Below are 207,089 nucleotides of genomic sequence, written 5' to 3' on the forward strand. Positions count from 1 at the left end.
GACCATGACCTCAGATCACCACCCTGGGCCCAACCCTTCAAACCCAGATCCTGACACTGACCCCCGACCTGCAACAGGACCCCAGATCCAGATTTTGGACCATGACCTCAAACACTGATCCCAACCACAGACCACCACCTTGATCCCATCTTGGTTACTGACCCCAACCTTGATTCCACCCCCAGACTCAGACCACTATCATGACTCCAAACCCTGGACTTAGGGGCAGGGCCCAGACCTGGGCTTGGACCATCAATCCCAGACCAGGGTTCTAGACCCAACACCAAAAACTCTGGACACGGACCCAGGACCAGGACATCCAACCGGAACCCAGACTGGACCTAGAACACTTAACAGGCCGCCATGGACCTGGGACCTGACAACTGCAGTCAGACTCCAGACTTACCCCAGGCCCAATCCCCATTCCTCCTGCCCCAGACCCAATCCAGGCCCCCAGGGCTCCCACTCAGGACCAAGGACCCTGCACCAACACCACTCCCCGCCCCAGACAAGAATCATCATGATTCCACAAAGTGGAATCAAACCTCTCTCAGCCTGGGAGGGCACCCGGGTCACTGTACTGCCTGGCAAGGGAAACTTACTCTGCTGACAGCCCACGGTGGGGGGGTTCCATGTATCTCAAGCGGCACCCCTTACTCAACATGCCCTCGAGAGCCTCTCTCTGCTTTCCAAGGTGACAAGATCCCCTCCCAGTCCTGGGCACATGGAGCCAAAGCCTCATGCCAGTTGGTGGGCCAGTAATCAGAACACTTTTGCAAAGCATAGGATCCCCACGCCCCGCCCCCGCTCTTTGCACTTCTCAGCCTACCTTCTGAGATCAGCCTCGGCAGAGCCTGGAACCAGAGCACATCAAGACAGTGAGGTCCCCTCGTCAGTGGGCGACACCACCATCCACTCAGATACTCAAGCCAGAACTCCAGGCATCATCCTTGGCTCTCCATCTCCCCCTTCCCTAATCTGTCACCACACCCTCTTATGTGGCCTCCAGATAAGAATCTTCTTAAACCTGTCTGCTTCTGAGGATCCCCACAGCTGCTGCCCTGATGCAGGCCCTGACCAGAGATGCCTCTCCCCAATCTAGATCTGATAGGGTTACTGCCTGCTTAGCACTGAGAAGCAGTGCTCCCGGACCTCTGGGGCTGCTGAGAGTGGGAAATCAGAGGGGGGCCCACTCTGCCCAAAGTAGATCAGGTAAGCAAGTTCCTTAACCTGCAAGTCAAGGTCTTGGATGAGTGGGTCCTGCTCCCCTCTCAGGCCTGTGTTGCCACCATCCCCTATGCCTGGGGTCCCCCCACCAGCCTACCCATCAGTTTTTACCTCTGTGCCTTTGTTCTTCCGCCCTGTGTCTGGAAGCACTCTGTGTGCCCTCTTCCCTGGCTAATTCTTGCTCATCCATTAAGCCCCACCTCCTCCAGGTAGCCTTCCCCAATCCCCTGTCTCCAATTCTGTCCATCTCCAGTTCTGCACTAACTGCCTACTTCCTTGATTTGAGAGCATCGTCAGTTGCAAGATGCATCATTTCAAGTTTTTGACAGAGGGATGGGATGTGTGTGTGTGTGAAGCTTTATTAAATGTTTGCATCCATTGGAAAATGCATCCTGATGTTAGAAATGCTAACGTATAAAAAAAAGTGTTCAGGGCTTCCCTGGTGGCACAGTGGTTGAGAGTCCGCCTGCCGATGCAGGGGACACGGGTTCGTGCCCTGGTCCGGGAAGATCCCACATGCTGCGGAGTGGCTGGGCCCGTAAGCAAAAAGGGTTCATACCTCCTCCCACTGCCCACCGTGGGACCTGGCACAGAAAAGTAGAGTCAATGTTTGATGAATGAATGAGTGACTGAGTGAATGAGCTCCACAGCCCAAGGTGGCACATGGAGTTTGGGGTAGAAGACAGCCAGAGGCACAGGAGGATGCACCAGAAGGCCTCTAACTTCCTCTCCTCCCGCCTCTCCCCAACTCTTCTGGACTCTAACTACGGCCACCTGGGGTTTCTGGAACCACTCCTATTTAAAAATCCTGTCTGAAGAACTCATCAGACCAGAGTCCCCGTGAATTCTGAAAAGCCAGCCATCCTGCTCCCGGAGGTGGCCCTACCTCCCCGACACCACCTGAAAGCCCAGAAGGCCCTTCCCAGCCACTGCCCAACCCACAACCCAGGCAGGCCTGAAGCTGGGGTTGAAGGAGAGAGAGAGAGAGAGAGAGAGAGAGAGAGAGGGAGGGGGGGATGGAGGGACGGAGGGACGGAGGGAGGGAGGGAGAGAGAGTCTCCAGGGCACCCCTCACTGATTCCTGGGACCCTGGAAAGCAGCTCTTGGAAGCCCTGGGCTGGGGCTTTTTTGGGGTAGTGCTGCCCTCTGGTGGTTGAGGGAAGGTCGATTGTCAACCTGCCTTTTCAGGCTGGCTTCAGTCGTTTTCAACCAACTTTGGTGCCTAGACCGTGTCAGCCTCTGACTGGAATGCTAGGAGTGAATGAGGAGTGGAACCCCGTCTCTGCCTAGTTGGCAGGACTGCAGATACATCATTACCTGGCATCTTGCCCAGATGACTAGTAGGTGTTGCAAATTTAACGCGTCCCACACTGAGCTCTGGCTCCGCACCCAGCCCGGTCCCACCTGCTCCTCTCCCGCCTCCCCATCTCAGTAGTGGCTCCTTCCTCCTCCGAAAAAACCCAGGAGTCATCCTCCATTCCTCTCTTCCCTCACTTGCCTCTGCCGCCCCCCCCCCGCCCCCACATACACATGCCCTCATCCAGCCTGTCCTGTCGACTACCTGGTGTATCACCCCAAATCCTTCCACTGTGCCCTGCTAAACCCGATCTGAGTCCCATCACCTGGGGCTGCCTGGCGCTGATGCCTGCACCAGCCTCCTCCCTGCGTCTCCTCTAGCCAGAGTTTTTTTGTTTATTTATTTATTTATTATTAAATAAATAAATTTACTTATTTATTTATTTTTGGCTGCACTGGGTCTTCGTTGCTGCGCGCACGCTTTCTCTAGTTGTGGTGAGTGGGGGCTACTCTTCGTTGTGGTGCGCCGGCATCTCATTGCGGTGGCTTCTCTTGTTGCAGAGCACAGGCTCTAGAAGTGCGGGCTCAGGAGTTGTGGCTTGCAGGTTCTAGAGCACAGGCTCAGTAGTTGCGCTGTGGCATGTGGGATTTTCCCGGACCAGGGCTCAAACCCATGTCTCCTGCATTGGCAGGCGGATTCTTAACCACTGCGCCACCAGGGAAGTCCCTATTTATTTATTTATTTATTTATTTTGGCTGCGATGGGCCTTAGCTGTGGCGGGTCTTAGCTGCGGCACGCAGGGACCTTTAGTTGCAACATGCGGGAACTAGTTCCCTGACCAGGGATCGAACCCGGGCCCCCTGAAGTGGGAGTGTGGAGTCTTAACCACTGGACCACCAGGGAAGTCCCTAGCCAGAATTTTTACAGGCCTAAATCTAACCCCATCTCCAATGACCACCCCTGCACTTAGGGGAAAACCCACCCCTCTCTGTGGCCTGTGAGACCTGCAGTCTGGCCCCTGCCCATCTGTCTAACTCAGCCCACTCGCCCTTCCCTGTGCCCTTTATTCTCCAGTCTCTCTGGTCTTCCTTCTGTCACTACAACAAGCCAAGTTCATTTCCACCTCTGGGTGTTGACTTTATAATTCCCCTTGCCTGGAATGACCTTCCTTTCCCTCCTTTCCGGCAAGAATGACTCCTGCTCACCCTGCATCCCGAGGGCTGCAAATTTCCTGTTCATTTTTAGTGGAAAAAAAAAAGTTCCTGTTCAGGGGGCTCTCCCCGGGTGCCCCCGTTTGTTGTGGTCACTGGTGCACTCTTCAACCCTTACCATGGCACTGGGCACAAAGTTAGGGCCACAAGGAGAAAGAGGATTCAGTGGTGGCCCAGTCTGGTGAGGAAGAAGACCCCTAAATGAATGCCTCTAATTAACCTGGCAAGAGCTATAATGTGAGGAGATGGGGAGCTCAGGAGAAGAGAGTCAGGGGAAGAGTTGGGGAAGGTCTTGAACTTGACATTGTATGCACGTGAGCATGAGTGAGTTTGGGGGTGAGGACTGGCATGTGCCAAGGCCCAGGGGTGCAAGTTTCCTCCTGCTGGGGCTTCACCTCTTGGTCTCCATCCTGGGGTTTGAAGATCCAGGAGGATGAGCTTGAGGGCTTCCCAATCTGTACACCTCACCAGGGGTGTGCAGATTAACCAGGAGAAACTCCTGCCTATAGTGGACAGCCACCTCTTTGATGTCCCGGGGCCCAGACAGTGCCAGGCTCTGGCTAGGCTGCTGGGACTTCACCTCATTTACTCATCCACTTATCCAACAATATTTGTTGAGCTCCTACTACATGCCAGGCACTGGTGCTTGGCCTTGGGGATCCAACATAGAGAGAGACAGTGAATCTATGGGCAAACCATACATAATAATAAACACTGACACTTACTGGGTTCTCCTCACATGCAGGGCACTGTTCCTAGAACCCAGATGATCTCATTTAATGCTCAAAACATCCTTATGAGGCAAGTGACAAGTTATTGTAAGAGCCAGCAGCCTCCTCAGGTGAAGTCGGGGAAACCTCTGCGGATTGGCACTTTTGCCAGAGCTAGGCTAGGAGAGAAGCAGCTTTGCTAGGGGCAGGGAAAAGAGCTTTCCAAGCATGTGGAACAGCAAGTGCACAGGCCCTGAGGGAGGAAAGAGCCTGGTTATCCAGGAGGTTCCTACATCTCCAGGAGACAGGCTCTTTGCTCCCTCCCGCACAGTCCAAGGACCTTTGATGGCCCACAACTCTGGGCCAGGCTTCCAGACCGCTGGCTCCGCCTGACCCACTTTCCTGGAGCAGCGGCTCTCCTCGGAACCCTCCGTAAGGTCACGAGCCCCACGGCTGCCCCGGGCCCCAGTCTCCTTTTCCGCCTTGGAGCTTCCGCGCGGCGTGGCCCCGCCCCTGAGTCCGGGCCCGCCCCAGCCCCGCCCCAGCCCAGCCCCAGCCCCGCCCCAGCCCCGCCCCAGCCCCGCCCCAGCCCCCGGCCCCCTCCCGGGGCCGTTCGCAGCGCGCATGCGCCTCGACGTCCGAGGCTCAGCCTGGCGCTAGGTCTTTCTGCGTTCCCACCGTGGGTGTCTGTGCCTTGACCCTCTCAGCCCGCCAGTGAGTGACCCAGTCGGGGTCTCGTAGCCCCCACCGGCCCCACTGTGGCGACTGGTACTTGCCGTGTCAGGGGGAGGGAGGATGTGTTCGGAAAAGACCTGGGGTCAAATGCTAGTGCCACTTCCTGCTGCCTCTCTGGGTGCCTTAGGCAAGTTACTGAACCTATCTGAGCACTGCCTTTCTCATCTGTACCCGGGGCGCCTCCCTCCTCGCCTCACTGGATTGTTTTGAGGATAAACGGAGATGATGTGTGTGCAGTGTTGAGCCGAGGGACATGGCTTGTCGAGTGGCCACTGTCCTGAGTACCTTGGGCCTCACTTGTGCCTCTCTCTCAGCGTCCTCCATGGTCTCTTTTCTCCCATTTCTCTTCTCCCCTCCTCCTTTCTCTACCTCTTTCTCTGCCTTTCCTTTTCTGGGTCTTTCAGGGTGTTTCTCTCTGGGTCTGTGTCTCTTTCTGCTTCTCTCCCTCTGTCTTGCCATCCTAGCACTGTCATGGCACAGTCTGGGGGCATAGCAGCTGGACTTCCTGCCCCCCTTGTAGCTCTCTGGAGTGGGGCGGGTGGGGAGGCAGAAGCGCCAGGCTGAGGGCAAAAACAGGTCCTCCCTGACGTTGGGTGTCTGCTCTCACTGTTTCCTGCCCGTACATGGGTGTCAGCGCTGAGGTTTCCTTTCCGGCCTGGCACCTGGAAAGGTGGTGGTAGGGTGAGTCTCCCCAGCCCGCAAGTGCCAGGCCTGCTCTGCTGCTGGCCACCCAAATGGCACTTAGCACAGAGGTGGCCTGCGAGGGTGGGGGGAGCTGGTATTGGCCCTCTTCCCAGGTCTAGCTACATCATTTGCGGGCTCCACTGCAAATAAAATGCACGTCCTCTTGCTCAAAAATTTCAAGATGATGACAACAGTGCATTAAACTAAGTGTGGGGCCCATCTGAGGGCAGGGCCCCGTGTGACTGCGTGGGTCACTCACCCATGAAATTGGTCCTGCTTCCCTCTCCTATAAATCCACTTTTCATTATGCTCAGTAAATTTCCTTATCCCTCGACTCCCAGGGCAGATGAAGGGGGTAAGCAGAGCTAGCTAAGTCTAGCCCCACCCTTAAGAAGTTCAAAGTGCCATGGGAGGGCTTCCCTGATAGCGCAGTGGTTAAGAATCCGCCTGCCAATGCAGGGGACACGGGTTCAAGCCCTGGTCCAGGAAGACCCCACATGCCACGGAGCAACTAAGCCCGTGTGCCACAACTACTGAGCCTGTGCTCTATAGAGCCTGTGAACCACAACTACTGAACCCACGTGCCACAGTTACTGAAGCCTGTGCGCCTATAGCCCGTGCTCCGCAACAAGAGAAGCCATCGCAATGAGAAGCACGTGCACCTCAACAAAGAGTAGCCCCTACTCACCGCAGCTGGAGAGGGCCCGTGCGCAGCAACGAAGACCCAACATGGACAAAAATAAATAAATTATTTAAAAAAAAAAAAAAGTGCCATGGGAGGGGGTGTGGACAAACACCCAGCCTGGTTGCTCAGCAGGCACGAGGGAGCTGGGGTAAAGGCTCAAGCTCCAGAGTCCCAGGCCCAGAATTCACGTATGTCCCAGCCCTGCCACTGACGCTTCACTTTACCTCTCTGAGCCTTGGCTTTATAGAATGAAGGCACCTGCCCACCACCCCCTCCCCTGACTGGGGTATGGGCATGAAATGCCATTGCTTGTACACAGACGCTAGGGAGCAGGGCGGATAGGACCAACTCTGCAGTCAGTCTCCAGGTTTTACTAGCAAAGACACTTTAGGCAAATGTCTATAACTCAGTTTCTCATCTGTAAAATGAAGATAATAATAGACTTGCTATGTATTTACAGTAGCCAAGACATGGAAGCAACCTAAATGTCCATCGACAGATGAATGGGTAAAGAAGATGTGGTACATACATACGCAATGGAATACTACTCAGCCATAAGAAAGAAGGAAATAATGCCACTTGCAGCAACATGGATGGACCTAGAGATTATCATACTAAGTGAATTAAGTCAGAAAGCGAAAGACAAATACTATATGATATCACTTATATGTGGAATCTAAAATATAACACAAGGGACTTCCCTGGTGGTCCAGTGGTTGACTCGGTGCTTTCATTGCCATGGCCCCAGGCTCAATCCCTGGTCAGTGAACTAAGACCCCACAAGCCACGCAGCACAGCCTTAATTAATTAATTAATCAAATATGACATGAACTTATTTATGAAACAGAAACAGACTCACATAGAAAACAAACTTATGGTTGCCAAAGGGGAAAGGAGGTGGGGGAGGGATAAATTAAGAGCTTGGTTAGCAGATAGAAACTACTATATATAAAACAAACACGTCCTACTGTATAGTATGGGGAACTATATTCAATATCTTGTAATAAACCATAATGGAAAACAATATGAAAAAGAATATGTATATATACATGTATAACTGAATCACTTTGCTGTACACCAGAAACTAACACAACATTGTAAATCAACCATCCTTAAAAAAAAAAAGTAGAGTTGCTGCGAGGATTCGGAGTTACTTCATGTAGGTGCTTAGAACAGTGGTCAACACATAGTAAGGCTCAGAAGATGCCAGCTGTTTTTACTATGTTGTTGCCTGTGAAAGGTACAGTATGTCCAGGTTAATCCCTTCTGGTTGGTGGGGAAACAGGAAGGGCTTCTGGAGGAAGAGGTGTTTGAAGGAAGGATAGATTTTCATAGTTGTGAGGGTGACACACCCTGAACACAGCAAGCCTGGTGACTACAGAGGTGTCCAGTTTGAGGCCTCTTAGAAGCACCTACCACCAACCTGGTGCTTCTCATTTTACGGATGCCAGTGGCAGGATGAGTTTTACACATGACTCTGGAGTGTTACACATGAAGACTGAAGATTTTTGTGTGTGCTTTAGGAAGATTCATAGCTGAATACAGGTTAGATTGGAAACAGGCCAAAAAAAAAAAAAACTGGTAGCATTAACACAAGAAAGGAGGGGAAAGATGTATGAGGTAGTGAATTTGGAGAACATGACAACAAACTGGCTGTACTGGGGAGGCACAGGCCTCTGGGTATCCAAGCTACTGGGAACACTCAACCCTGTTGCTTGGGCATCTATTATGTGCCAAGCTCTGCGCCAGCTGCTGGGGGTGACATGGTGAGCAACACAGTCTGATCCCTGTCCTGGTGGAGCTTCCCAGCTAGCTGGGGAGACTGATTTTAAAGGAGTCCTAAAAACCAGTAGGGTGCTACGGCAGCATATGATCCAGTCTTGAGCAGGGTGGGAGATGGCTTCCCAGAGGAAGTAACATGTAAACTACGGAAGGTGTACCAACAAAGGGAACAGCAAAGGCCCAGAGATGGTGGCACTGAAGTTAGCTGTGAGGGTGGAGGGGAGTAGGAGGGGCAGATGGTGAGTGAGGAAGCTTGGACTTCATCCTGAGACAGACATACTAATGGGTTTTAAATAGAGAAGTAGTCAAATCTAAGAGAAATGTTCTGGCTGCCAACATGGAGGACAGGGGGCTGGCCTAGAGGCTGGGAAGCCTCAGGGCTCCTGCTGGGGTCAAGGTTCTGGACAATGCTGGCTTCACCTAGGGTGGTAGGCGTGAGGTCATTGAGAGGTGGACGATGGGCTCTTGTGATATTTAGGTGGCAAAATTGACACTCTGCCTTCCCCTGCAACATGGAACATGGCCACATCCACATCCAACCTCAGGAAGTGGACTGGGAACCAGCTCACCGTCCAGGACCCTGTGCTTTTCCAGAATGTGCAGCAGAATTGGAGATGGTCCTTAACAGCTTGGTGAGTAGGATGGGCAGGGATCCCCAGATGCCCTGAGGGTAGTGATGAGAGCCTCCTCAAGACCTCCCGGATGGGATTTCAGCTCTCCTGAGATGGTGCAGTCAGGGCTGAGGGCAGCACGTCAGACATTCGTCTAAAGGCTGGAAGCCTGTACTCAATAAGCAGCTGGACAGTGGGACAAATGCCGAATGGAGCCTGCCTGACACACACCTTGTGCAGTGACCTCGAACAGCATTGTCCTTGAGGCCTGTTCTACAGCTGTAGTGGTTGGAGGTTGGCCTCGGCTAATGGCTGTCGAGGATGGCAAGATTAGAAATCCCCAGGCCTGCTCTCAGGAGAGCATCACAGGGGTCCTTTCCAGCTCTCCTTGAGGACTCTGTAGGGCCACTCCAAGCACTGCTTTGTGAGGAAGGGGTGGGGGTCCAGTAACCTCATACTTAAATTTTCACATCTATTAAAAAGTTCCCCTTCATGAAGTAAAATGTTTTGGTGTTTCCATAAGCAAGTGCTGCTTTTTGACATTCAAAAAAGGGAGGCAAGACAAGTAGTAGAGGCACATAGCAGTTCTGCTGCTAACTCAGGGATGAAGCAGGAACTGCGGGCCTGGGGCGGGGGGCGGGCGGGGGGAGTTGGAGGCGAGAGCCTGCAGGACCTTCTGACTCTTCCTCTTTCACATGGACGCACACACACACACCAAGGCAGAAAAGGTTTTGTTGTTGTTGTTGTTGTTGTTTTTAAAACCTTTTTATTAAAAAAAAAAAACCAAATCAAAATATTTCCCATTGGAGGCTATTTCTTTTTTTGTCTTTTAAAAATTTTATTACACAAATATCTCCCATTCCCACATGTCAGAGGAAAGATGTCCTTGCTCTTTCTAAAACCAATAGTGGAGAACGTTTAGAAAACAAAAGTCCAACTAGCTTCCCTCCTTCCCTGGCCCAAAATAACCCCAATGTGTCAACTGAGATAGCATGACTTGTCCCCTTAATGCTTACATTTAATTTAATTTTTTAGCACAACATTGGAGATTGACTCTAAATCAGCAACAAAAAATATATATTTACAATATTTCTCCGAAAACAAAAACACAACCAAACCCTTTAAACATAGTGACTTTAGGAGTTTTATTTATGGAGCAGTTATTTTTTAATCACCAAGTGATTTTATATTATATATATATATAAATTTTCTTCCTTTCCTTGTGGTCTTTCGCCCCGGTGCTCGGAAAGATGGAGGCAGGGTGTCTGGTCCCGCGGTCTGAGGAAGGCAAGCTCTCCTGGCAAGGCCGTGTCTAAGAGCAGATTGCAGGAAATTTGGCGGAACTCCCAGGTTCCTCTGTCCCCAAAGACAGACTTTCTTTCCTCCACATGGACCAACCCTCACCTCTAAAAACCATTTTCCCCCTCACAGTCCCAGAGAAAAGGAAAACCCAGCAAGGGCACAGGTCCATTGGCTGCCACTCCTGAGCTCCCTTTTCTGCTGACCAATTTACGTGCGCGGTAAAAATGCTTGTTTTTCCAAACCAAAAACAAAAATAGAAACCAAAACCCAAAACAAACCATCAGCTTGGAAATTTCTGTAGATGAAACGTCCCAAAGTCAGAGGCACTCTCCCGGCACAATCCCTGCTCTGAAGGGGTCTCTCCACCTCCCCTTTTATAAAAAGACAAGAAAACAAAACAAAGTAATCTTTTCAGTATTTTCCACAGGAGCAACCAAAAAAAGGCAGGAAGCTTCCAATTATAGGTCATTAACAATAATATTAATAAGGTTTTTGCTCAATACCCAGGGTTCTTTACAGAGAAGTTCCCCTAACTGAGGCACTCTGGAATAAGTCACTGGCATTTCCTCAAAGTTTCAGCCCCAGTTGGCTGGGGCCTGGAGACCAATGGAAGGGGCAGAGGGTCACGGGAGCAGACTGCTGCTTCTAAGGTGCAGCCAAGAGAATCAGCAGATTGGAAGAAACAGACACAATGCCACCCCCTCCCAAGACCCAGTTTTCTCTTAGGAGGCCAGTCAATGCCAGGGTCAAAGCTGGGCTAGGTGGCAAAGAGGGAGCCCCTCTGCCTCTATTGCTTTGGAAGTGGCAAGGGTGCATGTGGCGTCTCTCCTTGGGGTGGCTCACACTTCAGACCCCTGGTGCCTGGGCTCCTTCCCCTCCCCCAAAGGGCTTCAGGAGGAGGAGAGCCTGAGACTGGGCTGCAGGAAAGGGGCCAGGAAGGGATGGGCTGGAGGACGAGAAGGTGGGGCAAGGTTGTGCTATCTCGCTATCCTTACAGATGGGGAGCAGAGTGCAAATCCGCGTCTATCATTTATAAGCTCTTGCCACAGGCTGCTGCTACTGAGCATCTCCTCACACACTTAAATATTGACCCAAAAGAAATTCCGACCTTTCTTTCCATTTTTTTTTTTTTTTTTAAAGTGCAAAAAGCTCTCTGCTGCCCTAGAGAGAGGATCTTTGGACAGGCCGTTCAATGCAAAGTAAGAGGGGGCAGCTGATGGGGCTCGACACAGGGCGGTGGAGTGGGAGATACCACGCTCCCCTCCTTCCCTCCACACACACGCTTACTACACTCAGCCACACACACACAGGCACATGCACACCCCCTTCCATGGCTGCAGGCAGAGGGCAGGTGACTGGCTTCTAAGCAGGACCTCCCACCCCTCCAAAGGTGCCAGATCAGTGAGCCACTAGGGCTAGACACAGGCCTGGGCTCTGGTGGCTACGGGACACCTGAGGCCCGGAGCCTGCTGGGAGGCAGGTGAGGACTTGGCCTAGTTCTCTGATCCCCCCCAGCTGGGGGAGATAGGCTGCTCCCTCTGAGGACACGCATCCTGGGAAAGCCCTATTCAGGTGGGAATAAGGTAAGTGTGGAAAAGGGCAGGGCAGGCTGAAGAAGGAGGGAATGGGGAGATGGTGCCTGTCCCAGAATCTGCCTGGAAAGCAATAAAATGGGGGTGTCCCTGGGGTAGACAGTTCCAGCTCCTCTGAAGAGCCTCAACCCCAATAAGTGCAACAAGGACTTCACAGAAACTAGCAGGCAAGTCTGGGCTGGGGGAACCTCATTATGTGAACTACCACGAGCATCGGACGGGATCAAGCTAAAGGAGAGGAGAGGAGGGAGAGCACAGACACAACAAGAGGTTTCAGACACCTCAACAGCACCAGTGTGATCTGCATGGGGCTGGCATTCCTGGGGCTGCTGGCCCCTCCTGCATAAGCCGGGAGAGTGTGATGGAGGAGAGACACGCACTGGACACCATAAGGAGAACCTGGCCACGGAGATAGGGCCACTTTCTTCCCTGGGAGTTTGCTCAGAACCAGGCACTGCTGGGGACCATGGATGGGGAGGAGGACCCCAGGGCCCAGTGCAGATGACGGTTGCACAGACACCCCAAACTGAGAGCCCAGCCTCCTGGCAGGCGAGTGAGCGAGTGGGTGAGCAAGCAAGCAGGCACTGTGACAGCACACAGCCTGTGCTTTCCCCTCAGATCAATTTGCTACCCCCTTCTCCTTAGGAGGGAGAGAAGCAGGCAGGTAAGCCTGGTGTCCACCACCCTCTCTGCCCCGGCTGTAAGGGAAGGGCTCAAGGGACAGGAGAGCAGAGAGGGAGTGTGACGCTGGCCTCAGAGCCCGTGCAGGGTCGGGGAGAGAGGCTCTCCTGGCTGGGGAGTCAGGGGAAGATCGGTTTCCTGTTCAGTCTGGGCTGGGTGTGTCTTAGCTGATCTTCTGTATCAGCTTCTCGTCAGACAGGCAGTAGAGACTGTTGATGGACAAGTCTGAGATGAAGTGCTCGCAGGCTTTTCGAGTGATCTGCTTGCATCCTCGAAGGTCGATCAAGGTGACATTGGCGATGCGCCGTAGGTAGATCAGGGTCTGGTCTGTCAATTTATTGCAACCTGTGGGGAAAGTGACCACAAGGACAATGCTATGTACACACAGCCACAGGAGCCTCAATTTCCCAGCTTGCCTTCAAAATGCTAAACAAAAGCCCCCTTTTTCCCATAACTACCTGGCTCAGAGACCAGAAGCGCCATCAGCACAGCGGCCTCTGAAGGCCCCCTGCCACTGCACTCCCTGCACTGCAAGGCTCACCAAACTGCAGCTGGGTGGTGGCTGTGCTCTTAGGCACCTGACAACTGCTCGAGGCCTTAGTTCCCATCAGTTACAAAAGGGACAGAGTTCCATGTCCTTGTCCAGATGTCAGGAAACAAATTAACATGGTTTAGTCAACAGACCATGTTCTTTCTGTTCCACCGGTCAAGCTCCAAGGAGGGCTGGGCTTCTGGGAGGCAGGGGGCAGTTTGTCACAAAACATCACAGCGCCATACCTGCCATGTTGAGCTCTGTGAGGGAGTAACGAGTGGAAGACCCAACAGCGGTGAGTAGATTGGAGGACTGATCTGTCAGGTGGCTGCAGTGACTGAGGTCGAGTCGAGACAGGAGGGGCATGTGGCGGATGATGAGGCGAAGCGTGGCATCTGTGATGTCAAGGCCCGCCAGCCGGAAGTCAGTCATGTTCCGGAGCTTGCTGCGATTGTCCTGACCTGCACAGGCAAGAGAAGGGCCTAGATCAAAATTCCCAACTCTAGTCCAGCTCCAAAGCTGCAGGCAGCTTCAGCTACTTGCTGGCCAGGCCCCCCTGCAGGGGTTAATAAGCAGAACTGCCCACACGCTTCCCTTCAGGGAGTGAGCAGTGCGTGGGGGCCGTTTCTAGGAAACCAGACACGTTTTCTTTCTTCCCAGCTGCTGGACTGTGCCTCACTTACACAGCAAAGGGGTATGTGTGGAATGCTCCTCTCCTTCCCACACTCCCGCACTTTTCTAGACTATCATGGAAACAGCTTTCAATGTTCCACCTCAACCATGAAGCCTTCCTGAGCTTCCTCGGGCTTATTCTCTAAGCCCCAAGCTCCACTAACCCACAAAATGGACTTACTCCTTTCTTTGTTGGTAGTTATCTATAAACAGGTAACCTGTACTTGTACGCAGTCCATCACTCTGTTTTCAATTTGCATTTTTCTACTCTTCAACAGCATCAGAACCTTAGCTTCTGGGAATGAAGTTCAGCTGAAAGACAAAGCTACCCCAAGAGGAGCACAGAGAAATCAGGCCCAGAGCACACCTGGTTTATCAGCCGGTGGAGTCAGCAAGTCCCGAATTTGAGGGTCCTTGATTCCTACTGCCCACCGAAGATCAAGGGTCCTGAGAAGGGGGCAGCTGGAGGTGCTGAGGGCAGAGACTGCAGACCAGGAGCAGCCTGCCAGGAGGAGGTCTTTCAGTCCTGCAATGGAAGGAAACAGACACGCAATAATACACTCTACCAGCCCATCCAAAGCCTCAACTACCAGCTGATCAGATCAAGGTAAACAGATGCCCAGTCTAATGGAGAGAGGGACCATGTCCTAATCTTACTCTAGTAATCCAGCTCAAAGACTCCTATGCTTTCCTAAATTACATCTAACTCTGGTGGTAAAATGGACTGCTTAGTTCCTACCAGAGTCATGTAAGTGTGAGTGACTTCCTCTTTATCCAAGACCTCAAAATGCTTAGGGGAACAAGGCCTTACAAGGGGCTGATCAAGGCAACATCTTACTCAAATTTCCTCTTCAGTGGCTATGCTGAGCAGACCTGCAGGGCTGGCAGCAGCACCTGATCCCGTTCTCTTCATTGTCTACTGCAGTGATTGGCCTGCCAGTCCAGAGTGGCACCGTGGGGACTGGCAGTTAAGATGGCCCAGGCTAAGTGTCTTGCTAAGCAGAGAGGCAACAATGGCACAGACTGCTGCCCTAAATTGCCCTAAAGCAATTCTAAGAAGTGCTGCCAACAACGCAGCTTTCCCTGCCTGCCCTTGGAAGGACAGCGCAGGGCTGCTCACCTGGCAGCCTATTGACGAGCCACGTCAGTTGTTTTTTGGAGATGTTGGTCCAACTGAGGTCGAGGCTAACTGGCTGCCTCTTGATGATGCCACTGAGAGCCTGGGGTACAATAGCCTTACACCTACTCAAGTCAATTTTTGTCCAAAGTCTCTTGTCGCAGCACCTGTGACAGAAGGAAAGAGAACTAGCTGTCAATACCTGATGTCCCTTGTCAGAGGAACTTCATCACAGGCTGCTGGAGGCTTCTGGGAAAAGCAGAGCACCTGGAGGATTCACCTTCTCTAGATTCTTCTACATGCATACAAGGATCATGCCCTGTCATTTTTTTGCCTCAGAGAATAGGGATTACTTGACCAGTTCACCCTGATTTACTCTGGATGGGCTGAGAACACAGCACAATTGTTAGGGACACACAGTGAAACAATATACTATAACCCCTCATTTGCATTAAAATGGTACGGCTCCCATCAAAGTATATATAAGGGAACATCAAAAAGTTTTTTGACTTCTTAACTGCTGGAAGCTACTAGGCTTCCCTCTACTCTCTCCCTCATCACAGTGTCTCCCAGCTGCCTGAGACGCAGGGCGCTACGTGGCACATCCACAGTTCATTTTGCCTTGAGCTCCACAAAGAGCCATTACTGTATCAGGTCGAAAGAGGCTCTTTATTAAAATCAGGCCTGGAGAGTCCTCTACCACCCTTGGGTTTCAGTGCTATCTTTACATTTTCTAGCCAGTCCAGACCAGAACTGAAAAGGAGAGGCTTGCCCTTCCACTGCAATCTACAAGTCCATAGGCCACAAATAGCACTGCAACATGCAGGCTTCTGTTTAATATTTTATAGTTCCTGCTCCCCAGCCTGGCTCAGAGTCTGGCTGGCAGGGGAAGAGGAGACGGCACATAATGCGAGTCTTATGTGGCTTGGCCTGGAAACTGAGGGATAGAGCCAGGCAGGCCCACTAGCCCTACGAAGAGAAATATTAGGAGAATTTGGGTAGATCACATATTAATTCAGATTTGGGAAATAAACTCAAGTTTGCAAAGAATGGAGTCTTTATTTAAAGACTGAAAAAACTTCACCAATGGCACATGAAACTTTTATGGCAGAAACAGGCTGCTTACAATAGAGCAGGGGATCTCAAACTTTAATGTGTATCAGAATCCCCTGGTGGAGAATTTATTAAAAACAGATTGCCTGGCCCCGCCCCCAAGGTTCTGATTCAGTAGGTCTGAGATGGGCCCTGAAAACCTGAACTTCTAACAAGGTCCCAGGTGATGTCACTGGTCCAGGCATCACACTTTGAAAACTACTGTAATGGGATTTGACCCAGATATAAAGGATATGTCCTAGGGTCCAGAAGCTTAAAGGAAAACAATGCCCAGTGGAAATCTTTATCACCTCTAGGTATCCCCCCCCTCCCTTGTCTTAACGTTTAACTTGAGAAGAAATGGCAGGTCTCACTAAGAAGGACAACTAAGTCTCAGGAAGCTTCAACACTGAACTGCTTGCTGGAGAAAGGAATTCCGATCCAGGTTTAGAGGATGAGAATTAAAACTATGGCAAATTGTGAGCCTGTGAGCACCTTCAAAGTGTTTTAAAAGCATGTATACCTCTCTCATTAGATGGAGACATAACTGAGGCAGGGGCTTAACAGCAGTCATCTGTGTCACCAGCACCAGGAGAGTGACTGGCGTATCACAGGCTCTCAACAAATGTATAACAAGTTCAGTTGACTGGGGGGTAGGGGGATTATGACTCTGAAGTTTTAGCACAAACTACAAATCCATCCCCCAGGCCCAAATGTACAAATCCATCCTTAAGTCCAGTAAAGAGAGATGGGAAAGTAGCAGGGAGAGGATGCAAAGGGCCAAATTTCCCCAATGACACCTGCAGGCACAACTGGCCACATATTTAACAGGACCCACCGTCTGGGGAACAGACTGGGTTGATTTAATCCTTTAGGACCCGACAAGCCTCCAGATGCCAAGACACATGCTGTTCTCATATGGAAACCTGCCACCTACTCCCGTACCCCTATTCCTGATCCCTGTATCCCTGCTCACCATTTATACCACGTCTTGCACACTCGCATACATTCACAAAGTTCTCTGCGGCTGAGGTAGCGGAAGACAGACATCCAGACCTCCCGCTGCATCCAGCTTTCGTCTCCATCCTGAGCCCAACTGCCCCGGCCATTCAGCCTGGCTGCACCCCCCTCCTCTGCACTGTCATCTTCCTCCTCCTCCTCCTCCTCTTCCTCCTCCTCTCCCCCCAGCCCCTCCTCATCCCCACGCTGGGGGGTTCGGGCTGGGCAGTGCTGCACTAGCACACGGGGGGAATGGCGAAGGTTGGCAGAGGAGGCCGTGATGGCCTGCAGCTTGGGCACAATGGATGTCCCGTGGAGCTCTTTGGTGGGCCTCTGTAGCGTGACAGTGAGGTACGATCCCCGGATCTTGGCTTTCTCAACTTCAGACAGCTCCTTTTTGCCGCTGGGATTGTTCTCCTTTTCCCGTACCATGGTGCGCTCTGTGGCCTGCAGCCGCAGCAACTGCCGCCGTTTGAAGCGCTCATCGCGGCTGGCACTGTGGTGGTCGCTGGGGCCGGCCCCAGGGGATGAACGAGTCACCACGCCCCGGGGGGAGGCCGGGTCGTGGATGAGCTGCAGCATGGAGGTGGGCGAGTGAGGTGGGGGCGTGAGGGGCTCGTCGCAGCTCCGCAGGGGCCGCAGGACTTTGGCTTGCACGGCTTCTTCGTCACTCTCTTCCATTTTCCGCTTCTGCAAAACAGGCCCCCAAACGCCACATCAGTGCCTCATTTCTTCAAAACCCTCTACACTTACAGGGTCAACCTCACTGTTGCTCTCAGAGGACTAGCGAGAAGGCAGGCCACTGCTTTTCTACGGGGAAAGGGATCTCTACCTGCTGCAGGGTGGTCATCTCCTCCGTCTGCAATCTAGACTCTGCCAGGATCAGCAACTGAGCTCACGTCTGTGCTGGAGAAAGCTGATTACAGAGCAAAACCCTCGAAATAGGTCACTTGGGAAATCTACCTGTGACAGAAAGGTCTGTGTCCAAGTACAGAGGAGTGGGATCCAAATTTGGGCTGCATGATTCCATAGCCTGCCCTATTCAGCTCTTGTCCCAATTTTTTGGTTATAATTCCCTGGGTAAAGAAATGCTTTAAAGAGGCCACAACTCTACCCCTATGCCATCTGACCATTTTAAACACCCAAGAGATGCTTCTGTTGGAAGAAAAGCAGCCTACATATATATTTGAACTAGGATGTTGATTGTGATAGCAGTAAACACTACTGACTTTTAGCTCTACCAGGGTCTAAGCTCGACCCTACCAGGCTGCTGCTTCCACTCAGTGCCTCACGCTGTCCCGGGAGACCAACCACAGGTGAGAGATTATGCTGAGAACGAGAAACTGCACTGCTCCCAGAGGAATCTCCTCAGGATGAAAATGAGGAATTCAAGTTTGGTGAAGCCAACATCTCACAAAAAAAGCACAACCTCACCCTCTGCCACTTGTGCTTACCGGTCACTTGTCCCTTCCTGAAGCCCACCTTGGCTATGCTGCAATGAAGCCTAACCAATGTGCTCCACTAGGTATCACAGCAGTAGTTCAGATTTCCTTTAAGGAGACATTTTGTGTCCCTATGCAACAATTCTGCTCCCTTTTCTCCTTATATTCTTAGATCACTATGGTTGGAAGAGAATGACCAACTTTTGGGTGCTGGCTTTTACAATGCATTAGAAGGTAATATTAAAGTATCTGCCAATCCATCTGCTATAGCAAGCGCCCACCACCACCACGCCCACCACCACCACCACCACCACCACCAGTGAAGACACATGTAAAAGCTATTACTAAAAGAACTTGCTGCTAGTATAAGAACTTGGAATAAGGAGAACTTTAGCACTAGTCAACTCCAGAAATCTTTGCCCTCAAAGATATTTAGACTGAAAATTCAATGACCTCAGTGCCTAAGTGGGAAGAAAGAGAAAGAAAACAAGGAAATGTGTCCCTACTCCTGCGCAGGGTACCTGGAATCATCCACCAGGGCATGGATGACTGACACGAAGCCAACGGCCTCCTCTGTATGTGCCCTTAACAGGTCTTGCCTTCCTGGCTGGAGTAACCAGAGTCTTTTTGGTCCTTTGACATTACTGGTGACCACTGGACCAGCAACAGTAGTAGCCTGGGGCCAAGGTCATGGCACTGATCCCCTCCAGAGGAGGGACGGCCTCTGTAGGACACAATTGGGCACGAGGGCAGGGTTTTCTGCCACAAAGGTGAAGATGACAAAAATGTAAACCTGCCTAACTGGAAACTCCAGTATACCACCGTATTTACCAGCTGACTCGGGTCACTGCCTCCCCTCAAGTTTCATTCCTCATGAGCAGCCCAAGCTCACCTCATTTCCCTCCTCAAACAGCCCAGCTGTGGCTTCTCTTTTTCAAGGGCCCCAAAGTGTAAAAGAACCTCAGGAATTTGCAGACCCCCAAGACCCCCAACAATATTCAATAGTAAAAAAACCCACAAAATTTAAAACTCAAAAGAAATATAATTAACCAAAGGAAAAAAAAAAGATAGCAAACAAAACACAATAAAAAATAATCTTGCAAATAAAGATGCAAAGGCAAACGTTATCCTGAGCTTGATGCTTCCTTCCTTCTCACAGTGCAAGATTGGAGAAAGTTCCCTTACCTGGGTTTTCTCTGAGCTGTCCTCCTGGTAGCACTTTGGACACTCCCAGCAATTTGGCAATTCCTCGTTAAGCAAACCCTCTCCATCCATCTGTAGGCAGATAACGATGTTAAAAATCTGTCTCATTTAAAAAACAGACAAAACCCAACCTGTCTCTTAAGTTTCCTTTATCAAACAATAACACAGCCACATGGTTGGGAAGAGTTACCCACTCTTAAACACACTGGTCCACAGGGGAGAAAGATAGAGAACCATCTGGCCTCACTCCCAGACAGTGGGAAACTGGCCATCCTCACTCTTGGTTACCTGATCAAGTTTAGACTCCAAGAGAAGATTCCCAAGAGTCTGGGTCAATCTGGGGTCTCTTCCCCTGACACATACATTCTCCTGAGGGTCTCATGCCACTTTGTAAAACGAACTGGACACACAGAAACAGTGCCAGTGTGATCTTGACAGTGGGGCATAATGGTTAAGACTTAGTTATGGTTTGGGGTCTCTGTGACTCAACTGTTAAGTGAGGATAAATAACAATACCCATTTTACAGGGTAGTGGTAAGGATTAAATGAATTATGTACTATGTAAAATGTTTAGAAAAATGCCTGGCATGTAGTAAACACTTTGTATTAACCATTGTCATCATCATGAAGATAATACCTTATTTTATCAACTCTAAGATGCATATTTTCACGTTTGAATCTTCTGAAACTGGGCTGTTTCTCACAATTAACAGTGTCTTATAATCACTGTCAGCCAGGTGGTAGTCATGACATAGTTGCCACCTTCAGGAAGACCAAGAAAGTACCAGCACCAATGCATTTTAGATTTAAAGAAAACTTAAAGAAGAAACAGGTCAGACCCAACTTCACAGGGCTGTCTTAAAGATTAGACAAGGGAGTATATGTAAAAGAGTGCTTCTTCACTCCGGCTGCACATTAGAATCACTCGGGGAGCTTTTGAACACGCCTGGGCCCAGAGTCCATGACAGAAGAGTTGACTCAACCTCTGAGGTTGAGGTCTGAACCTTCTTTTTTTTGAACCTTCTAACTACTTTTTTTTGGCTGTGCTGTGCGGCTTGCGGGATCTTAGTTAGTTCCCTGACCAGGGATTGAACCCAGACCCTCGGCAATGAAAGTACGGAGTCTTGACCACTGGACCACCAGGGAATTCCTGTTACTACTTTTTTTTTTTTAAAGCTCTCCGGGTGTGCACCGAGCCTGATACAGACTGAACACACATTAAATATTAGCTGACAGTATTACTCTCACCATCTTTCAGGAACTAATATCCAGAGATAAAATGAAGTATGTAACAGAGGCACTTAAAGGCATGAGGCATTCCAAAACAGACTAGGCTATGCCACGATGGCCTGGGGACTCCAAACATACCCACCAGAGGCCAGACTGTAAGCTCCATGAGGGTAGGAACCAGGACTATTTTGTGTACCGGTTTATCCTCAGGGTCTAGCACAGTGCCTGACATTGAATACAGACACTGAATCAAGAGCAGATGTTAGACCACTACATGACCCACAGTAGGGATGCTGCCAGCCTCTCATGACAGATGTTCCACTTTCCTCTGCTCCACTCAGTATCTTTAGACATTCTATAAGCGGAGACCTCATGGGCCCCTTAGGCCTCTCCTCACCTGGAGGCAGCCAGGATGAACAATCTCGTTGCAGACACAGCATTCCATGAGTTTCTTCTCAAAGTCCTGTGTCTCCTCATTTTGATCCACCTCTCCACAGAGGGAACACGTGACTGAGTGAGGCAGTCTGGGCTACACGAGGACAAAGACAGAAACCAAGAAAAGAGCAGGCTTAGATCCTTATCATTTCAGCTTCCCTTTAACCAAAGATGGACGATTTGGTTCCTGTAATTCTCTAGTAAACACTTAGAGAGCACAGAGACTGGGTGGTGAGAAGAGAGGTTTTGGCAGGAAAAATGGCTAAGGAAGAAAATGGGGAGAGTCAACTAGCTGAGGACAAGAGACCAAAAGAGATCAGTTTATTTTCAGTTGGCCTGTCCTTGGCCTCTCAGGTCCTTCCTTTCTAATCCACTTAAAGAGGGGACAGACAGCAGTGATTTGCCCTTCAAGTGCTGGTCCCTCAGTTGAAAATTGGCTAAGGCTGAAAGATTAAATTCGATTATTTTAAATATTAGATACCTTCTTTCTAAACCTAGAGAAAAAAGGGACAAAATGAAGAAAGCCATAAAGAGAGCAAAACCTTGTCTTCCCAACTCTGAAGTCTACACTGTGTGTATTTCGGTGCCCTGGTACCACCCCCCCTCCCCCATATTCTTTACCCAGCAGATCACTCACTGCCAAGCACTGCCGGAGAACACAGGACTGCTTCATGCGACCAGGGCCCCCAAACTTCTTCATGTCCCTGCAGTAGTGGCAGACACCACACTCTCCTTGCACACAGGCTTTGCATTTTCGACATCGCACTCGTCTCCGCCTGGCTCCTGACACTATGGGGGAGGCAGCAGCTGGCCTCACAGGTGTTAACCGTGGAGCTGGTTTCATAGTGTGAGGCTTTGTGATGGGGATGGTAGGAACCCGCACCTTTGGCCGGGTCGGGAATTTAAGCTAGAAAGAAAAAGCAGTGAGGTCAAACATATCAGGTAGTTTTAAGGACTGGAGGGGGTAGATCACTACACGGCTTGGCAAACTATGGCCAGAGGGCAAACCGCCCACTGCCTGTTTTTGTAAATAAAATTTTATTGGAACAAAACCATGTTCCCTTGTTTATGTTTTGTCCACGGGTGCTTTCAAGCACAGTGGCAGAACTGAGAAGCTGCAACAGACTGTATGGCCTGCAAAACCTAAAAAAATTATCTTTATTTATTATATTTATTACCTACACATTATCTTTATGGAAAAAGTTTGCTAATCCCTTCAGACTACTTCAGCCCCATCCCTCTCACTCTGCTGAGCTACCCTTCCCTGAAGCTTTCTATGTACCAAAGTCATTCCAGGGGCACTCTAGTATTTCCTTATCCTGAATATTACTACTCAGAATACATTCCTGAAGAAGACAGTAAACTACTTGAGGGTGAGACAAGTCTTGTTCTTTATTATTCCAAATCCAAGCCTACAACCTGGTACACAGGAGACACTCCAATAATAGGTAAGGGCGGAATAAATCTCTAAGGTATATGTTTATAATTTTAGCACTTGTATTTTACCCTGCTGGTTATCTTTTCAAGAACAAGGACTATGTCTTCCACTTCTTTAATTTCCCACTGTGCCTTAAGTACTTTTCTGACACAGAACACTCAACAGCCAGGGCCAGAAATGCTGTTCTGAGGCAGTCCCATGTGGCCATGCATGAGCCAAGTGGGATGACACTACTTAGGAAGGAGGAAGTGGTTCTTCAAAGACATCTTTTAGATACACACCTTTATATTCTGCCTAAACGTTCCTGGAATGTGATGGCTCTGCAAGTTTTAGCTAGGGAACCAAAGAAGGGCCTAATTTATTTGCCAGACTCACGACCAGGATCAGAATGCTATCACTGACCTTGACAAAGGACAATATGGGAAAAAACTATACAGGACCTGACTGAAGAGGCATGAAAATTCATAACTGACAATTTACTAACTAATGGGTAACTGCTTTCCTCTCTTTTCAATTCAATACTGAAAAGTCCAAATTAAGGGGAAACTTGAGAGTGTGGTCTCACTCCAATATAAACATCTAGCCTTTTAAATGTATATGCAATTATTTTAACTAGTTTTACATCAGATGTATGAAAATAATTGAGTCACTGGGCCAGAAGGATAGGAACTGATCCATTCTTGGCATCTGAAACTGGAGGCAGGTCTCCTAGTTTGACAGTTCCGTTAAGAGAGTCACCTCCAAAGATAGCCAATTATCCTGACTTAAGAGGCAAAACAGAACTGAGTAATGATTTTCTGTCAGTTCACACTAATGCAACCAAAGCTGTCTGCCTCTAGTTGTTCTTTTTCTTCCAGGAACAGTAATGGTTAGCCAGCAAAATGTTTCAGCAGCCTGAAGAATAATTTCTTACCTTATCCCTTTTCGGCCACTGTACAATAGGGACTCCAGTGAGGGCTAACTTGGGATCACTGTTGGCAAGCTCCTCCAGCAAAATCTAAGGGTAAGACAGGAGAGAAGAGGGGAAAAAAGGACATAGTAAACAGAGAGCCAACCACTCCTAACAGCATCCAGACTTAGCCTCAGTCCCCCTAAGCACCAAGGTGAAGGGCAGGCTGGCAAGTGTCTATATTTTCCCTTCATATAGAGAGAGACTCACTGCAAAACAAATCGAAGATGGAAAAGAACTCAAACGAGTGCAGTACTATCAAGACTTCAAATTTATCTTTGCTTCCAACCCCATACTTGTGTACTTACTGTAACCACTTATGCTACCACTGTGACAAGTGTTGTCACACAGTTCTATATATGACAGTAAAACTTTACCTCATCCCATTACTCTTCTACACCAGTTAACGAGTATTATCATGTATTTAAATATTGCCTTCATTTCGCAGATGTTATCGGCGAAGTGGCAAAAAAAAAAGGACTGGCTAATACTGAATTAATAATATGAACAGCAGGGTCTTAATGTCTTGATTCAACCCCGGGCTGTGTTCTTCTAAGGCTGATTACAGAAATCTCAGTCTCAAATCTCTCTCTCTCTCTCTCTCTCTTACACACACACACAGACACACACACACGCACACACACACGCACACACACACACACACACACACACAGAGTTATTTGCCTTTATTCCCATAAAGGGGAGCAGGAACTACCTTAGGGGCAATAGTTCCCATGACTTTAGCCAATCTAGTTTGAATGACTTCAGGTACAATTCTACAGTAAGAAACTGCCACTCAAGTGAGTCACACTAGTTGAGTGTTATTTTGAAACAAATCTTTTACGTTTTAGACAGAAATTTCTGAGTCCCAAACCTTCTAGCAGAACGAAATCCCTCCTCATCTGACCTCATGAGCCCTAAAGCAATGGCAACTGCAAAAAAACACAAATCCAGAAGACAAGTTACACAATTTCTTTCTGGTTGCTTTAGGTGTATACAGGATATTAACTGTTTCAGGGAAAAGTAAACTTTGATCCTGGACAGGCCAGCATGCCTGGGCCATTTTTAATAATAATTCTCCTAACCCTGTGGGGTCTGTGCCTAGCGACCAGGACTTTTTGAAGCATGAGGCATTTCTCTACCAAGTTTTTTCATCCTTAACCTAAGGATCATGCTCCAAATCCAGAGTTGGGACTCAGAAAGACCCTTTAACTCATACCCATGAAGCTCCTCCACGATGATCCCCTTTGCCAAAGCTCCAGATGCCTCTCACACTCCCCCAAACTGATTTCATTTGCAGACGTTTTATTTACTTCGAGTTGCTATGGCACCCTATTCTGGAGCCTCCTCTTAGCACCACACTGCGTGGGGGTGAAGAGGCGGGGTGCAGTGCCACGTGGGACTAGGCTCTGGTACGGGCTCCTAATCTCCCCAGGGTGAAAAATTCAGGTCCATTCAAAATGTGTGCTAGGGAGTGCACGGCTCCCCTCCCCCACTTCGCACTGCCGAGGAGTAGGACTCTGCCCATTTCCTCTGCCTGCGAGCACTGAGCTGTCCACAAACAGGGACTTTCCACTTTCAGCAAAACAGACTACACAGAAAGATCCTCAATTGTTTAAGAGTAGAAAAGGAACCTAACTATTCACCAAAAGCAGTCCACCTGCAAGACTTCTGTGGGGGACAGGGAAGGGTAGGTGGAGAAACTGTGTCTGTGTTGGGGTGCGGGGCGGGTGGAGGGGGGCAGCTGTTCACACATACACGACTCAGTTACTAGGGTCTGTGTGGGTGTGGAGGGAAATGCAGATTTCCTTCCAAGCCTTATTTCACCGGGGCCATACGACCAAGCACGACCAAGCACGTCCTGCCTTCATCAAAAAAGGCAGACTCCAGCTGAGGCCCTTCAAGAAACCATATAAAGAAGCCACCACCCTTCACCAGAGGGGGTTTGGGACAGGGAGCGGGGGTGGAGTGCGGAAAGGCTGACGCCTATCTAGGCTCCTGGCATTCGAGAGAATGTTCAAGCACAAGCCCACACCCGACACAGCCCAGGAAGGGGAAGAGAACCGCGGGCGCCTGAGTAGAGAAGGGGAAAAGATTCCCAAAAGCCAAACGACCCAATTTGAAAGCACATCCCACCAGAAGGGGAACAAGTGCAGTGACGGCACAACCAACACCTAAGCATTGTCCCGGACTCGCTCGGCAGGCAGTTCTTCTGCCTCTTCACCAAGACAAAGTCCCTACAGTTACATACACCCCGAACCAGAAAGGGTTTGCCGCCCGCCTGCCTGACCTTGCGTTTCTCGTCGCTCTGGAGCTGCCGAGGCTCTTGGTTGAAGTTTCCCCAGCGTCTTTGTTTTGCTTTCTGTATTGGAAGTTGTGCTGAAGGACTTAGGTTTTCTGCCTCTAGGAAAAATCCCAATTTACTTGAAAATTCTGAAATCTCCCAGAGCAGCTAAGGCAGGACAGTCGGGCTAACCCCTTCAGGTTACCCAGAGGGAGCGGCGTGCAGTGCTCTAAGCTCCTTCTCGAGCCCTTCAGCTCAGCCGCGGCTTCCTGTGACTGCGAACAATGCTGCTGCGTCACCCACATGCAGCTCCCAGAAATGCTTTGCAACGGAAGATGGCAGGAGGGGAGCCGAGCTCTAGTGAGCAAGCCAGCAGAGGGCCCAGCGTCCTGCGGCAGAGTCAGGAGGGGGTGTGCTGGGCAGGCGCTCTCTGCCCGGCGATTGGAGGAGAGCCCGCCGGGGAGGTGAGCCGGCCACGCCCCGCCTTCTCCCTCCCACCGTCACCGCAAGAGGAGAACCCAGGGCCGGCCCCCAGGGCTCTCGCTGGCTGACTTCGGAAGGCGCCAGCAAAGGCAAGGCTTTAACCCATTCCAAGTCTGGTCCCGCGTTTGTCCTTGCCTCGGTCCACACCCTTCCCCCCAGGGTCACCTCTTATGGTCACAGCCGGTGCTCTCACTGGCTGCACACACCGATCTCTCCCCACTCTCAGGCAGACAGCGAGTCGCCCAAAGTTCAGCCTCTGCAGCTGAGCCAGGCCCCAGAGCTGAGCTCCTCTGGAGTTACCTTCACTCCCTGAACAACCGGCCTGCTTCACCTGCCCCTCCCCCAGCCCAGAATCCATAACCAGCACACGTTCCCAGAAAAACCTTCAGAATGACACATTTCAACCAATACTGAGGTATTCAATACAATACGTCTGTTTAATATCAGCTACTTCCACAACAGATCCCGGCCTCTGCTCACCACCCGGGGAGCCTCCCACAGTGAGAGAACCGCCTGGGCAGCTCTGCTGGCAGTTTCCTCGTGACCAAGTCAGACCAGCTGAGGCGCAATCTCAGGTCAAGGAGCTTTACTCTCCTACCTCTCCTACCTCGGAACCAGGCACAGGGAACCAGGGGGAAGTGCAGCTGCCAACTCTACACCTGCCAGTCTCCTGGGACCCTGCCCCTTGGACTACCCCGCCCTCAGGGCACCAGCACTCCTGCACATCTCCTCTGCCTATGCCAGTTGTCTGTTCTGCCTGCCTCTTTCTTGATATTCCTTGGATGAAGCAGCCAGCCTCACATCCTGTCAGACACCTTCATGCCACTTCTGACGGCCACTCGAGTGACACGTGTCACCCACTCTCCACGCACCGATCCACGGTCAGGGTTAAGCTCAGACAGAATGAGCACTCTCTCAAGCTACAGTGTCCCATATATTGGGGCCAGATTTATGTAATTTTTAGACTCTAATAAATGTAACTTGGCTTTTTTGGAAATGACAGAAACTGCTTTGAAATAAACATCTCAGGCCACTGAGAACCTAGCTCTTAACCACTGGAAACATGCTTATTTATTCTCGCTTATTCCAGGACAGTTGTTTCAGTGAGTTTCTGGTGCAGGCAATGGCCTAATAGGCTCTCTGGGGCCTGGGGCTTTGGATGCCGGGCTCTGCATATTTTAATTTTTACAGTAGTTTACCAAGGAAAAGGAGGGACTTTCGTGCTCTTCTGTGGAGCTCTTCCTGGAAATGTTTGAATGGTCATTCTAATCCTAAACCTCATTTGCACTTTATCTTAAGACTCAGAGACTCTGTGTAATTTAGTCTTAATCACTGGACTGCCTGGGAAGTCCCTAGCCTATTATGTTAGAAAAACCTTCCTTAACAGGTGTGAGAGGTCTTCTTGGAAAATGCTTGTTTTGGTCTTAGTGTTATCTAACCTAGAGGGATGATGAAGTATGCACAAATACTTGAGAAACAAGTTACTCCAAAACAAAACAAAACACAAGTTCAAGTTGTAGCAAGCAGAAATTCTAAAGGCCACCGGAAAAGGACAAAAACTAGACAGGAAACTCACTCCAGGTAAGTTTTCAAATCACACATTAAACAAGACCTAATTTTTTTCTCTTATTAATTCAGAATAAAAGAGCAACAAAGATGAGAATAAGAATATAACATTATATAATACAGGAATATAATGAAAATATTTTTAAATAATTGTATCTATTTTAACCTAACCTATATGCCTTGGAGCTGAGTTATTTAAAACTTTTTAGTCAGTAAGAATATGTGAATTATTACAAATATCTTGTCAGTAAAAATTGCAAATGAAGTTTTATTTATACAAGTTCTTTTTTTCCCTCCTCATCTGGCTTAATGGACTAAGTTCTAATTACACTGGGTCCTCTATCAGCTCTTCTCTTTATTAGTGTCAGAATCACTCCCAAAGTGTCAGATGAGGGAAATTTCTGATTAGTGTTTCTGTATTTATTCACAACCGTAACTCTCTGCTTCAGTCCCATCATACTCCTGGGATGGAGCTTAGTGTAAATTTTTACATCACAGTTACAAAATAAAATGTTAGAATCTTAGATCAGAGCAGCAGTAGCCAATTGTACCACAAAGAAAAAATTTCAAATTTATAAATTGAGAGCTTTCATCATTTAGATAATGTTGTAGTAATCAATCTGTATCATCTAACAGGAAAGTTTATTAACTGGTAAATTAAAAAGACTGGCACCTCCTTCCCTTAGAACAGAATCGACCACCCGCCCCTCAGTGTCATGCCCAGCACCTGTAAACCTAGAAGGCACTTACTTTCTTAGCCCACTTAAAATGCCTGCTCCACCACTGGACTGTAAGCCCCCTGAGGGTTTGGTCCACAGTATGTTCGCGTATTTATACCAACTCTAAGCCTGGTTCCTGGCAGAGAGTAGGCAGGCATTATTCACATTAGTGGAATAAGTGAATTTCATAGATCTGTAACAGTTAATTTTTTTCTGTAATAATGATACTGTTTATTAAGTACTTTACTAACATTATCATTAATTTTCACAACATCCCCACTGAGGTAGATGTTATTTTACAGAGGAGAAAACATGCTTTTATAGATCTAGTATCCTGCCCAAAAGTCACATGTTTGCCAAGCTTATCAAAAGGTTTTAGAGAAAATAGGAAAGTAGAAAAATATTCAGTAACACTGAAATTGTTTCATTAAGTGAGCTGGGCAGCCAAATGTATTGATATATTAAAAGCTTTTTTATATAATACACACACACACACACACACACATACACACACACATATTAAGAGCTCTTTTATTACCAAAATAAACACAAACAGAACAGTAAAGTCTGATTAAAACTTCATTCTTCCAGCTGACTCCCACCATCTTGCTATGATGCACTGTCAGCAGTTGATATCCCCCCCTCCAACCCCGCTGTAATGCACATACAAACAAAGACACTTTTTCTTACATTAATGGGATTGCACTATACATACTGCTCCAGGTCCTGCCTCTTTAGTCAACATTTCTCAAGGACATGGCCTCTCAATTTTAGATTAGGAGCCAAGGTTACTCACACCCCTCCCAAATAGGACTTTACACATGCTCATTACTTTCCCCTGAACTCTGCCAATAAATCAAAACTTTTTAATGCCTCATTTTTCATCTAATTCCCTTCAAACTCTATACTCCATGATCTTTCTTCAACACTGCAGAACATTTTAGAATCTTCAAAGCCCTTTTACCACATCAGTAAAATTGACTTTTCTCTCAGGGAATAGGTAATTATGGATGTCTTGAGATATCCACCAATTTTCCTCTCATCTCTTCTCCTAGTTATTTGTGAGAGTCATATAGGCTACAACAAGAAACAATCCCTCTCTCTGCAGGAAGGGTAAACTCTGGGCTTGCTTTTGTCCTTTGCTGCAGTGTAGCCTTCTGTGCTACCACAGCACCAAGTTCTCTAGCACTGCAGTCTCCAGCTGTGGCAGTGATTCGGCACCCACCCAATCCAATGCTTTTTCCTTTTTGGTGATGCTTAGATTCTCGAAGTATTTAAGCCATAAACTCAGTGTTATCTAAAGCTCAGATTAAATATAACTGGTCAAATGTAGGAATAATCCGTTTGATCTTAAGTGAAACTACCTGCAGAACTGGGTTCTAAATCTTTTGTCTTCTGTTATCAGCTACATGTTGACTATGGTATTGGGTAAACAAGAGAAGGGAGAATTCAAACACTGTCGGTCTATGCAGTCATCCTACTGGGCCACTCATTCCTCATGCTCTGGTCTCTATGCCACTCTGTCTTAGTGAGCAATGGCAGCCAGATTCTCCACGATTCCTGATAAACAGGAAGCTCTCTCTAGACACTTTTCACAGTGTTAAGAGTTCTCTTTAGATGGTTCTTTTTAATTCATTCCCTTTCTTGCTGCCTCCTTTTACTCTGCTTAATATTTGACACAAATCTTTCTACATTTTCCCCTACCACTCTGCCTCTGCAAATATCCTTATTTAACTACATTAGTTAAGGGAGTTTGTGTATTTCTATCATGACATTTGACCTGTACAACTGGTTAGTGAATTATAATATGACTTCCTACAACTGGATTCAATGAAATCAAATCCATCTATAGACATCCTTTAGGATTAAAAAGATATTTTTCTTTTTCATGAATTAGAAATACAGATTCCCCAGGCCACAACAACATTAGTGAGAGATAAACTTACAAATCTTTCTTCTTAGGGTTCCTAAAGGCAATTATACAAGTTAATAAGTCGCCAAAGTCACGATTTAATGTTTCCTATATGCATCCATGATGGAATAGCTACATGAAAAAAGAAACTTCTGGGGAGTTCCCTGGTGGCCTAGTGGTTAGGATTCTAGGCTTCCACTGCCGTGACCTGGGGTCAATCATTGGTCAGGGAACTGAGATCGTGAAAGCCGCGCGGTGCAGCCAAAAAAAGGAGAACCTTCTGTAGAAAAAAAGATGATGTTACACTCAAACTCTCAGGAAAACATAATTATACACGTCCCATCACAATGGAAAAGAAAAAATGTAAGTGCCCTTTGTTCACTCAGGGGTGGGAAGTGAGTTTGGGAACTGGTTTGTGAGTCTGGAAAAGTAGGCTAAGTTTGTTTTGCTACACATTAATCATGACAGATATAGGACCACACCCACCTGGAACTTTGTTATTTCCTCCCATAAATACAAGCCACAATGATAACCACCTGCCTTGTCTAGAACAGCTGTATAAAACCAAACTATAAAACCAACTGTCTAGCTTCTATCACTATGGAGAGGACCAACCTCACTAGGGTACCACCCCTTTTAGTCTCTTAAAGTTTTTACCACTTCACAGATGCATAAACAGTAAGATATAATTAAAATGTCAATCGAAGAAAGAAAACATTAAAAAAATTAAAAGTCTAGGTCCTATCCCAGTCTTTGGAATTCTTTCCTGAGGTATCTGGCAGAAGGTAGGGAGCACCTCAGCTGGTTGGTTAGTGGTGGCCAAGGGAAAACTTGAATCAGGAATCAGGAATGGAAAAGATGTACTATGAGATATTTTGCCCATCTTCCTTGAGGTCACTAAAATTATTCCTTATAAATTCTTCTGTGGCTTAAAACAATCTATATGACAGGTCTGAAAAATAACACTTACTACAAATGGTGAACTAACTTTCTAATACACATACCCATGCCCTGCATCCAAGACATAATTCCAAACAGTGACTTAAAGACTTTTTGGTGTTCATATTAATGGTTACGTGTGTGTGTGTGTGTGTGTGTGTGTGTGTGTGTGTGTGTGTGTGTGTGTGTGTGTGTGTGTGTGTGTGTGTGTGTGTGTGTGTGTGTGTGTGTGTGTGTGTGTGTGTGTGTGTGTGTGTGTGGCCGTGCCGGGTGGCATGTGGGATCTTAGTTCTCTGACCAGGGATCTAACCCATGTCCCCCTGCAGTGGCAGCGCAGAGTCTTAGCCACTAGACCACCAGGGAAGTCCCCAATGTTTATGTATAAGGAAAGATTTAATAGAATTCTCTCCAGTTCAGACAGCTCAAATCTGGATTCCTTAAAAATAAGCTCATTTCTTTGAGACCAATATATGAGGGCTGGGCTGGGCTTTGAAGATTACTAATGCTTGGAGACTTATTGAGAAAGAAAAAAAATATACAACAAGAAGAAACTTGAAATAGCAATAGGATGAATTATGTTTAAAATGACACTCTTCTCAAAAGTTGCCCCAATGTATTTAAGTCTTAATACTAGATAAATTTGAAGCTAAATATGTTAAACATGCTCAACATAACCCAACATTTCAATTTCTTTCCTCTAAATCTGCTTGGGGTAAGACTGCTAGAGATTGTTATTGGCCACTTTTGCTCTGAAATAGGCCTCTTTATCTTAGTGTAACTTAAGTTCAAAGTAACATTTCTTAATACAAACATTTTCTCGGGCTCTTCCTTTTTTTAGGGTCAGCCTGAAATCAGCATTTTTAGGACTAGATTTAAGTCCTAACTGAACGTACAAATGTTAGTATTTTCATAACAGGGACCTAACCTCATTCTAGGAATTGAAACACTGTACAGTCCAAACACACACACACACACACACACACACACACACACACACACACACACACACACTTAACTTCTTTCTCGCTGAACCAAGATTACCCAAAACTCCCAAATTTTCTCTCAGAATCCAGAAACTGAATGCCCTAGCCAGATCAATAGCTGTCATGCAAAATAACCAACCCCTTACCTTTACATCAGCAATGAGAGCATCTTCGTCTTCTATCCCTGTAGGGACACATTTCTTGTGCAGTGGCAGAGACTCCAATTTATCTACAAGGCAACGAAGGCCTTCAAGCTCAAAATGGGTCAGATGCACCTGTCGGTCCTTTCTGGGGCTACACTGGGGATCCCATACTTGGCCATTGTGGGAGCCCCGGCTAGAGTCAGAGGATGAGTCCCCAGACAAAGTTTTCTTCAGACTTGGAAGACTTCGGCAGGTTTTGCCCAGTCCATCATAATCCAGGTTAACCCCATTGGCTACAGGGCTAGTGAGGACAGAACGCCTGCTGCTCAAGCGCCGGGGTTCTCGATCTACTGCTTCCTCATCCCCATTTCCAGACTCCAACCCATTTAACTCCAAATCTGCCAGTATGAAGAGAAAATGCAGTAAGAACATGACACATGGCCATGTGATCAACAGAGAAATAGGTAGTATGGGAGGGGCCTTGAGGTTATAAATGACAAAGCTGTCACATTTTAAAAATGGTCTTCCCTATTCCAACCCATTTGTCCACTGTTGAAAACCATTTACAGGTAAAAACAGGATCCTGAGCTAGCAGGACAACTGAGGTAACAGTCAACTGGATTTTTAAAAGATTGGGAAGGGTGCAGTCTTTAAACTGTGTGCTAGAAGTAAGTTACCTATGAAAATAGTTGTAAATTAGTTTCAAGTTCAAACTTAATTTGGGTATTATGGGATTTCATTATCTTTTAAAAAATTAGTATGAAGCACATATATTTAAAAAGTAGTTTTGTTCAAAGTTTTCACCATAAAATTAAGCTTTGGAATTGAAATCTTAGCAACATGGCTAATAAAACAAAGTGAATATTTTTTAAAATAAAGATTTTGATAATCAAAACAAAGTGAAAATAAAAGTTTTAATGAAAGAAGAATTTTAAAATGTTAACTGATCTTTTATTATGAAAGTAACACATGTTGACTGTTCATAATTTAGGAAATACAGGAAGATGCAAAGAAGTAAATAAGTCTTCCCATATCTCTCCGCCCTTGGATAACAACTCAGTGTGATGTATCTTCTTTCCATCTTTTCCTATACATATGTGTATGACTAAGACTCAATGTATTTTTTTGGTAAACCTTATAATTTATTTAATTAATTAATTAATTAATTTTTGGCTGCGTTGGATCTTCATCGCTGCGCACGGGCTTTTCTCTAGTTGTGGCGAGCGGGGGCTGCTCTTCGTTGCGGTGCGTGGGCATCTCATTACAGTGGCTTCTCTTGTTGCAGAGCACGGCTCTAGGGGCGCAGGCTTCAGTTGTGGCACATGGGCTCAGTAGTTGTGGCTCGTGGGCTCTAGACCGCAGTCTCAGTAGTTGTGGCACACGGGCTTAGTTGCTCTGTGGCATGTGGGATCTTCCCGGACCAGGGCTCGAACCTGTGTCCCCTGCATTGGCAGGCGGATTCTTAACCACTGTGCCACCAGGGAAGCCCGACTTGATGTATTTTTAAACAAAATTAGGATCATGCTGTATGTACAATTCTGTATCTTGCTTTCATGTATTGGTGAGCATGTTTCAGAAATGCTAAGGCAAAAAGTATCTTGCTTGGATTGAAGACTCTCCATTAAATATATGACCACAGGATACTACAGTGTTGGCTCCTCTTTATTTTTAAGGCATGGAATAGCCTAAAAATGTATAACTGAAACTATCTTGACATCCAATAAAATATTTCTCTTGATAGAAGTTGGGGAAACATTAAAGCACAAAGGTTAAGAAAATACATTTTAGAATCTTACCAACATGGTTTAAGCTGTAGCTTTCCCACTTATTAACTCTTAGATCATGAACAAGTTTTTTAATCTCCTTGAACCTTAATGCCCCCATTTGTAAAATATGCATAATAATACCTACACCTCACAGCTAATAATAATAACTTAATGTATATAAGCTGCTTAGTTCGGTGCCTGGAATATAGTAAGAGTAATTATGATGATATGATCCTAGTTTTTATTGTGCCAAAGACCATTCTTTACAGAATAAAACATTTTAGACAACTGATTACTCTTCTCTTTTTTTTGGCTGCGCTGTGTGGCTTGCGGGATCTTAGTTCTCCCACCAGGGACTGAACCTGGGCCATGGCAGTGAACGTGCGGAGTCCTAACCACTGGACCACCAGGGAATTTCCAACTGATTACTTTCGTGAGGAGCTAAGTACTAACAACTCAGACAAAGATGAGATCCAGAATATTTCATTTAGCCCTAGTAATTCACATCTGGATAGGAGGATCAGCTGTAACCAGTGTTCAACTTCAGTGAATGGATTTGGTACTTCTAAGTAGATAAGTAAAAAAGACAAACTATAAAAACAGAACTACTAGACTTCCCTGGTGGCGCAGTAGTTAAGAATCTGCCTGCCAATGCAGGGGACACGGGTTCGAGCCCTGGTCTGGGAAGATCCCACATGCTGCGGGGCAACTAAGGCTGTGTGCCACAACTACTGAGACTGCGCTCTAGAGCCTGGAAGCCACAACTACTGAGCCCATGTGCCACAACTACTGAAGCCTGAGTGCCTAGAACCCATGCTCCGCAACAAGAGAAGCCACCGCAATGAGAAGCCCATACACCGCAACGAAGAGTAGCCCCTGCTCGCCTCAACCAGATAAAGCCCGCAATGCAGCAATGAAGACCCCATGCAGCCATAAATAAGTTAATTAATTAATTAATTAAAAACAAAACAAAACTACTGAGCAACAGCCTACGGAATAGTCCCAGTCTCACCCTCAGTCCTGCAGAGTATCTTGAAAGTTCATGTAGGTGGAACACTTACCCATGCTAAGGGACTCTTTCTGAAATTCCTTAGTTAGGTGGGAACGGTTGGTTATGCAGTACACATAGCGCTCCAACACGTACCAACACATCTCATAGTAGAATGGATAGCGGAACTTATTTGGAACCTACACAGGAAAAAAATGATGAAAAAATCAAGCTGATAACAATTTTCAAGGAAAGAGAGAAACAAACAATCACTGCAATAATTAGCCCAGGAAAAACACTCTCTAAGTAACCTGCAAACCTAAGTTGTCATGTGGAGCAAGAACTTAAGTGGATCTGTCAACTTAGAAAATGTTGGTCTTGGGAAATAATCACTAAAGATAAAAGGTACTTGGAAAGACCATTTAGAACTATCAAGAAGCTGTCTTGTTGAGTGGGAAAGCATCAAAAACAAGTTTCAAGACAGAGAGTAAAATGTTAGTAAGACACAATATACTTGAGAAAATTGTTTTAGGGTTCTTAGGATACAAAGGCATACCAACCACTCTTGCCTTTACTGTGGTTTTACCCTGAACCAGAAGGCCATGAAACACAGAATATAATAGGAAATCAGGACATGAGATAAAGTGATATGTTTTTATTATGTCCTTACATATATGAAAGTATGATTAGAGATGCATTCTCAAGGTATATCTAGTCTAGGACATGAGACTGAGTACTTGTCCCACTATTAACTCTCAGCTTGCCCGTCTCATACATTGTAGTCTACCAAAATGGTATGTCCACAAATCAGGTTACTACTCCATGTGGCCTAATCAGTTGCTATCTTTAGTCTTCTTTCCAATTCTCCCCAAAAGTAGCATGAAATTATTCCAGCTGAATTATAATAAAAATAATTGCCCTTTAGATCTACCATAGTCAAGGAAATGGCAAATCAGCATGGATCAACGAGTGAGAAAGATCAACCATGGGGACTATCCTAAATACAGGCATAACTCATTTTATTGTGCTTTTGCTTAACTGAGTTTTACAAATTGAAGGTTTGTAGCAACCCTGCACTGTCAAATGACGGTTAGCATTTTTTTAGCAATAAAGTAAACTTTAATTAAGGTATCTACTTTTTTTTAAGACATAATGCTACTGTACACTAACAGACTACGTGTAATGTAAACATAACTTTTATATGCACTGGAAAACCAAAAAAATTCATGTGACTCAGTTTACTGCAATATTCACTTTATCGCGTGGTCTGGAACCAAATCTGCCATATCTCTGAGGTATGCCTGTATATTCTGCCCGTCTTCTTTCAGAGGGGCCATCTCTCAAAAGGATAAGGCAAACAATACTCTTAGGATTGTTTTGAATATGTAACTCCTGAAAATGTTCCCACCTCCTTTCAAAGCTCCATGTCAGGTAGTCTTCCCCAGTCAAGGAGACCCAGATGGGAGTCCCTTTTCAAAACCCTTTACTAGGTCACAGGGCATCACTGTGGAATGAGGAGATCACTTTTCTCATTGCAAGGCAATGCAGGTACTTTTCATTAGCTTTAAAACGCAGAGGCGTCAGGCTCCGAATCTCGGTCTCTTATTGCCACTACATCTTTAACAACTAGAAGAGGTTTATCCACCCTTATTTGAAAATCAAATTAATTTACTTCTGGTACAGTAGGAGGGAACACAAGAATTAATAGATACTTGATCCCCCCCAAATTAAACATAATATACTGGACTTCTCTGCTCGTCTTTTAAGTTTTATTAACACTTTTCTGAAAGGTCTTTATTAAAAGTTCAGGACAACCCAAAATTCTAAAACCTCTGGGACTCTGTTGAGAGCGGAGTAATACTGACAGAAAATAAATAAATAAATAAAATATAAAATGGGCATTAAATTTTTGATTTTTCACTTGGAACTCAAGAGACTGTACTAATAATAGCCAAGACATCACACACCCAAACTGTGCCATTACATTTTACCTATGCTGCTAGACACCACAGAGCACAGCAGTTTCTAAGACTGGGTTAGAATGTTTTTGGAAGAAAAAATTTTAATACTCATTATAAAATTACTGAACCTTTAAGAGCTATCAATAGAATAATTACTAACAATCAAGTTCAAATAGTCTATTTCTACACTGGCATGGCAAAAGTAGCCAAAACATTGTCTTAAATTTACAACACTGTATATTTCTTCCCTAAAGCATTCTCTACACATTCTCTTTTAAGTTAAATTCTGTAAGTTTATAGCAGTTTGTAACATAATAAACATATGTCAGGTTGATATTGGCAATGTAAAAGCCTGGTGGAGAAAGTAAAAAAAAAAAAAAAAAAAGGCTCTGTGTGTACATATGTAGAGGACCCAATGAAATGTTATAGAAACACGGAAGGGTTCCTATTTGGAATGAAAGAATTAAGCCGTTCTTAGGAAAAATGGAATAATATAGCAGTTAGATACTGAAATTTGACATTTTCTGATAAACAAAGTCCAGGAAAATTAGACAGATAAATCAACATCAGTTATTAACAGTTTAACCGTCTGAAGGAAATTTTTCATGCAGAGATAAAGGTGATCATTTTACCTATGCCATTGAATATACATTCTCCCTTTCTTCCCTCAAACTGAGCAAACAATTAAGCTATGGGTATAATAGCTATTTTTAGCCAAAAAAGGGAATGCTTTTTAAAAACATTTTCAGATTGAATCTTACAGCAGTGTAGGTGGTATTACCTCTTAGAATGATTTTGAGTTAAATAAGAGTATTTTACTATGAAATTATGTAATTTTTCTCTTTTGAAACATTTTAACTACTTTTACTGTTACTATAACTTAAAACTTACTAAACTATTTACTGTTTTCTGTAGTTTCATTACTTTTAACAAACAAGCAGAAGTTCAATTCTATAAAATTTATTTAAAAAGCACTGCATCCTCTCAATTCTAACAGGGCAATCCCTATAACTCCAACAATACCAATCTTATGTCTTACGTATAATAGCTCCAACCAGAATAAATGTTTCAAAATAGGCACCAAAATGGTTAACTGATCATGTTCACAGTAAATTGGTCAGTGACTACTCCTTCTAAAAGTTGTGAATTCTTCATTAATTGTTATTTTTTGATTTTTGATTTTGAAAACTTTCAAATCCACCAAAAAGTTTAAAGAGCAGTACCACTAAGACTTCCACAGCGTCTCCAAGATTCACCAGTTGTTAACATATCACATTCTCAATGGCTGGGGTTGGGGTGGGAAGAAAACCTAACTAAGAGAGGGTTTTGTGACATGAGAAACTTATATGAAAGCAAATTTCAGTGTCCATAAATAAAATGTTATTTTATTTGAGCCATCCTCACTTATTTAAGTATTTCATTCTACAAGGCAGAGTTAAGTGCTTGTGACAGATACTGTATGGCCCACAAAGCCTAAAATATTTACTATCTGATCCTTTACAAAAAAAGTTTGCCAATTCTTGCCTTAAGGTATCCAATGCATGTAACTTTTCCCCTATATATCCAGAATGGTTTATCAGCTATGTAACATCCTATGGAAAACTGACAAAACAAGACACACAAATCATTTTCTATAGGGCTTCATTCTCTCACACAACCCCAGTTGAGAAAGGCAGTATACACATTTATAAAGTATAACAGTTTGAGTGTTACATAGTAAGCAGAGTAAAGAAAGATATAAGAAACCTCTTCAAATCCAATTATTACATAGAGTTACTTACCCGTGTCCGATCTTCAATGTTGTATATTTTTAACTGCATGGGGATATTGAAGCTATGCAAAAAATTGCCTCCAAACACTAATGTGTCTGTAGGAGTATACACAGCATGAATCCAGCCTAGAAGAAAGGGAATGGAGGGCAGTGGCTGTAAGCACACGTTGTAACATGGCTCTCTCAGAGCATTAGTACAAGACTTCTGGATCACACTTTTTACTCTAATTCTGCCTCTTCACGGCTGGTCAAGTTACTTAATCTCTTGCAGTCCCAATATCCTCTATAAAATCAGGATAAATTATACTTTATATGTGTGGTTGGTAAGCACTGAATGAGAAAGTACATGTAAAGTGTTTACAACAAACTTTCAATAAATGGTGCTTGCATTTTTTGGAGCACCTAATATTAACCAGGCTTAGTACAAGAGAATTTACATGTATTGTCATTTACTCCTCACAACAAAATGAGACAGGGATTTAAATATTTGACCAAAGCAGTATTAGCAGGTAAATTCATAGTCAGTCATACAGGTCTGTGACTCCAAAATCTATGCTCCCTCTAAGTACTTATTTGGGAACTTAGTTACCTGATAAAAACTATTACTGATTTAGTACTCTAGCCTTCACAGCTATCCCTTAGCAGAGTAGGTAGCTCTTAATAGGGGGCTGTTTATCACCTGCAAAACAGGTCTTATCCCTAGGATTCTGAAGAGCTAGGGCTAATGTGGGGCTCAAACATGTAGATCTGAAAAGCCGCCACTGGCAATTCTGATACATACTCTTAGTGGAAAATCATAGACTTTAAAAAAGAAGATAAATTCTTGTCATCTACTCAGTAATGACAAGAAAGAACACGCCATTGTTTTCTGCCCACCCCAGCATCATAACCATTCTTGGTGTTGGTGGTAATCTATCAATTTATTTTTCTTTAAGAAAAGAAAGTGGCTAGAGTAGACAACCCACTTTTTTGCATCTTGCTTACCTGAGGGAATGACGAAGGTATAGCCCTGCTTGAGCTCAATGCGCTGGCAATCTGACACCCGGTCACCCAGAAAGATGTCTCCCTGTTTCCCTGACAGCAGCCAATTCTCGTACAGCTCCAGGTTGTGGGCTGTAGGGGGGATGAGCCAGAAGACCTGTGAGTTAAAAAACTTCAGTCTGTTAACAGCCATTGACATGACCCAGTCGTCTCCCTCAACTGATAAACAGGTACAAACTTAAGACCAACAGGTAGAAGAGAAACAAGCAATCCTCCCAGCCTACAGAACTTGACCATTTGGGAAATTCTAGAGGCCTCAAGGAAGTGAACCTTTTTTGTCCTCCACTTGATCAAACAGCATTAGGGCTTCCCTGGGGTTTGATTGTAGAACCCGGAACCTATACAGGACTCAGAGAGAAGGAGGGCATTTAGCTTGTCACCTAGGCAGTCCCTTATTTGCCCCTGGCTGGCTGGTCTAAATGGTCCTAAGAAGCACAGTTAGTTAGGTACAGTACCTTCAAAACACAGGCCTGAGTTGCTTTATTCCAAGATAGTAACCAAGACTGAAAGGACAGAACTTAAGATACCACTTAAATGGATCCAAAATAAACAAAATGACTCTGGATTTGGAGGTACAGCTGTTCTAGATTTGGCCCTCACATTTTAAAAGCATCATCTGTTTTCATTCCAGTTCTACTTTTCTCTCACAAATGCTTTCACTTCTTACAAGAAAAAAGGGTAACGGTAAGAGTGTAATACTATAAACCTCTGATATTAATTCTACATTTCCATTCTTACACAGCATTCAGAAGCACTCTGAGAAGCTGGAACAAAGGTCTTTATGAATGAGGATAATCTTTCAAAATCTATTTATATCCTCTGACAGGACTTAAAGGCTTCCTATGGCTACATTTCAGACCATATATAGGGAAAAGAGGTTTGGATCCCAATTTGCTGATTTCATTGTGAATCTACCCATAATTTGTGTTTCCTTCTATTACTTTATTATACTTTCATGTAGAGAAATTATCTTGTCCTCCTAAAACCAGTTCCTTGCCTTCATTTGGAGAATTCTGTTTTGGGAATCTAGAAACAGGACCATTGAGGTTTACTAAGTAGTGATGCCAATACTGGTAAAATGAGAATGAACTAGATGAATAGTAATTCCTACTGGACTCTAGCCAAGGAGGTCAACTTAATCTACAATTCTCTCCAGATACGAGTGGGGACAATCCCCTAGTAGACTCGTTTCCAGGGTATATGAAGCATGCATGAACTGAAGGAAACTCATATAACCAGCTTCAGATTCCAACCCCCATCACAACTATGACCGTACCTTTCCCCCTTGATGGATGTGATACCAAACAGAGGTACCACCAAAGTCCACATGGAAGTCAGTATAGCAGCCTCGAACACTCATCAGACAGTACCTGACCCAAAAAAAGCAGTAGCATTAGTGCACTGACAAGAAAAAGAGGACTTTTCCCACCACAATGCCACACTCTCCCCTTGTGTACTCCACTCCCTCTATTTTCCACCTAATAAACTCCCAGTCGGTGAGAGGAATGCAATCTCAAGCTATCATATTATCAGAAGATACTTTTGTTTTTATGTCATCATGGGCTATGGTACTCTTACATACACTCTTCCCTTTGGAACTAAAGTCTACTCTTTAAATAATTCACCTTTTTGATCACTTGGGACCCAGAGCAAGGTTCCGAAGGGAGGAACCATTTCTTGCTATCACTTTGGTGTCCCACAGCACACCGAGGAAAATGCAGGGTAAGCCACTTACTTCTGCACTTTAGGGTACTGCATCTCCAAGATGGCATTTGTTGACTCAGTCTGACTTTCTTTTAAATGCCTTGGCCACATATTGTCTACCCAGTCAATGAAATCCACCTTTAAAAAGGAGGAGGAACATTTAGGCTTCAAAGGAAGGGTTGGGATTAAAGAGAATTCTGAAGTCAAGAAAAACAGAAATTCTCAAAACACACACTGAAAGACTACAATTTAATTTTAAGCAAACAAATAATATGTTGGTGAATCTTAGGATCAATAGGCAAACATTCTAGAAATAATTATTAAGTGAAAATAAAGACTAATGTTTCCATCAGCATGATCATAAAAGTAGCCCTAATGAAAACAAAGTCATTAAATGATGCCATAGTATCCAACCAAGCCCTCTCTTCTGTGTCAGTACTGGTATAATCAGCTATAATTTTTTTTTTTTGGTCCAATAAAAGGCACTGTCTGGAAGGTACCTATAAACTTACCAAAAGATATAAGTACTGTTAGAGCAGCTAAGATACCATTTAAGAAAGAAAGAAAAGAGAAAAGAAAAGAAAAAAGAAGAGGAGAGAAGTATAGTCAGCTGTACTTTTTGAATCCACCTTACAATGCAGGGGACGCGGGTTTGATCTCTGGTCAGGGAACTAAGATCCCACATGCCGTGGGGCAACTAAGCCCGTGTGCCACAACTACTGAGCTCCTGCGCCTCAACGAGAGGGCCCGCGTGCCGCAAACAACAGAGCCCACGTGCTCTGGAGGCCACGTGCCACAACTAGAAAGAGAAACCCCCCACACACACTACAATTAGAGAGAAGCCCACGCACCACAACAAAGAGCCCACATGCTGCAACGAATGATCCTGCGTTCCTCAACGAAGACCTGATGCAGCCAAAAATAAATAAATAAATCTAAAAAAAAATCATTTAAGAAAAGGTTAAGATCATAAATTTAAAAGAAAAAGAAAGAAAAAGGAAGGGGAGGGGAGGTGGAAGGGAGGAGGGGAGAGGGGAGGGGGAGGGGAGGGAAGGGGAGAGGGAGGGGAGGGGAGGGGAGGGGAGGGGAGAGGTGGAGGGGAGGGGAGGGGAGAGGTGGAGGGGAGGGGAGGGGAGAGGTGGAGGGGAGGGGAGGGGAGAGGTGGAGGGGAGGGGAGGGGAGAGGTGGAGGGGAGGGGAGGGGAGAGGTGGAGGGGAGGGGAGGGGAGAGGTGGAGGGGAGGGGAGGGGAGAGGTGGAGGGGAGGGGAGGGGAGAGGTGGAGGGGAGGGGAGGGGAGAGGTGGAGGGGAGGGGAGGGGAGGGGAGGGGAGAGGTGGAGGGGAGGGGAGGGGAGAGGTGGAGGGGAGGGGAGGGGAGGGGAGAGGTGGAGGGGAGGGGAGGGGAGAGGTGGAGGGGAGGGGAGGGGAGAGGTGGAGGGGAGGGGAGAGGTGGAGGGGAGGGGAGGGGAGAGGTGGAGGGGAGGGGAGGGGAGAGGTGGAGGGAGGGGAGGGGAGAGGTGGAGGGGAGGGGAGGGGAGAGGTGGAGGGGAGGGGAGGGGAGAGGTGGAGGGGAGGGGAGGGGAGAGGTGGAGGGGAGGGGAGGGGAGAGGTGGAGGGGAGGGGAGGGGAGAGGTGGAGGGGAGGGGAGGGGAGAGGTGGAGGGGAGGGGAGGGGAGAGGTGGAGGGGAGGGGAGGGGAGAGGTGGAGGGGAGGGGAGGGGAGAGGTGGAGGGGAAGGGAAAAGAATTCCAGTAGGGGTTTGTAGCTTGCATGAGCAATGTGCTATAGAATCTACTGGGTTAGGAATCAGAAGTTACAGGTCTAGTTTTCTGAAGATCATATGTGAGCCTCTGGAACTTATCTGTAAAATAAGGATAATTACCGCAAAGGAATATTGTGAGGATTACATGTAAATACACGTTTAAAAATTTTTGAAATAATGTCATCAGAGTTTAGGAATCCGTTTGGCCACACCATGCGGCATGGGGAACTTCCCTGACCAGGGATCGAACCCGTGCCCTCTGCAGTAGAAGCACGGAGTCTTAACCACTGGACCACCAAGGGAAGTCCAGGAATCTGTTTTAAATATTGGGTTGGCCAAAAAGTCCGTTTAGGTTTTCCGTAACATCGTACATAAAAACCCGAACGAACTTTTTGGCCAATCCAATATGTGCTGAAAGAAATGAGAAATGAAAACAGTATGAACTTATTAAAATACTTCACACTGAATTGTAACGTGCCCTGTACCTTCAAATGACTGCACCCAACCACTGAACTCCAAGAAACAGTCTTAGGTAGATAAAGTGTGATAACCATGTGATAACCAAATAACCATAGATTCAGCATAGCACCGGTGTTCCAAGTATCTAACTTATGGCTATAAAAAGCATGTACCTGGTAAGCCTTATAACTTATGTATGTATATATTTGATCATTTATTTCCTTACAACATAGATCTAGATAAATGCATACAATCTGTGCGTAATGATATGAGGCAAATGTCCAGTGGACACTCAGATGTAAACTGTGGGAGAGTGTTTGGAAGGGGTCACCGATGATATACAAGGTTTTTTTTTTTTTTTAAATATTTATTTGGCTGCGCTGGGTCTTAGTCACAGCATGCAGGATCTTTAGTTGCAGCACGTGGGATCTAGTTTCCTGACCAGGGATCAAACCCAGGCCCCCTGCATAGGGAGCACAGTGTCTTGACCGCTGGACCACCAGGGAAGTCCCGATATGCAAGTTTAAATAAGCAAGATGAGGAACAACTATGAAGGTTAACTTGCTGCCCCATTTCAAAGAATTTCCACTCAGGGATCCAACAGTTTTAACTAAGCATCCACTGGGCCTAAGAACACTGAATGAGCCCCAGATTCTTCTTTCTATCAAACAAAATCTACTTTCTGCTCTCTTGATGTAGTGGCCAGTTTTCTCCCATCTCCTGGTATTGTCCTTTGTAAAGCCTTTAACAGAATACAGAAAAACTGTGAGTTGCTCAGTATACTCACTATAAGTTCTTATATCTGGATAGGGAGAGGAAAAGTTAGGAACACATGAGTATTTTTTGTCAAGTGTTCACTCAGAGATAGATGAACTTCTCTGGCTAGAATTTCTCACCTGCAGCAATAAGTCACTCTCTGGCCTCCCTTTATTTGATATTATTGGGTATTATCTGACTATCAAGAGAATATTATGGTAAGGCGTTCATACATTTTTCTTAGGTTAATCTTTAGGCTCTGGATAGGCCTTTTGCTAAATGGCCTCATCCATATATGACAGCAAGTCTCCAGCGGAGATAATCACAGTTTCTACCTGTCCCGTACCAATACAAACTGGCAAGAAGTGCAATAACTAAGACATAATCTATTCATACACTGTGCAAAAACAGCTCATGGCCTTCCACGAACTAATTTCCCCATCACCAAACAAATCTGCACATTATATCTGCTGCTATTTTTCATCTACTTCTCAGTTACTGCTGGGATGACAGCAGAAATCACCTCTCTCTCTTCACTAGAGAGTCCCACTTTATGCTACCACCTACAATGGGCACTTAAAAGTTGTCCACCTTGGGCTCCCCTGGTGGCGCAGTGGTTGAGAATCTGCCTGCCAATGCAGGGGACATGGGTTCGAGCCCTGGTCCGGGAAGATCCCACATGCCGTGGAGCAACTAAGCCCATGTGCCACAACTACTGATCCTGTGCTCTAGAGCCCACAAGCCACAACTACTGAGACCGCATGCTGCAACTACTGAAGCCCGTGTGCCTAGAGCCCATGCTCCACAACAAGAGAAGCCACCACAATGAGAAGCCCGCACGCCACAAGGAAGAGCAGCCCCAACTCGCCGCAATTAGAGAAAGCCTGTGCACAGCAACAAAGACCCAACACAGCCAAAAATAAATAAATAAAATAAATAAATTTATTAAAAAAAAAAGTTGCCCACCTTACTTTCCCTGCACCTACTTTTGCACATATTATTCTTCCTGCCTGGGATTCTGGTCTTCCTTCTCTTTGCCTCATTTTTTCTTTCATGTCAAGCCTAGGTACCGCTTCCTCCAAAAAACTTCGCCCAATTCTCCTCCGGTTTAGGTTAGGTGGGTCCTTCCTACTGGCTCACACAACATTCCGTACTTATTCAGTTTTGAAGCACTTACCACACTGTAGTTTCTATAAATGCCAATTCTCTGGTCTTTCTTCCCCATGAGACTCTAAGCATTTTGAGGACAAGAATGATCTTGTTTTCCACTGTACCTCTAGCACCTAAGCACAGCACTTAGCATGTAGCAGGCACTTAAACCAATAAGCTCACTCTGAAGGTGTGAAGATCATAGTGAACAAGAAATTATGTAGTTTATGTAAAAGATTACTACATGAATGAATACATTTTTCAAAACTCACTGAAATGTACCCTTAAAATGGGTACACTTTATTGTATATCAATTGTACCTCAATAAAGTTGGTTTTTTATTAAGCATTATTGAGATATATTAGAAAAGACCTAGATAAATGGAGGGATATACCTTGGGGGAAAATACCCCGGTAAATAAATAACACCCTAGTAGAATAAGAATGTTGCTGCTTATAGAGCAAGGTCATAAAAAGCTTGCTTCCTTTTAGGAGGTGACTTTGGTAATAATAGCTCACTCAATCTTTCTGGCCTTGTTTTAGGTCTCTAGAAGATACTGGTGCACTGTTCTCTGCCCTCTAGAAAATTTTCTATTTCTGAGCTCTTCCATGGGTTCTATTCCTCCATTTAATGGTGGAGTACTTTTCTAATTTTTATAAAATGATGTAGCATTTTTATCATTAAAACTAGGGGCAAAATGAATTAAGGATGTTACAAAGAAGGCTTCATGTGTGAATAACACATTTCTAAATTTTAAGAATGGAAAAGTATGATCCAGGCCAAGTTTTACTTTTACAGCTACAATCTTACTACTCTTAAACTGAAATTCTAAAAGTATTAAGGAACACATTTATAAACAATGTTATTGTGATTCTTACTATCTCTCTTATTGAATTCTTTATTTATTAAGTGCACCTTGTTAGGTTAATAGGCTAAATTCTAACCACCTGTCTTCCTGTATCTCCGCATGACCAAACAAATGACAATTAATATATAAAAAGGATTTTTGTCATTTTAGGGGGGAAAAGTTTTCTTGAGAAATTCTGTATTTGTTGTAGCATCTCCAATAACAAGAAACAATGACAAAAATTATAGTCTCTTCACATAACACTGACAACATTTTCCCTTTGGTCTGTACACACCAATGTGTTAGTGATAAAAAACAATGCAACTAACTAGTAAGTTGAAGGTATGTATGTATATAAATGTATATATAAAACAGTATTATAACCAATTAATACCACATTTCAACTTTGAAAGTCAAAGGGTACAATTTGAAAGTCAAAGTATATGTATATATATATTTTATATATAAATGTATATATAAAACAGTATTATAACCAATTAATACCACATTTCAACTTTGAAAGTCACAGGGTACAATTAGGATAATTTAAATGGCGATAGGATAAAACACTGAGAACTTGACTCCGAAAAAATGTACATTTTTTCCATTAGTACATTCCAAATTCCACCGTTCCAGGTGGAATACTTGACTCAAGTGAGTTCTGTGACAGGAATAAAAGTGGTCGAAAAATGACTAGGTGTATTTTAAAAGTGAAACCAATCCCACTTAGGGAAATGAGTGCTCTCAGCATCCTGTAGACAGCCACTTTCATAAGAGATGGGTTAAATCAGTATCTACCTCAGGAAAGTTAAGCATCAAAAACTAACTTCCCCTCAGGATGGGTTGTCAAATGATTGCTATTAGTCATCCAACAGAATCTACTCGAGAAACCATCTCATACAATCACCTGGCTCTAAATCAGTTTTCTCCCAAGCATCTCTGCAAGTATAAACCTATAGGATAGAAATTTATTAGGCAAACTTCCTATTCACAGTTCTTATCAGAATGAATTTAAGACTTTTCTCCATTACATGCAAAGGCCAATGTTCTTAAATTATCAGAATGGCCTCTCCCTATCAAAAACTAAGTGATGTTGGAAAATGATGAACCTTCTAAAAACACAAGTTATTCTTATCAAATTGTCTTGTTCATCCTTATCCTGGTATGTTTAAGAAGTTATAAATTCTCCCAGTGTATAATCAACCCTCTTGGTGACAAAGACAATGTGGAGAAAATGATTAGACTAACCGTGGAGGGCCGCTGCACCATATTCTCCAGCCTGGTGTGGCTAAACTCCAGGCTGATGACATTATAGAGTTTTTCTCGCTCCTCCTCTGGGGTCTCATAGTAGCGTGTCCACTGAGCCATGGTCATTTCAATGCCTTTCTGTGTGTTCACATCCATGACATCCACCATCCGACGACTCCCTGCCATGAAAGATGCATTGATCATCTCTACTGAGCCACTAATATCCTTAAATATATTAAGAATATAAGACACAAGTGAAAGTAAACAAACTATCCTTTCTTCTTTACAGTATTCACTAATAGACAGGCTATAGCTGTCACTTTCAAGGTAATCAACAGAAAAATCATAAAGAATGACAAAGACAATGGTTAATATTAAAAACAACAATCACTCCCTATGGCATGTTTACTATATGGTCAGGCATTGAATCTTACATTCAACATCTCACTCAATCCTAACAATTTTAAATACTAAGTACCATTCATAGATGAGAAATTTCATTCATTCCATAAATATTTACTGAATGATAAAGACATCTTAATGATCTTAATGAATACAAAGATGTACATCAGATTCTCAACCAACTATAACAACCACAACAAAAAGCAGAATGTCACAGAGCCAGCATAAAATAGTAGAGGGGAGAAAACAATAGCCTCAGAGCCAGAGACCCAAGTTTAAACCTCAGCTCTAATATTACTTAGGCAAGTTATTTAACTTCTCTGAACCTTAATATCTTCTTCTGTAACTTGGGAATAATATCACCTTGTGGGCCATTGTGAGGATTTAGTCAATGAGGTAAAATGTCTGACACAAAATAGGTGCTCAGTTAAACAGCAGTAAAAATAAAAGAAAATTAAAAAAAAAATTTTAAACTAGACTGACCAGAGAAGGATTTTAGAAAAGGGGGCGTGCGGGGTGGGGGGGGCTTCCCTGGTGGTCCAGTGGTTAAGAATCCACCTTCCAATGCAGGGGCCACAGGTTCGATCCCTGGTCGGAGAAGTAAGATCCCACATGCCGCAGGGCAACTAAGCCCACGCCGCAACTACTGAGCCTGCGCACTCTAGAGCCCATGAGCCACAACTAGAGAGAAGCCCGCGCTCCGCAACGAAGAACCTGCGCACTGCAACGACGATCCCGCGTGCCGCAAATAAGACCTGATGCAGCCAAATAAATAAATTTAAAAAAAAAGAAAAAAAGGAAGGGGAAGAAGAAACATTTGAGTTGAGCCTGGAGGAATAAATAGAATTTCAACAAGATTCAACAGAGAGAATTCCAAGCAGAGGCAACAGCATAAGAGAAGATATGGAGAGGCAGAACACCTAAAAAGTTAAGAAAATGGAGGTCAAGGAGGGGAGAGAGAGAATAAAAAGTTGCCACTGAAATATTAAGAATACTGTTCAATTTGTAAGAAACTAACAAACACCTATATATCCACCTGGCTTGGTGGATATACCAAGCAGTGTTAGGACCTGGTCCCCTGCCTCAAGGAGTTTATAGTCTAGTTAGAGATAAGACATAATAGGCAAAAGGACAAGAATATGGCCATAATGAAGCAGATATAGCAGAATACACATAAAAAGATAACTGCTAATGTAAGACAACGGACTGAACCTACTCTTCATTATTTGGAAGAAAAAGCAAACACTAAATCAAAACTGCCTTGAAATACCACTTCACACCCACTAGGATGGCCACAATTTAAATTTTTTAAAAAAGGGAAAATAACAAGGGCTGGCAAGGGTACAGAGAAATCAGACGGTGCCAGCAGGAATGTACAATGGTGCAGGTGCTATGGGAACACTTTGGTAGCTCCTCCATAAATTACGCAGAGAATGACCACATGATCCAGCAATTCTACTCCTAGGTATATATCCAAAAGAATCAAATGCAAGTGTTCAAACAAAAACTTACACATGAATGTTCTTAGCTGCTCTAAATCACAACAGCAAAAAGGTGGAAATAACCCAAATGTCCATCAACAGATGAATCGATTAACACAGTGTGGTGGGACTGCCCTGGCGGCGCAGTGGTTGACTCTGTGCTCCCAATGCAGGGGGCCCAGGTTTGATCCCTGGTCAGGGAACTAGATCCCACATGCATGCCGCAACTAAGAGTCTGCATGCTGCAACTAAGACCTGGCGCAACCAAATAAATAAATGAAAAACTAAGGAATTAAAAACAAAACCAAAAACAAAGTGTGGTATACTCATACAATGAATGGATTATTCAACCATAAAAAGGAATGAAGTACTGTTATATGCTACAACATAGATAAACCTCAAAAACATTATGCTAAGTGAAAGAAGCTATACACAAAAGGCTGCATATTTTATCATTCCATTTACATGAAATATCCAAAATAGGCAAATCTACAGAGACAGAAAGTAGATTAGTGGTTGCCAAGGCCTGAGGGAAGGAGAGGACAGGGAATGACTACTTAATGGGTATGTAGTTTCTGTTAGGGGTGATGAAAAAGTTCTGGAAGTAGGTATTAGTGATGGTTGCACACTGTGAATATACTTAATGCCACTGAGTTGGATACTTTAAAATTATTACAATGATAAATTTTAGGTTATCTGTATTTTACCATAATTTAAAAAAAAATTAAAAAGTGAATGCTTTCCTTTAGGAATGTAGATAAGGCAAACACAGTTCCACTCTGCCAATGCTACCAGAGCACTCAGATAAAATAATGACAGTCATAGAAATAGCTAACTTTTACTGAGCACATACTACGTGCCAGACACTGTTCTTCACATTTAAGTAACTTGCCCAAGGTTACACAGGTAGTAATTAGTGGAGCTGGGATTTGAAACCAGCCAGTTTTGTTTGAGTCCACACTTTAAAATCAATATATCCCATTATATAAACTTTACACAATAGAACATGTGTACTATCTTTTGGGGACATGAACTGACACTGGAGATGTAACATTCTACTTTAGGTAGAAAAGAAGAATGGATCAGCCAAAGTACATTTAGTAATAATGGGTTATTGTAATCACCAATATGTTGTTCCTGCATTTTAACAATCATCATTTGAAACTTCTGATAAGTCTGTCAGTTTAAATATAATCACTGCTTTATTTTAAATCACAACAAAGATATCTGTGACCATCCACAGGTCTATTTGGAAAATATAAGGTTAGGAAGGGCTCTAAAGACCATTATTAGCAGAAAACATATTGAGGACATGAGAAAGTGGTAAGTGAGAAGGAATGCAAAAGAAGGCTAGTGAGTGAATCAGTCCTTATATCTGTATAGCTCAGAAATTTGGATACTGTAAGTCTATGACAGGATCTAGAAGTCTATATTTTTAACAAGTATCACAGATGATTCTGATGCAGGTCATCTGTGGACCACAAACCCCTAAGAATGCCTGACCAACAGAGAAAAGCTTTGGTGGTCCATTAACTTGTGGATCCAAGGAATTACTTCCTGGAGGTCCATTAGGAAAAAAAAGTCAAGCGATGGACCGATAAGTACTCAAGTACTATGTTTTCCGAGGCCCCCTGAGAACCCTGCCTTGTGAAGAGTAGGAAAGCATTTTAATTAGTAAACAGATTTACTGAGTATCTACTATACTCCAGAGACTGTGCTAAGTAATAGGAAATACATAGTGACAGGCAGATAGCTGGAATCTAACATAGAAACAGGTAGGGGAGTGAAAAATACAGGGAATTAGAGAAACTTCCTCTACCTAGGACATTTATCTCTTGGATAAACGGAAGTTATCCAGCTGTCTAAAAAGAGCCCTCAAGTGGCCAAGAGACAGTACTGCAATACTTAATTTCAAAGGGAGAGACTGTACTGGAGCTTCAGCATAGAGGACAAAACATAATAAAAGTTGTAGTGTTAGGCGGGAAGCATCTGAAAACTTTTGTTTTAGAAGCCCGAACGCCGCAACGAAGACCCAGTGCAGCCAAAAAAAAAAAAAAAAAAAAAAGAAGAAGAAAGAAAATACAATTCTTATTAAGACTCAAGTTAACCAATCACTGATGAAGAGAAATTTTAATGAACCTACTTCTCAGCTTACAAAGTTTCAAACCTTAGCCAAGTTACCAAATGTAGCACTGGTGAAAATTTCCTGGAAATTTCTCCATGGCTTTTAGGGAAAGGAAGAGAATCATAAATGAAGTTTTATTCTTGGCTCAGAGATATAAAATTTCACTTTTGAAATTTTGCCCTGGAAGGTAGGCTCTTCATGGAGAGAAGGAAGGATGCACAGTGATAAAAACAGTAGGTAGGAAAGAGGCAGATGTTCAGATGTTGTATGTCTAATGGGTAGTAATAAATGAAGCAACTTCTATAACTACCTTTGAGAAAATCCTCAGTTGCTAAACAGTAGTTTCTAATCAAGAAACTATTTCAAGTAGTATATACTTCAATCAAATATATAGTTCAATGTTCCTAAGCCTTAAATCTCAGTAAGGGATTTAAGACTCAGTTGTAAATCTTAGATCTTTGCCTCAAAGACACTCAAAGGCCTCAAGTTTAATACTTACCCACACACATTTTGACATCATTCACAGTGAAGTCTGGATCTGGCATCCTATGAAACAAACACTAGTAAGTATAATGGGAAGCACAACTACTCTAGTCAGGTGAGTTTTTTCTTAAAGAACTAAGAACTCCCCAGTCAAGACATATCAATCTTCATATTGAGGATTAAAATATATTTGAAATATAAATGTATATATATGTACATATATATACATAGGAAAAAAGAATATATGAGAAAAAGTTAATAGGGATTATCTCAGGGTGGTAGATTTTAGGAGATTTAAATTTATTTTCTTTATAGCTCATCTGTATTTTCTCACTTACCTATAACAACACACTTTTAGATATTTTCAATGATCTATGCTTTGGATTATCCATACTGCATTGTCTATAGCCCTGGGTGTAACGTGGCCATTCTGCAACCACATCCAATCAAACAGCAAACACTTACTTTATTCCAAGTCCATCGGAGTTCTTGAAAATCAGAGGATCTCTTAAGCCACCTCGCTGGATATACTCTACATTAAAATCTGTCACCATAGGAAAACAATTGTTAGAAAGGGAAAAGGTTTAGCTGGAAAAAGACAAAAGGACCATAAAATGGATCCTAAATAATAAGGTAGAGATGGTATTTGCTATTTCTGTGTATACAGTTTTGCTGTTAGATAATACATGCTTGTTATTAAGAAGCATCTCTTAAGGTATAGGGAGCGCACACTGAGAAGCAGGGCTCAAGGGGTTTGCTAAATCTATACTTCCACAATAATTCAGAATTTAACCAACAGGGGATAGTACTATTGAGTCATCTCATAAATGCTAAGCAGAAATCATCACCCTGTCACTTAATAGCCTAAATATGTAACTCTGTCCACTACAATACATACCATGACATCCTTGGAAGTTTGCCAAGGAACAAAGCTGCATGATACACATAGAGCTCAGTTTTGGTGGGGCAGGTACATGCATAAAAGGATTTTTATTATACTATTCTTAATTAAACCCAAACCAAGGGATGGGAGAAGAAGAAGGAAGAGGCCTTTAGGGGAAAATTCCAACATTCTTGCCCTAATAAACGCTTGCTTTTTCCAATATAGCAGAGAATGACTCACAGGGTGGGAGGACTGGGGCGGGGGTGTGTGCATGAGTGGCATTGAGTAGTAAGAGAAAATACAGATAAATAGCATCACAGCATCAACAGGCAGTACTTTGGCTGCAGAGATGCTGAGCCCACAGCTCCCAGAGTCTACAACTTCCTACATCAAGGGGCTGCAGGTCTGAACCCAAATGATACTGACCTCTTCCTTCCATAAAAGTAACAAAATTTGCATTATATTTGTTGGTGTGGAGTTTCTCTTCCAAGTCAAAAGTTCTTTTTCCTTCAATTTCATCATCTGAAATGCCATCATCTTCATAGCGTCGTCGCATGGTACCACGCTGGGGAGAGAGGGACATAAGGATGAAATCATGTACTTTTTCATGCCTTTCAGTTGCTATGTTAAGCATCAATTTTCCTTGCCTTATAGATCTTTTTCTCAACCAAAGGTCAGCTAATATTCTCAGAATGTACAAAATTTTAAATGAGTCACTAGGTTTCCTACTTTGTACATTTTACCACTGCTAACTCTTTGAGCCTAGAGATATAAATTTACAACGAAAATATGACCAAATTGGGTCTACTTAACATTTTATTTGTCTATCATTGCTTAAACTGTCTTCATAGACATTACAGGCCAGGATACAAAACATAATTTTTTCATGGGGAAGGCCCTTTCTAGATTAGCTTTCTAAAACAACCTTCAAGAATAGACTAAAACACTTGAATTAATGAAACAGAAACTCTTTTACAGCAGATAAAGAAAGTTAATCTAAACAACAGTATTCCAAACAGCAGACCATCAATACTCAGCATTAAGGATAGTGTCTTGCCAAAGAAAGATATACAAATGGCCAAAAAGCACATGAAAAATGCTCGGGATCAAATGGCCAAAAAGCACATGAAAAATGCTCGGGATCATTAGTCATTAGGGGAAATACAAATTAACACCACAACGATACACCACTTCACACCCAATAGGATGGCTATTATCAAAAAGGTAGACGATAACAAGTGTTGGAGGGCATGTGGAGAAACTGGAACCCTTATACAGTACTGATGGGAATGTAAAATGTTGCAGCCATTTTGGAAAACAGTTTGGCAGTTCCTCAAAAAGTTAAACACACAGTAAGTTATCCTATGACCCAGCAATTTTAATCTTAGGTATATATCCAAAAGAATTAAAAACGCATGTCCATACAAAAACGTGTACACAGATGTTCATAGCAGAACATTATTTATAATAGCCAAAAGGCAGCAACAACCCAAATGTCGATCAATTGATGAGTGGATAAACAAAACGTGGTATATTTACACAATGGAATAGTAACTGGCCATAAAAAAGAATGAAGTACTGATATGTGCTGCAATATGGAAGAATTTTAAAAACATGCTAAGTGAAAGATGCCAAACACAGAAGACCATAATCACATTTTTATTTTTTTACTGTACGAATGGACTTTATTGTTTGCAACAGGAAGTGGAAGAGAGGATACGACAGATCTGGCTCCTGGGGCAGCTCCAGACTCGGTCACCGCCCTCAAAAAGTCATAATTTTATTTACATGAAATGTCCAGAAGAAGCAAATCCACAGAGATAGAAAGTAGATTAATGGTTGCAATGGGCTGGGGAGAGGGAGAGATAGAAAGTAACTTTTAACAGTATGGGTTTCTTTTGGGAGAAATTAAAAATGTTCTAGAATTAGATAGTGGTGATGTTTGCACAACTCTGTGAATATACTAAAAACCACTGAGTTGTACACTTTAAACGGGTGAATTTTATGGTATGTGAATAATCTTGTAAGCTTTTTTTTTTTTAAGATAACACGTTGCTTTTGCTGCAAATTTACCTTTTGGTATATTTTACTTTAGCCAGTGTTAAAATTTGTCGAAGTTTCTTGAATACATACACATAGGACAATTCACGTGGGAGGCAATGAATGGTAAAGTAGCCCTACTCCAGTATGTGCTAAGGACAACCAAACCTGGAATTTAAAGTTAGATACTGATGATCTAGAATTGATTACATGGCACCTGAATTTATATAAACACATAAGAAAATGAGACACTGTAGAAAGGTCTCTTAGGGAATGGGATCAGGGAAAGGGCAGAAATAAGTCATAAAAAATAAAAACTACACACAGAGGAGAGCACACCAGAGGAGGGCAAGATTCAATTTAGCAGTTTTAGGTAGAAACACTGATAGATACCTGATATCTTTTCCATATTTGGTAAAAAAACTTTATAACACTCTTGGGCTTCCCTGGTGGCACAGTGCTTAAGAATCCTCCTGCCAATGCAGGGGACACGGTTCAAGCCCTGGTCCGGGAAGATCCCACATGCCGCAGAGTAACTAAGCCCATGTGCCACAACTACCGAGCCTGTGCTTTAGAGCCCGCGTGCCACAACTACTGAAGCCTGCACACGTAGAGCCCGTGCTCCGCAACAAGAGAAGCCACTGGCCCGCGCACTGCAACGAAGAGTAGCCCCCGCTCGGGGCAACTAGAGAAAGCCCACGTGCAGCAATGAAGACCCAACACAGCCAAAAAGAATAAATAAATAAAATAAATATTAAAAAAAAACACAAAAAACTTTATAACACTCTTACCTAGCACTTTGTTGCCATAAATCACAGCTCAAAGGCCAAAAGACCTAATTTAGTAGACCTCTCACTCTAAAAATGCCATCACTGCTCAAAATATTTTTAGTTACCTTTATATTTGAAAGGGGGGGTGGTATTTTCACTGACAATTTCTTAAATAGGTTCGTTTTTTAGAAGACACCACTCCGTTCTCTTCCTCACCTTATTTCATATATGTGTCTTTGAAGAGAACTCCAAAAGATGAGTTCCAAGTATGTCAAAAAGCAGGAAAAATACCATCGGAATAAATGTAGTTTCCCACAATAATCACTTTTAGAAAGCATTCATTTGTGCCCAGAAATAAACCCACGCATACATGGTCAATTAATTTATGACAAAGGAGGCAAGAATATACAATGGGGAAAGGATAGTCTCTTCAACAAATGGTGTTGGGAAAACTGGACAGCTACATGCAAAAGAATGAAACTGGAGCACTATCTTATACCATATATAAAAATTAACTCAAAATGGGTTAAAGACTTAAATCTAAGACCTGAAACCATAAAACTCCTAGAAGAAAACATAGACAGTAAGCTCCTTGACATTGGTCTTAGCAATTTTTTTGGATCTGACTCCAAAGGTAAGGGAAAACAAAAACAAAAATAAACAAATGAGGCTACATCAAACTAAAAAGCTTCTGCACAGCAAAGGAAACTACCACCAAAATAAAAAGGAAACCTACTGAATGGGAGAAGTCATTTGTAAATAATTTATCTGATAAGGGGTTAACATCCAACATATATAAAGAACTCATACAACTCAATAACAGCAAACAAACAAACAAACTGATTAAAAAATGGGCAGAGGATGTGAATAAACATTTTTCCAAAAAAGACACACGTGGCAAGAGGCACATGAAAAGATGTTCAATGACACTAATCATCAGGGAAATGCAAACCAAAACCACAGTAAGGTATCATCCTACACCTGTCAAAATGACTATTATCAAAAAGGTAACAGGGACTTCTCTGGCTGTCCAGTGGTTAAGACTCCATGCTTCCACTGCAGGAGGTGTGGGTTTGATCCCTGGTTGCGGAACTAAGATCCCTCATGCCACATAGAATGGCAAAAAAAAAAAAAAAAAAAAAAAAAAAAGTGACTTCCCTGGTGGTGCAGCGGTTAAGAATCCGCCTGCCAATGCAGGGGACACAGGTTTGAGCCCTGGTCCGGGAAGATCCCACATGCCGCGGAGCAACTAAGCCCATGCGCCGCAACTACTGAGCCCGCGTACCACAACTACTGAAGCCTGCGTGCCTAGAGCCCATGCTCCACAATAAGAGAAGCCAGTGCAATGAGAAGCCCGCGCACCGCAACGAAGAGTAGCCCCCAAAAGCCCACGCACAGCAATGAAGACTCAATCAATCAATCTATCATATCATCTAGCAATTCTACTACTGGGTATCTAACCGAAGAAAACGAAAATATGAATTTGAAAAGATATATGCGGGACTTCCCTGGTGGTCCAGTGGGTAAGACTCCGTGTACGCAATGTAGGGGGCCCAGGTTCGATCCCTGGTCAGGGAACTAGATCCCGCATGCGTGCTGCAACTAAGAAGCCCACATATGCAACTAAGAGTCTGCATGACAAAACTAAGAAGTCCACATGCTGCAACTAAATTTCCCACATGCTGCAAGGAAGACCTGGTGCAGCCAAAAATAAATAAATATTTTTTAAAAAGAAAAGACATATGCATTCTTATGCTCCCTGCAGCATTATTTATAATAGCCAAGATATGGAATCAATCTAAGTGTCTAATTGATTGATGGGTGAATAAAGATGTGGTATATGTGTACACACACACACACACACACACACACGATGGAATACTACTCAGCCATAAAAAGGAATGGAATCTTGCCATCTGCAGCAACGTGAGGGTTGAGAGTATGACGCTAAGTGAAATAAATCAGGCGGAGAAAGACATACACTGCATATATATGGAATCTAAAAACCAAAACTAACAAGACAAAATCCAGAGTCATAAACAGAATAGACTGGTGGTTGCCAGAGGGGTGGGCGTGGTGTGAAACAGGTGAATAGGATTATGAAGTACAAACTTCCAGCTATAAAATAAACAAGTCATGGGGATGTAATGTACAGCATGGGGCAATATAGTCAATAATACCATATTAGCTTTGTAAGGTGACAGATGGTAAGGAACCATTGTGGTAACCATTTTGCAATGTATACAAATGTTGAATGTTGTACACCTGAAACTAATATAATATTGTATGTCAATTATACCTCAATTTCAAAGAGAAAAGAAAGCATTCTTTTGCATAAATTCTAATATGCACATCAAAAAAATCCCAGTCATATTTTCAAACTTTAACATTTCCTAGGTCAACTATTACCGACTCTTTTTCAGTCAAGATATCATCATCTTGATTATCCCAACATTTCTAACATGGTAGCCTGAAGTTCTCTGTCTCTTCTTTCTTTTTATATGCTTTTATTTTTCCTATATTCAAGAAGAATTATTCTTCCATTTGTACTTTCAATATGGAAAGTGTAAGGATATAAGGAAAACTCCTGCCCCAGCCAAGCTATGCCCATTTCTTAAGGACTACAGAAAAATTAAATTCTTGTTTTCTTTTGATTGTTGCAATTGGGAGGTCAACAGTAATGTGAAATTATTTGTGCTGGTTTTAACACTGTCAAGGATAAGGGTCCCCCCCACCATTCTCCTATCTATATGTAAACCCTGGTGAAAGTAAACATCTATGGCAAATCTCTAAGTGCTTAAAAAACATATTCAATCCTCAAAATAACCCTGGAAATAAGTAGTCAATGACACAATCTGCTACAGGTGAAACTCAAAAGGCAATGCCACTTTAACACTAAGGAAAGCAGCCACCAATCTCCTCCAGCCTACCAACATTACCAAATAATTCTAAATGGTTTAACTAGCATGCTGTGCTTTTTTTAATTCTAGGTGCTTTTTGGCAACCTAAAGGATGTTTCTGGCCTCCCATAGACACCAGCCCTTGCTGAACCCAGTGTCACAGTAAATAGTAGGCACAAACTGAACTATGAAATCTATTCCAACCACATTTTCACTCAAAAGCAATTTGTACTTTCCAGGGTTAACAGTGAGTTTTACTCCTGAATAACCAATTATCATTTATTCTATTTAGATTACCAAACTATATAGCAAACTCATGTTTTCCAACTCACCATGAGCAAACTCATGGTGGCGCAGTGGTTAAGAATCTGCCTGCCAATGCAGGCGACACGGGCTCGAGCCCTGGTCCGGGAGGGTCCCACATGCCACAGAGCAACTAAGCCCGTGTGCCACAACTACTGAGCCTGCACTCTAGAGCCCGTGAGCCACAACTACCAAGCCCGCGTGCTGCAACTACTGAAGCCTGCGCACCTAGAGCCTGTGATCCACAACAAGAGAAGCCACCGCAATGAGAGGCCCGCACACTGCAACGAAGAGTAGCCCCTGCTCGCCGCAACTAGAGAAACCCCACGCGCAGCAACAAAAACCCAACACAGCCGAAAAAAAAAAAATTTAGAAACTGCCTTAAAAAAATATTTACCACTCCTGGTCAGGTGGTAATTAACTATATTAAATGGTAAAAACAGCCACATAAATGGAATATTTAGTTAACTCAAGTACTGACACATAAGATGAAGGGCTACAGATACTATACTATAGTATACTATGCTCTCCTCTCCTCTCCTCTCCTAGATGGTTAGCTGTAGAAAAGACAATGGTGGGAATTCCTTGGCGGTCCAGTGGTTAGGACTCCACACTTTCACTTCTGAGGGTTCGGGTTCAATCCCTGGTCGAGGAACTAAGATCCCACAAGCTGCAGCGTGGCCAAAAAAAAAAAAAAAAAAGACAATGGTGCAAGAATAGATGCAAACAGGTATCCACTATTACACAGAAACATCTGGCATTCTCTTTTCTAAACATGTGTAAATGGAAAGCAACCTTTAAAACTATAAAAATTCTAAAAATTAAAAAAAAATTTAAATGGTGCTGGGACAACTGGATATCCACATGTAAAAGAATGAAGCTGGACCTCTACCTCACACCTTATACAAAAAAACTAACTTAAAATGGATCAGACTTAAATGTAAAGGCTAAGACTATGCAATTCTTAGAAGAAATTGTGGTGTAAATATTCATGACTGTGGATTAGGCAACAGTTTCTTAGATAAGACACCAAAAGTACAAGTAACAACAACAAAATAGATTAACTAGATTTCTTCAAAATTAAAACTTTTTTTTTTTTTTTTTTTTTTGCGGTACATGGGCCTCTCACTTTGTGGCCTCTCCCACTGCGGAGCACAGGCTCCGGACGCGCACGCTCAGCAGCCATGGCTCACGGGCCCAGCCGCTCCGCAGCATGTGGGATCTTCTCAGCCCGGAGCACGAACCCGCGTCCCCTGCATCAGCAGGCGGACTCTCAACCACTGCGCCACCAGGGAAGCCCCCAAATTAAAACTTTTTGTGCTTCAAAAACACTATCAAGAAAGGTAAACGGCAATTTATAAAATGAGAGAAAATATTTGCAAATTCTATATCTCATAAGGGTCTAATATCTAGGATATATAAAGAACTCTTACAACTTAAAAATGAAAAGACAAAATATAAAATTAAAGCGGGCAAAGGTTTGAAAGAGTATTTTTCAAAGATATATAACTGGCCAATAAGCACATGAAACATCATTAGTCTTTAGCTCATCAGTCATTAAGGAAATGCAAATCAAAACCATGAGATACTACTTCACAACTACTAGGTAATAAGTGCTGGTAAGGATGTGAAAAAAGCAAAACCCTCATACACAGTTAGTGGGAATGTAGAACAGAGCAAATCTTTTGGAAAACAGTCTGGCAGTTCCTCAAATTGGTTAGAGTTACCATATGACCCAGAAATTCCATTCCTAGGTATTTACCCAAGAGAATGAAAACACGCCACACAAAAACATGTACGCCAACATTCATAGCAACATTATTCATTATAACCAGAATAGATGGACACCCCAAGGGTCTATCAACTGACAAATGGCTAATAAAATATAGTATATATCCATACAATGGAATACAGTTGAGCAGAAAAAGGGAGTGAAGTACTGATAAATGCTACAAACACAGATGAACTTTAAAAAACACACTAAGTGAAAAAAGCCAATCACAAAGGACTACATATTTTATGATTACCTTTATCTGACATGGACAGAATAGGCAAATCTATAAAGCCAGAAAACACATTAGTGGTTGCCAGGGGCTGGAAGGAAGAGAGATGGGGAATAACTGCTAATGTGTACTGGGTTTCTCTGGGGTAATGAAAATGTTCTAGAATTAGATACTGGTAATGTTTTCACAACTTTGTGGATTTACTAAAAACTATTGAATTGCACACTTTAAAAGGGTGAATTGCCTAGCATATGAATTCTATCTCAATACAAAATAATGATGGGGAATCTGTAAAAGAATAAAGGTAATACAACGTACATGTTTAAGTAAAGCAATGTATTTTTATAAGAATAAAGTTTGATGTAGACCAATAGAAGACACATTGCCTGATATCATTTTTTTGAGAAAGCAAAGTCTTTTTCTAAACAATTTCCATAGACATTTCAGTTGATTTTATATGAAAGGACACACAGACAAGTGACTAAAAAAAGTTGTTCAGTATTTAATGAACTACCATGATGTGCCAAAAATGCAGAAGCAGTTTGTTAGTTCTGAGAATTTCCACTCCATCTACTGATATAATTCACCACATTAACAGATTAAAGGAGAAAAATTACATGATCAGCTAGATTTGAGCTGTCCAAAATGTTAGCTACATGTGACTATGAGACTTAAATTAATTAAGATTAAATACATTTTCAACAAATGATGCAGGGAAAACTGGGTATCTGCACGCAGGAGAATGAAGTTGGACCCTTACTGACACCATACAGTACAAAAATTAACTCAAAATAGATCAAAGACGTAAACATAACTGCTAAAACTATAATAAAATTCTTAGACAAAAACATGGGAAAATCTTCACAGCATTGGCTTTAACGAGGATTTCTTAAACGACAGCAAAAGCAAAAGCAAAAAAACCAGACAAAATGGACTTCATCAAAATTTTTAAAATTTGGGGACTTCCCTGGTGATCCAGCGATTAAGACTCTGCGCTCCCAATGCAGGGGGCCCGCGTTTGATCCCTGGTTAGGGAACTAGATCCCGCATGCCGCAACTAAAGATCCTGCACGCGGCAAAGAAGATCCCACATGCACAACTAAGACCCGGCACAGCCAAATAAATTAAATAATTTTTTTTAAAATTTGTGCAAAGGACACTAATGACAGAGTGAAAAGAAACCACAGGGAGAAAATATTTGCAAATCATATATCTGATATGGGATCAGTATCTAGAATATATAAAGAACTCTTACAACTCAACAACAAAATAAACCCACTTCAAAAATGGGCAAAGGACTTAAACAGAAATTTCTGCGAAGAAGATACACAAATGGCCAATATGCACTTGAAAAGATGTCTAACATCACTAAAAATCAAACCCACAATGAGATACCACTTCACATCCATTAAGATTCCTATCATCAAAAAAACACAAAATAACAAGTGTTAGTCAGGAAGCAGGGAAATTGGAACCCTTATGCATTGCTGTTTGCAGCCTGTGTAAAAAAACAGTCTAGCAATTCCTCAAAAAAGTAAACACAGAATTGCCATATGATCCAATAATTCCACTTCTAGGTATATACCCAAAAGAACTGAAAGCAGGGACTCAGACACCTTGACACCAACGTTCATAATAGCATTACCCACAATGGTCAAAAAAAAAAAGTGGAAATAGTCCCAAATTTCCATTGACAGATAAATAAAATGTGGTGTTTATATATACAATGAAATATTATTCAGCTATAAAATGAAATGGAGGTCTGATACATGCAGCAACATGGATAAACCTGCAAGACATTATGCTAAGTGAAATAGGTCAGACATAAAAAGATAAAATATTGTATGATTCCACTTATGAAGTACCTAGAGTAGACAAATTCATAGAGAAAGTAGATTAGAGGTTACCAGGGGCTGGGTGGAGGAGGAATGGGAAGTTACTGCTTTATGATTACAAAATTTCTATTTGGGGTAATGAAAACAAGTTTTGGAAACAGTTATGATGGCAGTACACTGAATTAATACACTTAAAAATGGTTAGAATGGCAAATTTTGTTATAAATATTTTACAATTTCTAAAAATTAGTAACGTAATATATCAAAAATCTCCCTTTGAGAATCACTGTACAGGAACTTCCCTGGTGGTGCACTGGTTGCGAATTTGCCTGCCAATGCAGGCGACACGGGTTCTATCCCTGGTGCAGGAAGATCCCACATGCTGCGGAGCAACTAAGCCCGTGCGCCACAACTACTGAGCCTGCGCTCTAGAGCCTGCGTGCCACAACTACTGAAGCCTGCGTGCCTAGAGCCCATGCTCCACAACAAGAGAAGCCCCCTCTTGCCGCAACCAGAGAAAACCCATGCACAGCAACAAAGCCAATAAAAAAAAGAATCACTGTACAATTCTATCATTTTATATCAAATAGTTTTTCTTGCTAAGATAATCAACCTGTGAGAATCAGGAAATATGGCGGTATTATTTTACCAAGAAAAAGAAAGGTAAAACTGACCTAAGTTAACCCTCTTAGAAAACAGCAGAAAAACAAGAAAGTAAAAGTGTCTAAAGGGAGAAATTATCTAGTGTCAATTCTACTATTGCTACTTTCTGTGTGATCTTAGGCACTTAAGTAAATCATTTAACCTCTCTAGATCCTAGTTTTCCCCTGGAGGTAAATAATTCAAGGTCCCTTTGTGTTCTAAAATAAAGTCCTCAACAATCTGATTCCATCTAAGATATCAGCCTTGCTCCCTTTTACATTATACCATGTTGAAATTTTGCTACATACGGGTCCCCCAGGTCTGCCTGCCCTTATTCATAGACTATCTAAATTCCAGACCTAGCCCTCTCTGTCCTGACCAGAGACACTGAGAGAGACCAGTGGTGGGTTGGCAGGGTAGCCCTCCTAGGGACTTCCACATCGTCCTGCTGTCTGCCTACCCCCCATATTAAACAAACCTCCGTGTATCTCAATCAACCAGATGTTAGAGGCAGTTCTTTCTGGAGAGCTTAGGCAATTCCCATTCCCCTAGGGATACAAAGGAGTCAGAGAATGAAGAAATTGTATAAAGTATGAAAAGGCAGTTAGTTTTTTATTAATGACACCCACAAGGGCTACTGCTCTGAAGGTGAACTATGATGCCAGGGCAAAATTACAGTAGTAATAGCAGTTAACATTTGAGTGCTTACCACGTACTGAGTACTGTAATAAGCACTATGCATGTATTAACACACAGAAGAATAGTATCCTCTCTACTTTATAAAAATAAAAAAGGCAAATGTAGGATAGAAGTAAGTAATTTGCCCAAGTTACAAAGTTAGTAATTGGTGCAGCTGAGATTGGAACCCCGGCACTTTGGTTTTAGAACCAATGGTCTAACCACCCTATACTACTGAAATCATTTTGGAATGAAACTTCAGCCAGACCAGTAGCTTGAGACAGCTGGAAGTAACTGTCAAAGGAAGAAGACACCCAGACAGCTGAAATGACTCTGTCAGCGAGAGGAAGTAAAGTGGTGGGACCTACTGGCAACAAAGGAGACTATCTATAAATCAGAAAACCATGCTTGGTAGAAAGAAGATTAGCAAAAGACCTTCCCTAAGGTTGGAGGTTTCTGATATTTGCTAAGGGATACTACATGTCTAGCTATGCCACTATTTATTTAACATTCTACCATTCCTGACTTCTAATTCTAGCTTTTACTTGACAAATTATCTTACGGGACATTCAGCTATTCTGGCTGACATAAAAATATTGCTATTCCTAACCAGAGATCATTTTATTTTATATCAGAGTGCTTTGAACTTAGCACATTTATTGTGTATGGTATTAAAATTTGTTCTCATTCTCTGTATTTGTAGTCAGTGACATTTATTACACACCTTCTGTAAAAATGAAATTGCCAACTTTTTTTTTAAGCAAGATTTCTATGTCTCCTATTTTCTCTAAGATTCTGATCTATCTGAGATAGATCTACCCCACTACCTGATAGAAAAGTTTTTAATTACACAGCCTCTTTGCTGGTGATGGTATAAGAAGCCAAGTAATAACTGGATTTTCATGTCCACATCATGATACTGCTTTAAAAAAAGTTTGGGGCATCTTTTTACAAATTTATAAAGCTATGTGGATTAAATCTGAATCTTTCCAACATATACCAAATCCCCTATTTGATAAGTGCTTAATAAGCTCTTACACATCTTTAAAGAAAGCAGCTGAGGTTCTCAACTAGCCTCTATCACAAAAGTATGGACATATACATACCCTAAAAATCAATTGAACTTTAAAGTGTTGTTCTCATTTTCTTTCTTTCCATATTTTTGAAAACCCATCATTACTGTAAGATCACACACTGGGACAGGTACATATGTAGATGGATCGTTGCCTACCACCTTCCTATGTGTGTATGTGTGGTTTGTGCTATAAAAATTATTTGAGGGGACTTCCCTGGCGGTCCAGTGGTTAAGACTTCGCCTCCCAATGCAGGGGGTGGGGGTTCGATCCTTGATCAGGGAGCTAAGATCCTACAAGCCTCGTGGCCAGAAAACCAAAACATAAAAAAAACCAGAACAAATCAATAAAGACTTTAAAAATGGTTCCCATCAAAAAAAAATCTTAAAAAAAAAAAGAATGAGAAAAATAAGTTCTTAAAAAAATATTATTTGAACACTTACTCATTCATAAAACAGGACACTGAACATGGAGTAACAGCCAGATGCTCTGCATACAAAGATAAAAGGCACAGTCCTAGCCCTGAAGGAGACTGCTGGCCAGTAGGGGGAGACAGATTTGTAAATAAATTACAGTATTACAATTCAATGTGATAATGTACTGTATTAAGATAGGTAGATACAAATGTTATTAGAGTCCAAGAAGAAGAAGTAACAGAATGGTTGGTGAAGGCTCCACATAAGAGAAGAAATGTCTGTTCATTCATAATAACTTTACTGAACACCTACTAAGTGCCAAGGACTATAGATACAGACTCTATATTGTTCCTCTATAGCAGTGACCTCTTCAAACTTTTTTGGGTTTCCCCCTCACCCTACTGGATTACTCAGGACCTCCGTATTAAATGAGAGGGTGTGGATAACATTTTTCAAAAATAAAAGCTTATAATCTTTGTTTAGAAAATGTGATAATTTCATTACACCTCATGAGGGATTTTAATGGAAACACCCTAAGGTAGTACAAGAACAGTAGGAACCACTGCCTTACAGTGACTGAACCTTGGGCCCAAGTTTTTACCTTTTGATTTAACACTTACTGGCCCTTAAAATAAGAGGCCTGACCACAAAGATAAAGGAAGGCACATGCTTAGTTTTAACACAACTGTTTTAATGTATTACAAAGAATGTGTACTGATCAACTGACAGGGCTGAAAAGCTTGCATTTCTTTTGTTGACAGTTCAGCCTTCAAATATTTTCTGGGCTAACTGAAGATCACGTTCTGCAGAGATCAACAGTACACAGAACACTTTCTATATATGAAAGACATTAGCAGATCACAGTAATTCCAACAAGGCAGAGTAATCCATAAATAGAATTTGGCAAGAAGCTTTATTCACACCTAAGTCTCTGATTAAAAAAAAAAAGATAGCTGAGAAGGCACAATGCTCTGAAGAAGAGGGATATATAACACAAAGTGAACTTTTCCCCTAAAAGTTCCCTCAGAACTAATATCAAATACCTACTATATACAGAATGATCCTAAAATTCTGAGTCAGGATACAGTTAGTCAACCACAAACATGTCCTCCAAAAAGCCAACTGGCTGAGAAATGAGTTAAAGTGCTGGATCTCTTCCACCAACATGCCCTGCTTTTCTGCATACTATGTGGTATAATCAACTGTTCAGTGTGCTTGCTGCACAAGTAACCATGATATCGCCACAATTCTGTAAAGAAAAAAACTGTGGCTACAAGTAGCCAAATCATTCTCTGAAATTCAGGATGAAGACAGGCATCTCAACACCATCTTTAAGAGAAATAATCTTAGTTCAGACATTATAGAAAAAGCACATTTTTATTCCCCTAAAGGTTTTTACTAGAATATACATACATTCTTCTTCTTGGATACTGGCAAAAGTAGTACTCAGCAATATTACACTAGCAACATGCAAATGTTCAATCCGTTTATCCTCCCAAAGTAGCCTAGTCAAGCCATCAGAGAAACTGGAAATAAGTAACAACATTTGTCAATGTCCAAGTCATGTTGGGGGTTTTACTTCTTTTTTAGATTTATTTATTTATTTATGGCTGCGTTGGGTCTTCGTTGCTGCCCATGGGCTTTCTGTAGTTGCAGTGAGCAGTGGCTACTCTTTCTTGTGGCGCGCGGGCTTCTACTTGCGGTGGCTTCTTGTTTTGGAGCACAGGCTCTAGGCGCACAGGCTTCAGTAGTTGCAGCAAGTGGGCTCAGCAGTTGTGGCGCACGGGCTTAGTTGCTCCGCAGCATGTGCGATCTTCCTGGACCAGGGATCGAACCCGTGTCCACTGCACTGGCAAGCAGATTCTTAACCACTGCGCCACCAGGGAAGTCCCAAGGGGGATTTATTTCTTAAATAACTGGGAAATAAAGATGTGTAATTCCCCACCCTACCTTCTATCCCGCTTTCAAATCTTCACCTCCTTTTAGTAACCATAGAATGATTTTTAAACTCAGCACTCTTACTATATGACACTCAAAAATTAATCTACTCATTGCCAACCCCCCCCAAATTAATCTGAATTAAGTGAAATCATTACCCAAAAGGAACATAAAATGTTTGCTTTTTCTAATTGTTCACCTCCTAGAGCAGAAAAGGGAATTTTGGAAGGCCTAATCACTAGGAAATAATCTTCAAATGACCTGCACACAACCAAAATGGATAATACCACCCACCAAAAATGGAAACAATAATGAACTCAGTAATATTCAGTTTATCCCTCAACTCAACAAATTTCTTAACTTTAGTTTCATTAGCCAATGAACATCCATTGAGATTCAAATACTCCCTAAACACTCATGTTTACTGCCTGGTTTGTTTCTATAGCAACAGACACCCAGAATCCAGAAACAAAGATAATGCCTAGTTTTTTCACCATCTTCGGTAACTGATGCAACTGTAAGCCATTAGTATGATGTGTGGCACAAGCCATGCCATTTCAGTTCCTAGAAGGTAAAGACTAGTGTATTTGTTAGGCAAAACAATTTGTAGAAAAAGAAAAAGCCCCTAGAAGTTTACCTTAAATCTAATGGGGAAGTAAGAGTGTGACCTTTCTGCCAGTCACTGAGAAAGGTACTGCAAACCTAAAAGGACAGCTTGTTCTGGAAAACACTAACTCTAGACATTTACTCAGTAAATGATATGAACCATTAAATGTGTCCCACATGCTGCTTCTCCTAAATTTTAGGTGAGTTTGGGGAGACAGCAAGCAGTCACTAGAAGCCAGATGATATTAGATAAATGTACCTATCTCCAGTCTTGCTATATTCCTCTGATCAGGATGCTTTTCTCTATGGCCCTCCTCTCTGGAGCTATGATTAATGTTTTGATTCACAGACAAAGATCAATCTCTTCACCAACACATGACCTCTTTCAAACTGTCAAACTTGAGATTTAGAGGAGTCATGAAATTTCATGTTTAGGAACAGAAGCTCTGGAAGGAACTGGCAAAAGATGAAGAGCTGGTATTTTAAACTGTCCCCCACAAACACATATACTCCTCCCCTTTCCCACTACCATGATTATATTATAATCCTGCCAAGACCTTTTTCCTTCTCATCTTTCAGTCACTCATTTGTGCCACCCAAGGAAGGTTAAAGCACAGAAAACTATGTCTTCACTTCTGAATTTACCTAGAAATGTTAGTGTAAGAGTGGTAAACTGACCCATAGCATTGAGAAGCCCAAGAGCAAAAGGAATACTTAGATAAAGCAGTTATACTCAAGCTATGAGAGAAACCAATAATGCAAATTAATGACCACATATTTGCTAACTTCTCCAGACATCTAAAACATTACCAATCACCTTCAACCAAGTGAACAATCTTAGAAAATTCACCGTCAGATATGACCCTATTTATTACTTATTATTTTTAGCAAAACTACATAATGAGAACAAAGGAACTGGAGTCAGAGTGGGTGTGGGCCTGGTCTAAGTACCGGTACTTTGAGCTTCAAATTCCTGAAGCTTCCATTTTCTTGTGTGAAAATGTCAAGAATTTCACTTAATGCACAGGATTGTGGTGAGGTTTAAATGAGAACATATGCACAAGTACTCTGCAAACTGTAAAGTGTCCCATACATAAAAAAAGGCTGAATGTAGTAGTGGCAGAGTCTAGGGTTCAAATAATGGTTCTGCCTCTCACTGTACATGAGCTACTTTAATAATTAAAATAGAAGCCATCACACAGGACTGTATGAGGATTAAGTGAGATAAAAGACGTGAAGTAGCCAGCACATGTCCAAAAAATATTAGCAACTATGGTTTTGAACAGGAATCAACACTGGACTGGGAAACAAACTATCTTTCCCAAAAAGAGCGGTTTATGCGGCTAGAGACAAGTCATACCTCACATGCCTTTTCTCAAACAGCATTAAACATCAGATAAGATTTTTTCCTCCCTTATCATCCCAAGTGGCAAAGCTTCTAATAAGTTTCCTAAGTCTATCCCTTTCACGAGCTCTTTTATGTTTTCACCATCTCTATCTCCTTACATCAAATATCTAATCCTAGGGATGAAATTTCAGGAAATGCAACACCTGTACCCTCTCCATCCCCACACTGTCAGCAATTTAATATGAAGTGGTCATTGCTGGAAGGTGTTATTTGGGAGAAGCCTAAAAGTCTAAGTGGTAGAGCTGGCTCTACTGTTGTTGATTTCTGGGTAGCAGGAACTTAAAGGAATGGTCATATGTGAACAGGGGAAGTGCGGAGCCAGAAGATAGAGGAGCTATGTGCTTATATAAGAACAAGTTTTTGGACATTAAGACAGAGAGAAGGCTGAAGACAGACTAAAGGAGAAAAGAGAACTGACCAACAAAACTAGAAGGTTTAGAACACAGTTCAATTCTTGACATAAAATAAATTTCACACCTCCCTGCCTGTGTTGCTCTAAAATCTCAGAAAGTGCTATAGAAGTAATCATGTACATTTACAGAAAACAAGAATTAAATCATCTATTGCTATGATTCTCTTGTATTGTTCGGATGTAATGAAAGAAAACCCTGGTGAAAAGTATACAATTATGTTAGAATTTTATACTGCCAAGAGAAAGGGCAATAACCAAATAAACTGAAATGATTTAATAAATTGTAATTCATCCTTCACTATACTTGTTAGGAAGCTTGTTTAGTAGTGGAAGGAAGTTCCTGAGAGAGACAGAGTAAAGAATCAAAACAGGGACCTAAAAAGCTCTTTTCCCACCATCATCCTCATAGAGATTCTAAGCCTGTGTCCCACAGCCTTTGTACTAGGACTTACAGGACTTACATGTCCTGAGTACTTACTATAGGCTGAGTTCTGTCCAAGACAGAACAGAAATAAATAGAAGAGAGCGGCTATTTTCAAGAAGCTCATAATTTCTTTGGAAAACAGAACCCACTTAATTAAGAAAAGACTAGAGGCACAGGCAAGAGCAGAATGAGAACGAGAACTTAAGAGTAGGTTTAGACAATCCAATTTCACACAGGTGCGTGTTGCTATGAAATGCTACAGCTAAATATCAATGTGACTAGATGTTACTACATTTTCTATCATAATAATAGGTAACATATGAATGCTTCCTTGTGCTAAACATTTTTGAGCCCATTTTTCTAGCTCATTTATAATCCTCACAACAACCCTATGAAGACAGTAAAATGCCAATTTTAGTTATGAAGAAAGAATCAAAAAGGTTGGGTAAGAAGCCAGGATTACTCAACATGTAGCTGAGCTGGGACTCAAATACAGCCAACTATCATTGAAAAAAGCCTATATTCTAAGTCAAACTCACAGAAGCAGAAAGTAAAATGGTGGTTGCTAGGGATTGGGGGAAGGAAGAAACAGGGAGTTGCTGTTCAGTGTGTATAAAGTTTCAGTTATGCAAGATGATCTGTTGCACAACACTGTGCTTATAATTAACAATATTGCACATTTAAAAACTTGTTGAGAGGGCTTCCCTGGTGGTGCAGTGGTTAAGAATCTGCCTGCCAATGCAGGGGACACGGGTTCAAGCCCTGGTCCGGGAAGATCACACATGCCATGGAGCAACTAAGCCCATGCGCCACAACTACTGAGCCCACGTGCCGCAACCACTGAAGCCCGTTTGCTTAGAGCCCATGCTCTGCAACAAGAGAAGCCACCGCAATGAGAAGCCCGCGCACCGCAAGGAAGAGTACTCCCTGCTTGCCGCAACTAGAGAAAGCCCGCGCGGCAGCAACGAAGACCCAACTCAGCCATAAATTAAATAAATAAATAACAATAAAAAAAATAAAAACTTGTTGAGTACAGATCTCAGGTTATATATATATATATAGATATATATTTCTTAACCACACAAAAAAAGTGCGACTCCCCTTCTGCAAAGAAAACACAGACAAAAAATAAAACGAAACAAGCCTACATTCTTACCCCTATGCCAGAAGTTCTCGAACTTTTTGGTTTCAGGAATCCCTTACACTCTTAAAAATTACTGAGGACCCCAAATAGCTTTTGTATATGTGGGTTACATAGGTCAATATTTAGTGATTACAAATTAAAATGGAAGAATTTTCTAAGTATATAATTGCAAAACAAGACAATGTCTTGTATTTCCACAAAGGCTCAAGGAAAACTTCAGGATTTCACTGGACCACAATGAAGTTACAGAGATTACAGCAGTTATAATCAAACACTAGCTAGTAAGAGCACAATATGAGTACTGAAAACTGAGTTAATCTCTGAAAAAACACATTTAAATCCTACTACTTTACAAAATTTTAGAAAACACAAGAATACACAAATACACACTCTATTAACCCTGAGAGTGATGTCATCACACATCATGTAAGTTCTGGAAAACTCCACTGTATTTCTGGAAAATCTCCACTGATTAGTGAATGAGACAGAAAAAGGCAAATAACATCTCAGTATTACTATGAAAATAGTTTTGACTTCACAGATCCCTATACATAAAAGAATCCTGAGTATATATCATACTGTGGGAACCACTGTTCCACACCAATCTTCTTTAAATCATGGGTCATAAAAATCAATGTAGGTCAGATATGCATTTTAAAATGAAATAACAGAATAGAATGAAATGGAGAGTATAAGAAAACACAGTAGGCTAAGTACCATTTCCTGAAACTGCTGTTAAAATTATGTACACCCATGTGTATGAGTGTACTAGGTCCTAACAGAAAATGTATTTCCTGGACTTCCCTGGTGGCGCAGTGGTTAAGAATCCACCTACTAAAGCAGGGGACATGGGTTTGAGCCCTGGTCCAGGAAGTTCCCACATGTCGCGGAGCAAGGAAGTCTGTGCGCCACAACTACTGAGCCTGCACTCTAGAGCCCATGAGCCACAACTACTGAGCCTGTGTGTCACAACTACTGAAGCCCGTGCACCTAGAGCCTGTGCTCAACAAGAGAAGCCACCGCAATGAGAAGCCCATGCACCACAACGAAGAGGGGCCCCTGCTTGCCGCAACTAGAGAAAGCGTGCAGCAACAAAGACCCAATGCAGCCAAAAATAAAATAAATTAAAATTAAAAAAAGAAAATGTATTTCCTAGTGCAGCTCAGTCAAACACTGAAAAACACTGTACAACACACTAATTTCCCTATACTACTGCCAAAGCAGAGGCTATACACACATAACCTACAATCTGTATACTAAAAACTGATAATTTGTTATAAGCTAGATATTCTCCAACATGAAGGCAAATAAAGGTTTCAGGTGGATACAATTTCTATAAATTGAATAAAGTCACAGGTCACCTCACCACGCTATCACGCTGTTGCCACAGCCACCACTAAAGCTTTCCTACCACCTTTGCTTCCACAGCCAGTTCAGGTAAATAGGAAGGCAAGAGTTATCCAAGCTCCATCAGCCACAAATAAAGGTGCTCTTCCCTTCCCTCTAAACAGAGCTCTTGCTCTTAATCACAGGTTGACTTCCTAAATGAAGGGCCTGCCTTCAGAGCAAACTGGTCAACAATCACTTTGCTGCTGGCGTTATGGTTACTGCTCTCATCCTGAATCTATACGATTTCCTGGGTCAAAACAGCAGCATTCAGACAATGGTTCAAGTTGTAGATCTCTCTCTGTATCCTGGCAAAGGCAGGTCTGCATCTGGCGAACTGCAACAAATGGAAACAGCAGACAGTGAAAGGCAGAGCCTGTCTGCGCCAACAGCTGAAGCTCCACCCACAGCCTGGGCACAATCCAGGACACCCAGAGATCTCAACAATGATCTCCCTGAGAGGCCACAAAGACAAACTCTACTGGAGGCAGTGAATGAAACATAACATCACTGCCTCTTCCTCTCTACCAGAACTGAACTGCAGAATTTTCTCTCAGAAACAGTTTCTCTCTCAATTAGTCCAAACAGACTAACAAAAAAGCCTGATGAAAATTATCAGCAAAAAGGCAGTGAGGCAGGACTGAGTTCAGTGATGCATCATAATGGCATATACTTTTTAAAAATTGTAGTAACATACACATAATGCAAGATTTATCATTTTAACCATTTTTAAATATACAGTTCAGTGGCATTAAGTACATTCACGTTATTATGCAACCAACACCACTATCCTTCTCCAGCCAGGAGTTTTACATCATCCCATACTGCAACTCTATACTTACTGGCATATACGTTTTCAATGATCCTATTTTTCTGATATCAGCCTACCCTAAGTTCCAAGTGCACCCCGTCCAAGAATAGACCCAATCCCACTACTGTCTTCAAACTTGGAGGGGAAAAGGCAAATTCTGTGAGAGCAGAAATCTTTCTTTTTACTGCTGCCTCCCAAGAATCTAGCACATGCCTGACAAATATAGATTCAAATATTCATCTGTTACATGGCCAAAGTTATCCCTAGAGTACTTACTAATTGCAAAGGGAAAAATATACCTTTACAATGGAAAGATCTGCTGGTTACCACCTTAACCAGTCTTAACCATCACTACCAGTGGGACAACCTAGCACTGTGTACCTTCTGACTTGATACAATTTGAAGTGCTCAATCATCCAGGAAGCATCCTTGCCAAAATGTTTAACATGAATCTAATCCTCTAGACTCAAGTTCTAGTTGATGAGGAATAGTTTAGGAAAACAAATTAAAGTACACAATGAGGAAAGAGACAAATCCAGAATGTAGGGCTTTTTAAAAGACAATGTCACTCACATGAGTACAGTCAACTGATCTTTGACAAAGGACCAAGGGCAATTCAACGTTTTCCTGTGGAACAGACAGTCTTTTCAATAATTGGGGCTAAAACAACTAGACAGTCAACGTACAAAAAAAAAAATACAATCACTGACCTTATACCTTTCACAAAAATAAACTCAAAATGGATCATAGACCTAAATGTAAAACACAAAACTATAAAACTTCTAAAAGATAATATGAAAACACCGAGGTGACCTTGGGTTTGGCAATGAGTTTTTAGATACGTACCAAAAGCAAAATCCATGAAATAAAAATGTTATGTTGGGCTGCATTAAAATCAAAAACTTCTGCTCTGTGAAAGACACTCTTTTAAGAGAATAAAAAGAGAAATCACAGACTGGGAAATAACATCCACAAAAAGAGTTGAAGACTTAGTCCACACAGAAAAACCTGCACACAAACATTTACAGCAGTTTTACTCAGAACTGTCAAAACCTGGAAGCAACTAAGATGTCCGTCAACAGGTGACTGGATAAACTAATTATGGTATAGCCATACAATGGAGTATTATTCAGCAATAAAAAGAACTATCAAGACACAGAGACATGGAGGAAACTTAAATGCTTATTACTAAGTGAGAGAAGCCAGTCTGAAAAGGTTGCAATACTGTATTTGGATTCCAACTACATGACATTCTAGAAAAGGCAAAACTATGGAGATAATAAAAACATCAGTAGCTGCTGGTGTGAGAGGGAGGAGGAGAGATGACTAAGTGGAGCACAGCAGATTTTCAGGGCAGTGAAAACCATTCTGTATGATACTGTAATGGTGGACACATGACATTATGCATTTGTCAAAACCCACAGAACTATAAACACAAAGGGTGAACCCTAATATAAACTATGGACTTCGGGTGATAATGTTGTGTCAGTGTAGATTCATCAACTGTAACAAATGTAACACACCGATGGGGACTTCCCTGGTGGCACAGTGGTTAAGAATCTGCCACTCCAATGCAGGGGACACAGGTTCAAGCCCTGGTCCGGGAAGATCCCACACGCCGCGGAGCAACTAAGCCTGAGCGCCGCAACTACTGAGCCCGTGTTCCCTAGAGCCCGCGCGCCACAACTACTGAGCCCACACGTCTACAGCCCATGCTCTGCAACAAGAGAAGCCACTGCACTGAGAAGCCCACTCACCGCAACTGAGCTCACACGCCACAACTACTGAAGCCCGCGTGCTCTAGGGCCCACGTGCCACAGCTACAGCACTAGCATGTTGCAACTACTGAAGCCTGAGAGCCTAGAGCCCATACTCCGCAACAAGAGAAGCCACCGCAATGAGAAGCCTACGCACTGCAACAAAGAGTAGCCCCTGCTCGCCGCAACTAGAGAAAGCCCCAGCAACGAACCCCCAACGGAGCCCCCCCAAGAAAACAGAAACACGGGGTTTCCCTGGTGGCGCAGTGGTTGAGAGTCCGCCTGTCGATGCAGGGGACACGGGTTCGTGCCCCGGTCCGGGAAGATCCCACATGTCGCGGAGCGGCTGGGCCCGTGAGCCATGGCCGCTGAGCCTGCGCATCCGGAGGCTGTGCTCCGCAACAGGAGAGGCCGCAACAGTGAGAGGCCCACGTACCGCAAAAACAAACAAACAAACAAAAAAAAACATGTTGAGTAGAAGCCTGACACTAAAGGTCACATGTTATATTATTCTGTTCATATGAAACATCCAGAATAGGTTAATCTACAGGAAAAGAGAGTGAACTAGTACTTACCAGGAGCTGAAAGGAGGGGTATACTGCTTAATAGTACGGGGTTTCCTTCTTGGATGTTTAAAATGTCTTGGAACTAGATAGAATGTACTGAATGTACTAAACGTCAATGCAGTGCATACTTTAAAATGGTTAATGGTTAATTTTATGTTATGAGAATTTACCTCAATTAAAAAAAAATGATATGGGAAAAAAATGTAAAAACTATTCTTACCTAGCGGGCTGTACAAAAACAGGTGGCTAGCCAGGCTTGACACAAGGGTTGTAGTATGTCAACCTCTATCCTAGATTAAAAGAGACTAAAGAGTCATAATTAAACGTAAATCATAAACTTGGACTGAATCCAGAATTTTTAAAAGTCAGGAAAAAGCTATTTAGGAAAATGTGAATATTAGATATCAGGGAACTATTGTTATTTTCTTAGGTTATGACAATAGATTTGTGATAAGGTCATACCCTTATTGTTAGGAAAGACATGCTGAAATATTTAGGGGTGATAAATATGTGTCATGATGTGCAAATTACTTTCAAATAATTCAGCCTCAAAAAACTATATATAGAAACAACGTGGCAATTTTCAAAAAGCATTTGGGGACTCTAGGGGAAGAATATACAGATGTTCATTATATTGCTCTTTCAACTTTTCTGTATTAGAGCTTTTTCAAACTAAAAAAGTTTGGGAGCAACTTTACTTTGTGAAGGTAGAAAACTGGCTCTAGACAGCTGAATACAAAGGTTGACAACATATTAAGCCTAATGTCCCAAATTCCTTGGGAGTAAGGGCTTATGAGAACTGCACTGAGGAATATACCTGGTTCCAGGATCCTTTTCTGGGACAGAAAAGCATCGCTTTTCCAAGGACAGGCTTAATCAGGTAGGAAGATTGGTAGGACCCATTCCTTGTGGACATGGGTATAAGATGCACCATAAGCACTTGCAAGAGGAATTCCTGAAAAATAACACATGCACAAGTGCATGCATGTAACACACACATAAAAAAAATCTGGCACTGCAATCCTATATTCTCATTGACTTACAAAATTAAATTTCAAATGCTGTTTCCCCAGCCAAGGGAAAAAAATCTGACTATAAAAGTTAAATGATGGCTTAAATGTTCTTACTGAACTAAAATCACTCAATGTCTATGGAATGACCCACATGAAATTCTACAGCAAGTACGCATCCCTTGTGCAGGTTGTTCTAAACCAGCGGGCTCCAACAGAAAGTAATGTGAGCCACATATGTAATTTTTTTCTAGTAGCCATATTTTTAAGGTGAAATTAATTTTAATAATATATTTTATTTATTCCAAGAAATCATTTCACACGTAATCAATAATATCATTTCACTGTTATCATTATAAAAATTATTGAGATCTTTATTTTTTCATATTAAGTCTTCAGGGTTCATTGTGTATTTTACACTCACATCTCAAATTACACTAGCCACATTTCATGTGCTCAATAGCCAAATGTGGCCAGCGGCTTACTATGCTGAACAAAGCAATCTAGCTCTTAGAAGAAGCGACAGAAGCAAAGCTTAGAAAGTGAGCTACCAAGAAAGGGATTTAATGTATGTATATGAATCTCCAAAATGAACAAATGCTGGAATTGTTCTATATTTACATATGATAATCAGCCAAACAACCATTTACCAAGGTTTAATTTACAAACTAAACTCAATCCCTGCTCTGGTACCCTCCACGATATCCTCTAAGCAAAGGGGGTTATCACATCTCCATGTGGGCAGGGGAAACTTTACTCCACATCCTCTACACACATACCGGGTGGGCCTGGGAGTTCTGTCCCTTGGCTTTCATTACTAGGTTCAGTCTGAAGACTAGAATGAAAAAAGAAAAAGGTGCTAATGGTTAGAATTAGCACCATTTTCCCTTGGCATTTGTCTTTGTCTACTAACCCCTTCCCCCATTGTTCTGTCCAACTGACCTCCAATTCCCCAGAGAAGAGAGATCATGTCAAATCCATATTCTCCAACTCTTAGATTCCTGCTGCCAAAGTAACTGTGGCCTCTTCCTCTTGACATTCCTTTACTTTAAAAAGAAAATTCTGCCAGAAAGTGGCTTTAGGAGAGCAACTAACATCACTTCAAGATCTCTTTCCATAAGTGGCCTAGAATCCACTTCCCAATGTCTATTTCAAAAATACCATAGGTAACAAAAAAATAATTTAAATATACTTAGGATCAATGATATACAAATAGTAGTTCAATTACTCTTCCCTACTATCCTCCCTCAAATGTCTCCCTTGCCCCACGAAGATGAGAGCAAATTTTTCACATTTTTGAAAAAAGGAAACATTTCTTACTTGTCAGACTAACAAACAGTATCTTTGACCCCCAACTGTAGAACTTCAGGTAAACGGAGAGACAGTGAATTTCATAAGTTCTAATCTTTTATTGGTCTTTTAGCAAATGTGTATTTTTGAGCTAAATGACTGAAACTATATTTCTTATTTCTTCCAGCTTCTTCCCTTGAATAAACCTTTCCAGGGTTATAAGAATTCTAGGACTTCCCTGGTGGCGCAGTGGTTAAGAATCCGCCTGCCAATGCAGGGGACACGGGTTTGAGCCCTGGTCTAGGAAGATCCCACATGCCGCGGAGCAACTAAGCCCATGCGCCACAACTACTGAAGCCCGCGAGCCTAGAGTCTGTGCTCTGCAACAAGAGAAGCCACCAAAATGAGAAGCCCGCGCACCGCAACGAAGAGTAGCCCCCACTTGCCGCAACTAGAGAAAGCCCGCGTGCAGCAACGAAGACCCAATGCAGACAAAAAATAAATTAATAATAATAATAATAAAAAAGAATTCTGTAATTTGGCCTAAGATCTGACACTACATTAAAAATTGTTGAATTCTGGGCTTCCCTGGTGGCGCAGTGGTTGAGAATCTGCCTGCTAATGCAGGGGACACGGGTTCGAGCCCTGGTCTGGGAGGATCCCACATGCCGCGGAGCAACTAGGCCCGTGAGCCGCAACTACTGAGCCTGTGCATCTGGAGCCTGTGCTACACAACGAGAGGCCGCGATAGTGAGGCCCGCGCACCGCGATGAAGAGTGGCCCCCACTTGCCACAACTAGAGAATGCCCTCGCACAGAAACGAAGACCCAACACAGCAAAAATAAATTAATTAATAAACTCCTACCAACATCTAAAAAAAAAAAAATCTTAAAAAAAAATTGTTGAATTCTGCTGTCCTTTGTTTACTGAGCTTATAAAATACAGATTCTAATAACCAGTACTTGTAATATATACGAAATTACTAACTCACTATCTTTTTATATATCTATGAAGTAGAAAATATATATACCTGTGTATTATTTGTGTACATGTGTGCGCGTGTGCATGTGTATGTGTGTTTAAAGGCAAAGAAGATGACATGGAAGGATACATGACTTGATAAAATAGTTACTTCTGGGGAAGGGATTGGGACTAGAGCCGTTTAAGGGGCTCTTTAGCCTTATCTATAATACTTTATATAATAATGGGTTCCTATTCTATTTGTATAATTAAAAACCGGTCAGGGGGCTTCCCTGGTGGCGCAGTGGTTAAGAATCCGCCTGCCAATGCAAGGGACATGGGTTTGAGCCCCGGTCCGGGAAGATCCCACATGCCTCGGAGCAACTAAGCCCGTGTGCCACAACTACCAAGCCCACGTACCAAAACTACTGAAGCCCGTGTGCCTAGAGCCCATGCTCTGCAACAAGAGAAGCCACCAAAATGAGAAGCCCGCGCACTGCAACGAAGAGTAGCTCCCACTCACCACGACTAGAGAAAGCCCGTGTGCAGCAACAAAGACCCAATGCGGCCAAAAATAAAATAAAATAAATAAATTTAAAAAAGAAAAAAAAAGTCAGATTTGAAATATGTAGAACTAGCTGGTTATATAACTTAAGTTCTGAAAATTATAACAGATACCATTCATTCAAAGTTTATTGTTTGCAGTCTATATTCATTACCCCATTAAATCCTCAAACAACTCTAAAAAGGCAAGTATCATTATTACCCCCAATTTAGAAATGAGTAAATTGAGACTCAGAGAGGTTAAGAAGTGCCCTGTTTAAGGTCACACAAATGTCAGGGCCTGGAAGGGACCCCAAAACCACACTAAAGCAAATCCACAGGGAATTTGACAGATTAGTTATAGCCTTGCTAAGGGAATATTCAGTTAATTCAGGAGTAAAGAGAAAACACTTTTTAACTTTTGCTATTGTTAAAGAAAAAAATTTGCTTATTTATCTGCCAGATTCAGTAAACGAAGCTATAAGACCACTTTGTGGTATTTCTTGACTGGCTTACTAACTCCGCTGATCGTGGCGGCAGCGTCCTGAACCTATTGAAAGTTTGAGAGATTTAAGTAGAGCTGTAGTGACAAGCCATGTACCACCAGCTCCCACCTCAGCTCTTTTGGTTAATTCTAAGCAAAGTACAGCAAATAAATTCAGCTGGATTGCACTTTAGGGTGTGGATTATTTGTTTCTGACAAAGGAAAAACCCTATGATTTGAGTTTTAACTACCAAAACCCCCATAATTTTCTTAAAGGACAACAACAATGACAAGTATTTGTACCAACTATAACTGATCTAGTAAAAATTAAGTTAATCAACTGATACGTGTGTATTCAGTCAATTTACATTACCACTAGAAGATCAGCTAGAAGTCTTGCTACAAGAATCTCTAATGTAAGGGAAATATATACAGTGTCTCCGAAGCTCATGATCCTTGAAATACTCTTTCCTTCTTACCTTAATCAAGTTTAGCTAGGTTCACTGACTCCTGAAATCCAGTGAAGGGCATCTCTTTTAACCTGACCTTTCCCAGGATGGAACAAGGGCTGTGGTTAAGCCTGGATGAAATATAAATAAGATTTATCTCCACTCTCAAATGCCAAGTCTTCCATACAGCATTGTTTTTAAGTTGATTACATACTCTGGACTTATACGTCAGACACTTTCACAAATCTTAGTTCTATTTCAAGTTCCGTATCTGGTTCAGGAAATTTTTACTGCCAGTGCTACAAATTAACTTTAGTCCTGGGTGAGATTCTGAGGGAGTTTCAAACATATTAACCTAATTCCAAATGAAATAAAAAAGCTATGTACCTTTAAAAGCTTTTATAAAACATTTTATACTCAAGTTAAGAAATCAATAGATAAAACCCACTAAAATGACGGAGGAAAGCATGGCATTATAGTTTATAACCAATATTTTTTTATAACCAATATTAAACTGAAGAGTTTTCTACAGCAAAAAAAAAAAAGAGAATAAATGGTTATTTTCCATCCACCATTTCAATATTGCTCATTCTGTATTCAGTGGCTTCGGTTTATATTACACATGCTGTTTCAAGTTCCTTTCCTAAACTCTGTTCCCAGTTCTACCACCTTTCCTTACAAATGATGACCTCATGACTTACTCTATAAAGAACACCAAAACTTTAAAACGTAGCAATTATAGTTTTTCTTCCCCACGATGTTGGGCCAACCCTTGCCTCTTTCATCCTACCCCCATTATCAAGGTACCTTCTCACCCTCTCACTGGGTCTCAGTAAATTCACTCAAATTTCAAGACGACTAAGTTCTAACATGTGCCTTTTTTTTTTTTTTTTTTTTTTTTTTTTTTGCAGTACGCGGGTCTCTCACTGTTGTGGCCTCTCCTGTTGAGGAGCACAGGCTCCGGACGCGCAGGCTCAGTGGCCACGGCTCACGGGTCTAGCCGCTCCGCGGCATGTGGGATCTTCCCGGACCGGGGCACGAACCCGTGGTCCCCTGCATCGGCAGGCGGACTCTCAACCACTGCGCCACCAGGGAAGCCCCTAAGATGTGCCTTTTGTGCTTTACTTTCTAAAATTATTTCTCTGGCTCTCTGTCCTCACCAGTTTAAGATCCACCATTTCCAGAGAAGCCATTATTTAATTCTGATTCTTGAATATCTATCATCACAATCACCCAGCTCTATCTATTTATAACCATAAAATAACTCTTCTCTTTTCTTTGCCACTATATCAGTAGATCTTAAATTCTGTCTTCTCCTGAAAGTTTCTGCAATTGAGTGCTATATTCTGATTACTGATTATTTATTATTTAAAAAGAAAACTCAGAAAGGTTTAACAGGCCAAATGTGTGCGTGTGTGTTGTGCTGTGTTCTACTAGAGAACAATTAGAATACAGAACAGTGCCTTTGACATACTTCAGAGTACACAGTTCAGAAGTAATTTAGCGGGCTTCCCTGGTGGCGCAGTGGTTGAGAGTCTGCCTGCCGATGCAAGGGACACGGGTTCGTGCCCCCGTCCGGGAAGATCCCACATGCCGCAGAGCAGCTGGGCCCATGAGCCTGCGCGTCCGGAGCCTGTGCTCCGCAGCAGGAGAGGCCACAACAGTGAGAGGCCCGCGTACCGCAAAAAAAAAAAAAATTTAGGAATTGCAAAGTTATCATAAAAGAATAAAAGCTCAACAGTGCCTTTGAACTTTTTCTCTTCTTTGGAGATCACCTATTATCTCTTACAGTGAAAAATACGTTATTTGTTTAATTTTCTAAATTTTTGGTAATAAACTTTTAAAGATATCAATAAAAGTATACCACAGCAAGGACAATAAACGGATGATTAGCAAAAAGTTGTTGGGAATCTCAAAGTACCATCCCATAAATTATTTTCTAATTACAAAGGAGAAAACACATTTTTAAAGGAAAGATATGACAGTCGCACCTGTAACAAAGTGATCAAACATAGCAATGCCAAAAATGAGACAACCTGAAACTGTCTCCTGGTATGATGCAATAAATAAACACAGGCAGTGACCTTTGTAGTATTTTTGCCAATGTGTTTAACCTGAAGCTAATCACCTAAAGCTCCATAAACTTATTTCTAAAGTGCTCCTTTCTGATGTTTTAGTCTCAGTTTAGTCACGATCAAAGGGACTCTGGTGGAGCGCCAACAACCACCATGAAAAACGGGGTAGCAGAATGAGTAGGTCTGGGGCCAGGCAGACCTAAGTTTGAATCCTGGAACTGTTACTTACTAAGCCTACATAAGCCCTGAGCCTCAGTTTCCTCCTCTATAAAATGAGGTTATATAAAATACTACCAATTTCAGAGATTGTTACAAGGATTAAACGGCATATCTAATAATGTAAAATATCTAAAATACTGCCTGGCATATTAGAGCGATTCAGCAAATGTTGGTTACCCTATCATACCATATATTGTTCTCTATGTCATGATTAACAAAAAACTTTTATATACATACAGTGTCTCATCATCTGATGCTCCCTGTAAATAACAGCTACAAGTCACTAAAAGTGAATACAATGACATAAATCTTCCTGCAAGGAGTTATTAATCTTTTAACATTATAAAAATGGAAGGATTTGCATTCATTCACACATGACCCCCTTTTTTTTTTTTTTTGCGGTACGCGGGCCTCTCACTGTTGTGGCCTCTCCCGTTGCGGAGCACAGGCTCCAGACGCACAGGCTGAGCGGCCACGGCTCACGGGCCTAGCCACTCCGCGGCATGTGGGATCTTCCCGGACCGGGGCACGAACACGTGACCCTGCATCGGCAGGCGGACTCTCAACCACTGCGCCACCAGGGAAGCCCCCACACATGCTCTTTTTACTGGTAGTACTTGTTTTCCACAATCCCATATGCCCAAATTTCAGTAGTCACACTTTAGTTAAATAACATCAGTCTCCCAACAACATCGTTCAAACTTCAGTTACCATGGTATATGAACCACAAGTAGCTGCATAAAGTACAAATTTTTTTAAACATCTTTATTGGAGTATAATTGCTTTACAATGGTGTGTTAGTTTCTGCTTTATAACAAAGTGAATCAGCTATACATATACATATAACCCCATATCTCCTCCCTCTTGCATCTTCCGCCCACCCTCCCTATCCCACCCCTCTAGTTGGTCACAAAGCACAGAGCTGATCTCCCTTCGCTATGTGGCTGCTTCCCACTACCTATTTATTTTACATTTGGTAGTATATGTAAGTCCATGCCACTCTCTCACTTTGTCCCAGCTTACCCTTCCCCCTCCCTGTGTCCTCAAGTCCATTCTCTACATCTGCGTCTTTATTCCTGTTCTGCCCCTAGGTTCAAGTACAAATTTTACCGCTAGTTCTTCACTCCAGAATGGCTGTGTAAGTGAAGATGTGCATTGTGATCAGTGACCAATCACATCACTTCTTTCAAAGTCTGTTAGTGATGAGTCACTGGGCATGCTATTCAGTTCACACACAAACAGCACAGCGTGTAGCTGTGTTGACTCCTAGTCTCCAGTAATAAACCCATGTGACATTTTATAAAAATGGATAATCAAAAAAGGGAACTGGCCTACAGAGATAAAAATGAAGCAAAGATGTAAAAAGTGGTAATGCTGAAAGTAAAATCTGAATAGAAAATAAACAGAGTTAACATGCATCAGAGGAGCTTAGTACTGGCAAACTTATCAACATACACATAAGGAAAGTGATGATGATGATGATGATGAAAAGGATAAGGATGTCCCAGAGGAACTGACACCAGCAAAAAAAAAAAGGAACTCTCAATGATATTTCATGACATTGAAAGTACAAAGGATAGGGAGCACAAATATATGGACACCAAGGGGGAAAGTGGAGGGGGCGGGGGAGGGTGTGGTGGTGGTGTGATGAACTGGGAGATTGGGATTGACATATGTACACTTATATGTATAAAACAGATAATTAATAAGAACCTGCTGTATAAAAAAAAATTTAATTTAATTTAAAAAAAAACAACAACAAAGGATATGGGCTTCCCTGGTGGTGCAGTGGTTGAGACTCCGCCTGCCAATGCAGGGGACGCGGGTTCAATCCCTGGTCCAGGAAATCCCACATGCCACGGAGCAACTAAGCCCGTGCACCACAACTACTGAGCCTGTGCTCTAGAGCCCGTGTGCCACAACTACTGAGCCTCCGCTCTAGAGCCCGTGCACCACAACTACTGAGCCTGCGCTCTAGAGCCCGTGAGCCACAACTACTGAGCCTGTGCTCTAGAGCCTGTGAGCCACAACTACTGAAGCCTGCATGCCTAGAGCCCATGCTCTGCAACAAGAGAAGCCACCACAATGAGAAGCCTGCGCACCACAACGAAGAGTAGCCCCCGCTCGCCACAACTAGAGAAAGCCCACACGCTGCAATGAAGACCCAACACAGCCAAAAATAAATAAAGAAAAAAAAAGAATAATAAAAAAAGAAAAAATATAAAGAATAAAATAAAAAATAATAATAAACAAATAAATAAGAATAAATTTTAAAAAAAAGAAAGTACAAAGGATAAAATGCTGGAAGCCAAGGCATCCAAAAGACGTTTGCTCCATATCTTAAGTTATAGGACAAGAAGCAGGCAAACACTGCTCAAACTACTCTTGATAAATTTTAACAAAGATATAGAACACTTCAATATTCAATGTTTCTAATGCTTTAGATTACAGTGTATCAAATAAATACTAGTTTTACTTTTTCGTTTCCTCATACCAACAATGAAATTGTTTTTAATATTTTGACAAAAATTTTAAAGGGCACATCATAACTTTTCCCGTTGGTCATCTTGCATGGCCTTAGTCTTCATGGTCGTTTTTATAGTCCTACACTACCATGCAAAGTGGGGACTGCTTGTGGATATATACAAGAGTGTGTGTGTGTGTGTGTGTGTGTATACAGGTGTGGAATTTTTGTTTATTTCTTTATTGAAGTCTGGTTGATTTACAATGTTGTGTTAGTTTCTGGTATATAGCAAAGTGATTCACTTATATATACATATTCTTTCTCATATTCTTTTCCATTATGGTGTTATTACAGGATATTGAATATAGTTCCCAATGCTATACAGTAGGACCTTGTTATTTATCTCTTTTATATATAACAGTTTGTATCTGCCTAATTTATCCCTCCCCCACCTTCTTTCCCTTTTGGTAACCATAAGTTTGTTTTCTGTGTCCATGAGTCTGTTTCTGTTTCATAGATAAGTTCATTTGTGTCATTCTTTAGATTCCACATATAAGTGATATCATATGGTATTTCTTTCTCTTTCTAACTTACTTCACTTAATATGATAATCTCTAGGTCCATCCACGTTGCTGCAAATGGCATTATTTCATTCTTTTTTGGGGGGGCACGCCACGCAGCTTGCAGGACCTCAGCTCCCCGACCAGGGATTGAACCCAGGCCATGGCAGTGAAAGGGTTGAATCCTCACCACTAGGCCATCAGAGAACTCCCCATTAGTTCATTCTTTTTTGTGGCTGAGTAATATTCCACTGTGCCTATACACCACATCTTTAGCCATTCATCTGTCGATGGACATTTAGGTTGCTTCCATGTCTTGGCTATTGTAAATAGTGCTGCTGTGAACACTGGGGTGCATTTATCTTTTCTAATTATAGTTTTCTCCAGATATATGCCCAGTAGTGAGATTGCTGGATCATATGGCAACTCTATTTTTAGTTTTTTAAGGAACCGCCATACTGTTTTCCACAGTGGCTGCACCAATTTACATTCCACAGCTGTGTATTTTTTTCCCCACTTACTCCCAAACCATCTGAGAGTAAGTTGTATATACGATGGCCCTTTACTCCTAAATACTTAAGTGTGCATTTCCTAAGAATAAGGATTTTTTTTTTTTAACCACACCACAGACCAGGTGTCAGTAAATTCTGTAAGTTACTTTTTAAGAACCTATCTACTCTTTAGGAATAAAAGATGGAGTCTATGCCTGCTGTTCAATGTCAAAGATAGCAGCTGTGAAATGTATAAATTAGTTTTTCAGATGTAATATCTTTCAGGCAATTATATAGTTTAAATTTGCAGTTTAAGACATTGTCAATAGTAAAAGTAAATGAATAAAAATAAAGTAAATGGATAAAGAAAACTTCCTAAAGCTAGTCAAATATTCAATTCAATAAGTTTTAATACTCCTTAGGTATATAGGGAATAAAAAATAAATTTTTATAATCTTCACTTTAAAATATGATACAATCCTTTCAGGAATTCAGCAATCACAAGTGAAACATCATGACACTACACAAAAATGCTAAATTAAATACACAATAGGGTTTAAGTATACGGTACAAAAAAAAATCTGTCACTAGTAGATAAAGAGAGAATTATATTCAATCGAATTCATTATATTTTAATCATCTCCCATGTGCCAGACATTGTCAATTTTCTGGTAAATAAGATGGTAATGGTTCCTGCCCTCAGAATCTAGAGAGAGTAAGTAGAAAGACAATCAGGGTATTATTTGTTATGACAGCAGAAAAATCTAATGTTAAAGAAACAGGGAGAAGAGGTACCTTATCTAGCAGGAAAAGAAACAGATGTCAAAGTTTTCCCAAAGGATGTAACATCTAAGCTGAAATCTGAAGGATAAATCAAATTCGAGAGAGGAAGGAAAGTGTTCGACTCAGAACTGCATACGCAAAGGCCCCAAGGTAAAATAGGCCAGAGAACTTCAAGAAAAAGAAAGTAGCTGAGTACAGTATCATTTTCAGGTAATGGGAAAAGAGAAAGGGAGAATAAGGTGTAATGGAAAGAAATTCAACCCGAAGTAAAAAGACCTGGTTTCCAAGCTTTGCTCTACCACTTATTAGTTGTATAACTTTAGGACAAGTCTTTTTACCTCTCTGGGCCTCTATTTCCTAATGAGCAAAATGAGGACACTACCATATTTCCCCTCAAAGGGTTATCTCAAAGATCAAGTTTTAAAAAGCATGTAACAAACCATAAAACAAACAAAAAAATTATTTAAAAAATTCTGTTCACCAAAATACACCATTAAAAAAATAAAATAAGTCACAGATTGGATAAAAATATTTGCAGCATGTAAGTCTAACAAAGGACTTGTATCCAAATATATAAAGAACTACAAATCAACAATTAAAAGATGAACAAATCAATAAAAAAGGGGGCAAAAGACTTGAACAGATACTTCATCAAAGATATACAAATGCTCAGTAAGCACATGAAAAGGTGCTCAACATTATTAGTTACCAGAGAAATACAAATTATAATCATGAGATACTATTTCACACTCACTAGAATCGCTAATGTCAAAAATGTTGGTAAGGGGACTTCCCTGGCGGTCCAGTGGTTAAGACTCCATGCTCCCAATGCAGGGGGCATGGGTTCCATCCCTGGTCAGGGAACTAAGATCCTGCTTGCCACATGGCGCGGCCAAAAAAAAACACAAAAAAAAACGTTGACAAGCATATGGAGCAAGTGGAGGTCTCATACACTGCTGGGGAAGTATAAAATGGAACAGCACTTTAAATAGTTTGGCAATTTCTTATAAAGTTATACATATATTTACCATATGACCCAGCAACCACTCTTTTGTATTTTCTCAAGAAAAAAATGAAAAACATGTCCACATCAAGACTTACACAAGAGACCTCCTAGAGAACGGACTTGAGGTTATGGGGAGGGGGAAGGGTGAGATGTGACGGGGCGAGAGAGAGTCATGGACATATACACACTAACAAACGTAGTAAGGTAGATAGCTAGTGGGAAGCAGCCGCATGGCACAGGGATATTGGCTCGGTGCTTTGTGACAGCCTGGAGGGGTGGGATAGGGAGGGTGGGAGGGAGGGAGACACAAGAGGGAAGAGATATGGGAACATATGTATATGTATAACTGATTCACTTTGTTAGAAAGCAGAAACTAACACACCATTGTAAAGCAATTATACCCCAATAAAGATGTTAAAAAAAAAAAAAAACTTACACAAGAATATTTATCACAGCCTATTCATAATAGCTGAAAACTGAAAACCACCAAAGTGTCCATCAAAAGGAGAATAAACAAATTATGGTATATATACACAATGGAATATATTCAGCAATAAAAAGAAAAAAACTCTGGAAACACATGGACACAACTCAAAAACGTAATGTTAAGTGAAAGAAGCCCCTCACAGAAGAGCACATGCTGTGATTCTATATTTATGAAAACTGGCAAGTTTAGTCTATGGTGATAGAAGTCAGATATAGGGATGGAAGAGGACACTAAATACAAAGGGACACAAGGGAAATTTCCATGAAGATGGAAATGTTCTCTATCTATATCTTATTTTGAATAGTGACTACTCTGTCAAAACTCACCAAACTAGGGCTTCCCTGGTGGTGCACGCAGTGGTTGAGAGTCCGCCTGCCGACGCAGGGGACACGGGTTTGTGCCCCGGTCCGGGAAGATCTCACATGCCGCGGAGCAGCTGGGCCCGTGAGCCATGGCCGCTAAGCCTGCACGTCCGGAGCCTGTGCTCCGCAACAGGAGAGGCCACAGCAGTGAAAGGCCCGTGTACCGCAAAAACAAAACAAAACAAAACAAAAAACCTCACCAAACTGAACACAAGACCTCTATATTTCATTATATGTTACATATATCTCAATTAAAAAAAACAACAACATGGATATACAATCAGCAAAATCCAGAAAGTGGGAAATTCTACAGGACAAGTGACCAGATCTTTCCACAAGACAAGAAAAAGAAAAGGGGGGAATAGTGACTTATAGGTTAAGAGAGTTTTCAGACACACATCAACCATACACAACATGTGGATGGACCTTGTCTGACTCATGATTTAAACAAACCAATCATTAAAAAAAAAAAAAAAAGGTAATTCCCTGATGGTCAAGTGGTTAAGACTCTGCACTCTCACTGCTGAGGGCCTGGGTTCTATCCCTGGTCTGGGAACTAAGATCCCACAAGCCGCGTGGCCAAAAACAAGAGGAAAAAAAAAAGAAAAACCATTAGGGAAATTTGACCAATGAAGGTATTAAGAAGTTGTTCATTTACTTTGATACTAGTAATGTTGTTTCTCATCCATGTTTTTTTTTGGCTGCGCTGGGTCTTCGTTGCTGCGCATGGGCTTTCTCCAGTTGCCGCGAGCGGGGGCTACTCTTCAGCGCCGTGCGCGGGCTTCTCATTGTGGTGGCTTCTCTTGTTGCAGAGCATGGGCTCTAGGCACGCGGGCTTCAGTAGTTCTGGCGCGTGGGCTCAGTGGTTGTGGCTCACCGGCTCAGTTGCTCCGTGGCATGTGGGATCTTCCCGGACCAGGGAAGAAAACTGGCAAATTTAGTCAAACCTGTGTCCTCTGTGTTGGCAGGTGGATTCTTAACCACTATGCCACCAGGGAAGCCCAGTAATGCTGCTATGCTTTTAAAAAGTCTATATATATTACAGAGCAACATGGATAAATCTCAAAATGTTGGGTAAAACAAGCCAGACACAAAATACGCACTGTATTATTCCAATTTTAAAAGTTCAAACTCAACTAAAACTAAATTATAACGCTAGAAGTCTCCATTGGGAAAGAAAAACAAACTAGTGACTCGGAGAGGCATGAGGAAGCTCCTGAGGTAGTGGCAATTCTAAATCTTGATGAGTGGTAGTTACAAGGGTATTTTCTGTGATCATGCACTGAACTAGAAATTTATGTTTTACATTCTTTTCTGTATGTGCTTTATATTTCACAAACAGTAAGTTTTACTAAAAACTCAGATATACATAACTGAAGGATGTTACAGATGAAATAAATTACTTAAATAAAAGTATCTGTGATTTAAGTTAAAATAATTGAGAGGGAGCGGAGGATACAGATGAAAGAGTTCCATATGTTGATAATCATTGCAGCTGGTGATGGAGCTCATTACACTATTGTTTATTTTGTGTATGTTTAAATTTTTCCATAGTAAGTTTTTTTTTGTTTTTTTTTTTTGCGGTACATGGGCCTCTCACTGTTGTGGCCTCTCCCATTGTGGAGCACAGGCTCCAGAGGCGCAAGCTCAGTGGCCATAGCTCACGGGGCCCAGCCGCTCCGCAGCATGTGGGATCTTCCCGGACCGGGGCACAAACCCGTGTCCCCTGCATTGGCAGGCGGACTCTCAACCACTGCGCCACCAGGGAAGCCCCACAGTAAGTTTTTTTAATGTTCATAACCTTAATTACTGTACTTGTAGGAATGATAAGGATATACTCAGAAACATAAAAAAATACATAAGTTTACTGTATTTTTATTTTTTTATTTTTATTTTTTTTAATTTATTTTTTTTTGCAGTACACGGGCCTCTCACTGTTGTGGCCTCTCCCATTGCGGAGCACAGGCTCTGGAAGTGCAGGCTCAGCGGCCATGGCTCACGGGCCCAGCCGCTCCGCGGCATGTGGGATCTTCCCGGACCAGGGCACGAACCCGTGTCCCCTGCATCGGCAGGCGGACTCCCAACCACTGCGCCACCAGGGAAGACCCTGTATTTTTATTTTTAATGCTCCCCAAAGGTAGATACAACCTAATGTTCGATAACAGAAATGGGCAAATAAACTACAGGAAATCACAGCATACCTTTAGTCACTAAAAACTCTTGTAAGATTTTTTAGTGACTGGAAAATGATTATGATAAATTTAGAAAGCAAGATATAAAATGATATCAAGCATTATCCCAGCTACATAAAAATACTTTTATGCATGGGGAAAAAAAACTGGAAGGAGATATGCTAATGATGGTTAAGTTTAAGATTATGAGTGATTGTCTTGTATTTTTCACAACTAGCATGTGTAACTTTTATCACTAGACAGGGTAAAATCCTTTAAACTTCTTCCTCATTCACTCACCCAAAATATCAATTCTATCAAAGTTCAGGGAAGAAAGCAAAAACACTAATAAATTGTGGAAGAGTCATCAGTATTACATTATTACAGTATTACATGTACATACATACACTGATCAGTATGGGAAAAGGTAAACAAAATTTTACCCATGGGAAAATCCTATTTGAATTTTTCTCCATTCCTTTGTATTATTCCTGTATTTAATTACAATTTCAATAGGAGTCATATTAATCCCATAGTACAACTAACCAATAGACTATTTTTAGGATTTAATAGCATATAAAGAAGCATTATACCCAAAGGAACTTCTCCTTTTCAGAAACCGAATAGAGCCTATTTCACACGTAAGCCAGTGTGCCTAGTTTAAAGTCCTGTGGTAATGAACCTATCAGACACCTGTGAAATGAACAGACAGGTTTTGATTCAAATGGACATGTGTCAGCTTGCCATTCTATTCCCATGAGAGCTTTAGCAGAAGCCAGTGAATTTGATTAATATGGGTGGGCATACATAAGTCATTCCAATGATTATTACCATAGAACAAGATTGAGAAATTTTAGCCAATAGTTTTCGGTTTTCAAATGAGTCTTAAAAACCCACCAATAAAGTCATCAAATTAAGGAGCTGTATCCAGGTGATTAGAAAACTCTCAATCCATAAAAAATGAGAGAGAAGCCTGTTCTCACACAGGAAAGGCGAGAGGCCTAGAGATGTGATGTATTCCCAGATCTAAAACTACCACCACCACCCACTTGACACTTGACCATGGCACTATAAACTCCCATTCTACTTTTACCCAGTGAAAGTAGAGTTCATTGGCTCATGGCTGGTAACTGAGAGTTCCTCACAGTTCCAACCTGACTTAGGATGGCAAAGTATCAACAGGGGCTTTCCCAAATGTGCTGTTAGAATGGCCACATGGATTCCATGAAGGGAGAAACTCAAGAGAAATATAATTTATTTAGAATTATAAAAATTCTTAACAAACAAAGTTTATAGAATTTTAAAAACAGAATCTGGAAGAATTTTATATCATATATGAAGAACTGGTAAAAAAACTTAAAAAGAAGTAACAGGGGCTTCCCTGGTGGCACAGTGGTTGAGAGTCCGCCTGCCGATGCAGGGACCACGGGTTCGTGCCCCAGTCCAGGAAGATCCCACATGCCGTGGAGCGGCTGGGGCCGTGAGCCATGGCCACTGAGCCTGCGCGCCCGGAGCCTGTGCTCCGCAACGGGAGAGGCCACAACAGTGAGAGGCCTGTGTACCGCAAAAAAAAAAAAAAAAAAAAGTAACAAGTAAACGGATGTTTCCAGATGTTTGTGTTTTCCACAAGATAATGTTTGGGACAGTTCCTAATATTTTCATAAATGATATAGCAGACAACATGGAATAATATTCCAAACAGAGGGAAATGAACTGAGAAAGGGCTTAAAAAGCCACATGAATCAGTATACTATTAGCCTTTGATTTGGGCAAGTTTAAAGTAAAAGGCCTAGAGAAAAAATAATTAATCCATGTAGTAATCAATAGTTTCTGGGACTTCCCTGGTGGTCCAATGGGTAAGACTCTGTGCTCCCAGTGCAGGGGGCCCGGGTTTGATCCCTGGTCAGGGAACTAGATCCTGCAGGCATGCCGCAACTAATAGTCTGCATGCCACAACTAAAGATCCTGAGCGTTGCAGCTAAGACCCAGCACAGCCAAAATAAATAAGTAAATAAAAAATTAATTATTTAAAAATACAATGGTTTCTGAACTAGTTTTACCTAATAAAAAGTCATCCAAATCTATGTTGATACCTCATGACATTAGCCCAGAATCTCTAGTAAGGTTCTCATACAGCAGACCCAATAAATAATTGGTGATTTAAATACGCTAATGTAGGGCTTCCCTGGTGGTGCAGTGGTTAAGAAGCCGCCTGCCAATGCAGGGGACATGGGTTTGAGCTCTGGTCTGGGACAATCCCACATGCCGCGGAGCAGCTAAGCCCGTGAGCCACAACTACTGAGCCTGCACTCTAGAGCCCGCAAGCCACAACTACTGAGCCCACGTGCCACAACTACTGAAGCCCACATGCCTAGAGCCCATGCTCTGCAAGAAAGAAAGAAGCCACCGCAAGGAAAAGCCTGCACACTGCAACAAAGATTAGCCCCCGCGTAGCCCCTCCTGCTCGCCGCAACTAGAGAAAGCCCACGTGCAGCAACAAAGACCCAACGCAGAAAAAAAATTTTTAAATAAATAAATTAAATAAATACGCTAATGTAGACATAAAGATCAATATAAATATATCAAAATTACATTCTTGCCTTTGCATAGAACCATGGTATTCTCTCTCAGTGAGTGACACCACCCATCAACTGGGAACACAAGCCAAGAACTCAGGAGTCATCTTCCTCTCCAAGGGCATCTAACAGGATCACCAAGTCCCATCAACTCTGTCCTCAAGTACCTCGACTCAGTCTCTTCTCCATCTCCATTCTTGGTACCAAGGTTTGGTTATCATTTCTTTCTAAAATATTATCGTAAATTCTTATCTGATTTCCTTACCGCTGCAATTCTTCCCTCACTAGTCTATCCACCACAACACCTTTCCAGGGCGATCTTTCTAAAACAGATACCATCAAGTATCCCCATGTTTCTAGTTCCGATAATGTCTCCTCACTACCTATTGCATAAGGCACAAACAACTTAACAGGACTCAGACTCTTCAGATCTCAGATCCTCTCCCATTTGTATGCGCTAGTAACACTGAACTACTGGCAATGCTGTTTTGAGCTTGTAGTGCTGTTTCATATTTCTTTGCCTCTGGACATGCTGGTTCCTCTGCTTGGAATTTCCCCCCTCACCCTCTGGCCTCTTGGACAACCCTTAATGTTACAATATCGAGCTTAGTAAATAGTTTACCTCCTCTTTGAAGACTTTCTTTCCTCAGTCATACCCTCCTTCCTCTTGCCTCTTGTACTTTATACTTCCTAAATTTCATTTATCATAGTACAGCGTAATTATTTGTTTATATGGCTCTTATCAGACTATGAAGACGGGGTAGAGATATTCATTTCTGTATACCCAGCACACGCAATAAACATCAACAGTACACCCAACAATGTTTGCTGAATAAATAAATAAATGAGCAAAAAACCAAAAACAACAAAACTTCTGAACCTATGACAATTCTTATAGTTTTGGTAACCACACTAGGAAATAGTTAATAGGTAGAAAAGACTTGGAGAAAGGCCATTACAGTAATTAAAGAAAAAAAGAAAAAAGAAGCAGCAACTTCCATGTAAGGAAAGATGAAAGAAAACAGGCTTCTTCAATTTAGAAAGTATGAGATGGGTAATAACTAAAGGTACAAGCTACTATGTATAAAATAAATAAGCAACAAGGATATATTGTAAAGCACAGGGAAATATAGCTACTGTTCTGTAATAACTTTATATGGAGTATAATCTATAAAAATAATGAATCACACACACACACACAAAAGGTACAACAGGTAAATGAAGCAAACATGAAACTGTTTACTAAATCCTGAAACTGTTCAAGTAGGTATCTTAAAAGGAGTTCTTGGGCTTCCCTGGTGGCACAGTGGTTAAGAATCCGCCTGCCAACGCACTGGACATGGGTTTGAGCCCTGGTCCGGGAAGATCCCACAGGCCGCAGAGCAACTAAGCCCGTGCACCACAACTGCTGAGCCCGTGTGCCACAACTACTGAAGCCCGCGCGCCTAGATTCCGTGCTCCGCAAGAAGAGACGCCACCACAATGAGAAGCCCACGCACCGCAATGAAGAGTAGCCCCCGCTCACCGCAACTAAAGAAAGCCCGCGCGCAGCAACGAAAACCCAACACAGCCAAAAATAAATAAATAAAAATAAATAAATCTATTAAAAAAAAAAGGAGTTCTTTTTAGGAACTCTATTTCCAAAAGGTTCCCTTTTATTTAACAGAGAGTAAATTTAAACTCAAGGTATTAAGCCAAAACAACAGTGGTGAAAGTGGGCCACATATAAAAGCACTTAGCATAGTGCCAAACACAAAATATGCATCTGAGATATGCCATTATTATGGTTTCCAATAGTAAAGTGTGCAACTCCCTCTATAGGAAGTAAGTGAACATCAACAATAAACCTTTCAGTCCACAACAACAACCCGCTGCAGGTAGCACAGAGGTAAAATCTGTTGCTAAGAGAGCTCCTTGGTATAGGAGGTAAATATAGTTGTCCCTCAGCATCCACATGGGATTTGTTCCAGGAACTCCCCTTAACCCCCACCCCCCACCACAGGATACCAAAATCCACAAATGCTCAAGCCCCTTACATAAAATGGTATGGCATTTGCATATAACCTATGCACATCCTCCCATATGCTTTAAACCATCTCTAGATTACTTATAATACCTAATACAATACTATATAAATGATTGTAAATACAATGTAAGTGCTACGTAAGTAGTTGCCACCGCAGCAAATTCAAGTTTTGCTCTTTGAAACTTTCTGGAATTTTTCCCCTGAATAGTTTCAATCCATGGTTGGTAGAATCCATAGATGCAGGATACAGGAACACAGAGGGCCAACTATATGTGTATCTGCTCCTGTAAAAAAGCAACTTCTCCTTTTTAATACTTCTTATTCTGCCATACCACTCATTCAAGTCTGCCTAATAGAGGCCTGTACTGTATCCTTCCCTTCCTTTAACCACTCATCATGGAGAATTTTCCAGTGATAGAGAGAAAAACATGTATGTATGCTACATGCATATATACAGATATAAATATAAGCACATACACACACTCATACTTTGTGCAAGCAGCAGTCTTCAAATACTTCTGAATCTACTACCTCTGATTCAAAGATACCTTGATATTTAGCTACAACTAGTTTAGAAAAATGTCCTCAAATTCAACTGGTACGAAACACATATAAAGAAAAGTTTTAAAAATAACTTTAAGCTATGAAGTTTAAATTAAGGTCGTTAACTCTATTTTTTTTTTTTAATGCACAGAAAAACCGCTAAAATAATTTCAGTGGTTCTCTTTACCATCTATCAGAATCACCTGGTGGACTTATTGAAACAAGTCCAGGTCCCGCTCCCAGAGTTTCTGATTCAGTAAGTTTGGGGTAGGACCTGGGAATCTGCATTTCTAACAAGTTCCCAGATGACGCGGTCTGGGTCACACTTTGAAAACACCTGGTTTAAACTATTAGAACTGAGAAGGACCTTGTAGGTAAATAAAATAAAGCTGAGATAACTAATACAGGCTTCCTGATTACCAAGCTAAGGTTTTTTTAATTGTTAGGGTTATTATGTTATATATGATGGTCTATGTACTTTCAAGAAAGTACACAACACATTTCTGTTCATTTCAATAGACATACAAGCATACCTCGGAGATATATGAAAGTTATGTTTATACTACACTATAATCTATTAAGTGTGCAAAAGTATTGTCTAAAAACATATATATATACCTTAATTAAAAAATACTTTATTGCTAAAAAATGCTAACCATCATCTGACAATGCAGGGTTGCCACAAACCTTCAATTTGTAAAACCTACAATATTTGCTAAGCGCAATAAAGCTAAGCACAATAAAATGCACTTGAGCACTTGAAAACAACATGGTTCTTGCCTTAAAGAAGTCTACTCTAGTGCTTACCAGAGATGAGGTGTGGGGGGAGTGGAAACTGGAGAATGGTGGTCAAAAGGTACAAACTTACAGTTAGAAGATAAATAAGTGCTAGGGATGTTACAAAAAAAAAAGTACTAGGGATGTAATGTGCAACATGATGTCTACAGCTAACAATGCTGTATGATATGTAGAAAAGTTGTTGGAAGAGAAATTCCTAAGAGTTCTCATCACAAGGAGAAAAAATTTTTTTCCTTTCTTCTCTTTTTTTTTTTTTGCCACACCACACAGCATGTGGGATCTTAGTTCCCTAACCAGGGACTGAACCCGTGCCCCCTGCATTGGAAGCACAGAGGCTGAACCACTGGACCGCCAGGGAAGTCCCCTTCTCTTCTTTTTATTGTATCTGTATGAGAAGATGGATATTAGCTGAACCTATTGCGGTAATCATTTCACAATATATGTAAATCACACCATCATGCTGTACGCCTTAAACTTATACAGTGATGTATGTCAATTATTTCTCAATAAAACTGGAAAAGAGTCTACTCCAGCTGGGTGAAAATAGACTCGTGGTCAAAGAATTACAACACAAAGTGACTAGTCCCAGAGCAAAAATGCATAAGAAGTGTCTTGGGAATGCAACTGAGGAGAACTCAAGAGAAGAGCAACATCTGGGGGTCTTAGAGGACAACTAAGAGCTTACTAAGAGCTTACCCAAGAAGACAGAATGGGGTGGGAGGGAAAGCATTTTAGATATGCACATTCACAGAAAAAAAATCCATCAAGAACCTACTGTGGACCAGGACCTGTACCAAGCACGGGGATGAAATGGTGAGAAAAGGCACTGTAGCAGCCTTTAATGATGCTTATATTCTAAAAGGGAAACAGACAATCAAATAATAACCCAAGCAAAGTGGCAATTTTGAGAAGTGCTACGCATAAGAGGTATTCTATACTATGAGAATAACTGGAAGATCTGACCTAGTCAAAGAAATTCTCCCCGGAGAAAAGGGTCTGAGCTAAGGTATGATGGTACCTTAGCATTCTACACACCGTTCAAACCTTTGTACATAAGAAGAGTGTAGACACTACTACTGTTAAGTGGACATTCTTGTCTCCTTTAAGGTTCAGAGGAGAGACTTTTTTTTTTTTTTTTTTGGTAGTACGCGGGCCTCTCACTGTTGTGGCCTCTCCCGTTGCGGAGCACAGGCTCCGGACGTGGAGGCTCAGCGGCCATGGCTCACGGGCCCAGCCGCTCCACGGCATGTGGTATCCTGCTGGACTGGGGCACGAACCCGTGTCCCCTGCATCGGCAGGCGGACTCTCAACCACTGCGCCACCAGGGAAGCCCCAGAGGAGAGATCTTGGTAGGCTAGTACTCAACTCTGCAAGATAAAAGGATTGTCAGTTAACTTCTTCACAATGCCTAGCACTGTGAATACTCATGCCCATAATCCAGGGAACCCATTTCCCAAGGAACAGGGGAACCAAACTAATTATGAAAGTAGCCTGGTGAGCACGGTATAAGAAATAAGGTAACTGGATGGTCTCAAGAACATGAGCAGTCTGTTCCACCTTTCTCTACTGACCATAACAAGTGGGGCAACCAGACGTGGCAAATTCTTGTTCCTTGGCTCCCTTCTCTTTTGTCTGACCACCACCCTCCTGATAATTATAGCAGTACTGTCAGCACTTAACAAGAGAATGCAGTAAATTAATTTGATTACATTCTACCATGTGCTCATGACGAAGTTAACCAACTCGTAATGTTACAGTCTCAGTGATGTAAATAGTTCTGTGCTATCTGTGTGCCATGCTCTGTCCTCAAGGAGCATATAATCTAGACATAATCAAGCTTTCTATCTTGTATCCAGTTAGATATCACAAGAGATAGCGAGAAAAAACTATGAGTGTTCAGAAAAGAGGTTTCCTTCAACATATAGGATTAAGAAAACAATACTGCAAATGGGTTTTAGAGGATAAACCCTAGGGTAGGGACAGGATATCACAAGTGTGCAGGAAAGCCTGAATACCAGGCTAAGGAGTTCGCGCCTATAGTGGCAAACCTTTAAAGTTAACCAAGCACTAATAAGCTATTTCCAAAATGTAAGTTTTATTTTTACTATTCCACACATGAAAAATGAAAGTTCATCAAGGTTAAATAACTTGCTCAAGTTTACACAGTTTATAAGCTGAAATTCAAAGCCAAGTTTCATGAACCAAGGTCCAGTGTCTGTCCCATGCCACCAGTGACTTTACAGAATGGAAATGTCACAGAGGATAGGAATAACATTATCAGAACCTTAGAAGCACAATATAAGAAATAATGGAGGGACTTCCCTGGTGGCGCAGTGGTTAAGAATCTGCCTGCCAATGCAGGGGACACGGGTTCGAGCCCTGGTCTGGGAAGATCCCACATGCTGTGGGGTAACTAAGTCCATGCGCCACAACTACTGAGCCTGAGCTCTAGAGCCTGCGAGCTGCAAATACTGAGCCTGCGTGCCACAACTACTGAAGCCCGTGTGCCTAGAGCTCATGCTCCGCAACAAGAGAAGCCACCGCAGTGAGAAGCCCACGCACCGCAATGAGAAGCCCGCACACCACAACGAAGAGTAGCCCCCGCTCGCCACAACTAGAGAAAACCCACACGCAGCAATGAAGACCCAACGCAGCCAAAATAAATTAATAAACTTTAAAAAAAAAAGAATTGACACTAAAAAAAAATAATAATAAATAAAAATTAAAAAATCTAAGAAAAGGCTACTACAATAGTCCAGGCTAAGAGTAAGAACTAGAAGTGGCAGTAGGAACTACAAAGAGATGAATATCAGAAATCCAGCAGGGCTTAGCAACTAATTAAATATGGAGAGTAACAGAAGAAGGAGTAATAGTTGATAACGCCATTAACAAAAAAATGCAGTGGTCTCTTCTATCTTAAAACAAAACACAGCAAACAAATAAACATTGAAGAGAACATTCTCTGGATCTTACACTTGTAGCTAACGACTTGCTCCACTTCTCTGTGCACAGCCTAACTTCTCTAAACTTCTCTTCATTCACTGTCTCTGTTTAATCTCACATTTATTTTGAAGAATGTCTTTTGCCCCCAAATGCCACCAAAACTCCTGTTTAAAGTCACCAATAACCTCTATGTTGCCAAATCCAATGGAAATCTCAAGTCTTCAGTATACTCAGCCTGTAAGCAGCATCCACCTCAGCTGACCACTCTCTCCTCTTTGAAACACTATTAGTGTAAAGTGGTGTTTAAGAATATAAACTGGAGGGCTTCCTTCCCTGGTGGCGCAGTGGTTGAGAGTCCGCCTGCCGATGCAGGGGATACGGGTTCGTGCCCTGGTCCAGGAAGATCCCACATGCCATGGAGCGGCTAGGCCCGTGAGCCATGGACGTTGAGCCCGTGCGTCCGGAGCCTGTTGCTCCGCAACGGGAGAGGCCACAACAGTGAGAGGCCCGCGTACCGCGGAAAAAAAAAAAAAGAATATAAACTGGGGACTTCCCTGGTGGCGCAGCGGTTAAGAATCCGCCTGCCAATGCAGGGGACATGGGTTCAAGCCCTGGTCCGGGAAGATCCCACATGCCATAGGGCAACTAAGCCCGTGAGCCACAACTATGAGCCTGCGCTGTAGAGTCCGTGAGTCACAACTACGGAGCCCACGTGCCACAACTACTGAAGCCCGCGTGCCTAGAGCCCGTACTCCACAACAAGAGAAGCCACCGCAATGAGAAGTCCGCACACTGCAACGAAGAGTATTCCCCGCTCGCTGCAACTAGAGAAAGCCCACACACAGCAATGAAGATCCAACGCAGCCAAAAAAAACCCCAAACTAAATAAACAAATTTATAAAAAAAAAAAGAATGCAAACTGGAGCCATACAAACCTGGGTTCGAAAACCAACTTCTCCAGTTACTACCCAGTGGTCTTGAGCAAATTATACAGTCCCTTCTTGTATCATTTTCCTGATCTATAAAATAGAGATAATAAAAGCACCTACTTCATAGAGTTACAAGCATTAAATGAGTAAAAATACACTGATGGTTAGAACAGTGCCTGATAAACACTGTTTATCCTTTTTTTTTTTTTGAAATCTTTTGGCCCCACCACATGGCACGTGGGATCTTAGTTCCCCAACCAGGAATTGAACCCATGCCCCTGCTTGGAAGCGTGAAGTCTTAACCACTGGACCGCCAGGGAAGTCCCCAAGGCACAACTACTCTTTTTTTTTTTTTTTTTTAAAGAATTTATTTATTTATTTATTTTGGCCACACCGGGCCTTAGTTGTGGCATGCAGGATCTTCGTTGCGGCATGCGAACTCTTAGTTGCGGCCTGCATGCGGGATCTAGTGCCCCGAACAGGGATTAAACCCGGGCCCTCTGCATTGGGAGTGAGGAGTCTTACCCACTGGACCACCAGGGAAGTCCCAGCACCACTTCTCCTGATTTTCCTCATATCCCTCTGGTTCCTCCTTCTCACCCCCTTTGTAAGTCACTCCCTGTCTACCCAACTTCAACTACCACACGTATGCCAGTAAGATCCAACTATATGCCAATAAGCCCTTCCTGAAGCCCAGAACCACAGCCAGTTACCTACTCAACAGTTCTACCAGGATGTCTCACAGGCACTTCACACTCAACGTGTCCAAACTTAACTCAAAACTGAACGTAAGCTCTTCCCCTCAATCTCCAAACCTGCTCTTCCTTCAGTGCGCCCTGTATCTCAATAAAAGGACTGCACCACAAACCACTCACATGAGAAAAACGTGGGAGTTATGCTTATATGTAACCCTTAACCTCACCCTCCACACAACCAATGAACCAAAGTCCTTTGATTCCATTTCCTAAATATTCCTGAAGACCTCTATAATTCTACTGCCAGCACTCTCAACCATACTACCATCTTATCTTACCTGAACTGCAGTAGCCTCCTAGTTGTTCTCACCAAATCCATTCTTACCTCTCCCTGATCCCTTCTCTACACTGCAGCTACTGATATTACTCCAAGCATGTTAGACTCCTCCGCTGAACTTTGCACTCCCACTGCCTTCAGAATAAAGCTCTTCCCTTTGAGCCCTGGTCCAGGAAGATCCTACATGCCATGGAGCAACTAAGCCTGTGTGCCACAACTACTGAGCCTGTGCTCTAGAGCCCGTGAGCCACAACCACTGAGCCCACGTGCTGCAACTACTGAAGCCCGTGCACCTAGAGCCCGTGCTCCGCAACAAGAGAAGCCATCGCAGTGAGAAGCCCGCGCATCGCAACAAAGAGTAGCCCCCGTTAGCTGCAACTAGAGAAAGCCCGCGTCCAGCAACAAGGATCCAACGCAATCAAAAATAAATAAATAAATAAATTTAAAAAGAAAAGAATAAAGCCCTACTTGACCTGACCCCTGATTACCTTGTCAGGATTTTAACTGTCTCCACCACTTACTTCCTCTCTCCAGTTACACCGTCCTTTTTGGTTTGGTTTGGTTGGTAGGCTCCTCAAACATGTCAGATTCCTTCCAACCTCGGAGGTTCTGCATATGATAATCACTTCTCCTTTTTGCCTGGTTACCTCTTACTCACCCTTCAGGTCTCAGCTTTAAAGGTTTTCTCAGGAAAAGTGTTCCCTGATGCCTCTTCCCACTCCTGAAGTTTAGATTAGGTCACTCTATTATACACTTTCATTGCCTCCTACATTATCTTTGTAGTCCTTTGCATAACTATAATTAACATTATAAGTATTTATTGTCTGACTTCCCTAACAGACCGTAATCTTGATGACAGAGGGACCATGCCTATCTTGCTCATCACTGTATCTGTATCCCAAGTGCCCTGCATGGTGTCTGACATGTGGTTAAGTGCTTGTAGTATTTTCTCATTCCTACCATAGGGCTTTGCATTAGGTGGTCCCTCAACCTAGAGCTCTGCTGACCCAGATCTGGTCCCCCAAGGCCTTGACCTTCACAAGACTGGCTCCTCATCGCTCAGGTCTCAGTTACAAACACCATCTTCTCAGGGAGCCTTTACCAATGACCCAACTCAAGGAGTGATCCCCACCCTACAAGTATTTTATCCCCCTCTTAATTTCTTCAAAGTATTCAGCACTACCTGAAACCACAGTTATTTGGAAGTTCTAAAAAAGCAAGGCCCATGTTAAGTGCCTGACACAGTGTAAGCACTCAGCAAACATTTAAGTGAATGAATCTCTTGAGTGAGAAAAGATGACTTGGGGAACACCCTAAATTCAACAGCAGAACATTTACAAACTGCGTTCCAACAAAGTTGAAAAAGAGGCAGTATATCTTAGACTGTCTACTATAAATCCTGGCTCTTTCCCTACTTAGCTGAATAACCTGGGACAAGTTATTTAACTGTGCTATGCCTCAGTTTCCAAACTAGAAAATGGAAATCACAGAACCTACCTCAAAGGGCTGCTGAAAATTAAATTAGTTAATATATGTAAAAGGTCAGTACCAAGCACATAATATACACTCAATTAATGTGTGCTATTATTCATCAGACTGGACTCTTTTCTCCCTTTGTTTCAAATATACAAGGTGGCTTTTCCTTTATCTTTTTTTTGAAAGAAATTTGTTTTATTTATATTTATTTTTGGCTGCATTGGGTCTTCATTGCTGCATGGGCTTTTCTCTAGTTGCGGAGAGCAGGGGCTACTCTTCATTGTGGTATGCGGGCTTCTCATTGCCGTGGTTTCTCTTGTTGCGGAGCATGGGCTCTAGGCACACGGGTTCAGTAGTTGTGGCTTGCAGGCTCTAGAGCACAGGCTCAGTAGTTGTGGTGCACAGGCTTAGTTGTTCTGCAGCACGTGGGATCTTCCTGGACCAGGGTTCAAACCTGTGTCCCCTGCATTGGCAGGCAGATTCTTAACCACTGCGCCTTGAGGGAAGCCCTTCCTTTATCTTACCCACCCAGAAAGGGTCCCTTTTTTTTGTTTGTTTGCACACTGCCCATCTCCAAGAGCATCTTTCACATAGAATAAGAAATGTGAATGGGTCCCTCAGGAATTGTGCAACATGGTAGCACCATCCCCATGTCCTAGCAACCCCTGCAATTGTGATGATCAAAAGAATAAGATGATCAAAAGACAATAAACACAGAGGTACATTGGAAATGATTAAAGTCCTACAATACAATCACCGTATTTATGAATATACATTCTCTTGAAGTTACTGTCAGAAACAAGAAAGGGTTGGCTAGATTACTGCCCTGACACAAAAGACCTCGTAACTTCTGTGATCCAGGGATATAAAGAGATAAATTAAGGTTGGGGCTACCTTAAATTCACACTGAGGGCCACAACCAGCTCATGAGGTTGTTTCTCAGGAATGGCCATGGGTTTATTCAGCCACATGGTAATCAAAAGTATTTCAAAATTTGTTCACATCAACACCCACAGCTTTTAGCTCATTTTTTGCTATCCTTCAAAGAGAATACCAAAAGATGATTTATTGTTATAACTTAACTATTCATCTCAAGACAGTGAGTACTTACTTTGGTTGCCCAAATCAAGGGATCTTAGAATAAGTTTAAAGGAATAATAAAGAAATCTGCAACTAGGTTGAGGATTTGCCATGACCATGAAGTTACTTTTGCAAAAATTCAACAACAAAAAAACCACTTCATGCTTATTTGGGCAAAGCCCTGAGAAAAACAATCTGAGATGCTTTCAAGATGTTTTGTGTTGGACTTAAAACTCTAAGATTAACAGCAGATAATCAGGATGGAAACCTAGAACCCATCTACTGGATAGCTCTCTTTAAATCAGTTTTCAATCTCACCCAATTAACACTGGATAATTCTTTGTTATGGGCAATTTGTTTTGGTTTTTGTTTTGGGGGTATAGTTGCTTTACAATGTTGTGTTAGTTCCTGCTGTACAACGAAGTGAATCAGCTATATGTATACATATATCCCCTCCCTCTTGGACCTCCCTCCCACCACCACCCCATCCCACCCATCTAGGTCACCACAGAGCACCGAGCTGAGCTCCCCGCACTATACGGCAGGTTCTGTTGTAGGGAATGTTTAATGGGATGTTTTAACAGCATCCCTAGCCTCTACTCACTAACATACCAGTAGTACTCTCCCAGTCTGACAATCAAAAATGTCTCCAGATATTGCCAAATGTCTCCGGGGCGGGGGGCAAAAATCACACCCAGCTGAGAACCTCTGCTTTAAACAAATCTGTTCCAAATGTCTAAAACATCTGCCCACACTCACTCCTCCCTCTTTCAAAAATTCCTCCCTCTGATCTTCCTGATAATCGAGACTTAATCCCAGAGTCCACCTTAATTCATTTGTCTTTGCTTCCAAAATCCTCAGAAATCACTTAGTACAACTCCCTCAATAAGAGGTCAGTTCTCTTGCTCAAAACTATAGCTGGTAATAGAATTGGTACTAGGACTCTGGGCTCATGATCCCCAGTCAAGCACTCTTTTCCATCCTAACATGCTGGTATCTAACATTCACCAAGTTTTGTCAGTCCTTCACTGCCAAAGTGTCTTGCTTCTATCTCTTCCTTTCCATTTCTACTATCTATACCCCAGAGCAGTAGTTCTCAAACTTCTGCACACAACAGAATCACCTGGCTTGTTAAAACACAGATCACTGGGTCCCAAACCCCAGAGTTTCTGATCCACCAAAAGTATGAGGCAGGGCCCAAAAATATGCATTTCTAACTAGTTCCCAGACATCCAGATAATGTTTACCTTGCTGGTAAGTGGACCACACTTCAAGAACCACTGCCCTAGAGTTCAGGTAACCTATCACCTCAAGAGGTAATCTATTTCAGTATTCTTCTAGACACCTCCCTGACTTAAAACTACAAAAATATTACTCGTAAAAAAACATTTTGATCAAATTAGTGTTCAATTAAAAACAAACCACAGCTTCTAACGGCTCTCTATTTTCCATACCTGGCTTTCATAATTGTTTAAAATGTGTTCCCTACATTATCAACACTACCTCCCAAACAAATCTTCTACTTTAGTCCTACTAATCTATAGTAAAGCTTACGCTCTCTTTAGCTCCTACAAGACCACCCTCTTCCCTCCTCCTCTCTACCTACCTGAAGGAGGCTTCACCACTGTATTTGCCAAAACCACTCATTTGGTCACTATCTGCTGCCTTTTATCTTTATGCTTTAAGTTTTTACCAAGTACTCACAGATAGAGAAAACCCCCAAGAACCTAAAATTTAAAACAGAAAACAATGATATGAGTGACATGCATAAATAAAAGGCTTGACATATACACAAACTGCATGAATATTGCTATTTTAATAGATCAAGTGCAGTAAGTTCAAAGTTCACAAAAAAGAAAGAACGTGCCAATTTTTAAAAAACATAATCAAATGTTAGCTGTCAAATATTTGTAGCTATCTCATTTAGGCTATTAAGCAGATATTTGTTAGGAAAGAAACTGTAACAGTAGCCTCAAAAAAAGATGAAGCACTCAGTTTACAACTTCCTACAACAGGAGTACCTATCATTTGTTTTCTGTATGAAATACACGGCAAGAGAGATGATAAGGTGTGAAAGAAGAAACACAGGGTTCAAAGTCTCGTTCCACCCCTTACCAACTTTGTGACCCTGGTCAAGTCAAGGCAGCTCCCTACGCCTCCATTACCATGATAAAAAAAATTAAGGTTGGGGCTTCCCTGGTGGTGCAGTGGTTGAGAATCTGCCTGCCAGTGCTGGGGACACAGGTTTGAGCCCTGGTCTGGGAAGATCCCACATGCCGTGGAGCAACTAGGCCCGTGAGCCACAACTACTGAGCCTGCGCGTCTGGAGCCTGTGCTCCGCAACAAGAGAGGCCGCGACAGTGAGAGGCCCGCGCACCACGATAAAGAGTGACCCCCGCTGGCCGCAACTAGAGAAAGCCCGCGCACAGAAATGAAGACCCAACACAGCCAAAAATAAATAAATAAATTTATTTAAAAAAAAAAAATTAAGGTTGGAAACTATACTATCTACCTTACAGGGCTGTTTTGAAGATTAAATAAGGTAACACATTTGAAAGAACCTAGCCTAGTGCTTGACACATGATAAATGTTTATTGAATTTTAACCTCTGTTGATGTGAAAGCACAATGCAAAAACACTGTATTATCCCAAAAATGAGATAAAGAGAGCACATTAATAAAACCTGACTAAGGATGTTCATTCCCCAAGAAGAAAAATAAAAAGGAACAGAAAATAAGAATGTTATGTCCCTCTGCATGGTATACAGCAAATGTATCCATTCCCTGACTTAATGGTCAAAACCAAGACTTTTTTTTTAACATCTTTATTGGAGTATAATTGCTTTATAATGGTGTGTTAGTTTCTGCTTTATAACGAAGTGAACCAGCTATACATATATCCCCATATCTACTCCCTATCCCACCCCTCTAGGTGGTAACAAAGCACAGAGCTGATCTCCCTGTGCTATGCGGCTGCTTCCCACTAGCTATCTATTTTACATTTGGTAGTGTATATATGTCCATGCCACTCTCTCACTTCGTCCCAGCTTACCCTTCCCCCTCCCCATGTCCTCAAGTCCATTCTCTACGTCTGCGTCTTTATTCCTGTCCTGCCCCTAGGTTCTTCAGAACCTTTTTTTTTTTTTTTAAGATTCCATACGTATGTGTTAGCATATGGTATTTGTTTTTCTCTTTGACTTACTTCACTCTGTATGACAGACTCTAGGTCCATCCACCTCACTACAAATAACTCAATTTCGTTTCTTTTTACGGCTGAGTAATATTCCATTGTATATATGTGCCACATCTTCTTTATCCATTCATCTGTCGATGAACACTTAGGTTCCTTCCATGTCCTGGCTACTGTAAATAGAGCTGCAATGAACATTGTGGTACATGACTCTTTTTGAATTATGGTTTTCTCAGGGTATATGCCCAGTAGTGGGACTGCTGGGTCGTATGGTAGTTCTATTTTTAGTTTTTAAGGAACCTCCATACAGTTCTCCATAGTGGCTGTATCAGTTTACAAAAACCAAGACTTGAGAGTAACACAAACACCGTCGCTTGCAACTTCACAACTTTAAGGTTGTCTTAAAGTCAGCAAAAACCGTAACATGGAGGGTTTAGGACAGGATTTGAGATAGGAAACTTAAAATTCAGACTGAGCTTTTACAGTTAACTAAATATTTTCTTATCTGTTCTAATGGCTTAAATACTATAAATGTGTTCATGTGGCATGTGTGCTAAGCATAAGTTTTCATTTGTTAGAGCTTAGGCCTTCTGGTTCTTATGTATACTACAGAACCCAATACCCCAATATTTTGCTCATCCCTGTATACCAAACTCTCCTCCATTCTAGTGATCTATTCCTAGCAGTCAAGAAAACTCATAGCAAAGAAAAGTAAATACTTATGAGGGCTTTCAACAATATCAACAAATACTTATTGAGCACTTTCTACATTGCAGACTGAGAGTACTTTCTTCTCTCTTTTTGAGGCTAATTATTGAGCACTTTCTATGTGTCAGGCACTATTCAAAGCATCCAGTAGACACCATAAACAAAAACAAAGTCCCAACTCTCAAGGAGCCTGTACTCTAATGGAGAGAGATGCACAAACAAACTTAAGTACGGTAGTGATTAGTGCTCAGCAAAATAAATAAGAGAAAGTAATGGGGCTTAAATACAGCCCTGTATTCTGGGTCCCCAAAATACGGGTAACTGTGGAAGACTGATGCATAAGTATAAAGAATTAGCTCCCTCATCATCTGCATTTTGAATGCCAAAAATGGGCAACAAGTTTTTCCTACATCACCAGGAAGGAGACTGCAACACTCCGAACAATGTACTCCTCCACCAATAGAGACTGACAGTTAAGTCTAATGGAATGATGATAAATAAGCAAATTCAACAATTTAGACCATCTATAATTTTTTTAATTATTAATAAACTATGGAAAAAATTGCTTAAAATTAGGTTTTTATTTTGCCTGGTCTATTCCTGGGCAGAAAGACCTTAGAGCGGGGACATTCAAAGTGCGACTGTTTGTAAAAGGGATAATCTGTTCATTGCTCCTGAATCTGGGGAGACAATTTTAAGGATGATCCAAAGAAAGGTGAGAATATCATAAGGACTCAGTGCCCTCAGTTTCTTGCAACAGATAAATGACTTAGCTATTTCAGAGAGAATCATATGTAAGGTACATTAACAGGATTGAGCATCCAGTAGTATAATAACATCCTTTAGAAAACCTCTTCATCTTAGCATCAAGATTGACAAGCAAGCTGAATTCTCAAGTAAATCAGCATCTCTCCCTTCAGATAACAGCACTAGGCTTAGGTGAAGTCAAGGGAAAAAAATATTCATGTCATATAACTTCTTTTACCCTGAAGTATATTGTCTTCACCTTCTTTTACATTGATTTAGGCGTTCATTTGTTTCTACAATTGCCTTTGGCAGGGGTCAGTGAATTTTTTTCCATACTAAATGTAACTATACCTTAAGCATTTACTTCAGATGCACATTATTTTGTCCTTGATTTTATTTTTATTGTGCAATAAGGATTACTCAGAATTGGTGTGATTTCAAAAACTTAAAAGATCATTGACTACAATTGCTGAGGATTTAACTAATATTTTAGATTAAGAAACTATAAGATATTATGTTGAACATTCCCTATAAACGAACATTTAAATATACATGGCTGTGACAAACATTCAAAAATACTTCAACACTTTGGCTCCTGAAACCAAATGAAGAAAAAAAGTTCTAAAATTAGTACCTGTCCATGTTTCTCAGTAAGGTCCTACATCTTAATTTACTAGAAATACAGAAATAAATCATCATTACCTCAGGATAACCAAATATCCACCCATCACCAACCTGAAGCTTCTATCCCTCTCACTTGAATACCTCCTCAACTATGTCAACTTCCCATGGAGATCTATCTGGCTTTCTTCTAGAAATCCATACACAAAACTACTAATCTTTTCATTAAAAACAAAACAGTGGCTTGTTTAAAAAAAATCAAAACAGCATTTACCCTCCCTTGTATTCCCTACACTGCAAAATAAGCAAATGTTCTAGTTCCAGAAAGAAGAGCTTATGCCCCAAATCTACACGTACATACCATATTCAAAGGTGTAATTCTCTTCTACATGTAATAGATAAATACTAGTTTGACAAAAGACAAGCCAATTTTTAAAAACTAGCTATGTCTGATTTTTTAAAAAATGGCTCGTCACAAAGATGATACAAACATATCAAAATTTATCTCACCAAATCCAGTCTGTGAACTTGAAATAGCTATGTCAGTTAAAAGCATTAAAAAGGATCTATTCAATCATGAATAATACATATTCTTATAAGTAAGGATACAACTTTTTTTTTTAAAGATAGGTAAAAGATCCTCAATATTAAAGTCACTCTTGTTCTGAAACGAGTTTGGCCTCAGACTGTTAATACTGGTATACTACATTTTCTCTCCCAAGAGGCTATTTTGAAAGTATGTCACAGAGGGATAACCATTTAGGTTTTGTCCTCTAAAACAATATGGAAGTGATAGCCAATAACACTATAATCAATGCACTAGGTAATTCAATTCGACAAACATATAGTATGAGACCACACAAAGTTTAATCACCAAGCCAAATTAGCACACCTGTCATTTTGTCTCTCTTTCAAACTTTATGTTCCATGGCCAGTAACTGCAAAACAAAACTAAATTCTATACTTTGACTTAAAGAGATACAGTGTTATAGCTACTGTAAAAATTAGCCTTTATGCCTTCATGTCAGTCTTAAAATTCCTCAAATATCTAACTTCATCAATAGAGAATTCTGTAATATAAGCACTTGCCACAGAGACATTAAAAGTTTGGTAGGCAGGGCTTTCCTGGTGGCGCAGTGGTTAGGAATCTGCCTGCCAATGCGGGGGACACGGGTTTGAGCCCTGGTCCAGGAAGATCCCACATGCTGCAGAGCAACTAAGGCCGTACACCACAACTACTGAGCCTGCGCCCTACAGCCCGCGAGCCACAACTACTGAAGCCCGCGTGCCTAGAGCCCATGCTCCGCAACAAGAGAAGCCACCGCAATGAGAAGCCCGCGTACCACAACGAACAGTGGCCCCTGCTCGCCGCAACTAGAGAAAGCCGGCGCACAGCAACAAAGACGCGACACAGCCAAAAATAAATAAAATAAAATAAATAAATTTAGGGCTTCCCTGGTGGCGCAGTGGTTAAGAATCCTCCTGCCAACGCAGGGCACATGGGTTCGAGCCCTGGTCCGGGAAGATCCCACATGCCGCGGAAGAACTAAGCCCGTGTGCCACAGCTACTGAAGCCTGCACGCCACAACTACTGAAGCCCGAGCGTCTCAAGTCTGTGCTCCGCAATGAAGAGTAGCCCCCTTTCGCCACCACTAGAGAAAGCCCACACGCAGCAATGAAGACCCAACGCAGACAAAAATAAAATAAATAAATTTTAAAACTAAATAAATAAATAAATTTAAAAGTTTGGTAGGCAGACTGCCATTCAAATTAGCCACCAATATGCTCTCATATCAAAAGTTATGTTATGGGGCTTCCCTGGTGGCGCAGTGGTTGAGAGTCCGCCTGCCGATGCAGGGGACACGGGTTTGTGCCCCGGTCCGGGAAGATCCCACATGCCGCGGAGCAGCTGGGCCCGTGAGCCATGGCCGCTGAGCCTGCGCGTCCGGAGCCTGTGCTCCGCAACGGGAGAGGCCACAACCATGAGAGGCCCGCGTACCGCCAAAAAAAAAAAAAAAAAAAAAGTTATGTTATGGAAGGGATTTACACTTTGGATATAATTTTGTCATGTAATTTAAAAAAGGAAAACAGACATCAGTCACCCTAAACTCAAGATTATTACCCAAAATTCTAAGTGAGCAAGATTCTCCCCAAATATTTGCTGTACCCTCTTACACAACACTGCTACAAAAACACATAAACCAAAAGAAAAAATATGCTAGATAAGGAAAAGGTTAATGTGTGCAACAAGTAGCAATCATTTTACAATTAAAAAAAAAAAACTTACCAGGACAAAAATCACAGATTCTTTGGATCTCCTTACCACTACCTCCCTATCTTGTTAAAAAATAAAAACTTGCTTTGAAAGACTGGATCCCAAGATCTCTCAGATATTTATGAAACAGCTCAGCAATTCTACCAGCCTGACGTGATAAAAACGAAAATCCATATAGCAGTAACTAACCAAGAAAAGAATTTTGCAGCATCTTCTTTCTTTTCCCCCCAAAAAACTGAATTCAAGAAATGTCAAAACAAAAATAAATCCTAAACGTACAAAATTCCACTGATGATATACTTTATTTCTAAAAGTTAAAGAATTATAATCTCAACACACAGATTAGGAGACAAGAAGCAAATCTCTGAAATAAAGCTTTGCTAGAACATATTGCCTACTGGATACACTTGCCAATACACACCACACCTTTTCAACAGTCACACTGGGGCGTGGGGGGGGTGGGCGGGGGAGAACAGCCTTTTCTCAAAGAGTCTGGACATTATCAGAAAATGAATTAAAGAATCACTCTTTTTTCCTCCAAATTCAGTCTAAAATGCAGAGCCAAATAAAACCAGCATAAATTCCTTTAGTAATTTTCTAGGTCTTTCAATTCACCAAATTTTACATAATGCATATAGTTCTGTGGCTTTCCTCATTCCCCACTCTACAAATAAAGTCAAATTTCTGAAACGAATATATGGTGAGAATATTAATAAAGCTCTCTTTGACTAGGGAAAACAAAAATCAAATTCTTAAACTCCAGTAGGGAAACCCTGAGAGGAAAGCGGGAGCCTAATGGACAAAGTATTCATATGCACATACAAGCTAATTCCTTCCAAATCATTACTAAGTAAAAATTTACTTTTATAAGATATATCACATACATCCCTCCCCAAATACAAAATACAGAACTTTATCAGCATCCAGTATTCTCCCTTCTCTCAATCAATCCCCTTCAACCCTATCAGTGTTAAATTTGTGTTAAAAAAAAAAAAAATCCGCATTTCCACTCCCCAGCTCAAAGCCAAAAATCTTGGTACACAATAATCTAAAAAAATTATACGGAACTATCCTTCCTCAAACAGTTTTGCCCCTCAAATTTACATTCAAATCTAACGTAATCAATTAGATTTATTACAATGTCAGTATTGCAAAATTAGGAATCCTTGTCACACTGTAATCCACAAAATCCTTTGATTTACAACGGTTTCAGCAGAAGTTAAAAGCTACCTATAAATCCATTTCCAAATAGGATGACTACTAAGACTCTAACTACTTGGCCTAAAATTCAAATGAGATACTAATACACCTTCCCTCCTCTGGTGCAGAGAAAAGCCACCTGAAAAGTTTTAATCACAGTATGTTCACAAATGTAAACAAAATAGTTTTTCTGCTTCAAAATTGGAAAAAAAGAAAAGAAAAGAAAAAAAAAAAAGACAAGAAAATACTAACCAATCTCTGGCTGTAACGAATCCTTTCTTCTTCGGGTTCCATCTCTCACTCTTCTGTTGAAATTACAGAAAGAAACCACTCCAGGGCTGCCTTCCTCTTCCTCCTTAGGAACCAGATTGCAACACTAAAGAATAATGATATGAGCAGAGATGAGAACTCATCCTCGAACTCAACCTTTCTTTCCTCGGAATGAAGTGTTTAGGACATGTGTAAGTTAAAGGCTTCCTGAGAAATCTGGTTCCTCTTCATCAGTTTGGGACCTCTCAGCTCTGGGGCAAGTGGTTCCATGTCAAGATCAACATTAATCACATTACAACTGTCTGAGGCCTATAGGCAAGAAGATGTTGGTTTCAGTTCCTTACTGTCGGGCTATACCACTTGTTTCTCCCCACAGGATTACAATACGCAAGGCTCCCCTTCAATGGCAGCATTAGCAAAAAAAAAAAAAGAAAGAAAAAAGGGGGGGGGACACAGGACTTTTCTCTCTTAGAGAGCTGGCCAGGTGAAGCAGCCACTGAACTAATCCAGATCCTAACCAAATTAGTTCTCTCTCACCCGTAATTAGAAACTAAAGAAAAGGACAGACTAACTATATAAGAAGAGAACAAGAAATTAGGATTTAAATAGACTCCAAAACAATTTCCCATACACCTCTAGTAAATCCGTATGCAATCGTCGCCTTCCTTCCTAGACTCCCCGGATCTTTTCATTCCCAAACCAACCCTCCAGCCCAACACAAGATGTGTACAACTCTGAAACAAATTCAAGGGAGTTGCAAATCAGACACAAAAATGTATCAGATCTTTCTGTGTAAAGTAATAAAGATTTTACCTAGAGACGTAAGTAAAATTCATCTTTTCCAAACATTAAAGACCGGTTTGCGCGACGGCCGATCCCTAATACCAAGAAAGGTTTTTCTTTTTCCTAAATATTCTCAAGGATAATGGCTTCCATAGAGAATGCAGATTTTTTTTTCTTTTTTGTAACTACATTAAGGCCACGTTAACAGCATCCTTTCAAAACTGCTACGAGACCACTGGACCTGATGACACAGTTTGCAAGAGCAGTTCGTGGCAGAGCCCTCCTGGAGGAAGCCCTCGCCCCAAGTCGGGAGGGAAACCGTGTTTGCACCCCCTGGGCGAAGACCGCCCGGGCTTGAGAGCAGCCAGGGCCGGAGAGGAAAAATGGAAAATCTCGCCGGGTTCCCCCAGGAAAAGGCGTTTCAATGGTTCGTTCAACCATCGGAAAAAGAAATAGAAACTTTACATTAAGTCTTTAGATAACACAGCGAACCAAAACTTCCAAGGGGGGGGGCGACAGGAGGGGGAATCTCACCGGGGATTTTGCTCGTGAGTTCTTGTCCAAGTGAGAAGTAAAAGATTCCAAAAACTGAGAGGAAAAATTAAATCCCAAACGTCGTCTTCGGGTTTTTTCCGTGGATCAACCCAGTATCCAGAGGGTCACAGCGACCCGGAAAAGAGAGGAAACAGTTGCTGAATCAAACCTCCTCTTCTGGCTTTGGAGACCGGGAGTCTGAGGCGTCAGGAGAGGGGAGCGCGACCCCTCGGCGCCGAGCCCGGGGCGCCCCCGCCTCCCCCGGGCCAGCGGTCAGCAGCCCGAGCCCGAGCCCCGGGCCAGCCCCGGCCGCGGGGCCGCCGTGCCCTGGACAAGTAGCCGCTCGGCCACCGCCGGAGCCCGGGAGCGGCGGCCGATCAGCTGAGACCGGCCGACCCGAGGCTGCCCGCGCCGCCCCGGCCCCCCGGAACGCGGGCCCCGGCCCCGGGGGGCGGAGAGGGCGGGAGCGGCGCGGCGCGCCGGGCTGGGGGCCCCGGCTCCCCTCGCGTCTCCCCCTCAGCCCGGGCTCCGCGCTGCGGGACGAGCCCCCGGCTACTCCCCAGTCGCAGAGGAGGGATTCCGGGGGATGGGCCCCCTGGCGTTGCCCCTCCTCCCGGAGCGCCCCCTGCCCAGGATAGACAGAGCGGCGACAGGCCCAGCCGCTGGGAAGGTGCTCTGCGAGCCGCAGCCGCCGCCGCCGCCGCCGCTGCCGGGGAGGGGTGTTGTTTCCCTCACACAGGAGGAGCCGCTGAAGCAGCCGCCGCCATTTTGAACCCGTCAGACTCTCACATACACACAGCTCCTCCGCGGCGCACTGCGCAGGCGCCGCCTCCCCACCCCTCCTTCGGCTAGCCTCTCCACCCCCCACCCCCCTTCAAGCCTCTCCTCGCTGCTTACCGCTCTCCGGGGTGCACGTGAACGCGCACGCGTCACTCCCCTCTAACGCGGACACTTTGCCGGCGCGCGCACGCGCGGATGCGTCGGCCTCGAATCGCCCGCGCCCCCGCGACGCCGACGCGGCTCCCCGCCCCCCCTAGCGTCAGCCTGCCCGCCCTCCCGCCGGCCCACCGCCCCCGCTCCCCGTCGGCCTTCTTCCAGGGCTCGGGCCCGGCCCGCTGCTCGCGCCTGCGCGCAGGCCACAGATCCTCCTCCGCGCGCGCCCTGCCCCCCACACGCCCTCGCTCGAACACACACTTCGCCTCTGTGACCCCGCCCCTCGCCGGCCAGCTGCGCCGGCGGCCCTCCCCCACCTCTTCTGGGAGGGTGGTGACCCCCCGACCCCCCACAAAGCACAACACCCCCCTCCCCAAGCAGAGGGGAGAAGCGCCCCATTCCCCTTCAACCGCCCTCTGCGCGAGTCAGCCCGTCACAGTCGCACAACCTGAGGGCCGGGCGGCCTGGGCGAGGGCAGCCGTTGCCCGCCTCAAAGCGGGGTCTCCCGGGGTCAGGCTGCTGGGCCCGGCCGGCCAGACTGCCCAGGGCGAGGGGGCGCAGGGAAGAAGCGCCTTCCCGCCGGCTTCCCTCCCCTCACGCGCCCGCCGATGGGCCGAGGCCGGCCTGCCCGCCATCACCGGGCAGGCCCTGGCGCCCTCGCCGCGGGGCCAGTCCGCCCTCGGCTCGGGGGGCTCCTCGGTGCAGCAGCCCGGTCCCGCCTCACCCACTCCTCGCCGCTCCGAAGGGGCAGGAAACGGGAGTAGCATGTCTGTCCTGGGCTCGGCTCCCCCGGGGGAGCTCCGGGCTCTTGACAAGGGAGTCCACAGGTACCAGGCGCGGGAGTGGTCGCCGCGACGGCCCGGGGGCGGTGGCGGCCGGCGCGCCCACCGCGGGCCCGAGGCGCCCGGGGAGGTGGCCCTGCAAGCCCCCGCTCCTCGGCCACGCTCAGGTTTCCGCAGCGCCCGTGCCCCCGGCGGCCCGGGTGGGACGTGACCCCGCCCCCGGCGAGTCGGGGCGCCCCCCACGGAGGGGTGCGCGAGCTGTCCCGAGCCCGCGGGCCGACCCCGCCGCCCCGGGCCGCGGCGGGCGCTGGAGGCCCGGCCGGGAAGATGTCTTCTCTCGGTGCGCGCAGCTTCGCGCGAGGGTCAGCGACGGGGCAGCGGCCGCCGAGCCGCGCCAGCCCTGCCCACGAACGGGCTCCCGCGGCTCGACAGCTGCCCGACGGGCTAGCAGGCTGGGGACGTCGACGGAGCCCGGCCAGAGGTATCTGAGCAACGCCATGCGAGCAGCCCAACCGCGATCAGGGCATTTCCCCAGCCAATCTCGTGCTTTGGGGCCCGTTTAAATTATAAATCCCGTAAAGGACCGTGGCTTGGGCGTTAACGCACCCGGGTCAGCTCTGTTGGCTTCACTACACTCTTGCTGAGAGGTGTCACGTAGATCTTTTTTCTCCCTGCCTTGGTTTCCTACCTTTTAAACTCTTGATTCCTGGGATCCGGGGATGGAGGAGAGAGGAAGGGCATGGAGTGAATCATATAACTTCCATGAACAACATGGAACTCTTTTAGGAAGACGTTAGAGAAAGACAATAATTGAAATAATGATATCTTCTATTTCTGTCAAGGTTTGGACTCTAGGGCAAAGGCAGTATGTAAACCCAAAGTATCATTATTTATTAGCACATGAGGTTTTTCTACATGCAAACTTGGGGAGCTTTACAGACATTGTCTGCTTTGTCTCACAACATCCTTAGGGGACAAGCTAAAGTGTAGGTACCATTACACTCATTTCAAAGATAGACACTTGAAGTACAGAAAGGTTAAACAGCTTGCATGACTAACAGAGAAGAGTTTAGTGCTTTGCCACACCAGACTTCAACTTCTCACAAACACAAAAGGTTTGTTAACATGGTATCACCCTCTTGCATTCCAGTCACTGGGAAATATTCTTTATTCTAATACTAGTTTTGTTCAGACTTCTTAGATTTTCAGGGCAAATGAAGAGCTTCACCCAAAATTATCAGGCCTAAAGCCTAAGCCTTTCAGACTATAGTAAAATATATTTAAAAGGCAGCAGTCTTTAACATTGGCACTACCACATGCCATCCCATAGGCATCTGGCTCTCTGCAGGTATAGAAAAAGGCAGCAGCTTGTTTGTATTGTCTTTAAGAAGGAGAGAAAGACTTTTGCCATTGTCAGGCCTCATTGCTATTTGCAAAATAAACGGCTTTATTTCCTTCCCACTCATCCCTATAAACCCATGAGATACTTGGGGGCAAAGAGAGAGAGAAGGAGGTCTCTAGCAGAAACTCAACTTGGTCTTAAGATCCAGGACCCCTTAAAGTAATTAACCGTCAGTGAACTGAGTTGCTCACCTTCAGATAACAGATGCCTCCTACAGGTTTAACTCAGGTGGGTATGCTGGGACGAAACCTAAGAAGGCTTCAAGAACAATAATAGTAATACTTACTTTGAACAGGACTGCGAGTAAAGGTTTGTCAGATTGCAGCCAGCTCTTTTCCAGTTGAAAACTATTTGTTAACTAGTCTGCACTGGGCGACATGATGTTTAAACATATACACAGTGGTTTCTCCACAGGCAGGCTTTGTTAATATTCCAAAGCAGATGTGCAGGGTGAGATAAGAGATAGGCAGATGGCCAGTGATTCCCACCCCCCCAAAATCACAACGGCTCTGGTTGGCAAGGGCATATCATGAGGCTCACTGCTTTGCCCTAAAAGAGCCATTTTCAAGGAGAACAGAGATTGGGGATTCCCCAAGAAGGCCACTAGAACTGTGAACAGCTATATGACTTCACCTGCAGCTGCAGGGAGAGGGGGAGAGTAGTAGAGGGAAAGAAGGAAAGAAAAATTCCTTCTAGAAGCATTGAGAAGAGAATCCCTGACTGGAATAAGCTGGTACCTTAATAAGATATTAACAAACCTCTGCTTTCTTGAGCAAAGCTAAGACCCCTCAAATGCTGAGAGTCAAAATTCAGATCACCCACTTCCTTGGAGAGACTTTAGTGAGAGAAAAGAGAACCCTGTAGTCTGGCCAATTAAGTTAAGCTATTTCTGATTTCTCTGCACTCCCTAAATGTTCAGGAGGAAGTAGGGATATCCCAAACAGTGTAGGTCTAAACCGAAATAGAAGAGTTGGTCTTGAAGAGCCCCTGGGAGGTAGCATAGCCAGTAATTAAAAAGTATTGGCATCAAAGACAGAAGGTCTACTCAGCTGGCTACCAGCTAGTCAGTCCTAATGAACTCCTCAAAGCCTGGGTTTTTCATCTATACAGCGGGGAAAATACCTAGCTCTCAGGATGAGGTAAATAATGTCTTACAGCCCAGTGTCTGACACATAGTAGCCATGGATTATGAGCATTTACTGTGTTTCTGACCTCCAGTTTCGAGGAAAGTTTTAAGTACAGATGCTTCACTGTTTAAGCAAATTTAGAGTGTAAGGAGTGACTTACATAGCTTTTCCTCTTTCCTTTCCTGGATCCTAGTCTCTCCTCTCCAACCCCTGATGTCTCTGATCTCCAGTTTTCTCTTGTCCCTGACTCTGTCTGCCTCTCCCTGATCATCACCTAATCATCCTGAGGTCTCTTTCTTTAAATCATTCTCTCCATCACTCTGCTGCTCCCCACCTGCTGTGCTCATTCCTCTCTCCAGCCATGCCCATGTCATCAGCGGAGTAGACCGTGCTTGCCCACTTCCCTTTACCCATGTTTGGTGCACCCTCATCACGTGCTCTCTAGTTTTGTAACTTAATCATTTCCTGAACATCTTTCTCCACCCCCCTTCACTGGACTGGAAGTTCCTTGAAGGCAGGGGCCAGGCCACATCTGAGTCCCTCAAAAGACCTTCCAAAATCAATATCAGATACTTACCGTGTCAACCCTAGGAGGGATAAAAATTAGGTGTTGGGTGATTGTGAGTTTTAAGGGATAGAAAGTTTTCTTTTGAGTCTGAAAGTAAAATCTGAATTGATCAAGAAAAGAAAGGAAGCCAGAAATGCCCTGCAGATTCTTGTATCATTGAACATCAGTGGCACGTGAGATTCTCTTAAATTTCATGGAACACGGTTGACCCTTTCCTTGGGACTATAGGACAAAAGCCCTCCCTGGCCCAGTCTCTCCTTGCTGCCATTTTCACCAGGCCTTTGGCCTGCTTTTGTGCAGACCCACCTCTCCTGAGTCGTGGGGTTGACCGGCTGTGGGGCAGCTGCAGCAGCATCTGGGATCCACCCGCTCTTTTAGCAGCCTTAGCTTTGCCTTGGGGCCAGGCCACCCTCACTTCCACTTCTAATAGGGAGAATCTTCCTGCCCTTTCCGAGAGTGGGCCTGAAAGATGCTGAGCCCTGTGCCTCACGACACCTGTATTTGGTAGGGGGACGTTTCTGTCACCCTAGAGTTCCAGGGTGTGTTTGCAACCCTGTGCTTGTTTGCTGGCATCTGGTGACGGCTGTTAGCTGTGGGGTGCCCCAGCCACATCCGCAAAGGGCTAGTTGCCTAAACACTTAGGCCTGTTCCTAGATCCTCCCAGAGGGTCTGATCTTTGCCCATCTTCTTCGAAGGCATTCACTGCCTTTTGTCAGCTTCAGTTAAGTCTGGTACTGTTTCAGCTGCTTTGTGAGGGGCCTTACCAGATGTGTGTTATTAGTCCAGTCCTGTAACCTATAAGGAACTTCTTTCTTTAATAAAACAGAGATCATGACTCCTGCCCTGTTTCCTCCTAGGATTATTGTGGAGTCAAATGGACTAATGAGCAGCTTCCTATGGAAGCTGGAAGATAATATATTTAGAAAGGATTGGGACTTCCCTGGTGGCGCAGTGGTTAAGAATCCGCCTGCCAGTGCAGGCGACATGAGTTCGAGCCCTGGTCCGGGAAGATCCCACATGCCGCGGAGCAACTAAGCCCATGTGCCACAACTACTGAGCCTGCACTCTAGAGCCCGCGAGCCACAACTATTGAGCCCGCATGCCACAACTACTGAAGCCCGCACGCCTAGAGCCTGTGCTCCACAGCAAGAGAAGCCACCGCAGCGAGAAGCCCGGGTACTGCAATGAAGAGTAGCCCCCACTCGCCACAACTAGAGAAAGCCCACACGCAACAACGAAGACACAACGCAGCCAAACAATAAAGAAATAAATTTATATATATATAAGAAAGAAAGGTTGCTGGTTCTACTATTTCTTTTTATTTATTTTCCTACAAGAAGGATTTGTTTTGTTACTGAGTACCTTGTGCTTAACACTAAATTAAGGGCTTGGATGGAAAAAGGAGATTTGGAAATTTAGAAAGCTTGGCTTTTACCCTTGAAGGCTTTGTATCATGGAGGAGATGCCATGAAGATATGACATACTAAGAGAACGTTTGTCATTACAGTGAATCACTGGAAGATAATGTAGACAATAAGAATTCGGTATAGAATTCCGCTTGGCTGTAGGCCCCATGGGGCAGGAGGTTTTGTTCATTTTGTTCATGTTCACTGATGCATGCCCAGTGCCTAGAACAGTGCCAGGCAGAGTCGGCACTTACTCACTCTTTGGTGTTTATTGAATCAATGAAGAAAGCAGTGATGCTTCTGAGGGACAGAAGAGTGTGAAGGCTGCAGGGCTTTGAATGCTTGCAGAAAAGTTTGATTTTGACAGAGTAAGAGAGGCACATGTGTTCTGGAGCAGAGAGTTGGTGTAATACCAATTGTTCCAGGTAAACTGTTCCTGCAGCTGTCACTTCAACTGGAATAGAGGTGATAGAAACTAAAACCCCTACTACTGCAAACCGAGCCAGAATGTATGTTTGCAAATCTTAGGCCAAGTACTTCACCCTCTTTATTCCAGCTTCTCTTGTAATCTAGTCTTTCTGTTCTGCTTATCTCTGCCGTCTCCAGTTTCTGGGTGTCCTCTATAGAGTCCATATCAGACCACAGCTTTTGATGTAATATTATAAACTTAATATCTTCAGCCAACTTTTTTTCAAAACGTCTCTTAATTATACTACTGTTCATTATCTTTGAATGTAATTTTAAAATGACAATCTCCTTTTTTCCCAAAATGCTCGCTAAATATTTAAACTGTGAAATGTATTCAGTCTTCATTTTCTTTCTGGCTAAATCTATTTTTACCCTCTCTGGGGGACTGCAAGAAATTATTGACTGCGTTTAAGGTGAGATTTCCACGTTATATTTTTTGCAGCTATACTTGATTTGCCACAGCTTAGAGTTCATGTTTTGATTTGGTCATAATTACTAGATCTGCTACTACTGTTGATCTAATTCTCTTCTTATTGGTAAGCTGCATATCCTTAGTTAACTTTCTGTTCCTGTATAATTTTATTGGTATAAGGAATGTGGGAGATACTAGATCTATACCTTAGTCCTTTATTATTGAAACTGCTTACAAGATTTACACATCAATGTTTTTAATGCATATGTTTATACCGGTGAAGGTTTATGTTTTATATAAAAGTTAATATTTTTATAATATATTTTAGCATTTTCTATGTCATTTCACTATTAAGTACTTATTTACTATTTCCTATATTTTATGCATTTTTATAGTCAACAAATTCAGAAAAGTGGGCAAATTGAGTTCTCAATTCCGGCTCGCTGGAAGATAAATATAGAAATGGCAGAGGTTTCCTTGTTCTGAATCCACGTTATTCCTCTTGAAGGGACCATATTTCTTTCTATATGCATTTAAGTTGCTCCCTAATACACAGGCATGCAATTTGAATGCTATTGATAGTAGAACAATGCCGCTAATTTCCAGGGCTTTCTCTTCATTCTCTGGTTTGTTACTCATTAAATCTGCCACCCAGTGTCTCACACTTGACTGGATCTCTATATGACCATTATCATCAGTAACCACAAAATACATGCCAGTTTCTAACTACCTGCTGGGTCTTCAAGATTTAAAATATAAGACTTGGACCCTGCCCTCAAGGAGCTTACAGTTTAGAGAAGAAAAAAAATGACCACTTCGAAAATGCCAACGTGCATTGACAAGCAACAGCATGGCAGAGTTCAGAAAGGGAGGAGTGAAGAGTTCCTGCACAGCCCCAGGAGCTGCAGCAGTACTTCTCTCTCCTCCAGGACTTCATGGTGTGTTTACTCAGGTGCCGCATTAACTTTTTCCCTATGGCACCTACTAGGTCCTCCTCCATTTAAAGGGGATATTAGCACTAAATTACAGAATCTTAGAGTTGGCATGGAGCTCACAGGTCATTTAATCCAACCTGCTCATTTTAAAAAACTGGCAGTCTGAGGCCCAAAGATGTTAAATAGCTTGGCCAAGGTCATGCAGCTAGTTTAGTAATGACATTGGCACCATAAACCATGTCTTCTGATACTTACTTTTCCTGCTACTCCTCAAATTGATGGCATTTTTCACCATCAGATCAAATATTTGTTCATTCGTTCCTTCCTAAGAAAGAGCACCTGTCTGTTTGAGACAGTGTGTTTGGCCCTGGGGTTGCAAGGTGAGTGTGAATGAGACCATGTTGGGGCAGGTCAGGCGACCATATAAATTAACCACCAAGCTAAGACCCTTTGAAACAGTGAAAGGGTCTAATAATAACTATATGCACATCAGGTGTAATCCAAGACAAGTGCCCTGATGGCCGCCAGGTCTATGCAGGATATATACACGGTCTGTACAGGATACTGTGAGGGCACAAAGGTGGGAGGGGCCAAGTCTGCTGTCGGGGAGGGGTGTCCAGGCAGGGAAGGCTTCATGGAGGAGGTGATGCTTGAAGTTACTGAGGTTTCTTTTTGTTTGTTTGTTTTAATTAATTTATTTATTTTTGGCTGTGTTGGGTCTTCGTTTCTGTGCGAGGGCTTTCTCCAGTTGCGGCGAGTGGGGGCCACTCTTCATTGTGGTGCGCGGGCCTCTCACTGTCACGGCCTCTCCCATTGTGGAGCACAGGCTCCACACGCGCAGGCTCAGTAGTTATGGCTCACGGGCTTAGTTGCTCCACGGCATGTGGGATCTTCCCAGACCAGGGCTCGAACCCGTGTCCCCTGCATTGGCAGGCAGATTCTTAACCACTGCACCACCAGGGAAGCCCGAAGTTACTGAGGTTTTGATGTTCACCAAGAAGATGGTGGAGGAAGGGTGCTTCCCATCCATGGTGTGCTCTAGACACAGCAGCACAGCTGACAAGGACCGAGCCTACAGAGGGAATCCTAACCTAGAGGACTTCTCCCACCATATTCAGCAAGTGGATGGGGCTTTGTCCTTTGTAGGGGATGGTTATTTGGTTATCCAGGCAGCAAATATTTATTGAGTATCTACTAGGTAGCAGGCACTGCTGTAGGCACTGGGAATACCGTGGGCAAGACAGATACCTGCTCTGAGAGGGAACACAGTGTAGTGGTCCAGCAGGAACCCTTGCAGTGAACATGTCACCTTGCTCAAGCTGCACAGCTTCAGGGGTTCGGTTTCCTCATTTATAAAAAGGGTTAAGAATCCCTCCTCATAGGTCACTGTGGCAGGATCTGAATGAGTTTAATATTCACAATGTTAGAACAGCGCTTGGAACATAGTAGATGCTCATAAACAAGTTTGTGAAATAAACTGAGCTTATAGTTAGTTGGGAGAACCAAAGCAAATTTATTACATAAAGTCTATAAAGAAAATAGGAAAGCAGGACTTCCCTGGTGGTCCAGTGGTTAAGACTTCCACTGCAGGGGACATGGGTTCGATCCCTGGTTGGGGAACTAAGATCCCACATGCTGCGTGGTGCGGCTGGGGAAAAAAAAAAAAAAGACTATAAAAGAAAAAAAGAAAGAAAATAGGAAAGCTTCTCTTACAGTTGAAGCTGTCATACAGTTGCGACTGTATGACAAAAAGGAACATTCCAGGGAGAGGCAACAACTTGACCAAAGCCCTCTGTGGGACGGGCATTTGTGTGTTCAAAAAGCAGCAGACCAGAGAGACCAAGGTGGCGAGGCCGGGCGTACAAAGCTTGCCGTGAGCTGAGAATGTACTCCCAAGGTGGGGGTAACCCATGGTGGTCGCGGAAGCAGGGGAATGACAAGGTCAAATTTATATTTCAGAAAGAACTCTGAAGTGGAAAATCCAGGAGAAGCAGGGGAGGCAAGGCCAAAAGATGGGTTCACATTCGCACTTGAGGCTGAGAGGCTCTGTAAGGACTTCAGTGGAGAGCAGTCCGCACCCAATTTGGAGCTTCAAGAATCAGCAGTGACAGCTTAAAACCATGGGGGTGGGGGGAACAAGATGTCCCATGGAAAGTGTAGAAGGAGTCCAGAATCCCAGGGACAGGGCTCCATCAGGGAGGACCATGCCTGGCCCATTTTTGGCGCTCAATTACTGCTTGAAGAATGAATGGATGTAGGAAGTGGCCCACAGAGGAAGAGGAGCCTGTGAAAATAGCTGAGAAGGAAAGACCAGAGGGGTAGGACACAGAGAATGAAAGCAGCATAGAGGAGAGTGGAGGAGAGTGTCAAGCAGGAGGGAGGGGTTGAGGGGTGAGATGAAACTGGAAGACCACCCCTGGATGGGGAGCCACTATGACATCACTGGCAACTTTTGCCAGCAGTGTCAGTGGAGTTGGGGGTGGTGGAGTTGGAATGCAATGATTGGGAAGTAAGAAAAGATGGGGTGCCTACACCCTTCTTTCAAGGAACACAGCTGTGAAGCGAAGAGCAGAAGGAAAGAAACAAGCTTGTGTGTGGCCTACAAGAAGGTGTCAGGAGAGATAAAGGGCTTGAAAATGGAACCTGGAAATAAGGGATAAGGGATAGAGTAGGAGGTGCTCAGTGTGCGACAGTCAGGGTGGCAAACTGGTCCCGAGATTAGCTCCAGCTGAGAGAAGACATGCCTTCCTCTGACCCTGGAGAGAGGTCGTGAGGGAGAGAATTTGGTGCAAGAGGTCGAGGGAGTTTACACTTGAAAACCCTTGGAATAGTAGTCTCGGGCGGAGAAGACAGTGTAGTTGATGTAGGCTTTGAATTCCAACCACTTTCTCTCTGACAGAAGCCATGTCATACTGATCTTAACTTCCTTGGAGGGAGAAGCTGTGCCAGTGATAGCAGGAAGCCCACTTCCTGTGACCACTAGTCATGCCAGAGGTTGGTGAGGACCCAGGCAGGTGTGCTACACAGAAAGGAGAGCTGAGAGTCCAAAGGACATGATGGCCCCAGCTGACAGATAAACAGGAGTTTCTGTCCTGACCTTCCCGCACCACCTGGCCAGCAACTTCACTGTTAGAGCTCCCCCCAGACTCTCCTGTGAGGGATGCTGTTTCCCACCCGATCCTCCCCTCCAAACAGGGTTTGGCTATGCTCCCTCCTCCCTGTGCCTTCCTCTGCCCCCAAGCCCGTGCACCAGGCCTTCCCTGCTGCCTGCTGTGAATTCCCGCAGTGCCCACCCACCTAGTTTGGCATTTTTTAAAATAAATTTATTTTATTTATTTATTTATTTTTGGCTGCGTTGGGTCTTCGTTGCTGCACGCGGGCTTTCTCTGGTTGTGGCGAGCAGGGGCTTCTCTTGTTGCAGAGCACGGGCTCTAGGCACACGGGCTTCAGTATTTGTGGCTTGCAGGCTCTAGCGCGCAGCCTCAGTAGTTGTGGCGCATGGGCTTAGCTGCTTCGCGGCATGTGGGATCTTCCCGGACCAGGGCTTGAACCCGTGTCCCCTGCATTGGCAGGTGGATTCTTAACCAATGCGCCACCAGGGAAGCCCCGTAGTTTGGCATTCACTGCATGCCCTCTTGCAGTTAAAAACCTCTAGTATGTCTTATTCTCCCTCCAGTGGAGGAAGCCCCTGAAGGCTTAACGTGTGCTTGTTTCCTCCACTGTGTCTGGAATCAGGCCTTGAAAATAGCCATTTTCTCACTCAGTAAATGCTTGGGAAGATAGTGGGAGAGCAGGCCACCATGTAGTGGCTGAGGACACAGGTCGACGAGAGGGATTGCCAGGAAAGAGGTGGAATTTATAAAAGTAACTATCAACTATCAGAAGTAATTCAAATGGAATGAAATGGTGGGAGGCAGGGGATGTTGAGTCGCTTTGCCAGGAAGACCCAGCCAGTGGGTGTAGTTGAAAGAGGAAGAGGAAGCAAGAGGGCCTGGGGAGAAGGAGCTGGTGGCGAGTTAAGACTGGGTGGGAATGGGTTGGTCACTGAGAGCCACAGAAGGCTCTAGAGAGATGTGTATCATATGCTCCAGGCAAGAGCGGGAAAAAGCAGCACTAGGTGACCGGCAGGCCATCCATTGCTGGAGGCCGAGAGTGAGAAGGTAACTGACAGATGGAAGAGGACTCTGGTCAGAGACAAGAGTGAGAAGGTAACCGACAGATGGAAGAGGACTCAAAACGTGGCAGAGAAAGACCAGTGCTCGGCAGAGGGCATGGAGTGAGGAGGGTGGCGGAACTCACATAGCCCAAGCTTCGCCCCGTGAGTGGGAGAGAAGGAATAAAGAAAAGCTAATGAACACTGCATTTTCTGGTGATCTCCATCCAACCCTATTCAAAGGTGTTGTTCCTGCGGGTACCCCAGTCTCTCTCTCAGAGATCCCCCCTCGGTGGTCTTGAGGGAGAATGCTGGCATCTTCTGTGGAAGTTGAAGGGGCCAGCCCCTCCTCCCCTCACCTGGTGTAGCTGGGGCTGGTTTGTGACATAGGTTTGACCCAGCAGACCCTCCCTGGCAGGATGTTGACAGCTGAGCAGGAGACCTTAGGATGTGGTGGAAAGTGGAGATCATTCCTACCTGGCAGCCTGTTCCTACTAAGTCACTAGCAGTGGGACCACAGAGCTCCCTGGCCTCCCACCAACCCAAAGCTGGTCCCCCAGCCCCCAGTCAATTCTGGGCGCCGTCTCTACCACCGCCTCCACCTCCACACACGCACACACACACGCTCCTTCGATTCCTCTCTGGTTAGCTGGCATCAGTTTCTGTTGTTTGCAACCAAGAACTCTGATGATGCGAGAGTTCAATCCTGTTAATTAAAGGTTGAGAACGCCATCCGATTCCTATGCAGATGTGGAAAAATTTGGAAGGACTGCAGTTTGGTTCATCTCTTTAGTCTCCTAAGTGCCAGATGCTGTGTGCTGAGTACTGAGGATAGAAAGACAAACACAGCAGGCCCTGCTCTTCATGTAAGCAAGTGAGTGTGTCTTAGTTTGAGTTCACCCGGAAGCAAACCCCGAGACAAAGATTCAAGTGTAAGTAGTTTATTTGGGAAGTGGTCTGGGAAGCACAGATAGGGGAGCAGGGAAATAAGACAAGGAAGGGAAGGAGGCCAACAGAGGGCACATCATCAAAACTACTGCAGAGGGCCACTGAGCTCAGCCTGGCTGGGGCCTGTGGGAGACCATGTAGCACAGGCCTCAAAGTGTCATTTATCTATCAGCTGCCATCTGCCATTGGTTGAGGGCTGCCTCCAGAGGCCCTGGGCCCCCTGACACTTTCACTGCCTGGCCCATGTGCAGTTAGCAGCCTGAGAAGCCCTCGGGCAGAGGCACAGAATGGGGACTGCTGAGGGGCCATGTGTGGGCCACCACATCCAGGGCTGCAGAATGCAGTGGAGAGAAAGTTCTATGGTTCTTTGAGAGAACTAGGACAGGGACAGTGAGAGAGCTGTCTATGAGAGACAGTGAGAGAGCCAGAAGAGAGCTGTCAACTCCTGAAAGAAAGTGTCCTCAGACTTGAGCGAAGTCCTTCACTAAGGCTTTCTAGGTATGATGGATTTTGAATTCGAATCTGCAGATGTGGTAAAGGAAGGTCATATGGGGAGAAAACTTTCTGTGCCAGGGTCCCACGCCAAGAGGAGCCAGCCTAGCTGGAGGCAGACTGCTGGGCAAGAGGAAGGAGATGGGTGACGGGAGGCCTGAGCCTGGCAGCATCTCCCCAGACCCCCTGCTCCCAGGGGCCACCCACTGCCACCAGCTGCCAGAGATACCCTCTAAACCATTCACTTTTTCTTTTTTTAATTTATTTATTTTTGGCTGCGTTGGGTCTTCGTTGCTGTGCGTGGGCTTTCTCTAGTTGCAGCAAGCAGGGGCTGCTCTTTGTTGCGGTGAGCGGGCTTCTTATTGCAGTGACTTCTCTTGTTGGGGAGCACGGGCTCTAGGCGCGCAGGCTTCGGCAGTTGTGGCACGCGGGCTCAATAGTTGTGGCTCGCGGGCTCTAGAGTGCAGGCTCAGTAGTTGTGGCACATGGGCTTAGTTGCTCCACGGCATGTGGGATCTTCCCGGACCAGGGATTGAACCCGCGTCCCCTGCATTGGCAGGCGGATTCTTAACCACTGCACCACCAGGGAAGTCCCTAAACCATCCACTTTTATTGAGGGCCCAACCCTGTCCCAGCTCTTCACACTGATCTTTAACTCCCCATGAGGAGGTGCAATGATTACCCCACTTCAGAGACTGAGGGAAAAGCACGGAGAGGATAAGGGTCTTACCCAAGGTCATGTGGCTAGGGTTTGAACCCAGGTAGCCTGGTTCCCAGGCCTGTGTTCCCAGCAGGATTATTTAAGCATACAACTGAGCGTGTTCCTGCTCTGTTAACACACAGATGGCTGTGTGTGTTGAATGACAAGTGACATAAAATGCAGTTCTCAGAGGGCAGGTGGCTGCTTGGATGGCTGCAGAAGGATGGCCAGGCATGGGCGGAGTGTAGAGGTATGGTGAGGAGTTTCCCCTGGGTGCCGGGCATGGCTGCAGGCTGGGGGATGAGACATGTCACATGACATGGCTGAGAAACCCAACCTGGGGTCACTGTCGGGCACCAGCAGGCACTAGGTTTGCAAAGGCCGTGGAAGACCCTGCCTGCCCTTTCTCTCAAACAGAACCACAGTCCAGTGGAGGAGATCAAAAAGGCCACAACAAATGGCAGAGGGAGGTGACAGCTACCATGCAGGGTGTGACAGCAGCCTGGAAGTGGAGGAGGACTTAGGAAGTAGGAGGGCAGTGTGATCCGAATCCTCCTTTGTGGGAGCAGGCCCTGCTCCCACATCCTCCCCCTCCACACACTCCTCCCTCCTGCCTGCCAGCTCCCGTCCACCCAGCGCCCAGGCTAAAGGCTCCTGCCTGCTGCAGGCCCAGCAGTCACAGCTGCACACCCCTCTGCCCACTCCTCTCTCTGCACAAGGTTCAGCAGGTTGCAGTTAACACATGTGTGCTGCAGTTTTCTGTTGGAAAATGCCCCATGCCCCACCACCCAGAGGTCTACTGTCCTCTTTGATCAATGTTGGGCATGAGGACGTCGAGTTTCGGGCAACAGGCCGGCAGCAATGTGCTCTCTGGGGCCCAGCCGGGGCCTGGGAGCTCATGGGCTTGTGACAAGTGTGAGGACATCAATCCCTGGGACAGAGCCCTGGGCCTTCGCTGCTTAGCTGTGCCTGGGGTGATGCTGTGGCTCTTTGGGTGCTGGGGTGATGCACCGGATAAAAAGAGCTGAGCCTCACAGGATGCTCTTCTAGAGATACTCTGGACCGCCCAGCTCAAGCTTGCTTTCATCTCAAGGTTCTCCAGGGTAGGCATGAGGCAAGGTTGTTAAATTGAAGTTCTGCTTCCTTCTGAGAGAGAGAGCGAGAGAGTGAGAGCCCAGCCAGGGGCCTAGGTGCCTTTAACTTCTTCAGCGATTGTGCCACGGATGGGCCCTGGGTTTGCAGGGGCTGCAGCTGAGGGGCAGGTAGCAGAGGGTGGCCCAGCTGTGAGAAGGCTGCTCCACGCCCACGGACACACTGCCTCCAGTCCCGCTTGGATTCCAGCAGCCTCCCCCTGCAGTTGGGGGACTGGGGCGGAAGCTGTCCTCTCAGGGAGGAGACGAAGGATGTGGGGCAAGGAAGGCAGGCTTGTCTGCAAGGCTCCAGCAGCTTCTATGACTGGAGCAGAAGCCTCTTCTAAAAATTGGGGTACATGGCTGTGTGGGCAGGGTCCCTCCAAAGGGGAGATTTGGCCTGGGTCTTGTCCACAGCTCTGGGTGACCTTGATGTCCTAGGTGTCAGGTGTGCACTTGGCGGGAACTGGACAGAGCAGCTTTGGGGGAAGGGAGCTGGGGTGGGGGAACAAGCTGGGCCTTTGCGCTTAGGTGAAGGGTCTCTGTCCTGGCCTGACTAGCTGTCAACCTGGACGCATGCTTGAGCATCCTCTGTCTACGTGGGTCTGCAGGCCCATCCCCCCTGTGGTTCTCACTTTGCCCTGCACCACCCTCAGCTCAGCTGCAGAAATTCTCCAGGGTTCCCCCCACCCCGCCTGGCTTAGCCTGACATTCTTCTCTCACCTCCACCATGACCCCCATTCCAGGGCCCAGCCTCATGCACAGGTGGCCGCAGACCCCCGCCCTGTGAGGCTGGACTGGATAGAATTTTGGCCAGAGGCATAGGGAGGCTCTGGCCAGGTGGGTTCAGGGGACCAGGGCCTCTTCTGGCCAGTGGACAGCTGTGCGTTGTGCCACAGCAGGTGCCCTGGCCTCCCTATCAGGAGCCCTGCAACTTCTGCCCTGCCCTGGCAGGCTTTTAATACCTGCCTAATCCTTTCTGCTGATGAGGCTGGCTGTGGGGTGGGAAGAGGGGTCAGTGAGCTGAGAGAGGCCCTGGGAGCAGCTCTGCCGGAAGCCCAGAGACCCTGGGAGTGGTGGGCCGGTGTTCTGGGCCCTCAAGACCAGGGTCACTCAGGCAGGTTATCAGCCCAGGGGCGGGGCCGTGTCCTGGGGCTCCAAACTGGTGAGGACAAAGTACTTAGATGTGATTTGAAACTGTTTGGATAATTGACTGTTGGTAAGTGACTTCCCCGACTCCTGGGCTAAGGGAACTTGGCCTTGGCAGGGCAGACAGGACAGACACAGTGAGAGTGAAAACGTGTGAGCAAACCCATCAGGGGCTGTTAACATCTGTACTGTCAGCCGCCAGCTTCTGTTTGTTTAAGCTTCAGGAGGTCTTGCCGCTTCATTTGGGTGTCTGCTCCAGGTGAGAACTTGAATTTCACAAGTAGGTGTGAATTGCACCCATCTTATCTGTCTTGCCTGGAAGTAGAGCACTTCAGGCCTTAGGCAGTCCACATTCATTTAATGAACACTGTCTGCACCGAGGGAGCCCCCGAGGGGGTGTCACTAAGTCTCTGGGACCTGCCCTCAGCCATTTTGCCATCGAGGTTGGTGAGGCTGTTGCTCAGACCCTGATAATTAGGGTCTTCAGAGGCTCTCAGCGGAAAGAACCTGGGGGCCCACCCTGGCAGAGTTAACAGGACAGCCGTCCAACTCCCAAGATTTCTCCGGGTGACTATTTTGACTAATTTTTAAATAACCTTTTTAGTTTAGAAGTTTTAGATTTACGTGGAATTCCCTGGTGGTCCAGCTGTAAGGACTTGGTGCTTTCAGTGCTGGGGCCCGGGTTCAATCCCGGCTCGGGGAACTAAGATCCCGCAAGCCGCTTGGAGCGGCCAAAACAAAAAAACCTCCCTAGAAGTTTTAGATACACAGAAAAAGTGAGGAGATAGTACAGAGGAATTCATATACCCCTGCACCCAGTTTTCCCCCATTAGCACCTTATGTTTGCCTGGACAATAAGGTACATTTTTTACAAGTAAGGAAGCAACATTGATACATTAGTATCAGCAGATTTCCTTAGTTTTTACCTAATGTCCTTTTCTGTCCCAGGGTCCCATCCAGGACACCACTCATTTGGTTTTCTTCCCTTCCTTCCTCCCTCCCTCCCTCCCTCCCTCCCTCCCTTCCTTCCTTCCTTCCTTCCTTTCTTTCCATACCATGTGGCTTGTGGGATCTTAGTTCCCTGACCAGGGATTGAACCTGGGCCCTCAGCAGTGAAAGTGCCGACTCCTAACCACTGGACTGCCAGGGAACTGCCAGTTTTCATATCTTCTTAGGCTCCTCTGTGCTACCGTTTCTCAAACTTTCCTCGTTTTTGATGACCTTGACAGTTTTGAGGAGGACCTGTCAGGTAGCTTATGGAATATCTGTCAATGGCGGGTTTTCTCATGATTAAGTAGGGGTAACGGGTTTTGGGTAGGAAGCTCACAGAGGTAAAGTGCTTTGATTAATTTTTGGTATAAAAATACAGTTATTTTCAAAATTGTAACTTTTCTCTCCCTCCATCCCTTCCTTCCCTGTTTCCTTCCTTCCGTCTGTCTTTTTCTTCTGTGGTGCACCTGCTTTGCCGGCCCCGAGAGCTTCCTCTGTCTCTCTGCTGGGTAGTGAGCACTGGGCCTGGCATCAGAGCTAAGAAGTCGAGGGCGGGGCGCTCAGTGGGATCGGAGAGCCTCAGGGAGGCTGCTGGGGGCGGGAAGGTGGTCTGCGTGGTGCAGATCTGCTGCTTGAGATCATGGACTTCCTGGGGGTTTGAATCCCAGGAAGCCTTGCACTTCCTGCTTCTCTGTTAAGAGCACCCTTAGGTACTTGCTAGGGTTGTTGGGAGCACTAGGGAGATGGTAGATTATGGCCCCATCAAAGGGGGTGCTTGAGGTGAGCCCTAAACAGTCCTGCATGACTGGAGTGATGGGAGATGAGGAGCAGCACCCCCTTGCCCTCAAAGACCCTTCAGTAGCTGCTATAAGCTGTACAGCAAAACTGTCCTCCGGGCTGACCCTTGGGCTGCAGGCCATCATTAATGACAGAATGGCCTCCCTAGAACACCCACTGGGCTCTCATCTGCTGGGCGCTCACTGGGCCGGGAGTTATGTTAAGTTGTCCCATACACAGGTTGGACCTCTTCCAACCTGTGAGCATGGTACATCACAGATAAGTGGTATTATCATTACCCCCTTATAGAAGAGGAAGCCCAGGCACCACTCACTGAGTTAGCCACTGTATACTGATCTTGATCTGACAATAAATCAATGTGTCTGAAACCAAGAGTGTCATAGAAGAATCCAGAACGAGTTTTTCCTTCTCAAAAACCTTTCTCCTCTAGTTTACTGATTCCTGGGTGCCCTTTAACAGTTCTGAATAAAAGCCTCACTAGCACTTTGATGGAACAGAGTTTCAATTTGAGGACAGTCACTCCAGTCCTGCAGGAAGACCTGTGTCCTGCCAGCACCCTGTGACCTTGGGTGGGGCTGCTAACCCCTGCTTCCTTATTAGTGCACTGTGATGTGTGCATGGGTGTGTGGGGAGTAATCCAGTGCCCTTGATTGATTAAGAGACACTGCTGATCCGCAGGGCTACTATTGAAATAGCATTTGTTGTCAAGTAAGCTTTCTTAGTTGCAGAAAAACTAGAAACAGTGCAAATAAATTTACAACAGGCATAATACATAAAGTTTTAAAACTTTAGAATATTCACTAGATGAAATAATATGTGGCCACTAAGAATGATAGTCACTTAAATGCACCGTGGTATCCTGGATTGGATCTTGGAACAGAAAGAGGACATTAGTGAAAAAACTGGTACAACCTGAATAAAGTCTGGAGTTTAATTAATAGTGTTAAAGTTAATTTCTTAGTTTTGATAAATGAATGTTAACATTAGGGGAAGCCAGGTGAAAGGTATATGGGGACTCTATGTACTATTTTTGTAATTCTTGTTTAAATCTAAAATTATTCAAAAAAATTGAATGACATTCACAAGTTGTTTGGAATATAGGAATAGTTTAGGCTAAAACATTCAATGAAAAAGACAGAATTCAAAATTGTGTGACAGTGTGATTACAGCTGTGCAAAATTATTTTTCATAGAAAAAAAGAGGAAAAGAAAATACGCAATTATTGGGACTTCCCTCATGGCGCAGTGGTTAAGAATCCACCTGTCAATGCAGTGGACACGGTTTCGAGCCCTGCTCCGGGAAGATCCCACATGCCATGGAGCAACTAAGCCCGTGCGCCACAACTACTGAGACTGCGCTCTAGCGCCTGCGAGCACAACTACTGAGCCCACGTCCCACAACCACTGAAGCCAGCACACCTAGAGCCCGTGCTCCACAACAAGAGAAGCCACTGCAATGTGAAGCCTGCGCACCACAACGAAGAATAGCCCCCCATCGCCGCAACTAGAGAAAACCTGAGTGCAGCAATGAAGACCCAACGCAGCCATAAATAAATAAATAAATAAATAAATAAATAAATAAATAGTTGGGTGACTATAAAATTGAGAGTTATTCAAATCCTAGGTTTTTTTTGTTGTTTTCCAATTTTTCCTTAATATGGGATCTCAACCACTTAGAGCTTTTCAGAAGCTGGGAACATCAGAAGGGACTGGTTAATTTCAGCAGGAAAGAGTCTTATGGAAAGGCTGTCTGATCACTCTCTGAGTCAGTAAGAGGGCCAGGGAGCAGGTCCCCACCACTCGGATTACAGCCACTAGCTGTTGTCTCTGGGCCCACCACCCCTACCCATTGCCTGCACAATGCAGGCATCCAGCCTGGGTTCAAATTAAACTTGTCATTTGCTAGCTTGAGACCTTGGACAAATTTCTTAATCTCTCTGCCCCTCAGTTTCCTGATCTGTAAAATGAGGCTTCTGCTAACTGTGCCTACGTCGTAGGGCGGTTATAAGGATCGAATGGGTCTGGCATGTAGTGAGCTCCATATACTTGTTAAAGAAAAAGATCACCAGTGTCAGTGGAACAGATTTAAACATCCCTTTTTGTCTCTTGCCCAGATTCAAAGTCCTAAGTGAGGGGGCTAGCAGGTGACTTGACACTGGTGATGTCCTACCTGCCAGAGTCAGGAGAGAGTGAGCGTCCAGTGGGCGGTTCGGCTTCCATAGAAGAAGGGGTGCTGCTTCCCCACAAGGCTCCACAGAAGACCAAGAAACCAGAGAGGGTCCAGGTACTAAGCTGCGAAGCAGGGATTTTATGGTAAGTGCTCAATAAATAATTATTGAATGTATGAACGGGCAACCAAATAAATGCAACAGCTGCAACAAACAGTAGAGCTCATTTGGGAAGAGATGCCAGGAAGCAGGAAAGAGTTGGAGAGCCCAGGGTGTCTCAAGTGGCAGGGCTGGGCCAGAGAGAAGCCCCGAAGGCTGCCACCTCCTGGTGCAGTGGCAGCAGCCCTTTGTCACGTGACTCAGTGCTCAGCTGGTGGCAGCACAGGGAGAAGAGGGTCCGCAACTCCGCTAACTTTTCCCAGCACCTTCCCGCCCCCATCACAGGGTCTGGATCTCCTTGTGGGCTGGTTCTCCAGCAAGAAGGACCCCAGGGTTCTCCAGATGCCCCCCCCTTCTTCCCTTCCCTCCTCCTCCTGCCAGCCCCCCAGGTTCTGGCCACAGCCGGCAGGGTGTGCCCGCAGGTGCTGGCTCATAGCACCTTACTTTCTGGCAGCACTCCCTTGGGGTTCCTTGTTTTTAAAACAAAATTTTTTTAATGTATTTATTTGGCTGCACGGGATCTTCGTTGCAGCATGCGGGATCTTTTTCAGTTGCGGCATGTGGAATCTAGTTCTCTGACCGGGGATCAAATCTGGGCCCCCTGCATTGAGAGCGTGGAGTCTTAACCCCTGCACCACCAGGGAAGTCCCCCCACCTTGGGGTTCCTTGACATTCTGAAGTTTTTTGATCATCTCCTGAACTATGTTACAAATTCTGGGGTGGGATCAGGGGAGAGGAGGGCAGGGACCGAGACCCCTCAGTCCCAAGCTGCCTCCCCAGGTGTAGCACAGAGGAAGTTAGATGAGGCTTGGTTACATGGCCCCGTGGAAAACTCTTTGCCGAGCTGTCTCCTTTGGTCTCACTCTGGACCACGCACTGGACCATGATCCTGTGAGGTGGTGCGCGCCGGATCGGGATTCAAACCCTAGATTCTGACCCTAGAACCATGACAGATGCGGGACAGCATAATTTTCATTCTAGGTCTGCTCAGACTGGCTGAATAGTCAACTCACTTTGGCCACTCTGAGCTTATCTTTTCTTCAGTAAAATGTTGGGATGGGTGGGGCTCAGTGGGTGGTGGCTGGTGGGAGCGGCGTGTCCCCAGGCAGGAGCGATGAGGTCGCTCTCCACAGCTGGCCAGCCTCCCGGTGCTGGGGAAAGTCTCCTCTCCTTGGGCCCTGCTGCCCTCTGCTGGTCAAGGTCCAGCCACCTGGCCCGTGCCCAGGGGCGGTCAGGAGCTGGGGCTGGGAGTCCCGTCCTGTCCTGTCCTGTGTCCAAGTCCCTAGCTCTGCCACTCACTGCTTTTGGTCCCACTCTTTGGCTTTCTGAAACTGCTTCCTCAGCTATAAAGTGTGGGGATGGTGAGGGCTGAATGGGGTAGGATGTGCAGAATGTCACGTACAGCGCGTGGCCAGACAGGACTTTGTGATGCTGCTCTGGTGGGCAGACAGGAGCGGGAGTCCTAGAACAACTCTGTCTCAGATGCCTGGGTGTGAGGGGTGAGCTCGATGTGTCTTTCGTTCATTGACTCCCCCAGCCCCCTGGAATCCCCAGGTTCCTTCCCGTTTATCTCAATGGCAGGAGCAAGCCGCTCAGTGAACATCAGACACTCCCCTCCCCCACTGGTTGTGTCCACATTGGAACTCCCACACAGGATGGGGGCTGGGAAGGCAAGGACCATATCCTGCTCACTCCTCCACCCCTGTGCTCCGCCCTGGACCGGGCTTGGTGTCCCCTCAGCAATCATGAGCCCTGGAGGAAATTCCAACCTATCCTCCCAGCTCCCCTCAGAGGGTTCAGCCAGCCTTGCAGAAAGCCATCTGCCTCATACTCCATGTCCACTCCCCTCTGAGGCTGCCCATCCTTGTCATCAGGAGGGTCTATGTTCCCTCTCAGGCCTGGGATCCAGATTGGGAAGAGGGGACCAACACCCGGGAAACACTTCCATGCTTGCCCCTGCTTTGCAGCCCCTGCAAGAATGTTGCATAGCAAATAACCCTCACTTCATAGTTAATAACTCTAGTTGACACTGACTATGGACTGAATAAGCCCTAGTTGCATTAACTCATTGAATCCAACTCTGGGAGGTAGGTCCTACTCTTACCCTCATTTTACAGATAAGGAAACTGACACAAAGAGGAACCTAGTGACTCCTCCGAAGTCACAGAGCTGGTAAATTGCAGAACCAGGATTTGAAACTAGGAAAATCCCCTGCTTTCCATAAGCTGGCCTACATGTCAGAAGCCTTTAGCTTGGAGATCAAGCTCTGGGTAGGGTGGGTGGTCAGGTATTCCACGCTGTTTTGGATCTCTCTGCCCCTCTGGTCTCAGGCTCTGCTGGATCCCTAGCTAGTGGCTTCGGGATGACTTCCTGGAAGCTGTGAGTTCTCATCCTCCAAAGGAAGGGTCCCCAAGAGCAAAAGGCAGGAGAGAGCAAACAGGGTGGCCTGAAGTGGGTGATCTGCCAGCCACCCATCCCTTCCCACACCCAGACACGGGGCCCAGGGTGCTGTCTGGGCAGAGGGGAGAGGAAAGCTTCGTGACTCACAGATAGTGTGTCCCACCCTCCCTGTGCAAGGATGCCAGGGAGTGGCCTGTCCTGGGGAAGATGACTTGGGGTCCCCTCCCCTACCCCTTGCCTTCCTGGCAGACACCCCCAAGGCTGGGCGGAGGCGGTGTGAAGAAATGAAGACACTGGTTTGTGGCTCTTGGCCCCAGCTGGCCTCCGGGCTGCACCTTCCCCAGGCTCCCACTTGTCTGGCCACGCCGCCCTGCCAGGCTGGTTGTGAGGAACTGAAAGCAGCTCCTCAGCTGGGCATCTCCAAGTGCTGCCACTCACCCTGCCCTCCCGTGACACCTGGGACAGCTGTGCGGTGGCCGGGATGGCTGGGGGCCTGAAGCTGGAAACCAGCCACCGAGTGGTTCCCACCTCTCCCGGAGCAGGTGTCTCAGGAAGGGGCTCGCCTTCTCACGCACGCAGGGGTGAGGCCTGCATTCTTCCTTCACTCTCAGCGTCCCCACCCTTCCCACACGCAGTCCACCCTCTCTGCAGCCACCGCTTCCCAGCCCAGAAGTCACCCGGCCTTGACTTGTGGTGGCCTGTTTCTCATGTCTGGGTGTCTGCAGCTGCCCAACTGGTCTCCTGCTCCCACCTCTGCCCTCCTGGCCACCCTGCCTGGTCTCGTCACCAGATGTGTCATCTTAAGGAATCCAAGCTGGCCTTTCCCACAGCACGGGAACAGAGGTCCAGTTCCTTAGCCAAGGGGCCCACGCAAAGACAGTAAACGCTCTGGTGTGCAGGCGGGTTCGTGTGTGTGCGGTGATGCAGGAGTGAGGAAGCCAGCAGAGCCACAGGCTTCCCGGACAAGGTGGTGTCTGAGCTGGGCACCGAAGGATCTGGGGGTCGAGGGGGGTTTGAACAAGCGGTGACTGGGAGGAAGGGCAGGCCGAGGTGGGGAAACAGCCAGAGCAGAGACGTGGAGGCTGGTCCAGCTACCCTGGGTGTGGCTGGAGTGTCAGGTGTCCTAGGCGTAAGGTGGGGAAGGTGGGCTTCAGCCAGATGTGAGAGACCTCCCAGGTCTCCACCTGGCGAAGTTAGACCTCCTCTGGACGGGGGGGCTGCAGAAGGCTCAAGGTGACGTGACTGGATCTGTGCTTTGGAAGATTGCTGATGGGGAGGATGAAGGAGGCCAAGAGCCTGGAGGCTGGGAGACCTTTGAGGTGGTCCAGGCAGGCGCGGCTGACAGCCTGAAGTGGGGCATTGCCTCGCGGGACTCGTCCATTTGTTCATCACGTATTTCTTTAGTGCTTCTTCCATGCGAGGCACTGTTTGAGGCACAGGGGATTCCAACAAACGCAGGCCGTGCTCTCAAGGAGTTGGCAATTCAATGGGAGACAGGATCACGTCAAAAGCTGATGAGCTCTCCAAGAACGTAAAAGAGAGCAGCCAAGGGTGGGGGGCGGGGGGAGGTGTGGCTGGAGAGAAAGTAAAGGTGAGTGTTCCTGCCTCAACTGCTCCCCTGCAGGCACCCTCCTCTCCAGCGGCCCCCATCAGAGCAGGCCCCTGCCCACTTCCCCCTCTGTGCAGTGGCCCCACAAGCCCCCCTTCTCCACCTCTCACACCTGTGGATCCTTCCACCTCCTTGACCCCCATCCTGCTTCCCCGCTGCTCACAGACAGCCCTTGTTCCCAGACCTTGACCTCCCAAACTGTGTCCTGGGTGAAGTACAGCAATGGCCAGAGTTGAACTTCAGTCCTACTTCTGGCCACGTGACCCTCTGCTTCCGGAAACCTCAGTGCAGTGTTTGAAGGCATTCACCTCATTGGATGAGGCCCACACACATTATACAAAGTAATCTGCTTTACTCAAAGGCTACAAATTTAAAAGTAATCGGGGGCTTCCCTGGTGGCGCAGTGGTTAGGAGTCCGCCTGCCAATGCAGGGGACACAGGTTTGATCCCTGGTCCAGAAGGATCCCACATGCTGCGGAGCAACTCGGCCTGTGTGCCACAACTGCTAAGCCTGCACTCTGGATCCCGTGTGCCACAACTGCTGAGGCCTGCGCACCTGGAGCCCCTGCTCCACAGAGGGAGAGCCACTGCAAGGAGAAGCCCATGTACAGCAAAGAAGAGTAGCTCCCGCTCCCAGCAACTAGAGAAAGGCCACGCACAGCAACAAAGACCCAATGCAGCCATATTTATTTTATTTTAACTAAATAAAAATAAAAGTAATCGGGACTTCCCAGGTGGCGCAGTGGATAAGACTCTGCGCTCCCAATGCAGGGGGCCCAGGTTCAATCCGTGGTCAGGGAACTAGATCCCACATGCATGCTGCAACTAAGAGTTCACATGCCACAACTAAGGAGCCCACATGCCGCAACTAAGGAGCTGGCAAGCTGCAACTAAGACCCGGTGCAGCCAAATAAATAAATATCTTTTTAAAAAGGTAATCATATCAAAAAAATACCTTCACAACATCTCAACTGGCATTTGACCAAACAACTGGGCACTGTAGCCTCATCAAGTTGACATTTAAATTTTTTTTTTTTTTTTGGCTGCGCTGCATGGCTTGTGGGATCTTAGTTCCCTGACCAGCAAACCTGGGGCCAAGGCAGTGAAAGTACCGAGTCCTAACCACTGGACCACCAGGGAATTCCTGGGAAGTTCCAGCATTTAAATCTGGCCATCACACCTATTTATTTATCTATCTAATCATCTCTTCTTGATATTCTTAACCCTGCTGAGAGATAAGAGGCAACAAGGCAGAATTTATTCCTCCTGTTTATCAGGTGAGCAGACTGACACTCTCCAGAACCAAGCCCACCACTCCATCACCTTCATCACTCTAGTTAATACTCTCAGCCCTCCTTGGCCTGAGCCTCTTGTCTCGTCTGCCTGGCAAAACCTCACACAACATTCGACAAGACTCTCAGTGGCACTCATTACCCCCCAGGCTCACCGGGCTGTCTCTCTTTTCAGGGAAGTGCCTTTTCTCTCCTGGTAGCTTCCCAACCACCCCGCATGCTGGGGTTAGGACCCCTCCTCTGTGGCATTGCAAACAGATCTGGCTTTGAGGGCACAAACTGTGGGTTCCCTGTATAATACCCCTAGTTCTTGTCATGGTGTTTTGGGCACATCAGGGAGCTCCTTGGACACCAGGCTGTTGAAGGCACAGATGATGGAGTCCCTGGTTGTCTCAGGGAAGGAGTCTGAGCCAGCGCTCAGGTCTCCTGACATCTGGTTCAGTACCTTGCCCTCCCGTATAGGATACACTGTCCAGTACAGCTCTACTCCATGCAATCCAGCCCGTGTTTCCTGCACACCTCCTTTATTCCTGGCACTGTGCTAGGCACCTGACAAGCAGTTTGTCACTTTACCCTCACAGCAACACTCTAGGACGGGCATGATTACCTACATTTGCCAGATGGCATGTTGAGGCTCAAAGAGTGTGACTCTCATAAAGTCACATGGCTCTGGAAAGTGGCAGGACTAGGATTCGAACCCAGATCTGCTACTGACTCGAGAGACGGAACACTCTGCCTCTCTGCAATGCCAAGAGGCCAAGCCACATCCCCAACTAGGGTCTGGGAACAAAGAGATGAGGGAGACGAAGAGCCTGACTTCAAGGGAAGCCCAGGTCTGGTGCAAGAAGTCAGTGTGAAAAGCTTCCTATAGCCAGATAACTATCAAGGGTTCCAGGGACTCACATTTGGGGAAATTAGAGGAGATGTGTGAACTGGGCTTAGCTCACTGGGCTGGGGAGGGCAGGCAGGGGGAGAAGAGGGAAGAACATTCTGGGCATGGGGTGTGCTTGGGGAAGGAGCAATCAGGCTAGAAATCTAGGCCAGGAAAAGTTGTTTCCCACCCCTGAGCAGCTTATATTAAAACACTGGAGTGGAGCCTGTAATCCAGGTGGGGTTTTCTGAGCAGGTCCCTAACATCACTTCCTCTGCCTCAGCTCAGCTCTGTAACCTGAGCCATGAGCCCTCACCTGGAGGAAGTGGTCCCACCCCTGGAGCTGTTTCCTAATGAAACTGAGGGAGTGGGTGTTAGTGGCTGGTTCCGTGTGGGTGCACCTCATCCAATCAGTTGAAGGCCTTAAAAGAAAAGACTGAGTTTTCCCAAGGAAGAAGGAATTCTGCCTCAAGTCAGTAACACGGAATCCCTGTCTGAATTTCCAGCCTGCTGCCCTGCAGAATTCAGACTCAAGACTGCAACATTGGGACTTCCCTGGTGGTCCAGTGGGTAAGACTCTGCGCTTCCAATGCAGGGGGCCCGGGTTCGATCCCTGGTCGGGACACTGGATCCTGCACGCATGCCGCTACTAAGAAGTCCACATCCTGCAACGAAGACCCCACATGCCGCAACTAAGACCCGGCACAGCCAAAATAAATAAATAAATAAATATTTTTTTTAAAAAAAGACTGCAACATCGACCTCCAGCCTGCCCTACAAGTTTCAGACTTGCCAGCCTCCACAATCGCGGGGACCAATTCCTTAAAATCTCTCTCTGTATGTATAGAGCCTATTGGCTCTATTTTCCTGCAGAACCCTGACTATCCACTTTATCAATCATATTACATACATCTATAGAATATTGTCTATTGTATTTATCATAAATAAAAGTGACACCTGTGAACCTTTTGTGAGCACTTACTGTGTGCCAGGCACCTGCTACGTTCTTCGCAGGTGTCTCACGATGCTCTTACTCATCCCAAAGCTCCATGAGGTCATCTGTGATTGGTCCCATTTCACAGACGAGAGGCCCAGAGAATTCCAGTAACTTGCCCAGGGTTCTAAAGTGATAAAGCCGGATTTGGATCCAAGGTAGTTACACTGGGTCCAGTGCCTACGTGGGGTGTGCTCTTATCCACCATGGAACGTGTGTGTAAAGGCATTTCGAAACAAGAGGCGTGACGCAACTGAAAAGTGATGTCATTTTAGTGTTACAGTTACCACTGGGATGGGCAGGGCGAAGGGGGACGGGGCAGGGTGTGAGTTCTGGCTGGAGGGTCCTAGCACCACCGGGTCCTGAAGGTGCAGGCCCGGGAACAGCCACGAGGTGGCGCCAGGCTGCACAGGCCGCTCCAGGATGTGTAGTCCAGGGCTGGGAGCTGGGAGTGATTCCAGGGGTCTCCAGGCCTAGCCCTCCACAGGGCTGGTGAGCCCGGGAACCCCCTTCCTCAGGCCTCAGAGGGGTTTCTCTCCAGTCCAGGGATACCAGCGCCAGAGTCAGGGGCCCGGCCTCGGCGGTGCCCATCTGTTTGGGGTACAGTTCGGTGGTCACAGCCTGGGGACTGGGTCCAGCCCAGCCAACTGGCCAGGTCAGCGCCCAGCTCCTTCCTGTGCCGCTGGTGTGGTCAGGGAAGGAGCGCCCCAGCCCATCAAGTCACCACACAACAGCTCTGGGTAATCCGCCTCCAGAAGTTGCGACGGCGGCTGCTGAGGGCCACCTTGGCCGCCTCCTGGAAGATGGTGTGGACGTTCTCCTGGAGCAGAGCCGAGCACTCGAGGTAGGCCACGGCGCCCACGGCCCGTGCCATCTCCTGGCCCTAACAGGGAGAGCGGATGGGGCCGCCGTCAGGGGGGTGCCGCTGGGGCCTCACGTCCAGCCACCCCCAGCCCCCTTGGCCATCCTAGGTGCGTCTTCCTAGGACCCCCACAGCTCCTGTCCCCTGGCCTGACCAAGCCCATCGATGGCTTCATCGGGTTTCCTGCCTCAGTTCCTGGCTGGGTCTCTGCCTCTCGAGGCATCAACTAATTAACTTCCCGGCCTGCCCAGGCATGCTGCAGAGAGGGGCCTGTGGACTGGAGACCTGGGGGTCCCCGCCCCCGGCTGTGAGGCGGGTAGGCAGGATCTGATGTGCACCGCACTCACTCACTCTCCATCCCACAGCTGGAAACTTCCAAGCCCGGCAGTTCTTGACCATGACTGCCTCCAAATCAACCCCTACCCTGACCCACACCCTGCGGGTGCCAGATGTCTGGTGCTGCTGAGAGGCTGGGCCGGAACAGCATTACGCCAGGGGTTTCCTCTCCTGGCACCCCTACCCCCGTGCCCTGGGCTGGGTTTCCTACCCTGTGGTAGGTCACAGGTTCCAACCTATTTTTCTGCAGCTTCTTCACCAGCAACTTGTCCTTGCGCAGGTCAGTCTTGCAGGCCACGACGATGATGGGCACCTCCTTGCAGAAGTGATTCACCTCCGGGTACCACTGTGGGGAGGGAGGTGGGGAGGGGGTGTGTGTGAGCCATCAAGGGAGTGGGCCGCTCTCCTGCCCTCCAGGTAACTCCCACAACAATAATCAGCAAAGCCAGTTTAGGGAGAACTACTCTGTGCCAGGCTAAGACTTTACAGGTAACGAACACATTAACCCCCCAAGTCCCTATGAAGCAAGTTCCATCATCAACCCCATTGTACCGATGCACTAACGGAGGCTCAGGGACGTTATATAACTTGCCCTTGGTCACACAACTGGAAGTGGCAGAATTTGAACCCAGGGGGTGGCACCCAGAGCCCGGTTCCCACCTGCTCTAGAATCCTACCTCTGCAAGGTAAGGGGTCCCAAGACCGTCTCCCCAACAGGGTAAAATATATAAAGAAATCAGTGAGGCTTTAAAATTAAAGCCGCTCACAACATGGTTGCAGCAGCTGTTGCCTGTTGGAGGCGGCACTCCTGTCCCGTGTCAGCTGCTCTTCGGAATGTGAGCCTCCAGGGCCTGGTTATTTCAGTCTGGACTATAACCTGGGAGCCTGGAATCCAGGCTTTAGATCTCCAGCAGCGCACGCCTGCTCAGTTTCAGGAAAAATTGACATCAAACCGTCTGGCTTCTGGAGCCAGATGGGGCCGGTGTGCGGTCCCAGCAAGTCCTCCCCTCCACAGAACTGCCCTTGAAAAGGGTCTCCTCCCCGACTCCGCTTTGCTAAACGCAACAGGGAATCCTCAGACCTCATCCTACCTGAGCCCTGACATCAGCGATCCCTCCCTCCTCTGAAACCTGGTCTGCGCTTCACCCCAGGGCCGCGCTCTCCTGGTTGACCCCAGGTCTCCAGGTGACAGCCCCCCTCTCCCCCACGCCCAGTCCACAGCTCTTCCCTACCAGCAACTCCTAAATGGATCTGCCCAGCCCTGCCCCCTCCCAGGAACTGCAGCCTCAGACTTCTGCCTGCCTGCCTGACCCTCCACTGGGACGCCCAACGGGCCTCCATCGCCCACCTCCCTGCGCCCAGCTTTCTCCTTCTCATCTTGGGAAATGGCAAGTCCACCTTCCAGGTGCTCTGATCAAATGTCTCTCTCCCACCCATGTCCAATCCATCTGCAAACGCTGACGGTTCGGTTCTGCCTTCCGAACGGACCCGCCGGCCTCTCACCACCGCCTCTGCTGGCACCCCGGTCCCGGCCACCACTTGCCTGGTCCTTGGTGCCTACAGCAGTACCTGGCGCACAGTAAGTTCTCGATAAATGCTGCCATCATCGTTGTGGTTACGGTTACTAATGCTGTCACTGGCTGTGTTCTGAGGAACCCTGGAGCACGCCGTTCACACGCGCATGGAGGCCCTGGCAGCAGTGGGGGCGGGGCTGTGGCTGCCGGGTAGGAGCAGAGGAACTCAAGGGACCGTTTCCCTGACACCTGTGTGCAGCCTCGGGAACCTCTGAGATAACTGGGGGACATCCTGGGAGGCCGCTGGCAGCCAGCAGTCACACTGATGGAGGCTGAGGGCTGCTGGAAGCTGATGGCTCGTGTGACCTTGGGCAGGCCCAGGCTGGGGAGATGCGGGGGCCTCTGGGTCGCCCAGAATCTTCAGGCAGGGTCACGGTAGAAAGAGCCACAGCGTTCTGAATCTGCAGTATGGGGCAGACAAGGAGCACTGGACCGGGAGTCAGAGGGCCAGTCCAGACCCTGCCACCAAATCCCTGGGGGACCCTGACTAAGTCTCTCTAGGCCTCAGTTTCCCCATATTTATGCCAAAGGCACTGGACCCGATGCCATCCAGGGCCTGCCGAGCTCTGACAGTCTGCTGGGTCAAGGGTAGGGGTGGAGCCGAGTGGCCCGGCTATGGGGCTGTGCCTGTCTGCCCCCCACCCGCTGTACCCACCCGGTTAGAGATGTTGTCAAAGCTGTGTGGGCTGGTGACGTCAAAGCAGAGGAGCAGGACGCTGGCATCAGGGTAGAACAGGGGCCGCAGGCGGTCGTAGTCAACTTGCCCTGGGTAGAATAGGGGTGGTCACTCCCTCCAGATCTCCTGCCCATTGTCAGCACCTCCCCAGCATCAGGGAGGTCACCCCAACCAAGACTAGGGGCGGGTGTCGATGGGGATGGTCTGGATCAGGGCCTAGACCTGTGCCTCAGGATCCAACACGTGAACGTCCCCCTCGGGGCTGTGTTCCCCTGGCTGGCCTGTGGGACGTGCCAGCCCTGGCCTGGGCGAGACCACTGCTGAGAGAGCCCTGTTCTGGAAGGAGTGGGGGATGTCTGAGGCCATCACTCAGAAGCCTGCTTTGCCCTGGACTTGGGGCGGGGATGGGGGATGAGAAGAAAGAGGCAGGCGGGACCTGGGCAAAGATATCACAGCCCAACCAAGGTAAGGGGGCTGCTGGGATTCCCAGAGTTTAGCTTTGAGTTCTGATGTAGATTTGACTCTGAACCCTCTTATGGGCTAGGTCAGGAGGCTAGAGGGCAGAGGTCACGTTCAAACAGACCTTACAGAAGCTAAAGCCAGGGTGGACCGCTCAGGAGGCCAGAAACAGTCCATCCCTTGAGAGCTAAGAGCTCCGATTCACCTCCAGGACATGGTGGGCTGCTCTGGGCTGGGGAAGCAGCAGACACAGATGCCGAAACGAGGAGGGTTCAGGCTCCCGGGGGCCCTAATCCTGGCCAACACCTGTTCCCTGGAGACTGGTTGGCCTCCCTGGTTCGGAAGGAAGGTCGTGTGTCCCTTCCTCCCACTCTGTCCCTCCCCCAACCTGGCACCCACCTGCTGTGTCCCAGATTTGGAGGTGCACGGGTTTGCCCTTCACGTGCAGATTCACGGTGAGCTGCTCGAATACCGTGGGGGTGTAGCTCTGAGGAAGAAGGGGTCAAGGGGGCAGCTGAGAAGGCGGCATCTGAAGCCGGTGGTCACAGTGCCCAGGCCAGAGCCCAGGAGTGCCCGCGGCACTGCCGCTCTTCGGAGTAGCTTGGAGCAGAGTGGAGTAGTTTCTGGGGGGGAGTCGGCTGGTGGGTGGAGGCCTAGAGCTGCCACTCTGTAGCTGTGCACCCTCCCAAGGCACTGAGCCTCCCTGGCCTCCTCTGCGCCTAAAAAGTGGGTCTATTAAGGCCCCCAGCGCAGCACGTTGCTGAAAGGATTCAAGGAGGCGCTTCATGCGGAGCCCTGAGCACAGGGCCTGGTAGAAAATAAGCACTGTACACATGCCGGGACTGTTATTTTTATCTCTGTCCTCATCCAGACTGTCCCATTTCTGAGCCTTCCTTCCTGCCGTCCCCTCCTCCTGGAATGACATTAACCTATGTTTGTTCATTCACTCACTTACTCATTCATTCATTCATGAGCACCCTCTCTGGATCCGATTCTGGACACCCGGGAGCAACTAATAAAGACTCATTGCCTGCCCTGGGGAGCTCCTAGCTTTTGGGGGCCCCTCCTTTGCCTCTCAACCTTTCACAATCCAACCAGGATGCCCCTGTTTCTGTCTCTCTTACCTGCCCTGCCTGGCCCCAGGGGGAGGTCACCCAGGCCAGAGGCCCCTCTGCCCCAGGCCTGCTGAGCCTGAGCTCACCCTGTCTCCATGAAGACTGGATGAATGGAAGCAGGATGGGCTTTTACACAAGTGCAGGAATAAAGAGGGGGTCTTTACAGACGGGGTCTGAGCAACAGGGGAGAAGGTTTTCAAAACCCTGCCACGACACAAGCCCTTTGCACCAAGGGGCGTGCTGGACCGCCTGCACCTTGGGTGCCCGGGCCTTGCTCCCTTGCTCAGGGCTGGGTGGGGGGACCACAGATGGGAGGACACTGTGGGGCCCTGTGCCCTGAGGCAAGACTCTTCTCTCTGGCCTCAGTTTTCCCATCTGTAAAATGAAGGCCTTGCCAGCTCTCAAACCTTGTGTTTCTTTTAAATGAAGAGGTCTCTTGGGAATTCCCTGGCGGTCCAGTGGTTAGGACCCTGTGCTTTCTGTGCCGGGGCCTGGGTTCGAAACCTGGTCGGGGAACTAAGATCCCGCAAGCCGGGTGGTGCCCAGATAAATAAATAAATAAATAGATAAATAAATAAATAAATAAATGGGGAGGTGTCTCTTGTGCCTGGAGGCAGACAGGTCCCAGGAAATCAGGGTCCCCAAACAGGAGAGGAACCTAGACAAGGCAGGTCCAGCCCTTTGGTGACAGGCATGTTCTTCTCCCTTTCCCTTCAGAGTGTCCTTCACCATGCACTGTCTGGACTTCCCTGGTGGTGGAGTGGTTAAGAATCTGTCTGCCAATGCAGGGAACACAGGTTCGAGCCCTGGTCCAGGAAAATCCCACATGCCACGGAGCAACTAAGCCCGTGCGCCACAACTGCCAAGCCTGCGCTCTAGAGCCCATAAGCCACAACTATTGAAGCCCGTGCGCCTAAAGCCCGTGCTCCGCAACAAGAGAAGCCACCGCCAGGAGAAGCCCGCGCACCACAACGAAGAGTAGCCCCCACTCACTGCAACTAGAGAAAGCCTGTGTGCAGCAACAAAGACCCAACGCAGCCAAAAAAAAAAAATTAATTAATTAATTAATTTTTTTTAATTGTGAAAAACACACTGTCCATCAACTGTGAGATGCCCATTTCCGCACTGTAACCTCTCTGCAATTGGGATGGGTCTCACTCTCAAGGCCATCTCAGAGCCCAGGACAGTGGTGGTGAGCGACCACCCCTCCCAGCACTGCTTCTGGGCCCCGGCTGGCCTAGCCTCTCTGTGGCACTCTGTGGTGCTCCCCACACTGCCATAATTGTTGGGTTCTAACAGGCAGCATCTGGGGGCCTGGAAACACATCCCTCCCCCCAGCTAAAAAAAATGTGACTGGCCAAAAGATGTGACATCAGCTCCAAAAACCACAAAGCAAGAGTCGGCTCGATGCTGCCATAGTGGAAAGAAAGGCTGACTCTGGGTTAGCAGGCCCGGCTGCTCCTGCCTCCCGCATCCAACCCCCCAGTGCTGTACCACCCCAGGGCTTTGGCGGGGGCTGGGATCAGCAGGCAGGGGAACGTGATGCTGGAAGCAGACCCACGCATGGACTCCCAGGGGAACTGGGCTGAGTGGGGCACGGTGGGTGGGTGTGTCCAGCCCGTCCTGGTACCAGTGCGTCCGCTTGGACAGGCAGTAGGCATGTCAGTGAAGGAGTGACAGTCCACATGCTCAGGCGTCAAGGACATGCCAGGTACTCGGGGCCGTCTCTCAGCCTTACCTTCCACCTCACCACCACCCTCGGGTCTCTCCACCCGGCGAGGTCGAGTGAGGGGTCGGAGGCTCACAGAGGCTGAGCAAAGTACTGAGGGCCCCAGAGTTTATTGGAGGAGACTGAGGTGCTAACCCAGCTGTCTGAGCGGCTGGTGTGCTCTTACTCTCCAAGGCTGAGGCCACGGGACATCCACTGTAGGGGCAAGAGCTGGGGGAAGACACGATGTCTCCCAAGAAAAACGCTGGCCACTTTTCAGTGAGTCCTTCCTGTTGCAGCTCAGAGCTGAGCCCCTGACCTGTATGAACTCTCTCATCACTGCGACCCTGGGAGGTGGGCACCACGGTTATTCCTATTAAGCAGTTAAGGAAACAGGCACAGAGAGGGTAAGCGGCTTGCCCCAGGGCGCACAGCTGTAAGTCGCAAAGCCGTGATTCGAAGCCAAGGCTGTCCGTCCCACTTAGCCAGGCTGTGCCACCAAGTGCTCTCTTAGGACCCGCTATGTTCCCCAGGCTGCCTAAGTCAGTCCCCGGGACACCTCCCCCGGGTAGGTGGCATTCTTGGCACTTGACAGGCGATGTCACTCCCGCGGGCAAAGTGAGAACTGCCTTCGACCCCACGCTCTGCGGGGAGGCAGAACGCGCGCACTTCCCTCCCGGGGTGGGGAAGGATGCACCCAGGCCGCGGCGCCCCGTTGAGCCCGAGGGGCCGGCACTCACCTCGGGGAAGGCGCCCTCGGCGAAGACCATCAGCAGCGACGTCTTCCCGCAGCCGCCGTCGCCCACCAGGACCACCTTGACGGACCGCGCGCCGGGCGGCGTCTCCTCGCCTGAGGCCTGGGCCGCCTTCATCGCGGGGCAGCGGAGGGAGGGCCAGGCGCAGCGGAGCGGCGGCCTCGGGGCTGGCGGGGCAGGAATGTGGAAGGGGCGGGGCGGGGCGGGGCGAGGAAGTGCGGGCGGTGGCTGGCGGCTCAGGTGAGGGGCCGGGCGGATTCCGTGGCCTGGCGCCGGCTGGGCCCTGCCCCTCGCGTCCCAGGTCCCAGGCGGCCCGAGGAAGACACACCTCTGTGTGGGGCGCTAGGTCACAGGAGTGGGCACCGAGACTCGGCCTCCGTCCTCAGGAGCGCACCCTGGTCTGATGAGGAGCAGACACGTAGCTGGGCCATGATGGTGCGGACGGGGAAAGAGGAGCGTCCTGGCCCCCTTCCCCGGGAGAAGGGAGGTGGGGGTCAGCCCTGCTGGCCCACTAGCTTGCTGGGGACAGGGACTGGGTACCTGGTGCCCAGCCTAGGCGGGGCACCCAGCAGGAACTGGTGACTTTTGATGGATGAATGAATGAGTGAATGAATGAATGTGCATTTCCCCAGGGCTCTGGAGAAGCCCTCCACACCACGGCCTCCCTACAGGTGTTTCAGGGCAGGTGGGAAGGGGGTGATCTGGCAGGCCTTTATGCGTTAGTCACTGGCACTGCCAGCTGGGCCTACCCTCCCCCAGCCAGCACCAGGAAGTCTCACTACAGGCGGGTCTCACCTCTGCCTCGGTCATGGTCTGGAGAAAGCGATGGAACCTTCCATCTGTCAAGCACTTAGAGTAGGGTCTGGTACGTGGTTGGTGATGCCATGTGTGAGTGATTCTTATAATTTAACCAACACTGATGGCCCCCTGTGCCCACGGACCTGGGGACCCTGAACCGTTGAAGTCAAAGTCTCCCACGGCCTAGAATGGGAGACAGGCAGGACATCACTGTGATAAGAGCTACAACAGTGGGTGGGACAGGCAGCGGATGGGAGTCGGGAAGAGGGGCTCCTCACCGGGGTTGGGGGTGGTCAGGAAACCCTTCTGAGAAAAGGGGCCAGAGTCTGCAGGAAAAAGTGAGACACAGTTAGATAGTGGAAGGATAAAGTGTTCCAAACGGAGGCAACAGCACGTGCAAGGTATGGAAGCAAGGGGGAGGGGGGATCCTTTGCCGGGGGTTGGGGGGCGTGGTGTGGTTCTTCCCTGTGATGATGGTGAGGTTGGTTTGGGGAGTTGGTGCAGGGGGTGAGGCTGAGGGTTAATTAGGGCCTGGAGAGTGAAGCACTTTGGACGCCAGGAATAAAGACAGAATTGAACTGGAAACTCACTGTCACCCGACCTCCCACCCCTGTTAGTAGACAGAGTCAAAACATGTATTTAAAAAATGGGCACAAGGGCCCCCAGATCTTGGACTGTTTTCACTGCTCAGACAAACAGAGGGCAGAAGTTTTGGGGTTTCACACCCTTCCCCACACAGGTCATGACATCATTCCTCATGGAGTTCCAAGCCAGGCAGGTGAAAAACCACCCTCAGCCCCCTTTAAACCTCACTGTGGCCCAAAGAGGCAGCCAGGGCAAGAGTCATGGCCCCTCCTACACAGAGGCAGAGCCCAGACCCCTGACTCCCATTCCAGGCTCACCCAGGGCCACAGACAGCAGGCTGAATGAAGCCTCACCTGGATGGAGGGAGTGCCCCAGGACATCCCCAACCTTTAGGCCCCTTCCTCCCCAAAACCACCAAAGGGCTGGACAGTGACCTGGCACCAGGCTGGGTGTGTAGCCACTGATCAGGACTCCCCGCCCCAAGGAGTGGTGGGGAGGGACCCCATCCCCCAGCCATCAGCTGTCAGCCTCGTCATCCCCTAGTCTCTCCACTACTGCTGTCATCAGGCTTTGGGTGGCAAGGCTGGGAGGCAGGTGGGGTCAGACCAGGGGTGGAGGGAGCTGAGAGTCAGACAGAGGCTTTTGGCCTTGGTTGCTATGGGGATAATCACTCTAATGACACTCCTGATATGCGTCATGCTTTGGAGTTTCACTGAACATTTCCTAATAGTAACAGCGCCCATTAATGGATTGCCAACCGAGTGGAGGCACTGTCCGCTCGCAGGTTGGAAGGGTTAGCCCTGGTTTACAGATGGGACACTTGAGGCCCAGGGAGGTTTAAGCTCTTGTCTAAGATCCAAGAGGCTAGCAAGAGGCAGAGCTTTGAGTTTGAACCCAGATCTGGTGACAAAGCTGGGCTGTCTCCCAACATCACACCTCATGTGCATTATTTCATTTAGTGCTCAGATCGTGAGCTGGGCAGGGTGGGTCATTGGGAGCTGAGGCTCAGAGAAAGGCATTGGCTTGTGGCAGGCTAGCACGACCCAGAGCCAGGATTTCAACCCAGGCCTCCTGATGTTAAACCCAGCCTCACTCCCACTCTGCGTTCCTGATTCTGTGAGAGGGAGATTAGTCACTGGGCTGGGGAAATCTGCCTTGGTTGGCAGGGAATTTCTCCAAATCTCAGTCATTGCCAGGCCCTGGACGGCACCGTTTTCCTGGAGTTTATTTTGGAGTGGGGAGGCGGCCCAAGTCACAGTCGGCCTGGTCAGGGTACTGTTAACTGTCTTACTGTTTTCTGTGGCTGCTGGTCACTACCAGCTTGCGGGTGACTCACCCCCTTGAGGCCCCACCAGTCCCAGGTCCAGAGTCCTTCAGCACCCTGCTCAGCGGGTCACTGCCCTGCAGACCCCAGGCCCTCGGCCTGAGGTGGAATCCCCTCCTTCAGATGCAGGTGGCCAGGCAGGATCTTCCAGTCCCCAGCCAAGTCTTGAGCACCTCCAGGGCAGGGGCCGAGTCCCACCCATCTCTGTATCCCAGACAGGAGTGCCTGCCCCAGGCTGGCATCCAGCTGGCTCAGGATGTTATGTCCAGTTCACTGGCTGGACAAGGAAAAGGAAGGAAAAGGAAGGGTCAAGGGAAAGAGAAAGGAAGGAAGATGGGCTCCCTCAAAGCATTTACAAACTGAAGAAACAAAGGAACAACAGTTGCATGGATGAGTGAATTCAGTGAATGACCTGAGTGTCGGGTCAGTAGACAGGTGACCACCCTCCGGCCTCCATCTGCTCCAAGGCCCCCCTGGCCTTGGCCCCTCTGCCCCATTTTCTGACCTCCCACCCCCATTCTCCCTGAGGCCGTAATCCCCTGCTGTCGGGGCCGGGTCTCTGCTGCCCCCGTGTGGCCGCTCTGCTCCCTGCACCGTCATCACCCGGGGCTGCCGGCTCTGCTTCGGGTTCCTGGCTTGGGGTGTGGAGTGTTTATGGATGGTTGAAGGAGTGGAGGGACATGGAGGCACCCTGGAGTTGGTGCCAGAGGGGGTGGAACTTCATAGGCCCAGTCCTGCCCCTTGGGATGCCTTGGAAGGGGACACAGACTCTTTGCTCCCGATGCCTCCTGGGATGTCCCCTCCCGATGTCCCCTCCCCTCCCTTTCATCCCAAACACCAGATCCCAGAGCTCCAGAACTCCTCCACCCAAAGCCTTGACCTCACGTTTACTGAGCACCCACTGTGTGCCAGTCAGTTGGCATGTGGCATTTAATTCCATCCTGTGAAGTATGTATAATTCTTATCCTCCTCTGACAAATGAGGAAACTGAGGCACAAAGGGGCTAGATAATTTGCCCAAGATCCCACGGCTGATAAGTGGGGGTGTGGGTGCTTTTAGAGGCCTTCGTGACTAATACGCTCATTCTCCAGATGGGGAAACAGGCTCTTGAAGGGAAGGAATTGTCACACAGCAAGTAAGCAGCAGACCCAGCCTATGGCAGGTGGAACACAGAAGGGCTTCTTCTCCCAAGTTCCCTTCCGTCTGGCCTCTCCAGACCAACCCAACTCTGGCTGCCATTTAACTGGAGCTCAGGGCTGGGGCCGCAGGCCACCTGTCCCTGCCTCGCCATTATTGACCCTTCTGGGTGGGATGGGAAGGTTGATAACGGGGTGGGAGGGGGTGGAGAGTGAGGGAGCCCCGTGGCCCAGTCTGAGTGTTCCTTTAGTTGTTTGGTCTGTCCCTTCAGGTGTCTGCAGGCAGAGGCAAGGCAGGAGGGAGGAAGTGAAGCTTCGAGCTGCTGTGGCTCACCCTGCTCCTCCCACACGCAGGCGTGGACCGCCACTGCCACTGTCAGGACAGGGACCTCCATACCTGTCCTCTTGGGTGGGACTCGGCTATTCCTGAGGGCTCCCAGACAGAGGGGGCTTGGGACCCTTGAAGCAGGCCCACGGGCCTGGGGCTGGAGGAGCGGGGAGAAGAGTGGGGTGGCAGGGGAGGAAGAGGCAGGAAGAGATGGGAGTACGGTGGTTTAGGCCCTGCTAAAGGCGGCCGGGATGCTCCTCACTGACCAAGAGCAGCACTCGCTGATGTCCCTCGTCATCACTTCAAAGCGGCTTAGAGCAGCCCCCCCCTCCCTGCCTCCCTCCCTCCCTCTGACCTCTCCTGCCCAGGGCCTCACTGCCAGCAGGACCAGGACCTTCGGCCTCACCCTGGACATGAAGCTTCCCCAGCTCAGCCGCACCTGGCCTTTCCAGCCCCAGCTGGCTGCGTGGCTCCCCAGACACCTGTGGCACCTTTGCATAGGCAGTTTCCCTGCCTTGAGGCTGCTCTCCCTTCTCCACCTGCACAGCCCTCGCCACCCAGCGAGGCTGGTGCCTCCATCTCCTCCAGGAAGCCTTCCCTGGTTTCCACCCTTCCTGGGCTCCTGTAAGGCCTGTCTCATTGGTTACCTCTGTCTGCCAGGCTCTGCAGGGGGTAGGGGTGGTGTTCCACAGAAGCTCTTCCTTCAGGCCCTGTGGTGGGCAGGCCTCCTGAGAATTTCTACCCAGATTCTCCTCCTTCCATGCTTGCTGTGATCTTCCAGGGGAGGGGAGGGGAAAACCAGAGCAGGCTGGGATCCAGAGGGGCTCCTCCGCTGCCCCTCGGCCCCACTGTCGAGAAGCTGGGGAAGGCGGCATTGTGGTCTAGTAGTTAAGTCATGAGCTCAGGAGCCAGACAGCTTGAGCTCAAATCCCAGCTCTGAGATGCTCTGGCTGTGTGATCTTGGGCTAGTTACCTAGCCTCTCTGAGTTTCAGTTTCTACATCTGCAAAAAAGGAGCCAACAACAGACCTACCTCTAAGTCTGCAGGGTTGCAGGCCAGGCAACAGTACTCACTGAACTCACATGGCCCGTCTCCCCTCCAAGCCTTTCCCCGGGCTCCCTTCTCCCCATCCTCCCCAACTTTAGCAAAGTTGATGCGTTGGCCAACTTCTTGTCCACTCCTGCCCTTTTCTACATGCTGTTCCCACAACCAGGAAGGCTGTTTTGGTCTTACCCCCCTTTTCTGGCCTTATCCCTCTCGCCCTGAAGACAGCTCAGCGACACCACTGGGCGGCCTTCCTTGATATTCCCTTCTGCATTCTCCCTGCCAGGCTGGCTCGGGGCCGCTTCTCGGAGCTTCCCCAGCAGCCTCGTGGCACTGGTCCTTGTGACGGTCTCCCCAGCCAGACAGAACCCTCCTGCTCCTCCGGGTGCCCAGCAGCAGGGGAACGCGTGCTCACAGCAACCCGCACCGAGGCCCGAGGCCCTGATTTCTGGAGACAAAGGTGATTTGGGGCGAGCAGGGCTCCCCGGAAGCCCCCTCCCTCCTGCCCCAGCTTTATTTTGGTTCTAGAATTATTCCAGTCAGCATACTCGGTCCCCACCACGCCCATCTGGGTGCACAGTCAGCATTTCATGCAGTTAGAGGGAGGGATGGAAGGCGAAGAGAAGGCAGGCGAGTAAATGGTCTGCACAGCAGAGCCACTGGGGTGGAAGGGCGGGGGCCTCTCCCCGGCGGCAGGGGCCCGCCAGCTGCGTGTCCCCGGGCCCTGGGCTGGCCTGGGCCGTGCAGACCTCCTGGCGCCGGCCACACGGTGGGCAGCCCGGCCTCGGGACCGGGCCGCAGCTGTGTCAGGTGGGGAGAGCCACCACGCTGCCTCAGGTCCCGTGACCACCCTGGGCTCCCCGACATCACTGGGGGTAACTGGCTGGGCCTGGGTCTCCGTAGCCCACCAGGTCCAGAGGCAGCCAGCCTGAGGACCTACCTCTCACCTCCCTTCCCCCCATCCCTGTAACCCGGTGGGCCCCCCACCCCTCAGCTGCAAGGGGCGCACAGCGCCTGCTTCTCTGGGGCTGCCTTCGGCGGCTTGGAGCTGCCTCAGTGACACCTAGAAGGCCACGCACGCCTTCCCTCCAAGACTCCTGTGGGTGTGTAACGGTCCAGCCCTTGGCTCCTGGGCAGGACTCCTCTGGGGTGCCATTCGCACAAGCCCTCACCGTTGGGGCTCCGCGGAAGCCACAACCTGCCGGCTCCTTCGCTTGCCCCAAAGCCCCCTCTCTTCCTTACAGGGTTCTCCTGAGGGCTCTCCCCCAATAAACCCCTTGCCTGCGAACCTCGGGGTCTGCTTCTGGAATCAGCCTTGGGCAGCTGGTGTCCTGGGGGTCTGAACCAGGCTCCAGAGCCATCTCCCCCGCTGGCATTCAAGCCTGCCCCCCCAACTCCATCCTGACCCCCTCAACTTCCCCTCACGGTCGCCACTCAGGTCGCCCCTTCCTGCAAGGCCCAGCCCAAGGCCTCGGGCTCCACTGTGTCCTCCCAGGTGCCTGCTGCCCACAGAGGCCTCTCCCATGCCCCTCGGCACTCTGTATTCTGCCGCCCCATTGCCCACCAGCACCCCCCAGAGGCTGAGGCATCTCTCTTCCCCGCAGGGCCTGGCCTGAAGGGACACCAACCAACGCCGCGGAGCCAATGCCTGAACACAAGGACCTGGCTCTGGGACTCTTTGGACCCCTGGGCCTTATAAGGGTTACAGTTCTATTTCATAGAGGATGACCCAGCGTCCCACATGGCCTGAGGGCCACTGATTGGCCTGGTCCCTCAGTCTCTCCTCCTTCCCAGAGAGAGGCCCTTGTGTCCACGGCAGTAGGGTGAGAACTGCGTTTGTGACAGGGATGTTCTTACCCTGCCATGCTGCGGACAGGCCACTGGCCTGAGACACTCAGTTCTTTCCCTGACCCTCGCAGCACAGCTCCCATCTTGTCCCCGCGCTCCCCGGCCCCAGAGCCCTCCCCAGGTCTACGTGGAGGGGCCGCCATCCGCAAAGAGCAGATCACCAGGGCAAGGGGATCTTGTCTTCCCGACGTCCTAGGGGCTGTGCCTTGTTCATGTCACCCCAGCCTGTGCCTTGCACAGCACCTGGCCTCCAAGACTCATGGTCCTTGTGCGTGGCCTCCCAGCAGGGATGGGATGTGGGGAGCTCTGAGAGGCCAAGGCCCCGCCAAGGCCAAGGGACAGGCCTGTTGGAGAGCTCAAAATGGGAGCACAGCGGGCCAATGCCTGGCTGCTCTCCCCGGGCCCTGGCCCAGCCACAGCGGGTCCTCAGTGGGAGAAAACCCTGGGTCCCTAGACATCCAGCCAGGCCTGTTCCTCCACCGCAGCCTGGATAGAGGGACCAAGATGGCTCTTGGGGACTCCACCGGGGGACCCCAGCGTTCAATGGTTCCAGCCAGACTACAGAGAAGGGTGTTGGAGCTGAGTTCACGCCGGGCTCCGGTGCCCACCCGGGCCCTGCCCCGGCTGCTAGTTTCGACGGACAGGGTGCCACATGGACACGGGCCTGCGCAGCGTGGCCAGCATCTGGTTCCAGTGCGTGGTGCCCATGCCACTGGCCGACGGCCCAATGATGACATGGCCTACGTTGTCCCCACGGCCATCACTGCTGCTCTCAGCTACCGTCACACGGAGAGACAGGTCCTGGGGAGGAAGTGACATGGGTGCTAGGGACCAGGGGCAGTGCCGGAGGTCCCCCATGGCCCCCAGGCCCCAGCGGGGTGCCAGGCACGGCCCCGTGAATCCTCACCTCTGACCTGTCTAACCTCACAGCCCAGATGTAAATGCTGGCCTCACCACTTCCTTGCTGCGTGACCTTGGGCAGTGACTTGGGCTCTTCCTACCTCAGTTTCCCCATCTGTAAAATGGTGATAATCATAGTTCCCACCTGTTCTGGGAACGAAATGAGTTAAAAGGTGTAAAGCACCTAGAACAGCGCCTGCACACCATCAGAGCATTATAGATGTCTGTTGTTAATCCTGAGATAATCGTATGCTGGACTCATAACAGGAAGGGAAAGAACTTGCTTGAGATCAAAGTGGTGAAGCTGAGACTGGAACCCAGCCTGACTTCTCTCCTTCCCCTCCCCCCTCCCCCTCCCCTACCCCCACAGCCGGTCCCAAGAAGTGTCTCGCCCTAGGAGGCCGCAGAGTAGGAGTAGTGGCACTAGAACACCCAGGGAAGCAGGGGGCAGACGGGTGGCCTGTCCCATGAGGGTGGCAAGGCAGGACCAACCAGGGATGCTGAGATGTTTTTCTGGATTCCGAACACCCAGAGTGCGGCAGAGTTCTGGGCTTTCAACTTCAGGCCGGCTATCCCAAGAGGGGAGATTAGGGGGTTTCTGTACAGCCCCAGGGCCAAGGGGCAAGTTTTGGCTCAAGGCACAAAAGGACTTTCTCACGTGGTCAGGAATGCCCAAGGATGGAAGGAGGGAGGGAGTGAGGGAAGGTGGTGAGCTCCCCATCCTCTGAGGCATGCAAGCCGGGCCACTTCTGTGGCCCAGGACACATCCTCTGCAGTCCTCCCACCCTTGGCCTGTGATATCTGTGCTGGGAGGGGGTCTCCCTGGGGCACATCGCCTGCTGAAGGCCAGGGGGGTTCTGGGGAGCTCCACAGGGCCTCTGTAGGCAGAACCTCGGGAGATTTAGGGCCAGAGCTCTGGGCGTTGGGTCAGTCCTGGCTCATCCCTCATCCTCTGCAGCTCCCTCCACCGGGAACTGTCTCCCCACAGATCTCAGCTTAGCTACCCCCACCTGCAGAGGCCTCCCCTGACTGCCAAGGTCTGGCATGCTCTTAGTGGATGGGATTGTCTGCAGACTTTCCTGCCTGTCCCTTGTGAGCACCAAGGAAGCAATTCCCATGTCCCCAGCACCCACCAGAGGGCTGGTACCTAGTAGGTGCTCAATACACACTTCTCGACTAGAAAGGTGATGCCTTAAGGCAAACCATCACCCCCTGCAGGAGCTCGGAGGAGATAGACTGGAGGGGATAGAGGGGCCCCCACCCCCTGCGCCAGCCCCCCTCACCTGGAGCACGATGGCTGGCACTGAGAAGATCATGGCTTCATTGAACACTGGGTTAGGGTCGTCCCTCTTCACAGCCGTCTTCTTTTTGCTCATCTTCCTCCCATCCTGCAGCAGGTACACCTTGACGAAGGGGTCTGTGGGCGGGGAGGGGGGTGGGGGTGAGAGCCAGTGCGACACTCACTTGGCATAGACCTGCCCGGTCACAGCGGCTCACCGGCCACTCTCTCCTGCAGTCCTGCCATCAGTCCTTTATTGCGTTCCCATTTTACAGATGAGAAAACTGAGGCTCACGCGCGAGTCAGGAGAAGAGCTGGGCTTTGGACTCCGGCAGCCGGCCCACCAGCCCGCACGAGTGCTCCCCTCACGTGAGGCTCTGGGGAGCTCAGCAGACCCACCAGTTTTCATTCTATAAATGGCCCAAACGCAGATGTCAGCCCCGAGTCACCCAGCGCCTGCTCAGTGGAGCCTGACTCAAGGACATGCAGCTCTGGAATAACGAGTCGCTGCCTGCTCGTCACTTACCACCCACTGGGTGTCCTTGCTGCACCTGCCTGGACCCGGGTCCCCCAGGCTCCCAGTCAGCCTCCTGCAGCCCTCAGTTTTCAGTTACTCGGGGCTGAGGCTCCTGCAGACCTGACGCATCAGGTCCTGCCTGGCACCCCCACCATCTCGGTGGCCCTGGTCCCCGTTTGGGATCTGGGATGCAGTCCAGCCTCTGGGAAACGCCTACCTTGTTTTCATACCAGTGCCCCAGCCTCCTGCTCTCAGACTCCCATCCCTCCCCCACAGGGGCTCCCTGCCAGCCTCTGTGGTTCCCATGTTTCCCCAGCTAGATTAATCTTCCCACTGTGCATGGCTCCTGAGCCCAGCCAAAGCCAGGGGTGGGGGGCCTGGCACTGTGCCCTACACCTGCTGATGCCTCCAGGTGCCCAGGGCTTAGCAGCTGGGCCATGGCTCCCACCTGCCCCACGGAGGAGCCAGGCAGCCAGGAGGGCTTTACCCGCTGTGGTCTTGTCGTTGGTCCAGATGAGATTCTTGGCTTTCACCACGACCACGGTAAGACGCTCGGCCGTTGGGAGGTAGCTGAGGGACAGCAGGATCTCGCCCACAGCGTCGGCGGCCTGGAGGACAGGCGGGTGACTCAGAGGGCTTCTGCCCCTGGACTTGAGGGGCCCAGGGAAAGGCAGAAGCTTCCTTCTCCACTGAGAAGCTGCTGCTCTTGGGGGCCCTTACACCAGGGCACCAGGCTGGTGGGATTGAGAAAGGGACCCCTCTCCCACTCCACAGCGCCATCCCTGCCTTGTACCGGGTATGGGTCCTGCCTTGGAAGGAAGGCCATAGGTTGCCTGTCAGATGCAGCAACAAAATGCAGTTATGTTCCCTCATTCCAGACCAGAGAAAACATTCTCCGGTAGTAGCACTTACAGGTCCAGGTGGACTGGAATTAGTAGATCATTTGCTTAAAAAACAGTGATGCTCCCTAAGCGCTGCTACATTTATGACGGTAAACTGCAGCTTGGCCTCTATCTGAAATAACTCACTTGAGGGCCAGAGGAGTACTTCCCTAACAGAAGCTCTACAGGAGTAGAGCTTCTAAAGGTTTGGTGGTAGGAGCAGTAGAAGGGCTGTAAACAGTGGTCAGGGTGCCTTTCATTTGCATGCAGTAAACTGAGTTTCCTTGAGTGTGGCTCAGCTCTTTCCCTAATCTCCTAAAGATGTTGGTGTTCAGGCTGTTGTGAGGACAGTGGATTCCCTCCTCTGAAGTGTACATATGGCGCTGTCCTCAGGCACAGGCAGGTGGGCAGGCTTACCTTGTTCTGGTCCTGTAGGTAGAGCCAGCCGCCGAAGGGCTGCAGCGGGAGGTCGAGCACAGAAAGCTTCAGCTCCACCACCCCTGTGCTCACATTCCGCTCATCTTCATCGATGCCAAACACGGAAAACCGCAGGCTCTTCTCCTCCAGGGCTGCAGGGTCCAGGGGGATGGAGAACTTCTCGTCGAAGAAGATGGAGTAGGCGTTCCTCTGGATCTGCAGAGAGAAAGAGCAGTGGAAGGAGGTCCAAAGCTGGGGAGGAGGTGGCAGCCGGATGCCTGCGAGGCCATGGCAGGGAGTGAGCACTGGATGGGGTGTCTGGAGACCTGGGCTAGCGTCTTGGCTCTGCTGTCCCCACACTGCAGTGCCAATCCTTCCTTTGGTGTCTCAGCCCTGATGATATAAAAGCCCCCTGTCCTCTTCTCAGTGGTGGCCAATCTAGTGGCCTGGCATTCGAAGCTTCCACAAGCTGACCCCAACTAATTCCCATCCTCAGTGCCCATGGGTCCACAGAACCCTTGCAATGTGCCGGCTGAGCTGGCCATCTTTCTTGCACGTGTTCAAGTCCAGCCCTGGGCCAGGCATGCAGTGAGTAGGGATAACTGTCTGTGAAGTTGAGAGTCACTGATGTCTCATCCCGCATGGGGCCTGGCCTAGGACTCTCTGAACGTTATGGGGTGGATGGACCGATGGAGTGACGAGGCAAGGCTGGGCAGACTCTGTTTCTAAGCCTAGTCCTGCCTGGTGGGCGCCACTGGCCTCTTCTCAGGAAGCCGTGGGTGGGCCCTCTGGGAAGGTGCACTTGTGGGCACGGATCCTCCTTCTGTGGGGGGCTGCTTTGGTCACTGCCTGGCGATATTTTAAGAGAGGAGATCTCATCCCTGGCACCTCGCCTGATGCCAGGGGGCTGCCCAACCTGGGGGCAGCCACCCACTCACTGGGATTGGCTGGGCTGTGATGCTAAGAAGCCTGCATTCTTGGGAGTAAATCTGTCGGTACCTCCAGATGCCCTGAGCTGCACTCTTCGGTCACTGTCTGGGCTGGAAAAGCCTCTTCTTACCCTGCGCTCTGAAGGCTACATCCCCTACCCAATCACCTGCTTGAGAACCAAGGGCGACCCTTCCTTCCTGGGATAAAGCCCACCTCCTGATCCTGACCCTGACATTCAGGCTTTTCACGATCTTTGGCCCTAAATTCCTTCCTCTGGCCAAATTAGCCCCTTGACTGTCCCCTGCCCATAGGAGTGTAGGCTCCCTGACGATCCATTCTCTGTACGTTGCACTTTATGAGCACGTGGAGACCCCTGGGGTGGAGTCCTGGATCTCCTGCTCACTTGCTGGGGTTGTCGTGGGCAAAGCACTTTCCTGAGCCTCAGTTTCCTCATCTGTAAGATGCCCTCAATCCATCCCCCATCACTGGGGCTAATGAGAGGGTCGCAGATGCGTTGGGCTCTGTGAACCAGGTTCTCAGCATACATCAGGCCGTGGTGGCTGCTGTCAACGTGCTGCCTCGAGGGGTGTGTCCAGAACCGCCCAGGTCCTCCAGGCAGCTGAGGCCGCGGGCAGCGTGGATCTGGGCTCAACAGGAACACCTCATGGTCCTGACAGACGACAATCCACTGAGCGCTTACCAAGGACTGGGCTAAGGATTTTGCGTTTCCTGAAGCACTATGATGCTCACTTGACAGATGGGAAAACTGAGTCGCAGAGTGCTTAAGGGACTCACCCAAAGTCACACTTCTAGGAAGTAGGGAACCAGGATTTGAACCCAGGCAATCAGGCTCCAGGGTCCTGCGCCTAACCACCCACTGGGCTGCCTCTCTGAAGCTGGCCTCGCCTTCTCGGCCCTACGTACGCCCTGGTGGTTGGTTCTAGACCCTCCTAGGGTGAGGGGGGCAGGGTGGGGCAGGAGAGGAATGACAGTCTCCACCTCTGAGGGGCAGCCAATTTCAGCACAGGAAACAGGACTGGACACGGGTGGGTCTCTGAGGAGCCAGAGCCACTTGGCCGCAGGATCCTCCTGCCCTGGTCACAGCCCGTGCTGGGCTGACCTCGACCGCTGGTGCTGGGCAGCAGGGTGTCTCACGTAGACCTCTCTCTCTCTCAGCAAGGGGGGCGGATCATGGAGGGGTATCCTGGGGGATGTGCTGGGTCCCTCTCCTTGCCCCTCCCGGCTTATTCTGCACCCTCCCCCCTGCTTTCGGCCCCAGGGGCTGACCTCCATGGGCTGCATCAACAGGCTCCCTAGGCCTCTGGCTTCCGGTGGGGTCAGCCAGTAGGGGTCACTGGAGGGAAACCAGAGGTCGGAGGGAGGTCGGGGTGCTTATTCCTCCAGGTCCTTCTCGGCAGGATCGCTGCGAGCAGACGGCGCCTCTTGACCAAAGGGCACAGCGCCTATCAAGGTGGCCCTCTGCATACACTGGTCTTTAGGTAACCTCGCGTTCCCCTCTTCCCCTCAGGCCAGGGTACCACGCCATCCCTGAGGTCGCCCCCCACACAGCATTATAACAGTCCTGTTATTAAGCTGTCCCCAAATTAGCCAACGTGAGCTTGTCATCCCTTCCCTGCCAGGTCCCCAAGTTGACACAATTGACAAATGGACAATTACCACACACTGGATTCATGTGGCAGGACTGCTGAGAACTGCACACAATGGGAGCCTGCAGGTGGAGGCCCCAGACTCCCAGTTCTGTCCTCCCTATAGCCAGCACCCTCCGCTCTGGGATCAGCATCCAAATCTGCTCTCTAGCACCCTCCTCAGATTCTGCCTGGCCCTGCACCCCTGCCTGCCTGGGCAGGACTCCTGAGAGCCCGGGGCACACGGCTGCCCCGCCCTCCCAGCCCCCACTTACCCGGGAAATGCCCACGATCTGCTCATCCGGCAGCAGGCTGACGCGCATGAAGCAGGACTCGAAGCTGGCTTCCTCCCGCTCCAGGAGGTCCTTGCCCTGCAGCACAGCCACGTGGAGGGTGTGGGAGGCGGCATCGTAGTCCATGCTCACCTCCACCTGGCCCAGCGTGAAGTCCTGCCCGAAGGTGTTGCTCACGGAGGAGATGGAGTTCAGGGAGTCGGCTGACTGGGATTTTCGGAGGGTCCCGTAGGGGGCCAGGTCCAGCTCACGGCCCATCAGCTCCAGGGGTCCCAGCTCGCTGATGCTCTCAAAGGTGTCCTCAATGCTGAGGCTGCCTTTGCGACTGGGTGGCCCCCTACTGCTGGCCCGCTGGGCATTCCAGGCAGGCACTCTCTGGGGGTGAGAAAAAGGGACATGGGAGCATCGAAAGGGCAATAGGCATGGTCTTGAAGAGACAGCAAAGAGATACGGTAAGCCCTGTTCATGCAAGGCACCTCCAAGTTCCCCTTTCGCAAAAACAGGGCATGCCTTAGTTAGGAAGGTCCTTCTTTATTGTTATTTCATGTCAGTTTTCTCTCCCTAACCAGAAGGTAAGAGAGCTTTTTCTCAAAATGTTTATTTATATGGACTGAGTTTCATACATAAAGATGTTCACTGCAGTGATGTTTATAAAAAGGAAAAATAGTTAGCAATCTAAGTGTCCAGCAGAAGGGGAACGGGTAAGAAAACTAGAGTACAGATACTCAATACATGACAGAGCAGCCTCAAAGGAAGTTTACAAAAATGTCTACCACATGAGGAAGTTTTCAAGTTGGATAACACTAACTCTAATATTCAAATTTTTCTTTTCTCTCAATTGACCTTGGGATTTGAGAAAACAAAAACCTTTGTACTGTAAGCATCTCCCATGTTGGTACATAATCTTCATTACCATAATTTTTAATGGTCCCCTTAATTTGCCATTGAGTGGATCGCCATAGTTTATTTTACTATTCCCCTACAGTTGGACATTTATATTGTTTTTAATTTTTCACAAATATAAACAATGCAGCATTGAATAGATTTCCTTTTTTTTTTTGGCCGCACTGCGCGGCATGCAGGATCCTAGCTCCCCAACTAGGGAACGAACCCGTGCCCCCTGCAGTGGAAGTGCAGAGTCTTAACCACTGGACCTCCTGGTAAGCCCCTTGAATAGCTTTCTTAAAATCTTGACTTAGAGGACATAGTCCCCTTTTTTTTTTTTTAAATCTATTTTATTTATTTTTTATTTTTGGCTGTGTTGGGTCTTCGTTGCTGTGCACAGGCTTTCTCTAGTTGCTGCGAGTGGGGGTTACTCTTTGTTGTGGTGTGTGGGCTTCTCATCGCGGTGGCTTCTCTTGTAGAGCATGGGCTTTAGGCATGTGGCTTCAGTCGTTGTGGCACATGGGCTCAGTAGTTGTGGCTCTCGGGCTCTAGAGCACAGGCAGTAGTTGTGGCGCACGGGCTTAGTTGTTCCACGGCACGTGGGATCTTCCCAGACTGGGGATCGAACCCGTGTCCCCTGCATTGGCAGGCGGATTCTTAACCACTGTGCCACCAGGGAAGTCCTGAGGACATAGTCCTTTTGAAAGCTTTTGATACGTGTTTCCAAAATGCTCTTTGGAAAAGTTGTTCCAATTTACAGTCCCTCCAACTGAGCGTGAGATAATTCCTTCCAAAACCCCAAATGAGCGAGCATGTGGGACCTTTATCTGGTAACAGATTCTGGCTATGCTCTCTGGAACTCTACGTGATGTTAGAAAAATTTTCTGCCAATGTTAAGTGATGAAGCATTTAGCAATATATAGAGAGCCCTAAAAATGTTTATACTCCCTGATACAGTAGTTTCACATCTGGGCATTCATTCAAAGTACGTAATCCCAAATGAAGACAAAGTTTTACACGTAAACCATTTACTGCATTATTTATAGTGGCATTTAGTAAACCATGGCACATACACAAAAAGGAATCTTAGGCAGCCATTAAAATAATGTTTACAATCAACAATATGAGAAAGTGCTTCCGTTTTACGTGAGATGAAAAGGGTAAGGTATAAAATTCTCTGTAGAGATGACACCCATTGTGTAAAAACTATGCATGGAAAAAAGACCGGGGGGAGGGGCCTAGATTTAAAATATTGGAAAGAAATAAATCAAAATGTTAATAGTTTGAAGACAATTCACAGTTGCTTGCCTCTGGGTGGTGACATTTGGGGAGGTTTTTCTTCTTATTTTTATTTTCCTGTAATTTTCACAGGATGGTGTTTTAAATTGAAAGCATTCATTCATTCGCCAAGTATTCATGGATTACCTAGCACTGGGCTATGTTGGAATGTGGAGGAGGACAAGGGTCCCTGTTCTCAGGAGGAAATTAACCAGGAGGGAGTGAAGGGGGGAGGGAGTGGGGGCCAATCCTGAGAGTGGACGGTTGGGGCATGGGGTGTGCAGTCTAGTGTGCACCCATGAAAACAGAAGCCTCACCTTCTGCTGGGCCTCTGCGTAGTTCTTACCATACTTCTGCTGAAGGTACCTGTAGTCGTAGTTTGGGAACGGGGAGGGGCTGGGGAAGCTCCCCGACGTCCAGAGCTTCCACAGGCTCACAGCTGCAATTCCCAGCAGTGCCAGGGCCCCGGCAGCATAGACACCCACTTCCCAGTCAGGGGGGCTCTTGATGACTGCAAGGCAAGAGCAGAGCAGTCTCTCGTTAATGGGCACTAGGACCCCTCAGTTGTTACACATTCCCACCCAGTGAGCCTGTAGTTCAGCACTGATTTGCTTATTCATTGAAAAAATATTTATTGAGTGTCTACTATGTCAGGTTCTGTGCTGGGTGCTGGGGATCCAGTGTTGAACAAGCTATACACCCTCCGATATCTGCTTTTAGCTCCTTTCCACAAAAACATACATTACTATCAGGAGCGACCCTTGGGTAGAGCAGATGAAGAGCTGTGAACAATGGTTAAATATTCCTTAGGCTTTAAACAGGTAGGGTTTTTTTTTAATTAATTAATTTTATTTTTGGCTGCACTGGGTCTTTGTTGCTGCACAGGGGCTTTTCTCTAGTTGAGGTGAGCAGGGGCTACTCTTCGTTGCAGTGCACAGGCTTCTCATTGCGGTGGCTTCTCTTGTTGCAGAGCACGGGCTCTAGGCACGCGGGCTCAGTAGTTGTGGCTCACGGGCTTAGTTGCTCTGCGGCATGTGGGATCTTCCCGGACTAGGGTTCGAACCCATGTCCCTTGCTTTGGCAGGCGGATTCTTAACCACTGTGCCACCAGGGAAGCCCCAGATGGGGTTTTTCTTGCCTCTTTGAGTTCTCTCTACCTTCAGAGGACTTCTGCTTCCAGATAATCAATGCAGCCTGTTGGGATCTGAGGAAAGTGGAAGGGAACTTGGGGGAGAAAAAGAAATGACCCCCTTTTTGCCTCAGACCTCATCTAAAACAATCCAGTGTCCATCAATTGATGAACGGGAAAATAAAATGTAGTACATCATACAATGGAATATTATTCAGCAATAAAAAGGAATGAAATGATACACGTTATAATGTGGATGAACCTTGAAAACATCAAGCTAAGTGAAAGAAGCCAGTGCCCCAAGACCATATGTTGTATGATTCTATTTCTATGAAATAGAATCTGTACAGACCGAAAGTAGATTAGTGATTGTCAGGGGATGCCAGGGGTTGGAGGGAGTAGGGGGAAATGTGGAGTATGGGGTTTATTTTTGGGGTGATGAATATATTCTAAAAGTTGATTGTGCTGACGGTTGCACAATATACTGAAGCCCACTGAATTGTACGCTTTAAGCGAGTGAACTTATGGCATGTGAGTTTTATCTTGATAAAGCTGTTACCAAAAACCAAACAAACAAAAAACTCAGCCAGAAGTGAGAGGTGGCTGTAGGCTGGGCGGGGCTTGGGGACAAATCCAGATGCTCAAATGCGTTCTGCCCACGGATGTTTTAATAACCTCACTTATCTGAGCCTCACTGTCCCCAAACAGTAATTAGCTACCCCCTCAACTGTGTTGGGTAAGTCCTCACCTAGCACAGAGCTTGGCCCACGGCAGAACCATAAATGTTAAGTCACTCTTCTGGGAAACCTGGCTCTGCATTCCCAAAAGAAGCCAATGAGACAGTAGGATTCGTTTTGCAGAAGATCGCACTGTTGGCAAATATAATTCTCTAAACCATTCTCAGTGTTGCCTCTATACTCGATTCAAATGGGGAAACTGAGACACACAAGAACTTGCCCAAGGTCACAGAGCCAAGAAGGGGTGGCCCTGGGATCCCAACACTGGCGGCCAGATTCCAGAGCAAGCAGGGGTAAAAACCACTGCCCCACCCGGCCTCCACCCAGCACGGTTCCCTAGCAGCAGGGCGGAGAGATGTGAGGAGGGTGTTTCAGGGCGGAGATTTCTCATCACACAGCCACCGAGCACCTACTGTGTGTGAGCACCCTGCGGCGCGGGTCAGCCCCAGGCCCAGTCCCCGCCCTTAATAAGTGGCTCATAGTCTAGTGGGTGGGGTGGGCAGATAAATAGACAAAAGAGGGATGGGGGTCGTGATGAGAACAGCCCAGGAGGGCTTCCCAAAGAGAGATGCCTAAGCTGGGATATGCAGGAGTAGCGAGAAGTGTGCCGGCCAAGGCGCCAGGCACCAGGAGCTTACGGAAGGAAGAGGAGGGCGTGCAAAGCTCAGAGCGTTCAGAGCACCCAGTGAGAGAGAGGGAAGGGGGCATTTGGGGATGGAGGGGCCACTGCCACTGCTCCCCAAAGCCTGCGTAGGGAGGAATCATCCAGCAATGGGAGGCCCCAGCCGGGCCCTGCTCTGCTGAGCCCAGCCAGCTCCAGCCAGAAGCTACCATACTTGCTCACCCCAGAGAAGGGCAGGTCCCAGCCTTCAGCCCTGGCATTTACGCAGCACTTAGCACCCTACGAGTTCCCTACCTCCACTTTCTAGAGGAGAACTGAGGCGGATAGCAGTTAAAGAACACATCTGTTGGGTTGGCCAAAAAGTTCGTTCGGGTTTTCGGGCGCAGCTTCTAAACACACCCGAACGAACTTTTTGGCCACCCCAATATTTATGGGCTCAAGGCCACAGGGGTGAGAAATGGAAAGCGTGGTGCAGGTGCTTTGGCTCCCTGAGGCCACCTCACCTCCCTGGCTCCAGTCTCCTCATCCAGAAAGAGGAGATGACACCAAAAACATCCCCATCCAGTGGTTCTACCCCAAAAGAATTGATTCTAAGGGAAAAATCCCAACAAGTTTTATGTCTGGAGTGAGTCATCGAGTCTGTATTTATAACAGCAGAAATCTGGAAGCAGCCGGAGGGTCTGAGCAAGGGTGCCGGTGGTGCTGCCTCAGGAGGGGTTGTCACTGGGCTTTGAGAATGGCAGTTGAGGTCATCAGGATGTCACCGTGGCAATGCAGAGAATCATTTCAGGCATTGTTAAGAGGGAAAAAAAACCAAAAAACAATCCCCAACATGGTATAAGCACGTGATTTTGATGTAAAACTCACGCAGAGTATGGGCAAGGGCTGGGCGGACCAGGGAGGGATGGGAGGAGCCAGAGATGCGGATGGAGGGACAGCGAGCAAACCTGTTTACTCCTGACTTCTGTTGCGAGAATGTAATTTGTGGGATAAATAAAACCATAACAAAGAGCTACCGGGGGCCCAGGGCCAAGACCTGGCCAGGCTCTCAGGAAGTCCTGGGAGTCCAGCGAATAGGGGATGGATGGGAACGTACCTGGTGCCTGGAGAGTGAAGTGCATGTGCGGGGGGGTTCCCACCTAGACACACACACAGCCCCAGCCAGCTCACAGGGGCTTGGGTGCTGCCAGGGGGCAGGCCAGGGCCCGGGCACAGCGTCTACATAGGCGATGGGCACAGCAAAGTGGCAAAGCAGCACCAGGCTCCCCTGAGAGTGAGGATCCGGGGGCTGAGGGCCTGAAGCCAGCACCCTGGCTGGCATGAAAGGGGGGCCAGGGCCAGGGACACGAAAGGAAAAACCCCAGCAAGCTGACATGAAATGATGACAGTTAATGCTCATTTATTTACTCATTTTATTGCGTACCAACCTCTGGAAGGTATGAGAAGAATTCCCCAGGGAAGTGAGGTCTGAGCTGAGACCAGAAATGAGGAAGGAGGAATCTTAGTAATAATGGTTCCCTTACTATTTTCCATTCGCCAGGCTCTGTTCCAAACACTTCATGTATACTAACCCACTGAGTCCTCAGAACCACCCTGTGAGGAAGGTTCTATTATTATCCCCATTTTACAGACGATGAAGCTGAGAGATAGAGGAGCTATTTGCTGCCAGACAATCTGGCTCCAGATCTGTGCTCAAAATCTCCACACCAGTCTCAAGGCCTTAGCCAGGCAGAGGCAGTTCCCAAGGGAAGGGAACAGTATGTGCAAAGGCCCGGAGGTCGGAGACAGCTGTGTTCAAACTGTTGGGCACTTCACACATGTTAGCTCGTTGAATCTTCCCAGCAGTCCCTGAGGCAGGCCGCATTGCCCCCATTTTATGGATGAGTAAGTGGAGGCTCAGAGAGGTTTCATCACTTACTGATGGCCACGCCAGGGCCTGGACAAAGACCTGTGAGCCTGCAGATGAAAAGTGAAAATTCCTGGCTGGGAGTTGGAAAAGGTGGTTCCCCCTTGTACGTCCTTCAGCTCAGCCCTGGGCTGGCTGGGGTCTGAGCTAGGGGAGGAGCTGGAGTGATGGGGAGCACCGGCCTGGGAGTCAGGATACCTGGGCCCATGTCCTGACCCTGTTACTTACTTAGTCACTGTCCCTTTCCTTTGCTGAGCCTGCCTTCTCCCATCTGTAAATGGGGAGGGGAACGTAAGGAGAAAAGATGGCGAGGGTACTTCAGTTCTGACACCATCCATCGTCAGCTGGAGTGTGTCTGGTGTCTTGAGGCCGGTCCCAAGCTCAGTGCCTGCAGGGGCACACATGAGGAGAAGGTGGGAACTGCCATCCCTGGACTGGGCAACCTCTGAGTTTAATGTCCTGTGGATCTAACATCGACCTTCCTGGGTTTCCTCACCTTTGGCTCCAGGAATGGCCCCAGGGGAGTGGATTCCGCATGACAGGCTCGACCTTAGGGAGTAGCAGCACATGGGCCTCCTGGGCGATCCCCTCAAGTCCTTCCACCGGAGCAGAAAGACGAAGAGACCTCAGACTGGCCCCAACCCGGCGTCCCCAAGGCTGTGTGATCTTGGGCAACTCACTGACAGTCCTTACCAGTAAAACAGGGCCGTGACTGGTGTCCCACTGACATCCCCCACCCCAGGCCCGGTGGGAGGGTCCTGTGAGATGGCACGTTTGCCGCGGGGACTCACCGCTCAGGTGGTATTCTGCCACGTCCACAGCCATGACGCCCACCGCAGGGGCTGAGACTGGAAGGGAGAGGAGAGTCAGTGGAGGGGGCTTCAGAGGGTCATCAACCCCACCCCCCGCTATGGCCCAGGTGCCCATCATCCAGCTCACACTCAGGTGGAGGGGGCCTGGGCAAAAGTAGTGTTTTTTTAATTCTTTCATTTTTAGTTTTTGGATGTGCTGCGTGGCATGCAGGATCTTAGTTACCCGACCAAGGATCGAACCTGGGCCCTCCGCAGTGGAAGTGCGGAGTCCTAACCACTGGACCGTCAGGAAAGTCCCTAAAATAGCATTTTAAAAAAATGGTGTTTAAAGCTCTTTTCAAGCACTCGAGACCTTATTTCAGCGTTGCCAAACACAAAAACACAAGACACCCAGTGAAACGTGAATTTTGGATTCGTTTTTAGTAGAAGTATGTCCAAATATCGCATGGGACATGCTTATACTGAAATATTATCCACTGTTTATCTGAAGCTCAAAAGTTGCTGGCATCCCGTATTTGTACTTGCTAAATCTGGCAACCCTGCTTCACTTCCGTCCTACCAACAACAGGCTGACCAGCAGCAACTCTGTTACTCCTTAGAGTGGCCCCTCAGGGTGTTCCCTAAGGCTGACTTCAAATGCTTTTGTTTAAATTGGACCCGAAATGCTGCATTTCTACAATATTCTATTATCAGTTCTTTCTCTGCTTGGGATGGTTTCCTCCCCACCCTCCGCTCCCAAGTTTTATGAACCACTGAAGGTTTGAAGGTTTAAGTTGTTCTAGAAAGGTCTAGAAGCTCATACAAGCCATCATCTGCCCAGGCAACTGCTTACAGTTTTATTATTTTTGTTGCTAAGAAGTAAACTGGCTCCCAGACATGTTCTAAATGGGGTGGGGGGTTGAAAAAGAGAGGCTAGGAAGAGCTGTATGGATCTCAGCTCAAGGGACACGGAGGACAGGATGGCCCCCACGCTAACCTCTGCATTCCCTCGCGGTTCAGAGAGGTGGTTATAAACAGGTAAGATGGGGTACACGGGGCGGTGGCGGGGGAGACCTGCAGAGTGTCCGTCCACCCAAGGGCAACTGCTTTTCTGTTCCCGCGGGAATGCCAACCCAGCCTGGCTGGATCTTCTGAAAAGCCAGATACCGGTATTTTTTAACATGCAGTTCCTTGATTTTTAAATGTTGCAACCAACTCACAAAAAATGTAAACACTACTGGGTAGAGAGGAAAAGGGTCCTGGGTGGCGGCTAGCCTGTTTGCAACTCCTCGAAGGATTGTGTGGGCTCCCTTTGGGACTGGGGTCAAATCAGGGGGTGAGCATTTTCTAGAATCCTGGGGTTCTCCCCAGTTTGTAGCTCTGGAGTCAAGAAGCTGGGGTGCCTTGATCCAGACAGGGTTATCCGGCACATGTGGGAGTGCCGTAGGTCCCAGGACAGGAGGCCTCGAGAAGCAGGGCGGAACAGGGCCCTGGGGCAAAGCCCTGCCAGGTGCACAGACAGCTCCTTGCTCCCAGCTCCCCTGATGATGCCCCCACTCCCACAGTGAGATGTGGGTTGTCATGGTGATGGGAGGGAGGCGCTAACCTGGACCGGCTTCACCCATGACAATTCAAGTGGAAGCTCATTGCTGGGACCTGCTGAGATCATGATAAGTACCTTGCTAAGCACCCCTTACACCCAAGCCCTAAGCACTTTGCATGTATATTACCTCATATATTACCTACCTCTAACAGCCCCTTGAGGTAGGTGCTATTACTATCTCTGGTTTGTGGAAGAGAGTCATGAGGCAAGGAGGTAAGGTCATTTGCCCCAGGCTACACAGCTAAGAAACTGTTCAACCCAGGCCACTGGTTCCACGCTCCCTAACCCCTGTGCCTTACTGCGGGGGGGTGGGGTGGGGGGGCGGCATATGGGTTCAAAAGTTGCCTGAGAACCCGCAGGCCAAATTAGGCACTGTGTACAAGCCCAAGGTGGCCCTACTTCGTGGCAGAAGGGAGGCTGGATACACCAAAACACACATGTTAACATGAACACACATGTCCCAGTCTGCCTCTGCCTTGCTGGGAATCTGATCATGCCATCAGCTTTCTTTCCTGTTTCTCTAGCACAGGCTGACTTCCTGCACGGGGACAGCCCATGCCAGCAGCACACTAGAGTGGGTGGGCTGGGTACACCCCTGTGGCAAGTTCCTGTGGCTGGGGACAGAACCCCATACCTGCTGTATCAGACCTCTGGCTGTCGAGGGGCCCCCATGTATCAGACCTCTGGCTGTCGAGGGGCCCCCATGTATCAGACCTCTGGCTGTCGAGGGGCCCCCATCTCTCCAAGGCTGGTCCAGCTCAGATCCCAGACTCCCACACTGCCCACCTTTCCCCCTCCCCTCATCACAACACCCTGGGAGCTGTGCTTTCAGTGAAGGTGTGAATGACTCTAGGCTCACCCAGGCCAGAAGGTCCCGCAGATGTGCCCTGGGAACGGGAGAAGCCAAAGCACATCTGCCTGAGAGGAGGGAAGAGAGAACTTGGGGGAGATGTCGAGGTTCCTGGGATGGGGCGGCAGCCTGAGCACAGCTCTGAACCCCAGATCTGTCCCCTCTGTAAAATGGGGCTTAAGATGGCCTTATCAGGGTGTCAGGAGGGAGGAATGAGAAGTGCAGTGGGGCTTTTTGGCAAATCTTAGCTGCTGTGCTTCCTCGCCTGGCAATGGTCCGAAAGGCCCCTGAACCCCTACTTTGAGCAGTGGAATTGTGTGGGCAGCACTGCCAGCCTGCAGATGTGTTATATTTGTCTTAAAGTGAGTTACCAACATTTAAAAATTGGGAAATTTCCCATTAAAAAATGAATTTCTTAAAAAAAAAAAAAAGGATAGATTTCCAGCTTCCCGTTAAAAGTAAGATTTGGGAACAGTGGGTCTGTATACCCTGCCACCCCCACCCCCCACCCCCAACAGCCAGAGCTGGAGCTGAGTAGGCTCTGTCCCTCAGACGGGGCATCTGCTCTTCCAGCCTGGCACCTCCTACCCTTCCATTCACTTCCAGAACCTGCTGGCCCCTGGAAGCATCTCTATTCATGAGCCTGGTAAGCAGGCTTTTGGATGAGCTAGGGGAGGTTCAGAAAGGTTAAGTGACTTGCCCAAAGCCGCACAGCCAGCAGTGGTAGAGCTGGGCCTGCCACCCCATCCAGCACCTCTTCTATTAGTAGCCACAGCCCCTGTGCAAAGGACTTCATGTACGTCTTCCCCATGGCCTTGCCCAAGACCCCTAGGGGGCAAATCCTGTTATTATCCCCACTCCACAGAGGAGGAAAGTGAGGCTCAGGGAAGGGCAGTGAATTTGCCCAGGGTCACCCAGCCAGTAAGCGGAGAGCTGAGACCGAGCCAGATCTGGCTCTGCAGCAAGCGCCCTTCTTAACGGCTTTACTTACTATCCCTGAGACCCCCTGACTCCATCTCACCCAGTACTGACAACCTCCGCAGACTCCCACTGGCAGCCTGGAGGTTTGCCAGGTAGAGGGGCTGCAGCTTCAGCTTGGAACAGGACGCCGACAAGGCACATCCGAGGCCAGGGCAGCCTCTGACCAGAGCTTCCCTGCATTTCTGACCCACAGGAAACGGGGCACAGCAGGGGTGGGTCAGAGCTGCCCCAAACCTTCATCTGAGCCCCTTCCTGGCACCCTTCCTCACTCCATCTATTCATTCTGGCCCCAAACCCCCAAACTCTAAATTGCATGGGGCTTGTTCATTGAAAACAGCTCTGGGTTCCAATGCTGGCTTAACCATACCTACCCGGCAATACGTACCTATTGCTGTAAGAATTAGACATAATTCATGCTAAATGCCTAGTGTAGTGCCTGGCTCGTAGTGTGAACACGATATAGACCTGATGACTGAATGGATAAACGGATCCCCCTTTTACAGATTAGGAAGGCAGGGATGGAGTCACTCGGCATATGAGTAGCAAGACTGGGACTGACTCCCGGGTACAATGCATCTGGGCCTGGGCTCTTGGCCACCATGCCACCTCCTGACCAGGCCTTTCGGGGGTGGAGATGGGTGGGAGGAACTGCCACGGGCCTTACTGGAATCTGACCACAGTCGAGGCCTCCTCCTGGGCTTATCAAGAAATGGCTTTCCAGGAATTTGGTGACTCTGCGGCGGAGAGGGTCCCCACGTCTCTGCTCCCCCTCACCCCGTTTCCTTGCTTAGTGTCCCCATGTCACATCTCTGGCTAGCATGCTTTTGGCTCTCCCTTCCCTCACCCTGAGGCCAGCAGGCAATGGGAAGGATCAGGGGGTGGTACAGGGGAGCCCTCGACCTTCCAGGCTGGGAGTCTCTTTAAGAGCGTTAGCTTTGAGATCCTTTTCAAGTGCTCCCACTTCCTGGAATAACCACATCCTGCTACCATCCCCCCAAAAGCCCACAAAAACCACAGTACGGACTGGCGAGGATGGTGGTAGCTGGCATTAACGGGGCACCTACTATGTGCTGAGCACTGTACCAAGGACTCCCCAGGTGTTATTTCGGCAAATCCTCCCTGCTGCCCTCTGAGGGGGCTGATACTCTTCCCATTGTACTGGTAAGAAAACTGAGGTGCAGGAAAACACTTGCCCATAGTCACCAGAGCAGACAAGAGGCAGAGTCCAAGGTTGAACCCCAGGCTGGGAGCCCCCTCTCTCCCAAGCTGTTTGGAAAGGCTTCAGATTTCAGGGTGGGGAGGCCAGGGGCTTGGGTCTTGACCCTTCTCCAGACTGGCTGTGTTAATTTGGGTGAGTCTCCTGCCCTCTCTGAGCCTCAGTTTCCCCATTTCTAGTAGGATGCATAGCTCCTGCCGCTCTCCAAACCTGTCACCCACCCCCTGGCTCAGGGAAGAGGCTAACATTCCAGGGTGCAGGTTTCCCAGGCTCTTTGTGGGGGAGGGTGGCCTCACTGGCTGAGGAGGGGGCGCCCAGTCCCTCTGCAGCCCATGAAAGAGGGGTCACTAGGAGGGCGTGCTCAGGGCTCCTCCACCCACAGGCCTGGCTCCAGGTCCCCATGTTTGGACACAGTTCCCCCTTCTTCAGCCCAAATCTACAGCCCCAAGGCCCTGGGATGAGCAAGCTTCCTCTCCCAAAGAGCAGTGGCATCAAAGGTTGGCAGGGAGACCCTGGAAAGCTCCCACCCGTGCTGGTGACACCAGACAGAGGCTGAGGATCCTCTTGGCCTCCCAGGGCTTCCTGGCAATGGGGTGCGACATGGGGCATTTCCTGAAAACCCAGCACCCATGCTGCGGTAACCCCCAGGATACATGGGGACCGGAGTGTGGGGGGCTGACCCGGGAGCCGAGAAGAGGGTGTGAGGCGGGGCCGGGAAAGTGAGGACAATCAGGGCGCTGTGTGTGTGAGGGGCGTGCGTGCAGCGCGGGCGCCGGGGAGGCGTGTAAATGGCCGGGTGAGCCGCGTGTCTGCACACGCGGGGCGGGCGTGCGGGGCACGATGCGATGCGCAGTGCATGGAGTGGCAGGGCCGGGGAAGGGCGCCCGGCGTGCGGTGTGCCGGGATTGCGTGTGCAAGCGCGGCGCGGGTGTGCAGACGAGAGGGGAGCTTGGAACCCGGGGGTCCCCGGCGCTGGGAGGGGCACTGCGTGCATCTGCGCGAAGGGCGCGTACTCACCCCGGCTCCGCGGAGGGGCCGCCGCTCCAGCTCCGGCTCCGGTTTGGGCTCCGGCTCCGGCTTGGGCTCCGGCTCCCGGCCGGCCTCCCGCAGCGCGCACGCACCGGCGCCAAGCCCGGCCGTAGCCGGCGGAGCCAAGCCTGCAGTGTCTCCCCGCGCCCGCCTGGGAGGAGCGCGGCGCGGTCCGGGGGCTCGGCCGGGCCGGAGCGGCAGTCGCGAGCTGCGCCGCAGTCCGGGCACGCTCCCAGGAGCCCGCCGCGCGCTCCCTCGCGCTCGCCCGCCCGCTCCCTCTTTAAAGTGACAAACCCGACCGCGGTCTCCGCTCCCGGGAGTTGCGCGGCGCTTCCGGGGTCTAAGCCGAAGATCCCCAAGCGCTCCCCGGATCCCAGGGGGTCGTCCGAGGCAGAAGCCAGCCCCTCACTCCCTGGCCCAGGATGAGTGGGGATGGGGGATGGGAACGTGCTCACCGCGAACTTCGAGAGGCTGGCGGAGCACTGGGCACGGAGTCAGCAGGCTTGGGTTCTAGCCCCAGCTGCCGCACCCCGGGTTATCCTGTTCCCCTGTTAGGCCTCAGTTTATTTTTCTGTAAAACGGGCTGGATACTGTGCACCCCCTAGGAACCGATCAGGAAACAGGAGGCGGGAGGTTTCCGCTTCTCTGAATGGTAGGCCGACATCCTCTCAGTCAATCCCCACAATGACTTAATGGTGTTAGTGGTCACTCCGTTTTCTTTTTACAGGAGGAAACAGGTTCAGAGAGGTGAAATGACCTTCCCAAGGTCACAGAGCCAAGGGTCAGAGCCAAGACTTGAACCTAGGTCTATGTGACTTTAAAGCCCATACTCTTAACCACTTAGGGGTCCTGCTTTCTCTCAAAAGGAATGAATGAATCATTCACGAGATATGACGCCCCCGCTGGATGCTAGGCACAGTGCCAGGTGTGGGCGATCTTCCATCTTCCGGGAACAGGGGGACAAGTCCCTCCCTGCCCGCGCAGTCTGGCAGGGAGGCACGCACGCATTAAGAGGGGCTGGGGTGTGCGGGGGGGAAGGTGCCACATGCTGTGGGCTCAGTTACCAGGAGAGCAGGCTTGGTGGGTACCTGGGGGGGGGCTTCTGAGGGGATCTGTAGGATCTGGGGTGGGGTGGGAAGAGGGGAGAGGATCTCAGGTGGGGAGCAAGTGTGCTAAGGCAGCAGTAGTTTCTGGATCATCTACCCTCTGGGATTTCGGGGCTGAAAGCAACCTGCGGGCACTGCCCTCTCAGTAGGAGCTGGGTCTGTGCTGGCCTTGTTGGTGGGAGGGGGCATCCTTGGTCTAGAAAGCAGGACCCTGGGGAGCCAAGGATTCAGTTTCACTCTCGTCCACAGGGGACACCCTTTTTTCAGTTCATTTTATGGATTCCGAAGAAAAAGGAGAGAAAGGTCATTAATTATGCCCCTTTGAAGGGGGGGGTGGAGCTGGGCACTGGGCCATGGGCTCTCATTGCCATTTCTCATCTAAGTTAATCTTCATAGCCAGCCAGGTGCAGTTTGGAATGACCGAGCCCATTTTCCACATGAGGACACTGAGGCATGAAGGGTTCCCGGTTCAGGAGGGAGCATTGAAATTAGACACACCATCAGCACATAAAATGGCACACTGATACTGGCTTCTGTTGGAGCAGTAAAAAGGTGAGGTTGATCAACAACAAAAAACCAAATAATTCAATTGAAAAATGGGTGGAAGACTTTAATAGACATTTCTCCGAAGAAGACACACAGATGGCCAGTAGACACATGAAGAGATGCTCAACACCACTAATTATTAAAGAAATGCAAATCAGAACTATAATGAGGGACCAGCTCACATGGGTCAGAATGGCCATCATTAAAAAGTCTACAAATAACAAATGCTGGAGAGGGTGTGGAGAAAAGGGAACCTTCCTACACTGTTGGTGGGAATGTAAGTTGGTGCAGCCACTATAGAGAACTGTTCCTCGGAAAACTAAAAATAGAACTACCATATGATCCAGCAATCCCACTCCTGAGCATATACCCCGACAAAACTGTAATTCAAAAATATACATGTACCCCTATGTTCATAGCAGCACTATTTACAATAGCCAAGACATGGAAACAACCTAAATGCCCATCAACATATGAATGGATAAAGAAGATGTGGTACATATATACAATGGAATACTACTCAGCTATAAAAAAACTGAAATAATGCTATTTGCAGCAACATGGATGCAACTAGAGATTATCATTTTAAGGGAAATAAGTCAGAAAGAGAAAGACAAATACCATATGATATCACTTATATGTATAATCTGAAATATGGCACAAATGAACCTATCTAAAAAACAGAAACAGACTCACAGACATAGAGAACAGGCTTGTGGTTCCCAAGGGGGAGGGAGGGAGGGAGAAGGAGGGACTGGGAGTTTGGGGTTAGTAAATGCAAACTATTACATTTAGAATGGATAAACAACAAGGTCCTACTGTAAGCACAGGGAAATATATCCAATCTCTTGGGATAAACCATAATAGAAAAGAATATAAAAAAATGTATATATGTGTATAACTGAGTCACTTTGCTGTGCAGCAGAAATTAGCACAACATTGTAAATCAGCTATACTTCAATTAGAAAAAAAAAAAAAAGGTGAAGTTGAGGCTGTTCTGCTTCTGGTGTCAGCCCAGTGGACTGATGTGGGAACTGGAGTCTGGAGTGAGCTTGAAAGGAGGTCTTGCCAATTTCATGTAATAACCCTTCAGTGACCAGAAAAGCATATGTATGTGTGCCAAAGACAGGAATTACAAGTGCCTATCCACAGGAGAGTATGTAAATGCATAGCGGTACAGTCACAATGGCACACGGTGCAACAAAGAGGAGAAAAGAGCTACCACCACCTGCAACAGGTGGATGAATCTTGCTTGTAAAGTTGAATGAAAGAAACCGGCCACAAAAGACCACATGGTGTATGATTCCATTTATAGAAAGTTCAAAAAGCAGGCAGAACTACTCTCTGCTGTTAAAAGTCATCATGGCGGTTACCATGCGGTGGTGACTGTGAGGGGCCTGAGGGGGATTCTGGGATGCTGTTCATGTTCTGGTTTTGATCCCAGTGCAGGGTCCCCCCCACCCCTCCCCCCAGCTCTGTTTTGTGTGTGCGTGTGTTTGAAAATTTGCAGCACTGCACACTTATGATTTGTATACTTTTCTACATGTGCGATACACTTCAATACCACTTACAGAAACACACAAAAACCTTGTGTGGCTGCCCACTGCACTGGAAAAAAGCCAAACTCCTTTCTGTGGTTTACAAGGGCCTGCTGGCCTCTCTGACATGCCATGCCGTCCTCACCCACCAATCTCCTGCCTGTCAGCCTTCTGGTGTTCCCAACACCTGCCAAGCTGTTTTCCTCCTCAGGGATTCTCACTCGCTGGTCTCTGCCTGGAAGGTGCTTTCCCTGTTCTTGCCAAGACCGCTCCCTTCATCCTCTGCACATCACCCTAAAGAAGTCACCTCTTCCGAGAGACCCTCCTGACGACCCCACCTAGAGTCCTCCACCCACAGCATGCTGTTTGTTTCCTACAGAACACTAGCCATAATCTGCAATTATTTTATTTGTTTACAGTTCATTTTCTGCCTCTGCCAGGAGACTGATAATCACAAACACACGGCACACTTACCGTGTGCCAAGCGATATTCAAGCATCGTATTAAGGCATTGAATCTTCACCCCAACTCCATGGGGGGATACTCTCCTTAGCCCTATTTTACTGTTGAGGCAATTGGGGCTCAGAGAGGTTATATAAGTTGCTCACGGTCACACAGCTGGAAAGTAGCAGAGCCAAGGTTTGAACCCAGGCAGCCTGGTTCCAGAGTCCTTTCTTTAAACTCTATACTTTGACAGATCTGTTTTTTTTTTTTTATTCCCCTGTAGTATATCTGGGACAGTATGTGGCACACAGTTGGTACTCAATAAATGTTGGGGGAATAAATGAGTGTGCTAAAGAGAGGTGAGGGGGAAGCTTGGATCCCAGAGTGGGTGTTGAGGGGAGGGATTGTGCAAGGGAATCTGGAGTCCCAGGAGCAAGGTAACCAGGGAACCGACAGCAGATGGAGGTTCCCAGACAGCTGGAATTAACTGCAAGCTGTAGTCAGGGCCAAGGCCTTGCCTGGACCTGGGCCTGGGCACATCTTCCCAAGTGGAGCCTACCTTCAGCCTCCCCTACAGACCCTTCAAGACACATAGCCATTTCACAGAGGGGGCTCTGCCTTAAGGGCATACAACCTGTCTAGGGTCCCTTGAAGGATGGAAGCCCCCCAGGAGGTGATGCTACCTATCAAGTGCCCAGGGCTGTGGTGGCCCTGGAGAGAGTGACATGAATCTTGTGAATCACCTGCCTCTGGCCAGAAACTTTCTGGACCTTGGAACCTCCCCCAGGGATAGGAAGGTCCTATGTGACTTACTTGGAGTCTAAGATGTGGCTACAGTGCTGGTCAGTGAAGGCCACAGCCTGTGCCATCATCTCCCTTGAACTTGTCATGAAGTTCCCACACCCCGGTAGCTGGAGCCAGCGCGTCACTGGTTCCCCACCACCTTCTGCACCAGCCTGTCCTGGTGGGGCTATCACGGCTGTGAGCCTGCTCAATCCATCTCCCAGCGGGACCCCTCCTCATTCTTCATCAGCCTCTGGGACAATTGCGACCAGTTCCTGAAGAGCAAGGGCACCTTAGGTGAGGCGTCGCCCTGAGGTCTGGCCCAAAGGATGCTCTACCCCTGCGGCTGCTGGGTGTGAAGTCAGCCCAGCTACAGATCACGAAACTAAGGCCCAGAGAAAGGAAGGGCCAGCCAAGGCTGCGCAGTGGGGGAGTTCTGGGGTCAGGACAGGAGCATGGGCCCCAAGGCCAGTGCTCCAGCAGCAGTTCCACATTGCCAGGGCCCTGGCCGGGAGCTTGTCCGCTCTGCATCTTGAGACCTGGGCCTCCTGCGGGCCCGACTCTTTCGTGTTCGGAGAGGCTCAGCCTAATTCCCGTGGGCATGAGCTCTGAGGTCAGGCAGACGTGAACTTGCATTTCCATCCCTGACAAGTGGTTTCACTTCTCTGAGCTCAATGTCCTCATCAGTAAAATGGGGCTGAAGTTCCTCTCACCTCACAAGCTTGGAGGAGCATTAAAGGAGCTGGTGCCCGGTGTAGAGCAAGGCCTCAGTGAATGGGAGCTGCCGCTATCACCCGCTCTCTCCTGAGCTCTCTGTTCAGGTTTTCCCAACCCTGCCCTCAGCCTGCCTCTTTGTGATGATGTTTTGCTCCAGCCATGAGCTCTCTCTGGCCTCCCTCTGGCCTCTTCAATGCCTTTCCTCCCACTCCCACCTCATAGAAATCCAGAGCCCTCCTTGCCAGCAAGGGGGGCAGGAACCGCTGGACACTTCTGTATTCACAGTTTTTTTCTGGTCACATACAGGAAGGAAATTCATAAAGATCAGAACACTAGACACAAAGGGATGCTAGCAGTGAAGCCACAACTGCTGGGATCTGTCAGACATGTTTCAAACCCTCTTTCTATTCATTATCTCATTTGATCCTGCCAGGCTGATGCTACTCTTTTGCTGATGAGGAACCCAAGTCCAGGAGAGCTGAAATCACTGGCCATGTGGAGCCCACGAGCCCTGGCCCCAAATCCGGAGCCCCCTCTCTCCGAGAAGCCCTTTATGTTCCCTTTGCTCCCAGTTGGGGCTCCCATCAACCCATCACCTGAAGGCACCCACCTTGCCTGATCCCACATGCCTCCCTCATCTATGCCAGGGTAAGGAAGTGGCCCCTTGAGCAAATGCCACCGACACAGCTCCTTGGAGAGCTGCCCGCTGGGACGCAGAGAGCATGAGGCAAGGGGCCGGGACCCAGGATGGGTGAGTGTTGATGAGGGCAGCCCAAGGGAGGCCTGGAGATGCAAATGCTGTTGTGGTAGCAGGGGCAGTTCTCCCAGAGCTGGCTTCAGCCTCCCTGCTTCCCTGTTGCAGGGACCATCAGTCTCTGTATGCACAGGACACCTGGGCTGCCTGTGTCATCTGCAACTAAGAGCCCCTCGGGTGGGGACAAAGCTGCCACTGGCATTAGGGCAGAGGAAACCCAAGAGGGAGCTGCAGCTCTGGAGGTAGGGGCCCCTGTTCCAGCCACCCAGCACGCGCCCAGGGCGACCTGTCTGCCAGCCCCTTCTCTCCTGCTGGGTATCAATCTGTCCACCTGCCTCTGCGGCTCAAAGGCCCAGGGTTGCTGTGATTCTCCCCACCTCATTCCCAGGCCCGTCGGCTCTCTGGGCCCACATTCGCTGGCTGAGATGGTCCTTCCATTGCCCCCACCCCACCACTGTCTTTGGCAGTCCCAGCCTCCAGGGAATGTCGATGTTGGAGTCGGGAGGCCACGAGGGTCCCAGCTGCCTGTGGAAGGCCGGAGAGAACAGCTACGTCCATCTGTGTCCTCAGACTCCCATGCCAAACCTCCATCCCACCACCCACCCCTCCCCCTCCCCCTCCCCATGCTGCAACCCCTCAGCCCTTTATTCTCCAACCTGGGTTTTGCCCACAAGGCCCCAGGTTTCCACCAGGTCCCAGTTGCTGGGGACCATGCTGTGCTCACAGTCCGGCCTCAGTGCCCAGACAGAGGGCAACCAGGCCCTTTCCCTAGTCCTCTCCAGAGAAGCTGGTATTTGGGAGGCAGGGTTGCTAGCCCGTGGTATCTGTGGTTGCCATTCCATCTACTCCACCTGCCAAGCTCCCCCACCAACCCTGGCATCTGTTCTGGACATGTTACTTGGATTCCCAGTCCTTGAGTCCTGTCAACAACACCTCTTTTCTTCCAACGAGCATTTTTTGTGGGGATGTGCGGGTGAGGTTGACACTGTCCCTGACCCCTGATGGGATGCTGGAGTGAGATAAATTGTGCCCTCCTCCAAAAAAAAAAAAAAAAAGATATGTTCAAGTCCTAACCCCTGGTATCTGTGAATGGAAAAATAAAGAAATATATTTGCTGAGGTAATTAAGGATCTCAAGATGAGATCAGCTTGGATATAGGGTGGGTCCTCAACCCAATGACTGGTGTCCTCCTAAGGAAGATCACAGACGCAGAGAGGGGAAGGCCAGGTGAAGACAAGGCAGAGACTGGAGTTAGGAAGCCCCAAGCCAAGGAGGGCCAAGGGTTACCAGTTGCCACCAGAAGCTGACAGGGAGGCATGCGAGAGATTCTCCCTCAAGTCTCCAGATAGAACCAGCGCTGCTGACACTTTGACTTCAGACTTCTGGCCTCCAGAACTGTGAGAGAATAAAGTTCTGTTGCTCTAAGTTGCCAAGTTTGTGGTCATTTGTTACAGCAGCCCCAAGAACCTCATACAGAGGGTTTGAACCCCGACCTGCACCAAAGGCACTGAGCAGAGGGCCACGGGGTCTGGGGTCAGAGCAGCCCCGACCTGGGGGTCAGATGAGGCTTCTCAGCCATGGCCACACTTGACATGGGCCTGTAACCTCACCAGGAAGAGACAGGGACATGGGAGAACCTCACAGACAAGGTCCAAGGCAGGACCATTCAGTGTTTTCAGTGCCCAGTTAACTGGCCGGTGGGGCCTCAGCCCAGGGAGGGGGGCTGTAGACCAGGGGCCTGGAGTAGTGATTGGGGTGGGCGCAAGGGCTGAGGCCTTGAATGGCAGGGTTGGGGCAAAGAGGAGAGAAGTAGGAATCTTGCCTAAAAACCAGAAAGATCTGGATGGCCTGCTCAGCACCTGGAAGGGCTGCAGGGAGGAAAGGGGGAAGGGGGGGATCCAGGTGGGCCTTGAGCACCAGGCCACCTGAGGAATCTTCAGGGAGGTGGATGTCAGCTCAGCCCCCCAGACTGAGAGCATCTCGGAGGGACAGCAAGCTCCCCATTAAGGGAGGTGTGTAAACAAGAGTGCCTGGGGGCCTTCCCTGGTTGTCCAGTGGTAAAGAGTCCGCCTTCCAATGCAGGGGACGATCCCTGGTCGGGGAACTAAGATCCCACATGCCGCGGGGCAACTAAGACCGCATGCCACAACTACTGAGCTTGGGTGCCCGCGTGCCGCAAAACTACAGAGCCCACGTGCCCTGGAGCCCGTGTGCCACAACTAGAGAGAGAAAACCACATGCCACAACTAGAGAGAAGCCCAAGCGCCACAACGAAGAGCCCGCGTGCCGCAACTAAGACCCAACACAGCCAATAAATAAATAAATATTAAAGAGAAAAAGAATGTAAAAACTTATTTTTAAAAAAAGTGCCTGGGAGAGACCTCAGCCCCATACAAGGCTTGTTACTGGTGGCCCCGAAGGACCCCTTTCTGTCCTGAGACCCTATACGCTGCCTGACTGGGCCCTCACCCCAGCAGCCAGTCTCAGACCTCCCCTCCCCACTCCGGGAGTCCATTTCCCTGAATTACTCTGGCCCAAGCTAGCCATACCCCCTTTCCTGCCAGCCTCTGGAGCCTGCCACCTGTGAAGACACAGGTGCCATTCTTTGAGACCCAGAATTTGGGAACAGCAGGCAGATTCTCATCACCCCCAACCTCCCAGAAGAAAGGCTGGCCCTCCTGGGCCTCAGAGCCCCAGCTTATCTCCTGGGACTCCCCTCCCCCTGGGGGAGCAACCACTGCCGCCCCCTTTTAGTGTGTATTTCCTTCACACTAAACATCTGACGTCTGTTAACCTTCTCCACAACCCTCAGAGGCAGTACACAAGATTAAGAGCACCAAAGTTGCTGTGGGACCTTGGATAATTTTATAACCTCTCTAGGCCTCAGTTTCTGCAAATTGCAAAATAAATGTAACTGCCTCCTAGATGGGTTACAATCTGGAGTGCGGCTCCATAAGTGATGGCTCTTATTATCATTTTGAGCCAATGGGGAAACCAGCCCCAGTGCTGACTGCAAGGCTCTTTTGCCCCATTTACCTGCTGACATTTATAAGCCCCTACATTTTCAAGTGGATGCTGGTCTGAGGGCCAATGAGTGAGATAGACCCTACCCTCAGGGGGCTCACAGTCTGATAGTGAAGGCCAACTTATGACCAAGTTACAAGGCAATGTGATAAGGGAGTACAGAGCACCGTGGGAGGGCAAAGGAAGGGTGGCCCGTCCAATCTGAGGGGGGAGGGCTTCCTGGAGGAGGTGACCTTTAAGACCTAAAAGATGACCAGGTATAGGCCAGGCAAAGGGGGTTGAGGAAGGCATTCCAAGCAGAGGAAACTGCAGATACCAAGGAGCTGCGGTTCGCTGGGCTGTAAACTCTGTGAGAGGGGGTTTCACCTGATCAACCCTGCACGTGCAGCACCTGGGAGGTGCCCATAAGTATTTGTTGAGGGAATGAAATTCACTTGGGGAGGGGAAAGGAGCAAGACGGGGTTGTGGAGGTAAGAAAGGACTGAGCAGGGTCTTGTGGGTCCCAGGAGTTTGGACTTTATCTTGAGGGCTTAAATGCAAGTCAGAAGGAGTCCTTTTGCTGGAACAAGAGGGTTGCAGTGGAGATGGAGGTGGGAGCATATCTGGAGGCTTTGCCACCCACATGGGTACCTGGGCTCCAGTTCCAAGTCTCTAGCCTGCCGATCTGTCCAGCCCTGGGGCCTCCCTCCCTGGGCCCAGGCTTTCCCTCACCCCCTCTTGTCCCTGAACCCCGGCCTGTGCCCATCCAGGTGCTGCGCCCCACCCCTGAGCATAGCCCCAGACCCTGAGCCTTTGTCCCTACTGTCAGTCCTGCTGTGGAGGTAACAAGCAGCGGGGGCTCCCCCTGTCTTTTGCAATAGGTTTCTTGCCACTAGGGTTCCGACCTAAGAACCTCAGTTTTCCCGTTTGTACAATGAGCATTGCTCGTCCTTCCTCTCACAGGCTCGCTGTGATGAGCAGTGAGATGGTGCATCTGAAATGTAAAGCACGCTAAATACACGTAGTGTTCATTTTTCCTTTCACCATTACGGTAGTCAGATGTGTTCCCGAGAGAAAGATTGTAAAATACTAGTAAATAGAAAAAGGAAAACAAGTGTAATTCCCTGAAGTCCCACTGCCCAAGGGGAACATCTTGGTTTCTGCCTCAAGTGTGTGTTGTGACCATTCCAAAGGGAAACCCAGCCCCGGAGGAAGTGTGGGACAGGTCAGGCCGGCCCTCCAGGCTCAGGCCTTCTTTGAGGAGGAAAGGTTATATGGAAGCCCGTCAAGGCACATTTATTAAGCACCCACTGTGTGCCCGCGCTGGACTGGGAGACAAGCCCTTCATATTTAGTGAGAATGTTGATTTCCCAGAAGGTTTGTCACTAAGGGTGGGATTGTGCCGGGGGACACTGCAGGGTTCAGAGCGGAGGCTCCTGAGGGCTGAGGGGTTGGGAGCCTCTGTCAGAAGTTCTTCAGAAACAGTCTGGTACCTCCAATCCAGTTTGGCCTACAACGTCTGACACCTGGGAAAATTATTGCCTTCAAAATAAGGAAAGAAAATCAAAGTTAATATTTTATCTCACACAAATATTTTGACAACTAGTAAACTGCACGTCAGTATAGTGTGATACAGAATTCTGTTTCTGTGAAGTGTGGATCCATTTTGTGTGATGTGTTGTGTTGTGGGATGAGGCCTTCAGGAGAAAGAGGCCCTGGGGCCTAGGAAAGTCTTACATGTCTCTGGCCTCCAAGTTCTTTCCCCAGACCCGGAATTGCCTTGGCTCAGCCTCCTCCGGGGGGTGAGACCAGAAAAGTGCAGGCACCATCACCAAGAAGTCACTGTTAACATAAGACAAAAGGGTTTCCCTGGTGGCGCAGTGGTTAAGAATCCGCCTGCCAGTGTAGGGGACACGGGTTCAAGCCCTGGTCCGGGAAGATCCCACATGCCACGGAGCAACTAAACCCGTGAGCCACAACTACTGAGCCCGCGTGCCACAACTACTGAAGCCCACGCAACAAGAGAAGCCACTGCAATGAGAAACCCGCACACTGCAACGAAGAGTAGCCCCTGCTTGCCGCAACTAGAGAAAGCCCGCGTGCAGCAATGAAGACCCAATGCAGCCAAAAATAAATAAATAAAATAAATAAATAATAATAAAAAATAGGACAAAAGAACCACAGGAATGCATCTCACAACACCCCCCCACCCCTGCCCGAAGACCCTGAGATGCGATTGAGTCTAGCCTCCCCCAGTATGCCCAGGGAGAGGCGTCAGGGCCTTATGGGAGTAAACAGGATGTGGGGCAGCCGCAGAAAACATTTGGAGGTGGTGGCAGGTGTCACCAGCAGGCCTCTGGCTGACACAGAGCCGGAACAGTCCTGGCAAGACGAAGGGGCATGAGCTCAGGCTTGGGCACGGAGCCCAGGAAGGGGTCAGGTGGGGCTGGGCGCTGCCCACCTCCAGCTCCACCATGAAGCCTACTGTCAGGACACTGACCTCCTCCCCCTGCCACCAGCTCTAACTTGTCCTGCCCACCCCTCAGAGCCCAGCGCGTCAGAACTCCAGAAACCATCCATACCCACCCCCTCAAGGGAGCCTGGGATAGAGTTGGCATGGATGCTTCTGTGGGGGAGGAACAAATGACTGAAGATTTTTCTTCAGGGTAATTCTTAAGACTCTGCTCTTTCTTTTTTTAGCCTGGGAGGTGGCAGAGTATTTTCTCTAAATGTCTCGGTAAGCCAGAAATCAGGTCAGATATTTTTGTTGTATTTTCTCACCCATCGCTTTGGCCTTTTGTCTAGCCCTTGCCATCCCTCAGGCCACACACTTTAAGCTTCAGCCACGATGCCCTACTAACTATTCCCCAAACACAACAAACTCTTTCTTGCCTCCAAGCTTTTGCTCAGTGCAATTCCTTTTGCCTGGAATGCCCTCTATTTGCTTCTCTCCATGTAAACTCCTCTTCATCCTTCAAAACCCTCTCCTGTAAAGCCTTCCACGATTGCTCCAGCAGGTCAGTCAGGCTCCTCTCCCACAGTACCTGGACGCTCCCTCTAGCACATCACATAGAGTGTCTTTCCTGGAAGTATTTCCTTCCGTGCCTGTCCCTACTGGATGCTGGCCAATTGAAGAGTAGAAGCTGGTTTTTAGTCATCTCTCAATCCTTCATGCCCGGCATACAACAGGTGCCTTGTCAATATTTAAAAATCAAGAACCCACATTTACGGCTTCCCTGGTGGAGCAGCGGTTAAGGATCTGCCTGCCTATGCAGGGGACATGAGTTCAAGCCCTGCCAGGAAGATCTCACATGCTGCAGAGCAACTTAACCCAAGCACCACAACTACTGAGTCTGCGCTCTAGAGCCTGCATGCCACAACTACTGAAGCCCGCGCGCCTAGAGTCCATGTTCCACAACAAGAGAAGCCACCACAATGAGAAGTCCGCACACTGCAATGAAGAGTAGCCTTTGCTCTCCGCACCTAGAGAAAGCCTGCGTGCAGCAACAAAGACCCAACACAGCCAAAAATAAAAAATAAATAATTTTTTTTAAAAAGAACCCACATTTATGAAGGCCTTCCATGCCAGGCAGAGTTTTCAGTGCATTACATGTATCTAAGTCTCCCAACACCCCTACAATGACGATTGCTTTATCAGCCCCAATTCTACATATTCAGAAATGGAGGTATAGAGAGGTTAAGAAATGTGGCCAGCAAGACATGGAAACAACCTAAGTGTTTGCCAATGGATAAATGAATAAAGAAGATGTGGTAGATATTCACAATGGAATATTATTCAGCCATGAGAAGGAAGGAAATCTTGCCACTTGTGACAACATGGATGAAACATGAGGGCATTATGCTAAATGAAATAAGTCAGACAGAGAAAGACAAATACTGTATGATATCACTATGTGTGGAATTAAATTAGCCAAACTCATAGAAACAGAAAGTAGAGTGGTGATTACCAGGGCCTGGGGGAAGGTGGGGGTGGGTGGGAGACGCTGGTCAAAGGGTACAAATTTCCAGTTATAGATGACTAAGTTCTGGGGATTCTAATGTACAGCATGGTGATTATAGTTAACAATACTGTATTATATACTTGAAAGCTGCCATGAGAATAAATCTTCAATGTTCTCATCACAAAAAAGAAATGGTAATTATGTGATGTGATGCAAGTGTGAGTTAACATTGTGGATCATTTTGCAATATACAAGTATATTAAATCAACCCCTTAAACGTACACAATGTTATATGTCAATTATACCTCAATAAAACTGGGGGAAAAGTTATTTTTAAAGAAACAGAGTGGTTTCTGACAAATCATAAATGAGACCTGATGAAGGAGTTCATGTATTTGATGCTCATACAATTTGATTGTCTTAAGTGTGGCTTCTACTTTTATCTGGTGGGGGATAAGTCAATTAATTGTTCTACTAAAAAGAGAAAGAAAAAAAGGAAGGTACAACAGACACCGCAGAAATACAAAGCATCCTAAGAGACTACTACAAGCAACTCTATGCTAATAAAATGGACAACCTGGAAGAAATGGACAAATTCTAGAAAGGTATAACCTTCCAAGACTGAACCAGGAAGAAATAGAAAATATGAACAGACCAATCACAAGTAATGAAATTGAAACTGTGATTAAAAATCTTCCAACAGGGCTTCCCTGTTGGCGCAGTGGTTGAGAGTCCACCTGCCGATGCAGGGGACACGGGTTCGTGCCCCGGTCCGGGAAGATCCCACATGCCACGGAGTGCCTGGTCCCGTGAGCCATGGCCGCTGAGCCTGCGCGTCCGGAGCCTGCGTGTCCGGAGCCTGTGCTCCGCAACGGGAGAGGTCACAACAATGAGAGGCCGGCATACCGCAAAAAAAAAAAAAAAAAAATCTTCCAGCAAACAAAAGTCCAGGACCAGATGGCTTCACACGTGAATTCTATCAAACATTTAGAGAAGAGCTAACACACATCCTTCTCAAACTCTTCCAAAAAACTGTGGAGGAAGGAACACTCCCAAACTCATTCTATGAGGCCACCATCACCCTGATACCAAAACCAGACAAAGATACTACAAAAAAAGAAAATTACAGACCAACATCACTGATGAATAGAGATGTAAAAATCCTCAACAAAATACTAGCAAACAGAATCCAACAACACATTAAAAGGATCATACAACATGATCAGGTGGGATTTATCCCAGGGATGCAAGGATTCTTCAATATACACAAATCAATCAATGTGATACACCATATTAACAAATTGAAGAATAAAAACCATATGATCATCGCAATAGATGCAGAAAAAGCTTTTGACAAAATTCAACACCCATTTATGATAAAAACTCTCCAGAAAGTGGGCATAGAGGGATCCTACCTCAACATAATAAAGGCCGTGTACGACAAACCCACAGCAAACATCATTCTCAATGGTGAAAAACTGAAAGCATTTCCTCTAAGATCAGGAACAAGACAAGGATGTCCACTCTCACCACTATTATTCAACAAACTTATGGAAGTCTTAGCCACGGCAATCAGAGAAGAAAAAGAAATACAAATTGGAAAAGAAGAAGTAAAACTGTCACTCTTTGCAGATGACATGATACTATAAATAGAGAATCCTAAAAATGCCAGCAGAAAATTACTAGAGCTAATCAATGAATTTGGTAAAGTTGCAGGATACAAAATTAATGCACAGAAATCTCTTGCATTCCTATACACTAATGATGAAAAATCTGAAAGAGAAATTAAGGAAACACTCCCATTTACCATTGCAACAAAAAGAATAAAATACCTAGGAGGGCTTCCCTGGTGGCGCAGTGGTTGGGAGTCCGCCTGCTGATGCAGGGGACACGGGTTCGTGCCCCGGTCCGGGAGGATCCCGCATGCCGCGGAGCGGCTGGGCCCGTGAGCCATGGCCGCTGGGCCTGCGCATCCGGAGCCTGTGCTCCACAACAGGAGAGGCCACAACAGTGAGAGGCCCGTGTACCGCAAAAAAATTTTACAAAAATAAATAAATAAAATAAAATACCTAGGAATAAACCTACCTAGGAAGACAAAAGACCTGTATGCAGAAAACTGTAAGACACTGATGAAAGAAATTAAAGATGATACCAACAGATGGAGAGATATACCATGTTCTTGGATTGGAAGAATCAATATTGTGAAAATGACTATACTACCCAAAGCAATCTACAGATTCAATGCAATCCCTATCAAATTGTCAATGGTATTTTTTATGGAACTAGAACAAAAAAAATCTTAAAATTTGTATGGAGACACAAAAGACCCTGAATAGCCAAAGCAGTCTTGAGGGAAAAAAATGGAGCTGGAGGAATCAGACTCCCTGACTTCAGACTATACTACAAAGCTACAGACACAAAGCTAAGATTACTACAAAGTAATCAAGACAGTATGGTACTGGCACAAAAACAGAAACATAGGTCAATGGAACAGGATAGAAAGCCCAGAGATAAACCCATACACCTATGGTCAACTAATCTATGACAAAGGAGACAAGGATATACAATGGAGAAAAGACAGCCTCTTCAATAAGTGGTGCTGGGAAAACTGGACAGCTACATGTACAAGAATGAAATTAGAACACTCCTTAACACCATACACAAAAATAAACACAAAATGGATTAGAGACCTAAATGTAAGACCGGACACTATAAAACTCTTAGAGGAAAACATAGGAAGAACACTCTTTGACATAAATCACAGCAAGATCTTTTTTGATCCACCTCCTAGAGTAATGGAAATAAAAACAAAAATAAACAAATGGGACCTAATGAAACTTGAAAGCTTTTGCACAGCAAAGAAAACCACAAACAAGACGAAAAGACAACCCTCAGAATCGGAGAAAATATTTGCAAACGAATCAACGGACAAAGGATTAATCTCAAAAATATATAAACAGCTCATGCAGCTCAATATTAAAGAAACAAACAACCCAATCCAAAAAAGGGCAGAAGACCTAAATAGACATTTCTCCAAAGAAGACATACAGGTGGCCAAGAAGCACATGAAAAGCTGCTCAACATCACTAATTATTAGAGAAATGCAAATCAAAACTACAATGAGGTATCACCTCACACCAGTTAGAATGGACATCATCAGAAAATCTACAAACAACAAATGCTGGAGAGGGTATGGAGAAAAGGGAACCCTCTTGCACTGTTGGTGGGAATGTAAATTGATACAGCCACTATGGAGAACAGTATGGAGGTTCCTTAAAAAACTAAAAATAGAATTACCATATGATCCAGCAACCCCACTACTGTGCATATACCCAAAGAAAATGATAATTCAAAAAGACACATGTGCCCCAGTGTTCATTGCAGCACTATTTACAATAGCCAGGTTATGGAAGCAACCTAAATGCCCATCGACAGACAAATGAATAAAGAAGATGTGGCACATATATACAATGGAATATTACTCAGCCATAAAAAGGAATGAAATTGGGTCATTTGTTGAGACATGGATGGATCTAGAGACTGTCATACATAGTGAAGTAAGTCAGAAAGAGAAAAACAAATATCATATATTAACGCATGTTTGTGGAACCTAGGAAAACAGTACAGATGAACTGGTTTGCAGGGCAGAAGTTGAGACACAGATGTAGAGAACAAACCTATGGACACCAAGGGGGAAGCCACGGGGGGTTGGAAATGGTGGTGTGGTGAATTGGGTGATTGGGATTGACATGTATACAATGATGTGTATAAAATTGATGACTAATAAGAACCTGCTGTATAAAAAAATAAACTAAAATTCAAAAATTAAAATAAAAAGAAAAAAGAAAGGAAGGAAGGAAGGAAGGAAGGGAGAAAGAAAGAGAGAAAGAAGAGAGAAAGAAAGAAAGGACTTCCCTGGTGGCGCAGTGGTTAAGAATCCACCTGCCAATGCAGGGGACACAGGTTTGGGCCCCAGTCCGACATGCTGCAGAGCAACTGCAGAGCAGTTGATCCCACATGCTGCAGAGCAACTAAGCCCATGTGCCACAACTACTGAAGCCCACACACCTAGAGCCCGTGCTCCACAAAAAGAGAAGCCACCACAATGAGAAGCCCACACACTGCAACAAAGAGTAGCTCCCACTCTCTACAACTAGAGAAAGTCCGCATGCAGCAATGAAGACCCAACGCGACCAGAAATAAATAAAATAGAATAAATAAATTAAAAGATCTCCTTGTTAAAAAAAACTTTATGAAAGAAAGAAAGAAAAGAAAAGAAAGAAGAAACGTGGCCAAGAACAAACACCAGCAGGTGGCAGAGGTGGGATTCAAACAAATGAGTAACAAGTGGTAATAATAAGAAGTAATGAGTTGATGAATGAATAGATGAATAAAAGGACTGAAAGGAGGAGAAAAATCAAATAAAGAGGGATGTCCTCAGGATTGGGGAGGAAGTGTTCCCCCTCACATGTGAAGAGAAACCTTTGATCCAAATCTTTTAATAAAGAAATATATTCTTCCTTCTCCCGCTCCCTCTTATTACTGCCTCCCACTCAGGAACTGAGAACTGGCATGTAAAAATAGCAAACCTGAAGGAGTGTGAAGGAAGTGCTCAGCAGAGCACCCCACCAGGAACTCCACTCTCCTACCGTGTCATCCACTCCCGATTTCTTGCTCATCCTTCAGGGCCCAGTTTATTTCCCTCTCCTCTGTGAAGCCTTTGCCAACCCCCAGCAAGTAACAGAAACCCAAGGAAACTAGCTGAAGCAAAAGAGGGGGATTTATCAAAAAGATCCAGTATTTCAAGCCATCCCAGGACATCAATGCAGCCAGATGTCCATGAAGGACAAGGATCAGGGACGGAGAGACTATCAGGAGCCCTAATGGCTCCCCGCCTGTGGCTCAGCTTCCTTCTTCCTTTTGTGCGGTCCCCCGTTGCGGGGGAGAACGGCCACCCACACCCACGCAGTTAACATCATCTTTAGAATTTCAATCTGTGCCACATTCTTAGGGAAGAGCTCTGATTGGCTGGTGTGGATCAGGTGATCAGCCCTGCTCCAATCCCCTTGGTCAGGAGTGCTGTCACGTGGTACAAATATGACGGCTGGAGGCCTGCCCTCAGAGAGTGAGGGGAGAAGCAAGGCACCCAGAAGGTGTCTCTGCTGCCTGCTCATTCATCACCCTCACTCTTCCTGCGGAATTAATCTCCTCTGTGCTTACTGTTCTTCCTTCACAATTCCATTCAAGCTCTGATCGCATTCTTCGGCTTGCTGTCTGAATTGAATTGGTGCGTGTGTGCCTATCCTTGTGCACAAGCCCACAGGAGAGCTCCAGCTTGCAGAATAGACTGACCCTCGACCCCTGTGTTACTTTAAGGCCTCCATCCTGAACCTCTCCTGAAGGCCAGCTTCATGGGTGTACAGCCTGCGCGTGGTTTAATGCTCTGCTTTTGCCCTCTTGAAATTCTCAGTAATTTTTGAATAAAGAGTCCAGCATTTTCATTTTGCACAGGGCCCTGAAAATTATGTAGCTGGTCCTGCCTCTCTCCTAGCCCCACCTCGAGCTCTTCCTCCCAACCTAAGTCTCCTTGGGCTGTCATAATAAAATACCACAGGCCGGGTGGCTTAAACAACAGAAATTGATTTTGTCATATGTCTGGAGGTTAGAAGTTCAAATCAAAGTACTGGCAGAGTTGGTTTCTGGTGAGATTCCTCTTTCTGGCTTGTAGAGGGCTGCCTTCTTGCTGTGTCCTTAATGGCCTTTTCCCTCTGTGTGCTTGTGGAGAGAGAGTGCATTCTGGTGTCTTCCTCTTCTTATAATGTTGCCAGCAAATCTGATTAGGGCCCATCCTAGTGACCTCATTTAACCTTAATTACCTCCCCAAAGGCCCTATCTCTAAATACAGTCACACTGGGGGGGGGAGGGGTGGCTTAGGGCTTTGACATATGACTTGTGGCGGTGGTGGGGGACACAATCCAGTCCATAACACTGACCTTCTTGGATCCTAGCCCCTTTGCTTGCACCCCAAGCACAGCCTCATGCCTGCTCCTTGGATTTGCCTGATGATGCTCTCCCTTGGAGTTGACCTCTAGTTTTCCTCCTTAGTGGTGGCCTACTTTGTCTTGGATTCCTCACCCTGGGCAGCACCCTGCCGTACCCAGTCTACTCCTGACCTTGTCTGTTACAGTCCTTTAGGGCCAGGGGACCCCCCCACCCCAGGCCTGGAGGAGGGCGGGGCCGGTCTCCTCCATGGCATGGGAAGCACTCACACCCTTCAGGGACTTTGTCAGCGTCCTGGATGGTGCTTTCTTGCTTGCCTAACTCATACTCAACCTTCAGAATTTGCCAAGAGCCCTCTCCTTCTTGCATGCCATTTCTGCCCACCTTCCACTACTCCCATGGCTGGGGTCTTATCTTACCCCATTAGCGTTCCCACGATACCACATCACAATGGCCAATTTCATACCTATTGGTTCTGCTGGTGCCTTTGTCATCATCTTCACCCTGGTGCCTCACACAGGGTTGGCACAGAGCAGGCACAATAAATGATGAGCCCCTATTGAAGGTGAGGCTTAGATTGTCACCTTTGATCCTTTTCGCCAGACCCTTTCTTTTTTTTTTTTTTTTAATATTTATTTACTTATTTGGCTGTGCGGGTCTTAGCTGCAGCTCGCAGGATCTTCGTTAAGACATGTGGGATCTAGTTCCCTGACCAGGGATCAAACCCAGGCCCCCTGCATTGGGAGCACAGAGTCTTAGCCACTGGACCACCAGGGAAGTCCCTCCCCAGACCCTTTCTGACTGTACCGAGAAGGTGTGCAGGGAGTATTGTCTGCAGGGACAGAGAGGGAGTTGGCCACTTCTAGGCCAGATGAGAAAATAATCTGTTCGTTTCTTAATCATATGGCTTTTAAAAACTAGAGCCATCAAAGACCTCAGATAACGTCACATACTTTGGTCCTTTTTACTTTCTATTTGCAGTTGTGATAGCCCTTAGGAAATATATTCACTAAGTTTTTTAAAATTATGGAAGCCATACAGTTATATCCTCACTGTAGAAAAATCAAACAAACGGCTGTAGTCTAAGATTTGAAACACAAAAATTGGTTCAAAAAACTGCAACTCTTTCTAAATCTGTAATAAACATGATGACCCAAAAACCTATGAGATGCGGCAAAAGCAGTTCTAAGAGGGAAATTTATAGCAATACAATCAAGAAACAAGAAAACAAGAAAAATACAGGAAACAAAAACTGTAAAGAAATACAAACACATGGAGTCTAAATCTGTAGTAACTGAGCTCAGCTCCCTAGCCCACAGTTCTGCTCAATAGCAGCAAAATCCCCAATATTTCCAATTTACCACTGGGCACTTTCCATTCACACTTACACTTATAAATCTTTGAGAAAGTTTTTCTTATATTTTTGACCTTGGCTAACAGTAGGAAATCCACTGCACTTTGAAACCCAGTGCAACATTTAATCAATAATCAGGGAGCAAAAGTTTCATAAAATAAAACTTAATTTGATACTCTCTGATATTTTCTATCCTGTCTCTATTTTCTAATCTATTCTGCGATGCTTTATTTGATTTTATTCTGTGCTGTCCACTCAGTGAATTTCAAGAACCACTGATGGGTCATAAGCCAGTTTCTCTCCCTAACCCCTTCCCTCTCCTTCTAGTGTTACCTGAAAGCTGGGTTTGCCTCTTGGTGGGTGTTGAGCCAAAAGACACAACCAAGCCAAAGATCAGGAGAAGGAAGGATTTACCACTTGCAGCAAGTGATGAGAACACGGGGGATCTTTCCCAAAGTAGTGTTGCCCTGAAGAGCAAAATTGGGGAAGTTTTAAGCTAAGGTATATGCATATTCATGAAGGGGCTTGAGTGTCGTATGCATATTAATGAAAGGGCTTGAATAGAGAATTCAACACAGAATTGGGGCAAAGGTTGACAGAGTCCAAGCTTCAGTGGATTGTTGAAAGGTCAACATCTTCATTCCTTAGGTTCCAACCAGTTTGGTGTCTGGGGTCTTAGCATGTAGTTCTTGTAGAACAACTCAGAGATGTCCATTGTCCTTGAAACACTGGATCTTTTTGATAAATCCCCCTCTTTTTTTTTTTTTTTTTTTTTTTTGTGGCGATATGCGGACCTCTCACTGTTGTGGCCTCTCCCATTGCGGAGCACAGGCTCCGGACGCGCAGGCTCAGCGGCCATGGCTCACGGGCCCAGCTGCTCCGCAGCATGTGGCATCCTCCCAGACCGGGGCACGAACCCGTGTCCCCTGCATCGACAGGCGGACTCTCAACCACTGCGCCACCAGGGAAGCCCAAATCCCCCTCTTTTGCTTCAGCTAGTTTCCTTGGGTTTCTGTTAGTTGCTGGGAGTTGGCAAAGGCTTCACAGAGGAGGGGGAAATAAACTGGGCGCTGAAGGATGAGCAAGAAATCGGGAGTGGATGACACGGTAGGAGAGTAGAGTTCCTGGTGGGGTGCTTTGCTGAGCACTTCCTTCACACTCCTTCAGGTTTACTATTTTTACATGAGAGGATACACGTGTATCAGGTTGTTCTTTTTTTTTTTAATTAAATTCTAGTTAATTTATAATGTTCTGTTAATTTCTGCTGTACAGCAAAGCGATTCAGTTATACATACATATACACGGAAACCCCCTGACTCTTTCCACTGAGGAAAACTTTTTGTTCTGAGTGCTCCAAGGCCTGCAGCACTTTATTTCTCAACAAACCTCTTCTTCCTCAGACAGCCCCACAATAGAAAACTCCTATGGGGAGAAACTTGTTTTGTTTCTGTTCTGAATTTTGAAAAGTCTAATTTGAAACCCAAAGCTGAGCAATGACTTCTTTGTTCCCCTGCATTCGCCCTCCCAGGAACCGGTGGTGGTGGTGGTGGTGTGGCTGGAGGGAAGGGTAAAATGAAAGAAAAAACAATAACAACTGCAGAATCAAAATAATACTCTTCTACACAGATGGAGTGAAAACCCCCTGCTCCCCTTCCCCACGCTGCCCTCTGAAAGTAAGCACCTCTATCAGGTGTTTGTTTATACATTCCTGTATACATATATGCACACAACTTTGTGTGTGTACATATATATTCTGCTGTTATTTTTGTCATTTAGAACCAGCCTGCCTGGATTCAAATCCTTGCTCTACTATTTACTACATGTGCGACCTTGGGAAAATTACTTAACCTCTCTGTGATTCAATTTTCTCAACTGTAAAATGGGAACAACAATAGTGATTAACCCAGAGTAGCGAAGATTACATTTATTTTATTATTATTATTTTTAAATTTATTAATTTATTTATTTTTGGCTGCATTGGGTCTTCATTGCTGCTCACGGGCTTTCTCTAGTTGTGGCAAGCGGGGGCTCAGTAGTTGTGGTGCATGGGGTTAGTTGCTCCACGGCATGTGGGATCTTCCTGGGCCAGGGCTCGAACCCGTGTCCCCTGCATTGGCAGGTGGATTCTTTTTTTTTTTTTTTTTTTTTTTTTTTGCGGTACACGGGCCTCTCACTGAGGCCCGTATTTCAACGGCCTCTCACTGAGGCCCGTATTTCAACGGCCTCTCACTGAGGCCCGTATTTCAACGGCTGGGCCCGTGAGCCATGGCCGCTGAGCGTGCACGTCCGGAGCCTGTGCTCCGCAACGGGAGAGGCCACAACAGTAAGAGGCCCGCGTACCGCAAAAAAAAAAAGGTAAGAGTAATCTAAAAGACGAAGAGTCTTTTATTAATATAATAACATTTTCACCCTTAAGAAAGGAATAGATCTCTCATATCCAAATCTCTCATATCCAAATCTCATATCCAAATCTCTCATATCCAAAATCTGGTCAATATTCAAAGTTCCAGATACTTCATAAATCTTTTCTTTTTTTTATAGTTTGAATTAATATCTAAATAGGGTTAATACACTGTGATTGGTTAATATGTCAGGTTTCTTTTACTCTGGAATTTCCCCCTCCATCCCTCTCTTTTTCTTTTTCCTTGCAATTTATTTTTTTGAAAAAACCTTGACTGTTTTATCTGTAGGGATCACTGCAGTCTAGAATTTGCTGATTGCAGCCCCATGGTGTAGTTCAGCATGATTCTCCATCCCCAGGGGTTCTTATAAATTGGGAGTTGCATCTAGAACTGCATCTGATAAATGCAGGCTTGACTTTTTTGGGCAAGAATATCTCATAAGTGGTACTGTTTCTCCTGTCTGGAGGCATATACTGTCTGGTTGCTTCTCCTTTTATGATGCTATCATGTCGCTTTAGTTTTTTAAAGCTCTTATTTTGAAAAAAACTTCGAACCTCTGGAAAGTCTCAAGGATAGTGCAATGAACTCTCATTGATTTACCAGTTTTTGCCACATTTGCTTTATCATTCATGCTCTTTTCATATATAGATATATTTTTCTAAGTCATTTGAGAATGGGTTTCAAGCATCAAGCCCCTTCACTCTTAAATATTTCAGGGTGAACCTGCTAAGAACTCTTTTCCATAAGCATCTAAAAGAAAAACCATTCTTCTATTTTCACAGTACTTCTGACACAATGTGTGGGGTTTTCCCTCACACTAAACAATTCTCCAGCTCTTCAGACATCAAGGTGGCGTCCTACAATTCAGTTCTGACGTTAACTTCCCAGAGTTAGCATAAACCCCACAGGTTAAGGGCTCAGTCCCACAAGACTGCTCCCACTTTGGACACCAGTCATAAGTTGCCGGTTGTCACCTGTGCTTTTGGTCAACCAGCTATAAATTAGGGGTTCCCAGTCCCTCGCCTCAAGTTTGATAATTTGCTAGAAAGAACTCAGGGAAATATTTATGTTTACCAGTTTATTATAAAGGATGCAGATGAATAGCCAAGTGGAAGAGAGGCATAGGGCAAAGTATACAGAAGGGCCGGAAGCTTCCACGCCCTCTCTGGGAGTGTCCTAGCACCTCGATGTGTTCACCAACCCAGAAATTCTCTGAACCCCATTGTTCAGGGTTTTTGTGAAGGTTCCATTAAGTAGGCATGCCTGATTAAATCACTGGCCTTTGGTGATGGAACTCAATCTCCAGCCCCTCTCGACTCCCCAGATATCAGGAAGTGGGGCTGAAAGTTCCAACCCTCTAATCACCTGATTGGTTCCTCTGGCAACCAGTCCCCATCCTCCCAGCATCCCCTTATTAGCATAAACTCAGGTATGGTTGAAAGGGGCTTATTGCAAATAATGAAAGATGCTCCTATCACCTCTATCACTCAGGAAATTCCAAGAGTTTTAGGAGCTCTGTGCCAGGAGCTAGGGACAGAGTCCAAATATATATTTCTTATGCCACACTATCAAATTCAGGAAATGTTACAGTGATGACATTCTGTTATCCAATATCTAGATCATACTCAAAATTTGCCAATTATCTTGTGTTGCTTTGTGTGTGTGTGTGTGTGTGTGTGTGTGTGTGTGTGTGTGTGTGTGTGTTGCTTTTTAAAATGACTTTAAAGGACTTATTTCCGGGAATTCCCTGACAATCCAGTAGTTAGGACTCTGCACTTTCACTGCCGAGGGCCCGGGTTCAATCCCTGATCAAAGAGACTTATTTCCAAAAGTCTAATCCTTGCAGCCATGGAATCGTATCCTCAGAAATAATTTATAAATCTATATTAAATTTATTTTTATTTCATTTTTATTATCAAAGCAATAAATGTACTTCATTTAAAACATAAAACAGTCCAGGGACTTCCCTGGTGGTGCAGTGGTTAAGAATCCGCCTGCCAATGCAGGGGACACAGGTTCAATCCCTGGTCCGGGAAGATCTCACATGCCGCGTAGCAACTAAGCCCTCGCGCCACAACTACCGAGCCCGCGTGCCACAACTACCGAAGCTCGCGTGCCTAGAGCCCATGCTCTGCAACAAGAGAGGCCACTGCAATGAGAAGCCCGCGCACCACAATGAAGAGTAGCCCCCGCTCGCCGCAACTGGAGAAAGCCCACGCACAGCCACGAAGACCGAACACAGCCAAAAATAAATAAAATTTTAAAAATAAATAAATAAAATGGTCTAAACTTATGAAGAAAACTAACATTCCTTTGCTTTCTCCCACTCCATCCCCATGGCAGCCCCCTCCCCCACGTGGCTTCAGCCCAGAGGTGTTTCCTCTGGGATTTACCTCTGTGTTCCTAGATAATACGCTTTCATTGCATTTCTTGGTTTTTCAAATGTAGACGTTATCTGTTGGCTTCTACTATGAAAGATCACGATGTAGCCCTCCTTGATCACCCCTCACCCACCCTCCCAATGTCGTTATTAATACCTCATGAGCTCTGGTTAGATATTCATTGGTTACATTGTTTTGACTGTGTAAATACTGTTCACAGCTGAGCCACTCCCTCCCCACACCCCCGACCCTGAGACTCTCACTTGTAACGTGGGAACACAGTGGGTCTGCTCCCTTCACAGTGGGCACTCCCATCCTCCGTGCTGGAGTGGTCACAGGGAATCTCTCTAAGCTACCTCTCTCCCTCCTCTACTAAGAAGCCTGTCACGGCTCCCTGGCGATCCTTGGGTGACGTGCCGTCCCGGGTCCTTTGAGCCCTGTCCCTTGTCTATCTGTCTGTCCTTACCTCCCCCACTCCCATTTTTTCCCCAGCAAAACTGAGTTATGCCTTGATCTCCAAACGCTCCAGCTGGTCCACGTCTCCATGTCCCATACGTGCCACTCCCTCCGCCTGGCACGCCCTCCCCAGCCCTTTCACGGGGTGAACCACACTCGGCTCTGCTGTCCGCTCCTCAGGAAGTCTTCTGTGATGCCCACCTTCCAAGAGCTAAGCTTGCCCTTCTCTGGGCACTTCCGCTCCCTAGCCAGCTCTGGAGTACTGGATCATCAACAGGGCTGTCACCCCAAGGGGCCTGGAGGGCTACGCATGTCGTCCTTTCTGAAGTTCTCAACGGAGCAGGGCTCTGACTGGGACTTGCTGAGCGTTGGTTGAATTGACTGCTTGTGCCTGGAGCTCAGAGAAGGGAGACAGGGCCTGGCAGCCGGTAGGGGCAGGGAGGGTTCAGTGACAGCCACGGTAGGGGGTGGGGTAGGGTGAGGAGAGAGGCCTTCCTCCCACGCCCATTCCAGCATTGGCACTAAAAGAGACCACCCCCTTGGAGGCCCCAGGGCAGCCGTCTGGTCTGCGGCTGGGCCCACTTTCCTGGATCCTGACGCCTGCGACCCTGCCAAGGTCCAGCTCGGCCAAGGTGAGCTGAGGACATGGCAGGCTCTGAGGGCCAGGTTTCCCGAGGCTGTCATTGATAGGGCGCTTCCGTGGGCCGGCCCTGGACTCAGCGCATGCGTGCTTTGGCCCATCTCATCCCTAAGACACCTAGAGCCAGGTGCTATTATTAACACCCCCATTTCCCAGAGAAAGACTGCTGAGGCTCAGAGAAGGGTCATGCAGGGAGAACGTCCTGGAACTGACTACTAAGATCCCAGGGCTAAATGTTCTTAGTGCTTTCCATGCATTAACTTGGGTGAGGAGGGACCGTTATTATTTCGATTGAACAGGTGAGGAAACCAAAGCACAGAGAGGTTAAGCAACTTGTCCAAGGTCACCCAGCAAGTAAGTGGCAGAACCCGGGCATTCGGCCACAGAGTTTTACTCCCTTTGCTCTCAGCCTGATCTTGAGGGTGATGGGGGTGGGGGGCGATGTGGCGCTCCCGGTCAGGACACAGCACACCTCAGTTTGCAAAGATATTGCACACCTGCCACCTCACCTGCCTTTCAGTCCAGAGAATTCACAGAGATCACGGCCCCCATTTTGCAGAGGAGAAAATGAAAACCGGAGGAGGGTAACGACTGGCACAAGGTCACACAGTAAGTTAGCTGCTGGATAGGGGCTTGGGTCCCAGGTTTGATACCCAGGCCTGGGCCGGCCCTGGCCCCCTGACTGGCTGGACTCACTGAGTTTGGTGACCCTGAGGAAGGGGGTTATCAGGGGGTTACAGGGCAGGTGAGCAGAGAGTTCTGAGCGGGGAGGCAGGAGCTCTGGAGGGGAGCCCAAGCCTTGCCTCCTGCTTGCTGCGGGAACCTCAATTTCCTCATCTGTAACATAAATGGCCTGCATCTATTGGACCCTGAGGGCCCTTCCAGCCTGAATTCACAAGGTGCCTGGGGACACAGTGCTCCCTGATCGCCCCGTTGCTTTCCCCATTGGTGCAGCCGAGCAGCCCCATTTCCCCTGCAGGATATTTTTTTCCACCTGTTCGCAGCCTCTTCCCATCTGGCATGGCTGCAGGCCTCAGGAAGCTGGGGAAGATGTCCAGCCAAGCCCAGAGCGTCACACTGGTTTGGGAATCAGCACCTACTGTTCAATCTGCCTCACCACGTTGCCCAGTGAGCACTTACTCCTTCTGTTTTGTAGCAGAGCAGCCTGTCATCTGTCTGTCTGTCTGTCTGTGACCCTCTCCAGCAGGACTGTGAGCTCGATGAGGGCAGAGGTCACATCGAGAGATCAGAGCTTGATAAGCAGTGAGCCTCCCATTTCTGGAAGCATGCACAGAGAGGCTGTGTGTGGCCGGGATGTGGAGCGGGACAGAGAATGGAGCCAGGGGTCGGGGTGAAGGGAATCAGGCCCTCCAGCTCGGGGCTCTGAGACCCCCAGGAGCAGTCCTTGAGACCCCACGGCCCGGGAGAGGACTGGGGGGCTCTGTCCTCTGTGGGCAGTGGAAAGAGAACACAGAGGCGTGAAACTGACTCATCAAGGATGTCTTTATAGGAACTGTGGCAGACACTGGCCTGAGGGTGGATAGACTCAGAGCCTCCAGGGCTTTTGCTCCGTAGGAGTCCCCTCTGTGCTTGGGCCACACTGACCGCCAATGTCGGGAGGCCTCGGTGGGGAGCCACATCCCCCCACAAGTGTCCACGCTATCAGCCATGTCCTCTGGGGTCTGATGGGCTGCCACACCATGAGAGTGAAGTCTTCCGTGCTGACGAAACCAGGATGGGCAAAGCTTGGAGAGAGCACTTCGGGGGAGGGGGACCGTTTGCTGAGCCAGGGGCCTCTGCTGCACTCTCGCCCACTCGAATGGTCCGCACCTCCAGATGCACCGCGTTCCCTCTGGCCTCAAGGCCTCTGCCCAGGCCCCTCCCTCACCTGAAACACTCATCCCCTCCCCTGGCCAGGCTAACTCCTACTCATCCTTGAGGTCTCTGTTTCAGTAATTCAACAACTGCTTCCTGGGCACCTACGATGAGGCAGACACTGTCCCAGGTGAGCTGTTGGCAGTGAGTGAATGGTCCTGCCCTCTCAGAGTTTCCACACGATGCTGATGTGGGATGACTTGCCATAGGCTTGTGGCTATAACGAGTAGCCCCCAAGTCAATGGCTTAACCCAATGAAGGTCTATTTTGCACCCATATCACAGTCCAAATGGGTGGCAGGGGGGCTCTGCTTCAGTGCCACTGCCATCCCCTAGCCTTGGATAGGGTCCCCTCTGACCCTGCATCAGGCCAGCTGGTGAGGGAAGAGGGGGAGCATGGAGGGCTGGGCAGGGAGGCTTCACGCCTTGGCCTGGGGCAGCAGGCATGCCACTTCCACCCACTTTCTCCTGGTGCGAGCTTGGCCGCAAACACACTGTCTGAATGTCCTGGGGCTGCTGTAACAATTCCCGAAACTTGGTAGCTTGAAACAACAGAAATGTATTCTCTCATGGTTCCGGAGGCCAGAAGCCTGAAATCAAGGTGCTGGCAGGGCCGTGCTCCCTCTGCAGCTTCCAGGGGAGGGTCCTTCCTTCCTCTCCTGGCTTCTAGGTGCTGTCAGCAATCCTTAGCATCCTGGGCTTACGGCCGCATCACTCCAATCTCTGGCTCTGACTTCACATCGCCTTCTCCTCTGTGTCTTTCCCTTTTTGTGTCCCTCTTATCAGGATACTTGTTATTGGGTTTAGCCCACTGGTAATCCAAGGTGATTTTCTCATCTCAAGATCCTTAATAATTATATCTTGCAAAGACTTTTTTCCAAATGAGGTAAAATTCATAGGTTCTGGGGATTAGAACATGGACCTATCTCTTTGGGTGCCACCTTCCAACACTAGCAGAATCACCTGGACTCCTTTACACAGCAGCCAGCTTCCAGGCGGGCAGAAACAGAAGCTATTGGTACAAAGTCTCTTAAGGCCTAGGCCCAGAAGTCCCAGAACATTATTTCTACTGCATTCTATTGGTCAAAGCAGGTTTCAGGGCTTACCCAGATTCAAGGGCAAGTAGAATACA

At 46.9% G+C, this 207,089-nt stretch overlaps 4 protein-coding genes across 19 annotated transcripts; 1 reads left to right on the top strand and 3 right to left on the bottom strand.

The window, feature by feature from the left end:
- Positions 1–10,070: 10,070 nt before the first annotated feature.
- On the bottom strand, positions 10,071–116,631 carry KDM2A (lysine demethylase 2A). 9 transcript variants are annotated; one of them, XR_009542298.1, is made up of 21 exons: positions 60,621–60,703; positions 53,905–54,043; positions 53,061–53,139; positions 52,612–52,658; positions 48,105–48,283; positions 41,918–42,024; positions 41,459–41,552; positions 40,126–40,279; positions 39,152–39,267; positions 35,483–35,609; positions 32,659–33,053; positions 23,591–23,674; positions 21,877–22,146; positions 21,202–21,333; positions 19,557–19,646; positions 16,907–17,619; positions 14,842–15,005; positions 14,089–14,247; positions 13,295–13,510; positions 10,523–12,862; positions 10,071–10,254 (listed from the first exon to the last, which is right to left on the bottom strand). XR_009542298.1 is itself a non-coding variant. In XM_060158450.1 (21 exons), the coding sequence occupies exons 2-21, from the start codon at positions 114,379–114,381 to the stop codon at positions 12,681–12,683; spliced, it is 3,489 nt and encodes a 1,162-aa protein (XP_060014433.1). In that variant the 5' UTR covers positions 114,382–114,463; positions 115,675–116,108; the 3' UTR covers positions 10,071–12,680. The 9 variants fall into 9 exon arrangements, 8 of the variants coding, with proteins under 8 accessions (XP_060014433.1, XP_060014436.1, XP_060014438.1 ...); XM_060158450.1 differs by lacking the exon at positions 60,621–60,703 and adding exons at positions 114,340–114,463; positions 115,675–116,108 and having other exon boundaries at positions 10,071–12,862; XM_060158453.1 differs by lacking the exon at positions 60,621–60,703 and adding exons at positions 101,766–101,849; positions 114,340–114,461 and having other exon boundaries at positions 10,071–12,862.
- An 18-nt stretch (positions 116,632–116,649) lies between these two features.
- LOC132526073 (serine/arginine repetitive matrix protein 1-like) lies at positions 116,650–121,774 on the top strand. The gene is made up of 2 exons (XM_060159823.1): positions 116,650–117,434; positions 121,344–121,774. Exons 1-2 carry the CDS (start codon positions 116,650–116,652, stop codon positions 121,519–121,521), a joined length of 963 nt encoding a protein of 320 aa, XP_060015806.1. The 3' UTR covers positions 121,522–121,774.
- Positions 121,775–143,813: 22,039 nt separating this feature from the next.
- RHOD (ras homolog family member D) lies at positions 143,814–156,565 on the bottom strand. Of its 3 annotated transcripts, none has more exons than XM_060158440.1 (5): positions 151,030–154,221; positions 147,866–147,953; positions 146,987–147,096; positions 144,969–145,103; positions 143,814–144,442 (listed from the first exon to the last, which is right to left on the bottom strand). In XM_060158440.1, exons 1-5 carry the CDS (start codon positions 151,159–151,161, stop codon positions 144,275–144,277), a joined length of 633 nt encoding a protein of 210 aa, XP_060014423.1. In that variant the 5' UTR covers positions 151,162–154,221; the 3' UTR covers positions 143,814–144,274. The 3 variants fall into 3 exon arrangements, with proteins under 3 accessions (XP_060014423.1, XP_060014424.1, XP_060014425.1); XM_060158441.1 differs by having other exon boundaries at positions 144,994–145,103; positions 151,030–154,215; XM_060158442.1 differs by lacking the exons at positions 146,987–147,096; positions 147,866–147,953 and having other exon boundaries at positions 151,030–156,565.
- A 154-nt stretch (positions 156,566–156,719) lies between these two features.
- SYT12 (synaptotagmin 12) lies at positions 156,720–178,202 on the bottom strand. 6 transcript variants are annotated; one of them, XM_060158435.1, is made up of 9 exons: positions 177,986–178,067; positions 172,319–172,375; positions 171,756–171,915; positions 167,451–167,644; positions 164,953–165,345; positions 162,102–162,317; positions 161,291–161,411; positions 160,291–160,424; positions 156,720–158,908 (listed from the first exon to the last, which is right to left on the bottom strand). In XM_060158435.1, the coding sequence occupies exons 5-9, from the start codon at positions 165,226–165,228 to the stop codon at positions 158,735–158,737; spliced, it is 921 nt and encodes a 306-aa protein (XP_060014418.1). In that variant the 5' UTR covers positions 165,229–165,345; positions 167,451–167,644; positions 171,756–171,915; positions 172,319–172,375; positions 177,986–178,067; the 3' UTR covers positions 156,720–158,734. The 6 variants fall into 6 exon arrangements, with proteins under 6 accessions (XP_060014418.1, XP_060014420.1, XP_060014421.1 ...); XM_060158437.1 differs by having other exon boundaries at positions 171,756–171,798; positions 177,986–178,054; XM_060158438.1 differs by lacking the exon at positions 171,756–171,915 and having other exon boundaries at positions 177,986–178,202.
- Between the last annotated feature and the right edge of the window lie 28,887 nt (positions 178,203–207,089).

Source organism: Lagenorhynchus albirostris, chromosome 9, assembly GCF_949774975.1.
Source record: "Lagenorhynchus albirostris chromosome 9, mLagAlb1.1, whole genome shotgun sequence".
Classification (NCBI taxonomy): Eukaryota; Metazoa; Chordata; class Mammalia; order Artiodactyla; family Delphinidae; genus Lagenorhynchus; species Lagenorhynchus albirostris.

Coding starts and splice junctions, on each gene's coding strand:
- KDM2A (XM_060158449.1), bottom strand. CDS start 60,677: ATGGCTGCTGAGCGTGCGCGTCCGGAGCCTGTGCTCCGCAGTGGGAGA. Junction 54,044..60,620: donor GCAGTGGGAGAGGCCACAAA/GTGAGAGGCCCA, acceptor CTCTCTCCCCAG/CGTGGTACCATGCGACGACG. Junction 21,334..21,876: donor TTCTCCGGCAGTGCTTGGCA/GTGAGTGATCTG, acceptor GTCCTCGTGTAG/CCCAGACTGCCTCACTCAGT.
- LOC132526073 (XM_060159823.1), top strand. CDS start 116,650: ATGCGTCGGCCTCGAATCGCCCGCGCCCCCGCGACGCCGACGCGGCTC. Junction 117,435..121,343: donor CTTGACAAGGGAGTCCACAG/GTACCAGGCGCG, acceptor GTTTCCTCCTAG/GATTATTGTGGAGTCAAATG.
- RHOD (XM_060158440.1), bottom strand. CDS start 151,161: ATGAAGGCGGCCCAGGCCTCAGGCGAGGAGACGCCGCCCGGCGCGCGG. Junction 147,954..151,029: donor CCGAGGGCGCCTTCCCCGAG/GTGAGTGCCGGC, acceptor CTTCTTCCTCAG/AGCTACACCCCCACGGTATT. Junction 147,097..147,865: donor CCAAATCTGGGACACAGCAG/GTGGGTGCCAGG, acceptor TATTCTACCCAG/GGCAAGTTGACTACGACCGC.
- SYT12 (XM_060158433.1), bottom strand. CDS start 172,257: ATGTCAGTGGGACACCAGTCACGGCCCTGTTTTACTG. Junction 167,645..172,220: donor GTCACGGCCCTGTTTTACTG/GTAAGGACTGTC, acceptor CTTGCCTTGCAG/TCATCAAGAGCCCCCCTGAC. Junction 160,425..161,290: donor CAACGACAAGACCACAGCGG/GTAAAGCCCTCC, acceptor CCCCGCCCACAG/ACCCCTTCGTCAAGGTGTAC.